The sequence below is a fragment of the Lepeophtheirus salmonis genome, chromosome 14 (genome assembly GCF_016086655.4).
Source record: "Lepeophtheirus salmonis chromosome 14, UVic_Lsal_1.4, whole genome shotgun sequence".
Taxonomy (NCBI): Eukaryota; Metazoa; Arthropoda; class Copepoda; order Siphonostomatoida; family Caligidae; genus Lepeophtheirus; species Lepeophtheirus salmonis.
Window position 1 is genome coordinate 35219330 of NC_052144.2, and position 251810 is coordinate 35471139.

Here is a 251810-nt window from a genome sequence, read left to right on the forward strand (position 1 = left end):
GTAGGTTAGCATGTTTCTCCATTGTTCTTCCAATACATATTCAATAAGGGGTAATTTCAGAGCAAAAGGTGGTAAACATTTCCCCTCCAATCAGATCGGTTGTCCTGTTATCTTTGTAATATTTCTTGATGTTATTAGAAGTAATATTAGTAGAAAATATGAATTGAAAGACACCTTGCCTTCTTAGCAAAATTAGACCTCCTACCGTAGATTGAAAATCTGCCTGGAAACACCTTAAAATATCTTCGAGCTTAGTAAAAGTTTTCCCCCTGTGAATAATTTTAGTATTCTTTGAAGTTCTAAATTTCTCAATTTGCTTCAGCTTTTTAATTCTCAGACTGGTATTATTTTCAATTGCCATTTTTTAGCATTTCATTCAAATTGGTGGTGAAAAAATACTGGAGGTAATGAGATCAAGATATAATACGAGTACAAATACATGACAAACAATTTTTTGGGGAGCCCTTGTATACTCCTCTCTATAGAACAAACGTTTTGAACACTTTAAAAAAATAATACTGTAGTATATCCCTGAATTAGAAGCTATGGATATCAGTTGTAATTGACTTCGCATGCTGGACAGTTTTATCGATTTATTACCTAAGACTAAATACGATAACCTTCGATGTTCCTTTTGGCACAAAGCGTCTGATGACATTCACTGTCACCGGTTTATTTAAAGAACGAAAGAAGAAGGGAGAACCCATCAAACATTTCATTTGGATGTTTGTCGTTGTTCCCCAAAGATCTTGTTTTCTTATCATCAACAATCTCCTTTATATTACTAATCCGCCAAAAGAAAAAGCAGATACCAATATCATTTACTGTTGTCCTTAATAATAGTATTAAAGAAGTCAAGGTCAGTCAAATTTCGTAGAAAACTGAAATGACCACCATTTGGTTTATAAAGTACCTGGAACATACTAATTGGAATGTGAATCAAGCTATGATTTTCGACTTATTACTTTCGATTAATATGCTCAAATAAAAATTATTTTTAAATGCACTCGGCAATCTTTTTTATCTTATAGGTATATCTTGACTCCAATTACATATATTGTACGGCAAAACATGGCAATCTACCAATTTCTTCATATTTGTTGTAATGTCGAATGTGCATCTACATATATGAGAAACGAGTTTGGTTAAGTCATAAAAACTTCCAATAGAGAGATAAGAAATGAATTTATTATCCAATCTCCTATTAATTAATTTTTAATGTTCAGTGTAATAATTAACCAATGATACAGTTAAAAGTAAAGGTTGATTTTTTTCAAAATTTACATATGAACTACTCTAAATTATATGTAAGCGTACTTGATGCAGAAAACTTAAAAAAAGAATTTTTAATCCTTTACTAAATAATTATATAAATGTGTTAGATCTTGATTTGGCTATTTAGAATCCGGATTCAAAGCATGCTCAAACTAAGAAATATATATTATGCCCTGGGTTGTGTTACTTTCTGTAGTCTTGGCTAATATAAGTATAGATTGCTTAAGTGTGCCGCTGTATCCTCTATGGGATAATGATAATTATCATACAGGAATTTTTATTATTTGTTCGCAATACGGCGCCACTCTCTACCGCCTTATTTACAAACTAATATTTGTAAACTCTGCTCATTCCCTATAGAGAATGAAATGTAATTTTAAATACAGTTTGATATAAAACATTTTCAAATATGTTTTTATATTCTCGAAAATAGACATAAAATAATATCTTTATTTTCATAGTGGAAAAAGCATCTACTTAAAGTTTCATTTTTCTATCTTACTACTATTTTCATATTTACATTATTTTATAATTTTTTTACACTGGTTAAAAATTAAAAGTTTAAAAACAAACTCCTCTCTAATACAGTTTATAAATACAATACATTAGAAAACTGTGGGTTGGAAATTGTTTCTGTTTTTAGAGAAGAAAATATTATATAGATTAATAAAAACATAAGTTCATTCTCAATGAGATTAATGATGTACATAAGATTTTGTAAATCTAAATTGTGATGATTGTATCGAAGTATCTTTTAAGAAATCTTGGATGATATTAAAAATGTTTTTAAGTGAAGGAATTATTAGCTGGAGTACATGTAAATTTGAACAAAATTACTCAAAAATGTAGACACATTAATGTAAAAAAATCTATTTAAATTAAACCAGACAAATTACGCTATGCAATAAAATGAAGGTCTTGGAACAATCTATGAATTTTTTGCCTTTAAAGCCTTTTTAAAAAAATCAAGTATTTAGGATATAACTAAGATTCAGTACCATGAAAAAACGATATATATGAAAATCAAAGCAAATAATAAATTCATGAAAACATTTCAGCATTTAAAAAAATAATTATTTATTACGTTATCTTGATTACAATTAATAAAAAATGTATATAACCACCAAAAAAGCGAGTAAAATGAAGGACCTTACTTGGATGCTCATATCTTTTTTTATTTTTTATTCAAATGTTTTATCTCAAAGCTGAACTTATAGAATATACCTTATATTTCAATTAAAAAAGATCGATTTTGATTTATTTTGGGTCAATTCAGTTTATAATGTTTATTTAGAAATTTAAATATGATAAAAAGGTTAGGTTTCGTGAATATATTCATGCGGATGTTCCTATTGTTGCAGTTCCTACCAAAGAAATATAAATAATGTATTCATCAATGTGTTGTCAACCTACATAAATAAAGTACAAAGGCGACGTTTTCTAAAAGTTTTTTATACATTCAGAGCAAAATCGTCGACCACGTTCTAAATTCCAAACTTTTTTCTTTTAAAGTAGTCGATGAGTTCCCCACTTCATTTAAATACAATACAGAATACATTTATTCAACTAATTTAGTCTTAATTATACTAGTGCAAGGTCAACCTTTCCATATGGGTAGCTATTTAGAATGTTAAATGTTCAACTGAAGAGCTCGAAGTATCCAATACCTTATTTAATGCTTCAAAATTCCACGGAAGAACATAACATTATACATTCCTTATGAAATATCTTCTCAAAGCAATTATTATACAAGAGTTAACTGTATTCCTTTCTAAACCATAAATCAATGAAAGAGTTGAAAATATAATATAGGACAATATAATACCCTAACGTACTTTTTCGTATCAAATCTGTTGTTTTTTTTTTTTTAGAACTTTTTGAATGGAATTGTTTTAGCATATTTACCCTTTTAATTTTAAGCGATGAATACTTAAACAATAAGGAAGAGAAGGTAGACTATGTTACATACGCTGAAAGATACAAATGAAAGACGAAAAAATAGAAGAGTTTGAACTGTGTGTCAATTATTCCCAGGCGGTTCGGTCGTTCTGATTTATTAATTTAAGTGTTGTTGTTGATTTAGAAGGATCTTTTTCTAAGAAACATTCGGATAAATGAATCTTCATCATATATTTTTATTTGGATATCTTAGCCCCACTCCTCCTACTTTTATCCTTATCTTGAGGGATCTGACCCCCAGGAGGAAGTTCTCATATGTAACCTAATGGATATCATCAATATCATCAACTTTAATAGAAGATCGCTCATTCTACAAGGTCTGTGGCAGCGACTTCTACTTCGTGGATCATCGTCCATAAGCTCAAAAATACATCATCGCTATATATCTTGCTCCTACATTGAAACCGTCGATTTAATTTCTACTCAAGTCAACTCCACTTCGTCTCCGACTCGAAGATTTTTTTTTGTTGATTTTAGTATATCCTTAATGTAGAAAACAAAGAAATCCCTTATCTCTATCCCACTAATATCCTCGACTTAATTACTAATTGGGTTTTCACTAATTGTAATATTTCCCTCGTGAGGAAATTGTATCTCCACACAAATAAATTATTCACCAACTATAATTCTATGTTTCCCATAACAGTATTTAGAACGTATTATATATTATTTTATTCAAAAAATAATTAAAAATGTATCAAAATAATAGAATTTATGAAGTATTTATTGGACAAAATATATTCAATTTAGAACATTAAAGATATTTTATACACTATTTATGCATTTCCTTTTAGTTTATTACATATATTTGATTATTTAGACTTTTTTTTTTTGGTTTTTTCACTGTTATGTTAAGCAATCAGTAAACCGCAGTAAAAATAAGTTCTTTGCAAAATGTGATATTATTTTATTTAGGTATATGCTTATATTTGATATGCTATTATTAAATTCTGAAAAGTGCAATTTAAGGATTGACAGCTTACATTTATAAAAACAATAAGTCTTTCAAAAATTACCAGATGTTTTTAGAGTTAATATTTTTCTTTTTTAAGAACCAAATACAGTCCCACAAATCAAATTTTACTCCTGTTTTCTTGATCTTGTTTTCTTATCAATGATATTTACAAATACAATCCATATAAGTATTTTTGTAGATGATAAAAAAAAATAGTTCCATGCTAAGAACAATAATACTTTCTATTAACAGGTGAACGATCCAATTTATGACCATAATAACTACCAATTGTTATGTCTACATACAACGATAATCAATATCCTCTTTACATTATTAATCCTTATTGTTGTGTGGATAAATTTACATAATGTCTTAGAGCCATTACCTTTATATATTTATATTATCTACCAACATATAAAAGTAACTAAATTGTTGCAATGGAAAAACGCCCCTCAATTGATAACCTTCACAGGAAAATTAATCTCATTACTCCATGTGCGTAGGTTTGCGCCCGGGTCGATCCTGGAAAAGGAAAAATACTTCATGTATATGGATTTTATTGACGATTTCTTGGTCAGAATGAGTCATTGTAATACTGCAATGTTTAATTTTACTTCAACAGTTTAAATCCATCTGACCAATTTAAGGAACATTAAAAAAAACTAAAAAATTTGTGTCAATTTTCTTAATGAACTATAACAAATCAAACATTTCACCTCTACTTATACAATTTAGTTTTTCGAAAAAAGTACGGCGTTTTATTTCAATACCATTACAAATTAATTCTATAATGTGTATTTAATGAATTGATGAAAATATCATCAAAAACTAGAAACAAGCACCCCAAAAAATATTTTATTATTTACCGAAATTTGTAACTTTTTTAATTATAAATCAAATATCTTGAACAACAACAGTAAAGCATGCAATTGAGTTAATACTTCATAGTATGGCTTTCGGCTTTTATAATTGTTTGCTTGTCTATATCGTTTTGACAATATTAATACCAATATTACATTTTTTTCCCCTTTTGAATATGAGCGTTTGATTGTATATATAAGAGCATCATAAAATTCATATTTCTCTTTAACCTTTGACGAAAACCATCTCACCTTTATTTTATTGTATAAAGAAGATTGTAATAAAATGTGTAGAATGAAAAATAGTAAAGCTGAATTTACCTGTGTCTCAATTATTCTTTTTTTCCAAAGCCTACTTTATTCAAAATTGTCTGGGTTGCAAAAAAATTGTGAAAGTAATTATTTAAAATTTTCCTCAAAACAAGTAGATTTTAACAAATAGATGTAAGCTTAAAAATAATAATAATTCCCTGTGGGATGATTTAGAGCTTATTCAGAAACTTTAAAGTACTTAAGTGTATTTAGGAAGCTTTTTGAAAAATCAAAGTAATGCTATTTAAAAAAAGAGGTTTTGGAAATAAAAAATATATAGTTTGATTTGAAATTACCAACATGTGGTTTTTCGAACGGAATCCCATATGAAAACCAAACTATTTAATAGTAAAAAAAGCAAATCTCTATGATGGATACAATTTCCCAGTACTAAACTATGTAGAAATTTTTTTGGACAACGCAGAAAATTCAATACCAAGAGGGCTTCGGAACATAAGAATTTTTTTTAACAAAGGTATATTTGTCTATAAAAAACGACAACATATCCTTAATTTTTTTTTTTTTTTTCTAAATCCATAATTGGATAAAATTTTATTCGTTCCGCCTAGGGCAATTTTCCCTCTTGGACAATTTTAATATTGCCATTGATCTGGTATTCAAGTTTGGATTTGGAGGGAAAGTATCAGAGGTATTATGTTACCACTTCATTCCATGTTTACCATAAATTTATTTAAATTAAAACTTCGTAAATTCCAAATTATATATGTTCTTTGAAATATATATATATTATTTCATTACAAATTTGAACAAACCCATTTAATAGACCAATATGGACTTCACTAGAATTATTATCCTTTAGCTCCAAGGATAAAATAAATACTTTCTCGTTAAAAAATATTGACTAAATGAGGACCCATTGGCTCTTGCCGCTGTATATCATCAATAAGATTGAAATAGATGATTTTAGAAAAGTGGAAATGAAAGATGTACCAGATGAGATTATTACACATAATAAAAAAATGAAGGACTAAACGCTACATAAATAGTGCATTAAGTTCTGATAAAAAATCGAAATATTCGTAGATAAATTGTTTTAATAGTAATTTTAAATATATTGATAATATACTTTACATTCTCTAAGTACAATAGAATGTTGTCAATAAAAAAAATCAACCTTATGAATGAAATTTATTCAAACCAAGGAGATGATAATGAATTAATTAATACATACTTAAAGGTAACCGGTATTTATTTCACATCTTTAAGGATAAAATACAAATATATGAATAATTGAAAATATAGCTACAATAGTCTTTCGACAACCATAGTACTCCAAACACAAATTTTTAGCACTGTAGAAACGGCCAATTTGGAGTTTAACTGAAAAAAAGTGTGACATATGGACGACACATGGTTCTTTTTTTTTTCTTGCAACCGTTCCTCAAAAAAAAATAAAAATAAAAAAATAAAAGAGGCTCAAAATAATTTTGGTAGATAGCCAATTACAATATTGTAATTATAATTAAATAATTGTTCACTAATAATTCCCCAACATATCTTCTGAATTACTCTTCCTTTTCAAGAACAGACGCTTTTTTGATTAATTAAACTTACATTTAGATTCTCTCTTCTCAATAATTAAATAATAAGGATACCAGCTTTAAAAAATATAAAAGACTTCTCATATTGCCAATTATAATTTTTTTACAACTAAGATCAATGTAGTGTCCCATGGGATTCAGATGCAATAAATCAACCATCTCATCCAGTAGTTTTGGAGTTTATTCCCAATATGTATATTCATCCACCTCAAATGCCTAATGTTTGCCTTACAGATGGTATTGTTAATAGAGAAGCTACGAAAGAGAGCCTACGATGCCCTTATAAAAATCAAATAACAAAGCCAAATGCTTTATTAGAATATTCACGGAAAATTATAAAAAATATGAAGATAAATTTTTGCACCAAAGAAGATAATCAAAAAGAAAAGACTATTTTAAAAGAGGTTAAGTTTTTTAAAAACCATTTATGTTAAACAAAAACATAATTAATTTATTATCGAATTAGACAAATCACTTAGAGTTTGCATGTATAGTGAATCAGAGGAGTCAAAAGTTGAATCTGTTATATAATTTAAGTTGACAATGAAAATTATTGACTCTATCATAATGCTATTTTAATTGTTATTTAATAAAATATCTACATTTTCAGCTTTATTATACTTATCTAAATAAGAAACCTAATTCATTTTATTAATCAGCACAAAAAATATATATTATATAACATACGAGTTTAAATATAGAAAAATAATACTAATGCACTATAAATGCAGCTCAACAACCTCTAACTAATACTCTTGTTGGAAGTGATCCCATTAAGATCCCACTCTAAATTTTGGATATGATTGACAAGGTTTATTGATACATCTTCTACCAAATTTAAAACAAAATTGGGTTGGATGCTTGGCAGATGCTTCATTTTGAAGGACGCAACAGAGCCCAAAGCTTTTATTTTTGATTCAAATAAGATTATGATTTGATATAAATTATAGTTGAAGTTCTTGAGCGTCTTTTGATGTAATTTTTGTTAAAATAGAGAAACTATGAGAGTAATTATGCACTTTTGAATAACACTGCTCCAACACATTATGCCCAAATTTGAGCGGCCTAGAACGGCCCAGGTGAGTTACAGAACCCTAATATTTCACACGCTCTCTTAATTAATATAGAAAAGCCAGCTCACCAAAAATCATCAAAGTAGGTGATGATCATGTCGTAAATTGCAATAAAGTGTGTAGACTTGACTTGGAATGACCCTGCGGTTTTATTAAAAGAAAAAAAGATCAATAATGCGTGTTGTGAATATTAGATAAATAAGAAATCCTTACTTTTAACTCCTTTTAAAATCAAAGCAACTAATTTAAGAAGATAATAATTTTTAATACCTTTTTAAGGTATTTTACTTATGTAAAGAAAGTTATAAAACACATTTTATCATATTTTCTTGTGTTTGAAAGATGAACTAAAAAAAAAAATGTCCATTTTTAAAAATTTAAAATTTTTTTAAAAATTTGTCAGTTATTGCATCTTTTAATCCTATGAGAACAATCTAGTGTATAAACCAATTTTATTTAACTAAAAGATGATACAGCTTACAAAAAAGATTGTTGTATAATAGAAAATGTTGCTATTATAATAAAGTATTGTTATAAATATATGTTTTAAAAGCTAATTATTCAGTTTAATATTCAGTGAAGTCTGAGATCACAAAATTTTTTGTGCCCTACAATAACACTATGTAGCAATTTTTTAGCTGTTTATTTGATTCTAAGTTTTAATGATTATTATATATGTAATAGTTTTTACATCATATGAACAATAAATATCTTAGTTTATATCAAAGACTTTGCATTATTTTTCAACAAGAAGCAAATTAAAAATATAGATTAAAATGATGGAAAAAGGTCCCTAGTTTTCAATATTTATGGTTTTTTTCTGAACTACATAAAAAATCGATTATAAGTAGGAAATATTGAAAAAACAATTTTTTATTTATTTACCGAAGATAATTTTCAAATCCTAGGCTTTACTGTTATTAGAATCTGATTTTTAATGTAAGAAAAAACATGCACTTATAATTTTTCAAAAAAAAAAAAAAGTACCTTCAAAAATGCATTACTTTTTAAGTTAATAAAACCTCAGTTTAGGAAAAAAAAATCCTATTAATAAAAATGTAAAGTTCTTGTTTACTCAAGATTTTAACCCCATCCAATTATAAAAATAGTTTGGATAACTTTCATTAATGAAATAACGATAAATTTCAAATACTTCACTAATATTTATTTCATTAAAATAATATCTACATTATATGCTATATTTAATAATATTATCTTAGATTAAATATACAATTTTTGTTAAAGGTATTTGGATTAAGTACAAGTTTAATAATTTTTTTTCCTATGGAAAAAAATTATTTCTCAAAAGTATGTTGAAATCATAAAATGGGAAATACTTAACTAAAGGTTTAATTTGTAAAAAAATGTTCAAATAGTTGGATACAAGTTAAAAACGTACCTAGTTTAGGAAAAAAAGACTTTCATATCTCTTTCTCATAAGACTAACAAATAGAGATATCTAAAGATAATCTTACTATTATGGGTGAAGTTATCACCAGTCTTTCTTATGCTAATCCAGAGTAAAGATTTGGCTTCAAACTTATTTGGAATATTGAATATTCTTTTAATAAACATCCTGATGTATTATTCATTGCCAATCAGGTAATTAAGAGGTCGTTTGTATCCAAGAGATCCTTTAAACATGTCATTATCAATTTGTTTATAATTAACATTTTATGGTTTATTTGTACAAAGATACTTAGATACAAAGACTTAATTTAGCTTTGCTCAAAACTGTACAAAACTTCTTGATACTAAGTTTAAACAACTGAAAAACCTAAATCAAGTTTTATGTCAATTTGATAGTAAAGCCAATGGATTCTAAAACAAATTACTGTAATTCTAACTCAACGGAAAAAATATAGGGTTAATCAATAAGTTTATATGGATTTCAAAATACAAAATTAAATTTTTATATATGTATGAAATAATCACATTATATGAAGAAAAAAATAATTGTCAAACTAATACAAATTACAAATCAAGAGTATCAAATTAAAAATACTTTGAAATTAACGATATGTTATTAAAATATCGATATTCCCTTGCATTGTAGCAGGGATCAGAAGGCTCCGATAAACCTAACATTTAGATTTCTATATCGTATAATGAAAAAATATTGATAGCTCTTCGTCTACAGTTGTTGCCTTTATTGAAGAGCTAGAAAGTAATCATTTCTAAAAAAAATATCTTAACATGAAAAAAAAAAAAAATTGTATATTTCCTCAAAGCTTTTAGAAAAGAATGTCGTGCAAATAACTCTATTTAAATTAATCATCCGTGACTACGTTCAAGGAGTAATTAAAAATTAATTTTCTCTTGAAAAATCCTGATCCAAAACTATGCGAGCTTTTCGTCATCTTCGTGATTAAGTCTTTGGTTAAAAAAGAAACAGATTCTGTGGGCGGAACTTCTTTGAAATTAACTTCTAAATGAGGATAAGAGCTAGTTGAAACTCATTTAAAAAATATTTCTTATGAAGCTAGAAGACTTAGGCAAGGAGACGAATAGGTGATTCCTCTTGGCAAATGAACATTTGAATACATGAGATAGATTCCCAAATAAAAAGTTTCGGATAAACGAGATATTTTTTTTTATTATCTTAGAATGTTCCAATAAAGTAGGAATTACGTTTTGTACCAAACGTCACCGTCCTTCTTCAGAAAAATTGATTCTTCTATGTGAGTCTAAAGCAAATAATTTAAGTATAAAAAATTAGAATATACATAAAACATCCTTTAGATAACCATTAATTTAATTTTTATATCCTTCGTATAGTAAAAAAAATAGTTGATTATATTACTTGAACAACTCTTCAGCCTTTGCTCCAATTTGCAATTTGATGCCATTGATCTACAACTTCCTTCTATTTATGACTTTTGGAAAGGTAAACATTTATATCTACGAGTTTCTTAGCAACTTTTTCAATGTAGCTGATCTATTTTTTTAGTAGACTGCACTACACATTTCACATTACTATTATAAAACATATATTGTAATTACTGGCAAATTAATAATCAAATTAAGCCCACAAAATAGTAAATAAAATCCCTCAAAGACCCAATTTTACTATAATAAGTTTAGTCAGCAAATTTTTTAAGTTTTCACTGAAAATTTACTAACATAAGCGATGACGTTATTGGGACCCAAATACATGAATATAACAATTTATTATAATTAAAAAACCTAAATATAGCGTTAATAAATAAGAAATCAATGGAACAAACAAATGTCAATTACTACGTTTTGAAAGTTTTTACATATCTTTCGAATTTTTTATCCTTTTAATAAACTATTTGATTGATAGTGGTTGAATATAAACTCAAAAAATATTCAATGGTTAAAATTAAATTATATAATTTAATTTTGTATCAAATATAACTAGGATACATTATATTAATTTGGAGAAAATGTAATTTCTGATTTCTTCACCCTTTTTTAACTATGTACATTTTGTTTATTATTGGGCACATCAGATCATACGATAAGGCCTTGTAAATATGTGGATTGTGGGTGTATATATAAACGCTTTTTAGAGAGTATTACGCTTGGCCCGTTCAGTCGTGAATTATCGTACGTTGAGTATAGAAGTCTCAAAGGAAGAAATTCTCCATATTTTATTTTATTTTAAAGGGAAACACGCGTTGATTGCGACCAAACAAATTAGGAACGTATGTGGTGGTCCATACTCTTTCGGTTTGTGTTTCACTGTAGTGCTTTCTAGCATTCCCCCCCTCATATCTACTATCTAGTGTGAATAAATCCACCGTTTGAAGCTGGCGATTAAACAGAAGCGGCCAGCATTGGTGAATTGGAGACAACAAGACATAATCAAGATAACTCCAGGCTGCAAACATCTTTGATGACGCGCCAAAAGCTCCAGGAGCTCGTATTGGAAGTTCTTATGCATCCAACTTACAGTCCAGACCTGGCAACAATGGACTACTACCTGTTCCTTTCTATGGCCAACGTGCTTGCTGGTACAAATTTTGTCTCAACCGAATGTCTGTGAAAATTGATTTGTCCAAGTTTTTTGCCAATAGGGACAAGGGCTTCTACGAGAAAGGAATTACAGTTGGATTCTCGTTGGCAAGAAGTTATCAAACAGAACAGAGCATACTTGGCCTAAATCGTATGATTGTAACACTTCTTATAAATTATTAAAATAAAGCAAAAAATAAGAACTTACTTGTTCTCCAGACCATTATTATTTTGAGATACAAAAAGGTGACGTTATATAGAAATGGAATCCATATATAATTCGAATGAATAAAGCATTGTTTAATCTTTTTCATATTCACATTTTACATAAATGATATAAATATATAGATGATTTAAGCTCAAGTTTTTAATACATATATTAAGTACTAGGATACTAAGTACTAGTCATTACTTTCCCCAATTTAGGCAATCATTTATGTAATAAAACCGAAAAATTACTAGTAATTCAAGAAAAAATGTAAAGAACTATCTAAAACAAAAACATCTTGCTGATAATTAAAAAAATCTTTTGGGAATCACTTCATTATTCCCAGAGTTATCAACGAACTTGATGTTCTAGTGTTAATTGGTACACTGTTTCCTGTTCCATAGATGAATAATTTTAAGACATCATAGGAAACTGAAAAAAAAAAAAAAATTGAAGACATAATCTTAGTCCAAATAATTATTCAGCGACTATAAAAATATGGACTTGTTAATTGTAAGGAATGAATAAAAAAACAAAGTATACTTCTTTTGTTTAGTAGTCATTATTGACTCAAGACACATCTTTTACGAAAAAAATAATATAAGTCATTTAAATATGTAAAGTTTTACTGTACAATAGGTATAATTAGTTTTAAAGAGACAATATAAGAAATATGAAAGTTATCAGCTCTAAGCCAAAAACTCGATTTCTTTCCATGTGGAATTCGATTATTCAAAAATGATACCATTAACATCGTAAAAAAAATGTTTGAAATAGAAATATATCAGATAATTAATTAGGCCACAAAGTTTGATATTAATGTCAAAACAATCTGGTGATTCATAAAAAGAAAAAGAAAATAAAAGGCCCAATTAAAGGATGCAAATTTAGGTATGTTAATGTATTTCTGAGTTCACAGATTCTTTTGAGTCATAAAAAGAAGATATTTAGCATTATAATTTTACTAATACGTTTACAACTTCAAAAAAAAAAATATATATAAACATTCTGGATTGGAGTAAAGAACATTCATATGATGTTCAACAAAATACCCAATTACATTGCTTAAGAAAAGTGTCATCTTTTGTGACAGTCAATTAATACAATATATATATATATACAATTATGTATGTGTAATGTAAAAGTAATAAATTATCACTTGTCAATAATATAGCAACAGATAATAACGTATTATAATAAAATGAGGATAAAATATTAGTATTCAATAAGGAGTCATTAACAAATTGATATATTTAATTTTAATATATTCACTATTATGAAGTTGTATACGTTTAAATGCGTTTAATGTCCATCAACCACTTCTTTCAATAACTTTTGAAATGTATTCTTTACTTTTTATCTATTACATTTACTCTAGCAAGGGTCGTAATGACGTCAGGAGAAATGGAAAGAAATATAATTATGAAATAAATCTGCTGCGTTGGCCTACAATTTTCTTGATACCTAACCTTGTTCTAATAACCTTTCAAATAAGTATTATGGCAGCTGACTATTTTAAGCTAATGATCAACGAGAATAAAAAAATAATTTTCTCGTACTGCGTGTCCGCTCTTTTCCTTGAGTCCTTTAGTGACGACTAATAATATAGTAATATGCATAGATGTAAATCCGGTGTGTTTTTAGATGAGCAGTTAAGTTGTAATTGGAAGTATAAAGAAGGAATTTTTTGTTCCTTAGTAGTTGTCATTATTATTTAATTCCTGAGTAGTGAACATCCTTTCCTAAATAGATTAAATTATATTCTAAACATGTTTGAATGTTCTTGTCTGCTTATAAATGACGGAGCAAAACCCTGAGGATTTATTGTGGAGTAGGTGCTTGTTGGACATTGAGTAGAATTGGGCATCGACATTGGAGTAATACTAGTAATGTCATTGTCCTTTTTTCCTTCCTCTCTTGCCACAGCTGATTGTAGCTGATCTAATGAAACGTCATGAGCATTATTTTTTCTCTCCCCAAAAACTTTCTTCAAATTGTTAAGGAACATGTTGATTTTCGGTTTCTTTTTTTTAACATGCCCATTCCACACTGAATTTTCACCTTTGCTAATATAATATCTCTCCAACTTGAATAAAACTTGAATTAAAAATTTACATTTTTTTAAAACACCGATCACTTTTTTGTAAAAATTATGTTGATGCATCAAATTTTAATTATAAACCTCTATTTTAGTTTTCAAAGTTAATTTTTGGAACTATCATCATAAAACTAATTATTTTATAATTATATTGCTTTTCATCTATAGATGTACAACTTGGTATATACCTATAACAGGTAGAGTTGGTCGAAAATCCCTAGATTATTCAAAATTTATTTATTTTCTTTTTACTTTTTTGATAAAGAAGTGTTAGATTAAAACGACTTTCACATCAGAAGACATAACCTTTTATCGCACTTTATGCTACATATAGCAAAATTATTTGAAAAATTAGCTTTTTTAATGATAATCTTGGATTTTTTATTCCTTTATAACAAATACATTATAGATATCTAAAAAGTATCTACGAGATGTGTTCTATCACTTTTGTGGAATAACCACTTCAGCTCTTTATCTCAAGAATTAAAAATAGGTGAAAAATAAAAATTTTGTATTAATTTTTGGCTATGTTTTGAGTATAAGAAACATAGCCCAAGAAAAGAAAAATAATATAATTTAAAAATTAAAAAAATATTAAAATGCATATAAAACACTATTGATAAATAAAATTTAAGTTCGAAATGCATTTATGACAAACTAAGAATGATACCAAACTTCATAAATGATACTAACTTCATAAGGCACAACTTTTATTATTATTCTAGCAATAAATAATTTACATACAATTTCTTAGACACAATTATACAAAGATTATTAAAACTGAAAAGATTAAAACAATCATGAACCAGGTAAAATCCAGTATTTCCGAATTTAAAATTCATGGATATTTATTCCTAAACACATATTAATTATTGCAGGTCATTCTTTTTTTGATATTTTTTGTATAATAGAGGCTATTTTCTGAAGAATTGCTCCTTGGTAACGTTATGAGAGAAAGAAGTAATTACTGAACAGACCCAATTCTGACCTAAGACACAATTTTTTTAGGAGGGGGGGCATTGTGGTACAAAATTATACAAACTTATTTTTTAAAATAAAAATCAATTAGAAAAAATTAATAATTTTTTTCTAAATTATGAAAGTCATCTGAACATTATGTCTTCTAGACCTGCCGTAACAAGGGAAAAAGGGAAGAATGGAGTCACTCACTTTTGTAAAGGAGGATATGAAATTTACGACTCAGTTCCAAATTTTGATGGGCTATACCTACTTACTTCAACTCTTCCTGTAAGGACTCTGGAAAGAAATAATTTTAACTCAGTCATCCATGGATTTGCAAGATGCATTATCTGGTCTTCGATATTTCTTCGACTGGAATATTGATATTTTTCGTTTGAGTAACTACCTTCCTCAGTACTCGTTTGACTTCTTTTTGGATGCCAAAGAGCAGGAAAAGGCGATCCCAAAAATTAGGGCTGTCTGATTTTCTAGTGCTAAAGCATACATAGCTAGCGGCCTCACTTCTGGGTGTCCAATAAGCTTTCACTCTCTGAGGAAATTTTTAATTACATCTCCTGCAAGATACTCTGCACATTATAAGAAAATGTAATTTAAATCAGACCTAAATGTAAAATAGAACATACATTTTCTAACAAAGTTTTTTTCAAGAATAATAAAAGCTGTTGGTAGGTAAAAATAAAGATTAATATTATTAAAAATCAATCATTTTTATCAGCTTTTATTTGAGATATTAGATGAAAACTAATTTTATAGTGTATTTTATTTTTTTGTTAATAATAGTGTAATCATTTTTTTCGCTGTAAATCATATCATTTTCTTTCATAACTATTGTTATTGTTGTTGCTTCCACATAAAGCAACACCCGACAATATGGCACAAAGTAATTAAACACAGATATATTTAATTATACGCGACAACAACGTGTTTTTATTACTTCTATTATATTAATACAATGACTCTACTTTTTATGTTTAAGACGACAACTTACAATGCTTTAATAAGAAATTACAAATATACAAATACAAGCATACAGGTAATACGTAAAGAGAATTGCATAATAATAATTGCCACTTGTCCCTATGAATTGCTGAATTAAAATATGCATATCAATTACCGATTCATCAAATCAATATTAATTTGGAAGGCATAACCAATGCGACAAATGTAAATGTTCGACCATTAGAGACTAGTATAAGAACGCTTCTAAAAAGCCCATCCTTACCCTCATTAACACTAATAACTATCCCTAGAGGTCACTCTGGTTACCCTAATACTTCATCTACCACTGCCATTACAACATCTACTCGAAGATTTCTTCGTGGACTTCTCCACTTCAACCTCCTCTGCTGATTTTGAATATACTCTCTCATCCATTGTTTCCAAATAGGTTCGAATATAGTTTTAATTTTTCTGCATCTATTGTTTGGAGCGTAGACTTCTTATCAAAAACTATCTTGAAGATCGACAATGATGAATCTCATTAGCATTAAAGGGTTGGTCTAATATTTATTACAGGCTCGGCTCAATCTTAATTACACATATGTCTAACTGCTCATACGCAAGCTTTACATTGCTAAATTGCCTGTATAATATGCTTTTTGTATTGTAATTCAAATGCCGTCACTGGCCCATCAACTTCTTGTCTTCTAAATTTCAACTCAATAAAAGGTAGGGTCCATGCAACACATATCCTAAGCTAACTATATGTAGAAAAGTATTTTATTAACAGCCCTATTGCATCACTGTCGTCACTTATTGTACATCGTAAAACATTTTTTCTAAAAATATTACTAGATGTATCATACAAGCCTGGAATAAACTTGGGCCATATATTTTGATGTTAACATAACCAATTTCGTCCATCAAACCAAATGCAACTTTTTACAAATTCCACAGCACTCATTCCACGACTTGCCAAATTGGCAGAATTTTCTTGACCAGAAACGTGTAACCACAAAACGCTTGGCATATTATCCTTTATCTGCTGAGTTCTATTAGTGACATATGTTTTCCAAATACATGGTTCCTTTTGTAGCTAATACCACACCACCATGGAATCCATCCGAGCGAGGATTTTTGATATCAAAACTGCAGTAGTAGAAATAAAATGGGCAACCATGCGCTTTGCTAATAACGTGGCCTCCAGCACAATTCGTGGAATTGACATATCCTCTAAAGGCTTGACTTTAGTACACGATATCAAAAGATGAATTTTGATCTAACCATCAAAATAAAAACATATCTTATGTACAACAATGTACCCCATCATTGTTTGGACGCGTCACAAATAATAATAAAAAAAAATTGTTGTTTTTGACCAGGAAGTTTACTTTTTCTCTCATTAGACATGTCTAGGCCACTCAATGTGCCTGCTTCTTGGCATTCGAAAATGAATTTATATAATACAGAAGAGGACCCGTCGTTGTCAAGGTTTGATGGAATTAAATCTATCTAGTAACTGAATACATATGATTATGTCTTCGACTTCCAGAATAGCTGATGGAAGAAAATTCACAGCTCAATTTCAAATTGCCACAGGAATTTTGATCTTAGCTCCATGTAAAGATTGTGTTAAGTTTTTATTTATTTATTTTATTTCGAATAGAAAGATATATTTCCTAAAAAGTTAATTACAGACAAAATATGTAAATCTAAATAAGTTTTTAAAGATCACATATATATGGGTATAAGTTTTTTTTTTTTAACTATAGAAACATTTTTTTTTTTTGAAACAAAACAATCTTAAAAAGAAAACGAAAAAAAGGGAGGCGAGAAAAAGCAACAACAACAACCCCACCTATAATATATAATAATAAAAAAAAAAATAGCATCTGACAGATTAGTAAAAAATATCTAATTAAATATATAATCACAACACGCATGATAAAAAGTTTAATGTTTTCATAATTGGACCTTGCAATGATGTTTTTCAATTTTGCAGTGGATTTAGATCCAATTCTGAACGTAAGAGCCATGTCGTTGAATCAATAAATTTTTTGCCCTTGAGTGGGCCCTCTCCCTAGGTAGTGAGTTCACTACCTACTGTGGGTGTTTCTGTTAAGGAGTGAGATATGGATCGAATAATGACCTCACATATTGTTCCTGGATCATTTTATCCTTTATTTTGCATTTTTAAGTGTTGCAGAGATCGTTTGGAGGCTGTCTTTTTCTCACTCCCTCCTTAATTTCTTTGTTACTAATATTTAGTGCTTCCGTTTCATGAAGTGTTTTTTTTGGTTGTCTTGAAGGACCTTAGTAGGGAATCGTGTAGCATACACACGATCGGATGGTTGATTATATCCTTGGCAATTACATCATTTATAGTGTTAAGGCACAGCTCATCTCTGATCTTATTAGGACAACCTATTTTTACCTCTGGGTTTCCCACTAGAGGGCCATTCTCCGCCACTGACCTCCAATACACCTTGAGGATGTCGTTGGATGGCTTTAATTCTTTCCATGGAGATGATGTCGGCGTATTCGTGATGGTCCCTCTCCATGCTTCCATGTAGAGTGTTTTCCAAGGATAATCTACAAAATGCACTCTCTTGTACCAAGAGAAAATCAAAATTTCCCAGTGCAACTCTAGATCCATAATTCCTAGTCCACATCTAGCCTTTGGTAACAAGAGTCTCCGATGACTGATTGATTTTGGAGTGCCAACAAACTGTATGCTCTTTCTTTTCCAATCTTGGGCCTTCAATTTGTCAATAGGGGTACATCGGTTATTAATTCCTAAGAATATTGTCATATTCCAACATTTTATTTCTTCAAGAACCCCAAATTTCTGCTTCTGGACTTCTTTTATTGAGTGAGATACTTTTTCATCTATCCGACGTTGTCAAGGTTTGATGGAATTAAATTTATCTCTTAACTGAATACATATGATTATGACTTCGACTTCCAGAATAGAAGAAAATGGAAGAAAATTCACAGCTCAATTTCAAATTACCCCAGGAATTTTGATCTTAGCTCCATGTAAAGATTGTGTTAAGTTCTTCAACAATTTTTAGACACGCTTTTTCGAAATGTCCACAATTATATATTCTCAGATCATTTATTGGTTTAAACCTGAGGGGTCTTGAGGGCAATGACTTTAATATAATTATGACGACAATTATATTCAGCGTCTCATTAAAAATTAAAGAAAGTACTCCTAAAGCTTGGTCGTTAGGGAATGCTTTATTAAATGTTAAGAGCTACCTAGCAAAGAATATAACTGTAGGAGAATCTGTGGCTGCGGAGAATATTCGTGCTATTTTAATTTCGGCGGTGGCAAGATTTGGAGCGTTCGAATTGAAGATCCTAAGGATGCTTGAGGGTGCTTGGGACTGGGTCCCAGATATCATTCATCAAATGCATCAAGACCTTTTCGGACTTCGCAGAAAATACTCAAACTTTTTAGTATGGGGAAAAAAACAAAGAAAGAAAACAGCTAGTTTTTAGTTTAGAAACAAATTTGTTCTCAATGTAATATGTTTGTATTTTATTGGTCTTAACTACTAATATTATAAGATTAGATAATCATTATTTTATGTTTGTAAGCCTTAATCTGGTGAAAAAGAATTTATAGCGTAACGTTTAATTATATTTTTGTAAATGCATTTTTACCAGAAAATATTACATAATTCTAATTTTATGGGAGAAATCTTACCCTGAGGATCAAAACATTTAGCTGAGTCAGACAAAACAATACGTTTTGTAGGATAAGTATTAACTTTCAATAAATTCACTCAAATACATATATTCAATAGTTTTTTTTAAAACTAACTGGCTCCCTTTTCTCATTATTCAATAACTTTTCATCTGAAGTCTCAACAGCAGAAGGAACGTTAATACAATTTTTTTAAATTTTAAGTTCCCCTTTCAATTAAACTTGTTCAATTCATGAACCAAACATTCAGCATTCTCCTCAAAGTTAGCTCCTACTCAAGATCATCAACATAAATATCATTATTTATAACGTCAAGATTATACTTGGAAACAACAAGCCTCTGGAAATTCTATTGACCGGCAGCAACGCAGGAATGTGTGGTGCTTGGTCTACCAAAGACTGGTCTCTTATTTGTACATTCCATTGTATTATTAAAACTATCTTTGCAAAAGAACCTCAAAAGATTTCTCTGATATTCTGGAACAGACCCAAGGTTAAACTTTTTTTCAATATTCACAGCAATTGCAATCAGATAAAAAGACCAACGTTATAAAATATCTAGAAGGTCATGTTGAAGTTTTGGCCCCACATTCAAATAATCGTTCAAAGATTTACAATGACCAGATTCGCTGATGTATAAAATACTATTCTTAGTTTGGTTGTATTTGAAGATTCTTTTAATACTCCATGATGAGGAAAATAACATAAATTCTCTCAAGTATTATTATTCATTGTAGGTACTTTCTCCATAAAACTATTGATAAAGTATTTTCCATTGCCTTTATATACATACTCCAATAATTAGGATCTTTTCAATACTTAACTTCCAAATTTTTAAATATCACGAGTTGAAAATAAATTCAACAGAGATTGAATTGTTGCGAGGGGAGGCTCAATGAAACTTTTCGTGTTTATAGTGGATTGACTATCAAAAATTCTCTGGGCCTCAGACTCTGTTTTAGAGATATGCGTTTTAATCAATGCACCAACACTCTCTATTATACAAAATTTGGAAATATCTTGTATTTCATCTACCACTGCAATATCAAGAACCTTTTTTTCCCTTAATATTTTATCAATGAGCCTTCCCCCAATTACCCAGCCTAACATGGTATGTTTTGCAAATGTCTCGTTAATATTTACTAGTCGGAATGTTATCTAAGAACCTAGAGATCATATCAATGCCAATAAAAACGTCAAAACTAGTAGGCAAGCCAACACTATCCCTCAATTTTAAACCCTTCAAATGGGAAACTTAAATAAATCTACTGGTATAGGGTCAGAATAATATAATATTCTCTCCACTTCGAAGTCCGAAATGGGTATCAACCATTGTCAATCGATCTAACAGATATCTCATAACGATGATGGCTTTTATGGATGTTTCCATTTGTCAACACCCATTGCAAATCTCTTTTCGACGCCTTAGGATTTTATTCTTATTACTAAGATAGAAAACATCAATCTTATCTACGAGTCTTTATTAAACATGACTCGTGCAGAAGCATAATATCCCATATTAATGGGGAATTCTAATACGTCACTGTCTAGTATGGGAATGACACATGAAAATCCTACTAGTTCTTGAATTTTAATTTGTAACTCTCATACTAGCCAAAGACCCATTAGAATTCCCCTTTCAAAACTTTGGATTATTGCCGACATGAAGAAAATAATTATGCCTCTTCCCAATGTGTTTACAAGACCCGAACTTACAACTAAGCGTTCGGGAAATATCTGTAACTCATATAAAGACAATTATAACAAATATTTCCCGTACGCTTAAGAGCCTCTTTTTAAAGAATTACTCTTAAATAAACTACCTTTCCCAACAGGATGATACCTGCCCGAACATAAAAAACAAGTTTATTATTTACACTTACTTGTAAGATGTTCCTTTTCGACGAATGTTCAAGTTTGATTCCAGTCTCAGCCACTCTGACTGCAATCTCTAAATGTTCCATAAGTTTATTTATGCTACAACAAGACCTCGGATCCATTGGAGCTAACAAAATGCTCCCACCATTCTCTCAATGTTCGTTCTTAGGAGTTTATTTTCAATAATTGGCATCACAAATGTTCTGGTGTTCTCTTCATCAATGAGTACATCCGTCATTTATTTCATTCATTGAGGAGAAATATCAGATATTTTTAACATTCAGTATCAATCAATCATTTGTAACAAGCAGAGGGAATCAGAAGGCAGAAGGAAGATATCTCTAAGTGGATCATTTATCTCAAGAGATGCTCTTATTCGGAACTCCTTCTTCCACAAGGGACGACGGGATGAAAATTCATCCAGCAAAAACTACCAGACTTCATAAAAGAGCAGAATTGACTCCTTCCTTGAGATAAAGATTCCGGGATTACAAAAAAGAAGAGATCCATTCACGATGAGTTGGAAATTTTAATATTTCACATACAAGTAGTAATATATTTATTTGAATTTGTACGAACCGTGGTACTCTATAGCGATAATAATAATTATATTCATTACGGGGTATGATGTCATTATTGTTACGTTAAAATAGAAAACAAAGATAAATTATATTTTATAATACTACAAGTTCAAGTTCTAGTCGAGTCCCAAGTCTGCATAAAGTCCAAGTTCTTGAATATTTTCATCGACCCTAGTTTATGTCCTCAGGTACATAAACTTATTTTATATTCATTTAAATATTGAATTGACTTTTGGGTCCAATTCGAATTTGGAGACTTACTTTCGAACACAAGTCAAGTCTCGAGTATCTGATTGTGTGACAAAATAAATTTTTACTGGCAAAATGCGCTCATTTCCCCGTTTCTTGTACAAATTTTGAATCTATCTGATAATTTTTTGATTTAAGTAGTAAAAAATAATATAAATGGAATATGATTTAAAAATAATTAATTTTTGAAACTGAAGATAATAAAAACAAAAATTTTTCAGAGCTTCCTCATCCTTCAAGTTAAGATGTTTTCTTACAAATTTAATTGACGAGTAAGACTATTTTTTTTTTTAAATAAAAGATCTCAAATTTAAGATAGACATTAATAAGATTTATTTTTTATTTTTTTTATTAACGAGTAAAATTTTTTTTTTCAATATTTATTGAAATAAATATACTGATAATATAAGTTTATTGACATTATAGGCTTTGTAAATATAAAGTTGATTCAAGATAATAATACTTTTTATTTTGTATCTAGGTAAGAGTAATATAAAAAAACTGTAGTATTTATTAACTTCTATTAATAAATGAAGTAAATCTGATAGACATAACACAATTATTTTCATTGTTTGTTTAAAATAGGATACCCTTTTAGGACATTCATAAGACATTCAGCGAATAAACCTTAATTTTTTAAGTATGTCCAGTCAAAGGCAAGATCACTTGGATTGTTCATTTCATTGGGTGGGATAGAGACCTGAGATTCGTTGCTACTTCCTCCTCCCAAGTCCATACAATCTTCATTCATTGGATCAAAACATCTACCACCTAAACAAAGTCCGATAGGTATTCTACCATCTTATGTCATGTTTGAATAACCCCGAGAAGGCCTTTGGTATATTTGGTAGCCTCTTTCTCCTGGTGGATTCATTATATTACATTACATTATATAGATGACTCTCATCTTGATTGTGATGTTGCTGCATTTGTTACTTCGGAACCCTTGATCAGCTATAAATGATTGTGGAAGCATATATAACTATTTTATCGTTCTTTGAGTTGAGTAAAAATTTAACAGGCTTCATGGCACCATGCTGATAGATAGTGTTGTGTAGGTCCTTATTTATTCAATCCAGTCTTAGGATCAGTCCTATAGGTCCTTAGGAAATGTGTATTATGATTATTGTGCATATCTTACAAAAAAGATTATTATTTTCAGTATAATTCAAACATATTATACTGTTAATTAGTTAAATAATTTATTCTATTATATAACAGAACAATTTAAAAATGGAAAAACAACCTTAATGACGTCAGGAGGGATCGACATTATCTTCTTTGAGGACTTAAAAAAGGGAAGGGACTACACTGGATGGGACCGTACTGGACCGGACCTCGGTCTTAAATAAGGATCGAAACAGCACTACAGTGATAGAAACAAGGATCACCTTTTATATCAGATACAATCTCACATCTAAGCCCTATTTTTTACCCTTTGTATATCCTCTGAAACTCTTCCTTGGCAACTTTAAAGCGTGAGAGAACAAATTTAGGAATATTTCTTATGCAAATTCGATTCTGAGAATCTTTGGAAAAAATGAGAAGAGTTCTAATAATGAATTCCAATATTTCAGGAATTCCAACCCCATAACTGGCCCTCCATGATCCTCCAGCGAAATACACAGAAGATGAGGTGGCTCATGAAAGTACCCGTGTTCCCAAAGATAATTTTGATTGGATGGCCTTTGAGATAAAAATCGAAAGACGTCTAACATTACTTTTATTAAAAGTTATATATTTAGTATTGTGAAGCATATTGCTTGTAATGGGTAAAGCTCCAATGTGATAGCAGAAAACATTATGTGAAGATTCAATCTCTTGATGATTATTTGTTAAATGATCAAGAGAGTACATTGTCAGCTCAACACAATCATTTTTAGAGCCATAATTTTTAATTAACTGGACTATTTCACCGCATGACATACTGCGATATCATTTTCTGATTATTGCAAGCCAAATTGAATATAATTCCGGCTTCAGATATTATAATGTTTATGTCATTATTATATAAGAACTAAACTGTAACACTGATTAATGGCTCTATATTTTTTATCATAGTGCATGCATTCGATGAACTCCTGAGTCTTCATATGCAGTTCTCCATTAAGCAACACTCAGGAACTGCCTTACATAGTAAAAATAATTGTTATTTTAAAGAAAAGGCTATCAAATTTAAGAAAGACAGTATCAAAACTTTTTCTTAATGATATATTTTCTCAACAGGGACTAACATTTTAACGTCAATGATAGGAAATTAGTTCCAAATAAAAAAATGATATACTTATGTAAATTAAAATGAATTATTGTTCGACTAATATCGGAACTGAATGACATTTTTTAAATTATTATGATTATACATATATACGATAGGTTAAATCGAGAAACTTTAATGATCAATTTCCTGATTTTGATATTGTTCGATATACTTTGATGGATATCTTCTGCATGTTATTAACTTTATATTACATTTTGGCATACGTTGATGATGTATCACCCTCCAGTAATCGTTTATAAATATGTAAAATTATAGATGCATAAATATTAATAAACGGTTACAAAAATACATCATCCTTTAAGGATTTATTTAATCACATTTCTTTTCGAGTGTTTCATATAATGACGTGAAGAAGAGAGAGTAGAGATGCCAATTAATCCCTCCCTTTAACAATTCTGATTTATCTTACACATCTTATCTTATGTGCTTGTTATCAGCTGTCAATTCACTCATTTCACTTGATACGTCATGGCTATTTTATAATTTGTTTATTTAAAAAAATAAGCAAATTAATAGGTTGTTTTATAATTATGCTCCATTTTCAAAAGGATAGGAATATAATTTCTTGTTGATCTATCCTCGTATTATATCAAACAAATAATCTAAACTATGTCTTCCCAACAAACTGTCTTTGAGTCTAGTGATTATTCTTTGCCTGTGTCCAAATCCATTTTTTTTTCATGGTCTTCATTCTCCACTATATATAACAAATAAAGAAATCCCAATACCAAGTTTACAGACGTGCAGAAACAACCCATAATACCTATGATATATTTGAGCATGGATATAACTTACCCGTACCAAGTCAGTCATTCATCACTAAAAGCGAATGATAAGAGAATGCCCGAATATAAAAACTAAGATTTTAGGTAATTCCAGAGTGGAGAATCTTATTGTATTCCTTTTGATGGTAGAATACTAAGATAAGAAGAATGCCATGTACGATAGTCTGCAACAAAAAAGCAGTAAATATTGAGAATTTTTTTTATGAAATTGTTAAGTGTATAGAAGACAATTTCATATGCAAAGGCCTTCAAAGGCCACAATATATTAGGGTGTCACCACCACATTATTGGTAACCTTCAAAATATACAATGAATTTCTTATTCATGAGCCAATCACTGACAAAAATTGAGTTACTGATTTATTAAAAATCTATGAGTCCCTTCGAAAAGATTAAAATCATGTTACAATGGATGATAATAACAGAAGTAAAAGCCCTGGATGGCGAGGGGATTTCAAGTAATCATATGAATTATGCTAGGCTTCATGTTATTATAAAATAACTTTGATTGACCTCAAATCAATTAGAAGATGCTTCCCAAATTCCATCAGGCACGATGGAATTCGCGTGCATTTTATTTACATATTGTTTTTGTTTTTTCCTTTTTCCAGATAGTTGCACTAACATAGTTACAGGATGTAATTTACTTTATAATTCTTGGGAGATAATTAGTTTCAGACTCAAAATTACAATAAATCAACTTTTATGGAATTGTTGACCCCACTTTGCCAGATTATATGTGGTATAGCAATAAAAAGCCTAAAAACCTATTGGAAATGTCATCAATCGATAAATGACATTCCTGGATCGAGCTAAAAAGCAGAAAAGCTGTAAAACTTATCGATGAAATATATTGAAATTCACAAACAGAAAAATGATTAAATTTGAGGTTAATAATAGGGGAAAAATAGCTAATATAATATAATATTTGGTTGTCAAAATAATTTATTCTAAAATCTTTAAATTATAAAAATAAAGTAGTATATTCGTATATGTGACAGTTATTTATTTATACAAACGTTTACTTCACAGGTAGGATAAAGTTTTTTATTTTTTTTTCAGAATAGATACCAATATTCTTCAACTTTACATAAAAGTTCCTCGTTTGCGAGTGATTTCCAATAAAGGGTAAAAATTGTAATTAGCTTAATGTACACTTTCTATCTTCCTCCTTCTCCTCGGATTTAATTACAAAGAGTGATGAGGTTGTCATTCTAAAGCGAAACCAGTTTTATTTGGATTTCGTCAAAGGATTCCTAAAAAGCTCGTACGATCCCTCTAAAACGCCATCTACTCGAGTCCATTTAAGACGCAGAAGTTGAAGTTTACTGGTACTTTAGATCCCAGCAGCTCAAGAACACTGTTAGAAATAGATATTATTGACTCGGTCATCTTCTTCGGATATTCATCACCTTTAGCAAACGATTTGAATAGATCTAGTGTTGCCATGAAAACTCTCTCTCAATTGTTTTTTGGAAATCAACTTGCACGGTTATAATAACCTCCCCCATCTGATACATTTATCAATTGCTTTTTGAATGGGGCATTGAGTATCTTCCACCCCTCTATTTTTCATACAAAACTTATGTGAGTAGGAGACTAAGACTGGAAATACCTTAATAAGTCTATTATTAACAATTCCTTTTAACAATTTTTAAATAAGTATTATGGATAGTAATTGACCTATAGTTTGATACCTCAAGTTCATTCTTTTTTAAAGGTACGGGAGTTTAAACTCCATCACTCATAAATTTTGGAACAAAACCCAATTTCCAGATCTCCCAATAGGCTGCTTCCAGAAATCAAAATCAAAAGGCAGGCTCGAAGTTCCTGGTGACTTAAACTTTTTTTGTAGTCCTCAATAAAACTTTGAATTGCAATTCTAGAAATGGGAGACTCGAAATCATCTATGATATCAATCGAGATTTCTGAGGTGCTGCCCTTATTGAGGTCTTCTGGTAGTATTTCCCCTTGGGATTTTCTTCACTTAAAACGGAAAGTACAAATAGCATCCTTCTTATAGTCGCTAAATTTTTATAGATTTGTATAAAAATACGTTATATCCTACGCCACTTCCGTTGCATCACTTGTGGTTTGACCATTAATCAACCTTAGCGTAGAAATTATTCTGGAGCTTTGATTATTTTTCCATACCTGGAGTTGGGGGAGATCATTTTATATTTTTATTGATATGTGCTGGCTTTGTTTTAATTTCTCTACCAAATCTTTGATATTATATAATGGCATCCAGTTTCAATTCAATTCAATATCAATTCTTTCTTTTGAAGTCTTCTAAGACGTTCCACAAGTTTTTTTAATGCTCTAACCTTAATCATTTTGATAAGTATAAGTCTTGACTCTGCTTTTACCTGCTCAAGTGATGAAAACAGACAAAATAATTTAGTATCGAGCAATAAAAGTATTCTCATCTATTTCCTTACAGGTAAGCTCATCGTCTAAGAGTTGGACACTGATTTTCCTATATCATCGAAAGCTCCTGTTCAGTTAGTTTCAAATTAGCAATAATGGATGTGTGGTCGGATATATATTTTGAAAAGAATATATAATCCACCAGGAATTTTGCCAGGTTAGAATAAAAAAAACACTCGTTTATGCAAAAGTATATAGATATTTTCTATATTAGGGTCATTCCAGGTCAAGTGTACAAACTTTTTTTTGCAATTTACGACATGATCCTCCCCGATTTTGATGATTTTTGATGAGCTGGCTTTTTTATATAAAATAAGAGAGTTTGTGAAATATTAGGGTTCTGTAACTCACCTGGGCCGTTCTAGGCTCGCTCAAAGCTGGGCCTAATGCGTTGTACCAGTGTTGTTTCGAAGGCTATAATTCCGCTTGCAGTTGCTCGATTTAAAAAAAAGATATGCCAAAGTATGCACAAGAACAGAAACTTTAACTAATATTCAATTATAATCTTGTTAAATAATAATAAAAAAAAAGTTTTGGGCTCTGGTTAGCCTTCAAAATGGCGCCCCTACCAAGCAGCAAACCCAATTTTGTTTTAATTTTCGTAGAACATGTATCAGTATATGTTTTTAAACATATCCAAAATTCAGAGTGAGTGTGATCTTAATGGGATCACTTCCAAGAAGAGCATTATTAGAGTATATAGAGCCGCTTTTATAGCATATTGGTATTATTGTTCTATATTTAAATTCGTATTATATATAATATACATATTTTCTGTTGATTAATAAAATAAAATAGGATTCTTATTTAAGTATAATAGAATTGAACATTTATATATTTGATAAAATAACACTATGATATTCTGCTGGTCGAAGGGAAGCGAATTTTGGAAATCCAATGCTCAAATTCGGTCTTATATCTTTAAATCTCTGACAAAGTTCTCTTAAATTGTTCAGAATTAATCGCTTTTGTATGCATTCGTATTTCAGTATAATCTTTTTACCAGGTAACATAATACTTGAATCATCAGAACGATAAAATTCGACCACTTTGTTCATTAAATCAGGTGCCAGTTGACTTGCCCTCCTTTGGATTAGGAGATGACAACATGCCTCTTTCATCGAGTAATTTCTTTACCTGAACTGCCATTCGTTGTGAGCAATTGAAATTCTGCATCATTAATCTGATACTCATAGTCTTGGCGAAAATTGTTAAAATATGAATTTTCTGTTTATTATTTGAAACTTCATAGTTTTCTTTTAGGCCTTTAATCACTTCAGGAATGCAGTATTCCTCACATAATAGAACATTCGATCTATTTTCTTCAGAAGAACCAATAACTAAGTCCAGTTTTCTTTTTACGGATTCCTGTACTTTTTTTTGCTTTGAGAATGCATAAGTTTTTGATTTATAAGCTTTTCGTTGGTCCAATGGACTTTCCCCTAAAAGAGTCAGTGACTGATTTAAAGTATCCATTTCAATATTTTTCTCCAAAATTTCATCCTCAGTAAATATGTTATTAATCATTGTTTTTATTGGAGAAACACTGATTTTTGTTTCTGTTGGAGATGTAGGAGAATCTATTTTATTGAGTGTTTTGCTGCATCTAGTGCAAAGTCTATCACCTGCTTTTAATAACGATGAAAACTTCACGAAAAGGGGCATTGAAACATCCCGAAGATCTGTTCCGTAATACTTCTTTTTGTGTGCTTTTACAGGATCTGCACAATACTTACGAAAATCTTTTTTATTTGCAGATGCAATTTTATCAGCTGGTTGTATCAATTTTAGAATGTGTCTGACCAAATAGTTTTCCTGGAAATACACGCATCAATTAAAGTACAATAATGCATTGCGATGTTTCAATTATTGAATGAGTAATAAACTATGTGGGGATTTAAAGTACTTAAAGTACATAATTTCTTTGTTATGAATACTAACTTATTGACTTTCTCAATATCATAGTGTTATTTTATTAAATATATAAATATTCAATTCTATTATACTTAAATAGGGAATCCTATTTTATTTTATTAATCAACAGAAAATATGTATATTATATATAATACGAGTTTAAATATAGAAGAATCATACCAATATGTCATAAAAGTGGCTCTATATACTCTAAATAATGCTCTTGTTGGAAGTGATCCCATTAAGATCCCACTCTGAATTTTGGATATGTTTGAAAACATATACTGATACATGTTCTACAAAAATTAAAACAAAATCAGGTTTGCTCCTTGGCAGGGGCGTCATTTTGAAGGCTGCACCAGAGCCCCAAACTTTTATTTTTGATTAAAATAAGATTTGAATAAATATAAGTTAAAGTTTCTGTTCTTGTCCATCTTTTGACGTGATTTGTGTTAAAATCGAGCGACAATGAGCGGAATTATGGGATTCTAAGCAATACAGGTTCAACACATAATTATATAATAGTATAAATAAAATCATAGAAAAAGAAAGGACACAGTTTTTATGGTAACTCAAAAAAAAACCGAAAAAACCCAGAAAAACGGTCAAGCTGAACACTTAGCATCAGTGGGAATGAAGCATTTCTTCTGAATAAGACTTTATTTATTCCTTCTTCTAAACAATGATAAAAGAGTGAAAGCGTATGTAAACTATTTTCATTTATTTTTCCCCTTCAAAGAAACCAAGTAACTTATGTAAATGAATTGTCATTTTTATGATAATTTGATTTGAAAAGGATTTATATCAAAAGATCTTCTGTTTCATAAGTCTACGGCTTTCCACTTCCTGTGGGCTTAGTAAGAAATATACAAACTTGGATATTTAAGTTAAAATAAGAGCTGTTTATGTATTCCGTTCGTATTTGAACACCTAAGCCCCTTACGGAAACTATTTTTAACAGTGTTCAATTAGCAATTGATTTTTTGGCTTCTTTTTACCAAAAATATTTTATAGCACAGGACCAAAACTAGAAGAAAGTAACGAAACTATGGCCACTTGATGAATTTTAGCCAAAATTAAATTGGCTATTGGGAATTAATTTTTTTTAACTATTGTCTCTAGACATTAAATCAAAAAGTGACTTCATCTGTAGTATCTAAAAATCGACATCTTGCAATGGAAAAAGTTTTCACATTCGATAAAATTTCTTCGAAATGGGATGACACAGTTGTCGTTTTCTTTAGAAAAATTGACAAAATATACAGAAAAAATGAACGGAAAGTAATTAACTAATGAAAATTGGAACATAAATTTTTCAGAAATTCACAGATGATGAGACAAGTTTGAACGGGTTCAAACCTTGAATTATATCTCAGAACATTGAGATCTTGAGAAGCTTTCCCCTTTCACATTACTGGGGCATGCATTATTTCCTATGTTTATTGGTTATATTATAAAAATATAAAATAATATTTGCTTTTTATATTACATAAACTCCATTAGGTGTCGATGGGCTTTTAATTTTGAATCCATTTGTCTAGAAACTTATATCTTTATGTTTTATTTAAGTATATGCATTAGTATTATCATTTAGTAATCTGTTTTTTTTATTCCACTCAGGTTATATTATAAAACATTAATCAATTTTTTTGTCTTTAATAGAAGATGTATACGTAAGAAGGAGTACACGGCATTCTTCTGAGTTATTAAGCGTCGACAGACAGACAAGAAAAGTGACAAATATTATTTAAATACCATGTAATTCTAATTTATTTATTGTGAAAAATGAATTAATTCAATAAAAATATTTTGATTTATTCATAATAAGCAGAACCGCCCCCCACCCCGTTATCTTAATGTCAAAAGCATATTTATCATGCATCATAGGGAATTTTTTTCAATCAACGTTCAGCCATTATTTCCATTCCGTGTTCCAGCCATAAAGTAGTGCCATACACACTGTATGACAGAGAATCGCATCTTCCACTTTGATAGTGCCAGAGAGTCCTCATTTGAGTACTAGATTTCAAGATTTTTTAAGAGAATAATTCAATGAATATTTGTGGTCACATGAGCTACAACTGACTAAAATTGGTTCATTCATCATCGAAATGGAGGCCAAAAGACAAAATATAGCTAATTTGATTCGTGTCCAGCACAGCTACAATACAAAAAACACTGGTCTGTGGACTATTCGAGAAAAACCAGGATCCACCGATATCTCACCTTACAATAAGTTTCAGCCGGTCAATCAGACTAAGTTCCTAGGCTCTGCGATGATGCTGGGAGTTGAGGCATAAGAGGGGAAGAGCATGCCGACAGGCTTGAAACTCTGGGCTAATGTTACCAGGACGTCTTCAAGAGGGAGTTTTTAGAAGGACTATGCCTCAGAGCACAAGGCAAGGACCATACAGCAATGGCTCGAAGAGAATTTGTCCAATTTCTGGCAGTCCAATTTATAGCCTTCCTCTTCAACCAACAAGAATCTTTTCGACGCTGGCTATGCCGAAAGTACGGCCTTTCCCGTACCCTATCCCAGCGTCTTTTCGCCAAAGACCTCCACCAAGAAGAAGTGGGTGGCCATATCTCAGGGTCACGTCGACAAGGTGTGCGCAGTCTTCAGGTCCATGCCCCGAGGGAATGGTGAGAGCAGAGGGCGGCCATTTCGAGAAATAAGTTTTTAATTATTTTTCTTTTGAATAATATATAGCCCACTCGTTCAACACTATACTATTCTTGATAAAGTCTATTTTTCTTAACCAACGCTAAAAGGTTGCATCTTGCTGTCGCACACTGCAAATAAAAGAGAACTAAAAACAAGAAATACTACGTAAATATCGAAAGATGACTAATTAATTATCTTAACACATGACTTTTGTTATATCATCAAGGGGTCCTTAGGGATTTTTAGTGGCCTATTCGCTTACATTCAAAAGCGAAATGATGAGCCTCGCTCCAAGGATTCAGAAAGGTTAGACAGGCCAATTTAATATGTTTGAGTTAAGGTAGAGTACCAAAACTTTCGTGTTCGATAAGAGCCTTCAAAAAGTGCCCATTCAACCTGCCTCCTGTGCCACTGCCACAAAATAGGCCTCCCAAGCGTTTGTCTTTGCTTAATGAGTCCTGTAAATAATATTTAAAAAATCAATGTATGACAGGGATCTAACTTCAACCCAAATGCTGAACAGAAATAAAATTGCAAGAGGATTCTTCTATGTCGGAAACCTAGAGACGCAGGAAGGAAATATTTTCAATTGTTTTGGATGTGGGGAAACAATACAAAAACAATTGGCCACTTTCAAGGAGAAATGAGTAAAAAAAAATATATACTTTGATTTCTTGATTTTTTTGCAAGTATTATTGGAATGGAATGCTAAAATCATATTTTTAGCATTCAACGGTTTAAAAAAAAAGAAAAATATGTTCTTTTCTTTAATTGCCGGTAAATTTTGCGTTCCGTTCACAAGCTTGAATCTATATGGCTCATTTATATTAAAGTCACGGAAAATTCGTATGACAACTCTTTGAATTTTAAGAATATTTGAGAGAAGAGGAGTTTAACTGTCATGACGGTTTATTAGATAAGTTGCAAGCAGCTATAAGCAAAAGAAATATACACAATTTTGTCACTCCGTATTTAGTAAGGCTATAAATGAGAGTGACTCCTTCTCAATCTTCAATCCGACACTGATTCCGTCAACGTCTTATGCCTATAACTCACCAACTCATCCTCAGTATTAAAGTCAATATTTTATAAGTACATGATCCAATGATTACTTTATACTTCGATGTTATCCCATCAAGAATTAAAAAAATAATTGTAAGAGCTATGGGAAATAAAATAAAACTGTTCAGTTTGCCAACTACAATTAACTTCGTCTTGTGTTAGGTTATAATTTATAATAATATCTCTATGAGAGTCTATAAATTCAGATTATACTCCACTTTTGATGATTCTTTTGAAGACTCTGTAAAATATGTTTCAAACAAAAATAATGCAATTACTTATTATGCTCTAAAACCTCATTTTTCGTGATAGATACCTCAAATGCATAAAATGAAAAAAACAAAATTTACAATAAGGCACTTGGCCGTAAAAAAGAAGACTATTCATTTCGTGTGTTCCAGGGGGCTCACACAACAAAAAGTTAATGCATAAATATTTTAATTTAGAGTATTTACATTGCAAACATATATAAGTTTATAGGTAGGGAATACATTGGGGATAGTTGACAAAAATGCAGATAGGTTGACACGCTTCAATTTTCCAGTAAGTACCTCAGCACTTTAGTGGAATAATGACATGTATATATATGTTTTTTTATAGTATTGAATATAACAAATCCTGAGTTTAGTAACTCGAAGTAAGTCTTTTTATGGGTTTCATTTAATTTGGAAATTTTCAACTTTTGCACCCCACCCCTCTTTTTGTACCTTATTTATATTACAAGTGAACAAAGAAATTGTCTATAAAAAAGTGTTACAACTCTCCCCGGGTCCCCTACAGCATTTAAATTGATAAAGAATGAGCATAATTTGTGTTTATTATTCCTCTCAGATCTATAATATATTCGTATTAGTCTTAATTATAGTTATTAACCCATAAACATACTTCAAGTTTATACATATACACAACACATTTATATAAACATGATGGCACCCTCTTTTATACAAGGTGGTTCATCTAAACGTTTGCAAGCCAAGAAAAATAAGTAAGCGACTTTATTTTTTAACCATTTTTTTTTAAATTTTCACAAAAATCTACATAATGAATTAAATGTTATATTAAAACCAGAAAATCACCGTTAGCTCGTACAATACATTCAAAACGTCCCCAAAAACATTCCACTGCATGTAAACCTCAGAATGTTATGCTTATATCAGCCATTAGCAAGGGGTCTTGACGTAAAGGATATTTATTAGAAACCTATTTAAGATTGGCCCAGATTAGTTGGGAGTTAGGAGACCAAGAACTCGACAGAATGTATATTATATTTTCAGGATATAAAAATGTGTGTTCTTTTGCCGGTGTGATAGGGTACCCCATCTTTCTGCCAGATCCAATGTTGGTCCTTCATGATGCTACTAAAAAAACAAAAAAACAACAACAACATAATTTACTGCTGGAACTTAGCCGTCATGATCCTACAGAAGTTATAATGAGTTTTTGACAACCATAAAATATTCTTCGATTTTGATTCTGGGGTTGACATTTTAGCTTGATCAAAGCCTTGACTTGGGTGACCTTTATCTCCCTGTTTGATGGGGTATGAAGCTGCCTCTTGCAACGTGCATAGTGTCTTAGGTCTTCATTAATGACAGAATGGTAATTTGACTGGGATGCTACATTGGTGCTGTCAACGAACGCATTCATTGATTGGACGAGACTCAACTCATTTTTTTTTTGTTTATTTTCCTCAACAAACAGGACTTCGGACGAATTTGGCTGCTTCTGGGACTCAAGGTGTCTGTGAAATCATTGTTTGAGAGTCCTCATAATCTAGATAAATAATCTGTTATCTTGTTGTTGTTTTTTAAAGAAATAGAAAATTAGGATTAACGGTGTGATTTATAAGAATAAAAACTTCATTTATATTGTAAAATAACAAATAAGTTTATTAGTGGAAATTCTACCCCGGAGCATTAAGTATACACTATAATGTTTATTTATGTACTTTTTACGCAATTACTCCGGTTTATTTATATATATATGTTCTATATAATATGTAAACCAAATAAAGACTGTTGAAAAAAAATAAAATAAGGTTGCATTGAACATTCGACTTTAAAATAAAAAATACTAAATGTACAAAAAAGAAAATACAGTTTCTAGCTCCATGAAAAATAAGGTCATTTATGTAAGCATACAATTTGATTTGAAAATCTGAAAATATCAAGAAATAAATATTATAAACTACATACAATACTTAATTGAATAAAAATCTATATAATATATTAAAATGGAAGTTTGTAAAGAATAGCCATATTTTAAAACCTTCTGGCCTAAGAACCCCAAAGTTAAATTTGATTTTTGCGTATGATTTACAGACCAAAAATTTCAATCAATACTATAATATTCTGTATAAGGATAATCTAATATAAAAAAAAGATTTGGATAATAAAAATGAAGATAAAAATCATAATATATACGCGAAATACCTGGTTAAAAAATTACATATTAATGTACTCGGGACATCTTTAAGAATAAACTACTCATAACATGAGGAAATTAGAGGAATGCTGCGCAAGCCTTATTGAAAGCTAAAAGAATATTTTTTGAGGGATAAAAAGGAATTATTGAATTTATATAATGCATTGAATATTTATTTTTATTCAGATTACAGTAGTCAAAAGTTATAGAAGCTTGTAATCCTAAAGAGAAAATAGACTACGTTCAAATAATAATCATACAAACAAAAAATATATATAAGTAAATGTAAGAATTTGAAATATTATATGTTTAATTAAAATAAGGGTAACGCCACTGAAGGAGATTCTCGAGAGAGTGTTGAAAAATAATCGTTAGTCAACACTCTATATTCATATTGTGTTTAACTTATCAGTTATCAGTGGAGAGGGAGCCGAGCCTTATAATTGCTTCAAAGACGTAATTATAGAGGCAAGAAGGGAGTTTTTTGTTCTTGTGCTTCACTTGGAGATTAGCAACTCAATTTTCCACCAATTCATATACCCTGAGGGCGTTACAATGAGCCAATACGAGGGAATCAGTCTTTCATTAAACTTTCTCCTTATTTCTTCCTCCACCATCCTAAGGATTAGGGTAATTTTTATATATTGGTAGAATAAATGAAAAGAAATGTCCTAAATTTTTTTGGCAAAAATAACAAATTCTCTTTAGGATCTTCCCTGGACTTATTTGTAAAAATAAAGGAAGTCCCTAGTCTGTGTCATTTTTCACGTGTATCAGATTCTTCTAATGACGTTTGGATATGTATTGAATAATAAACACCCAATGCGTTATATCAGATTAAGATATGATTGTATATATATTTTAAATGGCTAATCAGTCTTATACTCATATAAACTAAGAAGCCTCTTCAAATCTTGGAACTGGCTTTTTGTACAGAGAATTTGTATATCTCAAATAATGAAAAATTCAAAAACATTTTGACGAGCTTTGAAACACTTCTTGCAACTCTTTTTATTAACATAAAAATATCTAAAATTTATCCTCAATGAGTTAGTGTTGAATTTTTATAAAAATATACCAACTTATGGGAAAAGACTACTACATCATTCTAATCATATAAATATGAGCAAAAACAATAAAAAATTTACTGCAATATTACATAAATATTGATCTTCTAAAAGTTACTTTTATGGCTCAAAATCAGTTTTGATCCCATTTTACAAAGTGAAGTTGACAAAAACTATTTTTTTAAATTACATAACTACTTTATTCTCTGTACATTAATTATATATCTCTATACATTCAAAAAAAAAAAAAAACCATAGCAACTTCAATGACAAAATAATAAATATTAATTAACTAATATAACAATAGTAAGCATAATTTGTTATGCGTTGTTATAACAAAAACAAAAATAAGCATGGGTTAATGAAAAAAGAAAATAACATCTTATCAAAAATCTGCTAAACAATTAAAATAAAAAACAAAACTATACGACAATTCCATTTCTATTCCTATCGAACCTCTCCAGCACTTAGTGGGATGAGTTTGTCCAGACTAGTAGGTATGCAAGAGTTCTTACTTCTTGCGGAGTAGTAAATAAAACAACTTAAGTGATTAATTATTCCATTTTGAAGTGAAATATATGTTAAAGCGGTGAGATTACAAGCCCATCCCCAATCTTTATTTCTGAATTGTTGAATTTCCTCAAAAACTCAGTGGTCATGTGTAGAATATTAACCACTTTTGGGCAATCTCAAAACAGATGTCTTTAAGTCTCTAAACTGGGCTTACAAAATGTGCAGTCTCTCTTTGTATCTTCGACTCTCAATTTATTTGTAAAAAGGGTTGGAGTAGTCATCCTGTAGCGGAACCACTTTTCTATTGAGTCCATAAAAGGGTTACAACACATATTTTTTTTGAGTTTTTCAATACAACTTACGACGGTTTAAAACCTAATCGAAGGAAGTGTTGATCTTGATGTGTGTACGTTCGCACCCCGGTAATTCCTAGAGAAAGAAATATACTTTAATGTGTATGGATTTCACCAAAATATTCCTAGGTTAAATGGAGTAATTGTAATAGTATAATGTTTAGTTATACTTAATCAGTTTAACTCCATCTAACCAATTGAAGGAACATTTAAAAAAAAAAATTAAAGGAAGCTTTACGCACCAAATCAGTGGGGAACCCGCAATTTGGCTTTCGATGGCTTTCTTGCAGACACTTGAAATAGATATGGTTTCCAATTTTAGTAATTCATGGTTTTATTTGTCCTTAGTAGTTGTTATATATTCTTCTATAAGGTATATAGATTAGTAAAAAAATTAAAACTTTTAAGGAATATATTTTATAGTAGTGATCTCATAATTTGAAATAAAACTTGTATGACGAAATATTAAATGCAAATGTCTGTGTGTGGGTGTGTTTGCCCTTCAATCACGGGAAAATCAACAAATGTATTTTCCTGAAATTTTATGTAGGTTTTAAGGGTCTAAAAACGGTTCTGGTAAAAATAAAAAGGCCTTCAAGGCTATGGCGGCCTTACAATAGCAATTTCTAAAGACGAATATTTTGAATAACAACCCCCTTTTTTCTTTAAAACAAAAGAAAAAGACCGTAAAATTATAAAAATCCATTTGGGTTTGTATTTTGGCACACTTTTATTTAAAGGACGAGAGAATAAGACAAAGGATTTTTGACAGTAATATGAAAGATGAGGGAACGATAGTTGATCTTAAATATTTATTCTTCTCTAAACTTTATAAATCTCTGTTCAACATAAAGTGAGAATAATTATTAAAATTTTACAACGATAATTTCTTAATGTAACAGGCAATGCTGGGCAAATCTACTCTATAATCTTTTAAAAAAAGAGTGTAAAGATACACAAAAGTATGCAGCAAGACTCATTCCTAAAATTATACACTGTTTATTCTTTGTAAATAAAGCTGAAGAGTTCAGACTGGAACATTACTTTTTAATTTCCCGGGCAACCCCTGAACAATCCTCTCTATAATATTTCATAAAAAGTGTAAAAAGATACACAAAAACATGCAGTAAGAATAGTTTTTAAAATTTGACAGTCTTTATTTTTTTGTTTTATATGAGGCAGAAGAGTTCAGAATTTATTTTGATTTCTTCCTATCCCAAACAACGCCGGGCAAACTTATTCTAGTGTACATGGAAAATAAATTTTTTCTAAAGTCAAATTTTTTAATCAAACAAGACATTATCACTAAATTCACATAAATCTATCTCCTTCCATCTCACTTATTTATACTCATCGTTGGACTAGAAAAAAGTAATAAGTAATCGTACTCATAAAAACATTATTTGAGACATCAATGAAAATTCCAGAATTACTTATTAACTCAGAAACTAATAAAGTACCATCGCAAAACTAATTGGATACAGGATTAATACTAATAATTAAGAATATATATGTAAGATTGAGCAAAAATATGATACACACATGATGTTAAAAGGATATATCTGTCTTTGGAGGGGATACACACCCCAAGAATGCAAAGGAAGGTAAGTAGAGATAAGATTGAATAAATATTCGTGTGGGAAAAAATATTTTTGTCGATATTTTTTATATTTATTTATAAATATATTTATTATAATATTAATATTTCAAAAGTTAGTAATGCTTTCTTGCTCAAAAATACTTTTTTAATTATATATTATTATTATAAGAAACATATATTTACAAAAAAATATTTTATGCTTATGTCTTTTATTATTTTGGGTTAAAAATATCATTTTTGTGTTCTTCAAGGTAAAAACAATCAAAAATCAGTCTCTATCATGGGAAACAAATGTGTTGACTAGTTTCATGAAAGTAAGCAATTATTTTTAATACATATGTAATGCTTACAATATACACATTACTTAGAAGATACTAAACAATTTAAAATGACATATCAATTATAACTTTTGTTTGAAGGGTATTATCCTTGTTGTATTTAAGAAGATGACTTGTATTGGGATATATGTATAGAAAGTTAGAAGTTGACAATCTTGGATTAAGCATAATCAAACAAAGTTTATAAGAATAAATAAACAATACAACTTATTGTTAAGAACAACTGAGGGTACTTGGATTTGTATTTAGATGTCATGTTACGATCAACATCATAATAAATTAAACTTTTAATATCGGTCCTTGATATTTCAAAAAACGTCTATTAGTCGAGTTTTATTAAATTATTACTACTGTTCTTCGGCCTAAAGTTGAAAACAATGCTTTAATTTAGTTTTTCTCAATTTGATAGCCAATATGTAGATGAAGTTTCTCCAAGATTTTTTTATAACCATGTCTCCAACATGATGTTACTTTCGGTTTGTTATCCGTTCTATGACCTCAATAACGACATTTTTTATATGTATGCACATAAAAAGTATTTATATTCTGTAAACATTATAGGACTTTAACACTTATAGGTTTTTTTGCCTTGAAATAAAAATAAAGTTTTACATTCAATTGATTTGTTTGCACATTTAATACATGAGAATGGAAAACCAAAATACCACAATATATGTATTTAAATAATCATAGTATATTAAAATCATCAAAAAATCATTTATACATAGGTAATTATAATAACACAGTTATAAAAGTTTACCTCTTGAAACATGCAACCGTCACATCTGCACTTAATCATGACATCAAAGATACTAATTGCCTATTTCACGAGTGTGGTGATGCAACATTATACTAACAACTACTTAGGCTTACCAACAGTGTCGTTGCAGATGTAAAAAAGTTGCAGTTTCACACATTTTCCTTGAAAGTTATATTAAATCGTTGTTCTGTTCGTATGTTTCATATTGCCTGGAAAAAACATTTAAGGTATAAAAAATCAATTTTTTTTTTTTTTTTTTTTTTGCAGTCCATTGAGCCAAAAATCTATTCTCCTTTATTTATTGATTATGTATTTGAATATAACATTTACTATTTAAGTATAAACATTGTATAAAGTAATTAAAAAATACTAAAGTTCTATCACAAATTTTTAAAGGTGAATCAAAGTACCAGAATTGTCTGTAAACAAATAACTATTGTTCATTTCGAAATCAAAATCTATAATATTTTCCTTTTTTAAACAATACATTGTGAAGTTTATAAATATTTTTATCAATTGATTATTTTCTTAAAACGTCTTTATTATAAATATTACCGATACATACATCCAAAACGTTAAATAATCAATCTTATATCTTCAATTAGTAATAAGAATAGTAAAAATGGCCGTGCTTCCAAAACGACATAGGATCTCAAATTTAACCAAGAAATAATTATAAACAAATATAAAACAGCACACTGCTGAAATCTTTTTATCATCTTATCACGGCTTTTTAAAATATCAACTGTTGTTTCTGTCAGTCTAAAAATGGTTCCGTTAACTAAATTGGTATATTTCATTATTTGACCATGAGATACAATTTAAATATGCAATGACCTAATAAAATTTGATTAAATTGAGTGAAAAATATGTTCTTTTAAAAAATATATTGCTAATTGTCGTGAAGAAATCTTTAAAAAGTATCATTAATTTAACTCAAGAGCGATCCATCGAATAAAAAACAAGTCATGCATATGAAAAAACGTAACTGGGTACACTGTACGAGTATATAATACTTCCTGATTCATATCCAAATACAATTTAAAAAAAGGGAGCATAACATACAGGGAGGAATGAAGAAAATGAGTAAAACCTTGGAGGCGTTAAGTTCAACGCATATAAAAAAGAAGAAAAAGCAGGAAGTACTTTTTATAAGGTTTTAAAAAAATGAGTGTGACTTTTGATGATGTTTAGCAACGAATACCCAATGATCCTTTGGGGTCTTATCTTCTATATTATTAAAGCAAAGTTTCTATGTTCGTCAACGCCTAATAATTCCGGGCAATTCCGGTTACTACCGCTAGTGCAACAACCTTTTAACAACAAACTGATGTATCTACATGTAGATATAAATCTTTTTAGATATAACCAAGTGTAGTATCTTATGAATGTATCTCCTTCCAAAAATACATATCATATATTATGTAGGTGAGAAAGTGAATTTTATTAGAACTAAATTATAAGCCAGAACCATATAAAACATATCAAATATATATACAGGGTGAGTCAAATAAATTTGGAAAAGGTAAAACAATAACTTTTTTATTGTTTGAAAGCTACATATAATGAAATTCAATTATTCATAATGAAATCAACCTCTCTTGGTATCTGGATCATATGGCGTTGGAAGCTTTGACAGGCCATAGTGATCTTATGTGGATCCAGCTTTTCATTGTACTAATTTTGGTTTTGCATTTTTTATTTAAAATTCCCTGGTCGAATGGAGTAGCCCAAGGAAGAAATTACACTTTCCGACAAGACAAGGCGAAAATTGCAGGATGTCTTGGCTACAAAATTTCATCACTTATGGAGCTCGGATTGTCGACCTGGAAACAGCCCGAACCTGAACTTAAGCGATTTCTATCTCTAGGGAGGGTCAAGCATGAAGCCAGTGCTAAGTATTAATTTCTGAGGAGGCCTTGAATAAGGCAATTATCCGTACAAGTGTCAAATTTATATTGAAATGAATCTCTAGATACATTTTTACAAACTTTACTTCATCTTCAAATCCAATTTCTAATGGACTTTGTTTTGTTTTCACGTGAAAACACAAACCCTTTTTACTATTCAAAAGTTATTTTTTATATTTTATTTCCACTTTTGAGTTATTTATCTTTCAAAAACTTTTCCCTGCTTTTTTGCAACTAACGAATTTCTGGAGTTGTTTATTGTAGAGCTCTTCATTGTCATCAGTGTCAAACTAGGCGTAATATTTCATAAACTATTCCAGTTCCGGAAAAAACACGTTCATTCAACTCTTGAATTCTCTTTAAATTAGGGAATATTTCTTTTAGCTCATCATTAAGCTCTTGAAAAAACTATTCAAAGTATCTCATATGCTCTAGAAGAAGTATGAAATTGAGATTAAGGGGTACCACCTAACTAATTTAAACAACGTATATCGACATAGTTATTCCACGTGGGGCTACACAGACCCAGACGATTTAAAAAGATATTGCACTATTGCAATAACAAATCCATCCAAATTCCTTACAATCCGACTCAAAGACAATGTATTAAAACATTTATCATAATTTTTCTTTCCTTTTGGACGCAAGGACGGGGCAGGGCTTATTCACAAAACAAATGATAGGTGGACAGCAATTTATTTTATTAAAGGTGACCTTGTGCCACCGTCAACACACACAACATCTAATAAATAGAAGAATTAAGAGTAATTATAAGACAAATTCGTCAAAATTATATTCTAACACAGGGATTAAGCTTATTCTCAGAAAAAAAGTCTACCAAAGCTGCGTTCTCTTAGTGTAAATTTAGCCTAAATGTACCACAATACTTATTCATTTTTCTTTGTATAAAAATAAGCTATTTCGAGAATTGCTATGCTGTTGAATGGGATAGATTAAGAATACCATTTTTCCTTTAGAATCGAAAAGTACCAATAAAATAAAATTGCAATAAAACAACAATTGATTAAACCATGTAAATAGTCTTTTTATGTATATTAATAAATGTACATTTATTTTTGGACCTCTGACTAATAATAAGTATACCTTTTCTTAATTTCTATTTCCGGATGGTACTGGGACATGACAATAACTCGATAAAATCGAAATGGCCACGTCGCCACTCTGCAGACTTTATTCCATCCATGCAATTTGTTTCGATGCACCGACAAGTCCAGGTTGCCGTTCATTTTCTGTTGTATCTATAAATGAACACTTCAAAGGACAAATGCCTTGGTCCCCTCGGCTTTTAACTAACTCCATAGTATATATTTTTACTTGATGATGTGCCCTCAATTTGAATAGTTATAAAGTTTATAAATGTTATTATCAACAGCGAGTTAAAAATTTCAGGGAAATTTTAAATTTTGGTTAGTGGATAAAAAAATACTAATTTAATTTATATCTATGGTTTACGTCCATCTTCAATTTATTATGAATGACTAACCTCAAGTCAAATATATATAATAATTAAAAATATGTGACAAATATATAAAACAGATTCTTTACTTTGACTTTGAACAATTTTTTTAAAACATATATTAGATGTATAACATCGATTTAATTAAAAATAGGTTTTACTTCTCAAAACTTTTGCTTACAATGAAATATTAATCTCTCCTCATTTATATATATGTATTCCATATTAATCGAACACATCATTACATGGATTATTGCTTTTAATTCCCACTATAAACAGTTGCAGCATTGCCATAGGCTATCAACTACAACTACAAGCATTTCATTTTTTAATTCTGATATATTTCAACATAATTTTATGAGATTCTTTTTTTTGAGTTTGACTAAAAAACTTCATTGTTGGAACAACACTCTTTTTAAGTCTATGGACGAAGGGGAAGTATGCCAAGTATAAGATATACCCTTTTTCACTTAAGATGTCTTATTTTTGTAAGAGGATTCCCTGGGAAATGATAGCATTAATATTTCTTGACCATCTTCATCCAAAAGGGTTAAAACCTCATCTAGTCTGGGTAAATACTTTGGATACAATGAATTGTGAATAAAGTTATTATTCTGAAGGAACGTCTATTAATACGGTAAACTACTTTTAGTTAACATGTATCTAAACGACCGCAGACCGCATACACGTTATTTATGAATATTTTCCCTATATTTTCTGTAGTAAGGGGATCAATATTAGTTTCTCAATACTAGGTATATTACTGTAAGAAAAAAGCAATCAATATGGCGGAAAATAAGTAACATATAAGAATAATTGGGTATCATGTATTAAACATGAAAAAATCATGTGAAAAACAAATAATAAGATCTTAGTTTGTCACTTATCCAAAATATAATAAATATAGCTTGATGTAATTATCTTACCTGCATATCAGAATATGGTGTCTTGAATAAGCCTCTTCTGTCTTGTGATTTTGACAATTATTACTCTAAAGATATATATTTTTGCAATTATGTAAATGACACTCAGGAAACTGAATATTTAAAAGCATCCCTACTTTGATATTGCTAGAGCAGTTTTTAATATAGACCAATAATACTTCTACAACTGATAATAGTAGGAATTTTGAAAATTTTATTTGCATGAATACAATTACAATGTGTCGAAATAAAGTCGAAGGAATCAATAAGATACAAAAATAAAATAAAGGAAAAGAATAGGGAATTTAAATTTCGAGGAATATCTTTGATGCTTTAATTTATTTGTCCAACCAAATCGCAATTCAATTGTTTCATTTTAATTATTGTCTTCAATTAAACAGTTTCTAGTTAAAAAAGTATGGAAAACATTTAGTAATTATCTGTAATAAATTTATTTTTGTGGAGAACCTAGATCTTTGAAGGAGTTATTTTCCAATATGGTGACAAGCTCTGTAGTAAAGGATTTACAACTCAATAAGTTTGGGAATTGCTCATACATTCAGATATTCGAATTGAAGTCTACATAAGTTATGAGGTTATTTTTTCACAATATAAAATCACTTAAAAGTTCCATTAACTAAATTTATATGTAGTAGTAATAAATGCAGAATGAATATGATTAGCAGATAACAAGTTCAAGAAAAGGGCGGCATGGTCATGTTATATAATTATACATTTAGACCATACATCACAAACTCCACCTTATAAATGGAATTGATATCAATGTGATTGATAAGAGTGACTTCTGTATTTCAGGACACTGAAGGACTCTTAACAATGATAGTTTTCTTTGAGTAGGAGGAAAATCATATTTGACTTAAGGTGGAATGGAATAAATAAATTCAGTGAAGGAGTTGTGGATGGAAGATGTTAACTCTTTCTATGTTCTTCTATGGATCTTTCATGCGCATATTCTTTCCATAGTTATTATAGAAGTATACAATGATTCCTTATAATATCTGGAGGAATTGATGTATTCTTGAGGATAGGGCGATGATTCACGATATCAAAAGTCATTATTAAGACCTTGATGTGAATGGACATATGCTCAATGATCTATCCCTCCATTAAAAGAGATGAGATCCTCTGATTAAGGCACAAAAGGGGAGACCCCTTGAGCAGAACATGAAGTTGAAGCAAGGATAAGAAGGCATGTAACTAGGATGTCTAAATATAATCATATTAATTCTTAGGAATGGAAACGATGGGCGAATGGAGGTCCATTTTATTGAATGCATTGTTGCTAAGATCTCGCCAATTTCATTTTTCTATTTTTCTTGCGAAGTTGAGAATACAACGAAAGTTTTGACAAATTCATACGGATTATATTAACCTTTTTAGATAATATTGGAACAAAATATGCAATATCTTGACAAGATTTTGTAAATTAAATAACGTGAAATATATTTGTAACTATAGTTTAGATTACACTGTCCAACAGCTAAAATGGTACAAAAACAGTAAATGCTTAACTTAGTACAGTTTGATCCCCTGATTCCAAATATGGCCTTATTTTTTCTTTCATAGCCTCGTGGCCTTCAGAAAAAGGCCATACAGATAGGGATAAATTGTATAAATATATTTTAAAGCCGAATGTTAAAAAATTATAAACCCATTTTTAAAATTTCTGCATCATTTTTATAACTCAATTCATCTTTGTTTAAAGTGGAAAATAGTTGTTTTTTATTCAGAGGCTCATAGCTTCAGGACAAATGCATTCAAAAAGTTTAGAAGTATTGCGTTAGATAGCTAAAAGTAAGAACTTTAATTTAAAAAAAAGAGTCTCTCCAAGAACGCTCTATATCGTTGTCAATTTGAGATAAGGCCACGACAATATTTCAAGGAAAAAACTCACTTTTGAATTGATCTCATAATAAAAGTGTACAAGTATTATTCGTATGCCCCAGCTAGAAGAGATAGTAACTAAGACAGAGAAGAAGAAAAGAGATAGAAACAAAGAGAGAGAAAAATAAAAAGGATTTGCTTGGAGTGTATGTCCGTTTCTTTTTGGAATCCCTCACTCACTATGGGTATGCTACACGTCATCTTGTGCCCATGAAGCTTGAAATAATTTATTTATACAGTTTCAGACATGCGGCTTAATGTTATTACAAGTATAATATATATTTTCTTTTTCTCTCTCTTTTCTTCTTCGCTTTCTTTGTTTCTATCTCTTCTAGCTGGGGATAAGATAAGTTATCTATATATATATATAAAGAAAAAATGTCAATGAGTAAGCATTCCATGAAAAAAAAAAACATTCCTTGTTTATACTAATAAAACCTTCAATGGAATATATACAGTTTATAGACAAATCAAATTGATAAGAAAATGTCACAAATGAAATTCTGCTTGGTTCAAATGTAACATAATTCCTGTCGTTTGAGACTTACTAAATATGCTTATAGAAAATGTATAGGGTAGGCAGCAAAACGTGGACTCAAGAGACGGATCTATAAATTCATCATTCACCTTATATTTTCAATAATATGCAAAAAAATAATCTAAAAAAAAACACGTAGACAAGGTTTTTGCGAAAAACAGTTCACTCAATATGGCCACCTTCACTATAAATCATAGCCACATACTTTATACGTCCCCTGAAGATGATCACAAGCACCTTTGCCAAGTTGTCATATAAAGGACTTCAGTGAGTCCACATTTGAGTGTGAGATCCTGTTGGTTTTTTTCTCCAAAGTGCTCCATATAGCAAAGTCCAGTGGGTTCAAATTTGGTGAGGAAGGGACCATATCTCATTGGACTAGAATCAAGCCATGTTTTTTGCTCTTGGCGGACGTGTGAGAGGGGGTGCCTTCCTGAGTCCATACGTAATTACCCTCTGGGTAATTGATCTTCAGCCATGGCACAAGGATGTGCCTAATCACATTATATTAGGCCTCCTAGCTATATTCTGTCCACCCTTAAAAAACAAACAGAGGAATCTTCTTTCTATCATAGGCCAAAACGCCAAGGACTACTGTTTGGGCTAGATATTTAGTGCGGTAAACCCCCTTGGACCTCTTCTTCTGTTTCCACAAGCCAGCAGTTGTGGAATTAATTAACTTCAAAAATCTGCTTGCCCAAGAAAATGTTCAAAATTGACCCAATTGCCTTGATCAATGTGAGGATTTTTACATCTCTCGAGGATCCTGGCTTTCATGCTCTCGGTGGTGTGGCGTCCTTGTGAAAGAAATTTATCCAAAGTTGTGTTTTATAGCCGAGAGAAGTCGTTCGGGAGGTGATTCATCGACTTCGTGGGATCCTCCTTTATATTCTTCTCCAAACTTAACAAGAACTAAGTATACCTCCTTAAATTTTTCCTTCCAATTCCTGACATCCTGGAGAGGTCTTTTCTATTTTTTTTTCGTCTTGGCCAACTTAAAAACCAGGATCCTAGAATAGTTAACCATTTCCGTAATGTTCATCACATCAACTCCAGCATCTAGAAGATCTGAGATGCGCTGCCTTTTTTCTTGTTGCTCCCTGAGAATGATAAAGGACTAAATGATTACACTTTCCAACAAAATGAAGGGGCAGACTGAAACCAATTTTTAATGTTTAAAGGCCTTTAAAGCCTTTAAAAAAATCAGGTTTTTAGGGTATAACTAAGATTTAGTGCCATATTTCGACATGATAAAACGATATATATAAAAACCAAAGTAAATAATAAAATGATAAAAATATTTCAGCATTTCAAAAATGAATTATTTACTACTTTGTCTTGATTACATTTAATAAAAAATGCATATAACAACAAAAAATCGCATAAAATGAAGATCCTTACTTAAATGCTGATATCTTTTTTATTTTTTCTTTGAATGTTTTATATCGTAGCTGAACTTATAGAATATACCAAATTTTTTTCAATTTAAAAAAATCCCTTTAAAAAAGGTTGATTTTGATTGATTAATGGTCACTTAAGTTTAAAGTATTTATTAAAAAATTTAAATATAATAATTTGGTTAGATTGCATTAATATAGATTACAATAATATTCCGATGAAAGAAATTTATTCCATAATATATCTATATAACTACATAATTTAGATGTAAGGGGTATATAACAAGTTTATTGATGCTTATATTCAAATTAGTATTTACTCATTAGTAGTATTATATATACTCATATGTATATCCATAATTTTTTCGGTTTATCATTGGGTAGACTTTCGATATATTTTCATCTGAGAATATAACTACATGTCCGGATGATAACTTGAGGTTCTTTAGATGTCCTTGGCATAGTCGAAGATTGATATTGATAGATAAAAATGTACTTTTTTGGTCCAAAAACAATTCATATCTCTTCCTTTTAAATCATCCTTATGACTGTGGAGTGCTCTTCAATCAACCTTGTTACGTGTTTCCAAATAGATATTGTTGGGTTGTCCTAATATACCTTTTTCAGTTTTTGTCGTTGATTTTTTACTTCTTGTCATGCCAGATTTTTTATGGAGGTCTTTATTGTCTTATGTATGTTTTTTGTTACTCAGTCTTAAGGACTGAAACCCAAAGGACTATAGGGCTGGTACTAAAACTGGACTGAGCTGGACCAAATAAATAAGGAGCAACACAACAATAATCCTGTTACTGTTATTACTTTACTGTGGACAAACTTTATATATCTTGCATATTATATGACCCTTTTTTTCACCATTTCGTACAATAATCACCTATTATTGTTTTATTAGCATAAATTCTTTAAGGTTGGTGACTACACTCAATCTGGGGCCGGTACTCAGTTTTTGAGTTAATATTTTCATGTTTTTGGTTTTGTTCTAAAATTAATGTATTAGCTAAAATATTTATATTCTATTTGATGATAGTATAATAATTACTTGTAGTTAATTTAATTCTTGTATTCCTAGGTCTATTTTTTGTTCTTTGAGTAATCAAATTTGGCGTGTTATCTTATTTAGATAAATTAGAGTTGAAAATGAAAAAAAAAAAAATATGTTTTCATGATCCATTTTCGAATTATAGGCAGAAAAATGTACATATGAATGAAAAAATAATAAAGCTTTCTAAAATATATTAATTCATTATTAGATGAATGGACTAATTAGTCACATTATTAATATATTTATGAAAATGATAACAATAATTTATTTACATAGATAGACCCATAAAATAAATATTTACATAGTGGGAACCCAAAACTTAAATTAAGAAAATACTTCTCAAAATATGATATCTTATGTTTCTCATGATAAGTTTAAATATTATATTTACTTATATTTTTTATCCAATATGTTCTCCTTCACAAGCAATAATAGTCTCAACACGACGGCAATTGGATTAGCAGCTTTTGAAGATGAAGCCGCGTCCATGACGTAGCGCGTTGTCATGATGGCAGCTCAGAGCAAATCCAATTTTGGATTAGATATACTGTAGACATTTCCTCTAAGACACAGCAAGGTGAGAAGGTTTGAGGTCAGGGTTGGAGGAAGGCCGTGTGGAGGCAGGCCGGAAGTCAAATACATAACAAAAGAAAAATATAATGGAAAAAAATAATGAATAATTATTAACTATAATGAATAGTTATGGTATGATAATTTTAGTCTTATGTCTTTAGATCATTAAATTTTTGACTAAAATAATTTGTCTATTTTCAAACGAGTAGAAAACTGTAGGAAATGGTACTTCGATAATTTGGTGAGGTTTTTGGCAAAAAAAATGAGGTCCCTCTTGTTTTATCCGTCTATACTAGTGCCACAAAAATGATTCCAATAGGAATTCTCTCACCCAAGCCTTTATGATAGCATAGTATGAAATCACCGAGTAATTGATCTATACTATATGCAAAGCGGCACACTGCAGGATCAAGGTGGCAGTAGCTAAAAATGGTGGCAACTTGGAAAACTCTATCATTATTATTTCTAGAGCATATGTTTGGATATATTTTTATCTAAAATGAGTAGTGTAATAAAAATAATGACTCATGCGTAAATTAAGTTTCTAACTCTCACATTCGAAATGAGTCACCCAGTATATATATAAAAGGATAAAATACATAATATTTACTTTTTGTAATTTGTTGAAAAAGGAGAACCGTACTTCAATCATAAATGTTTTAATGATTGGAAATTTTAAAAGAATCATGAATCAAATAATATTTATTATTTGGAAATTAAAAACTTTTGCTTAAATTATACCAATGAACACTATTATTTTATATTATTAGATGTAGATAATAGAATCAGATTTTTCAACTAGCCTCATTGATGGGATAAGTGGACAAAATAAATTGGCAAACTTTTTTTATTATTGTAAAAAAAATCTATTAAGTACGGTATGAAATTTGTGCCAAAAGGTGCCTGTTATTTTGAACTTTTCTAAAATAAGAAAAAAGAGAGAAAGATAAAAAAAAGATATCAATATCAATTCAATTAGCTAAATAATTTGACAAAAATAAATATTCTAGTTATTTAGCCAGAAAATAAATATTAGATCATATTTTTTTTATCAGATTTTTTTTTTAACTTTGGTTTCTCATCATTTTTTTAAAATTCTAAATTAATTAACTTTTTGGCTATTATCATACTTTCGAATTTGTCATGAATTCACATTAAAACTCTGTATGTAGGCTTAGAGTTATTGTAAAAATATATAATAACACCATACATAAAGAAACAATATTGAAAATGGAAGTTTTTCTTTTATTAAATCAAATAGTAGAAAAAAGTTTTTAATATAATAATACCCTTTTTTTATGTAAATAAAAAATTTCACCTTACAAACAAATTGTTTAAAAAAGAGAGCATTTTGCATTAAAATAGTTTATTTTTCATCCTATATTAAATACTTTAGACATTTCTTATGTCAATCTTTCAACTTATGTAAATATATTTACGAGTATATATAAGTATGCAGAACAGGAAAACAGTTTTAATTCAAAGTGATCGATAAAAAGACATTTGTTAATTATATTTATCTCAATACAATCATTTGAAAATAAGTTACTTTAATTTTATATTTTGTAAACAAAATGAAAGATAAATTATTAATTTATTCTATATTCTGTTTTCTCTTTTTCTTGTATATGTCAATTTGTGTTTCAAGTGATTCTTGAAATGTATAATCAAGTAAAATTTTACGCTCGTTAAAGTAGAAAATTATGTTGTAAGATACTAAAAAGAAGGTAATGTTCATATTTTGAATCATGTTCAATGTTCATTAGGATGTCAATAATTTAGTTTTTGTGAAAAAGTAAATATCTTAGGGTTTCAATATCAGTATGACAAGAAAAAAAAATTAGGGATTGGCATCATAAAAAAGGTTACCCAGCCCATTTTATGCGACCACATCCTTTTTTTTTTACCTGTGATACAGCATTATCTTTATATCTATCAGCTTCTATATGGTTTAATAAAAAATTTAAAAAACTTTATCTTGTAGATTTTATACGTAAAATGCTTTTAGACTCAGTTTGGAATGCTTAAATTTGATTTTAGTGAATAAATTTGCCAAAAACTATCATTTTATGAGTGCCACGCCCATTATTTTTTCAAATTCTTAGAAAATTAGTTCATTTTATTCAAAATAAATAATTGGAAAACGATATTATTGTCTCATGATTTTGAAAAACTTTAAGGGAAAAACTCCTTGCACAAGTCGTTCAGTCTTTACATAGAAAAGTTTGTTGAAATTTCTAATTAGGCAGCACTTTCATCTATTTAAGGACTGATAGGAGGAGTAAAATGAAAACACGTATGGAAAACGATGTAGAATAAAAATATGTTGGTATGACGAACAAAACTCTATCTGCAGAGCTGGATTAGTTCCTTCTGAGAGAGATGGACAGTAACAGAGCAGAAGAGTTCATATATCAGTGCAGCTGGGAATATAAGGAGGACAGAGAAGATAAGGCAATAAGTAAATGAAAAGTGTGTAAGGGAAATAATGAAGAGATTTGATCCCATGGAGATTGAATGGACGATGGAATATCAAGAAGAAGAAAATATCCAACAATTTCCTTTGTATCTTGTTAAAAAAATGTAAATGTCATGGTTATCCAGAGATAGAGGTAAAGGATTTGATTATGAATAATTCTTTAACTGAATTGGTACAGTTGCTTAGACAATATCTCCAGAACCAAGAAATGGAACATCCTATAGATGTGATATCTAGACCTGGACTGTATAATGTCAAAAAAGTTACCAAAGACAAAATAGGAGATAACCTCATCACCATGTTGAATGTCATATGTGAATCAACATAGCCTATCAAATTTTCGATTGAGGATGAGATAATGGATATGCTGAAAAGTTTTGTTTCTGGAGCTGTAAAAGAAACAGAAGCCAATGAAGAACAACATAGTTAGACAGAAACTCACATCAGCATCTCTATCGTACCCTCACAAAAATCTCACTATGTGTCTGGTTCGAAGTCATTACATAGTGGTATTCAAATATATTGAGTGATGATCACTTTTCTGTTATTAATTATTATTAGACATGACTGAAGATACCATGTTAAAAAATTCTCATAGATTGACGAACATGCATAATATTAGGTAAGACTGTCATTACATTATTGTTACACCAGAAAACAAGCCTTTAATGCATTGTATAGTAATACATATTACATATTTTGATTAAAAATTCAATGGGATCATCAATTTCAACCAAAAATATACAATAACTACATATGCCTAAAAATCATTTATTTATATATTTAGGGGACATATCTTGAGGTAAAATAGCTTAAGGGAAACTTAACGGGCAACGTTGCTACCTAGGTGTTTACTTTGAAGTGATTAGCCTATATGGACCAGACACTTACGATCCAGATTTCTACAAGCGTAACTTTCTGCACATTGTCTCACACAGGTCAACAAATATCGACACAACAAGAAAGACAGCAAACTCCCATCTTTGCTACAAAAAAATTATGTCGTCGATTATTACATCCTTTGGTTTAATGAGGTAGGATGTGAAACGAACAAATCGAGTCATACCTTCTTTTCTATTGGCAAGAACTCTAATCCATTGTCATCAATAATCGATTTATTCTTGATCAATGGATTCGGAGGAGAAGCAAGGAGCTTAGAAGTAAGGAAGCAGCTTATACGTAATTCGAGCAAAATGGACCATGCCGAAGATATTGAAGGAATTATAAACATAATTCAGGATGTACCTTAAAGGTGTTACAGTATGACAAGAGAGGGGGGTGTTTCTGTTTGTGCAGTCAATGCTATATATTGTACAAAAAAATTGCCTAAGAAAAGAATTAATGTTGACAAATTTGATAATCTATCACATTCCAGATTTTAGTATGTATGGCAAGAAAATATTATAATACAAAAAAGAAACCATAGTCTGGTTGATAAATATAGCATGAAATCGTATGACCCAAAATACATCTGCAGTGAGATCAATAAATTATACTTTAAACAGTTCTCATTTGATGGTTGCCAGAAAGATAATAAATGCTGGACATGCCAGTTGAATAAAACTTCCTTTTAATTTAATTTCCTTATTGTTAATTTAAATTGACCGGGCTGAAGGTATTTAAAGGTATTTTTTTTTTCTAGGTCAGAAGTACTATCTTTCAATAGGATGCCGAGTTTGAGCATGATTTTTAGACCAATTTGCTTGCAACAGGTTGATAAGTCAGTCTACCTAACTATTGTTTCGTTATTTTTACCATGCATTTTTTCTCCCTCCATTCTGATGATTGTTGGCTTGTTTACATGTCATACTCGTAGACCCAGGTCTAATCTCCAGTTATGATGCGTTCCATGAACATTTGGTTTAAATTCGCTCGAACAAGTATGTACGTTCGGAGATACTTGCTCACGGTACTGTTTTTTTTCAGAAAATTCAGCACTTTTGGAACAAGCCGTACAGCAACGTGTCTCATGCCCAAATTTTCAGTCAGAATGGTATGAACTTACTTTTGAGAGATGTTAAGGCAATGTGATAACTCCTTCAAGCTGGTATGACGATGTTTTTGTTCAATAATTTCGTTCATTGAAAAAATCGTGGAGCACTAGTGAGGTATACTGACTTATCCAGGTGTTGCAAGAACACAGGTCAATAGATCGCGCTCAAACTTGGTATCATAATGAAAGATAGATCATAGATATAAAGGAGATATCTTACATAGTATGAAAATAATTATGTGTGTGGGATATACGTCCTTCTTAGAAACACAATGATTAAAACGAATTTATTTCAAAACAAAGACAGATCCAGACTTTAAACATGAAATAAAAGTTGTTCAAAATTATGATATACGTAAGTAAGGGAACGTTTAAGTTGTTTAGAATTATCATTACCCTAATACAGGGAATATTTAATTTTAATTAGACTACATTTTTGGGCTCTGGAGGGCAAGTGTGATTTTTTGCAAATTTTTTTCGTAAAACAACATCGATTATCAGTGTCTCAAAGTTCTTTTTTAAGGTATGGGTTGTCGATTCGAAAATGTACAAAAAAAAATCCAAAATGACGAATTATTTTACTAACAAAACGTATATTAAATACGAATTAAAAAAATGAATTATGAAAAGGATGAGCGTGTTAATCTTACTATATATTTTCAATTTTCATTATAGTTGAACAAGGCACATGACATGTTATTATTGTCAATTAATAAATCCCTAGGTCAAACATTTGAAAAAAAAATGCTTCATATTTATTAAAATCAATATGTTCACATGGTCAATTATATGTTGCATTTTCAAGTGTGTCAAAAGGAGGTGCAAGTTCAATTATATTTTCATCAAATGGGCAGAAAACAAGAAAAAATGTTGTTTACAGGGAGGTTTTACAATATAAATTTACTTTTTATATAATTATATTTTGTGGTAAACCATTTTAGTTTAGAATTTTAACATAAATATACTCAATTTAAATCCAAAAAAAATTAATTTTTCATTGGCTATCTTTTAGATAATGTGTTCGTGTTTGTATTACATAAATATTTTTTAATATAGCAGAATTTGTGTAAATATGATCATAGTTTATCAACAAAAATATTATAATGCAAAGAAATCTATTAAGAAATCGACAAAATCTACAAATAAGTTTTAGTTGAGCAGTGTATTTGTAAGCAAATTGGCTGCAAATAAATTGCCTTAATAACAAATGGCTTTTGGATTTTTTCTGTATCATCATCTTGAATTAATTAGAGAAAGAATAATAAAATGTTACTATTAAAGAAACCTCATGTTTTTAGAAATAAAATTATGAAACATCACAAATGGCAATAATGATTGTTAAATGAAAAATGGAGACTACTAAAAAAGAACAATGGAAAATAACACTATCCAACAAAATCAAATTTTTTAATGCAATAGAACAGCAAATGCTCAACTTAGTACATTTTAATTCCTTGATTCCAAATATGGCCTTATTTTTTCTCTGAGAACCTCGTGGCCTTTACCAAAAACTTTCTATATTGTTTTCAATTTGAGATTAGGGCACGACAATATTTCAAGTATAAAACTTATTTTTGAATTGACCTCACAATAAAAGTCCATATATATTGGTATGCCGAGTTGGAAGAGATAGACACAAAGGGAGAAGAAGAATAAAAGAGATAGAAACAAAGAGAGAGAAGAAGAAAAGAGATATAAGCAAAGAGAGAAAAGAAGAAAAAAGATAGAAACAAAGAGAGAGAAGAAGAAAAGAGATAGAAACAAAGAGAGAGAAGAAGAAAAATGAATTGTTCCGAGGACTTTCTTGAATGTCTATTTTTTGGAATCCCTCCCTCACTATAACTTTAAGCTTTTCGAATATATCCATCATGAAGTTATGAGCCTCTGAATAAAAAACATCTATTTTCCACATTAAGCAAAGATAACTCGAGGTTTAAGTATGATGCAGACATTTTAAAAATGGTTTTATAATTTTTTAACAATCGGCTTTCAAATGTATAAAAATAATTTATCCTTTAATTTAACACCGAGGGCTTAAAACAGCTTTTAACCTTCAGAAAAAGGCACACGAAGCTCTGAGAGAAAATATAAGGCTATGTTTGGAATTAAACGATGAAATTCTATTAAATTGAGAATATACTGTTTTTGTATCATTTTTGCTGTTGGATAGTGTAATCTCAAAGTCAACTAAAGAGTAAAAAATCTTTCCACCCTGGAAGATGTTATTCTTTTGTCTATCTTATAGGAAGAAAAATATTTATTGTTAGCTCAACAATAAAACGCAGAAATTGATCAATGTCTGGAATTGATCAAAGCTTTTGAACAAAGGAAAAACAGAAAAATAAAATAAAAAAGAAAACGGAGCAGTCAAATGAAAAAAACAAACAGATTCATTGAAGGAAAAAGCGAGATGATTGAAATTTTGTATTATATAGATAATTTTCTTCTTAATCTAAAGATGGCAAAAATTGTAAGGAGGTAGAAGAACAAATGTGTTTTCAATCGAATTTTAAGAGAGGATGAAAAAATTAAACTAATCCAGAATTTGCACCAGCTCGGTATCGTACAAAAGTGTAACCAAAAAGCTGTATATATACTAGTAGAGTCAGTCAGGAGTATGAAAGAAAACATTGATGAGTTTGCTCTTAATCAAAGTACTATGAGAAGGAAGGGGAATGAAAATAGATTTAAAAAAGTCCAAACATATTAAGGAAAAGTTCCGATTAAACGTTTTTTTTGTTGAAAATGAATTTCTTAACTTCTTTTGTGTTCTCAAACTTTCATCTGGGACAAGGGAAGCCCAAGCTATTGCCTTTTATGAAGCTGTTTAAGATAGGGGAGTGGCTATGTGTTTTGATACAACCAGCTCAAACACAGGTGAAAATGCTGGAACTTGGGCTTTATTAGAAAAAATGCTTAAAAGAAAATTACTAACATTTGCTTGCAAGCATCATATTATGGCATTAATAATTTGGTCAGTACTTCTGCTCCCACGATTCTAAGAATTTATTATAAATAATTTTTGAAATTTGCAATAATATTTCTTATTAGTACGCAAAAACGTCAAATATAATTAAGGTTATAAAGTGTTGTAAAGTTTAAAAATGTGAATATATAAGTTGCAGTTTAAATTGAATTCTAAAAATAAACACAAATTTCTGGATATTTGTGTATTTATCTTTCAAATATCTTTGAAACCCTATATCTCTGCTCCTACAGCCTCAAATACTCCACGTAATGAATCGAATTTGATAAAATCACTAGTTTACATTTCTGAAATCAATATTTGAAGTTTAGAAACATCTTCTCAAAAAATATGTCAACATTTATGGTATTCATTGGAAGAGCTTCATGAATTGACACTATTTGATGGTCGAGACCATTTGGGATCCAAAAAGAAAATTAAACAGTTGGCTTTCGAAGAGTTTAAACTAACGGGAATGTCGCCGAACTTTTAATTCATTTAATGCTGGGGGAATGTGGTGATTAGGATTGTTTAATGTTTTTTTTTATTTTAAATATTCTATATTTTTATGGTTTGATTCCTGTATGATGTGAATTGTGTTGCGTTAGTTGGAATTATTTTCGCTACAAGTAGATATTTGGCGCAGCGGGTGCTCTACCTTTTTTTTCTCTTCCATTTTCCTATTTCGAGGTATGGTGGGGAAAAAAACACCAACAAGGAAATTTGATCGTATGTATTTAAAAAGTCAGGAAAAAAGATAAAATAAGTGAATAATATAACTATATCTTAGATTAATATGGTTTTTAATTGTGCTATAACTTTAAATGTTAATTAGATTGCATTAAGTAAAAAGAAATATTTTTAATACATTTTCTGATTTGTAGTTTTTACTCTGACCAGGATTTTGACCTAAGCTTTTAAGTATGTGCAAAAAAAAATATATAAAATGAAAGAATGGGCTTAAAATTAAAAAAAAAAAATATCCATAACTACTTTTATGTCATTGCCACAAAAAAAAAATGTTATTCAGATGCTAAAACTCCCAATAGAGTTTTTAAAAGGTGATTCAAACCTTTAGCCAAATAACTATGATGATAATAAATATCCTGAAATAATTGATGATCTTAAAGTTCACAATGACAGAGCAAAACAAGAAGTGGAACTCATTAAAGAATACAGTGGTTCGTTAACAACTGTTGAAGTGCACCTTCAACTCTTATTACAAGTTGTTGGAAAGCTTTTAAAATTGTACCCAGACTCGAAAAAAAAATGCATATAGGCAATCTAAGTATTTCAAACATAGCACTAAAAAAATAGGTAAACTATTGTTTACTATGTATGTTGGATAATAATGCTTGATAAAGTAGAAACTATTATTTTTATTATATAAATTATCTTTTCTTATAAAGTTATAAACTAATAAAATATCTATCACACAAAACGAATCTAAACATTATTGATGAGAATTGATTATAAGATATTGTTTTTTAATATATTCTAAAAGCCGTTCAGCTACCTCTAAATATAGCTCAATTCCACATACACTTTACTTATTGTATTTTTTTAATTTAAAAGAACTAATTGTCAAAACGTTAACAATTCATCAAAATGAGAATGTTTAATGAACCAGTTTTAGGTTTTGTATAAGGAAAATGTAAAAAAAAATGTTTTCAGCACGTTCTAGATGAATTAGTTTTCTCTTCAACTATTTTGCATTGTAATTTACATTAAACATATTTTTGTCCCAGATGAAATAAATATTTCTTAGAGTAAATTAAGGCATTTTTAAAAAGTTATAGAACATCAAAAGAGATATGGTGTACTGTTTTCACTATAAATGATTAAGAAGTAACTATTTTTTTCACCAAATATTTGAAATTTTCAAAACGTTGAGGACATTCAACTTACTCTCAACATTAATCAATCCTTAAACTAGTTTTTAGTGACATTTTCTTTATAATTTACATGAAAAATTTATAAACTGTGGATCTGTACCACTAATTCTTAAAAAAAAAAAAAAAATAGACGTTGGGGGGATATTAAAAATTATCGTTCAATTTCTTTACTTAACACATAGTATAAGATTCCTACCGACATACTTAACCAGAAAGTAGATAGGTCCTCTTTACATTATATCACCAGCACAGAAAGTATGTAGGAAGTCTCGTTGTCTATAGGGGCTCTATTCACCGAAGAACATTTTGCCGAACAGACAATTCGCTGAAGGATTATTTGGGATATTAGGGTGAGACATAATATTTAATAAATACTATTCGCCCATTCGATTGAATTACTGTCGTGTTTATTTATTATTTAATTTATTTAAAGTACTAGAACGGTAAAAGATTTGAAATACAGGCTACTGTGTTGTGTTTATATATATAATGATCAATAATGAATATACCTAATTAATAAGAAATAAAAAAAATCTGGAAAAAAACACAGATTAAATTACTCTTATGACATATATAGCATATGAACAATAACAATCGAGCCATTTATCATACAATCTTTTCTAATTGAAATAAAAAATGCAATCTTATATATCAATATAGTATTTATTAAATATTATATTTCGGCCTAATGTCCCAAATAATCCTTCAGCGAAATGTCCATTCGGCAAATTTTCCGTTCAGCAAATTGATCGTTCGGCAAATTGTCCTTAGGAATTTTTTTCTTTCAATTGTTCACTCATGTTCTATAGGACATTCCTCGGTAGCTTCAATACGCAATGGATTATTGCATGCTCACTGATACAAAATACGCAGAACTTCTAGTCGATTTAGAAAAAGCCTTTCACACAATAGCACATAAGTTTATAAGACCCTAATATGTGCTAAGAATAAGTTATTTAAGAATTATACATTCTTATTTACATAGTGTCGTCAATAATCATAATTACTTTTCTCCAAATATCCTGACAAAATTAATTGTATAACTTTATTAATTTCATGGAACTTTCACTACTTATAAATTTTATTAAGTCCTATAATATCCTTTTTTTATTGTGGTATAAAATAGTGTTAAATGTAGGTGTGAAGTTTAAAAAAAAAATCTTATATCCATCCGATTAAGTTTCTTCAAGATGTTTTGCAAATTTCTTCATTTTATTTCATAAATATAGTATATAATTTGGTATTTTAAGGGTTGTATGCACAATACAATTTGGTTTGCACAAGAAAATTATATTTCTTTTTTGCAGAAATTACATGTTAATCAATGGGGAGTCAAATTTTTTTTATTTATTAGAAAGTATATATTTGTCTAGGATTAGAGGTTATATCGACATCTGTGAAAATCGGAAAACCGATATATCGGGAAAAATATCGAATATCTGCATCGTCTCCCTAGTGTAGAAAATTATTTCCTCTGATATTTTATATGATGCAATGAGAATAAAAGAAAGACAATGGAAGAAATCTTTTTTTCAATTTTTGTAGCCAGGGAAGGCTAAGTGCACAGAGTAATCAAAAATATGATGTATGAATGCATTTTTTTATGAATTATATACTTCTTAAAATGAATGCGACACAAAAGTTTGCCTCCCTGGACATTTCAGAAGGTAAGTAATACAATAAATTTTTTATTCATTACTAGAGTTGTATAAAATATTACTTAGAGAGCATTCTAGACTTCTTGTAGTTGCAACTTGAACAAAAACACCTATTTCCTTAAGCTAGTATGCCCATTATTTAATTCTTTACGAGGGAACATCTAAGTGTAAAGTAATAACTGGTGCTTGTGGCCATGAAAGAGTGATATTAACCATGAACGATTTCTTGGGAGCTATACGTGTAAATCGTTTGTTGGACTCATAGTAGTAATGATTGAAAGCAGAGGAATTTCTGTCTATATATTTTTGCTGGACAGAGAGTGGGACTTGAGTTTATTTATTTCCTATCAGGGTTGCTTTTAGCTAACTATATAAAACCTCCTGGCGGCTAAGTGGCTCTCCTACCAAACATTAATTTTATTGTCTGGATTACCACGTTAATATTTGGTATACTTTATTTTGCATACTGGTAGGTCATACTTAACACAACTCTATTAATTAACAGGGCTTGTCAAATTTGTATTTTTTAAATATTGGTGATTTTTATAGCATTACTATATTGATGAATCCTTACTTTATAATACAAATGATTTTTTCTTAAAATTACATTTGTATTAAGTGAAGCATTAACCAACAAGACCTAAAGCAAGATGAAAACAAAGTAAACCGACTGTAAAAAAACAAAAACGTAAATGCTGTTACAATCATATCGAACAATTTTTAAAATATAGGAATGCAGTATAATTTTTTAATGATATAAAATTAGAAAATATTTTGATATCAGACCATATTTAATGTCCACGCGCTCTGCGTGAGTATAATGATAATATTATTAAAAATATATATAATACCCTACATAGAAAATTGCCATAATGGAAAATTGTTTGTTCTTTTATATAAACTTTGTGTTAGATTATATTTCAATATATACACATCGATAACTTAGTTTAAAAAAGTTTGCAAACGCAAAAATAAAATAAAAAGTATTTGTCTCTTTGTCAAATAACTTCACAAACGAAATACTCTTCAATATGTTTCATAGAGATATAATTTAAACCTTACAATTGAATTAATTAAAATATTTCTTTCTAATTTTTTAACAAGAATGATTATATATTTTTTTTCAACAATATGCATTTTTTTAAATATAGGTAGCTAATAAAGTAAAACAGAACTTATTGTTGCATAACAAAAGGCTAATATAAGAAGCATAAAAAATGTATACATTAAAATGTTAAGTTTATCAGTCAATCAATTACAATAATCTCAAAATAATATTGGCAAAATATGTATTTTTGTTAGCAAAGGAAACCCCTATGAGTAAAATGTAAATCTTAGTAATAAAAATATGAAATATTTTTCAAACTGCAATCAAAGGAACATTAAAGTATATTTCAAACATCCTACTAAGGCAAATGCTATATTAAATGATGAATTAATTGAATCTTATATATTGAAGTATTATTTAACCTGAAATATTTAGCAAATGACGGCAATTTTACAGAAGTTTAATTTCCTTTGATCTATTTTTAACAAAAACTGGGAGTATCTTAATATGTTTATATATTTTTTCTTCTAACAGCTCAACTTTGCCAATAACTTATATGGATCGTGTCGGAGTAAATTTTTAAATTTAATTATAAATTTATTGACTACTTGATAAAGTTAAAAATAACATTTTTTTGTTTAACATGTAATTGTAGATGACTGTAGTTGCTACTGCATTAGTTGATTAGTTATTGTTATTATAATTAATTTAATACCTATTTATTGAAGTTTATGTCTAAACTACTAAACCTATTTACAAAAAAAGTTTTCGAAAAAAACTTTTTTTTCCTAGCCAAGAATTTAAAACATAAAAAAAAACAAAAAAAACAAGAATAAGGGGCTCAACTATCATGTGAATTTCTTGTGTCTGAGATCTACCATATTACAGCTGTTCACTTACATATGTTATGGTCGGAGCAAGTGTTTAAATTATATTAAGGTAAATCGATTGGTATAAAAGTCATTTCCTTCTTGTAAGCTTTCCTGATAATCTTGATGATTAATGTAATGAACAGGGGAGAAAAGTTAATCAAGATTTAATATTAATAAAAAAACTTAATCAACCAATGTAAAAATTTTTTTCTTCATGAATTACTAAATTTGCTACAACATTGGTGAATTAAAAATTGCTTTAGGTATTTAATCAATTCCTACACTACACTTATGAATATACCGAAATTACATAATTAATATAATAAAAAAATTCTTTATATCATGTTTTTAATCTTTAATTAATAATGATGTATACCTCTTAAGTTTATTTTAAATAAATCTAATTTCATGATATATCATAATTATACGCTAAAATACTTTCTTCAAGTATATATCAAATTAATTTTTATTTGATTTGAACTATATTATCAAAGCAAAATTTGTCTTTTAGCAACTGACATTTATCATTTTTGTCAGTTTCTACCTGAAAAGATGTTTTTTATTTTCTAAAGCTGTTATTATTCTTATCAGTTAGAAGAGAGAACATATTGTAAGTATGAAGTAAACACAGGTGCGTTAAAGGAGAAACACAACATGAGGATTTGTTACTTATAAGTGCAAGTTCTTGTTATACTCTGAATATAATTGAGGATCGACATTGGAGTAATTCCTGCCTATATCATTGCCCGTGCGCGGAAAACAGCCCTAGATAAAATAATCCGTGGAAGATTGCCCTGGACAAAATTGCCATGGAGGAAATTGCCAGTTAGGAAAATTGCCCATATTTCTTATATTTATGACAATTATCTTAATAAATTTGTTTGTTCCATCCCCCAAGGAAATATTTTGTCGAGAGACATACCAACAGACATCCCCATAGCACCAAGGCCAGCCCGATGGACTCCATGAAGGAGGTATTCGGCAACATGGACAATGAGATGGTCAGAAGAGCCTACGGCCGGCTCAGAGGCCGTATTGAGGCTGTTATTGATGCAAACGGTAATTATATCCAATGAATGGCTACTCTATACCTATATGCTCGTCATAGTTTTGATTTTCAATAAAAAAGTTAAAAAATGTATATTTTGTGTTATTTTTTGTAGAAAAATATTTTGGCGACAATTTGACCCCCGCTCCCTTTATGTACATTTACTGAGTTCTTAATTAGGGATTCATGATCCTATGGGGAGAATTGATGTCTTCTCTTTGTTAAGCTCCAGGCCAGATATCTTTATAAACTCTTTAAATAAATTCAACAGCACTCCTATCCTCTTGATTAACTAGGGTTCCGAGTTACTATAGTTATTGTCACATCGTCTTCATATAGCTCCAAGATTTTACGGGAATCTGGGAAATTTACTACAAATCCACTATACGGGAAGCCTTGTCTACAGCTCATTTTCAATATGATTGGATCACTCGTCAACTCGATAATCGAAATTGATGATGTATCGTTGAACAAAAATGCACATACCAGATTAAAAAAAAACTTTTTGGGAGTAACCTCCTCACATCATGAAGAACAGAATTATGAGAGATATAGAGTCAATATCTTTTTTGAAGCCGATCCGTATGATAGCGCCAAACTTGTTCTTTGATTTAACAGAATCAATCACAGCTAGAATATTTAGTGAAATACATGAAATTCTTCTGTGCTTTAAAAACTCTTTCTGTGCTATTCCAATTTTTTAATTCAATATAGGCTGCATTTGTTCTCCCAAAATCCCTGATAAAATTCTATAAGTTTCATTAAGAACCCTTTTTGGTCTCCAGTTCTTAGAACCTTTTTTTTTTTGGGTATGAGGACTATTCCTCCATTGGTTAAAGATTTTGGCATTTTACCAAGCTTATCCATAGGTAGCTTTAATGACGTGTAGGAGATAAGATGTACTTTCCTCGGGGAAAATAGTAAAAATTTCATCAACAATACCATCTGGACCAAGTGCTTCTTTTAATTTGAGTTTTTTGGTAGGCCACCATTCGTTCCTTGGAGAAAAGGAAGTTTAGAATGATCGTTTCTGAGTAAAATTCAACCTTTTAGTGGCTACAATTTCTTGAAATTTTCTATGGAAATGATTCAGGACATCATCTGTACTTATTATTATTTTCCTGTCAAAAATTATTTTCTTAATAGTAGAGCCCTGATAATTAACCTTCCTTGGAAGCAACTATATTGTTTCATTTTGATCCTTTTCCAAAATAACCTTCTTTGCCATATCAGCTTCAGCAACGTCTGAGATTTTGAAGGAGTAAATTAGTGTAAGTCCGCGTAAACAATGAACTTTTCCGAAGAATTTGATTAGTTTTTTTTGGTTTTTAGTGTTTTAGTGTTAGAATGCACTGAGGGAATCAAAAATATCTTTGTTTCTAGCAAGCTTGGAATTCAAGCTCCATTAAATAATGGTTTGAAGATGTTTCAGGTCTGTAAAAACGCCCCTTTCATTTGAGAGAACAGAGTAGAGGAGACTATAACCAAGTCTATTCTTGATGATTATTTGCCTCTTCTCCACTAAATATTTTGGTGAGGACTCAATTTCTTTATGCAGTCTATAAGATTTAATCTTACTATTAAATCATTTAATATGGCTCTATTAGGATAATTTTTGGAAGGATTGTCGAAATTGAAGTTAATATCTCCTACAAGTAATAAAGGAGAGAAATCATTTTTTGATTGTTTATGATGGGTTTAAAGAAGGGCGTAGAGCGCTCATAAGGACATTATGCATTTATAAGTGAAAATTCAACGGCATTCGCCCTTATTCCTATTTTATCTCAGTGACTTTTGAGGGAATATTCTTTCAGGCAAGATATGTCATTAAATTATTTGTGACAAGATTTAAAATTCCTCTCCATGAATTAGGGCCCGTAAAAAAAGCGTGAAATGTTATGGGCAGGCAGACTACGCAATTAACAGTACAAGAAGTAGACACCTCAGCCCAATGTCTTGAAGACAAATTATGTAAGAACTAAATGATAGTATATGACTCATCAATGCATGTCGGTGTTTTCTATCCCTTCCTCCTCTAGTATTTAGTGATCAAATCTTATTAATTCCAAGATTTTCTATGTGTTCTGGTAAATGATGTCAATCGTTGTATTTGATTCATATAGTGGTGTTTAAAACCAAAGGATACGATGCCCAGCCATATTTTTAAACCTCTAAACATTGCTCAATTGACAGACAATTTAATCGAGCGTTGAGCTACCCTCTAAACATTGTTTAATTTTGATCAAACTTTGCAAATTGAAATTTTTAAATATTAAAGAATGGATTTTGACCCAGGAAACCGAACATTTGAACAAAATAAAAAATAAGAAATACCCTATTGTATAATATGGGGGCGTACACCAAAAATGAGTTATTATAGGTTTAGGCTCTCATAAGTTGCCACTTGTAAATATAAAATATAAAAATGAAATTACCTAGCATCCCTAACTGGACACCCTTTTAGTCTGGAAAGGTTTCTAACTTTTTTTGTCATTAATAAAATGGTTTCACCCATCTCACAAAAATTAGTTTACCTATTATTTAATATATTTATATAGTGAAATTAGGTACTTCTATTACAGGATAAACGTTGCCAGTCCTTGTATGTATAAATAAAATCGACAGAAAACATAAAAATCTCTGATAAAAATGAGAAAATTCCGCAAATATTTTATTTTTATTCTATATTTGGTTGTGTATAATAATGAGATTTTTTAAAATAAATTTACTTCATACATTTGGAACAGATAAACAAAAATTCTGCCATTTATTATTATTATCTCTCTGTATTCTGGAAAATAAACTTCGTTGCATGTTTCTTTCATACAACACTGTCAAATTGAATGATTGCTTAGGACAGGGGTTGGCAACCATTTGGAGAATGGCCCACCAAACAGCGATGTATTGTCATGGAAGAGGGCCAAATAGCTATTGCTGTAGATTCATGGTGGATTACTATGTCTATGTTTAGATGATTGTCCATGATAAAATGGCGGCCCAGTAAAAATTCTCTCCCGGGCCGCGGTTTGGCGACCTCTGGTTTAGGAGTATATAAGTTTAAATGAGGTGTAATTGATTTTTCATAAAATATTTTTCCAAACAAAAACAACAATGGCTACTGGAAGTTCAATTCTACATTTCCTTTTTGCTCAGGCCAGTGATTTAAATCCAGCAATTCTCCACCTGTAAAAGATATCTATAAATGCCATTTTAGTGTAAAACAATATTCAAATACAATTTGCCCTGGTAAATAGATTAAAAGAGAGGACTATCAAATAACTGCTAATTTAGATAAAATAGTTAACAGGATTTCTCAAAATGGGTCAAAAACTGATAATTCTTTTCGTCAAAAAGTTCCTAGATAAATGTGAAAAAATGTTTGATATCGCTTCCTGTCATGGTTATAATTGGGAACTTCCAAGAGACAAATGCAAATGTAAAAAAAAAAAATGCCAATTCAAGAGTTGCAATGATATATATTTATAAGAAAAATAGCGTTAGTATTTTAGGAACCATTGATTGTGCTACGACGATAAATAATTAAAAGTTTCTCAAGAGGAACAAATTTCAAATTGAGCTTGAAGATAAAGTAGAAAAACGGCGAATTTTAGAAAATATACAAATAATTGCACCTTCAAATACACTTGATAGGTAAATGGTTAGAGGGAAAGACAGAAATAAAGGAAAATTAATGCAAAATCTTCTAAAGAAGAATAATTGAAAATGAAATGTGTTGGTATTTATGGCAATGACAGCTTCCGATAAAAAAATATATTAAAAAAGGACATATAGTCATTATTAAAAGGAGACTTTTGCTTAAATTTTTAATACATAAAATCTACAGAGTTGGGACGATGATTAGGTTGATGATGAAAGGTTTGATGATTTTGGCATTCATGATTTGAAACAAAAATTAAAATTAACGGTAATTAACCTTATCATTTTTTATTTAAATTTAAAATCAAAGTACAAACAAATTCACGTTAGTTCCATTTAAGAGCACTAAAATGAATAGATTGATAATGTTTCACCAAGAAGTAGAAACACAGATAATCAAGAGAGTCAAATACTGTTCTCGAATATCATGAGAGCTTTAAAACAATAGCTGCTATCCTATGTGATGTTTGTAACACCAAAGTAAGAATGTGATCAAAAATTGTAAGGAGTACTTTGAAAAAGACGGGCATGACTCAACCAACCTAATAAAAAAAAGATGTTTAAAGGACATTTAATCAATTTCGTCTCTATTGGAGACCTCTTCAGAAATTGGTTGGATGGGAAAAAGGTTGATGATTTGAAGGTTTGATCTAAATTGTGTATTAGAACCATGACAGTTTCGCTGCATCAGAGTCTTTGATGATGGTATGGGAGTTAGGGATTTTCTCTTTTACAATCATAAAAGTTTTTCAAGGTTGGGACCTTCATAATAATAAGGTCGTTTGAACTTTCCTTCGGCAGACCACTTCAATTGAAGGGGGTATTACAAAAAACATCGTGGGGAGCAAGGACCCAGTGTTTACAAGCGTTCAATAGGAAAATCCATAAAAGAAAAGTTGGTTAAAATCACCATCATTTCAAGGCTGATGCAAGAAAAGTTAAACAAATAAATGAAAATATATTTTGGCAGAGTTAAGTGAATACAAATTCTGTCTTTACGACATTGCCTAGACAATTCAGTAAGGAAACATTCCTTCTGGTCCCAGTGTTCTCTTAAGTCACCAAGACCCCACCACGAGGCCAAATGGCTTACCAAAGCAATTAAAATTTTGCACTATTTTATATATGATAAAAAACCTAGTAAAAATCTCTTGAAAATGTTAATATTTATCCTAAGGTATTACGCTCTAATAGGGTTTAGAATTAAATTTTAACAAAATTACTGTGATGGTTCGAAGCATTTTCAGCTGGAAATTTAACTACATAGAGATATTGTTCAGGATCTACGAAAAGTTATAAGGAGAAATTCATTCTTTAATGCCAATGAAAGAAAATTATTAGTAGCTTTGGTAAAATAAGAATTCTGAAGTTGATAAATTTCTATTGAACCCAATTGGTAATTAATAGTTCCTCATGAAATAACCTATGGATCGAATAATTTTATGAATAGGATTGATTTGTCAAGAAAAATAATCACAGATCCTCCAATCTTGCAATATCGGTCAGATGAAAAACTTATGAAGGGAAAGAATACGCTTAGAAATGAGAGGAATATCCATGCTATTACAAATCTGTGGAAAGGGCAGCAAAACTTGTTTCAGGAGATTTCTGTTTTGTATATAATCAAAGACACGGATACATGTTGTAGAAAAGTTAAGGAAATTTAAAACAATATCAATATCAAATTTGATATACATATATTATATATCATATATGAAAAATGATAATAATTTTATATTAAGGAAATATTATTAATATTTTACATTTCTACTATAAACATTATTATACAAAAAGTTATACAGAATAATAAATAACATATTTGCTAAATTTTCCCATTTTCATAAACGATTTTCTTCCATTTTCTTAATAAATACAGAAGCAAGCAACATATGTCATTGTCTAAAAGTCACAGATTTGACTTAAGAAATATTTTATTTTTACAACAACTATGTTTCACTGAATAATCAAGGTGTAAAGCTTATCACAAATTTAAAAAAAATAATTTAAAATTGCATGATTTTCTAAACAATTGCCTGTGTTTTTCATGACTACATACGAGTATGCATATATTCCCATATAGAAGAGCAATATCTATTGACTAAAGCCTTCTTGTTTTATCATAAAGTAAACAAATAGGTAAAAAATTATAAATCAAACAATTTTTCTTAGTAAAAAGGGAAAAGTATTGAAGGCTGAATCTTTTTCAAAAGGAAATTTTTTGTTGACGGAGGTCCGAATTTTGTTCCAGTTATCTTCATGAATACCACTGCTATTCCATTTAAAAAAAGAGTTGAATTTTATAACAATTTGGTAACACCTTTACTTTTATATAAGGCTACATCAAGTCTGCAACTAGCTGAAAAAGCTATTTAAGAAGAAGACAAATGGCTTAATTGTTTGTTTTATAAAAATTATATCGAAGCCATGAAAAGACCTAAATAGGTGGTGGAGTAGCCCATCTATCTTGTATTGTCCCGAAAATTTACTCCAAAGTTTTTGTGGATATTTCAAGAAATCCAGCAGTAGAATGGAGAAGAATTATAACCAACCTACAACTGTACATTTGGCTTATTATGGGGACCAATTTCAGGCCAACAAAATTACATCTTTGATCTCTCCAGTTTGGGGCTCAGCTCAGAGAATAAATTGGATGCTCACTCATGTATTTAGAAATGAATCAACCATTGATATAATTCGGCAAAATATAAATAAAAAGTTCTTTTTTAGAAATTAAAGGACCCCTAAATTTTAGAAGAATGCCCAATCACACGAGATATTTTAACTGTTCATTATTTCAATTCGGATTTCAATTGCTCAACGATGGTAGAATAAGATTTCCACTTGTTATTTCTTCAAAATATTATTCAATACCATGCCCGTAGGACGTTAAGATGGTCCCCCTAAATTTTGATGTAGCTGTGAATGGACTCTGGGAGCTGCATTGGGCCTGCCTATGGGTTGGAAAAGAAAAATTGTGTCTTCTCTGAGGGGAATAAATGATGATAAAAAGTGCAGTTACAAATCTCCACAGATTGTATTATATATACTAGGACCTGCAAGTACTGTGAAAAAATTTATAATAACACACTTCATGCGTTTGTGGATTACTCTACCATCTATATCCTAAAATATTTTGTATCTATAAATCCAAAAGGGCTGTTGATGGGGGGAAGAAGAAGGGTGGAACTTCTGAGGTAACAAGGGCTCTGGACTTTGCAATTCTTAATTGTAAAACCCTCATTGCCAGCCCACTAACTGACTATCAGCCTATTCGGAAGGATGAGTTGAGAGGTATCATCTTGGCAGCTTCAGCCGCTATGTTTCTCTCACAATGAAAATTCCTAAATCAGGATGGCAGTCATGGGATCTTGCAGGAGAAGAAATCCGGTACCTTCCATGAACTTCACAGAATCTTCAAAGAATTTTAAAAGGGTTTTAAATTTTTTTAACAAATATTGATCATAATTTTTAATTTGCATGTTTACTGTTGTTTTTTCAATGATTAATATTTAGAATATTGGTTGAAATTCTACCCCGGAGCATTAAGTATAAACTATAATATTTTTTATGTAGTTTTTTATGCAATTGCTCCGGTTTCTTTATATATATGTATATTCTATATGGTATATAAACCAAATAAAGAATAATGAAAAAAAAGAAAGGATTTTAGCTTCCAAGCAAAAACTCAATAATATTAGATTTTACAAAAAGTAATCATCATTTTGGTTTTTATAAATGTTCAAAGATTCTAATTTAAAATCAAAAATTCTAAAAATTTTGATATAAAAAACTAAAATACAACCATATGTCTTCTTAAAAAGGGATTCTAATTTCCAATCAAAAACTAAAAAAATCTTATACTTTCTAAAAAAAGAACAAAAATGTTCTCAAAAAGAGACAAAGATTTAATTTTCTTATGCAAAGCTTAAAAATCGTCTATTTTACAGAAAAATAAATAATCATTTTTGTTTTTAAAAGATTCTAATTTCCAATCAATGTTTGTGCTAATTTAAATAAATGTAATTTAGCTTTGTAAGATCAAAGATTTTGAGATTTGATTAGAAATTAGAATCCTTGTCTCTTGTTAATAAATAATTTGTTTTTTTTCTACTGTAAAATCGAAGATTTTGGAGTTTTTGATTAGAAATTAGAATTTTAGTTCCCTTTTCCCCCCAAAAAATGTTTTTTTGAGGGGGGCTGGAATTGCATATTTTTTGAGTTTTTGATTGTAAATTAGTACCTTAGTCCTTTTTAAATAGAGAAATGGTTATTTTTTATTGGAAAATCTAATGATTTCTCAAGGTATGGGAATAATGAATAATAAAACTTAACATAACAAAGCAATCAACTTGAATATAAAATGACCATTCTTTAGGAGTTCATATAGGTATGTCTAGAAATTTTGTCTTATGGGAGAAATATCTAATAATTAAAGTAATCTAAAGAACCTGCCATATTAATTACATTATATTATATGTAGAGTGTATGGAAACGACATATTATATTATTTAAAATCCTTTAAAAAAGTGCATTTGCATTTGTTTTTTATTCATAGCTTTTATTGGCTCTATAACTAAGGTAATATATTATATAATAAATTAATTACACTAACATTTTTGAACAATCAATGCCTATATAAATATTTATATGTACAGGGTGCACTAGATAATTTAATTTAACTTTGATCTGATCATTATTTGAGGCGTAAAAGAAAAACAAGATATTATCAGCTTTTCTTTTCACCTTTAAAAAGTATATTTTTTTGCATTCAAACGAAAAATATTTGCAATCAAGAACTCAGAAATATTCGATTTTCCATGAAAAGATACTACAATTTTTTTTTAAAGGTACAAGGGTTCTAATTTCCAGTTAAAAACTCGAAAATCTTTGTTTTTTTAAAAAATTTAACGATTTTTCTTCGTAAAAAATTCTAAGTTTTAAAATCTTCAAGTTTATAAAAAAAAAAAAAATTCTTCTGAAAAAGGGACAAGGATTATATTTCCAAACAAAACCTCAAACATGGAGTCTTAGGCTCATCAGTTTCCAGTAGAAGAATAACTAGGTTCAATATAAGTCCTCAGATGATCAAATTTTGTAAACTTATTCAGTATTAAAAAATTTATTAAGGATGAAAATTAACTTTCATCATAGTCTGGGTACTAAGTATTAAGTAACTTCTCAACATGTTTTTTTTTCGCAATCACAATTAACCATAAAATTGGAAAAAATAAATGTACATTCACAAAAGGCTTGAAATGCATGATATTTTCAAAGTAAATATATTATGCCAATACCAAAAATCGGTTTCTAAGGAATCTACTGTGCTTCACTAAACAAAATAAAAAATCTATACCTATTCTACATTTAAAATAGCATTCGTACAGGGAAAATATTTTAAAATTCATATATATTTATTTTATAATTAATTTTTAAAGCAATTTACAGCAAAGACGGTCAAGAATGTTTATTTCAAATGAGAAGTTTTAGCACCACGACACTCTATAAAATAATGAACAATAAAAGAAGGAGCCACAATTATTTTTCCTTTTTTAATTTTTATACAATTTTTTTTTATATAATATCTCAACATTATCTCTAGAATTTATTTTACAGTATTTAGGATCCACATTATGAAAAATAAATAAATAGGGAGTCTTCTATATTTTTGTTCAAGATTGATTTTGATTTTACGCACCATAAGTCTCCACTTTAATCCACAGACAAACTTTTTACCTCTCACAAGTTCAATTATTTATTCAATATTCAATAATAGGTATAATTAGTTTTCAAAAAGGTTTTTGTAAAGAGTCCGTAAGACGTGTAGGTATGTATATAATACTCACATTTTAATAAAAGAAGAATCCAATTAATCAAAAGGAAAAAGGAAAAAGGAAAGAAAAAAATACTTAGAAGTAAAAAAGGAAAGAAAAAAAAATACTTAGAAGTAAAAAAGGAAAGAAAAAAAAATACTTAGAAGTAAAAAAGATAATTAAAGTCCTTAAGCTTTAATGAAAAATGGCTAATTATATAAAAAAATCCTAAGCAAGACATTATTGAAATAAATAAGAAGTTGCACATAACGGGTGGGACAAAAGTCCCGCTACCATTTTTATATCTTAATAGTCCAGTGCCTCACAAAACCACAATTTATCGTTGTATTGCGAATTTTCGACAGTATAGTACGACAGCAGACGGAACTCGTTCTGGAAGACCTGGACGTCTTGTAACGCTGAAAATGTGGCTTGTGGGCGCGATAGTGTTGCAGAGTCTCCAGAAACATCAATTTGGAGACATGCTTCCCAGATACACATTTCTGCACGCAGTTTAAGGAGAATTTTGAAAACTGATTTGAAAATTTTCCTGTACAAAATTCATTTAGTACATAAATTACTACCGAGAGATCATGATCAACGAGTTAAGTACAGTTATGCAATCCTAAGGCTATCTGGTTAAATTAAAGATTTTTCGTCTATTTTCGAATCGCGGTCACCATTTAACCGATATAATTTTGCAATTATAACGAGAAAAAAAATGTAAAAACCAAATAAACTTTTTATGAAAACCAAACATATTTTTGTTTTCTTTGAACAAAGTTATAGGCAATCAAAATGGTATCAGGACTTTTCCTCCACCTGTTAATTAAATTTAATGTTTTGGAAGCATTCTGAAAAGTAGACTCAAAGGAAAAATAAATTTTTTATCCATCTCAGGGTGTATCCATATTTTACTTTAAATTATGTTGATGGTATAATTAAAAAGGAATATAAGTCTGTAGTGGTAATGTCATAAGTTTACTTACTGTATAATACATAATTGAAGATTAATGTAAAATATATATTATGTACATAGTACTACCATTTGCAAAATAAATATAACTCTTTCTTCATTGTGCTCATAAATATCAAACGTCACTGGCTCATTTCTTATAAATGATTTACTTCTGTACAATGTACATGTGTTGGAAAAGGTCATTAATTATGAATGACTATTCACGGTCTACATTCTAAATTTTATTTCTCTCCAAAATAACCAAAAAAAACAAAACAACAACTTTGAATGCTTTGATTTGAACACGTCGATACCGAAGTACATAAGTATAATAAATTATTATTTTTTATAATTGATTATCCATGTATATTGGCAACAAAAAGTTTAGAAAAAAATACTTTTTCGTCATTTCCATAAATGTTTTTGACTTTATCAATATTTTTTACTTTAACTCGATGAAAATTATTATGAAAAAAATAGATCCATAAAATATTTTTTAATCATTTGTCTTTAAAAATCCACCTATTTTCGCCTGGCTTAGTGCTTAATATAAAATGTAATGTTTCTTTTGGCGAGTATGATAGATTGGTAGTTAATCCCTTCAGAATGGTTACCATTATATCCTAAAGACACAAGTTATTCCTTCTGGAGGGAGTTAATTGGAAGGGAGTTTGTTTTTCAACAAGAAAAAGACACAAAACATACATCCAAGCTCTTCAAAAACTTTTTGGAAAAAAAAAGAAACCTCACATATCTTCTATATTATTCAATGGCCAGCTCAATCTACTGATTTGAACCCAATAGAGTTATTGTGGGATCACCTAGATAGAAAAGTTTGGAAAAAGTGCCCCACAAATAAGAATGAGTTGTGGAACATTTTCAATAATGCATGGAATTATATCACACCTGACTCTTTAGAAAAACTAACAGTAAGAATGTCAAAAGTCTATATAGCAATTATAGCGGCAAAGGGAGGATTTTTGATGAAAATAAAATTATATTTTTTATTTTATTTTTCATTTTTTATAAATAAATGGATGTTCCCATATTAAAACTTAATTTTTTTCATATTAATAACCTAATTACTTTGGTAGCAGATGATAAAGTCAGAAAAATAAGTGAAATTCCATTTTTTCCAAACTCTTTCATGCCAATATATATTCGATATTCTTAAATAAATATTAGACAGGTTCTTAAAATATTATGACAAAAAAAAACCTGCTATCCAATTTACTAAGAACATATATTATTTATGGGGAAAAATTGCAATTTTTAACTTTGAAGCCCATATAAAGAAGCCAATTTATATCTTCTGTTATACACACAGGATAAATAAATGGCGCGTTATACCAAGTACAGCGATATTTCATTTGGTTTTTTTTATCAGAAATAATCAGCTGAGGGGAAAACTATATTATATACAACTTTTTATTTTTTTATTTTAACCCAGGCTTAGTGATTTTAATTATCTGGTTTACTTCAAAGTATTTCCTTTTGTTTTCATTTTGATTTATTGGAGTCTTCTTCCTTTTTTAATGTGAGAACTGAGGATTACAACTGTAGCTACAAAACTGTAATATTGTAGTTAATATATTGGATAATACAGGCAACCTCATTAAAACGGGGAAGTACTAATTTAATTTCCAAATATGTAAAAACCCTGAAAAAAGTTTTTGCATTGTTAAAATCCCAAACTCATATGTTTAAGATTATTTAAAAAAAAAAGAATTATTTTTTTACGATGTCATAATATTAATACATATATTTTTAGCATTTTATTTAATACTTACTACTGCAAAATGGATGGAATATTAAAAAAAGAGTCACAGCTATGATTGTAGCTGTTCTAATAAAACGTCATGCAGTCTAAACTGCTCTCCTCTGAAACATTTTTCATATTGTCAGGGGTACCATGTTGATTTTCCGTTTTCTTTTTTTTTGATTTGCACTAAAGGCTCCTGATTAGCTTCGCTAATCATCATTATCAACAGCTTAAGAAAAAAAAAACACTTGCTGAGATTGTCAAAAAAAAAATATTTGACTAATTTTAAGACGTATTTCTACAACTATAAGATACATAATTAAAATTCAAAAGAATAACAACGTTTAAAGTAAAAAAAAACCATTCATTCGAATTAAATAGGGACCACATCATTTCTACCAATCAAATAATGCAAATAATGTAATTTATCTTTGACGTCAAAATCCAAAAATTAATTTGATTTTAATCTGGATCGTTGTCTTTCAGGAAAAAATGAAATTATATTAGTTTTGGACTATGATCGTTTAGAGTCATGTTTCATCATGAAAACAATCACCAAATATAAGTACGATGAATAAAACTGATATAAAAGAGTCTTAAAGATCATAAAAAGTTCCTTAATTGATTATATTTTGTTCTGAACTTAACCTATTTCCATTTTTAGACTGAAAAAAGAAGCTTAATTCAATGTTTAATTAAGTAAAAGACCTATTTAAAAAATATGCGTATTAAAGGATTTTGGTTCGATTTTGTATTTTTTGAGTGATCTTATTTTTTAAGGGGTGTACAAGCAAATAAAAAACATTATTTTCATATTATTTACTACTCTTTGTCATGATTTTGTTGAAGTAAAGAACTTCTCTAGTTTGTGGAATCTTTTTCAGATTGCTTCTCAACGTTTGACAGTATAAATTGTTTGATATTCATAAAATTTCTTAAATGTTTTGCTATAATTTTGATCTTATGACTGGATAACTCAAAATTTTTTTGAATGTCGATAATTTTATCATTACTGATTGATAGTCACTTTGAACAACCTTTCCAACTTTTATTAACATTACCTTGCAACAATAAAAGCTTGAATTTATACGATTCTTCATCCTTTTCATCCATTGATAATTAAATTAATTATTTTAATATAAGAAATACGAACTACATTTCAAATTATTTCATGTCATAAATTAATGACAAGGTACAATTTTTCCTCAACTCAAATATGGCAAAACCAAATAGAAATGTAAAATATTATCTTTCAAATTTTTACATTATATACAATGATAATCTCCTGGTGAACAAAAATGTTAAAGTATGCTAGAAACCACCTAGTTTTTAAGCTATTTCGCATATATTATAATCAAAAAAGGTTTGGAAAGCTTAATGTCGGTGCCATAATAAAAATATTGAGAGATATATTTTGTGGTTGAAGGTACCTTTAAATGTCAATTTCCATTAATATTTTAGTTATTCTATTTTACTACTAAAACTATGAACAACCATGGATGGATTAGTGTAATTTCCTCAAGCTTTCATGAACTAAAGGTACAAAACCCCTTTTGCGATGGTCGTTTTTAACTCCCTTTAAAATGAGCAACAATATATTTTATAGTTCCTAGACTGTGGCATCATAAAATGACATTTATTAAACCAAGAGACGAAGCTCAATCTATTTGTGATTACTATTTAAATCTCTTAGGACTTCAAGAAAATTAGAGAATTTTTTTTCATCTTCCCTTATATATATTTCGGATAGTAGGACATTTACCGCTCAACTTCAAATTTCTGCCAATTGTATTAAATTTTATATCCAAGCAATGTTTGTGGGAAATTTTTTAGCAATATATGCCCTTGTAGATTGCAAGGCTGTCAAAATTCTGCAAAGATTCGTCGCCATCAACATCATGGGTCTGAAAAACGGACCTGTGAATTGAATCAAAGTTTTTATACTCTTTGGATTATCTCAAAGTAAGAAGTAGTCTTCACAGAACTCTAAAGCCATTGATTGTCATTTATTAAACTCTAAGGCAATACTCGATTGAAAGCTTGCATCCTAAGCCCCAATATACCTTTACGAGCTTAGAGCAATTTTTATAGCATAATTAGAGAAAATTATTTAGGAGTTTGAGCACCTTCGGCCTTAATCAAACACTCCAGGAGACTCCAAAACGCTTTGCACACGTTGACAACGTATTGCTTTGATATTGATCACCACTCTTTCTCAACCAATTGCTTTAGGGACTCAATAATACTGTGGTGTTGTCTACAGATCTTGCTTTTAATTCGCCACCAGATGCTGTAATCAAGCGGATTCAGGTCGGGGCTTTGCAGTGACCAGAAACCCTTTGGATAGAACTTCATTTTTTTGCCCATACAATCCTGCACAATTGAGCCGTATGTGCAGGAGCCATGTCCTGTAGCAAGCAATAATCGGCTTTCTTTGATTGCATTGGGATCTTACAAAACTAGGAAACAATTTTGTTTGCAAAATCATGAAATAATCCTTGCTATTAGATCCATATCCAACGGGGAACCCCATTGGCTTCATTTTGTGACCTTCAGATGAAACAATGCTGAACATAATTACTCAGGCCAGATATTTGATTCATAACACTTCACGGAGGTTGCAGTAGACTCTTCCAAAAATCATTTTGCCGATTGTACTCGGGATCCACTTTAAATGTCCTCTCTTCCGAAAAGAACAAAATTCGATTTCTGTTATACCTTATGTCATTGTAAAGCTTTTTGAACCGATCAAATCGTAATTATTGTTGTTTTGAGTGAACAAGGGTCACTCAATATGTCGGAGAGTCTTGCCACCAGCTGTTTTACGGTATGGGACACCGCGGAACGGCTCACCTACCCCTTCTTTGCCAAGTCCGTCATCGTCATCTTCGGAATTTTCAAAAAAGCTTTTTTTACACTTCAGGCTTTAATTTGATCGGTCTTCTGCTTTTATGACGATGATTGATGTCTTCACCATTGTTGACCTTAACTCTCCCTCCAGACGGCGATTCTTCACACATTAAAGGTCGTCACAATATCAGAATTGCTAAATCTGGAGCGGACTGAACGATCCATTTTGTCCTTTTTTGCTCTATTTTCGTTGATATTTATCCTAGAGACTAGGATAAATAAAATATTCTATAGTTAAACCATCAGTTGTTCTTTTTTGTAATAACAACTTTTGCATAAAATTCAATATATACATTTAAAGTCATTTTCCAAAACTTTTTGCGGCCGTGTAATGTTCATTTATGTATGTATATTTATTTAAAAAATTCCTTTGTACATATAAAAGGAACGGTGAATAAAAAGAATCCACTCCCCCTTTGATTTGAATATCGAATTAAATAACAAAATAATTATTTACACAGATGAAGACATATATTTTACATTTTTTATTTTTTTATATTTAAATTATAGATTATTTAAATTAAAAAATTATAAATATAATTTTTGTTATGAATCACGAATATTAACATGAAAATACAATTAAATTTATCATTCGAATCCAAACATTATGACATTAAAAACATGAAGGTATATAACAACTTTCATAAGTATAATTATAATTGCATACATAAAATTTTTATTATAGTAATAAAAGTAGGTAAATAAATATATGTATATACATCTCTATTTTTAATATACGTAGAATAATTTTTAAAGACGTTTTTAAAGTAGTTTTTGAGTCTAAATAAATGCACACTTATATATTTACATAGGCTTATGCCTGAGCGTTTATACACATAGAGTGATCTTTTATATTTTTTTCAAAGCTTAGCAATCGTGGTGGTACTATTAGCTGTGTTCATATTCTTTTTACTCACAGCCAGATCAATTACCTCTGCATTAAGATCTTCATCATATCCTCTCAAATTAGAATCCCTCTTTCTCTTCTTAAACCAATTTGTGCACCGAGTTATACTACAACAACTATTTGTAAAAATTGTTCTTGCGACCTCACGAAACTTTGTATTATACAAGCAGTACACAAACATGTTAATGGAACTATTGATGACGAGCAGCAAATGGCTTAAAGAAGCTGTGATCCAAAACCAAGCTGGAAAACCGGCCTTTCCGGCTTCATAGCAGGCCATCGCATTATCCAGAATCATAATTTCATGAAAATTGAGATAAATTCTAGGAAAATTACAAATTAGAAATGCTAAAACGATGCTCATGAAAAGTAAAGCCATTTTGTCTTCCACACGTCTTCTTCCAACTCGATTAAGACAGCTTGTTCCATCCGTATTTCCATCCTCATTTGAATCCCTTCGGCCTTCAGGATGATGTTCACCAGAGTTTCTGTTTACAGGAAACTGGTTTGCTAAGGGACGCCGTCTTTTTTCTCGCTCTTTCACATCTTGGTATATTTTTCGATTGAAATATATTAGTAGTGCCACTGGAATGACACCCAGAACGAAAAATCGACTCCAATTTATTTTATGGACATAATCTGGATTCACTCTAAAATCAGTGTGAATTATTTTTGGAGTGATCGTTTCATTATTAGGTCCAGAGACTTGATAGTCAATTCTTGCCTCAAAAAACTTGTTAATACTAAACAACATCACTAACATTATTACAGGTATCATAAATTTAGCCACACGTCTCCTTGTGGCCCGTGGGTCATTCATAGCTAAATTGTAGTCGATGGGATTATGGACTGCTACATATCGTTCAAATGAAATCGCAACTGTCATAAAAATGGAACCCGTCATAGCTATCGATTTTGCGGGATGTAAAAAGTAAGGAAATAAGTGAACGTGTAGTGTTGTTGCAAGTTGAAAGGATACTCTAATACTCTCCAGTATAGATCCAATTAAGTAACAGGTATCAAAAGTGGATAAAACAATGAGTAATATGTTGAAAGAATTTCGTAAATCTTTATGTGAGAGGACAAAGGAAAAAAGAACGTTGAAGAATATCCCAAACACGGCAAAAAGCGTTTGCAGCACTCCTTGAACCCAAAAATCTACTCCCTCGACAAGAATTTGGATATTTTTTGGAAAGTCTGGACAATCCAATGTTGAAATATTCACCACTGATTCATTTACCATATTGAATCTGGAAAAGAAAAAAATATTAGTTGTTGTAAAATAAAATTTCAGTCATGAAAAACGCATAAAAAATATTCCTATCTTAGAAAAATAAATATAAAGACACGAAAAATGGATTTCAATTGCTGTTATGCAATAGTAAATCAGTAGTAGATTAAAAATTTCACCCTGATGGAATTAAAATCAGCATAGGTTATAATATTCTAAACGTCAGCTATGCAAAAAAGTTGGTTTGTTTACTTTTTTTACACCATCAGTTATTCATTTCCATAGTTGTGATTGTTGAATATTTCATTAATGAAGTTCTTAACCAGTTAACACTAGAACAGCGGATGGTTACGATCCCCCCTTAAACAACGGCGGATATCAAAAATGATGTTTATTTTTTTAATATTTGTAACAGTTAGCGGTTGCTAAAATTGAAAGTAATGTGTTACCAGTCACTTCTCTGTACAAGATAAAACAGGATTAATACAATCAAAGCCAAAATTATTATAAAAAATATTTGCAAGAATACATTATGGTTGTATAAAGTCTTGTAATTTAATTTAAAACATCAACTCTATACTTAGTTTCATTATAATACTGAATTGATTTTGATAACCTCTTTTGTCCAACTGAGACTTTCACACTTTTGTGAACAGAGATCTAAATTTAAACGTTCTGTTCATTTTTCCTTTATAATAAGTCAATTTTTTTTTCACTATTTACAAAATTTGCTTAAGTTTATTGCTTGTTTGCTAGCCTTTTGTTCAGGAAGTATTTCTTAGCGAGAACAATTTATATTTCCTAAAATACTCGTTCTATTTTTTGAAGTTCATTTGCAAGGAGATATTCCCATAAAATAATGATCTATTGTAACATTTCTTGCTTTACTCAAACACGGTTCCATTATCTTCATATATACATATTCTGATACAGATTTATTATTTAGTCTTTCAGAATCTTTTTTCAAGTAATAATATCAATTTTCCAAGTATTTGTATGATGCATCAACTGCTAACGAACATTTTATACCAAATTTATCATGCTTCATTCTCATATATTGAAGTAATAAATACCTAGCTCTTTTTAGGAATAATTGCTCATCAATGTCAATATTTTTACCTAGCCTGTGTACACTGACTTACAATTTTTGACAAGTCTATCTCATAGCATTGAAATCAAGGCAAATTAGTCGTTTTGGAGTCTTTGTAATCTTGTGGAACAAATATTAATACAGATAAATGTCAATAATTCCATATACCTTTCGCAAGGCATAGTGTTCCAAAAGAGATTGCTCCCATTTTTCTTGACCAAATTACTTCAGACGGCTGCTTTTTGGGTAAGATTCCTCTCGAATACATTATACCAATTAGTTGGAGTATTTCTTTTTCGCTGATTTTTCATACATCATACTAAAGTTTGGAAAGAGTCTCAAATATTGAACATTTTATAATGTGATCCATAATATAATTATCGATCAAGAGTTCCAAATGTTTTTTGTCTAAAAAGGGCTGAACTCTTTCGTTTTTCTATTTGTTTGTTCCAGATTGTGTTATCCTTGCCGGAATAATTTGACTTTCCTAATAAGTCGGTTGTTTCATGTTTCTTAGAAGGCGAGAATTGAGTGACTTGATTGCATTCAGTGCATTTCTTGAAAAATTATATATACAAATTAGTTGTAAATAAATACATATAGCTTCTACAAAAACTAACAATGGTATTCAGTAAAATTTCGTATCGAGAGGTCTGTCAAAACAATAGAATAAGTCACCAGAATCCGAAGTACTTGATTGAGATTGTTGGAGATATTCTTCAGCTTGTACCGATTCGAAATCAACACCTTCTGAACTGGAGGACGATGTGGAGACAAGATAATATCTTATTTCTTTAATGAATATTTTTTTCTTAGACATCCTTACACTATAACAGGTGGAATCAGAATCGATAGTTCAGAAAGTCTATGTTTATATTTATACATGGAATGTAAACGATTCCTTTCTAGAGTTTCTCATTAATTTCTGAACTAGCTTGAGCCTGTCCATACACAGTTGTAGAACAAAAATGTATTTGAAATAATGGGATTTCAAATATGATACCCTCGTCTTTCTAGGTAGTGCTCACTATGTCAACAAAACGATTACAAATTTTAATTTCCAAATTTGTTTTTTGTGGCTAATAAAATGAATTATGAAAATTCAAGAGTTTATAAACAAATTCAATTAATCAGTTTGTCGGATTATTTAATTGAATCCCAAATGGATATCAAAAATGATACCCTCGTCGTTTTAGTATTAAAGTATAGGAAAAAAGTGACATAATGTATCTTTTGTGTCAGTTTAAGTCTTTACTTAACGATTCTCACATTTTTTTCATCAATAAAATTAATTTTTTCTATGCAAATTGAAGTTTGTTCATCATTTTTTGACTAAATTTTTTTAATGCTATCCATATGTAATAATTGTTCCATTAAATGAGGGTATGTGGTCTAAAATATACAAATTACCCTGTTATCTTCATAATTCCAATTGAAATCTAATTTCAGTAATCTATTAATTTTTTTTTTCGATTTTTTTTGATAATCTTCACATAAGATATTATATATACTTTATGAGACAAAGGGAACATTTATATATACCTTAAATCTACTATATATATATATTGTATATATTCAATTAGTTTATAACTACTATTTTGTTAAGTTGATAGCATTAGCTTATGTTTTTTATATATACATCGTCTGCAAAAAAAAAAAAAAAAATCTGGTGAATGCATTCTAATTAATTAAGTTATAGTATTTAATTATCCTATACTTTTGTAATACTTTGATTATATAATAATGATATCATATCAGATTTTGGGCTATAGGAAAAATGGAAGACGAAAAATGACACTGACCAAAAAAACAAACAAAAAAAAACAGAAAATATAATTGGATAAAAGTAAAATAAAAAACACTACAATGATTTGAATGAAAGAAGTACGAATCACTTCTCTGTTATCAATTATTATTCTATATAATGGATGATTCATATTGAAACTACTAATGGATTGACAAACACACTTGAATGGTTTTATTTTCAATTATGTATAGCATTTTTAATTAAGTACGGGGGAACATTGCCAAATTGTGTATTTAGAAAGTGACGTCACACATTTTTAAATATGCATTTTTTGGAAATAATGATCAAAATCAAAGGGTTTTAAAAAGTTTTTAATAGTTTCCCCAAAATAGGTTAATACCGATCATAATCAAGAAACAAACAAAATTGTATTTTTCAATAGTTGAAATGTAAATTGAGAGTTCGATTCATAAAATAGTTTCACAATTGCTTCAATAAGGAAAGCCAACATCTAAAATAAAAAGGTGTTAATAACAATATAAGGGACTTTAAATGTTTGGGGCTTCTTTAACCTTCCCATAAATTTGGCTCTAAAATAACCTTGTAAGATAATTATATTTAAACTATAGCTAGACTGATAAGTGTTATAGTTTGAATGTTGTTGTTTTTTTTGGTTAAAAAAAAAAGATTTGATCATGGTTTTCGAGAGGAGAAATATCGGTAATAATAAGCTACTTAAAACTCGTCAAAACCAATAAAAATTATACCCATTTAATGTTTCTATTTTTGGTATTGAAATGATATAGATAAATTTTCATCATTTAAATAAATTTATTTTTTTAAATATATAGAATCCCCGAATAAGAAATAAAATATATTTGTTATTTCTTGTTCATACTCTTTCATGTGTTCCATATGGAAAAATACATTATCAGTAGATACTACAAAAATATACATTTTATTTTTATTTTGCAAAGAAAAATAAATACAGATAGGAACGTTTAAATTCCATGAATATATAATATACTACATCAACATGCTATGGAAATTGCTATATTTTTCTGATTATTCTTAAAGACTTTTAAACATAGAATTTCATGATATAAAAATGTTAAAATACTTCCACTATGTAGTTGTATAACAATTTTTGACATAATACAGGGTGATTCATAAGTCCCACTGGTATGGAATTTTATAAAGTTAAAATAAAAATATATAATCGTGATAATCCAAAGTTTGTATTATGTTTAATTATTAGATATAGTATATTAACAACAATATAGTCATTTATTTATCATAGGGCTCAACCAGTAAGCACGAAATGCATTCGTCGGAAAGATTGATTGTTGATCGACTTGAGCCAGTCTCTTGGAAAATTGGCTCATTCCTGCTATATATTTTTCAGATTTATCATACCATACAGGAGGTCAAATTCCAAACTCTAAGGTGCAGCCACTTTGGTTAGTACTAATGCAATAATATTATTTGTAATATATTGCGTACTATAAATGTTTCCTTCGCGCGTTTTTGATGTCTAGTTCTGTACTTTGGATTATCATTATATATATTTATTTCTTTACTTCAAAAAATTCTATGTTGTAGGGACTTATGAATCACCCTGTGTACATTATGCAAAGAATACATTTAAAATGCCTTACGCCATATAATAGATTTCTGTTTTTTAAGTTAAGATACTCACGGTATTACCTACGATGTATTTATATTAAAAAAATATTCGTGGTGTAAGTATACTGTTATATTTTGGTAAACACGTATTCCTTAAATATTAGTGTGTTCAATGGTTCCAACGTTAGATAGCTATTAAACAGGATTTTTTTATGGGTTTTAGTATATTTTAAGTATGAGCGAACGGATGCATTGGATTTGGTATTGGAAAAAATAAGCCTTTTTGAAGTATTGGTATGGGCTCATTAATGCTGATTGCACAGATATTAATATCTCCATATTGATATACATTATTATTTAAAAGAAATATTTTTCTAATTTTTAAAATAGTATTATTTCAAATTGTCAACGAATAACAAGAGGTGACGATCAAAGTATACCCACTTAAGTTTCAGCCTAGGAGCCTTGGATAAAGTTTTTTTTTTCGTTTTTTTTATTTTAACCTATAAGTAGTAGAATAATAATAGACATGTACAAAAAAATTTAGGTAATGGCATGATTTGATATGAAATTACATTTATTATTGTTATTGTAAGTCGTGAAATACAAAAATGAACTTTCAATACCTCTTTGAATGTATTTGACGTGGCTCTCTAAGACTGATTCCCTAAGGGGTAATAATTATATACTTTTTTTCCTCCAAAAATGGGCAAATATGTTGGAAAATATCATTGATAGTTTGGATTATAAATTAGTACTGCCGTCCCGCGCACCTAGTTTCTCCATACCTTCATTCAACTGGGAAATTTAATGTCTTTTTTGACATGTTTTATCTATATTTTATTTTTTACAAAAACTACTAAAAATCGTCATAAAGGGCATTTTGAAAATGTTCAAGGCGAAGAAATATGTTATAAAACATATTTACGAGGGTCGTTTGAAAAGTCCATGAAAAGTCCGAGAGATGGTGTATCGAGGTTATGTTTAGTTATTATATAGGTTACTTAACATCTAGAGAGACACAAGCCAAACAATCTCGTTTTTATAACCTTTAAAATAAATAATAGTCAATTTTTCCATTAAATAACAATTGGAGAAAAGAAGATTTAAAACTTGTTAAAAATTGATGATTCATGGACTTATCCGATCGTCCATTGAAAAGCCTTATTTGTGATATAAGTAATCAATCATAGAATGGTGGATCGTCTGGTGAAAAATTTTGTCGGAAAATTTCAACTTAAAAAAAAAAAAAAGTCATCGAAAACCAATAATTAAGTAAGATTTAATTCTGACGAAGACTGTGCTAATTTTTTATACAAGGTTTTCTTTTATTCCTTTCAGATCTAACTTTGAATTGCTGATTACTGTTATTATTGCCTATGGAAGAAGGAACTCTTATTAAACTACATCGAAGGAAGACGTATGTTGAGGGAATATACATAATATAGTTATGAAACTGTCAGTTCCTTCTCAGTTAATCATATTTCTCTAGTATTGGAGAAGAGTATCTCTTGATGAACCTGTTTTCATCCATAGATGACTTCACATTCAGGAATTCATGTTTCACTTCTTGTATTTGAATTTGAACTCCCTTTTCTAACTCATTAAAAGTGTTGAATATAGTGTTTTTGATTTGATTTCCAAAATAACTTTATGTTTTTGGTTCATTTTGAAGAATAAATTATGAAGGATGCCTTATCCTCCAATGTATTGTACATACATATATATATATATATAGAGAGAGAGAGATGATACTTCAGGAATTTTAAACTTATAATATGGATGAAGAACCTAAATGTGGATTACTCAACTTGTTAAGCATGAATTATTCCTTCTTTTACCTATTTTAATGCAACAAATCATTATTATCCCCAATACTTGAACTAAAGGCACAGCACATACTGAAGTTGGGTTGATATTTATTTCATCTCAAATGGATTTTGATAATTTATTCTGACAGAAAATTCAACTTTTACTTCCTATAATTTATGACAGGATATTTAGATATGAGTGCTATCAATCTTTCATTGGAATAACTACTGATTACATTGATCACTCGATGAAGAGTAATTGACCTATAAAGTAATATGTTAGGAATAAACTTATAATTTGTTGTTCAGTTCTATAATTATTATTTTTATTTTAAAAACCTATCATGTATTGATTGTAAATAAATGATACTTTTTAATCTGTAATTAATTGAGGTGGATCTGAAATGGTTTGCCTGAGGTTGCTTACTCTAATAATTGCATCTTGTTCGGTAACGTTCTTATACTTAGTCTTCAAAAACGCTAGTAAATTTAAAACTTCGCTACATGTATTCATTTCCCCTCTGCAACCACCAAATGAACTATTTCATTGATTAAAATCTTATTGGTAGTATTCTACAATTGAAATTTCAAGTATCGTTGAGTTATTACTCTAAATCCAATAACTGGGCAAACTAAAATGAACTAACACTAGTTATCAATCATTCATTAAATAAAAATATAGTTCTTCAATCAAAAGGTTATTGCATTATTTTCTCAAAAAAAGTTATCATTTCATCAATTTGCTTGGAGCACAAAATTTTTGAATCTTATTTTGGTATGTAAAGAAATTGAACTTCATCTTCCATCCAATTTATTCTTATTTTTGTAGGTTCACAATTGATATCCAATCCGACAAATTTGAAATATTATCTTCTCTCAAAAACTTTTGCTCCTTTAATTCTATTTCACCACTTAATAGTTTATGCCTCATAACACGGCATTGATATTAAAATAGTGCATTGTTTAATAGTTACTTTTGTTTTTTTCCTAAGGATGGTTTAACACTTTTTCTGAAGATACGTCTTTTTATTTCTCCATTGTCCATTTAGTTTATGTTTCAAAATCTTCATGTTTATAATGAAGAGAGAAAACAACTTTTTTAAACTGTCAATGGGTTTACAATATAAACAATAATAATTGTATATGTCTAAACAGTCACAAGATATCACTAAAATAAATATTTAGTATTTTTTAATGAGTATCTAATTTATTAGTATATTTTATTTCCAAATATTAAGAATTTATAGAAAGAAGTTCTTATTTTATTATCATTGAGCTTTCGACTAGATATTATACCAGTATGGCAACAAGGAATCACACAAATTAAAGGCATATCACGTCTAGGATGAATAACCACATTTTATGCAAAATAATATTCATTTATAGATAATTGATCATAAAAGAATAAATTAAATACATATATGTATATAACTGATTGAATTAAAACAGTAATAGTTATGATAGAGAAGTTGAACGATTTTAAATATGAATGGTTTATCGAGAGGCTAAGTAATCCATGGTTAGTAGACTCGCTTGGAAAAACAACATCAACTTTCAGCCAATATTTTATTTGACATTCGTTTGAATTGAGGAATCGGCCGGAAAGATTATGAAGGCTGTATTTTGGATTCGCAAGGAACAATCCTCATCGACTATCTGGAAGAGGATACAACTTTTACAGTTGCATATAATTCATCATTATTGAATCGTTTGTAAACCGAGCTGCAAGAAAAACGGGCATATTCGCATAACTAGTATTTATGTAATACCAACATAAAAGTGATCAGTTAGAAACACACTCATTTATTTATATAATCAATTTGTTTCAAGGGAAAATAACTTTGCAAAAATACACATTCTAGTATACATATATACAAATGTTTTGTACTAGTATACATAATATATTTGTTTGTTTTACATATAAAAATAAATCATTAATTTTGTATTTGGACGGTTATTTTTTTTAGGAATAAATGATATAGTGCTGAAGAAGAGGACAATTGCTTCATCTGCATATGTCAATATTCAAGTTTAACTTGAATCATATTTTCCATTCTTTTAGATTAGATCGTTTGTTTTTTGAATATGGATTATGAAGCGTTTTTATTTAGATCATGGGATTTGCCACAAGATTGGGACAGGGAAAGGCGTCACTTCCGTGGACTATTTGAGTCGAAAAAATTGTATGTCAATGTTTAAATTATTTATGCAATGACTCGAAAATAATTGAACTGTCTCTCCTAAAGAAAAGATCATTACATAATTTAAAAAAAAATAATGAGACTTTCTTTTCCACCGCATTGAGTACCATATATTTTAAAAATAAACTTATATATAACTTACAAAAAAAAGTCATTGAAACTGCATGTATTAAAGAAGACATAAGAATCCATTACTTTCTCCAAAAAAGATCATTTTCAATACAAAATAAACATTTTTTTACATAAAAAACAAACATCATTATATAAGTATTACTAAAAATATTAAAAAGGAAGGGTGTTACTTTTTTTTTTTTTTGGGGGGGGGTAGAATTTTACTTTCTTAAAAAAAGTCACTTCATATATAAATCGTAAAAAAATGATATATCAGTCAAATTTAAAAAAAAAAAATCCTTTGAACGGCCCTGCACTGGACATCATCATTCTGAAGGTAGGCAATCTTGGAGGAATAAACAACTAAATTTTAACTATACATCTCCTCTTCCTTTTTAGGCAATAAAGTAAAAGGATTTTTTATAACCACCGTGTATTTGGATGCCATCATATGACTCAAAAAGAAAAGAAAAAACTGATCATTTTAACAAAAATATTGTGTCTCAGATCAGACGTTATTTAGAATTCGTTTAAATTTTTGCTATGGTATGTAGTCCGAATTTAGTTTTTCCAATTTTGAACACTATATTTGCTTAAAAATAATACACTTAATACTGTAAGTGATTAAAGTTTCTAAAAGGGGAAAGATATTTGACTCAAGTGAGGAATAACAAAACAAATATGACGTCGATAGACTTCCATGAATGAACAAATTGAAAATGCTTTAAAATAGAATTTTTTTTTTTAAGCTGTTCATTAAAGGCCACAAAAATAAATAGTTCTCTTAATATATGGGAAAAAATTAATTTCGAATTTTTTGCTTAGTTCAATACTTTATTTGAAGTGTGTCAATCCTCAGATTTTGGTATAGTATATCCCGTTCTGTTTAATTACTTGTTGCCAACGATAATCTATCTTCATAATGTCCTCCTCGTAGAAGCCTTTTGGCAAACACTCAGACAACCATAGACAGGAACAAGTGATAGTCACTTCGTCCCAGGTCCGGACTGTAGAGTGGATGAATAATAATTTTCCATCAGAGCTCATAGAGCTTGTGTGTGGCCTTGCGCTCTCTCGATGAAACACAATTAATTTCCTATTCACCAATGCTGGCCGTTTCTGTTCAACCGCCCACTTCAAATGGTCAATTTGTACACCGTAGAGAGTATAATTAAAAGTTTGGCAATAGGGGAGCAGCTCAAAGTATATTATTATCTTCCAACCCCACTAAACACACAAGAACACCTTCCTGGCAGCCAATCCAGGTCTGGCTACGGTCTGGGATGTTTCATTGCATTTTGACTGCGATTTATGTCACTTCATATTGATGTAAGTGGTCCATATTTCATTGCCAGTCACAATCGTCGTCAGAAATGACGGGGTTTCAGCTCTCCGGTAGTATAAATGTAAAATATGGCGAATTATCTCCTTGAGATCTCCATACTCGATGCACAATATTTCACGGCTAAAATGGCAAAGCTTAATAGTGTACAAAAAGCGTTTGTAGTATACACTCATACTTTCTAACTTTTTCTTGTATGATCCGATGTGAATAATAATGAACAAGAGCTACTTAGTTCAGAAAAAAGGGCATAAAGAAAGAAATACGATGTTACTTTTCCCCATCTTATTGCAAAAATATGTTTAAATATATATTTCATGTGGAATCCTCCACTTCTGAGTACATTCAAAACTCTGAAGTCTACTAAAATATAAAAATGTTAAAAAAAATTAAATTGGAAATTACCGGATAAGAAAATAAAAAACAAATTACAGATTTGATATCATAAATCTTATGTTTTTCTTTACTTGTCTAAGAAGGTAGGTTACCACATCTATCGTATGTGGGAACGTATACATATATATATAATAGGCGAAGTAAACACTTTTTAGCGTTTTTTTGCTTTATTTTGAAAATAAAATTAGCATAGTTAGGATCATCCAATTTAAATGGTTCCAAACGGTTTTCTGGCTAATCATCAGTTTCTAGGTAATAGAATAAGTGCTCACTTGTGGTCCAACTTGACGATGTCTATTATTTTATCGATATTTTTGACGTCCATATTACCAAAACAAAATTGTTGGAACCACAGCTTTGCTATTGTATCCGATACTGTATTGGGTCCATACACAGCACAATTTTTTTGGGATGTCTGCTTCACCTTTTTACCTTGGTTTTAGTAATACGGAATAATGTAACGAATTTTCTATTTTTTTTCCATTTTGCAACGCTGTAGCACACAGCTGGCTTCATCAAACACAAAAATGTATATGAACTTTTTTATGTAGTTACCATACCATTGAAGCATAATTGAAGAGTTTTTTGATGCAATGTATTAATTTTTAGATATTACTCACTAAAGACATCTAGCGAAAAACACCTCAGAACTTTTTACTTAACCTAATGTATGATATTGGGGAAGAGTAAAGACAGTTTATTACATTTATTGTGTGTATACAAGTTTAAGTGTATAAATACATATATATTAGGGTGAATAAGATCCCAACCAAGTAAAAAAATATTCGCTTGAGGGTATAATAAAAATGTTACCCTCCCATTATAAAAACATAGTGTATGAAATATTTTTAAATTCGAATAAATTCTACCAGGCCCACATTAAGGATTTTGAAATGAGAATATTATATTATATTGTTATGTTGCTATGGCAAACAATGCCCATAATTCATTTTTGCTTTTTTTTAAGAATTATGTATTTAATATTATTATCGTTAACTTGCACTTCCTTGAAAATATGTTCTTTTAATTTAATATTTTAAGAAATACAAATATTTAAAATGAACTACAAACTGCTATATTTAAATTTTAACAAAAACAGGAAGTGTCTAAATATATATTGTTTTTTTTTGTTCTAAATATGTTCAAATATACGTACAAGGGATTTATAATGTACACCTCATTCTATATAACTATTCATAGGTGATATTAGATCAACTTGTAGCGTATAGTAAATTGATAAGCTAATTGACTTTTTATTAAAGCAGTCTAATTGATTCGTTATTTAGTTGAAATAAACTTTCTTGTATTACATTACCCTTTATAATATGTTTATTTATCTGTAAATATCAAATGAAATAAAAACCAATATTCTTAATCTGAAATAATTATTGCATAATTTAAACATTATGAGTAGATTATTTGATTTCTTACTTAAAAGTAGGCAAAATTTCATGAAATGGACATAATTTAAGTTGAAAATTATCAAAAAATAAATTTAATTGACAAAAATAATTACAGTGTACATAAAAATTGATATAACGGATAAAGTACCAAAAAATTTAATAAGAAATCGATGGCAAGAAAAATTGTTGACTCCTTACTTGTTGAGGTTCTTTAAATTTTATATTTTGATCTTTTCATTAGTTTTACTCGTTTTTAAGGTATGAGACGACAATTTGAGTTAAAAAAAATAAAGAAATATACGGAAAAGTTTTTGTATTTTCTTACGAAATTAAATTTAAAATATTATTTTTAATGCTGAATGATTTACTCCTGTAAAAGACTGTTTAAAAGGTAAAAAAATTCTGAGAATTTGGTTTGTTGACTAATAAAAGTTATGAACAAGGTCAAAATTCTGATGATTGTAAAAACTACGCCAGAGAAAATGTTATAAAAAACATAATTTTTAAAGACAACATATAACATATTCTTGTTCAAAACTACTGACGTTGTATAAGGATATCATTTAAATAATAATCTTAAAAATATATAAATATATATTTATTTTTGAAGCAGAACCTGAACCTGAAAATAATTTTCATACTGACAGAAATCATTATAATACTCCTTGCCCATTAATACCATTGAATTTTCAAAATAAAAAAGAATAATGAATTTTCGCGTAAAACTTTTTCAAACTTACCAAAAAAAAATCAACTGCTATGCAAAAAATTTATTAAGAATCAACTTCGAGAACCGATAAATTAAACTAATACCAATTTTCTTCAAAATTTAAACAACCTAGTTCCCAATCTTTTATGGGGGCCTCCAACCGGCTTTATGATAGATACAAACTCTTTATATTCCATAAGAAATCAAATTGAATCCTGTTCATTTTTTTTACATACGTGTTGAGTCAACTGGAAATGAAGCTTGAGTAAAAATCAAGTAATTCATTAATTCCCTTTTAATTTATTTACTTAATCAATATAAACGGCAAAATTGTTTATACATATTTTCATAAAAAAACCAAGCCAGATATGAAGAAGAAAATCAAATAAAATAAAAATTAGCCGAAATGCAATATAAATGGGTAGGGGATGGTAAACCATATTCGAAGGAGTATTGAACTTAGACAGAGTAGTCCCACTACTAATTACTCCTTCTAAAAGTAACTTAGTTACTTTACTGACTACTTGATTTTCAATGTAACTAAGTTAGACTACAAGTTACTTTATTAGTTACATTCACATTCTCTCCTTCCGTCATTGTTGTACTTGTGTACGGTATAGCACACGTGATTGACCTCAGGGGGGAAACTATTTACCGTACGTCATCCTGAGATGCGAGAAAAAGCAAATGTACTCTATATTGTTGACATTGTTCCCTTCAACCTGTGCGCTTGCAAAATGGTGTACTGGTCGAACATTCTCAGCGCACAAGAAAATTTGATTTTTTTTTTGTGCATGGCAGCAATGCACTTCATGCCAAAGGTACTCAGCCTTTATCAACAACATGAAAGATAACATCAAATGCCGTAGAGTGATGTATGCGCCGTATGTCAAAAAAAGGGGTATTATGTTGCCTTCTGATGGTTAATGATCTAAGTGTCATTAGACTATCTAAACGGGATAGGATATTTTCGAAGGAAAACTACATAAATAGTAAGGCACCATGAACTACTAAGTAACTTTAATTTGACTACTGCTTTGAAAGTAGCAGCACGTTAGATTTTTCGCTACTACAAATAAGTAGTTGGATTAGGGTAATGCGTTGGTGGCATCAATGCTCTTAGTTATGGCATACATATAATACTGATGAACTGTGAATTATGCTGAAAAAACATACTAATATATATCTTATTCTAAGATATACCAAAGAATAAGGAAAGAAAACAAATTTCATTATCAATAGAATACTACTTGTTTAAGCATCAAAAATTTGAGAATTCGCTTTCGAGAAGTATGGGAGTTTAAAATTGTGTTAGAAAATAATTAAAGAAGATGTTTACTACAAATTTAAATGTTTTACACTTTTGTTTTATCTGGATTTAAAAAAGTAAAACTGAATAACTTTAAACAAATCTAGTCGCTCAATTTAACAAGGAGTTCCGTTTAAAGAAACCTATTTATTATAAGGGTTGTTCAAAACTTTTTATTTTATTTCTACTATCAAGTTGTTTATTTTCTACTTATATTTATTTTATTAAACAAAATCTATTCGATCACAACATTTATTATAAGTTTAAATATTCAAAAACTTTTAAAAATAAATGTTATATATTTTACAATATTCCTTTATATTTTCAAGTAAATATAGTTGATATAGAGGTACAAATATGAATGAAAAATATAATACAGATACATTGAAGATCCCTTGCTCTTTTTAAAATTATAAACAAGTGAAAAAAATCCTTGTAATCTATTATATGTTAAAAAACCTTAATCTAACCAGAACTGTAGTTCTTGACAACAGACTTGAGTAATCATTTGTGGACTCCATAATTATTTTTTTACCTACGACGACACAATCACAAGGGCCATTAAAGAACCCTTGTCCGTTGACACATGAGGATTTTAAATTGATTGAAAAGAAGAAAACGATCCTTACGGACTCACTTAAATTTATAAGCACTGCGGTTATTTAACACATATTGCATGCTTCGTTTGAAAGTGAGCGCCTATCGGGCAACAAAGAACGACTCTACAGCGGGGTATTTGTGCTACTATAACAGATTCTAAAACCTAGTTTACATTATAATATTGTTCAATAATATTTTTTATTTTTGGAAATTTCATAAATTTTAAAGTACGAATGTCTTCGTTTTCCTCATTCATGGCTTGTTATCTCTCGTAAGATAAGTCAGGGCATCTATAGATGAGATTGTATGCATCTGTAATTCTTCCAAACATAGATCACATGTTGAGCTTATGTCCTTCCACTTGCTTAAGTGGGCTAGAAAAGGGAAATTTCTAGTGTAGGCATGTACAATGAGTCTCAATTTTTATTTTACGAGCTTGATCCACTTCAACTTCGGCTTATTAAGCAAGTATATGTATGCTTCATGCTTCGATCTTTTTTATATTGGTCACACCAATATTGATAGAATAAGTAATGAATTACCTTTTTTATGTTGCTTGGAGGCGTCCCAATAGCACACTGGTTTTGGGTTTCAGTACCCTTCTTTGCAAAATGGTCTGCAAGTTCATTCCCTGTAATGTCAGAATGTTCTTTGCGCCATACTAGTTGTATATTTTTCTCACTCTTCCCTTTGATGATGGTTTTCTTTTCATTTTAAAACTTTTAAAAAAGATAGCTGTAATTTCTGGTTCGGAGTCTAATCTGATAATAACATTTTTCAGTGTTTTTGGTACTTGAGAAGAGCTTCAATACCTTGTGTTATGGCGTAAATATCTTCTTGTAAAAGCAGGAACCTCTTTATTCTATGAAACTATTGAATAATAAATTGATGCATTACCTTTGATGATGGCCGATCCAGCCCCCGTGTTACCGTCTTCTTCTTTAGACACATCCGTACAGATGATTGCGTCAGGATTCTTAATCAGACTATTACCTATCCGAAAGCAATAAATTTTAATGTGGTCACTTGGTTGATCCATTCCAACTTGTATTTTTTCACTATGGAATCTATGCTTACGACATTTTGGATGATTACCATTTCCATCCCAAGTTTCAAGTCAGAAATGCTATGTTCCCCATATTGATTTCATCAGTTAATTAATGTATATGTCTAGAAGAGCAATACCCAAAGCTGTCTTCATTCCTGCGGTCGGTGTCGATCGAAATTTATGTGTAATTCCCAAGAGTTTCCATTGAATGGCGTTTAATATTTTCTTTTCCATTTTGTTTGCAGTGATTACATGTCCCCATACTAGATACCAATAGGAGATGATAGGTCTGATCATAACTTCATACAACCAGATAACCTTGTCTGAGGTCAGTCCCCATTTTGGTCCTATGATTGCCTTGGCCGTATTCCATATCCAAGAACACTTGGAGATTTTTTTTTTCTTCAAATGCTCTGTCCAGGTGAGTCCTTGATCAAAAGTCACATGTAGGTACTTCATATGTGTAGCATTTTCCATGACTTTTCAATCTATTTCTAATTGTGGAAAGTATTTTGATCTAATCTAATAAGGTTTCGAACAGACTATAACGCTTTATTTTGATGGGTACAAGGTAAGACCTTTTTCTTTTCCCCATTCAATAACAGTAATGTTTGCCCTTTGCACTCCATTGACATGGGTGTGGGTATGTTTTTTACCTATTAAAATGAATGTCATCTGCGTAGTTACCGACCCTGATTACTCCTTTTTTTTAAATTTATTAAGTAAGGTATCCATAATCATATTCCAAACGACTGGTGATAGAACGTCCCCTTGTGGGCTCCCACAGGTTGGATGGAAACAAACTTCTTTGCCTTTAAGCATGGGTGTGACAGTACGGGTACTTTGTAGATTTTTGTACCAGGATCTGCTACATTCTAGAATACCAAGTTGTTCCATTACTGTATCAGCTGAATGAAATTATATATAATAATATGCTTCTGTGCAATCAAAACTAACGATAAGTATGCAATGTTGTTAATAGATAGATTTTTCTATGTTATCGGACACTTGTGAAAGGACCGTTCATTTGATAAGCCCCTTGTATAGGCATGCTGTAAGTGGAGTGTTGAAATGACTTCTTTAACTTCCAAGTGTAAAATTAGTTAACTGTCATTTAAGCATAAAGTTGGAAAGTGTTATTGGCGAAGGATTTAATCTTATTTACCAGGTTTTGGCAGACAACTTAATTTCATTTCTTCCCAGCATTTTGGTGTATAACTAGTAATAAGGATGACTTTATAAAGTTCTGAGATATAGGCGACAATGCTGTCCTAGTAAAGGAGTTGAAGGATAGTCTATAATAAAATAATTTACTTGCATAGATGTTCCAGAAGACGTACTGAGTCTACATTGTCGGAAATGAGTTTCCATGAGTATTTTTGGTGATTCGGCAGGTGATTCCGCGAAGCCTTGATCAGTTTTAAGAAGACCGATAGAGTCGTTCGTCGTTTTTTTGGAATCTTATAAATTAAGCAATATCTATTGTACTTTCCACTTTATTACAGAAAATATACCATGATTCTCTCTGCTCTTTTGTAAGCGCTAAACGATAAATATTCTTTGCGAGAAATTATTCATCTCTGTGGGAACTACGGTAGCGCTTTTGTTCAAGTGTAGCAGGGATATGAAAATAAGGGAATGTGCGAGTTGATATGGCAAGAAGAAAAGAAGTAGATTTTAAACACTTGAGGAGTACCTTAGATTGCGAGTTAAAAAAAATGATTTAATCAAATATTATCCTGCCAAATGTCGTGTTAATGTATAGTTGATGAAAATATTAATATAATTAGTAATTCCCGTTTTTAGTCTTGTGATTATAATAGTTGATACCTTTTGAGTATCTGCATAGACATTTTACCAGTTTATTAATAGTAGTTAGGCGTGTATATTTTTATGTAATCGTATAATATGTAGCGTTTTACCTTTTTATATATCTAACGTTATAAGCCGTGTATTTTGTACTTAAATCGGTTATGTTCAAAAAGAATAAATAATTTACTTTCACTACTCTTAGTGATAGAACGCTCGATTAAGTTTACTTTTAATTTAAAATTACTTTAATCTACACAAGTATGAGGAGTTTATACCTTAGGCTAGCAAGATGTCTGGTCTAGATTTCGCTTTGATAGTTCTTCTTTTTCTTCACCCAATATCAAATGCCATGTTGATAGCCTTGTTAACCGATTCAGTGCACTCATCAATAACATTTGGGGTTGAATCTATAATCAGCGGCAATGATGCTTATTCTTTGTGGGATCTGAAAATGTCCCAGTTAGCTTTACTAAAATTTATTGATAGCTCTGCAATTTGCATGTATTTGCCGAATCCAAGAACGATATATCTATGGTCATACATTAGTGGTATGAGATCTACGTGCCACCCAGTTATCTCGGATTTGTTGAAGGCATTTTGATTTACGATTGTGATATCGATAGTTGAACTGACTCGTTGGGTGATGAAAGTAGGCTCGTTCCATTCGTTTATAACAGTCAGAGTGGTTTTTTCAAATGTGTTTTCCATAGACTCTCCCCTTGTGTCAGTTTATCTACTATCCCACAGTGAGCATTTAAGTCTATAGCTTAGAGAAGGGGTTTTTGTTCTTGTTCACAATGCTTCATGAGATGTAACAATTATTTATTCTCAATAGGGAATAATTGGTCAAGGTAAGCAATAGCGATATACGTTACTAGCCCGTCTATTTTGATACATATCGTGCAGATGTCTCTCTCTGAAAATTGTAGAACTGACTATGCTTGCAAATGGTTAGTGAATCGTATACAAGCCCTTGGATTTGACCCCGGTGAGTCGTAAATTGTACATCCTCTAAGAGCGAGACTTTTCGTTGTGCCATTACTGATATATGGCTTAGTTATTAGGGATATTTGTAATGTTCTCAATTTGAGCTCCAAGTTTGCAGCTTTAGAGTGTTGAGTGTTAATTTATAAGCACCTAATCATCACTTTTTTTGGGTGGGTTTTGAAGCTTGATCCATTCTTCTGCAGCACTATTAAAGAATTTGTGTATTTTGAATTGCTTTTTTGGATTATTCCCAGTTGGATTTTTAACTTCCATTGTTGGCTTCTTTGGTTCCTAATCGACTTTTTCCATACTTGGCTGGGCTGTTGCTTGTTCTCTTGGTCCGTAATCTTCATTGAGAGCTTCACTCCCTACACAATTGGCATCATTGGCACCATCAAAATCCATTGATTTATTGCCACCACTATCGATCTCAGTATATTCACTAACTTTGGTATTATCCTTCTTTGCTAGTGCCACAAGTTGTTTTTGATTTATTATCATTTCCTTGATTTGGTTTTGTGTTGTCCTCATCTATTTTTCTTAGTCTGGTTGGATAATTGATGCTTTCCGTATGTCTTGGAAACCTGGGCTATTCTGATAGTGAAGTCCATCAATTGCAGGGTTTGAAATGCCAGTGGAACTTCAAATATGTAGAGTACCATTCCAAATTTTGTAATTTCAGATATTACAAGTTCCACCTTACCTTCAATCTGAAGAGTATTGCATTGGTGTTCTATAATACAAGCAAGAGACTCGTCTCTAATGTTACCAGTAACCCCACGAAAAAACCCCATGATAATTTTTTTATCTTTTCTGAGTTTGCTTCATCTCATAAGGTCGTAAGGAGAGGTGAATTTGCAATTATGTATGTATTTTCAGACTTATTGTCCAGAAGCATTATCATTTACGTAAATGACCGCTCTTTTATATGCATAGCAACGTGTTTTGTAGTTAGGAATTAAGTCTTCGATTGATGCAGACAGAAGACGTGTTCGTAGTTTGTGTCAATAAAAAAATTTAATAACTTTGTTCCATTCAACGATGGAAATATGGTCACCGTTATTTCTTATAATGACGATTTCGTTTGACTCCTTATCAATGCTTCCTTAAAAAAACTTCTTTTTGGGCCTAGTATCTTTTTTATACTCCTTGTTGTCCTCAGCCGGCATTTGAAAAATATGAGTAGTCTTTGAAGGAAGGGTTTCATTAATTGGGTTATCTCTCCCTCGTTTCATAACACAAAGGAATTGCTTTGAATCCTTCTTTTTTGTATAAATATTTTTCTTGTTTTTTGTCTCTTTCGAGTCCCTATTTGTTTCTTCTTCAGAACATTGTTTTGGGATCTAACCCTCTTTCCCACTTGTTGTAGATGATGGTTTCCCATTTACCCATTGTTGGGTTGATGTTAACAACCTCTTCCATATTTACAGATAAAATAATAGGTATTTATAGTTTATATCTATGTAGAGAGAGGTTGAGCAGTATAAAATCCAAAAAGTTCCGTTAAATGTTTATTATATTTTATTACACATACTAAAAGACCAGAACAGCTGCTTTTCTTACCTCTTAAATCCCTCAATGACTTTCCAATAAAGAAAAGGAAATATCCAGGTAGTCGAAAGTCAGCCAAAGACGTTAAAAAGAATTAACTAATATCACTATTTAATTGACTGAATAGATAAAAAGGCACTTCTGTCTTCTTGATTTTTATTTGAAATCACAGATGTTATAAATGACGTGGACCTTGTTACACATAGGTTTCGTGAATCAAATAAGTACCTACATATGGAGAAACAATATTTTAAATATTAAGTTTGAGATAAGTAAGAGGTGTTTAAAATTGGTATACACATTGCATACTCTTAGAGCTCTAAATCTCATTATCAGTTTGCACTTATAGATCATATGAAAAATGTAAAAAGCCTTAAAAAAGTGAGTAATATGTGATTATTATATGTGCATAGATAAAATTAAGTTAGAAAATATTTTATAAAATTTGTCTTTGATCTTCCGTTCCGTTGATTTCATTACTTTTCAAAATTCAATTTATTCTTTGCAAGTTTGGAGTCAATCCTTAAGTTCCTTTATTTTTGGACACCTTCTTCATGAAGGTGTCCAAAATCGTATCCCTTCTTTCTTTATAACAACATTTATGGAATCAAATTGAGGAGGTTCTTGTTGCAATTACAATCTGAATTATGTAGCCAAAGGTATTGAAGTCTGTGGATGAGGGATATCATCTCTCAGATACAAGACCCTGCATTACTCTCCTTGCACCAACATTGCAACGTCGTCTTCGTTTGGTATGTATCGAACAATGATGTAACTAAGCCCAACTAGGACTTTACCATCCTCTTAATTACGTACCAATCGTAAGCCCTCTTGAGAATATGATTTGGTAAATTTAGCCGTCTGATGTGAACACACTAAGCACCATATCGGATTGAGAATGTTTAGTTCAGTTGATGGATGGAACTTCCATCACCTTGGAAGCCCAGAACCTGTCATTTCAAACGTTTCAAGCTAGATCCAATGATAAACATTTCTTTTGATATAAGACACAAAAAGTGAATTGATCACTTTGTATCAAGTGGAAAAGCTTTTTACCTCTATTGAATATATATATCTTTGTAGCTTTAGGAGACATCTCGCAATATCTATTGATGTAAGGAGGAACTCTTAAATTATTCCTAGCTATGATGATTGTTTTCATGTTCATTATTTCATGTTTTTTGCTCTGTGTCGAGTTATTCTTTATATCGCATTTGAAAGCCTTCATGAACTCATCAAATTCCTTCATGTCGTGCCATCTGTTCCAGGACACTTCTGGAGGGATTTCATATCCTTTTTGAAATAGACAAATAGTCTTTTCAAGCATTGGACACTCTTCGTGTTACCTATCTTGTTTACGTCCTACATGCTTTATGTTTCTGGCCTATAATTCGTATTGCTAGAGTGATATATCACAAATGTTTATAAATGAAAAAATTGCAAAGCCTATTCTAATCGTAAAAATTAGTCTTTATTATTTAAAGGACAATAATATTTATTTCCTTATGGTTTACACGTCAACATTCAATAAAATATTAGAATATAAAATGTAATATAATATTTTGGGACATATTCTATTGAAATTATACAAATATTTTTTTTTGTTAAATATGTCTCTAATATTATATTTATTTATATAGTAACAGCTAAAAAATGATAAAATTAATAAAAAATTTGTCTACCTACAATAAATACATTTATAGTACATTATATTATCCTATAGTATTAGTATAATTTATATTATTTTGTAAAAATGGGAGAATTAATCGGAGAATAAATTGTTTTCTCTCGAATAGGAATTAGGAATCGTATTGGGGAAATAAAGTTTCCGATTCTTATCGAATACTGTTATTTAAGTATTTATTATTTTTTTATAACTTATGAAAAAAAAATTAGCTCCCCCAAAATAAAGGAATTTTTGCTTTTACTAGAAAAATGAAAATTTTTCTATTTTCTTCAAAAATTTAAAATTTGATATTCCATAGAACTTTTCTCCAAAAATTTAATATTTTGATTTTTTGTTCAAAAATTAAAAATTTAATTTTTGAAATTTTCTTAGAATAGCTGAGTATTTTTGAAAAAAAAACAAAATTACTATTATTACTTTTAATTTTTTTTTTTCAAAACAATTTAATTTTTATGATGGTAGCCGTGGATTATTGAAATTTTTGACCAAAAAATATTTATTTTAGATTAACTATAGATTTTTGAAAAAAAAAATCCAATTTTTTTAAATATAGTTATTAATTAAAAAAACAAAACAAATTATAATTATATAATAATATATATATATTTAATCCACTTGACGCCTCTGATATCAAAATGGTATTTTTTAACTATTATTATGAATATTGAAGATAATGAATTCGAGAATTTTTACTATAATCGCGTCAGAAACATTAGGATTTTTTTTTAATCGTCCCATTACAAATTATTTGTAGATCAAGGGGGCACCCTAAAATTTAAAGCTCTTTTTATTTACACAGCAATGAGTTCATCATCACAAGGTAAAGTCCCAGAAATAACTATTACAGAAAAATAACTGAATATTTTATTATTTATTCAATATAACCATTACTTTTATACATTACTTATTTAGATGCCGATGTATATAAATGTTTTTTTTATTATTATCAAAATGTCCTTGTATACTTTAATATGTATAATTTATATGTATAATGAACTAAAGTTTTTAAATTATAAAAGAAATTGCTAAATTTCCTCCATTGCAAATTTATACATTGGTGTAAATTTACATATTTAAATATACTTTTTTTGACATGTTCTTATGTATGCTTACTACTCAGAAATTTAGGTTAAATATTTGAATCTATTATAAGTAATGTGTTCTACAATCTACATAATCGAATTTTTAATGTATGCAAGTGTAAACATATGCTATAATACTTATAAGAGGTACATAAAATTCCATTCACTATTTTGGAAGGAAGTCATTTAGCGCTGATGATGTCATTATGTTTGTTATAATTCATATTATAGAGTTTCCCAATCACTATCAAAAAAATTTCAAATAGGTTGATTTAAGGACGCATATTCTTTTTAGATCTGTAGCGTTTTTTCACGTCACAATAATGTCACGCTTTTACGTTGTTTATTCAGATAGAGCGTTTTCACATGACGTCAAAAGTCTTGATGTAGGATGTTGTGGGAGCGTAATTATTCAAAAATTACTATAATACGAATAAAAGACTGTTTTGGAATTTCGATTAAGCAAAATGTGAACTACTGCCGTTTGCATTTGGGTGTTAAAATCAGATTAACAAATAAAAAGACTTACTTTTTTAAAGTATATCAAACATCTATCTCTCTATCGTTTAGCTGTTCTATATATCAGATCCTATAATGTATTAAAAATATGTTGTAAAAGCATTACACATTCTAATTTATTTTGTGTAGACAAGAATTTAACTGTTATTCATAATTCTAAAAAATCAATATTTGTCCTCAATTGTCCTACTTTTCCCAGTCCCTTGTGGACTCAAAACAAAATTAGTTATAAAATTTTAGGGATTTCCTTGATTTTTGTAACCTATTAATTTAATTTAACTTAAATACAACTGTTTTTCTTTATCACGAAGTAGAATTCAATAAAGACCTTTTGTCTTTTTTATCTTTATAGGCATGTGAAATCCAAAAATAAATTTCCGAAGAATCTCATCTTCCCCTATAATTTTTAAAATATCAAAAGACAGAGACATATTGATACAAATGTGCCAATTTCCATTGAAGTCTCTTCCATTTAGTACATTACATTTATTTTTATTTATCCTAATGATGTAAAAATTGATCTCTAGTAATTGGAGAGTGGAAAACGCTTGCTTTGAATTAGTTTTCTCTGGAAAAATACAAATACACGTAGTGTACAACCTTCTATGTTCCTTTGAATAACCTAAAATATGACAGTATTAATCTGAAACATGCTCTAGTTATAATGTTGGTAATCCATGTTTTTAGTTGATAGTGTATCTCCCTGTATATATATGTATATATTTAAAATAAATTATAAATTAGTTATTTAGGAAGATAATAGAGGTTATTTTACTATTTTTTTCATACAGAGCAAGGTTTACCAAAAATTGTGATTTTGGATACATGGACGTTCGGATGGCAACAAATTATAGATGAATTCCTTTCTTGAAAAAGCCTAGTCCCTCATTTATTCTGATGTTCAAAACTCAGGATAGGAATATTTGTATCATTAGATTAATATTAAATGTTGTGTGTGGGGGGGGAGGTGTTGTCCTGTAATCACGGCCAAAACCAATGAAATGGATATCCTAAAAGAATTGAAAGACCGTAAAATTTTAAAGATGATTCAAATTGCAAGTTAGTATGTATCTGTATAGTTTTAATTTTTTTATTCTCTAAATCTAATAATCTTCTTTAAAAAAGTGTGCCCTGAAAACATGACAACATCCTGCGATAATAATTATTTTAATATATTAATCTCCAGACAACACAGGGCAAATTTATCTCTAAATCTAATAATCTCCCTTTAAAAAAACTGTACAATGATACGTAACCAAATGCAACGAGAATAATTCTTTCTTTTCTTATATGAAGCAGAAAAGTTCATCATTAATTTCAATTTTATAATGTCCGGGCAACACCGGGAAAATTAGAGGAGTTTTTAAATCTACTTTTTTTTTTTTGACACATTAAAAAATAATTTTCAAATAACAGAATTGTGTAATGAATATAATAAAATGAAATATTTCTTATTTAATAATAATGATCAATCGTTAAGAAAATGTTGTTAAATTGTTTTAATTTGATTTTCTGCTTAATTAATAACTATAATAGAAATAGTAAGATAGAAAAAATAGCCTTTAGTTGGCAAAAAAAAAGAAAATAATTACACATTCTATTTATGGCTTATTCCTTGACGTTAATATAATTAATTAAAAAAGGATCGTCGTATTGTTTGTCTGACCATTGGTTGCAACACTGGAGGTACTTATACATATCTTAAACAATGTGATGAAAATGCTTATCTGGAAATATTGGGAATCGGTTTGAACCCAACTCTAATTGAGCGAGCTTGTGAAAATTATATTCATAAAGACGATTTGACATTTAAGTGCACTGATATCTTGGACTCAAAAAACTCTGGATGTTACAATTTACCCTTTTCTTCCTCTAAAGGATTAAAATCATTTGATCTGGTCACCTTCTTCTCATATTCTCTGTGGATTCATTGAAATGTTGGGGCAGTGAACTCAAAAGACTTTTCCGAAAATGTTCCATGTTAGGATATTTTCTCATACCTCTGCACGACGGATAAGAATTCATAAAGAAAACTGAGTTTAAAAAAAAAAGAAGTTCGAAGGATTTTACCATGAATGATTAACGGGATTTATTCACGAAATTATTTATAAAAGTGGATTTAAAGCTATACCAGACTATGGCAAAACTGAGTGAAAAATAAGAGTTATTAAGTACCAGAAGGATTCATCTTGATTTTTATACTTAAATCCGTTTTAATAGGCTCTTTTTCGAGAAAGAATTACAGATGCAATTTGTCAGGTGCAAGACACAAATAAATTTGAAAAAAAAACGAAAAAAAAATAAATATATATAGTCTCAAAAATAATTACTTTTAACAAATGAGAAAAAATACGATACCATATAGTCAGCAAATCTTTTAATACCTCTTCTAATTAGAATATCGATAGGGTATATAATATCAACTCATTTATCATTCCAATTTTCTTTATTAATTATCTTCCATAGTAACGTATTTTTGACATGATGGATCTAACTTTCTGTCTGTATACATTCACATTTTTTTTTTGCAAGAAGTGCAAAATATATTAATCTAAATGATTGCCATGATAATAATATAGATAATTTTAACTAAATCAGTAGTGTTTCTCAAAAATGAATGACAATGATTAATAAAGCTTCAAAAATTATACCACTTTCTATATATATATATTTATTAAGTTGCATCTATCCATCATGCATTTATCAGTATAAGTATTTGGAAGGAAGATGAAAATAGATGAATATATATATATATATATTTTTTTTTGCCTCAATAACTCAAAGATGGGTTAACTTAGAGACATACAAATTTTAAATAGCTTATCAATACATTATATATATGTCTACTGTCGCTATACTTTATTTTATCATTATTTCCCTCCCAACACTTTGATAAATAAATTGTCTATGATGTTCGATCAAAAATTACAATTACATTTTTAGCAATATAAAACTTTACCTTTCTTTAATACCTTCCTTTCCCTCTTTTTATCAGTTCGTTAATTTTATTGTATCAGGGAACCGTTGTTCTAAAAATCAACAAAAAGGGCGAAATTATTTGGTAGAGAGACAAATAAATCAATCAAAACTTCTACAATTTATCTTTTAAGTCATCTCAGACTTATCATTGTCATATTATTTATCCAAATTTTTAAAAATGAAATATATATATATTTAATAATAATAAAATCCTTCATTTTATTTTATTCACTACTGTATTATAATGGTGCATAGTAATATTTTAATGATAGAGTAGCCTTACATTTTCATTTCAATGTAATATCCCAATTGTTTTCTTAAAAAAATAATATGGCCAATATTTACCGAGTACTCTGTAAAAATCTGATCACTTTTAATTTCAAACTTAAACAAGATATATTTTATTAATTAAGAACATAATTTCAACAATAATAGTATTATACGTAGATATCTGTCTGGGATTTCTTAGTCTTTAATATAGCTGCCTATAGAGGCAACGATAGGTCCTAGGCGGTAGAGGAAGGTCTAGCACTCCTACAATTGTAGTTCTCTGTGATAGCGTCTCAGTGCTGCCTGAAAGTATCTTTAATGCCCTCAGTCTTTGGATAAAGGACACTTCGACATGCACCCGAAAGGAGTAGTCGAGAGGCTTAGCATCAGTGCAGTAGGGGGGCCAAAAGTGTAAAAAAAGAGTTCCAAAGAACTCAAAAGAGTCTTGTAACGGAGGAGATTTTTTGTTTCCTTTCATTGTTTGTATCAAAAGTGGTCTCTCCATTCTGACAAGGTTCTTTACAGACACTTTTTGATAGCTCTCTGGACTGTTTGGTGAGAAATCCTGAGATCTCTTGCATGGTCCCTCTTGGACTTGAGAGAATTGGCCTCTGCTGTTTTTCTTTAATTCTTCCGTGGCCAGTTTGTTCTTTTTTGGAATTGCTGAAGGCATATGCAGTAGTCATGGAGACGCCCAAATACTTCGAGTATGCGAATATAATTTCGTTGATCATGTTCAAGTGTCATTTTTTTTACTTGTACGTAAGCTAGAGGGCTTAATTTTTTTTTTTTTGTAATTAATTGTTTATACTTTAATATATTGAGATATAAATTAATTTCAATCATTCAGCCTTAGAATTGAATTAGTAAGTGTTTAGACTTTCTTTAGTACACCCGGTATATTTTATACATTTATATACGACAAGGAATCAACAAGAAATTGTATTCTTGTCCGTTTGGAAACAGAGAATAAGTATATAATTATGAATTATTTCATTTATTAATAATAAAGAACCAATTATAAAATAGCCATGACGTATCTAGTGAGACAAAGGATTCTATAGCTAACAACAAAATACATAGGATATTTTTGTGTTAGCCAGGTAACGCCGTCCCATATTCAAAATGAGAATTAAAAAAAAAACACAATTTGAAACTACTCCAGTAAACAATACATAAAACATATTAGTTTAATTTAAGAAATTAAGCAAAAAAAAAAACACACTATATAATATTGCAACCGTCCCCTGTCTCCGCTACTTCATAAGAATACACTTATCATTATTCCCTAAAAACATTAATAATTGTCCTTAATATATCATTGCAGATCATTCAATCTTAACAAGAAATAGTTGTTTGTAAGGAAACGAATAACGCTCTAGTTGTTTTTCAAAGGAAAAGTCAAATATTCAGCAATGCTACTAATGAACAAAATGTGAGCCGTGTATTCAAATTTGTTACTCAGTTATACATACTTGAAACAAACAAAGAAATAAAACGCACAACGTAGTAAAATTTGACGAATGTACTAGTAGTTGTGTATATAAACTCAACTGACGTTTTTGCACTACTTTAGAAAGGACCATCTGATTCTGACGATGATTTATAATTTGGAGGGAACATAAACATTCTTAATGAAATTATTTTCTGTATTTGTTAGAAAATAGTAACAATATTTACATTTGGATTATATTAAAGTGATAAACAGTATAAAAAAGAAGAAGATCGGTTGTGTAGACGAGATCACTATTTTTTTTCTACACTAAAAAAAAATTTGTTTGTTTTTAAAATAATGCACAACCAAAATGTTTTGATTCATAAGTGTTTAGAATTTGCAATTATGCATGAAGTAACTTAGCCAAATTGCTAAAATTTTACATATGTATGTTTCTTATCTAAAAGGCAAATACCAAAATTAGGATCTACTAATTTTGAAAAGGATTTCTATTTTAAAGAGCAATCGCATAACCCAATGCATATATCAAAGTATATGAAATCCATGTGAGTATTTAGATATGTGTTAAAAAATAATAAGGAAAGTTTATTGATAAGTATATTATGTACTTTGAATAAATAATATAGGAATTTGAAACAATTTTGAAGTTTGTAGATGCATATGTTTTAAAAGAAAAAATAAGTACCATTATGAAACCAGCATATGTAAAAAAAAATGAATAATTATCTTTTTACTTGAATTAATGATAAATATTTGTATGTGTATGAAAAGAAAACAAGATTTTCTTTGCAAACTCTCTATTCAAATGCTTTTCTTTTGAATATGGGATATATTTTTTCATCAATTTTTGGTATTGGTTGCAAACTGTATTTCCAACCAATCTTCTAAATGTCCTTAGATTTAAACGCTTGTTACAAAATATTTGTTAGTAATTTTTTTAAGCTTGTATAAGTCGTAATGTGTTAAATTGTACTTTTATGTAAAGCTAAAACTTTTATTTTTTTGTTTATATTAATCCATTATTCATTATTTTATAATGGGAGTAATGGAAAAGCAGAAAGCAAAAAGTATAATAATGGCAGACCTGCTTCACTTGGGAATGACAAAAAAGGATATAAATGTAAATATTGTAGACGTGCGTCCAAATACTGTTTACCTCTATAATAATGCGATTAACACTTTAGAGTGTCTTGTGAGAGGAATTAGAGTTGCTGGCTAAAACAGAAAAAGAGATGACCGATGTCAGTGCAAGTTTGAAGAGTAAAATAAATTCTGACCAAACCATCTCAATGTGCTGCATAGCTAAAGAAAGACATTGTCCTCAAAAACTTCCTTAGAGCTCCCCAACACCTACAAGCAGTATATGAAAAAAAAAAAAATCAGAAGTTCATGTATTTTTATTAGAGTTGTGAGCAATTATGAAATAAAATCACGATCCGATCAAAAATTGCAAACATAAATTCACTGCAATTTAACGATCAGGTTCATTTGCAATCAGTTATCTGATCAATTTAATTGCAATCATTTTCAAATATACCCCTTTTTTAAACCTATAATGTATATATACGTTTTAAAATAAAAGATTTATATACCATTTTCATATGTAATTATTTACAATATTTTTATAAAATAAAAATAAAATATATGTAGAAAAAACTAAAATATAGTCTGCCAGCAAATAATAAAATATCTACATAAATCATTTCTCTTCTAGCTCTTTATTTGACATTAACAGGAGGCGCTTCTCAAAGTTGTCCTCTCTCAGCCTCTGTCTAGTCCTCCTCAGGATATGTTTTATCGGATCGCATTTTTTTAGCTTTTTCTGCTGCGATATAAAGTTCAGGACCGATAGCAATACTACAATAAACGATATAATATCACTATATTGCAATTGAGCGACAATCATTAAAAAATCCCATCAACGAGCCTGATTTTTTTACATATACATAAATTTTGTATTGAGTGTTTACTCATACTGTATACCATTTACGAAGGTGGTCAGAAATGTTTCTGACTTCAACATGAAGATGGTAGAACTCGTAGAAAAGCTAATTACATCTATTTATGATCTGTTGGCAGTTACTCACCAAAATTTCAGCCATTTTGGACGTGCATTTGTTATGTAAAAGTTATATAAAATGTGAGTGTTTTTGTGATAATGGACAAAATTGAGTATCGAGCTGTAATTAAATATTTGTTTTTGAAATTGTAACCTTTAAATAGATTAAAATAATAGAAGACATATAAAGGCTTGTTGTATTAAAATGTTTAAGTCAATCTAACTCGGAGTAACTGAGTCAAAAAGAAAAAGTGTTTCGTGAACAATTATTTTACAGAGAAAAATACCAAGTACTATTATCATGAATTACAGAGATTGAAGTTTATTTTTGGGAGAAATCTGTAGAGTTATAAGGAAACTATATTTAAAAAGATCAGAAAAATGTCATGCATTTTGTTAGGTCGATAACTTTTCAGACCACCTTCGTTAATTGAAGACATATTAGAAATAGTTAACAATAAAAATCCATTAAATATCTCAAAAAATGTATTCTTTGATTAAGATTATAAGTATTGTATCTATAGAAACTATAAAGTAGATATAAGCGTTTTAAATTATGGGATCACGTTAGTACTTAAAAATAAATGAATGAAATGTATACATTCTAAAAAGAAAGACAAATTGTAAGCTAATTGAAAAGTTAATTCGAAAAATAAAAGGTGTGCCGATTAATAAACTATCATTGTTTTTTTGGTTTTTTTTTAATAAATAGAAGAGCTTCAGTATTAATAACATATTAATAAATTGGAACTACTTTAAACTTCATCCAGATCCATAATGTGGATATTCGGGGTTAAATTATACTAATATAAAAGGTTGCGTGAACAATACACTATAACTTCCACCACAATTGTTTTGACAATAAACAATAGTCATCATGGAACAAGCAAGGAGAGACGCCATCCTCGAATTGGCTCGCGCAGGACACAAGTCCTCTGCTATCTACATGTTTCTTAACTACCCAAAGACCACTGTGTACAGGGTCTTCAATGCCTGGGAGGGTGAGGGGAAGGTCTGCCGCAAGGCCCACAACATGAGAAGTGACCGAATCCGCAATCCCCACTTCCTTGAAGGCCTCCGGAAGTCCATCAAGGCTTCGCCGGGGACTTCCTTGTCCAGGTTGGCCAAGAACCGTAGAGTGAGCAAGCAGCTGGTCTCCAAGGCTGTGAATGAGACTTCGGGTACAGGTCATACCGAATGGCCAAACAACACATCCTCACGGCATCCATGAAGGCCACCAGGCTCACCAACGGTAAGCGCCTCCTCAATGACCTAAAGAGCCATGGACGAAGAATCATCTTCTTCTCGGACGAGAAGAACTGGACTGTCGACAGAAGCTATAACGCCCAGAATGACAGGTGGCTTCCCAAGGAGAGAGAAGAGGTCCCTGCGGTCTTCACCACAAAGTTCCCGGCCTCCGTGATGACCCTGTGTGTCATCTACAGCACCGGCGAGGTGATGCCTCCTTTCTTCTTCAATCCCAAAGAAAGGGCTAATGCGAAAAGGTACTGCGAAGTCATGGAGGAGTTCGTCATTCCCTGGATGAAGGATACGGCAGCTGGGAGGAAGTTCATATTCCAACAAGACTTAGCGCCCTCACACATCGCTATGAGTACCACTAACCTCTTCAAATCCCACGACATCACTATCAGGGATCGCAACACCTGGCCCTCCAACTCACCCGATCTCAATCCGTGTGATTACTACTGGTAGGGGAAGTTGGAGAGGGAGGTGTGCAAGGTCAGCCACAAGAGCATCGCGGCCCTAAAGGGCTCCATTACGAGGGAGTGGAATGCTGTCGATTCCGCAGAAGTCATCAGGGCATGCAAATCCTTCAGGGGCAGGATGGAGAAGATGGTGGCTGCTGAGGGAGGACATGTTGAATAAATTTATTATTTAATATCATGTCTGACTTTTTCATATTAACAAATACACTCCAAATTCCATTTTTATCAAGCAGGTTGAATTTTAAGATAGTTCCAATTTATCGTGGACACCCTGTATATTCTTGTCAATGTAGGAATTGATTAGAATAAAATATATCTGCGTTGAGTCGAGTTGTGTTATAAGCAATATACTCATGAACAAAACTTCGTTTCGTTCAAGTTTTGGAGAATTTCCCCAATCCGTGTGATAAGGTTTCTCATTTTTATTAGATCAACTTTTCTATAGTACTGTTTTTAGTACGATTAAAAATTTAAAAAATCATACTCGAATGTTTTGTGTTTTGTATTATAAAAACTCAAGTAGAGTCAAATTTTCCGTAAAACTTTTTTTTAGACAAGTTCCAGAAATATACCTTTTTTTTGTTAAGGTTGTGTTTATATGGGGGTTTGAGTATCAATTTATTGAAATTTACAATATATACAAGCAGAGAGGGGGGGCATTGTCAGGCAAAATAGTGGGAATTAGGAAGCAATAATGAAGGTGGAATAAATGAGGCAGTCGGTAGGGATGTAGAAAGAGACAGAGATCGAAAAACAGAGGGAAGAAACAGAGAAAAGGAGAAAAATTAGATATAATAAAGGGGAATGAAGTTTTTTTCTGTATTTTCGGTCAAAAACAGCCTCTTAATGACCTCAAAGGCCCATAAAAAAATCCTTTTAGTGTTTTTGGTAATTTTCTGAGCTAACTTGTTAAATTTCAGATTGATCTGTCTACCCTTTTTGTTTTCCATGAAGAAAAAAAAACGAACCAGATTTATAAATAAATATACATATATAAGATTATAAAGAACTCTTTTTTTTGCAGATCTAATAAAATACAGCAACGATTGGTTTCATGTATGTATAATAAATTATTTCAAAATAATGAAATCAATTTGTGAATATAGGCAGTATGTCATAATCATAACGTAAATGATTGTTTATGTATATTTATTGCAACTGTTAGTTTATTTTACAATTATTAAAAGATAGGACGATTAAAGGTTAGCTAATTTCATAATACATTATTTTATATGAACCCATAAGTTGAATGTATTACGTAAGAATATTCAATTTCGTCAAACAAAATTCATTTGTTTACTAATAGTATTAAAAAAATAATAAATCATCCTTATTCTGACTTTAACACAAATTTGTTTGCTTCAGGAAACGTGACAAGACAAAACCTTTCGTCTTGTCACGTACAGAGAAAACTAGATGATCATGTAATAATCATTATATTTTTTTACTGAGGTTCTATATATATTAATATATAGTTTTCCCTAACACTCGAGAATATAGTACTCTCTTATGTAATGACAGTAATAGTAATTTTGTGACACAAAAGTAGACTAAATATATTCATTATGAAGGTATTTTCATCAATAGATGGAATAATAAATGTTCGGATGATTCTCAAACAAAATATTTATTCTCCTAAGGAAATGTTACGAAACAAGAATTAAAAGATTTGTTAAAAAATTGTAAATTGTCTAGGAACACGAAAGTTTTATGGATTTGCTCATTTCTAATTTACTAAAGAAATTGAAGGAAAGGAGAAAACTTATTTTTTATTTTTTAAGCTATTTTTAATTTATAAGAAATAAAAGGACATTCTTTTACCCATAAGTTTTACCACTTTTTCTCAAAAAATCTCAAAAACAGGCCATGCTTAAAATCTATTGTTTAACTTAAATGCACAATTATTAAAGTTTAATGCATCGGTGAAGCCGATATAGCCTCTCAAATATGACAAAGCTATAAATTGTATTATAAGAAAGAATAAATATTGGTGTAGGTATAATCAGGTTCTTATCCGGCTGATCTGAAATGAATTTCTTTCTTTAGAATATTTTTCAATTCTATGACGCTATGATTCTGTTAAAGAATTATATTACTATTATCATGATTTTCTTGATTTGTTCTTCATCTGTCAGTGATATATCTGAGATCCGACCTTTGAAACATGAAAACGTCACATTTCACGACATGGATGTTGATGAAGAAAAAGGAATTAAAAGGTTCCTCAAAAATGGTTTGGATCCTTTAGAAAATAAAACTCCTTGTTTTAATGGGTTTAGCCACAAAAAAATTGATTATTATCAAGATCAATGCTTAGAAAGGACATTTTGCTGCCCTGGATAAGGAATATTAAATTACAAATCAGTCAACAGAGAGTTTGTCTGAAAACTTTTTATTTTTCTCATTATTTAAAGCATGATTCGAAATCTATCTAATAACCCGTAAAATAAAATATCAATGAAAGGAGAGAATACATTAAACATTTTAGGAGAACCGAATGAAAAATCATTGTATTTTTGTACGAGGGAAAAAAACATTTTATTATGATCTCAAGGCCATACGTTTACCGAGTCATTGGAATAGGGGCGTTGCCCCTATAAAATATAAACAATCATGTTTGGATCCAGGATACGATAAATATTACAATAGACTAGGTTTCATTCTTCATTGGAAATCTGTGTGTCCTCAATTGGGTATAATGAGAAGGCACTGCGATGTTTGTCATATTTGTTATGATCATTCTCATGACGTGGCCTTGTTGGTTAGGGAATCTCTACGATCTAACCCTTTGGTTGATTGGACAGTATTGAGGAGTAATTGCACAATGCCCAAACTAAACATAAAGATTAAATTTGTGGGTTGAATAAGCCAAAAATCATCAAGAATCTGTTACACTATTAAGTTTTTTGAAGCTAAATCCATTCCTTACACGGGAATACAATAGAAGAAAACTCCTTTTATTTCTCTTTATATAGTTAATCTTTTTGATACTGAGAATAAAGGATTAGGAACGTCCGATATGTATATATATATTTGATGAAGCTGAAGAGGTAAATTTTTCTTTCTAACGTTCTCAGTCTATATATTTTTTTTCTAAATTATTTATTGGAAAGATGAAGAAAGTGTCAAATTGTGTAGTATCGCTCTGATAGCATGAACCACTTTCCACATTTGATTTATCCTTATAGAGCCCAGAATAAAAAGCACACATGGTTATTGTTGGGACATTTAATGAAATTTATATCCACTCTCTGTCCAAAAATCATTCAAAGTTGTCGCCAGAATATAGCTTCCGTGTCACTTCAAAATTTTAGTATAATCCATAAACAATTGAATTTGGGAAAAATTAAGTGGAAATAGTCCAAAATGTATCTAATAAATTTAGTTTGATATCTTACAAGAAGAAGGAATACTCACTAATTCTGTGGAGTTATTGGAAGACATTTTTTGACAATTTTTTCCGCCCTCTAAAATGAATAAAATATAATCACACATTTAATATTCTTGGAGTTTTACATGTTAAAAAATGGTCTGATAGTACACAAACTATTCTTAAAATTTTATTAGAGGCTGAAATTCCATAATTTGATTTGCTATTATTTATTCCTGAAGAATATAATATGACAAAAAATAAATTATGGAATGAAAGAATTGAATATCAAATGTAGAATGCCGTTCATTTCTTTTATAGCAATGAAGAAAAATACATTTTCTTAAAGTCTATAAAAAACTAATCGAACTTATCCAACACATACTTAGTGTTAATTTCTATTAAAATACGCATAATGTAACTCTGATAGCACACATACAGATTTATCTACATCTTTTGAACTCGAATCGAGAACTTCCCAGGAATCAGAAAGTTATGTTTTTAAATCACAAGGAATAAAAAAAAGTGATATTAATTTGTACAATAAATATTGGAAAAAGGACATAAAAAAATGAGGATATTGTACACATTGAAAAAAAAATATTACAAAAAATTGGTTAAAAAATATATTTGTACAAAATACAAGTAATAATCTATATAAGAAATTCATAGAATATTCTTGTTCGAGGGTTTTTTGTTCGATACTTCCTCCAGTTACAATAATTAGTAATGGATAAGAACCCATTATACAAGTAAATGTTTATCTGTATGTTTTTTTTTATTAACTATAGTTGTTAATAAATTAAATATCGATTTTTGTTAATTATTACATTTATGAATAATTTTGTTGTATTGTTAATATAGTATCCACATTGAGATGTAAATAAATAACTTAATTGTGTATTTTAGTCTAGATCAGTTTAGTTCTATTATTAAAAAGTTGGGTGAAAATTTTGTAAATCGAAACTGAACGTGTAAATAGACCAGAAATATTTTCTTAACGAATTGATAATAATAAATTAATCTATTTGTTCAAGCAAACAGATAAATCAATTTAGTAAGGAATATAATTGTGTACATATAATAAGACATATAGTATTATCTAAACTAAAAGTATATTTTAATTTATAAGATTGATAACTTTTTCATTTCAAATTATAAGACTATTTACTTCTATATTCAGAATCCTTCAGCAATGGGATCCTCCCATTTAACTAATATATACTGCAATTATATGATACAAGTTTAATTAACAGTCTAGATGTGGTAAGTCAGTAAATTTGTATTTCAAAAAAGTAAGAAATTAAACAAAAATTAAATATCCATTATGCATTTGTAAGACATGTATATACTTTATAGTAGGCTTCAGCCGAAATTATTTCATTGGGTTTGAAGAAAAAGGTATCCCTCTTCTTCCCATCAGATGCTACGACTCCATCGTACATCGTTTAGTACAGGCTTTTTGTCTTGAAGGTAACCTGGACTTCCTTCAGTGATACTGCTTTAAATATGTCGTTTCTGCGGTTCAAAACCTGGTAGACTGTAAAGATCTTCTAAGACAATGTATGGAATTATATTTGGATCAACATCTGCGTCGAGAAAATCCAAAATCCATTCCCTTTTTTATTCCTGTTCACTCATTTTTTGTCCGATTTTGATCAAATCAAAAAAAATGCAGAAAGAAAACAACTACAACACATGTATTGGAACATTGCTTGAGACTTCACTTGAAATCTTAATTAGCATTAAAAATTAATTTTAATGACGCGGAAAATTTCTTTGTTTTTTGGAATAATTTGGGCTTAAAAACTTTATTGTTCTCTATTCTATCTATTACTCAAATGATTCATATTTTATATAAATCTACTTATGAATGTGATTGGCAATAAACAATAAAAATATATAATTTATCTCTTTGTATTGAATATTTTACAAGTCAGAATATCAGCAAAACTAAAACATAAAAAAGTAAAATCGGGTGTTTGCAACAAAAAAAAATATTTTTTAGAGATATAATTTAGGTAATTGTTTTCCAGAGTACGTAGTAACTTTTTTTCACAGTGGTGTCTTCAAGTTGCATAATTTTCTTTCTTAATTCAGTTAAAAGTGTGAATTCATAAAGGTTGTGTAATTAGTTGTGCAATAATATTCAAATATATCAAAAGCCCCTATTGTACCAAAAAGTGTCACTATGACCACTACTTTGTCAAAATGATGATCATGTGGTCTTCGTTTTATCAATTGGATTATATTTTTGTTTCCTCCAATTTTGAAAATTTTAATGTAGTAACGAGTATTATAGAGGACTATAGTTTAATCAATTATCTTTTTCAGCAGATATGGCGTGGTTATTACGCTTCCTGGTGTTTCAATAATTTTCACATCCCTAAGTCTAAGGAATTATTTTGACATACTTCTTCAATCTCATACTTATTGAGGATTATATATCTTTTTATATCTAGACGTACTTACCTATATTGATAAAAAAATATGATGAATTATTCAACTAGGTCGAAGCCCTCATTCATTTTAATTATGCTAATTGTAAGTATAATCATGTTGAAAGGTATATGTATGTACTAATGATAATAATAGACTATCACGGAGTACCATTGAATTAGAGACCTAAACATTATACTAATTAAATGTAACTGAAATATATGCAAGGTACTTATTAAATGTAGACGAGACTGGGCACACTTGCAACAAAAGAATTTCTGCTTCCTTTTTCGGAGTAGGTCAGACCTAGTCACCAAAATTAAATACATCATGCCAGTACATGTTGTTTGAATATAATTGTAAATTGCATTTGAGAGCAACCCTTAAAGTCTTAGAACTGAGTACAACTAAAGCAATCGTGCTTGTATTTAAAAATTAAGAAAATTTTAATCAATAATGTTTTTGAGGAATAAATAATTAAAACTTTTTAATTTTTCATTCATTAACTTTCAATAAATATACCAAATTAATCTGATCAATGTTGGATAGATTGAAGCAATTCACCCTCACAACTTTCTTTAGGGGGTTGTCCTGCCTACAACATAGAAGCAATAAAGAAGAATAAACCATATTTTAATAGGGCTCGTAAAAAAAGTCAATTATTTTTTCCAATATGTGGCTTTATTAATATGTGTTTCATATAATATGTAGCCGGTTTATATTATATTTAGTTAGAAAGATACGATTTATTACTTTACAAACTCTTCAGGCCATTTTGTGATTCTTTGAGCTCACGTCAAAGATGGACATCAGCAAAGAAAAACGACAAAACATGGGATACAATTTGCAAGCAGGGAAATTTCTCTTTCTAATTGTGGGCGGAGGGAAGCCTGATTGATATATGAATTTTTGTAAGGCTAAAATCAATTAATAAAAGGTCAAGCCCCATTGGCTTATATCATTCTTTGAATTCTAATTATTTTGTTACCACATGGCGCCATACAGCAACATTCTCAGAAGAAGTGTTGTTTTTGTTATCTCATTAAATAAATATCAAACAAAATTAGCCTTTTACCACTTCTTGTGCGGTTGTAATAGAGTATTATACAAATTTGAAACAATTATATTAAGATTTAATAATTCTACAAAAAACTTTAATTAGAAATATCACAGATGGGTGGTTTATAGTTAAATAAATTTTTTCATTAAGTTTAAACGATAGATACATGCATACATATTTTATTTATTAACTAGTTAAGAGAGGGTCCTCAGCTGTTTTTTTTTGTTTGGGGGAGAAAAAATGAATAACTACTATAAGTAAAGAAGTTTCTATATTTAAATTATTATTTACGACTACAACGACCGATTAAATATTCCAAAAAAATGAAGAAAAAACACACCACGGAATTTTTTTTATTCCTTTTTCTATATTTTAAGGCAGTTCTTTTAATATAAACTACAACTTTAGGTATAATTTGTGAGACTGCCTGCCAGGAATGGTATGAACACACTTATTAAAGTTTTGTTATTTTATAAAAATGATCTAAATCCGGTTTTTTTTTATTGGCCTGTTAATTTGTAATTGGTTATATAAAGAAGGAACTTTCTTTTCCTTTGCAATTTTCATTGTTACTTAATACCTAAGTAGTGAACATACTTTTTCAATTATATTCATAACCTGATTGAACGTTCGTCTGTACTATTAAAAGACGGAGCTTAACATTGAGGATTTTTTGGAGAGTTGTAATTGTTAGTTCTTGTTGGAGTCACAGTAGAATTTGGGATTGACGTCGGAGTAATTCTAACTAATGTTCTTGATAATTTCCTTCTCTCTTTCCTCCCCTGTCGCAGTTGATTTTAGCTGATCTAATGAAACGTCATGTACATTATTATTTCTCTCCTAAAAAATATTCTTCAAATTGTCAGGGTTACCATGTTGATTTTCGTTTTCTTTTCTTAACATACCATTCTACTCTGGATTTTCATCGTTGATTATAAAATTCCTTGAACAAAAGTAGGTATTGCTACTTTTTGTGTTAACTCGCTTAAATTAGCTAACTATTCCACCAGGTTTGACTGTATATATATATATATATTTTGGGATGAACTTTTCACATAATTCTCAGTACAAACCTATGATAATTTCGTTTTCTTTTTTTTAACAAACTTTATGAAACATTTCCGTTTCTTGAATCAAATTTAGTTCTTACGGCATTATCATTCTAAAAAAAAAAAGACCGTGCATTTAATTGTAAAATGTGGAGGTTTCTGCATCTTTTCTTCTAATTGATCGTTGATTACGTTGAATTAAAATTAGCTATTGTTAAACTGCGAACAATTACTAAGAATGATTAAGTATTCATTCCACAGTTGGGAAAAATGGGCCCATTACTATAATTTTTTTGCCTATTTTTTCCGTTTCTATATTTTTTTGATGAATGGATTTTATTACTTTATGAGTATAATATTATCCAGAAAGAGGAAAAACATCATGAATAAGCTAAATATTAAATATATATATATACATCAGCACAAATTCACCACTGAGAATATGTATGTCCAATAAAATATGCATATAATTATATGGGTAAAGGTTTTTTGTTTTAGAAATGATTTACTAAAAGATAGCTTTTATTGCATAAATTTTGGAATTAACTTTGATGGTTAAATTTTGCAAATAACTTTTCATCAACATTGCATGTTTTGCATGTAAATGTCCTATAACATTTCTTCTATCCATGCTCCTTTAATTTATACAGAACCAACATGTATCCAAGATACATAAGAGACACTTTTTTTTAAAGAAAAATATAGAAAAACACACATAAAATATTTAAAAAAAAACCAGTCATCTACCTAACTGCTCTAAAAAATTAGCAAATTGATCTCGTTAAAGGGAAGAAATATATCGTCATAGGTTAAATAAATATAAAATTGGAAGATCCACTCTCTTTATTATTGCAGCATAAGGTGGTTATTTATTTTCAAAGCTTCTATCATCTCCTGTTACATTTGCAGAAAGAATCATACGTTTGAAGTAATCTCTAGTACGTGAAAAACAAAGGAAGTCTCTGAGGATTTGTTATCAGGCTACAAGTGTAAGTCCTTGTCGGTTTCAAGTAGAATTGAGGAACGAACTCATTGTAATTTCTGACTATATCCTTGCTAGATTTGACGTGGGATTGTGTGTTCATTTTTTTCTATTTCATAGCTTCTCACAAGTAAACTAATGAATTATCATGACAGCTTTCCTCCCAAAAAAATTTAAATTATCTGGTTGACATCATAAATTTTCGGTTTCTTTTTATTTAATGTTCCACAAATTCATATTATATAAATAACCGTCAACTTTTTTTTGTCCAAAGCAGGATGACACTTTTTAAGATGACACTATATCCTTAATTGTTATTTTTCCTAATACCAAATGCAATTTTTTTCTTCTTATAAAAGAATTTACTTTTTTAATTTTCTTAATGGGGTAAAATGAAGTATTATTCCAGTATATTCGACGCCTCTAGCTGACAAAAAAATAGTTGCTACGACCACTAATCAACACATATATGAATCATATGCCCTTAGTTTTGCCATTTTGTTTTTTAAGCTTTACTCTACTCTAGTCAAATTTACTTTCAGAAAGTTGAGTTTATGTCAAAGAAGAAAAATGATATCCCAAGTCAAATAAATAATATTTCCAAATATGTACATGAAATTTACTAACTTTTTATGATATTGATAAAATGGAATCCTTTTAAAATAATTGCATGTAAACTAAAAAGCTTTATTCATTGAAGTATCTATTTAATATATGTACCTATGTATAATATATACTGTATTTATATGTATATTTTTATTCTATTATTTTATCATTATGTAAAATGCATTGTGAAAAGATACATATTTTTTTTCAAAGTTTTGAATAATTTCCTCCTAAGTAAATTCATTTTTTATTCTTTCATTCATGCATAGAGAGATAATCCCTTATCTTCAACTTCTAGTAATAGAAAAAGGATATAAATTGACATAGTTGAGTGATTTATATACAATATTTTTACTAACTTAGAATTTAATGTGAGTTTGTGATCTATTTATTTTGAATGTGGTTTAAACTTTTAATTATAAACAAATTGGACTGATGATTAATTATGTATATATGTATATTCGAAAAATATATAGCATGGGGGTGCTTAGTAACCCCAGAGACTGAAATATCCTTGTCATACATATATTTGTGTTATATATTTACTTCATCTTATTTGTTCTTAATTTTTAATTTTTACCGGCCGGAGTACCTGACAGTGTTCAGAGTTATTTGGCATTGAACAACAGTCAAAAACTTTTTTTAGATAATAAAACCTCGATGTGCTGCCTCTATTTTTTATACTACGTATACGCTTTACCACATTTTGGAAGTCACAAAATATTAAGTGCAACGACTTAAAAATAAGACATCTACAGACCATTACTCACTTTTTGTGTTATTTATTACAGGTGGGAACAAAAGTACTGGTATTGCCAGAAGTGATCCGCGATTAACATAAAACTTTGCTTTATTAATATACATAGATTTTGCGCTCCCTTTTCTGTATTAATATGATTTGCGGAGATTTAACTACATACTCTCGTTTTTGCATTGTTATTTCACGCAGTAATAAGATATAAAACGCACACTCAAAAATGAGGCATCCACGGACAAACTTTACATTAAATATATATATCATTCACGTATCTATTTTTTTCGGAATAGTATATGATTAGTTTCATAGGTTGTTTTTTTTTGTAAAATAGTTTAACTATTTCTTACCATATCTACAATATATGTTCAATATATACAGAATATGTCATCAAAACATGGACTGTTAATAAATTTTTATTTTCTCATTTCTATGACAAGGTTTAGGGATACTTTTTTGATATTCTGTTTTAGCTGTCTTTTTTTATATAAACAAACAATACTAACCATTTAGCCATTTCCTCATCATGAGCGAGCTACAAACAAAAATGTAGCACATCCCATTTCTCCTAGATGCTGGAATTGATGTGATGAATATTACGGATATTATTAAGTCTTCTAGGAGCCTGGTTTTGAAGTTGGCTAAGATGAAAAAAATTGGAAAATACCTCTCCAGGATGTCAGGAAGTGGAAAGCATAATTTAAGAGGGATATGAAGTTTTTGTTAAGTTTGAAGAAGAATATAAAGGAGGATCCCACTAAGTCGATGAATGACCTCGCCAACGACTTTTTTGTAGCTCTTGGGACCATCAGGAGATATATAGAGCACAATTGGGGATTAGTTTCGTTCACAAGGACCCCACACCAACTTTTGGCAGAAGGCTTGAAAGCCAAGAGTCTTGAGAGGTGCAAGAAAATTCTCACATGGAGTAAGACAAATGGGCCTATTGTGAAAAAAAATTTACAGTCTCTTTTTACACAGTTCACTAACTTTGTTATAATGAATGTTCACTAACGGAGGGTTAAACTGATAAAAATAAGAATACATCAAATAATAGTACTTATTTTTATTCTATTTGAATGATAAATTTTTATTTTTTTATTTTTAAAATATATATAATTTTGTATACTTACAATAAGTAAAAACATTATCGAAGTTCTATATAATTGATTTTCTTTTACATCATAAAGATGAAATTTCATTTTTCTCAAATAAGTAAACCAGATATATTGAATTAGTTGAAAGTGCAGTTCTAAGTTAATATATCATTATTTATTTTTTCTTTCATGGATTCATATTTGTGATATTCGATAAATGTGTTACTAGTGTGTGGATACATTGGAAAAAATACTATACAAGATTAATATTGGAACCGGCATGTGCAGTTCGACTAAGTCATACAAAAATTGGCTGTCGTTAATAGATTAAATAAATAGTAGGACATAATTTACATTTTGATAAAAAAGTTCTCAATTTTCTGAGTTAAGTGCCCTTATCTACATATTTGTTTAATATTTTTGTTCGAAAAAGTACAGAAATATCAATATTTATTTTGGTACCAAAACCAGATGAAAATATTGATATTGTTACAAACGTAATTCATAGTACACTTAAATGTAAACTATAAAATCTAAACATAGATGGGTAAACTATTCGATAAATTTAATAATTCTTAATAAATTTGGAAGTTGTGATAACATGACATAAAAGTGAAGTTTACATGCCTAAAATGTATAAATGATAGTATTAGACATTCCATTCCAATATCAAGATTATTGAGAATATATATTTCCTATTAAAACTATTTAATTTCAAACATCAAATAGTTGAAATAAAAAGGTTAATTATTTTTATTTATATCTGCAAAGCTTTTTTCCTCCTATATCAGTTATCAATTTAAATGTGTTTTTTTTAAATGTAACATAACGTAGAAAAGAGTAACGATAATTATAAAATTGATAATATAAAATATCAGCATTAATGAATTATTTAACCCTGTGTTAACCCTTTTCAAATTTGAAAGCAATTATATTTATGGGTTGTTTACTTACTCAAATATTCAAATTGATATTTTTTGCAACATAATCTTTTTTTTCCTTTAGTAGGTGTTAAATAATGCACCAGTGAACAAATGGAAAACTTTATTAACATTTTATTTTATTAAAACTATTTTTTTGTCCTTTTTTTACTTTGGTGCTCTAAACGTTGATTGGTGGAATTTATTACGCTTTTGGTAAGCTTTTAACTATTTTTTACAATAAAATAAAGAATTTATAACAGAGTTAAGCATAATTGACTGTCTAACAATTGATTATAGAACATTTTTTTTCTTTTCCTTTTAGTAAAAACAGTTGCGATAAACAGTAAGGAATATTTAAAATGTTTTTTATATTTATTTATTTTTAATGTTGAATTTTTATCTCATTCTCATTTATAAAAAAAATTTTTGGAGGCCACAAAAAATATCATATTTATATAAACATATATTTTTTTAGTGCATACTCGGTGAAAATATTAGCATCTTTAACTATTTAAAATTAATTTTTAAAAAGTGTTGAGTAAATAGACCTTTAGGAAAACTCTATTAAGAGGTCAAAACGGTATTTTGTACTTTCTTAAATAAATCAACACAAACCACGTCCTTATTTAATCATTGGTGTATTTAACATTGGTACGCAAACACCTCTTCTGTAGTAAGGAGGCAGAGGGTGAGAGTGAATAAAACCTTCTTCTTGTGTTTTCTTTCCTTTTGGAGGCAAGGACGGGCTTAATTCCCAGACAATAACTAATTAGTGGTCTGTAGTTCTGATTTTTATTAAATGTGACCACTTGCTACTTTCAACACATACACAGGAGTAATATTTGACAGCATCCTCTACATGGCCGTTGGATTGGGGTGAGTATGGGGATGAAAGCTCATGTTTAATGCATAAATCTTTACAGAACCGAATTCTGTCCGGAATAGTGGTCCACCATCAGCTCAAATATTCATTGGAAGCCCCAATCTTCAAACCACGTCAAAATTATATAAACAACTGACTTAGCTGAAGTCTTCTGCATTTGACTTATGAGGGACTACTCTGAAAAGTGGTCCACCAAGACGAAATGTGTTTTCCCGTTGACCTCCATTAGCTCGAAAGACACGGATTCAAAGTATCTTCACACTGAAGATTGTTGAAGTGATTCTAGGTGTAATTAAGGGCCTAGCTCTTAGAGCATGAATGACAGCATGATATCAACTGTTTAATTTCATTCGACATTCCAGGACAAAAATATAAACCTTTAACATTTTCACTAGTCCTCCGAATGCATTGGTTTGATGTGTGGAGCTCTCTGACGATGTCTAGACGGCTTGAAGAGGGAACCACAATACGATGACCATTATATACTAATAAGTTAGTACTTTCATCTATACTGAGAAGATTCCATTGTTTGGAGAAGAATCTTTTTGGATGGGAATGAAGAGCTTTATAGGAATCGCATTCTTCATAAAGCTGATTCACTCCTTGATATGATATATCATCAATTAGATTTTCAATATTAAAACTCCTGGTCGTGAAGCACTTAATGTATGAAATAGATATGGCCTTGCATTAATTATTTTCAGGATTAAATATTGAAGTACGGGATAAGCTCATTTGTCACATATTATTTGTGGAATAGTAGAGCCCGTAACTTGTCCACTATTATTTAAATTTTGCCAGTTTCGAGTCTTTCATGAGTCTCTCTGGTTTCAAATCGTTATTTATTTTTGCAGTTTTGACTTCTTAAACAGGAAGGGGGTTTATTTCTTTTGGTCTTATGGAATTTTCGGATCGTTTTAGAATCAATAGTCTTAATTTCTCGATTATTTCAGAGACCTCTTGAAGAATAATCCCCTCAGTCTTCCTTTTCTTCCCATTAACTTAGAGTTGAATCTTGTCTCCATTTCTTGTATGACTTTGGACCTGATGAATTGAATTTTCTTCATTATATCCTCGGTTCTGTCCTCCTCTGTTAAGGACTCCACTCCTCCCATAAAGTTCTTAAGCACTCTCACTTGTCAAGTTACATTCGCCTTAATTCGTGGATAAGGCATTCTAGTTTTGGGGTTCACCATGTTGCGTTATCAAGATACGACGTTTCTACTAATAGACGATTATGTTGTTACAGATATAAATACATTCAGTACAAAGTTACATTCTAATATTATATTTAAACAAGTTTTAATCCTTCTATACGATAACTTCACAAAATTTAACTCTATTTATGATTTATTAACAAAATTCTGATCTAAGACAAATTCCCTTGAAACCCTAATACGCACAACCTTTAAATGGATTATTTATACATATAAAGGGATGTTGTTTCAAGTGTTCTTTTATAAATATTAACCATTATTGAAATTACTAACTAAAATAAATAATGAATTAATTGGTTAAATATAAGCTAGTTGTAAAAGTGGGGCAGTTTATTCAACTAAAAATAATATGTAATTAATCATAAAGCTCTTACATGCAATAAAAGAGAATAAATATATTTACATAATTAAATTCATGTAGTGATGGTTTCGGAGTATTTATCAAACTCAAAAAATATTTGACTTTGCTACAAATGGTAACCTAAATTAATTTGATTAGTAGATATAAATTTTTTGAATAATTTTATATTTTACGAATGAATATTTTCTAAAATCACCTATATTATTTGATAAAAAATAACTGTCTGTCTTATTGAAGAAGTCAAAATGACTTAATGTGGTATGAACTATAATGAGTAGAAGTCCTTTTTTAATTTATTAAAGAACAAAAAATAAAATTTCCATGAAGGAATATTCTTTGTATTTCGGTTATTCTTTTTTTCTTTTACATCTTTAAAATAAATTTATTTACAAAACAGCAGTAGTACATGCATTGCTCGGAGTTATTAGACATCGTCAAACTGACAAACTTTGTGTCGAGAATATAAAAGATCATTATCCAATAATTTGAGTATATTAGGTAAGAGATAAATTATTTTTTTACTAACTTCAAATGAAATGGATTCAAGTCTTAAGCACATAAACCTTCATTAAACCCTTAGCTTCTAATTCGTATCTTCTAATTTTTTAATAAAGTAATGTTATTTTAGTACGATTTTTTCATTACGATATATATTATATAAATAGATGGCTCAACATATTATTCTAAGAAATAATGAATTATAGAAGGCCTTGTCTATATTTGTAAACTGTTCTTTAGTAGTTCTATTTAATATGTATGTGGATTTAATTTTTTATTGTAATAGCTTATAATATTTTCTTTGATGATAAATTTGTTAATCTAATAGTTCTAGTAATTTTCTGATTTTATGTATATGAATTGTGTGATCATAAACTCAATGATTGAAATGTACGCTCGTGTAGTTTGATGTATCATTTTTCATAATACACTTGGTAAATAGTAGACCTAAGTATTTCAATAAAATATACCTCTCTTGTCTACTTCACAAAGAACACGGACTTGATTACAAACTTCGAAAACATTATTCTCCTTACATAAATGAAGCTTTTTATTTATTATTTCAGACTTTGGATATTCATATATTTAGTTTACAGATTGATATAACAAAAAAAATTATCTGTTGTCATATTTTTTTAAATATAGTTATTGTTTTAATGAGTATAAAAAAACTGCAGAAGTAGGTAGGTTAATCATTGTTGACATATAATTAATGTAAGGAATGTAAATATTATTAGAGTAAATTTTGTGAAGAAAAAAAAAAGTTGCTTACTTTACGAAGATAAATGATAATCATTTAAGCTATTCCAAAAGCGAAACCCTGCAAGGGGAAATGGTTTCACGTTGCCAAAGAAATATCTTCTAGTGAATAAGTGTATTTTGTCATTCTGTTTCATATTATTATCAGTATCCAATTTACAGATATAAATATACAAAATAACCAGATAGATAGGAACAAAAAAGTATACAAATACCCCATGTAATCAGTAGAAACGTAAAAATGAGTACATTCTAATGCTTGAAATGATACTTTCAGCTATTTCAGTCAATTTTCAGTAGTTGATTCTTGCATGATTTAAATCAGTTGACTCTTTGTATTATGCACTCAAAAAAGGTCAAACCTATAATATGGATTATCATATCAATTAATATAAGTCAAGGGCTTTTGCTAAGAATTCGTGCCATTTCAAACTCAGTCATTGGTAAGATTATCAATATAATTTATATAATAGTCAATAACTATTCTCTATCTAAGTATTAACAGTCGGCAACGAGAAAAATACTGAAGACTAGTTCACATATATTCTTCTTTTCCTTTTTGTCAGTCTAAACTGAAGGTTAATAAGATAGCTAGTCGTGTAAATGAACAATTTGCTGATATAAGATACTATATTCCAACTTGTAAAAAAAAATTGTACAACTGATCGTTCCATGCTTAGAACTATACACATTTTTATATCTCTAAAAATAGACATAATCCACTCACCAATATTTCTTGAACGTTTACATAAATGATTACAAACTTATTTTCAACTAAGACCTTACTGAAATATGTATAGAATACAAACATGTTCAAGTGCCTACTAAAAGAAAGTTGAACTATTTTGAGTATGTACATTATTGTATATTCTATATAAATAATAAGTACAATAAAGCATTGGATCATAAAATAATTACATAATATTTTCTTTTCTTTGTCTTCTGGTAATGAAGTTCCCATTTCATTAATGAAATACTGTGATGCAGATACATGAGTAATGAGGGATTAATACAACTCTCATTATATGATTTGTCTATGAATACAAATGAATATTGTTATTCATTTGTATACATATGTCTAAATACATATTAATATTATATAATAAGTATGTACATAAATTATGATTTATAAAAAATATTGAACTGATTTTTTTTTGGGTTTGAAAACATCACGGAAGAACGTATTAAAACATAATGAAATTAAAATAAGCCCATGCCATTTTTTTATTAGTCTCTTTTTCTTACTTTTTTTTTCTGTTAGTGCTAGTAGAGCAGTAATGATAATATGTTAAGCATTCTGTTTTTTTCGGCTTTGGAGTTAGATTATGTTGACGAAATATATTATTTCATCTCCACACTAAATGGAGTATCGGAAACCGCTTCACTCTCGAAAGAGGGAGATCTTTTGATACTTATTAGGCTTCTCATACAGTATTGATGGCCTTCATATTTTTCTAATTTCTTCTCAACCAACTGATCAATTTTCTTCACTCGATCCGATGTGTCAAATCTATTCTTCTTTTGAGATTCGGGAGCGAGTAATTTTATGCTACTATCATCGATAATGACACTTTTTTTTCATTCATGATCTTGTCAATGAGTTAACTTTCCTTGTCTTGATGTTCTCGATTTTGTCAATGGATTTTTATGCCTACTTGATTCGGCATTTGATATGTTACATTCTTTACAACTGATGGACCTTGTCCTTTCTCAGAGATAGAAGAAGTGATTTTTTATATTGCTTCACTAATTTTTTTTTTTCATTTTTAGATTTGGAGATTGTATGTTTATAGTTAAAGCAGTCGCCAAGCTTTTTCAAAGTGTAATTCAATTATTTTCCCTTTTATTGGATGTAATGTGGGGATATCTTCTAATTGAGCTTGGATTTCCAAGAGTAAGTTGTATAAAACTATTTTTTATTTCATTCTCTTAAAATTAAGCTGTTGATTGAGTCTGTCTTTGTCCTTTTTGAGTGGACGTATCCAACCGTGGTAGCTTTCTCTGTAAAAAGCTTGAATGCCTCTACCAATTTAGTCTCTGTCTCTTTCCTCTTTGAAGTGTTACTGTCCAGAGCATTTTTCAAATCAAGAATCCCAACCGAAAATTGCACTCCCATTTCCTGTTGCTTATAAGTAATTGGAAAAGTAAGGTTATAAAATCGTTCATATATATTAATAAGAATTTTCACTGCGGCTACGGCTTTACCAGGACCCATCTCTTAGCTTAGGTGGGTATGTTGTATAAGGGGATCCTAAGTTTGAAAATGGCAATCTCTGCCACATCGTAGTCTGATAATTCGTCTTTCGGAAAGGAGTCGCCATCAACTTTTTCGACGGCCAATTTAAAAAAGAACAGAAGGCCTTATCTTTGTCAGTTAATGAGGACGTTTCTTCGTTATCCTCATCTTCTTTTTCCTCACAAAATCACTCATGTTAACCATTACGAATAATAGGTTCCAAGAGAAGATCATAGGATTGATTGACTTATGCTGATCGGTCAGTAGTTTATTCACATCTTCCACCATGGTACGTTAGTCAAGGACAACACACAATTATTAAGATAATTCACTATTGCTAACTATTGACTTGTTGAGGACGTTCTAATCTTCGAATTATATTTCATTTAACATGTAAAAAAATATAATAAACACAGAATAGTATTTAAAATGTATAATTTCAAAGTTTGCTCGAACGTCATTATTTCTCCTTCTATATCAAAAATATAGACCGCAACAGTCGATAGTCTCAAAAAATCCTCTTTTTTTTTCTTGAAAGCCATCAATTGCTATGTTATGATTTCTAAGAAATATCTATCAAAAATCAAGGATACAATGCTTTAGGGTATTAACTTCCCTTTTTGCAGTAAAGGATGCTATTCTAGTTTTTTAACTTTACCCTTAAACCTTTTAATACTAAAGCAAGTAAAAGGATCAGATATGCTTCATTTTTTAAACAACAAGCTACATACTGTCACATCACCTCATTTTTTATTTTGCTGCCCTAACTCCAATCACAATATTATTTTTTAAGCTTCTTTGTGGTAAACATTCGTACATGTTACTTTTTATCAAATGGTCATTCATTAAAACAGTTATATTATTCTATCACAAGTCGGTGCTACAATCTGTTGCTTTGTTTACAAACGAATTTAAGTAAATAAATGCCCCAATAACTCTTTCGCCGATCATAAAAGTAGATGGACACTCTCATTATTTGTAAGAAGTTATGAGTTCCTCTCTTATTGATTACTGCGGAGTAATAGGGAGGATAGGTACTCAGAGTAGATAAGTAAACTGAGAGATGAGGCCGGAGGAAATCACATCGTTTGAAAAAGTCGCAGTGTCTTAAATAATGATATGTGATATCCTCTTGCCTCATCCCTCTGTACACAGATTGACTCCAAGTACCTCTTCTCATACTCTATATATTGTTCACATCGCTTCACGTAGCAAAGTTTTTTACAGAAATGTGAAAAAGAAATAAAAAAACAAAAAAACTTTAAAATAACTCTGCATAACTTATGCAGAGTTATTTATATAATTTGTAACAAAAATAAATTTACACCCATAAAAATGTTTTTTTGGTAAACTACCGTCATTTTTTTTTTTTTTAAATATTGATGAAATTAGTCAAAAATATTTTATAAATACAAATGATTTTTTAAACTGACAGATGTTCAAAAAATGCGATTAAAAAAATCCGTATTGAAGCATTTCAGGTGGACACTACTCGTTCAGGAATCTCGAGGCTGGTAGATAAGCAAGAGTTATTTAAATAAAATAAAATAAATATTATTCGCATTGAGACAAATATAAAATAAAACTCTTGAATTGTAACTCTATATTTTTTATACAATATACGAATTTTCAGAATACAAAATTAGACGACATTTTAAACGTTTATATTGTATTTTCCAACGAGTGGACTTTTTAGAGATTTTATTTGTCTATTTTAAATTATTATGTTATTGGTAATACTTAAAAAAACACGCAGAAAATAGTACTACTGAACATCAGTGATTTTTTCCAAGCTAGGCTAAAAAAAACAAATAAAGTATTTATTATCTCTCAGATATAAATTGTTTTCGGGATATTAAGTACAAAGGTTCCTCGTCCTGTGACCAAGCATTCTTCTTTTTTCCTGCCACAAAAATATTCTACTTCTTCTTCATAGGGAATGGATCAACAAGAAGTTAATGGTTTTGCTGCTTTGCTAAATTTTCATGAAAAGTCTGCTAGTTGATTTGCTAAACGAATACATCATCTAAGCTCTGTTCTATTTGTAGGTGACGAGAATTCATGGGTCACCTTTACTTTATTTGTATCCGATGTTATTCCATCTTTATAAATTTTATAGCCAAGAAAATTGAATTGAAACTTTTCCTTGCTCATCGTAATACCATATTCTCTACATATGAATAATATTTTTCGTACTCTTTCAAAATATGATACAAAATTTTCATCATCCACAAGGAAAACTGTATGAGGATTATGAATTCCTTCTAAAACCTGATTGAATCTGCAATTACATGCACCACCAATTGAAATGAAACCCATTGGTGCTCATTTGAAAAAAATCTGCCTTATAATATTATAAATGGTTTGAGTTTTTGAATTATCTCATCGAGAAACATTTACCAATATCTATTTACTGGAGCAAATTTGGTACATTATCTTGATTCTGGGTTAATTTCCAAAACGGCATCTTAAGATGTCTTCATATGGGGAAATAATATCTTCACATGAGAATTTAATTTAGGAAGATCTATTTTTACCGTTTTTGTACATTAGGTTTTGGTGCAACAACAATTGTACGACACCATTCAGTTACCTTATCCTCAGTCTTCTTTATTACGTCTTATTCCACCATGTCTTTTAACGGTTTTTTTAACATGGTCCTTGTAGCAAAATGGGACTTGTCTCGATCCATGAAGGGTAAATGGCTACATTATCCAAAATTTCTAAATTCATAGAAGGGAATTTCATCGTCTATATTTCTTCATCACAGGTAAATATATCTGAAAATTTGGCTTTCAAGTGTTGTAAAAGATCTTTTTCACTTTTTCTGATATTTTTACATCTAGATTTTTATTACATTTAATACTTGCATTTACTGACGATTGACTAATCCATTCTTACTTAATTGTCTAGGAAAATTTGGGTGTATAATTCCTTATCCCATACACGCATGCTGTGAAAATAACTTATTCTCCTACCCAATATTCTTCACAAAATAGTAATTTTGCCCGGATATTTAGATGTCATACGCTGTTTACTAAGAACGTCTTTCCAAATACATATCTACTCGAGATTTAATTTCGACGAGCTCTTCTCCCATTGTTGTTATATTATTTTACTCTTTCATACTTTCTTACAAGGATTCTTCCAAAAGACTAAAAACTTGTTCCGTTTTTATAATTATATTTAACAACTGCATTTTTATAACCATTAATATCTGATTAATTCTTTGAGGGAACTAATTTTCTTCTTCTAATATTTTTTAAAATTTTCAAATTACAACTCAAATGATCTTTTGCAATCCCTAAAGATCTTCTCACAATAAATAGTATGGCAGCCTTCTCTCCATTGGCCATCTTGTCGCTTTCTGATGAATGTTCTTCTAAAAATATCGACTGTACCATATATTATCCGATTCAATCATGGATATAATAATAAAATAATCATTGGAAACTTCTATATCAGTATACCTGTATCACACATATATACTATATTCAAAACTGGGTAAGACGTATCTTAAATAATTACAATAAATATATATACATATTACACTAGGTAATAGGAAGTGCTTTTAATACCATAATGTTTACTTTTACTTAGTAAGTGCAAATCGAATTGACCAATTAAACAACCATTTAAAAAAGAAGGAAAATTTCAGCAGAAAATGACCCCATATAAAGAATTAGGAAAATTTGATTATATGAAACACAACAAAAATTAAAAAGATAATTTATAATGGTAAACTTTTGAATCAAACTGACAATATATTATACTAATTTTTAAAAAGATTACCAGTCCACGATGGGCAGGCAGAGAGTTCATTTTGCTAAATATTGCACTGAAATATTATACTTAATATTATTGTGTTTCTTTTCTCTTCTGAACGAATATATTGATTACATAATAACTGTTATGCCAATACAGCTCCAGGTTCTGATAAAATACATCAGAGAAAATATTTATCATATGTTAAAAGATGAAAAATAAAAGATTGTTTTTTATTTACTACGTGTTAATGAATCTATAGAAAATTAAGGAAAACTTCCCAGATCAGTCAACTAATATTGGGCACTGGAACTTAAAGATGAGGATTTCGCCTTCATGTGCGGATGTATCTAATAAGATATGACAAAATCTTTGAAGAAAATTGGAACTGCCAGAGTCATTGGCAGCTAACACGATACGGAATTATTTGTGTGGAGATGTCGAAGCACATATATAATGTTAAAGAAAGTAAACTCTTTATACACATGTATACAAATAAATTAATTTTCAAATTATTTTATAGCTTAACGTAATTATGCATTATATAAGTACATACTCTTATTATACGAAAAGAATAAGTAAAATACATATTTTTCTTCATACAATTTTTGTTAATCAAGAAAATTGACCATCTAATATATATAGGTAAGAGCCTTATACTTCATTTTTATTTATGTTTGCTAAATACATATTATACAGGTTATGCTTTAATGGAATGCAACTTATTTTACTATAGCTAAAATTTAAGAAAATTAATTTCATTATTCTATCCTTACAAATTCTGACATATCATCCCTTCATAAATATATCGACGGAAAGTAAAAAGATTTACAATTTACTATGTTGCACAAAATTTTATATAGCAAAAAGAGATACAATAAATTGTAAACACTCCATCAAATACTGAAAAAGATATGAAAAATATGCTCCAATAAATCACAAAAACAATTGAAAGTGCATTTTTATATATAGAACTTTTTAAGACAATAAAGTAATATGTTAGACATTTCTTGTAATCGATTTAAAAAAAAAGTTTTTCAATTTAATTTATTTTTGAAAACCTACTAAACATTTCTTACCTATATATATACCTTGAATCTACGAACAAATTTACAACGTAGCAAATATTTTGCCCGACATTTTTTCCATTTCTGGAAATCATAAAAATGAATCCGAATTTTAGATTGTGAAAATAGTTGCTATTCCGGCTATGGGTAACAAAAGTGTATGTCTGTAATTAAAGGGGTATATTTTCCAACTTAAGTATAGCACACTCCCTTACTTTTTGTAGGTATTTATTTACCCCAGAGAATGAAATGTTCTTGTAATATATAATTATTTATTTTTTTCCTCCACCTTCTACAGTGTGCAGGGTGAAATCGTGGACTTTTAGATAACGAACAACTAAGGTAAACTTTTGCACGAATGAAAAGGGGTACAATATCGAAGTATTATCACATACTTCATTATTGATATATCTAAATATTTTTCAAAATTATTCCCTTTAGATGTTACCATGTTTTCCAACCATGGCTTAATGACCCGCAGAACTTATTTATGAAAACTTCAGATATGACAGCCCACTGCTGCTCAAAGAAGGCCTTGAATTCATCCAAATTTCGGTAAGGAGTAGCACAGACTCTCTTCTGGACAATGCTTTAAATTGTATAGTCAAGGGGGAACAGTCTGGGGAATAGGTGGCTAAACCAAACATTATTCTTTCACCAAAACAACTATTTCTGCCCACTCTTGACCCAATTTGTCTTGACTCATGTTGAAAGTACTTAATGATGTCGTTGTCCATAGCCTTCCCTTAATCTTTTACATACCTTCTCACAGTCCAATTACTGACATTAAGAGCCTGGGCATGTTGCCTCATCCGCTTGGGCAGACTTTTGATGATCAAGTTGCTCATATTTTTCATGATTCCGATTTTTTGGTGTTTACTGCTACCAGTGGACCTCTTAAGAATATAAACTGAAACTACTATCCTTTTAATTTTGTAAACCAGAATTTTGAAGCACCCTAAGACCTTAATGATCTCTTAAAAAATTGTTTGGGTGTGGAGCAAATTAGACCTTTTTGCCTTCATATTGTTAATTGTTGATCTGTGAAAGTTTATTTTTTATTGATTATTATCTGGACTAATCCCTCCTTTTAATAACAAAACATACTATATCATTTAACAACATTCACTCGTATTGATTCAAATTGGCCTATTGACAATAAACTCATACAAACAATTTTCACATGCCTCTATTGAGACCAAATTTGTACCCTCATGCGCGTTGACCACAGATAGGAACAGGTAGTACTCACTTGGTTCACTTTTAGAGCTACTGGCGTATCATCAAAGATGTGTGCCGCATGGCGTTGTCTGTATGATACACAATTTATCTCCTATTCACCAATATGTTTCTGTTCGATCACAATCTTCAAACGGTCGAGTGGTTCACAGTAAAAGGCAGAATTAAGCGTTTGGTCATAGGGGAGCAGCTCAAAGTAGATTTTTCTTTGCCAATCCCACCAAGCACACAGTGTTACCTTATTGGCAGTGAATCCTTGCTTGTCATCAGTCTGGAATGATTCTTTAGGTTTCAACCACGGTTTTTGTCACTTAACATTTATGTAAGTCATCCATTTTTCATCGCCTGTCTCAATCTACTTCAGAAATGGATCTATTTTGATTCTATTCCCAAGCGATTTGCATAAGAATATTCTGTCTAACATATTTTTTTGGATTAGCTGGTGTTGCATCCTAACATCGAGTTTCTTTCTTATATCCAGCCTTCTGCAAATGCTTCGAAACGGACTAATGATAAATATCCAGCTCCTAAGTTATGCTACAACTACAGGCATAATTTTCGACGACAGGAAATACGAAAATACGTTTTCCCAGCCTAATATTTCAAATATATACACATTTATTGAGGTAATACTTCATTAGTTTCAATTTTATGAACAAAATCTTGACTTAATTATCTAGGTTTCAAATAATGTGTTTATGCCTTCTTTTTATTTATCTAGCCCAACAATGGCTTATTTTCTCTTATTTGATAATAATATATTAATTTAGAAATAATCATTCCTCTATTTTCTCTAAAATTTAATATTCTTTTCCCCAAATACATTTCTAGATCTTGAATTTTCTTCTATAAAATATATTGATGGTAAAAAAGAATGTTGATAGTCCCATGTATACCAGTTATTAAAAGCAAATAAAGTTTTTTATTGCTAAAAAAACCATTTTAAAAGTGAGGTCATTTGGGAAAAAAAGTTTTTTCGTATCCAAAAAAAAATCCTCAAGTTAACATTCTTTCCCCTTTGTTTAATAGCTTTGATCCAGAAACCTGAGCTATTAACAATTATTTAGGGAGAAAAAAAAAGTCCCATTACAAGTTTTGTGTTATTTTAAAGAGATTGAATAGGGAGAAAAATATAAAATAAGAATTATAATGGAAATTAATTTATACCTTGTAACCTATTTCCAATTCATAATGTTTTTTATATCTTCAAAATACAATTATTAGACTCCAAAGTTTCAAACCTACTTGTTAAATTAATTTTAAATAATATAAAAACAGTGATATCATTTACAGTTTATATTTTTAATAACGTGACGTCACAATGAATAGACAGCCACATCAAGATGAAGGTGTTATTGTTATAAAACTTACTAGATATCCCACTCCTCGGTGAGGCTGTTTGTTGATTTGTAACGTCAGTTAAAACACTCTGGAATATTTATTTGTAAAGATAAAACATTTGATTCCCATTAGGTATCAGATTTAGTTCAACCAATCCTTAAAGTTACGTTTATGTTGCCTATTTATATATATTCTGAGTTAGAACGAAAGTTATCTTACTCTATACAAGATTAGTAAGGTAAAGGAGAGCAAGACTTTTTGGGTTACTTTTAATTGATAGTATTTTGCGCAGCTTGTAGATATGATATTAAAATTTGAAACTGTTGTTTTTCATAGCCATGTACGATTTTCGTCAACGATTTCATAATAATAGTTAATGCTTCTTTATTTGTATTATCAGTTTTAGTGTAGGCAATTTTATTTACCAACTTGGACCATTAGGGGGGAAAGTGGGTCAAGTATTAAATATTAATAAATAATGATGGAAAATAATAGTGAATAACAGAATAATACATAGTAAGTTTCATATAAATATATATTTCAAATAATCCTATCAACTAATAAAATATATGTAGACTGGTTCAACTATTATTATTTACTCATCTTTATTATGAAAATTTTGATAGGTTAAGAGTCATTTCCTTACAATTTTTCAAGAGCAATATTGTAGACTGCTGATTCCTAATAAAAACATTGCCCTAATCGCCATGCATGGAAAATATTTTCAATCGTCTTCTTCGAGGTCCCAGTGTGGTCTCCAATGCTCTTCTGGGACAATCTCAATGAAGAGCCCTGCTATCTCAATCCTCTCCTCGTACTAAGTGCTCATGGTAACAACTAGGATAATTTTTTTCTTAGTAATTAACAGCTAATTATGTGTTCTACAACATTGCTTATAGGAAAATTGTTAAAAAATATTCAGAGGTTATAAATTCAGAAATTGATTTACGGCTCAAGAGTTGTATCTAATGGTGCATTAATAGGCGATTATTAAAATAAAGTGCTGTATTGCAATTTGTAGAAACTTATTATAATTAAAGTGAGTAATATATCTACATACCCACTAGCTGTTGTTTACTGATAATGGGTTGTCAACAAAGAGATAGAGAGTGCTGATAAATAATGTACCTAACTCATTGAATGATAATATTATTTTTTATAAAATTTAGAAATATGCTATTCACATAGAGGGCGCTGAGGCAATTCATCTCATTTAACTAGTTTAAAAAAAAAATACAGACTGTCCCCCCTCATGAAGATAATATAGTTTGCTTATGCCGTATTGGTTTTTATAGAAACCACTCTTTTCTAGACAAGATATATTTAGAAGGATGTGTTGGTTTTTTACTTTCTGTGTTTTTGTCAATTCTTTATATAAAAGTCTTAAAATTGAAATCAATTTTTATTAATTTATTGTATTTCTTTTTTTTTAAAGTCCGTTTAAAACTAAGTGGAAATTACAAAAATATAGATTTGTCCTGAAAAATAGTTTTCCCTTCATATACAGTCATCCCTACATAACATGTCATTACTTTTCAAATATTTAATATATGTATACAAATAATAGTCATTTACAGTAATTGAAACTGAACTATTCCATATTTATCTATACATTTATGGTATAAATATTAAAAAAACGAGTTTGAAAAAAGAATATTTGACCAATGGGAGGTAAATATATTTATGTAACGCCCTTCATTCAGTTAAGACATCACAATTCAGTTGTCCCTGTGGTAACTCAAAAAGATGAAAAATAAAGTAAATTTGTCTATGCTACTGATGATTTCCAACTACTTCCTAATTTATATCATTTCAAATAATAAATGCTTAAACAGAACGATAACTTGTTTTTTGAAGAGAGAATAATATATGAAGTTAGAGTTCTGCGAAATGCTTTTACTTATCTGTAAAAATTTGTTGTTCTAAAAGGTTGTTTTTGTTTCCTTTTCCAGAACTCTTTTAATATTCATTTAAATGTTGAAAAATAACATCTATGTAAAAAGTGTCAGTATTAACACGGAAAGTCACACAGATAGAAAATTGTTTGATGGTTGTATGTGTAAATCCTTATTGGAGTTGAGAATATACATCGGAGTCATCTTGTCTATATCCTTACTAAATACATACTTACATAGCTACTTGTAGCTAATCTAATAGAACTTCATGTCAGCTAAACTACTCTCCTCCTAAATATTACTCAAATATTTTTTGATTTTTATTTTACATAGCGACATACCTTACTTATTTTAAATTATAAATATTACAGGACTTATGAAAGCTCTTTAGAATAATAACACATTTTTTTCTTTTTGAAAAATGATGCCTAACATTTTTTTTTTTTCAGTTCTCAAAATTTGGAGGTACCTCCTCTTTCTCTTTGGTAAAATCGATTATAATATTGTTTCAGGAGTATACATAATAAATCAAAAATTTTACAAAATTGTAAAATGATTACCCGAGAAGAAAATGGATTACTGGACTTTAAAAAATTATGTATAGAAACGTTTGTTTACTTTCATAATGTGATTTTATTATTTTATTGGGAAATCCACATTTTCTACAATGTTGACCTTCAATGATAAATGTTGCTCCATCTATCCCAAGCAAAATCAAAATTAAATCTTCTGACTGTATCCACAAAAAAAAAAAATATATATATATAATTTCCATTTAGAAAAAAAGGACTTTAAAAAAAAAAACTATTACGAAATAAATAAAAATTATCAACAAAATAGACTATTTGTACTTTTTAGTTTAAAATTGCAATATTTAGGTATGCAACAATGTTAATTTGTTATCAATTACTAAATTTTTTGTATGATATTCTGAAATAAATAAAAACAGGATTATATTTGACGAAATGTTAGTAAGACTTCCGAATATAATAGTTTACGCCTAAATTTAAACTGAGGACCTAAAAATATTGTGTTTCTTTTATAAAATTAGTCTTATTTATAAAAGATACACTAAAAATCATAACAATAGACGAAACAGAAACGAGACCAATTCAATTTTTTTTAATAAAATTACCACAGATATACAAAATAACAAGTTAAAAGTTTAAAAGAATATTACATTTTTTGTTTTATTTTTTTAAATTTGGTATTTTATGATTAAGCAGTGGTTCTATTTACTTTACATGTTTCAACCCCTACCCTGATAGTTGTTTATATTTTGTAACTATGTAGATTACCCCTAAAAAATACTAAAAGCTAAAGTGCCAATAATCTTTCGATTGATGTGAATCAAAATCTATTTTATGGGTTAAAGATTAATATATTTTAGTATTCTGTTGGAAAAAAATGATATTACAATGTATACTGAAAAATAACTCAGCTTTAAGAAATATTTTACTCATCACTCTATCGGTATATGCCTTAAGGTAATCTATTTTGACAATTTTTGTATTTGCTTATTTCCTGAGAAAATATAGGAACATCTAGCAGTCGTTGCTAATATGACAAACATGATTGTGATTTCGTGTACGGAAATTTGACCGACCTCTTTCATCCTAAATAGAGGAAAGTTCATCCAAGATAAATTCATTCAGAGAAAAATTTATCCCCGACAATACTTATATTTGGAATATGTCTTGATGAAAAAAATCATTTATGATGTAGTACATTATTCTATTTTTCATACATGATTTTATAATTTAGTAATACAGTCATTTTTCTTAGTAAAGGAGTTTCTCATTGAAATAGGAACTTAAATTTCTTAAGCTTAACGGAAAACTTTATTTAACACTTAACCACGGATCGCAACAAATTTGCAAAATAGATTTATATTATTTTTATTTTCATGAATTGAATATAGATATATTACTATTATAGAGTACAACAGACTCATTTTACCTTATCCAATAATTATAATTTAGATAATATAAAAATATGTATGTTCCTCAAGATGAACTTTCCATGAGAGAACTTGCTTTGCAATGAACTTGTTTTAGGATGTACTTTCCTCTCAATGAACTTGCATTGAGATGACCTTCCTGTGGTTAAAAAAGCGAGATGAATTTTCCTGTAACCTTCTGATTTTACTAAATTATTTATTTTTTTCAAAAGGATTTTTTTAATTTTATTTTTGTATATTTTTGTTATTTTAAAGAGTATTTTTATTAGTTGATTTTTTTGTTGTTATTAGTTTATGATACTAAAAGATTTAATTCAACATAAAAAGTATTTCCTTTGCCAATGGTATTGTTTTTACATAATAAAATGAAACATAAATTCTGTCATAATAACTTTAATATACCTAGGAGAGAACAAGGAAAACTGCACCTTTTTGTCTTAATTATCTAAAGTTGGTCATTAGCATCTCTACAAATTACATTAAATGTAACCAGTCACATTTTGCAACTATTTTTGTAGACAGGGAGAGTTGCTACAATTACGAAAAATGGAAAATATAAATATGGAAAATTAAACTAAGATATATTCTTCTGTGATATATTTATCATTTGTAATATATGCTAGCATATGAATATTTAAATTTTAAATCACTGATGAGGACTAGTGATCAGCTATTTTCAATTCATTTTAAGATGTGTGCACTCATTCTCTCAAAAGTATCTTCGGGAATATATCCTACCTTATGCATATATATTATATATGCGAAAATTACGAATGGGTACCCTATAAAATATTTTGAAAATTCAAACTAAATGAGCAGGCAAGGAGTATTACAGTGATCAACATATTTTTATGAAAATAACTCAGGTTTTGTTTTCATTCTCAAGAATAGTATATTCTCATTTTTTTACAAATTAATATACTATTTGAATATAGAAAATACTAGTAGTATACAGAATCATGTACAATATATATGTCAACAGACATGAGAAATATATAATTCTTTCGATATAGCTATATTCTTTATATTGCACGGATGATTTTTTTTTTGAGTCCTTTTTTACTAACAATATCTCATAAAAGCTTAAGTTTTGAATTTAGATTAATGAAGTATTTCCATCAAATGATTGCAAAATAATAAGTAGTTCAATTAATATAAATTACAATAAAAAATTAACTTCATTGTCATATTCACAGTCACATATATATATCTCCTTAAAAAATATAAACCAAAAAGATTAATTATAATGCAAATTTTGTGACTAAAGCTTCTTTGATTGGAAAAAAAAAAGAGTTTGCTGCAACTGCTCCGGGTCTGTTCTAACTTTAAATTATACAATACTCAAAATGAAAATTAAAGAAATTAAAAAATATGTTTTATTTACGTATATATTAATTACATAATTTTAGAATAATAATTAGTAAATATAGTTCTTTAATTCCTTAAGATATTTATTAAACGATTGTTTTAATTCAGAACTATTTTACTCTAAAAAGTAGCTCTTATTTGCTCAAAATAATGAACAGAAAAAAGTAATTTCAATTTTATGAATATCTTTAGCTTTAATTGAGGTCCTATTACGTCTTCATGGTAATACAAATCGAAGCTTAACTTTGAAAAAATATAACAGATATTGATACAAACTATGTGGATTCAATGTTTTACATGAAACAAAAAAAATATAGGGTACACTTAGTGACTCCTTCTAAGGAAATTTCTTTTGTACAAAATGAGTGTTCTCCTGTGTAATTCATCAAGCTCATTTGTCAATACGTTGAAATTCAAATTAAAGGAGAACATGTCCTCAATATTAAAATATTTTTCTAATCGCCTCCCCCTATAAAGTGATACATAATCTTGATTGCCCAAAGAACCCCCATTTTCTTGGTATAAATATTAGGTATCTATATAATAAGTAAAAAGATAATACGTGGCCTGTAACAAAAAAGCAAGCTAGAATGATTCTTCTTAAAACGAGTGTAAATTGCATTTTTATACGTCTTTGTTGTGGGGGTGGGGGGTGGGAGGGGGTAGCAAAAAGTTTCATTAATATTTGTGTTTATCATATTTAAAAAAATGAATTTATGGATAATGTTATCAAAAAGTTTGACGAACCTTTAAAATAAATTATAATTGATGAATATGTCTATTCAATATTAGACTATATGTATCTATAAAAATATCATCTTATCGATCTTGTTAAATCAAAATAGAAGACTTATACGATAATTTTGTATAAATTATCCCATTTTGCACAACCAGCACCTTCCTTATGCTTGATGGTTGTATTTATGTAACCCTCTTCAAGTAATGCCTTTCGAAATGAGCAGACAAGAGTCTTATTGATATCGAAATTATGACAAAATCGATGAGAAAACGCTTTATATACGTCATCTATGGATGACGTAATAGAAATTCACATTAAGAAGTGCAATTAGCCGTAAAAAAGGATTACAATATGATAAGGATACCTAAGTTGCAACATCTATATACGATTTTTTTTTAGATTTTTGTCCAAGATAGCTTTTGTATGAACTCACCGCAAACGTGTAAAATAATAATTATATAAATTTGTTTCTACTTATCTTGTATTCTTGTTACATTTTATGTTTTGGAATAAAAATAGATTTTAGATAATACTTTTTTTTATCATTTGACTTTTTCATAGTCCTTCATAATTGATATATAAAAATGAAATAAAATTATATGTTGTTAACGGGTGGTCCAAGAAAATCTAAACACTTACTAATTCAATAATTAATGAAGGATGAGTGATTGAAATTAATTAAAATTTTGATATATTAAAGCATAAACAATTAGTTACAAAACAAAACTGAGTGCTCTATCTTATGTACAAGTCCAGAAATTAACACTTGAAATGATCCACAAATTTACATTCGCGCACTCAAAGCAGTAGTCCAAAAAGTAGGAGAGGAAGAATGGGTCTTTTAAAAGGGGTAAACTGGATTCCGATGAGTTACAGAAACCAACTTAGGCCACTCCTCTCAAGTCCATGAAGGACCATGCAAAATAATTTAGGATTTCACATCAAACTGCCCAGAGAACTGTAAACAAAAGTGGGTAGAAAGAGCATTGTGAGGATGGAGAGGCCATTTTTGAGACCAGAAATGAAATAAATCCATCTCCTCTGTTGCAAGAATATTTTAAATGAGTCTTTTGAGTTCTATTCAACTATTTTTCTTTTTAGCTTTTGGCCCCAAAGGCCTTATCCTAATTCCCTCGACTTTGCCTTGTGAGTGCATATCGATTGGAAGGGAGGCAGTGTCCGTCATCAAAGCAACAAGTCCCTAGAAGCCACTTTCAGCCAGCACTGTGACTGACTACTATATCCAGATCGTGTACCAGGTCTTCTACTGCCGCCTAGAAACCATCATTATCGCTAAGGGCGGCTAGATTAATGATTAAAGATCATATTATTAATTTTGTTGAAATGCTATTTTATTAACAAATTATATCTTGTTGAATTTTAAAATTCGAGGCGTTCAGATTTTCATACCGAGGGGTTTACATATAATACAATATATACAACTGAATTAATAATCATCTTGATTAATAATAACTTGTATATGAACAAAAAAAAATCCTTCAATTGCTTTAATAAATTAGAACCAAGTTGTACGAATGAAAGTTTTCCATAAAATAAAAGAAATTTTTAAAATGCATTTTTTAAAATTTGATATAGCCACCACACATTCATAATTTTTTTTTCTTTCTAAACAAGGATAAAAAGTGCCGTCTTGAGCATAAAATATATATTTCTAAATATCATATTTCCTATACCTACTTCTCAATATTGGTTTGAAAATTGAATTTTTAAAAGTGGATATTTGAAACATGTTAAAAACTATGTAAATATGATATTTACAAAGAATTACAAAATGTGACTTCTAATACTTTTGCTCCATCCCCACGGAGTGTTATTTAATTAATTTGCCCTTTAATAAATATAAAAATTTGTTCTAAAAAAAGATTGTTTCATAAATAGTGTCCTTGTCATCCTATGGACTTGAACATTTACTATTTTTATTTTGAAAGTAAAATTAACATGCATACTCAAATATAATTAAATTTTGAGATATTAATGGCAAATCCATAACACACTTGACATCGAATGCCCCAAAACTAATTTGGTAAATATAAGACTTTTTGACAATATAATTTCCTTTTTTTGACAAACTCATTAAAAGTTTGACAAGAACCCTTTTATATTATACAAAGTATTTTGATATTTGACAGAAAGATTGTTGTTAGAGAGAATATTTAGAGGGGTATAAAAAAGGTTTCAGAATACAAAAAATACTTTTTGGGCCTGCAAATTGAACTTGATTTTTTAAATTCTAAAGCGGTTATCTTATTGTTAGTTCTTGAAAAAGGGTTATCTAGTTCGTGTGAGCATAAAAGACGGAGAAGTAAGAATGAGGGGTTCTTAGGAATTATAGGTATAAGTCATTCTTTGACTCAGGGTATAATTAAGGATCCACATCGGAGTAATTCCATTCTATATATTTTTGCTATGTACAGAGTGAGTTTTTGTTTATTTTCTTCCTCAAAGGTTTTATGACAGCTGATCTGTAATTTATTTTATGACAGCTAAGCCACTAAACTTTTTTTTTTTTTGCAAATTTTAAGGACATGGGCTATATTATTCTTAAGTTATTTATAACATTAAATTCTAAAGTATAGATTCATTTTTTCTAAATAAGTCATATAATTTTTTTTGGTAACTTTTGGTATTCAAAATGCTTAATGTAGCACATGTAAAATTTAGTAGAACTTCAAAATATTTTTACATTGAGTTTTTATTATAGGTAGAACATTTTTATTATACCCCCAAGTCAATATTTTTACCTGGGAGGGGGGTGATTCTGATGCATCCTAATGTAAATCTTGTTCATTATTAGTTACACCGAATCTTACGATAAAGTGTAATATTGCGCTTGGCAGGTTCAGTCGTGAATAACTATGCGTTGAGTATTATGTCTTAAAACAAGAAATTAGCAATATTTTTACTCCCTGAAAGAGAAAACTACGTCAAAAGCGACAAAAAAAAAATTGTTTTATATACAGAGCTGATATTCTTTTGGTTTATGTTGAACGACAGTGTTTGGAGCATTTTTTTTTCTCTCACACTATTTTGCCCTCTACTTGGAATAACTCAAAGAAAAGGGAAGAAAAAATATTCAAGTTAAACTGGCGTTTGCTCAACTTACATGTTATTATCTAGAATCTTTTGTCCTACTTTATCTCTTCTTTTTTTTCATCTCTAAGCCTAATAATCTTCTTTAAATAATTGTGCAAATATACATACTAACATACTGCGAGAATAATTCTTAAAATTTTATGGTCTTTATTTTTTTTATATCAAATCTTTGTTTGTTAGTCAAAAAATTCTTACTTGAACCATCTCTTGAGTTTTGAAAATATATTGGAAAAATTTCAGCAAAATCGATGCTTTGGTTTGGCAGTGATTGCCTTACACAATCACACATACATAGACATTCGTATTTAATATATAGATAATCCTCCAAAAATTATAAATTACAATTTAATTGTTTTGCTTTTTGCAGATTTGAATTGCAAAACGGAAAAGATGGACTCGGAGTCTCTAACAAAAACGTGTGTTCTATTACTGATAATGAGAATTGTGCCGAAACAAAGAACTGTGACCATATTTGTACAAAGTGCAGTCCTTAGCAATACTTTCTTTGTCAACCAGTAGTGTTGAATAATGCTTGATAACTAAAAAATTGAATATGGCATAGGGAAAAAAAGGCTAAAAATAATAGAGTGACGTCATACAAGAAAATGGAATCATGCGCTAGGGAAAGTTTATTAATCTACTCAAGTTGACAGGCGTATTTTGCCATTGTTTTAAAGCTTTAGGTAGGAATTGTATAACATTTTAAAAAGATATACTTACTCTACACAATATTTATAATTGACAAACTCAAAAACCCAAACAACAATTTTTCGGGAACTAAGAAACCCAACTATAAACGTATACATGTCCATGTTTCAAATTGTTATATAAGCTATATGCCATTTTATTCATAGAAGAAACTTTTAATTGAATCAAAAATAAATATGTAAGTTTAATTTTTATTATAATATGTAGTTTGACATTTTTCTTTGTTTAATATTTGTAAGTTAGACATTAAATATTTTTATTATGTATCTTTTCTGACTTTTATTTGAAAGAATAACGAGAATTCATGATTTTTCAAAGTTTATTTTTATTTAAAAACTGTAACAAGTTTTTTCTACTTTTGTGTATTTCTTTATAATAGAAAATTGGTTTACATAAAATATTAATACATTGAGCAACAAATTCAGAACTTTGAACACCCAAATTTATTATTATTGGTATTTTGTTTATATGATACAAAAATGATATATCAAACTTTTAATTGCAGTAAGTTGGGCCTTTAAAGGCATTCTTTTAAAAATATTACATTTTTGAAGTATAATTTCGATATGTTGAGCAATGTACTAAAGTGAAATAACTGTATAATCTAAAATTAAAATTAACAAAAAAAAAAAAAAAAATAGAATTCGGAAGATAAAATATGAATTAAGTTATTTTTAAATACATTTCTTGCAAAATAAGTCTAGCATACAAAAAATTAAGTAAAATGAGGGGTTTTCTACAAAATTTATTATTTTTATTTTAATTGCATTATACGATAGGTAAAAAAGAAAGAAAAAACCTTAGATCAAAACTTCAAAAGATTTCTTGTCATAACCAGTTCCATTTTGATTGATTTTTCAGTTTAACTTTTAATTTTCATATAGAATATTAAATGAATATGCAATGTAAGGCTGCTTGAAAATGTTTCGAAGTATAACATAATTAAAAATATTATTTGAATAATTTAAAAGAAAGTAATGAATATTTTAGAGGAAGGAAAAGTGTAGAAATTAAATATAAATTAGTTAATTAGATAACTTATATTTAATTAATAAATACAAATTAAAGATGTGGTAACCATGTTTAGACATGGTAGGGTGCGCCCCTGATCGGAAGAGGGACCAGAGAGAGTGAGGTAGTTAATAAAGGTAGATCTATAATAACTTAGTGTATTTACTTTAATTTAATATACTAAGTCTCGTAAAGGCCCGAGTACCACAATGGTGACCCCTACGTATAATATAAAAAGAGAGGTGGTAACTTTATTCTATAAGCAAAATCATCAAAGACTACAATAGCAAATAAAAATTAAAGTTTTAAGAACAATCAGTTATGATATGATATTTTATACTGTTACTCCTATCCATGAGTAATGCCCCTCCTATGACGTAGCGCACCCGCAGCTATTTAGATGAAATTTAACAAAAATATTAATTGTCACAATGTCAAGTAAAGAATATAGATGTTAAAAGACAACTTTTCTAGTGAAAATAAATAAATAAAATTTCAAATTATGGTAAATATCACTGTTCCTGTTAAGTTGATTCCTTTTTTGACAAAACGCCCCAAAAAATGGTTAATTAAAAATAGAAGCACAATTTCATCTCAAAGGTGTGAAATATCCAAAGAATAAATAATTCCACGTTATATCGGGATTATCTGAGGAAGTAATTGTTCACTTTGACGAATCAGAGCTCGACGTAAGTGGAGATGCACCTTATGATAATATTATAAGTATATCATTTAAAATGTATGCTCCTTGTGAGGAATCTCGAATGGATAAATATATTGAATTATTACAAGCAAAAGCAAGACCTGAATAATCTTATATACAAATAAATTGATATTTCCATCCAATACGTATCCATGTGAAAATTCAATCAAATTCGCAACATTAAGTGGAGTTACACAAGAATGCAAACCAATATTTCAATCTCGATTTGGAAAATAATCTATTGATCATTTCTATGTACTCTACAAATCTTTAGATTCCGAGACAAATGAATTACTAATTGATCAGGTCAACGCTATTCAAAAGACACCTGCTATAATAAATTCATCATTTCCACATGAATCAAGAAAGAAGAAAGTATGCTTTTATCATCCAAAATCTGGATCAAAAGCTTGAAAATGTGTAACTCCAAATATATGTCCCCCGTTACAGTTAAAAAAATCAATTATTAATGCCGTTGATAGTAATGACAGTGATTATGTTTATAAAGTAAATGAGTATGATAATTACTCTGTGTCTCTCTTTTATTTTACAAACATAAAAATAAAAATAAATATTTAGTAGACACAGGTTCTTCTTGTAGTATTCTTCCATCAAGACCAATATCAAAAGACGTCTATCGTCCAAAATCAAGTTTTTTGATATTATTTGCAACCATTTGGTCTGGAATTAGACATAAAAGACATATTGTTCATCCGGTTTAAATATTAAAAGAGAAAATCTTCTGGACGTTCCAATTTGCGTATGCCAAACACACTATACTGTTGTTCGATTTCCTCAAAAGAAACAATATAACCCTCGATATTTCACGAAGTCATTTTATCATTCAAGGCAGAAGAATACCTCTGGAAACATATTGAGAAAAATCTAATCGAATGTCCTAAACTTCTTTCAATAAAAGTTTAATTAAGGAAGAGTTTCCCAAGCTGTGTAGATACTTTATCACTTTTAACAAGTTTAATATTGATAAGAATATATTTCACAGGGCTATAACTACTAGAATACCTGTAAGATATAAACCTCATAGATTAAATAAAGAAAAATTAAAAGCAGTGAAGGCAGAGATCGATAAGTTAGTCAATACAAAAATAATTGAAAGATCGGATAGCCCATGGAGTTCGCCGATTCACATTGTTAAAAAAATCTTTGTGGATCATGGAGAATATGTAAAATATTAGACTTTTAAATAATCAAACAATCCACGACAGCTATTAACCTCCTCACATTCATGATCTCGCAAACTCTTTAGCTGAGTGTGCACTTTTTTCTTCATTGGACCTTGCTCAAGCATACTACCAAGATAAGGATAAGACTACATTTTAGACCCCTTTGGTTCATTTCGATATATTAGAATGCTATTTTGACTAAAAAAATCAGGACCAATGTTTCAAAGATACATTAACTCCATAATTCAAGGGTTGGGCGGAGCTTATGTTTATATGGAGGATTTATTAGTATTTTAGTAAAGCAATGAATCCTCAATCAGACAGGTATACAAGAGCCTAGAACAAAACAATCCAGTACTGAACATTAGCAAGTGTGAAATTGGAAAAGAGACAATAAAATATTTGGAATACAATATCAACCGATTTGGAATAGCTCCATTAGATGAATCTAGGAAGGTTCTCAAAATGTGTAAAAATTACCAACAATAAATAAAGACATCTGTAAGCTAATAGGACTAATTAATTATTATAATCAATTCGTACCAAATTGTGCAGAAATAGTTGAACCTCTATATAAATAGATGAAATTTTTTGTTGACCTCGGATGACAAACTATATTTCAATGAAATAAAACAACTCCTTTCCAAATGGGTCAGACTAACTTTCCCGTAACAGGAGCAAAGGTTATAAATACAACTGATGCATCTGATTGCCCCTATTGCAGGAGTTATTGAAGAAGAAATTGATAATGATATTCTTCCTCTCGCATTTTATAGCAGGAAATTAAAAGGAGCTGAAAACAGTATTACTATCGATTTATTGAATAATAAAAATGTACAGTCACATGATTGAAAGTAGCGAGGTTGATGTACTAACAGATCACAACATGATTTTGAATGCATTGAGAGCAAAAATCCAAATTGGACAAACAGACAAACTCGAAATTTCTCTCCAATTTCGGAATACATCTCCAACTTTAGTTACAAAATAGGCTCTGAAAATTTTGTATCCAGCCTTTTGTTACGTCTTATAAATTTATTAAAGTTGACAAACCAGTTTTATCGGTAATGGATTGAGAAAAATCCATGTCAATACATGAAGTCGCTAGGCACGTTGGAGAATATGCTACAATCGAACGTATCAAACGAAACATAGTAAGAGAACATGGAACAATAAAATGATTGAAAGGGTCATCAAATAGTGTAATCAAAATCAAAAGACAAAAATTACAAGGCTTCAACATATTCCCTTTAACTTTTCAAGTTATACCATAAGCTAGATTTAACTACACATTTGTTGATATTGTTGGGCCTTTAGAAGAATCAAGTAAAAAAAAAAACTACTTGTTCACTGGCATTGATTCATTCACCAAATGGATATGTACTGAACCAATGCCTAACCAAACTTCACAAAAAATGTGCAATATGGTTTAATTTCATCAAAGATTTTGGGATCAAACACACAACTACTTCGTCCTCCAGACCACTAGCTAATTGATTACTGGAAAGAAGGCATAGAAAACTAAAGGAATTAATTAGAGCAAATGAGGGTGAATAGGATGAAAATCTTCCATTATACTTGTCATAGATGAGAAACAATGAAATGAACGATAGTGGTTTTACCCCAGCAGAAATGGTATATGGGGAAAGTATACAAATTCCCGGATAAACCATTGGATAATTTTGTATAGATTCAACACCAGATTTAGTTCGATAAATTGTTTGAGCTATACCGTATCCTGGAACTAATCATCATAACCACAGAAAGTTTGGACTTGGAAGAAAATCTGTAAATGTAAGAGAGTTTTGGTTAGGGATGATATAATTGGAAAAACAGAATGCTATTTAGGTCCGTATAACGTTCTACCTAGAGACAACTCAACTTTCAAAGTGGAAATAAAAGGATCTTAATAAATAATCCATATCAACCCTAAAACCTGCGTTGAGTTCATTGGAATACAAATAATTTTTATTTTTAAAGTGTCACATAGTTATGCTTAATTTACAATTTTGTGCGTTCTTTTGTTTTCATCGTTTATTGTTGCTTGTTTTTGTTTTTCAGAAAGGGTGAAGTGTAGTGACCATGTTTAGACATGGTAGGTGGTACCCCTGATCGGAAGAAGGACCAGAGGGAGCGAGGTAGTTAATAAAAGAAGATTTATAATAAGTTAGTGTGTTTACTTTAATTTCATATACTAAGTCTCGTAAAGGCCTGAGTACCACAAATACATTAGATATAAAAAAAATCAATTGGGGTAAATCTTCCAGCTACTAAAATATTAGTTAACTACTAGCTCAAACACGCTATCTTAAAGATTTTATTTATACTTAGCTAGTTTGTGCTATAAACTAAAAATATTTACTATACACTGTAATCATAACCACTATAATTATATAAGTGATAAAATTATATTGTAAAAAATATTTATTCTTCCATTTGATGTAAATATAATCAAAACCACACCCCCTTTTGACACTCTTGAAATTGCAATATATAATTGACCATGTGAATATACTGATTTTGGTAAATATAAAACAACTTTTTTAAATGGTCACCTTCTGATTTATTTATTGTTATTGCCGTTACTAACTTTCCATGCTCTATTTTCAACCATAATCAAGATTGAAGATACATACTAAGATTAAGTTACTCATCTTTTTACTAATTCCCTTTTTTAATTCGTATTTAATATACATTCTCACTTTTGTGTTAGTACAATAATTCATTTTTTTAATTTGAACTTTTTTTGGTACATTTTATAATCGACAATCCATGGCTAAAAAAAATTTGAGACACTGGGAATCGATCTTTTTTATGAGATAATCAACTTTTTTACGAAACATCAAACATGCCTAATAGAGGCCAGGAATTTGGTCTGATCGAAATTTAACATAGCCTTACATATGTAAGTTAAAATTCTAAACAACTATTATTGAATATTTAAAGTCTGTATCTGTCTCCGTTTTTTAAATTACTGCATTGTTATCATTCCTTTTCTAAGTGGGTCGTACATACCACACACAAAAGTTATTTTAATATTATGTAGAATTACAACCAGTTATACAGTGTACTTAATTATATTTGATTTGGAAACATTTTCAGACAATGTACAGTATATTTTTACTAAAAACCGTTAAACAATCTTATAATTTTTTTGGGTTATCAATAAAATTTTCTTTAGGCCCTGAAAGATCTTCGATCTTTAAAATCTCTTTTTTTGTATTCTTATCGCTATTCCAATCTTTTGCTACAGTTTTTTCAATTAAAAAACCTTATAGAAGTTATTTAAGTTTTGTTTGACAAAAAGATAATATAAAAAGTGATCAAGAAATGTGAACAAAAGCTCCTCATCCAAACTCACTTTGATATGGGGAGGGGGGGGGGGCTTTATTGGTGGTCAAATGGTAAAAAAAATAATTGGCACATAAAAAATGAACATAAAATAAAGATGCTTATAATGAACCTGAATCCAATGCATCCATATAATGTATCCCCATCAAAATAACCAGTGACAACATCTTTGATTGCAAAACGTGCACAGCCATTCAACCACTTTTTAGAGTGTTCAAATTTTCAAATTATGCAGACTAGATGAAAAAAGTCAAACAATTTATTAAAAAAAGAGTGTAAACAGTACTATAGGCAAAAAAAAAAAAAAAAAAATTGAAAGTGTCAAACATAACGCAAAAGTTAAATAGTCAGTACCAGACAATTCTACATATATTTTTTAATGAATATCTTCCAGAAAAATAACGATTTAACGTTTAAAAAATACCCCAAAAGGAGACAATCTAATGTGCATGATAAAAATTTACATTTAAGAGTATTAATAAAATGGCATTAAAAGTCTTATACCATTTTATGTATTACTTCTTTCTATCAGACGATTTACATCATATTTTATGTATAAACGTACAAATGTAACAATAGTTATTATTTGATATAAAAATAAATAAATTACATCTTTCCTTTGACAGGTAAAAAAAAATCTTTTCATGTTGCTTGTTAATATTATGTTAAGTCCTAATAAAATGTATCAAAAGCATATATATCTTGTAACTCAAGTCATATTTTATATTTAAAAAGTTTAATGCATATAAATTAATTTTTAATTCTTCCATATAACATGAAATTAAGCTTTATTTATCTGCATACTTCGTAAATTTGTGTTATCAAGCCAACTTATAAATTGCATTCATATAACTTCAGCAAAAAAACTAAAAACATACCATGAGTGTTTATGTAATTATTCACTGATTTGCTGTAGAACATGACATTGTCTAGAGTAATTAAGCATCAATAAACAGACATATTTTGCTGTATTAATGTATGTAGAAGATAACTTTGCAACAAATCCTCAGCGTTATTCTCAATTTTTCATAAGCACACTCCCCGTAATTACTCAACATTTACATGTTCTCTGCTAAATAATCAGAGAATAATGAGAAAATAAAAATAATAATCTTCAGGTTTGCAACAACAAAAACTTGAGGCTAAAAACTGCTTTGTATTTCTAAACTTATGCCATATTCATAATTTATTATTTTTTCAATTTTTCTTTTCTTTTTTAATATGATGTGATAGGGCAAGTGAGTACAAAAGTCTCTAGAGAGTTTCCTAGCTCAACTTTAGCTAAACACACTTTTTTCTAAGCCTACTATGAAGTCAATCTCATTCTTTTGTATAAGGTTTAAGTTACTTCCTTTTTCTTTTCTTTTTGAACATGAGCTTAAGTTACATAAATTTTATTTAAAAATGATTATACAATTCATATCTTATGGAACTATATGCATTAAAGAGTTCTTTAATAGTATGAGTTGACCGTAGATTCTGCAATATTTCAATCATTTTTATATAACGTTCTATACAACTCTATAGATATATTTTTACTTTCTTTTTATAGTAACGTGCACGCTTTTTTTTTGATCAATTAAGTAAGGTACACTCAAAAATGACATTTCAGGAAAAAAATTCATTTATATATATATAATTCAAAAAGACAAACTTTGCTTTATGAATATAGATTTGTTGTAGGATTTGCTATTCTTGATTTCCTCCTGACATACAAATGTAATTGCAAACATAATTTTTTTCAATACACCTTTTTAAGGCGGGTTAACTCATTTATTGTGTGTGTACTTGTCTACAAGGTATATATAAGGTTCGGAAGCCAAACTTGAACTGAATGGCTGATTTTAGAAAAATGTCAATCATTTTGACAGTTTTTTTAACAAAACTATGAGACACAACCTTTGTGAACATGTTCACTCAATACGGCCGCCCTCAGCAGTAATTACAGGCTCCATACGATAGTGGAAAGCCTTGCAAGAGTTGATGATGAACTTCTCCGACAAGTTGTTCCACTCTTTCAGAATGGTGGGCTTCAGGGAGTCCACGTTCGGATGAGATTTAGTCTCCTTCTCCAAAGTTCCCAACAGAGCAAAGTCCAACGTGTTCAAATCCGCCAAAGATGATGGCCACATATCCTTGGCCAAAAATCAGCCAAGTTGTTGGGACAAAGCACCTGGCATTTGGCCGATGTGTGTGAGGGTGGACCATCCTGGGCCCATACATAGTTGTCCTCTGGGTAGGTGGCATTGAGGCATGGTAGTATGGTGAACCTCAGCACCTTGTAGTAGGCCTCCTTGGCGATTTACTCACCAGTCTTAAGAAAAAACGGAGGTATCTTCTTGCCGTCGGACATTACTACCACAAGGACCATTGTTTGGGCAGATGTTTTGTGTGGAACACTCCGTTGACCTCCTCTGGTGATCCCCCAAGCCAACGGTCGCTCCGACAGTTGTAGATCTAGTTCATAGTGAAAATCTTCTCTTGAGAGAAATTTTTTATGGTGGATATATTTCCTTTGATCCACACATGAACTTTCTTGAACCTCTACAGTCTACTTTTCTTCAGAGTGTCTGTCATCAGGTGGCGTGGGTTCCTTGTGTATAAGGAACCCCCCCAAGTCCTCCTCCACAGCCCTCCTGATTGTCTCCTCGTCCACGTCAAACTCGTTAGAGAGGCGATTAATGGGTTTTGTGGGGGTCCTTCTTCAAGTCCCCCAGAAACTCAGAATCCCTTTTAAGTTGTGTCCCCCACTTCGTTCTTTCCTTAAGAGGTCTTTTCCATCCTTTTTCATCTTAGCCACCTTGAAAATGAGGCTCCTGGAGCACTTCACAATGTCCATCACCTCTGTCACCTCAATTTTGGCATTCAGAAGGTCTAAGATCCTTTGACTTTTTGCTTCTTGCTCACTCATACTTAAAGATTTGAAATATGTTTATTATTGTTTACTTATTTAGAAAGGACAAAAGATTCGGAATATGCAGGAAAAAATAACAAAACTTCTGTATTTTAATTATATAATTAGCAGTTTTGCTTCTGAATCTTGTACATATAATTTTTTTTATAGCAACTCTTCTCTCGACATCATTTATAAATATATATATTTATTTAATAATGTTCCTTGATTTGGTTAGATGGAGATGCACAGTGTATAAGTATCAGTCAACATTGAAGTATTACATTTACTCCATCTAACCAAGGATTATTCTAGTGAAATCCATATATCTAAAATATTTTTTTTTTTCTAGGAAACTCCTGGGGGCGAATCTTCACACATTGAGTTCAAGAATTTTATTTTCTTCTGAGCGTGTTGTCCATGAGATACTGCGATTCCATTATATATTTTTTAACCTATACATACACTTATTCTTGTACATGAAGGATAGATGTGGTAACACGCCTTAAGTCATCATCTACATGTAAACATCGTCTGAGGAAAATTCAAAATGTTTATCCGTTTACATAAAACAATATTTTATAAAGAAATAATCTGACAATGCCGTTTATGCCTATATAACTTCCACAATCTGATTTTCCAAGTTGTAACTTTAATAATTCATTTTTTTACATTAATAGGATAACTAAATTTTTACACGTCAAATTCAATTTTCCATTATATATTAATAAAATACCCATTACTCATACCTAGAATTTAAAAAGAGTGATGTAAATTCTTTGAATTTATTAGACAGTTCTATTTTTTTTTCTGGAATTAGTAATGTAAGAATAAATTTTCTTTTCCTTAGTAGTTGTCATCATTATATAATTATTGAGTAGTGAGCATGCTTTCCTAAATAGATTCAATCATATTCAAAACCTAATTAACTATTCTTGTGTGCTCATAAAAGACGTAACGTAACCTTAAAGGGTTGCTACGGAGTTATATTTGTATTTGTAAGTACTTGTTGGACTCAAAGTAAAATTGGGGATCAACATCGGAGTATTTTTTGCTAATGTTCTTGTTTATTTTCGTCTCTACCTCCTCCCTTCTCACGGCTAATTGTACTGATCTCCATCAAAACATTCCTCAAATTGTGAGGGTTACCATGTTGATTTTTTTTTTACATGCCCATTATACAGAGGATTTTTATCACTGGATGGAGGAAAAATAGCTATAATGAGATAAGAAAAGGGGTAAAATGATTGATGCCTACTTTTTTTTTGTTCCTTCTTTGTTAAATTATCTACATGTAACTAATAATCTATAGATTATGTCTACCTTTCTGTATTGTAAAATTAGTATTATTAGTGAAATGTATTTTTAAAAAATCCCTACTTCTGGACTGCAATTAACAAAGGGCATTTGGAGTTACCTTCCTGATGACAAAAAAATGTGTTGTTATTATCCCCCATCCTGTGTCAAACACAATTTAATAACTTTGTCCTACATTAAAAATATGAATGTATGTAAACCACATCTGATTCATGATGATGCTGGCAAATCAAACTTAGTAAGTTATTAATGTATTATAATATTCATAAAAATAAATAACCAACTGCTTTTCAAGTTTCAGATTAGTATATTGCTAAATGGTAATACGTTCGAGATAATTACTGGACACCTTCATAAAAATAAGTGGGAACAACCGTTATAATGACGTCAGTTGAGTTCTTAACTTTAAGTGGTGTACAATTACTTTGTCTACTATTAGTTTTTTTTCTTTTTAAGACTGTGGTAAGTTAAGAATTTATTACTACCATAGAAAATTCATATTTTATAAAATAGTACAGATATGCATACGTTTCAAAAAAATACATACATACGACAAAGAACACGCCCACACAAAAGGTTATATGTGCAACTACAGCAGAATTTGATCTTAAGTCCTACTTAATTTTATAGTTATTATCAATAATTTATTTCATTTGTGTGTATATCATAAATATAAGAATACGAAAATCTTCATCCTCTTCTTTTATGGCTTGGTATCATTCATATGAGTGTGTTGAACATTTGTTAATAAGGTGGTCTGCACTTTTTGATTCTTCCATGCAAATATTGAACATTGCACTTGTAGTTTTCCATTTGCTCAGATGGGCCAAAAATGATCCATGATCTGTGTAGGCTAGAACAAGTAAGTTCATGTTTTAAACGAAAGTATGAAACTCTTTTGGTTTGGTTTCTTCAACATGTGACTTATATGTTTCATTCTTTGATCTTCCTTGTATCTGTTGCACCAAACTTCGAAGAATAAATTACTTTGAAAGATATTCTGAAAATTCGTTTCCTGAAATATGTGAATGACCCTTGAACCAATCAAGATATATGTTTATTTCCCATCTTCTGATGTTTAATATTTCTTTGCACTTCATAACTGTATCACATTTTGTAAACGGATTTTGAATAGCAGCGATTGCCAATTGAGAATCCAATCGAATGATTACATTTTTTGATGGCTTGTCTTGGTTAAGAAGAGCTACCACGGATTATGCGATGGCAATGATTTCTGCTTATTATTTGATTCGTTATTTAATGATGCTAATCATTGATGAATTGACATTTCACCTCGAGTAAAAGCCCATCCTGCACCTGTGTGTCACCAACACCATCCCAGGTTCCCCGGAGAAAGCGCCTTGTTCTCCTGCTAGACTTAGTTGCTTGAGCTTGTATGTAGAGGTCGAGGGAAGTAATGGCCAACTATTCCTGTTGTTGGTGTTGAGTCAATGCCCAAGAGTGTTTTTCTCTGAATGGTGGCTAATTTCCTCATTCCACCTTCCTTTCTTTTGAATAACAGTGTGCCCTATACAAAAAACCTTACTTGATGATGGGATTGATCATAGCTTAATAGAGCCAGAGAAGTTTATTTGAGGTTAACCCCCACTTTTGCCCTATGACAAACTTTGCCATGTACCATATATGGGAAAACTTCACAGCTTTTTCTTTCGGTTATTCGGTCCAAGTGAGCTCTTGATCCAACACCACACCTTGGTACTTCATTTGGGTTGCTTATTTCATAACTTTGCCATCCATATATAATTGTGGAAAGTATTTAGATCTAAATTTGAGATGCTTTTGAGAAGACTGTAGCACTTGATTTTGATGGATTAAAGGTGAGACCATTAGTTTTCCCCCCTTCCAGAACCAAACTTATAGCATCCTGTATCCCATTGACAGGGTTACTAGTATTTTTACAACTTATTAATAGAAGGATATCATCTGTAGAGCCTATAAATTGGACTGCACCTTCTTTAAACTCGGTCAAGAGTAGTGTTGTGGCTTTCCTTATTTAGGACCCAGGACTGCAGTCCAGTCTAGTTCGGTCCCATCCAGTCCAGTCCATTCCTACTTATCAGTCCTTAAATAGGGTAAAATCGATCCATTGTGACGTCAATGAGGGTGCTTTCCCCCTTCTAATTATTCTGTATAAAATAAATTATATAACCAAATAACAATAGGAAATGGTCGTATTATATTGTATTATAATGGAAATATAATATTTTTTTCAAGATATGTATTTTTAATATTAATGCATATTTAATATATCTCATTTGGCTTAATAAATCATCGATATTTTTATACAAAATTCCAAGGACCGATAGTTAAGGACCGGTCCTAAGACTGGAATGGACTGAATAAATAAGTACTGGCACAACACTAGTCAAGAGGGTATTCATAATTATATTCCACACTATTGAAGATAAAAATCCCCCTTGAGGTTTTACAAGACGTTGGATTGACTTTGATTTTTCACCTTTTAATTCAGCCGTGATTGTAACTGTAACTAAAGGCCCCAGTACAAAATTTGATGCTTTCTGACATTCCCAACTTTATCATTGTTTCGGATAAATAGATTTTTCAATTTAATTTGTTGCTTGTGACAAGGCCGTTTCAGTTGATAGACCCTTTGTGTAATCATGATACGACTGAAGTCTAGGGATGACTTATTCTACATTCCACTTTACAATTCTTTCGAGTCCCTTAAGGATGTAGTTTGAGAGGGTGATAGGTCTAAATGATTAAACTGAGCGGTAGTCGTGTTTACCAAGTTTCGCCAAAACTACAACTCTCATATCTCGCTGGATCCTTGGTGCATAGCCAGTACTGAAAATCACTCCATAAACCTAAGAGGTGTAGTATATTAATATGTCCCCATGTTGTTTAGTACAACTGGTTTAAGTCAATTTGGTCCTGAACTTTTAGATGGTCTGAAGGATTTGAATTATTCCTTGACCCCATGAAAACTGGGGCATGCTACATTAATTTAAAATTTTGAAATACAATTTATTTATAGTCACTCCTAGTCGTTTTAAATATGGAGCAAATTAACTTACTTTTCTACTTTAGTTAAAAAAATGACTAACAAGGGGAAAATTGAGGATTTTACAGGGGATTTTAAATAATATTGGAAGAAGATTGATTTTATTACTATTCACAGTTTTTATATTTATTTATGTATAAAAACGTGTCATTGAATTTTGTAACACAGCCCTCCTGACATTTAACATATATTTTACGAATTAGCCTAAAATTATTTTCATTCATTTTAAAATTACATTTTAATTTTTTTAGTACGATGTGCACTTTTAAAAATAACCTCCTCAACTCCCACAATTTATGTATTAGCTATTATCTGGAATTGCTGAATCTGCCACTCTTAACTATGCATGTAATGTTAGTTCCCATAAAAAAGTTCTCAGATCCAAATCAGGGTTACTTTTCTTTCTTTGAAAAGTGTATAGAAAATTCAGTGTGTGTTGTAGAAAAATTAGGATTTGCTTTCGTTTTTAGCCCATTGTATATTACTTGAAAAAGAGTCACCTGTTTAGAAATAAATAAGGAATTTATTAAGCAAACAAAATTATCTACAAAGGGATGAAGGAACTGATTTGTGTTCAGTGGTGGGAAATATACATCCCAATCCGTGGGACCCGTGGGCTAAACGTCTATCCATTTATCACTAGTACCTATGTAGAGGGTGAGACGGTCTATTTGATACGAAAGTTCCTTTTTGTTATATTACTCAGCTTGTAAAGGTGTTATTGAGGCATGTTTCTGTACTTGTAAATTTAAAAACAATATTAAAGAAAAGAGAGAATTTAATTAAACAATCACGTAATATATATTTTTAAGAAATTTGAAAAATATACTTTAATGTCTTTTTATTTATTTAGTAATATCAGAAAAATTATTAATGTAGACATTTATTACATAATTTTTAATAATAAAAAAAATAACACTTTGATTTCCCAAAACAAAAAGCAAAAGGAAAAAGAATGTTCATTCAATGTGTTCTTTGTTGGTTTAAAAAAAAAACCATATTTTTTCTTTAAGGATAGCTTAAGGAGGTAATGGTTAATGACTCCCCCAAGAGATGAGAAAAGGTGTGTGTAAATACTTGAAATGGATCTGGGTGTTAACCGTAGCCGGAGTATCACTTTAAAAAATTATTTTTATATTATTGTACATTGGGGTAGTATTTAATTTTTCTAAATAAGACATAAAAAAATGTATTTTCAAAAAAAAAAAAATTTTTTTTTTTCATTATTACTCGAATTACTTAAAGAAACAATAAGAGGTTACACTTTATGTAGGATTATTCTGATATATCTAAAATGATGTATATGCTTTTTTTTCATTTCTTGCACAGTTCATTGTTATATCGCGTTTTTTTTTTACTAAGAATCATCTAATGAAATTTAATACAAGTCAACGTTTTGGACAGGGCTATGTTTTTTTCTTTAGAATGAAAAATTAATATAAAATAATTAATTAAAGCCATAATTCATAGAATTTTAATTTTAAATATGCTATAAAAAATTATAAAATTTATTTTTAAACAAAAATACATAACCCTAATATGTATACGAAGGATACAGGTGTTCGTGTCTAAAACTGAACACTCCTTTAAATTTTACACCATGCACATATTCATGATTTTATTGAATTGAAACCGGTTTATACTTCGAGGCAAGGGTCTTGACTAGTTATAAACAAAACTCCAGCAAAATCTAAATAGCAACAGTGAAACAACAGCCGATAATATGGAGAGACGTCGAGGAACAATTTTGGAACTTTCCGCGCAGGGGCAAGTCCCACTGAAATTACCAAGGTTCTGAACTGCAGCCACCCCACTGTTTACAGCGTGGTAGCTAAAGGGACTCCTGAGGCGACCACAAGATCTAAGTCAATGCCTCGAAGTTCGGACGAAATGGTTGCTGCCGTGAAAAAGTCTGTCGAGGACAAGAGAGGCAAGGTCACAGGTCAGCGGCCTCTCCAGGGAGTTCAACGTCAGTAAAAAGACCATGAACCAGCTAGTTCAGAAAGATCTTGGCCTTAAGGACTACAAGAGAACCCCTCGTCAAGCCCTCAAGCCTGTAGCAAGGAAAAACGGCTAAAATTTAAAGGAGTGTTCAGTTTTAGACACTCACACCTGTATTTATAATCCATATTTTTTGATCGAGGTTACTTGAGTCCTGAACATAATTAAGATATATTGATATTATTTACTTTTTATTTCAAACATTTTGTCTCCTCTTTAGTGTTTTTATTATTACCTATTTGCACTTTTTATAGCTTGAATAATGAATAACAAAAACAGCTGTAGAAAATAAACAACAAAATTATTTTTTGCTAACTACTAAAAAATTCACTCACAAATAACAACTTAAGATTTAAAACTCTATTTATATGTCAATATCTATGTATGTGTATACATCATATAATTATGCTTACCAATCATGTTTTTATAAAACGTATCTTCCTTTCTCACAGATTTATGAATAATAAATAAAATATTAATCTTTGGGAAATATCTTTTATACTTAAAAAATAAAAAAAATTGAATAGATAGAATAGTTGAAAACATTACACTCAAAATATATCAAATCCACTTTTGAGGTGAATTGAATCAGTACCATAATCCAAAATTATTGATAATATTTTAATGAGCAATAAATGATTTGATAAATAAACTGATCTTGTATATCTCCTTGGCTTGTTAGGAGGATTTGTTTTGAACGTATCCACCTTGTACGTATATGCATTCGATAAAATAAAGTGATTACTAATTATAATTTTTCGAAGCCTGGAAACCCCTTCTATAATATTTTGATCTATAAAAATGGGCCATCATTATTAATAAGAGAGGATTTCGGCAATAATTTAATTATTTTACGATCTTTTGAGTTGATTTTATAGATGAAAAAACTCACAAGGTAATAAAAACATAAGAAATATCTACTTTCATCATGTAATTCACAAATAAGAAAAGAAACTTTTTAAATAAACAGGTGTAGCATTAATTTCCAATTTTATATTTTCTACTTCATTGTGATAAAAGCTAGTTTATGATCTATATAAAGAATATGTTTTTGAAGGAAATTATATATTATTATATGCTTAGAATTTTTTAAATATTTTTTATGAATCTCTAGGGTTATATGTTATATGTCATTCGCCCGAATGTACTTTCAAAGCATAGATATTAATATTCACTTTTTCTACAAATGATAATTTTTTTAAAAATGCATTAGATAAAATTCAGGCAGTAAAGGGCTAAATTCTATAATAAACTATAATAATTAATGAATAGATAATTATGAATTTGTATTTAGTTGTCTTGTTTCACAATATTGTTTTCGAAAATTTTCGATTTGAAGTTTTTAGGTATTTTTACCTTTCTTACGGGCTTGAGCCAAAATTTGAGTATGAAAAAAAACAACCACAATTATCAATATAACAGTTAATTTATGTTATGTTTAATTTAATTTTTGATTTTAAATATGTTATTATATTTTAGATACAATCATTCATTCCTTAGAGAATATAATTTAAAATGTAAGAATCACCATATTTTAAGGGTTTTGTTTTACTAGGAATAATATCGCAGTTTTTCTATTGTTTTTACACCAAACAAACTTTTTGAAGCTTAAATAATTAAAGTTAATTTACAAAAGAGTATTTGGTTTTGAAAAAGGTCTAAACGTTCTAAGAAAATCGTACTAGAACAAGTTTCTTGTATAATTTACAGTTTATATTCAAAAAACATATTTTTTTTTAAATATATAAGTTTATTTATTTGGGCATCTTATACATTAGGCCAAGCATAAAAAAATACACACAATTAATAAACTAATATATTTTACGTAGAATATAAAATTTAAATATGTTAAAAGGTTCAAAAATTTAGCAGTCATATTTGTAACATATCCAAATATTAATGCAAATCGTAAAAAAAAACAATATAAAATGTGTATGTTATATAAAATAGAACTACCATTAAGTTATGTACGAATAGATTATTTGAGTTATAATTTGAAAGAATTTTTATTAGGTTATTTTAAAGAAATAAAGAATTAGTTTATGGATCCTAAACATTTGAAAAATATTTTCTAAGAAAGTAGCTTAGTTGTCGTAACGTTTCATTAGATTGGCAAGGAATCAGCTATGACAGGAATCAAATAAACTCAAGTCCCACTCTATATCAGTATTTACTCCATTATTAATCCTTAGTTTCTCAAGAAATCCTCAATTCTACTCTTAGTCGTTCATAAGCACATGCACTTTATATTTAGTTCGGTTCCCAACTACAAAAAACTAACTGCTTAAATTGCAAAAAAAAAGTCATCTGCTCTCAATTTTTAGGCTTAAAATATGTTGAGTAAGTTTCAAAAAAATAGGGGTCATGATTATGAAATGCGCAAATTGATTCAATTACAGCTCGTTACTCACCAAGACAAATTGTAGAGAGAATAATGTATAATTTACAGAATATTAATATAAAAGGGACTGATTTGAGTACTATAATAATCAACAGCTAACATGTTAATGTGCGCGTTTGCTCATAAAAAAAGAAAAAAAGTAACATTGCTGATTTGTTGGGGAGTCGTTTTTATATTAACGTTCCAAATTTATACTATTCTAGAAACGCGTATTTGCTCTTCAACGCCTAATAACTACGAGTAATGCTGGTTACTAGCGCCAGTATATTCATAAAGACAAAATCAACTTTTTCCACAAAAGAAAAAAACAAACTATTATGTTATCCTTATGTACTTATTGTAAATATTGAAATGAATCTTTGAGTAGTCAAAAAATAAATAAAAATGGTAATCCGAACGATTTGACTTCATATCAAATATGGATATAGCAGGAAATACTCCGTTTATTTTTGTTTTTTTATTCATCCAAATGTTTCAAACCATTTTTATAATAAATGTCCAAATATGACTAAAAAAAACAAAAACTAATGATGAATAATTAATAGTACATAAAATAGCTTTAAACAATAAAAGAGGCGTTCACACTTTCTCGTTGGATCTTTCTGTGCTTGTTCTGGAATTCTTTGATCCAAATTATTGGTTTTTAGAAAAAAAGCTTTATAAGTTAGAGTTATCAAGTAGAAAACATATTTCTTTATTAAAATATCTAATTGATATGCTGTCAAAATCAAAGTCACATTTCAGCAGCTCCAAAGGCCTTGTTTATACATCTATTTTATTAATTATTATTGATTTGTCAATTAAAAAAACCAAGTTTTTGCTATGGCCGCCTCCCTGCCTCCTTCCATTGGTCCAAAAATGAAAATCCATGCCCCTTCCCTTAATTTTAATTTCGCAAGGAACTTATACGCAAGATGTCTTAAGTCTTTAGGCATTTCACACTCCGTATAAATATGAAGTTGCACGTCAATTTCACCACATTAAAATTATTGCATAAAAGTGTTTTGCAGCTTATATGAGCTTGTAGGTTTCTACCTAATATGTCTTTAAGACTTTATTTAAAAAAATAAATTAAGTTTTTTCCTTTCTGTCCTTCTCATCCAGTCATGTGCAGTGTAATCTCAATAACGGACGTGAGAGTCTTATTAAGGTAAAATCTTTTAAACCTTAAAATTTTTCAGCCCTTGCTACAGCTCTTCGAAGAAATATACTAAAAGATGTTGCCGATTTTTTATTTATTTGGATGTTCAACTTGTTCAGCATTTTTGTAAATTGATAGGGTAGGAGTTTATTAGGGCGGTCTTCCTTTAATTTCGCCACAAGATCAGCATATTTGATGTTCCTTCTTGTATAATCTTCCTTTCAATAGCCGACTTCTCCTCTACACCCAAGCTCTTTCTTTCTCTCCTCTTCACCAAAATCTCTTCCAATCTCACAAACTGTTGCGTCTTGACAAGGGAGGGACACAAGCTTATTTATAATAGGAGAGATCCAGGATGACCGAGAGAAATGAGGTGAAGGAATGACGTGGAGGAATAATGTAACACTGTTTATAGGATCATGTGTATTCTAACTATACTCTAATATATTTACAAAAGACGAGACTATTTATAATACGTAAAACACAGTACTTATAATACATAGACGAATATACAAGAAGATAAAAACATGTAAGGAAATATTAAATACATAACATCACCCCCCAAGCACCAAATCCATGGCGGTGCTTACACAGGTTCCTCTCCATGAACAGCAGCCTATAGATCCGCTCCATCCATGTACAGGTGCGGACAAAACATGCTTCCTTGTACTGCAAAACTTTATCTCCATAGACGTACCGTGCTCTCAGCACGCGCACCGGAGAAAGGAAGACAATACTCCTCATAAAGGTTTTAAGGACCCGAGCACCTTGCTCGTCCCTGGGAGAAATAACATTCACCCTTGTTGAGGTTTTAAGGACCCAAGCACCCTGCTCGTCCCTGGGAGAAATAACATTCACCCTTGTTGAGGTTTTAAGGACCCGAGCACCCTGCTCGTCCCTGGGAGACATCTTGCTCGATGTACCCTCATCCAACTCGGGATGATCCAGAAGAGAGACCGTTCCACATCCATTAACCAATGATGTGAACGGGAGAGTAGGAACAGTAGAGAACCAAAATTGCGTAGGAATAAATCCATTTTTAATTATGTGGTCCCTGACCCGGACACATACTTCACTTCTTGAAAGTGACCAAGGTTCTCTTCCTTCCTCCACGAGGCCCAAGCTGAGGCACAGTCCATATTGCTCCGCCTTCTGCAGACGAACGAGCGTTCTCCCCATCGACGAAAAAGGGCTACCCAACTCCAACAGGGCTAGCTTCGCCGACGATCCCACAGCAGGGAGGTCACGTGATCCTGATCCCATCCTCGTCGCCAATGTTGCGTCTTGACGGACGAGAGAGTCAAACTTCTTTATAATAGGAGAGATCCAGGATGACCGAGAGAAATGAGGAGAAGAATTCACGTGGAGGAATAAAGCTACACTGTTTATAATATTATGTGTATTCTAACTATACTCTAATATATTTACAAAAGACGAGACTATTTATAATACGTAAAACACAGTACTTATAATACATAGACGAATATACAAGAAGATAAGAACATGTAAGGAAATATTAAATACAAAACACAAACCAAGGGGGATCGTCTTCCTCACTTTTTGGCCAATATAAAAGTTTCTTCCAAAGTACAGAATTTCGACATCTTCCAATCTCGATGATAAAAAACTGTTTAAAGAATCAAATAAAATTAGTCTAAAATCATATTTGTTTTTAAAATTTGTCATCCAAGGCCCATCCTCTCGTAAAATTCGTAGAAACATATTAGAAAAGACCTTTGTAATTATTGTCTCTGGAGAATTGAGTACAAAATTTCTTATACTTTTAGGAGTTTTTAATTTTTTACATTTTCTGCAGAAAATTAATTATTGTTTTTTTGAAGCAGCAGATTTTGTCCACGCATCCTGTATATTCGCTGTTTGGTTGCAGAAATGTTAAAAAAAAACTAAATTAATTATGCGAAAGTACGCTTTTAACAGTTTATTTCGTAGCTTGTGTCGTTTTCCAGATAAAATATCCTTGAAAATCTCATTTGCTTCTAGTACATTGATTTTCCCAAGAAAATTCTGAACTTTTTTTTTTTTTTCAAAAACACATATATATTTATCAACTCTTTAAGGCGTTTCAAGTATTCATTGATAGAAAGTCTTTTATAATCAAGCATTAATATTTGTGTCTGTTTAATTTGTTAAATATAGGATTCAGTCAATTGAAATTGAATCTCTAGATGTCTTATCTTGTCATATGTTTTTTTTTAAATCTCGAATTTCCTCTATCGCAATTCTCTTAATTCCATTAAACAGTCCGCCAACAATTTTATTTGTATTTTTTCAATATTTAGAGGCCCTAACAATAAACTTTCGAGTTTTACAAAACCTTTTTGGCCATTATCCATCTCTCCTTCTGATGCCACATTAAAATATTTATTACAAGAGTTGTATGTTCTGATCTGCCGTTATTAACGTTCTCGTTATGCTAAAGCATCCCTATGTCCACTACAAATTTAAAAGTAAGAAATCAATGTTACTTTTCTTTGATTTAGTCGACTATGTATCAATAAATCTGTCTCTATACGAAAATTTAACTGCATCAACCATTCCCAGATCTTCCAAAACGTTCTTGGAATTTAAATTATATTCCCCTATGTAATTACATGAATCTGTTCTTTTGTCAAAGGACATATTTAGATCACCAGCCAAAACTAGATTGTTCTAGTCTAGTTGTGCTAATTCTGTATAAATTTATTAATAAAATTCAGTTCTATCATTAATTGGTCCATAAGTGTAAATCACAATAACATTCCAATCTTTTAGCTTAATTTGAATCATGTCATACAAATTATAAAAGTTCTAGAAATTATAAAAATTCTCAAGAATTGAAAAAAAAAAAAAAAAAACTCTCTTGAGATTACCAACGATAAAAAAATAAAATCGAACGCGTAATCATTTACCACTTTATATATCCTTTAAAAAGTTATGTGTTTGTCATGAATAATTGATAAATTCTATGGATAAATTATTCTTATTTCTATTCTATTGAAATGAGCGCACCAGAAACGAGGAGAGTGAGTCTTTGGTTCCCTATTGAATCTTAAAACTACCAAAAGTGCAATTAAAATTTTAGCAGTTCTTTAGTAGACGAATAACTTAACATATTAATAATATTTTTATCTTAATTGTTAAGAAAACGTGGTTTAAAATTGTGCTGCAGAGCATAAAATTGTTACTAGAAAGGATAAATTATTTAACTGTATAATAAAATCAATTAACTGAATTCTGCTTGCAAAAGAAGTGAACTTATCCTATATGAACTTAAGATTATGGTACGCATTGTATACGTATCTTATGTTAGTACTATGGCTGCCCAATCAAAGGCCCCATAAGTGTGAGCAAATATCTTTGTAAAAATTTCATTAAAGTTTCAAGTGGTACAATAATAACAAAATATAACGAGTCGCATTAACAGAACACTTTTTTTTTTTGCACTAAAAAATACTCTCATTAGCCCAGCCGAGCTTTCCAATCATTTTTTATGCCAATAAATATTGTTTGTTTAAAAAATATCTTAGATGGAATAGTTAAACAACTTTTGTGGCATTGTTCTCTCAGATGGAGAAAGTATTTTCAACAAAAAAAAAACGAAAAAAACAAAAACAAAGAAGATAAGATTGAAATCTGTTATAAAAATATTTAAAAAAATACTTATATGTATGTAACAGTATTTATAAGTTACTAACAGGATCCCTTAATTTCAAATTTATTCAAGGGAATCCCACTCAAGGACAATTTCCTGGGAAACAAGAAAGCCTCGTTTGTATTCATGTACGTCTACAAACTTCATTATAATAAAATATATTGGAAGAAAACATTAATGCTTATATTAACTAAATAGCTTAACGTAATAAATTTATGCAATCAAGGGCTTTAATCCTCCCATTTTTTTAAAAATATTTTTTTAACACAAAAATATAGAATTGTAAATATAACTTTTAACAAGTATTTTTCCAAATGTACTTAGACAAACTGAGATCAGATTTACACTTTATATTTACATATAACTACTATCATCACATTTACTTGAGTTGATTATCATACTTTGAATTCTTCACTTATTATCATTCACTCCCAACAATATTCAATAAATATTAACTAAATCAGATTGAAGAGCCAAAAGTCCAAAAGATAGGGATGGATCTCCAACATTACCGATTCTATGTTACCTGGAAGAAAAAAAAAGTTCATTTTGTGGCTGATGCTTTTTCTAGTGCATTCGTCAAAGAAAAAAATCAATGATGAAGCGAAATATTTGATCAGTTTAGCCATAGCCTATAATAAAAAGAACTCAAACAATAATTTCCAATGAATTTCGTCACAGTTTGTTAGAATACCATAATACATATTGTCAGTGTGGATATTCATCAAATCAAGTCGTTTATGCCTAAAAATTGAGATTGCATATTCCTTGCCCTCATTTATATTACGAAAAAATGATTAGACTCACAATGTAATATAAGAATTGCAAACAGAGAGAGAGAAAAAAATAATATTATAATAAACATTCTAAGTGATACTAGTACTAGAGGTTGGACGAACTCTTTTGTTTTTAAAAAGTGGACAAATAGTCATAAACCACATAATATAACTTATCAAACTCGTCTTAATAATAAGAGACAATATTGAAGAAATAGAAAGTTTAATTTTAAGTTTGTCTGTTGTAGAAGAGGAGAAGAAAGGTAGTATGGAAAAATATAAAAAATCTAACGGTAAATGAAATTGAGATACAACCCGAAGAAACGGATCATGTTTTGTATATACTGTTCGAAAAAAAAAAGAGATTGTTATATATATAAATGTATTTCACACCTGTAGATATACATTGTCAATATGTTTACTTATATAATATTTACATGATTTAGGATGATGGTGTGAAGTAATAATATAGTATACATTTTAACATAGACCACAGTAGAGCAATATACTTGAGTCTTGCTCTTAAAGATCATTACACTTTATCACCCAGTTCGGCTAAGAACTGAGCGTGCCTCATTAGATGAAAAATGTTTAGAAGGACAATAATGTTCCATTACAACAGTTCTTTGTATCGAAAGATCGGAGTTGTCCTAGAAATAAAATCTTTGAATTTTGCTAAATCATAACATCTTCAAGCAAAAAAAACAGTAATTTAAGTTTAACAATTACAGTGAATACATGAAACACTGATGATTATACTACAAAAATATTGTTGCTCTCTAGGCTTACAAAATCACAAACCAAACATCTTGGGGCTATTTACTTTTCTACTCGGGCTTCTAAAATTTTACCCTTACTACAAAATAGGCTATCTAAAAAAATACACTATAGGTATGAGCATTAGAGGAAGATGCTCTGCTTTTCTTTTTGTTACGTGCGTAGCCAGGTACTGGCTGACTCTGGACAGCTCATCTCCTTTTTGATTACAAAAACTTAAAAGTGCCTACCCAAAGGAATACAATTGTTTTACACATTTTACGAGCCCTGGTTCATCCAAGAAATTAAAATTCAAAAAAGTCCAAAATTTATAAATAACATTATTATATATCTCGGAATTCGTTGATTTTTAAGGGTTATAGATATTACTTAGACATGACTAAAATAAAAAATTGAGAGGTACTCATAAACTAGTTCCACAAATATGGTTTTTATTTTAATATCTGTTGGATTCCGAAGCTAATCTATTAATCATAGTGTAGCTGAGTATGTGAATTTTACGAAAATATTATAGCTTCATTTCGCATTTTCCTCTAATGCATACTTAAAATGGTCTAAAATATTTGTACTATAAATTACTGCAAGTATTTTTTGAGGGATTTTTTTACTTGCTTTAACTTGCATAAAATTATACACATTTTATATACGGAGCTTCAAAAAATCTGTACACAAAGTCTCAAATTAATTGTATACAATATAATATACTAAGTAAATAATACGTGTCTCTGACTAATAATCAAGTTGCAGTATGATTCAAAGTGGCAAAAGTATATCCATCATCGGATCCGGCAATTGGGGATCGATCATAGCTAGAATCATAAGTTCAACTGTACTTCAGCATAATACTATTTTCAAACCTACATTTTTTGAGAGTTGTGGAGTTGCGGATGGAGTCAAAAATTGCTATGGGGGTCGTAATAGACGTGTTGTAGAAGCTTTTGTACAATCAAAAAAGAGTATAGCAGAGTTAGAGTTGGATATGTTGGGAGGTCAAAAGCTTCAGGGCCCTGAAACGGCGGTGAGGTTCATGCTATGTTAAAAAAAGAAAGATGGAAGATCAGTTCCCCTTGTTTACATCTGCTTACCGATTATGTGATGGGAAGATTAAAGTACATAAATTAATTGATAGTTACGATCAAATACTTACCATATTGTCAAAGCAGACACTTATCTTTAAGGGTATAGTTATAGTATTTCATATATTGTTTTATATGCTTATTTTTTTTAAATTTTATGTTCATTTTATGGAATTTTAAGAATACGAAGTGAATTACACTTTTTTTTTAGTTAAAAAAGTCAAATAAAATAATTGTATACAAATGAGCAAGTTGTTGAAGTTGAAGTGATATTTTAATCAAATTTCCCAGCCTTTGTTTGTATCAAAAGCTATCTTTAAACACTTATATCTATGCAACTAATTTAAATCAAATTTATAGTATTTTCAATCCTAAGTACTATATAAATCATTTCAAAAATCAACAAATTTTGAAAAATGTGATTAACTTGTATGTTTGTTTTTACCTCAAAAATCCATTTTTATTCAATATATGACAGAAATGAGGATTTTTTAACTTGATCTTTCTTTATGTTCTGAAAAGTTTGCCTATTGCAAAAGTTCCCGGTCTCCCCTACAACTATTTGTAGCTATTATTTATGTTAGAATAGCTTTTTTATTTAATACAGGTTGAGTTGAATGTTTTAGAAATACCTTTTCATATAAATATGATGTGATGTAATACTAGCAATAAATCAAAAAGATTTATAAAAAATAACAAAGGAAATGTTATTTGGATTCTAAAAATGAGCACATCAACATTTTAAAGTTTATGTTAGTACCATTTTGTTAGAATGAATTCAGTATTATAAACTTTATTAAAAAGGAGGTAAATTGTACAGTAAATAATGCTTAAATGTATTTTTGTGTTTAACCAAAGAAAACCTTACTCCATTAATTTATGAAATGAAGAAAAAGTTTTGATAATCTTTCTGATGAAATTTAATATTTTATTTGCAAATAGAAGGATTACCATTTATTGAATAATATGGCAGACCTGATACAACGCGTTGACACTACATTTATCCTTAAAAAATATATATATCAAACAGTAGAATTGACTAAATATATATATATTTATATAATTAATAACATGCTATTACGTGTTATAAATCTAATAGACTGTAGGATAACTTCTTTCTTCAAAGAAAAATTATACATAAGTGGAAATTCAAAAAAGAAACATTTTAATAAATAATAGAAGGGTCAAAATGAACGGAAAATTAATTATCCCTTATCTTCTTAGGTTTACCATGGCCCTCTATTCATTGGAGCATTAATTTATTATAAGCTAAATTAGATTTTCGAGGTTATTCAAAAATACTGCTCGATATATCCAATCAAATGCTGAGTCAGTGATTTATATTGAAGGGGATACTGCCATTAAATTGAAAAGAGATATACTTTAGTGGGTGTCAGATTAAATGGAGGGCTGTAGAATGACAGTAGTTACAAGAGTTAATCATATCATCTTAGATACTCTCCAATAAATTTGTAAGAGGTATAGATTTGTAAAAAAAAATATGTTTTTGAATTGGTAAGAACTCAAAATCAATCCGACTCTTTACTTCCAAATATATAAAGGGGGATTTTCCAGCAATTTTCTTATTACACAGAATTCCAAATAAAGTATTTAAGCCAAATAAGAAGCGTATCCCGCTAATGGAGGGGCACAATATTCATAAAAATATACGGAGATTCGAAGTTTTACAAGAGGCACTGTTTGCAAGAGCTTTTGTTGGGGGATATTTAACGTCTATATGGTACCTTTTTATTACGCTCTATCAATTTATAATGCTTTAATTGGGAAAATACATTTTTATTACTTTAGTTCTCAACTTAAGCGTCTTTAATGGCTCTATCAATGATGGCTTTCTCAATAGAACTCGTCTTTAATTCAATATAGTATATAAAACCAAGTCAATTGAGACCAAGACTTTGTGAAAGTTTTATTGTTTTCTTTAAATAATCCTGCTTTTTTTTAATTATCATTCTATTATCTTAAACTATTTTAGTAGAGTTCGTAGGTTCTGCGTTCTATTGATAAAAGTAAAATAAAAAAATAACTTGAGTTATTGATTAATTGAGAAATCTATGGACGACTATGATTTTCAAATATTTAATAACTGATTCCATTATGTTGTGTTGAAAATTGTATTGATATATATTAATTTTGAACTAATAAAACAATTTCAAATATTAGAAGTAATAATTACAAGTCAATTACCATAACAATATTACGCAAGTGAAATCATAGTCTGGAAGCCTGCCACAGGATATTACACCTCAATAGGTACTGAAGGTTTGACCCCCCTGGCATTAGTTAGGTCACTTAGAATATTATATTTTTTGTAGCCTCACCGCCCCTACTGGGTCTGGTCTCCCGACCCCCCTGAAAAAACCTCTGGACGGTTTTTGTTAGCCATAAGGTTCATGGACAAAACTTGCACCAATATATATGTCAGGATATTATAAAAAAACTAAGACTGAGATAAAAATTTGAGGTCTTGACCCCCGCACAAGGTACAACAAAAATCCGTAAAATGTGCATTTTTTCACCCTAAAAGGTACAAAGACAAAACTTTCATCAATGTATAGTACTATGTCAGGGCATCATTAAAAAACAAGACTGACAAAACATTTCCTTCCGAAAAGTGAGGTCACACCTTCCCAATGTCGCCCCGAAAGACTTTTAACAGACATTTGCATCAGTTAGAGGGAAATGCAAACTTAAGGGATCAGATGGCAAAGTGGTGACGGCCTGCTTGGTACGGGATCTGTTAGGGAGTGTCCTGTATCACTCACTTCAGCAAAATATTGACATGACAGAAGTTTTAAAGTATCCACTTACACCATTTCCACTGCCCATTAGTCATGGAGCAAGAACAATGTAGAAAACTCCCAAAGCAGCACTTACGAAGTATCTCGAGACTTCAGTTTCAACAACACCTCCAACATCAATTGATGTAACTATCATGGATTCTTCTTTCTTACCACATCTTCAGATGAACTTTGCTATTCCATACAGATTTAGTGAAGTTTCTCACTTTATTCTCAAGAGGATGCTTCATCAGATGGGGATATTATTCATTTTGTTTCTGACAAATGGATGTCTCCATCAATCAAGGACTGCGAGAGAGATTTAGGAGCTTTATCTTCTGTTGCTACTATATTATTGGACCATCACAGAAACAAACAAGTAACTGAATTCCATCCCTCAGAAATACCAGTTTTAAACAGTCATTGATCAAGTTCCTAGTCGACAGTTGGGAGGATGATAGTTTGGCTCGTGTGGTGCACCAGAAAACATTCTTTGCTTATTCAGGAGGTATATATTATACCTACAAAGTTGTCAATGGAAGATTCGTTAGAAGTGTAGAAATTGAACAGTGGAGCGATCATGAAGAAGCTGATGTTTGTATGTTCTATCATCGTAACAACATACTGTTTCCAAACAACGTTGACCTACACAAATGTACCATAGTACCTTGTATGTATTACAAACGAGTAACGAGATTACAGACTCATTCTTATATATACTATCAAAGTAACAAGTCGTGTTTTATTTTATAATGTTCATGGATTATTTAGTGCTACGTATTTGTAATTATAATTATCAGCCATTGTGCAGTCGGCAATTAACCAATTAAATAATTATGTAAAAGTTAATCAAATTCATTTATCTTGAAAACGACAAATAAGGAAGATCGATAAAATTGGGAGAATACATATTAAACGTGGATCGTGAGAGGCTGCATATGTTTGGAAAAGTTCCGTGAACAAGTCGATTGTGATTCAAATTGATCATTGATGTTAGCGCATCTGACTTTGTAATTAATTAAAGATTGCAACCAAAACCAAGAACAGCTATTCAGGAATGAAATGAGTTCTCAGTATCACAAGTCTTAAAACTCATATAGATCTGAACAAAGATAATTCACCTAATTCGTTCAGTATCCAAGAATTACAGGATGCTATTAAACACTTTTATTATTCTATTATTAATATGAAAATTATTCCAATTCAAGATCAGCATGCCTACTTTCGTAGATGTTTGTCTATCGATTTGGAAATAAATTATTGACTCGAAAAATTTTTCTCATACGCCTATATTTGGCAAAGATAATAATAGTTGTGAGCAGTTAATATTGGAAGAATTTATTGAAACATATCCATTGTTCTTTTTTTTCACATGAAGACTTTATTCGTTTAGAGAAGTTACATTCATAAAAACATATATAAATAAGTATTTTAGTTAACAATTAAAACCCTAAACTAAAGGCATCACAACAGGTATTTAGCACGGTGAGTCAAATGATAATTAAAATACTCGGTAGTAGTTTATCACATTTCATAAAAATCTTGAATAAAATTAGTAAAATGATCAGGTAAAAAACAAATGAATAGAAATTATCAAAATCATACAACTAAAAAGAAAAAAATGTAGGATGGAGACAAAAAGACAACAATTAAGCATTGGATGCACTAAACTTTTTTAACCGTCTGTGGATGGGTATTAGACGGCGAAGAAACGTCATATTGTCTTTCAAACCATATGGGTAGTAGCGTATCAATTCCCCCGTGTACTTCCACATTCGATTAGAAGAATCCGGAATTTTAATGGCAAAATCAGAGTAATCCGAATAGCTCTAAATTCTTCATTTTAGATAAGGACGCCTTCTGTCAGCTTCTCTGCTATCCTACTTCTACAGCTCGAGAGAGCCAACTCTATGGCACGAGTTTTTGTAGGAGCACTCGACATATTTGAAGTGATCCCTAATAAAAGTATAGTAGTCACTAATTTATCACTTGTTCCTGCTATGTTAAAAAATATAAATTTTTTCAGTGTATGCAGTGAAGGACAGTCAGCAAAAGCATGAATAACTGTATTAAACAATTTTCCACAGTCCTTGCAAGGAACATTGAAGATTATACTTCCTGACCATATTTGAAGTTTTGAAGTGAATCACTTTCCATCTTTTACTTTTAAAATTGAACCCATGATTCTCTTCTTCCACGACATGCGCAGGCTCATTATTTTTAAAAACTTGTCGCAAATTTCGTCAGCTTCCTCCTCATAATTTAATGCAAAATACATTCTCAAATGCCATGGAATGGGTATCATGTGATGGTCTGCAGCTCTCTTTAGTGGATAAAAAAATTCCTACAGTTGAACATTGAGTAGTTGCTCAAATCGTGAGAGTAGATAATGCCCCTCGATAAGACTAACCTTTCTTACTGTTCCGGTTAAACAAGGCTTTTAAATTTTTTTTTTTTAGAATTCTGTCGCACCACATCAATGATGGAAGTGGATGAAAATGACGGTGTACCTTTCCAAATAATCCTATGTGCTGCTGAATTAATTTGGAGAGAATACCACCAAGTGATCAGTTATAAAATCTGTTCCCAGCATAACCATTGTGTACATCAGGTGTGAGGAAATAGTAGCTCGCCACTCAGTCTCTGGATGTCTTGAAAAGTCAATTAGAACTTTTTGATAGACTTTAGGTAGTATTCTTGAGAGCAGAAATAATCCTCCACCCCTAAGAGATCTAGGTTGTTTGATTGAGGGTAAATAGAAACTATGAAAAAACAAATTGAGCCCGGAGTCTTCTTTTTCAATTTTTCTCTCAGCGAGCCAGGGAATAGCTGTTGCCTTATATAGGATATTAGGAATAATTAAAAAATTATATAGGTCAACCCCTCTTTTAAAGATTGAATCTTCTCCATTGGTAAATGGAAGAACGCACATATTTTTTCCAGTTTGAATAAGAAGCACCTTTTGAATGCCATACAATTCTCAATATCTCCACTGTGTCCTTAATTGAACAGTTGGCAAATTGAATAGCCTTACTTGGGCTCCATTTACCAATAGGAAGAACAACTGTCTTTTTATAGTTGATTTTCAAACCGGACCTCATTTCATACTTCTTGTAAAAGATCAGAATTACTTCAATTCGTCTAGTTAATTAAGCCTCAGAGTTAGCTTCTAACATCAATGTGACGTTGTCGGTACACATATCAATTATATTTATTGAGGTCCCAAAATCTTCCCCAAACCCCTTAAATTTCTTTATAATGGAATCTCCAAGATCTTTTAGTGCAGTGACGAATAATAGGGGGGGGGGCTGAAGGACAACCTTGACGGCAGCTCTTTCTTAGGGTAATTGGGTCGCTTTCTCCCTCCCCTATCGAAATAGTTCATGTTCAATTGAATAAAAGTGCTCTAATAGGATTAAAGTATTTGGAAGAAGTCTTTTAACTGCTTTCCAAATATGACTATGTAGGACAGAATCAAATGCTTTGCTAAAGTCTACAGCTATAATTCTACAAAAAGTTCATTTTTTACGTATAATTTCTACAGCAGACTGAATATTTCTTCAAATGTCTGAAATTTTCCTACCCTTTAGGAAGCTTTTTTGTTCTTTGCCAAGTTTGGAGTTAAAAATGAGTTCTATTCTACTGGCAAGACCACCTGAAAGAATGCAACATCTCTCATTAAGCACCGTGGTTGGTCTCTAATCGTTGATATCGGTAGCCACACCCTTTATAACCGATTTTGGTTTGCTTTTTAAAATATATTATTATTTTTTATGAAAATAAGGGAAAATTAATTTTTTAGAAGCTTATTAGGAGTTTCTTCTTTCTGTGGGGAGAGAGCGGAAGTTGAAGAAGATCTTTTTGAAACCAAACTAGACCTTGTCCTAGATAGTAAAATGAGGTCAGGATTTATATCTGTTTTTTTTTGGCTTGCATGGAATTGTTGATGAGTCCATATATTTTTCCTTTTGAACCCCCGAAGGTGCAATAATTTCTTTAATTGTAATTTATTCGCTCAGGAGGAGTCAATTGAAGCAATATTCTCTACCATTACCTCAGAGGGAACAATGTTATTTTAATTAAGTAAAGTACGTTTTTCTTCATAAGTTGATCCTTTTTAAGGGTCCTCCTTGGTTTCCCCACTATTATCCTCCTTGCATATTATTTTTGGTACCTAAGAGGGAAGCATTTTATTTTCCTCAATTAAATCCTTTTTTAAGTCTTCTTCGGTTCCTCCACTTATATCTTCCTCGCATGTCATTTCTGGGACCTTATCAGAGTTTTCAATATACATTTGTACTACTTTTTTGAGACATGATGAGTTTTCTCTTGATTCTAATACAACTGTTGCCTCAGAAATAATCTCCTATTGAAGAATTTCTTCATCTGGAATACGTAATGAACTTAACAGGGAGTCATTTGCCTTCCTTCTTGCAATAGCTTGTTTTAGCACATTAGCATACTCTTGAACTGAATGTTGTTACAACCTGTCGCTGTTACAGCCATGTTTTGTATGTAACAGACCGAAACAGTTTTGACACTGCAATTTAGCTCCTTTAAATTTCAACTTAATGAGGCATCCTTGCAATGGAACTATCTGTGGTATGGTGGCAGGGTCAGTAATAATTTCTACAACGTAATCACTGTCTCTCCATACGTCTTTATAATCTTTGAAATTGCGCTCAGCTTCTTCAAGGGCTGGATTCTTCTTTGGGTAATGCTCTACTACTTTTCCAAGTTTTTCAACCATTCCACTGCTTTAGCTTCATCAACCTTTTTAAGGTGTTATCCATTGTGATGATGACCCTTCTTTTTGTACTAACATTAATTTTGTCAATTCCTTTTAATTTGATATTTACATTTACAAAGGTCTCCTACATGATTTTAACTCTAAAAGAGTGCACTTTATTAAGGTCTTCAAGCCTTCCTCTGATATCAATTGAAAATTTTGTATAAATTTTGTCTAGATTTAACCCAAATTTCGGATTCGCTTCGGCAATTTCATGCTCTTTGAATCCAAAGAGCATCGCCATATCATAAAAATCAATGTGTTTTAATACACCTTCTAGACGAAAGGGTTTATATGCATCATCTTCAAGTAGAACAACAAATACCTCCAATTGATATCTTCTTTCTCAGTCAATAGCTTTCTCTTCATTCACCTTCAAATTATTTCATTTTCTTACAGCTCTTGAATAAAGTATGCGAGGCGTCCCCATTCAGGGGGTCTATCAGGCGGGCCCCCTGACATTCTTAACGTGATTCTTTTTAAGATATATCAATTAAAATAGCTTATTCTCTCACCTTTTTGAAGACGTATGATGTGATGCAATAGATCCTAGGGATCCAAATAACCTTTTTATCAAATAATAAGATAATGTGATGGAACCCACAAGATCCGAAACAGATCAAAAGAGTCCTTATGAATACACTGTCACAAAAAACAATCAAAATAAAAGCACTTAAACCAATTTAAAAAATTTATTTCAATGAACACTGAAGATTGATGACCGCACGCGGCAAATACATAAACATTTTTTTTTGTTTTCAAGAAGATTAAAATACTTAAGGCCAACATAAAGAGAAAATGAATATATGTTTGATTTCGAAAGAAGGTTAGATATTTTAGAAGATGAAGGTGACGTAAAGAATATGTCTATTGAAACAGTTTTTTGATGCATTGTTGCCACGAATAACAACAAATTGAGACAAGAATATATCCAGGCAGGTGGAGATTTAACAAGAGAGTCATTGAAGAAAATTACTAAATCTTACGAAGCAAGAGACATTAATACAAGGGAAGTGGAATCACAAGGTGTTCAAGACTCTATTAATGCTGTTGGAGGAGAAAGAAAATATGTCAGTGACCCAAAAAGGTAACATTAATAGATCTGGTGATTTAAAAGGAGATCGACGATATAACAACACCCGAAAACAAGTAGCACGTTTATGTCGAAAGGTTGTACTCGTTGTGGAGTTTTTGGACCACAGGATTGAAGATTACTATTCTAGTTTTTATGTTATTTGTACGAATTGTAACAAAAGGGGATATTATGAAAGTTTGTCGGATACCTAGAAGAGACAAGAAGATTAGTTCAACTTTTATTGGGAATGTGTTGAATGCATACGACGAATATACTCCAAAAGCCAATTTTATTGTGAATTATAGTCCCAACAAAGATGGTACCAACAATTAATGGTAACATCAGTAAAGTTACAACCCTTATAAGTCCAGAGAGAAGAGATGAATTTCTCCTTAGTTGGAAAACTTCTAAAAGACTTGCAATAATTTCGGAAAACTTCCCAATGTTATCTTATAACTCCATCGAAATTAAATCATAATATATGTTCAACAATTTAATCAGAAAATATAATGGAGTATTTAATTGTGATAAATGAAAGCCTATGACTGGCCCTCCGATTAAAATTGTAGTCGATCAGAACCGTTGAAGATCATTACTTGCGAAACCGTTCTCTCTTCATGGAAAAGATCATTCATAAGAAGTATTACATAAAATACAAGACTTAGGTATTATTGAGCCAAAACTTGGTGTTACAGTATGGTGTTCACTTTCAAAGATGGTTCAACAACCGAATAGTAGAGGAATGAGACCCGAAAATGATGTTAGACGTTAAGACAGATATGTCAGGCATCCAGCTAACCCTTTTCCATCTATTAAAGATATTGCTCTATCAGTTTCGAATGAAAGTATAATGTTCTGTACATAAGATTGAATAATGGGTTATTTTTAGATATCTTTGGACGAAAAAATTAGAGCTTTAACAACATTTAACAGAACCCGAGGAAAATTCCATCTTTGTCGAAATGGATGGAATTGGGAAGTTCCCAGAGCCAAATAATCTCACTGAATTAAGATCATTTATTTGACTAGCCAATCAATTAGCTTAATTTCATCCATATTATACAAAAGTTACAGTACCGTTGAGAGAACTTTTCAAGAAGAATTTTGAATATCAATGGCAAAAAGACCAAAAAAAATCTTTCGATGAATAAAAAAAAATTATGGGCTCAGCATCCATTTTTGCTCATTTCGATGTTAAAAAAATTACAAAGTTGGTTACTGACGCAAGTAAGCTTAATGGTATTGGTTTTGCTCTCATTCAACAAGATAACAGTGGTGAATGTGATAGAAAATATTTCATTCAATGTGATTCTCGAGCATTAACTCCAGCCGAAACACGATATTCAGCAAAGGAATTTGAATGCTTAACAATTGCCTGGAGCAAGGAAAAATGTTTGCACTATTTAAAAGGTGCTAATTTCTATGTCGAAGTAGATCATAAAACATTGGAAATTGGAAGGAATATTTAACCGAGTTGAATATTCAAAAATCCACGATTAATAAGATTTTTAGAGTACCTTATAACTTCAAAGTTATATGGATTTCAGGAAAAAAGAATAATATAGCAGATGTGATATCACGATCTCTCGTTTCCAAGCCAGATCGACTTGAAAAGAAAATTTACAACGTTTATTTGACCAAGTCTGATCCTAAACTAAAAGAACTTGGAAAATTTGCTAGTGGAGATATAAATTACCAAGTAATGATAATAGCGTTTTTGGAAGGCAAACAAATTAATGATGTACTTAAGACTCACCTAATAAGTTTTTATAAGTAATTTGGAAGAATATTTCACCCGAAAACAATGTACAAATCACGAATGGAAAAATTATTATACCAAGTAGTGTCATTAGTTATATTTCGAAGAAGTTACATATGTCTCATCCCGGTATTGTTCGAGCCCGAAAGTTTGCCCAAGATAAGTACTTTTGGCCTGGTATGAACAATTTGATTAAAACAAGTATTGAATCATGCTATAAATGTATTGAAATTCAAACAAAACCAACAGAACATAACAAAACGATAGCAATTCAACCAATTGAACAAGTATATCTCGACTTATTCCACCAAGATAAGACAGATTTTTATTGACTGTATTTCCTTGGGCGGAACCATTGAAAAAGACTACAGCAACAGAGGTAACTAATATTCTGCTATATTAGTTTTATGATTTTGGGTTCATAAGACATGTAAGAAGTGATATTGGCCCTGAATTTAAAAGAGAAGAATTGTTAAAATTATCTATTTTTAATGGTATTATCTACAAAATTTAATCACCTTACTACGCTGGGGTACTTGAAGTTTACAACCCCATTTTTTTTTCAGTCTTGGTTTTTTTATGATGTCCTGATATAGTATTATATATTGGTGCAAGTTTTGTCCATGTCCCTTATGGTTAAAAAAAACCGTCCATAGGATATTTTCAGTGGGGATCTGGAGGCCAGACCCAGCAGGGGTGGTCAGCTTGATAAAAAAAAGTAAGTAAGTAATGTCAGTGGGTCAAACTTTCTGTAGCTTCTGGGGTGAAATATTCTGATGCAGGCTATTGGACTATCAGTCTGTTTATCACCTTAAAAAAAAAATCAAATGATGGTCCTATGTGCAGTTTTGAATGAGTGGATTTTTTAACAAATTATGTAGTTTTAGTTCATTGATACTTGTTATATTTGTAGTTTTGAATACTGTAAAGGGATTTAAAGTAAAAATTTCAACTTATGGGTCTCTTATTATTTGCAGTGTTCATCAAGATGAATGAAATAAATATTAAAGCAATTATAATGTTGTTTTCTTTATTATCTAGTACCGAAGACTCCTGTTTACATTTAAATATACTGAAATAAACTGTTCAAAGTTTTGAATCTATTAAAAGTTGGCGCAAATTAACAAAGACCAATAAAAAAATACAATCAATTTCCTATTAAAGTAAGTTGAAATTCTTTTTATGTTTTGTTATACAAGTATGTACTCATTGTTAGTCTTCAAATTCAACAATAAACACTCTAGTTGAATTTGAAAATGTAAAGAACTTAACTTTTATTTGTATGTATAAATACATAGCTGTTTAAATGCAATATACAATTACATAGTTTGCTTTTTAATTGCATATATAAATGGTCATAAAAATATATTAAAGAAATCTATTAATTTGAAGGGTCTTATAAAGAACTAGAAAAGGGTTACCTGGCTTTAATTGGGCTGAGAAAAAAGCAAGACATCTCATTGACAATGGGCAATGTAATTATTTCTGAATGTTTTGACCCTACTGTGCAGGCGAGCATTATAATATGTCGCCTTTATCATAAATATAGGAATGGATTATTATGAAATTAAAAAAAAAAAAAGTGTTATAAACTTCAAATATCACACCAACATATCAGCGTGAAAAAAATTGTTTAGATGAGAAGTCCTTCTTTTATTTTTGTCAAAAAAATGTCAAATCGAAATGCGTGATGAAAATTGCACAAAAAATGTGTTATACACTAATTTTCCAAACAAAAAAAGTTAACAATATTTATTTGGATTGTAAAGAGGAACAAAAAAACACCACTATTTTTATTGTGGTTGCGGACCAAAAAAAAGTTATGGAGAATAATGTCGCCGAAAAAATAACTCTCAATATCTATCTCATTTTTGCAAAAATTATTTTATAAAATGTTCCGAAAATTGAAAATATTGTTATAAATATTATAATGTAAAATTTAAATCTGAATTATATCATTCTATGGTATTTCTTCTTGAAAATTGAAAATTTACGTTTGATAAAAAAAACTGAAAATTTATTCTGAAAATGAAAAATATTTTAGCTAAACATCAAATTTTATGTATATTTATATGCAAACGAATATCCAGACGAATTTTTACAGGCTTAAAGTTATCTGCAAATCCAAAAATCCTTTAAAAGTATCTATTTTTCTGCAACTTAAAAAACTGAAGGGCAATTTTCAACGATTTCTTCTTTTGTTTATATTTTTGATTTTGAATAAATTTAGAAAATGTAAAAAATCTAAATGTTGCATATGAAGACTTCAATTTTAATTAGTAAATCAACCCCCTGTTTGAGCTCCAAATAGCAGTGCTTATGTTTTGGGTCTAGAATAAGTCCTATTATTTGATCGCCCCCCACCCAAAAAAAAATGGCAACCATTTCTTTTATATTTATTAAGATTACAATTTAATGAAAATTATTTACAATTCAATTATTGAAAAACTTTTATTTTTTGTCCATAGCGATAATATTTGCATTTTTAACCTTTCCTTTAAGAAAAGAAATTATAAAAAAAAACTCATGGGATAGTTATCCCATTTTTCCAAACTGTTTAGTCATACAGTTATGTTCAATCCATAAGTTAATGTAATCTACATAAACAACACCAATAAGAAGAAAAATAGATAAATTAATACCTGACAAAAAAAAATATGTTGATATCTTATGGATACCATTTTACTACAAATAGATAAATGTATACAGTATAAAAATTCAAAATAAATTTTAAGTCAAATTTTAATTTACTCTTTTTAATCAAACTCTAAATCGTTGGATAATATTGATAGTTTGAGTAAAATAGTGAATAAACATTTAGTGTGTGGTTGTACAGAATATTGAGGGATTATGAATAAATTATTTTATCATTGCTATTACGCACAAATTAGGTCATACATTTTTATGGAATTGCATTATCATCTAAATAAAGGATTATCCAATAGAAAGTAAAACATAAATTAATAGCTAAAAAATAATTATTTGACAACTTTAATTAATAAATATAATCAATTTATGTATTTTACACCGTGCTGCTAAAATCAAAATTTATAAATTCAAACAAAAACAAAAAAGATGAATGAAAAGTATTCTTATTGATCAAAAAACAATATTTTTGGTCAAAAGTAGGTAAGTTTCGTCAAAATATAATAAATTATTTATTAAATATATCTATATTTATTTGTAAGAAAACTACTTTTAATAATAATAATTTACTTCAGTAACTATCTAATAAAAAACTTCGAAAAAGATTTATCCTATTGACATCAAATATTTATTAGACTTAACCATGAATAAACCACTATTTTCCATCCTTGAACAATTTCTTCCTTATCAGGATTATCATAAAATACCAATCACGAACAATTTTAAAAAGAAAGAATAAATTTCTTTCAGTAATTTGTTGAATTGTCATGACAATTTATCTATCATAACGTATTATTAAATTAATAACAAACAGTCATGAGAAGGTAATCAAGTAAATTAACGTGAAAAAAACTGTATATTTGATCTAGGAAGGACTTAAACACTATTAAACGTATATAATTTGAAACTCTATGCATGATGACTAAGAAGCCCTGAACTGCATAAAATAAATAAAATAGAAATAAATAATTTTTTAGAAAGTAATATTTTTACATTCATATAAAAATATCCTTGCAAGTAAATAAATCTTATTTGTTTCCACTCTATAATTTCAATTTTTGCTAAATAACTACACATTAGTTGTTAAACAATTTAATAAATATGCATGATAGTAATAAATATTTATTAATGCTTCATAAATCATGATAAAAATAGTTTTAGTTCATCAATTAGTTTTAAAACCATAATCGTAAGTTTTGAATCAATAAGTTTTGTTATTAGGGTTTCAAAGATGATTAAGTTATATCAAAACCAAATTTGTATATGTATATTTACCATCCCCCAATTTCAAAGAAGCTGCAATAGACCAATATAAGTTTATTATTACTTAAAAAATGATTGGAAACTCTGCATTATACTACAATATAAACTCATGTAGTGTTAAAATGATTGAAATTTCGAAAAAAGGACATAGAGCATAAAAAAATATTTTATAGGATTTTATTCTAAAAATGATATACTCATAATTAAATTTAATTATAACCTTTGAGTAACTTAGATACGTTAGTTAATCTTATAACGTCGACATATTGAATAAGATTCAACTAATGTATATACAACAATTTCTTGGATTTACTGCATAAGTATTATCATCTATGTGAGTACACATTTCTAATAATAAAAAGTTACATCAACAGAAACATTTATAAAATTTTTAGACCTTTCTTTCCAAACAAATAATTATACTATTTTTAATCTGCATCTGTAACGTTAAGGACTCGGACTGGATTTTGAAAACTTGAGACTATATAATAAAAAATGATATCATGCATCGTATTCATGATATCATTTTTACTAAAAAATTATAACAATCATTTCAATTTTTTGCTGGATACAAAAGTTCTTCATAGCTCCTTTTATAATTCAAACCCTCAATTATGTCTGAATAATTAAGCAATATTGGAATTATTAGAGTATAAAAAGGGAAGAGCAAAAGTATGATACAAACTAAATAGTAATAGGATATTTCAATCAATAAGGCGAACAAATAAGCCAACAGAAGTAAATGAGGCTTAAGTAACATCAAACTTTTTTAACATTTCTTCATAATATAAGTTATTAACATTTTAAAAAAGACGGACTAGATGTTCATATGATAAGTAACATCTAATGTATTTCATCTACATTTGAGACTTCTTCAGATATAATAATACTAAAATATTCTTCAATTCTTTAGTTTTCACAAAAAAATAAACACATTAAGATATAAAAAATTTGAATATATTAAATGAAATATACCAGTACATATATATATATTAATAAAGTATCGAAATAAATGTATTTATGTAATATCTTACATAAATGCATAATTATATTTTTAAAAATGTGATTTAAAAAAAAATGAAACTGTTTTACAGTAAGTTTAATAAACGTCTTATTCAATATGTATCCAATTTTAATGGGTATTATTGACTGAAATGGATTGATCCAATATTTTTCTCGAACCAGACTCTTGTTACTCGATTTGGACTTGAATCCATTTTATAAAGACTCAAAATTTAATTTGGAATCAATAGCTAAAAGTATTTGCTCCATTATGACTCATGCCTCGAAAAAAAATATGCAAAGAGTGGAACTTGACATGCGAGCAAAAGCTTAAAAAATTCGACTTGAACTTGCAGTATAAGAACTTTTCCATACCTCTGATTAATGTTGTGTCGCATATTTTCTTTTATTTATTTTTGACTCTTTAGAAATCAATTTAATAGCGTTCAATATAATCATTACACATTATTCGGTAAATTGTCAAACTTTATTGCATCGCTGACATATTATTTATTGCACCTTCTTTAATAACATAGATAATAAAACGGTGATTTATTTTGATGAGCACATAAATTATTTTAAAACATTAGTTTAGTCTTTAAAAAAATATATAACACTTGTTTTTAAATTTTCATGTTAAGAAAGACAATGGAGCGGTGTAGTTCTGTCGAAACTCCTTCGAGAGTAAGTATTCACCAAATTGTTGTGCATAGAAAGGGAAATTTGTATTAATAATTCAAGGTTTGCCTGTATGTGAATGCCTCTTTTTTAGTATATGTTTACTATCCTAGAGCTGCATGACTCGTTCATATAAGAAAATAAAAATTAGCAAGGTATGTGTACAGCTAAAGCTCAGCTTGTCATACTAAAAATGAAAAAAAATATGTAGTAGATATTTATATTCTTATAGCAAAAAAATTATGTCCTTTTATCCGTTTGTTGACGTCTAATTACTCATTGCAGTGTAATTTATGGTTTAAAAAATAAGAAAGAAATGTTTGCGTTCTTTTTCTTCTTTGTTATTCATTTTGTAATAGGTTTTCGTGGTTTTGGCTTCCCCCTCTCAAATTAGTATTCTCGTTTATGTTTGTTGTAAATTGTTTTAAACCTTCGATAAGGAACATTCTCTCCTAAAAGCAGTCATTTAACTGTGGTAAAAGTCACCCATAAAATACAAATAATTGGATTATATGATTAACATTCGACATTCACTTAAAATATATCATTTAAATTTGAAATACTTTCTTAACTTTTTAATCCATTTTGTACTAATAAATATTTATTATTAGACTACGGAGGAAAATATAAATCATTTTTTTTAAATAATCTTGAGAAAAATTAGTTTGGAGGTCTTCTAAAAGACATATATATCGTAATTAACATATATAGTTACAATGTTAGAATTTCATTGTGGATACAAATTTATAAAAAATAATAAATACTTTTAACATATTTATTTTCAAATATGTACTTACAAATTTTGATGAGGTCGGATATAAAATACATATGTATACAATAACGACTTAAAAACGAATAAATTAACAAAAAATTTTAAAATATACAAATAAATATTAAACAGGCTTATTATTAGAATAAAAAAGTTGCGTATATTTACACTAAACATACACATAAGTTATGACGATAAAAAGTAGACTAAATGGAATTATTATTTTGGATGCGGAAAATCCAAGTTCAATAACGAAGGGTTTAAATGCATAATAAAAATTACTGTATGTTGTATATTAAGTTAAATATGATTGTAATATTTTCCCTGCACTAATGCTAATTTATAATAAGGAAGGATATCTTTTTTATATAGAATATTCATTATCTCCCTGCATATACAGGGTAGGACACTAACACGTGGACTGTTAACTAATCTTGATTTTCTCATTAATATAAAAAGGCTGAGTGATTATTTTTTTAATATTCGGTTTCCTCCGTCCTTTTTACATAAGCAAACTATACTACTTATTTAGTCATTTCCTCATCATGACCGAGCGAAAAGGAAGCGCCTCTCAGATCTTCTAGATGCTGGAGTTGATGTTAAGGAAGTTACAGTTTTATGAGTCTAGTTTTTAAGTTGGCCTAGATGAAAAAAATGGAGAATATCTCTGCAGGATGTCAGGAAGAGGAGGGCATCATTTAAAGGGAGAGAAGGATCCCACTAAGTCGATGAATCACCTGTTAACTAATCTCGGTGGCTCCTAGGACCATCAGAAGGGCTATAAAGCACAACTGGGGTTTAGATTCTTTCACAAAGACCCCACACGAACTTATGAAAGAGGGTATGAAAGCCAGGAGGCTCAAAAAGAGCAAAACATTCTCGCAAAGATCAAGGCAAATGGGTGAATTGTAAAAATTTTATCGACAAGAAGATTTTCAAAGTTGATTCATTCCACTGCCACTGAAACAACTGTTGGCTTGCGGAAAGAAAAGAAGAGGTCCAAGAGGTTTATCATACCTAATAGCCGTACCAAACAATGGTCTTCGGTGTTGTGGCCTCTGATAGAAAGAAGATGACTCCGTTATTTTTCGAGGCTGGACAGAAAATAAGCCAGGAGGCATACTATAAGGTGCTTAGGTACACCGTCTTGTATGGCTATAGACCAAATACTCGGAGGGTAATTACATGTGCACTCAGGACGTTATCCCCTCTCACACGTACATCATGTGTCAAAAGTTCTGCACAGATAACATGTTTCAATTCTGGTCAAAAAAGATATGTCCCCTTTCTCACCAAATTTGAGCCCAATTGACGTTTCTATATGGGGCACCTTCGAGAGGGAACCCAACAGGCCCACAGACCCAAATGTGGGCTTACTGAGTTCTTCCTTAGTGGCTACATGGGACAACTTGAAAGAAGAGTTTTTCATCAATTCCAGCATGGGCTTACAACGGCGGGTAAGTGCTTTGATTGATAATGAAGGTGGCCATATTGAGTAAAAATGTTTTGCAAAAACTTTGTCTGCATTTTTTGCCTATTATTGAAAAGATGAAGTAATTGATGTATTTGTAAATTCATTTCTCGAGTCCACGTTTTGCTGTCCTACTCTTTATATGTATATATATATATATATAAAACAGCTGATATTAACTTGGGTCTTCATTCAGTGTTTTCATAAGTCTTGCACCGGCCTTCTCTTCGTGCTCATTTTTCTTTACATGAATGGCATGCTTCTCTCTAAAATATATATGTATATTGATTTCAATTTATTAGGTAAAAAGAATGGATAGTAAAAGTAAAATGTCTACTCAACTTAATGGGTGTAATTTTATCTAACCAATAGAAAAAAAAGGTTCATTTCAAACCTTTAGTTGTTATAAGTATTTTATTACTTCCACTTGATGTTATTACGTTTGATGCTGATAAGTACTCTCAAAATTACCTTTTATATAATTAGACAACAAAAATTAATTCGATGAAACAACATAAAAACTGATTCATATTTTTTAGTTCCTCGATGTTATATTATGTAGGTTATCTTGATTTTATCTTGCATCCTTTATCCAAAACAAGAGGGAAAAAAACAGAAAATCAATTTGCAGGGAGCCAATTCTTTCTAGCTATGGATTAATTCTTCTTCAATAAACATAGGGAATTGTTACAAACGAAAAGGCTCCCAAAACAGAGCTAGTTATTTTTTTTGTAGACTGAAAAAATACTGTTTTTCTCCTAATTTCTACTAAGAGATTGTTGGTTGTCTCACTCCTAAATCAATCTACAAAATTGTTATGAGCTTAACAAAATATAATTAAAATTTTACAAGCTACAAACCACAGTAATTTAAAGAATAATTATTTTTTGTAAGTGAGAAAACGCCGTGCCGTCATTTATAACAAAATAATCACGATTATTATAATATTTCAAATATATCTAATTAGAGTTCTAAATTCGAAGCATTGCTTTTATGTAAAAAAAAAAGTAATGTCGGCAATTTGAAGAATGTGTTGGGGTAGAGTAGCTTAGCTATATGCAGTGGAAGGAAATAAACAAAAATCTCACTCCATATATATCAAAGACATATACTATAATTAATTTGATGTAAATCCTTAATTCTACTCTGAGTTCAAAAAGTACCTACACTTATAAGTTTCTAACAAATACTTAATATTAGCCGTAATCTTTCCTGAAGACATGGACTTAAAGTTTCTTAATAATTAAATATTCTCCTTTCAAGAATTAAATAATTAACAACATTAACAACGAAGGAAAATGAAAATGCTTTTCAAATTGTCAACTATATAGAACAAATTTTACATGCCATTAAAGGCTTTTAATTTACCATTATAAATAAAATATATTTACTATTGAAGTTATTTTCAATCTGTATTTATACACTTATCAAAAAAAGTTACAACTGATATGAAGACATTTGAAACTACTTTTTACTAATTACTATTTTTATATCATCTTTAACTTACTTTCCTAATGTTGATGGATGCCTATTTCTCCTGAGTTTAACATAATCGATTATTCGGAATAACTTACTAAGAGAGCCTCTCATATTAACAAATTTTAACATTAATCCTCAAAATTAATGACAAATGTCCCCGTATCCAAATAAAACTTTGCTGTCCTTTGAGGGCCCTGGATGACAAAGAAATGTATGTTTTATCATAGTTGCTTGTAGCTAATGAAATAACAGCTAAGCTACTCCACTAAAAATATTTTTGAAATTGTCAGATTAACATGTTGATTGACTGGTTCTTTTTTTGACATAACCAAATTCTCCCTATAAGCATTACTGCCGATTGATGTAAAAATCGAATCTAAGATGGATGTATCTATATGTAAATTTTGTGTACCCTTTCTTAATAGTTTGGAGTAATGTGATCATTGCATAGAGGAACAATGATTTAAAAACTCTGTATTTAGCAAAACGATTACAAAAATATGCATATTTCTTTCAACGAAACAATCAAAGAAATTGTTGAGATATAACACAAATAATTCGTATTTGACAATGTTAAAAATGAATACAACTATTATTGACATCATAACGGTCAATGAAGATATGATATCAATTGAGTATCATTATAAAACTTGATGATGTTGCAGCTAAATATCCTGATATACATATAGAAGAAATTACAAATAAAAAAATTAATTTTATTTAAATAGGAAATACCTGATCACATTATTATCAACAACTTTAATAACCTACTAAAAAAGATAACAAATGAATATTAGAATTTACCAAAGTAAAAATTGATAAACATAGACAAATTAGTTTATTTAAAATATTAGCAAATAAATATAATTTTTGGTCCACGACTTCGTTTTTAAATTGATTACACTCTTGTTATTGAAGTATTATGTCTTCATCCATCTTTAAATATATAAACTATGTAAATATACTGGGTAAGGCAACAAAACGTGGACTATTATTTAATGTTTATTTTGTCATTACTATGAAAAGTTTAAGTGATTTTTTAATATTCTTTTTCTGCCATTCTTTATATATAATCCAACTATACACATTATTTAGTCAATTCATCATCATGAGCGAGCAACAAGCAAAGAAGATCTCCAAGATGATCGAATTGATGTAGTAAAGATAACAGACATTGTTAAATGGTCAAGGAACCTGGTTTTTATGTTGGCCAAGATTTAAAAACAAATCGAGAATACATCTCCAGGATGTTAGAAAGTGCAGAGCATAATTTAAGGAGGGATACAAAGTTTTTGTTAAGTTTTGAGAAGAATATAAAAGAGGATCCCACTAAGTCAATGAATTGCCTCGCCAACTATTTCTCATTTCAAATGGGTCAATTGTGAAAAATTTATTTGACAAGAAAATTTCACAGTTGATCAATTCCACAGGCGCTGGGTTGTGGAAACAGAAGAAGAAGTACAATGGATTCACCATACCAAATATCCGGCCCAAACAATGGTTATCGGTGTTGTGTCCTCTGATGGAAAGAAGATACCTCTGTTCTGTTTTATGGCGGGGCCGAAAATCAGACAGGAGGCGCTTCGGTACAACATCTTGCCATTTCTGAAGACCAACTATCCGTAGGGTAACTAAGTGTGGACTTAGGACGGCGCCCCCTCTCACACGTCCGTCAATTTCAAAAAGTTATGAACAAATAATATGGATCTATTCTGGTCCAAAGATATATTCCCCCACCCCTTCCTTTCCGTACCAGATTTGAACCCACTGGACTTTTCATTATTAGACACTTTGGAGAGGGAAACCAATAGGACCTCACACCCAAATGTGGACTCACTGAAGTCTTCCGTACTGGCTGCATGGACCAACTTGTCAACATAGGCTTACAGCCCCATGCAAAGGCTATGATTGATAATGAAGGTGACCATATTCAGTGATTTTTTTTTTTTTGCAAAAACCTTGTCAACATGTTTTGTTAACATTATTTTTTTACCTTTTATTGAAAAGATGAAATTATTAATGTATTACTAAATCAATTTCTCGAGTCCACGTTTTGCTGCCACAGGCTATATATTTCATCTTTTAGTCTCCTTTGATAAGTTTTATACATATTATTAATTTTAAAAAATATTTAAAAAAATAGATCTAGTTGACACAATAGAGTCGGTCAAAATTAAAATTTGTGAAATCAATGATTTGGGGAATTCAGAAATTTGTAATACAATAAGAAATTATTACATGCCAAATTTCTGTACGATTGAATATATTTTGAAGTTTACCCAATTCCGTTGAAACTTTATTTATACATTTATTTGGTGGATTTTTAATATACTTTTATACCCAGAAATTTGACTCTTCTGGGAACTTAACTTTTGTTCTTATCTATAATATTCAAATGCTTTAAGTTGTGTTCTTTTTGAAAAATCATGAGCGAAACAATAATATTTTGATTTTTTACAACAATAAACAATACATATTAAAGAGTTTGAAAAGAGTAAGTCCTCCTCAAAAAGTAATAAATCTTTAAGATGACGTCATAGAATATGACTAGTTACGTGTTTTGTCAATGTCTGTCTGTCTTGTCCCGCAGTCAGTACGATAAATTAAATTGAAAATTCTAGCATGCCCGATTACATGATGGTCTAACCTTGTATTTCTAAATAATTGTAAAATAATGATGTATTGAGTCTGAAGATTAAGTATGGAAAAATTCATAAATAGATATTGTTTTTAACTATAGAAACATTTTTTTTTTTTAAACAAAACAATCTTAAAAAGAAAACGAAAAAAGGGAGGCGAGAAAAGAAACAAACAATAACCTCACCTATTATACATAATAATAAAAATTAAAAATAGCATCTGACAAATTAGTAAATAAATATCTAATTAAAAATACAATCACAACACGCCCGATAAAAAGCAAAATTCCTTCAGAGCAGCGTAGGCTATATTTTTGTGAAGTTTGATGTTTTCATAATTGTACCTTGCAATCATATTTTGCAATTTTGCAATGGATTTGGATCAAATTCTGAACTATGTTGTTAAAGAAATTAATTATTTTCTCTTGGGTGGACCCTTTCCCTAAGTGTCGTTCAGCCATTATCAACCATATTCCTTCTAGATATTGACAGTCAGGAAATACATGGGCGAGCTTTTTTATTTTTGTTGCAGTCTTTGCAAGGCATGTCTCTCTCTATATAATATATTCCAAAGACGACCCGATATCTCATGTAGGACTGCTTAAGAGTGAGATATGGATCAAATAATGACCTCACATATTGTTTCTGGATCATTTTATCCTTTATTTTGCATTTTTAAGTGTTGCAGAGATCGTTTGGAGGCTGTCTTTCTCTCACTCCATCCTTAATTGTTTTAATATTAATATTTATTGCTTCTCTTAGTTGAAGTGTTTTTTTGGTTGTCTTGAAGGACCTTAAGAGGGAATCGTGTAGCATACACACGATCGGATGGTTGATTATATCCATGGTAATTACATCATTTATGGTGTTAAGGCCCAGCTCCTCTCTCATCTTATTATGACGACCTATTTTTACATCTGGGGTTCCAAGTAGAGGGCCATTCGCCCCTACTGACCTCCAATACTCTTTGAGGATGTCGTTGGATAGTTTTAATTCCTTCCATGGAGATAATGTTGGTGTATTCGTGATGGTCCCTCTGCATACTTCCATGTAGAGTGTTTTCCAAGGATAATCAACAAGATGCGCTCTCTTGTACCAAGAGAAAATCAAAATTTCCAGTGCAACTCTAGATCCATAATTCCGAGTCCACCTCTAGCCTTCGGTAAGAAGAGCCTGCGATGACTGATTGGTTTTCGAGTGCCAACAAACTCTATGCTCTTTCTTTTCCAATCTTGGGCCTTCAATTTGTCAAAAGGGGTACATCGGTTATTAATTCCCAAGAATATTGTCATATTCCGACATTTTATTTTATCAAGAACCCCAAATTTCTGCTTCTGGACTTTTTTTATTGAGTGAGATACTTTTTCATCGATCGGACCTAAGTTTTGGGTTCTCCAATCCTACATCGAAACCACATTGCTAAGGACCCATGCTATTTGAACGACAAAAGTAGCGCTAATTTTGCTTAATTTTTCCGTAGAGTTTGTCAATATCTTTGTTTTCTTATCATTAATTACTAAACCAGAGTCTTTTCTATATTCTTTCAGGAGCTCTTTCTTCCTCAAATTTGTCGCTTCTTAGTATGATCGTGCATTCGTCTGCAAAAAATAGATTGGTTAATTTCCCGTTTCCCAAGACCATTCCCTCTAATGCCAATTTCATTTTTCTTTGTAGGGCTCTCACTGCCAATGAAAAGAGACTAGGACTTATAGGATCTCCTTGACGCATTCCTCTTTGCAATTCTATCACTGGGTCTCCTTCGATACCAATGATTGATTTTGCGTTGGAAATTTTGTTTTTAATTGCGTTGTAATATAATTGTGGAAATCCTATATTTTTCATCTCACTCAATAGAAAGGAATGTTCTATAGAATCGAAAACTTTTTTAAAATCCAAGAAGATAAAAGCAAAACTTTGGGTTCTCTGCTTCGAGAATTCAACACTCGATTGGAGAGATATTACTACATCTTCTGTTTGCCTGCCATTTCTAAAGCCATACTGAGTATCTGGGAGCACTCTTTATATTATTTGTCTCGTACGTTCCGTCAGACATCCACTGTAAATTTTATATTTTATTTCCGATAAAATTACTGGCCTCCAGTTCTCTATTTTTGTACTTCTTTCCCTTTTTTGCTCCTTGTTCAGGTCCATTTCCAAAACCTATTCATTCTATAATTCACCTAGGAATTTGGCTATTTCTAGTACCCTTTTGTAGAACTCAGGATTAAGTCCTGAAGTTCCTGGTGCTCTATCATTTTTCAGCTTATTCTTAATATATGTAAGGACTTCGTAATCAGCAAATATTTTATTTTATTCTTTTTCTTCCTTAGGTGTGATAATATTTTTTTGTACTTTTTCATTTATGAGTGGTTTCTTGGATCGATAGAGTTCTTGGTAGTAATCTTGAACATATTCTGCAATCTTCAGCGGGGATGTTATCTGTTGTTCATTCACTAGGATCTTGTTCATTTTCTTTCTTCCATTGTTTTTCCCAAGGAGTTTTAAAAGATTTAAATTATTGGAATTGATTTTTTTATTTAAAACTCTTGCACGAACTCTTGATCCATGCATTTTATGTTCCATTATCTCATCCAATTCCTGCAGCAGACTTGTATCGTTTCCTTCTTCCAATAATGACCTAATCTGAGAAATTGACTCAATAATTTCAGTGATGGAGCTGAGTATGAGAAATATCTCTCGGTTCCTTACAGGGTCTTTTAGTTGATTACTCTGTTTTTTTATGAATCTCCTTAGTTCTTTTAGAAATATACAATGATTTCTAACAAGATCTGAAGGAATTGATGTATTCTTAACAATATATGCAATGATTCGCGAGGTCTGAAGTTATTATCAAAGACCTTGATGTGAAGGGGCATCTGCACTATAAACCATTCTTCCATTTAAATAGATATATTTTTAGGGAATCACGAAAGTTGTAATGGTGGAATGGGTCATCCCATTGAGTTAGAGAGGTGTTTAGCATATGTCTGATGAAATAAAGACATAATTAATAAATGTTTAGACGAGGGTTTATCTTAGGTCTGAAGAAAAGTTAATTTTTGTTTTGAATCATCACTCTATGATTTGCTCAAATAACTTTGACTCTCTGGATGCCTCACCACTTATCATTGTTTCAGATGTTGATGAATATATATTTACCTATGACAAATTTGATAATTATTGAATGTTCATATCCTGGAATTTGAAATGGCTTTAATATATGAAATATATATTCACATTATTTATCGCTATCTACGTCACCAAGCGCTTAAAAAGCATATAAAAACCTTAAAAATAGACATAAATAACAAAAAAAAAAAAGCTTTCGATCTCTTTCTCCCAACTAGGGCAGTCTAAATATATGGACTAACCTTATTAAATCATTTCAAAAATGAGTTTTGTCCTTAAGATATTTTCGTGGTATTATCTCAAATTGACAACGGTATAAAGCGTTTTTGGAGAGACTTTTTTTAATTAAAGTTCAGACTTGCAGCTATCAAATGAGATACTTTTTAATTTTTTGAATATATTTGTCTTGAAGCTATGAGCCTCTGAATAAATAGGACCTGTTTTCAACTTTAAATAATCATAAATCTAGTCGTAATCATGATACAGACCATTTAAAAATAGTATCAGAAGAGTTTAACATTAGGATATAAAATATATTTAGACAATTTAGACCTATCTTTAACACCTAAGGTTTAAAGAAATCTTTGAACCTTGAAAATATCAAAAAAAATGCAAATTATGAGATTTTTCCTAAGAACGTGAGGTAAACAGAAAAATAGTAAGCCCATATTTGAAATCAAAGGAAAAAAATTATACTAAGTTGAGCATATGCTGTTCTATTGCTTTAAAAATGTGTAATTTTGTTGCACAATTCTATCAGTAGACACAATATTAGTATACATAATTTAGTAAAACAAGAACCATCAAACTCTTCATTCGATGTGATATATATTTTGCCATGTGTAAAGATATTTTCTTTCGTTATATCAAATACAGTTTTTAATTTTGTTTATTGAAGGACAAATAATCATAGAAGAATGAAAGGGGATAAGCTTCATCACTCAAATATCACGAGTACTGACTAAATTCCTTAAGTTTGTTTTTTATATTGTCTTGTCAATTTTTTTATCAGCTTTTAATGACTTCATATGATTAAAACCACTGTATTGTGTTTTAATCATAGAAACACATTCAACATAAGTATTGACAGAGCTAGCTACCATAGACAAAACTAGATCTACTACTGCATTTTCTCATCTTTGATTATTATAAGAAAATATATTTGGGGACTACATGGCTCTATCCATCTAACACACCTTCTTAATAACTCTAAGAGGTCTTACTTTATTTTCTTTATTAGAGTCTTCACCTAAAAATATCATAAAGAGTATTTGTAATAATTTCGTAAAATAGTTCCTTATACTCTAATAAATCCTTAATTTCAGAATGCAATTGACGAATCAAAGTTTTTTGAATAACTTTTTAATTTTATTTAAAGTGAAATCCCATCCTGGAGAATACTATTTATATTTGTGTATCTGAGATAAGATATCATGTATTCAGACATTTTTTCTCATCAAAAAAGTGTAAAAACCCATGTTGTTTTGAAAAATTACAAATCTAATTTTAGAAGTATTATATAGAAAAAATCAATCATTTTTTATTTAAACGTCAGAAAAACAATCAGTCAGTTACTAATAAATTTATAAAGTGTTTCAATTTCTTTCCAAAAAAAAACTCAAAATGTTTCGATTGAAAAAAATATGAAAATTAATACATGTTGAGTGGTTCAAAATGAATGAAAATATTTTTGTTTTTAGAAATGGATATTAAAAAACAAAACAAAAACGATAAAATTAATAGTTCAAACATATTGTGTTTGTTGATTTTAATATTCCAAGTGTTGATTGGGAAACATAGACTTGTTTAAAGGGCTATTCGCTTAAATTTAACCTTTAATAATAATAAGAAATATAGTTTTTACCATATCTAAGATATTTATGTGGTGCTCATCATACAACGAGGTAGTACTAGATATCAATTGAAGGACTCTTTTTGCGTTAGTATTGATACGAATCGCTCCATCCTCTTTTGTTACTGAGACTCTAAGAAGAGTTAATTTAATGGATAACTTCAATAACGGAAAAAATATCTTCAAAGGTTCTTCTAGTGGAGATATTACTTCAATCTTGCTGTTGACCACTAGACCCGAGGGATCTGAAAATGAGTCTAGCGTCCTAAACACTGCTCTCATTTACGAGCCCGTCCAGTATACAATTATGTCATCTGCGTAAAAGAGAGCCATGGTTGGCATTTCATTTTTAGAGATGTAACGTAGGTTTTCATGTAAATAGTCTAATGTTATATTGGAAAAGAGTTGGAGACAAAGGATCTCCTTACTTGCATCCCCGTGTTATCTCAAAATAATCTTACTCACACAAAGAGCTAAACTTAGAAGAAAAGTATTTAATATAGCTGCTACCATATTAATCATTTTCAGGTAAATTGGACTTTTTTTTATCTACGACAGTATCTACTTATGGGATTTAGAGTCGAAGGCTTTCTCAAAGTCCACTAGAATCACTGAGAAGTCCTTCCCATTCGCCTTATCCATCTTGAATCGATTTTAGTATGTCGTCTGCTCGTCTTCCTTTCAAAAAAACATTTTGTGTTTCCGGTATAATGAATGGAAGTGCCTTGACTATTCCATTGATGAAAATTCCTATTAGAATTTTGTACGAGGTATTAAGAAGCTATATCGGTATATAATATGCTATATTCACTATTCAGTTTGTCTTTGTCCTTCTTTAATATCAGAGTTAAAAACCCCTCACTCATAAACTTTGTAATGGAACCTAAGTTCCTAATCTCTTGGTAAGAAGCTTCTAAGATGGTACATAACTTTTCCACTATATCTTCTAAATTTCAAAAGACAAACCTGATAACTCTGGGAATTTAAATTTTTTCCCATAATTCTTTATATATTTTTGGATTTATTAGGATGATATGGAGAATCCATCCTGCTAGATTCAATTTTCTTCTTCTTATCCATTCGAACGCCATTTAAATCCTCCAACAAGAACTGTTCCCCGCAATTTTTAAATTTAAAAAAAAGGAGCAGGCACCCTGCTTTTCACAGTCATTACATCCATAGAGATTCCAATAAAACGATCAGATTTCTTATGTAATTTGTGTGATGACTTGAGTTACCTCTCCATTCTCCTGTCTTTACGTAACAATTTTCCCCGAATTTTGAATATATTTTTCTTCGGTAGAGTAGGGCCCTAGACCCTTACTTTTTATCCAATTCTCCCTGATTTAAATTTTATAACTCTGACATTCATTTTTATGGCAATTAATGTTCTCCATATCTTTTTTAATGTAGAGCCAAGTTTCAATCTACCACAAGACGTCATTTGTGCAAAATGACGTCTTGAAATCGAGTTCCCAAGTTTTTAATTAAGTTATGATAAAGATTATACATTTATAATCGTCTCCTATGTTTAGGTAGTCTGCTGGTGGATGATTTTCTCGGGAGCTTGAGAAGAATATTTGACAACTCTTTTACAAGTTCGAAAAGAAAATGGTTTCTGTCAGGTAGGCTAAATTTACCATATTTTTTAATAAATTTAGTAAATCAAGAGAAAAGGAGAAGTTCTTTTTGTAAAGCAGAAAGAGGCAACTTCCTCTCATCTATTATACGAACGAGCGAAATAGGTGATGTTGCTAATATTAAATCTATTTTGGAGGTTTTTTTGGATAACACGGTCCACAGATGAGTGTCTGGTTTTGACGTCATCAGTTCATAGAAAACACTATAAAGTTGAAAAAACTGTGACTAACATCCTCTTCAGCCTTTATGTAGCACGTTCCAATGTTTTTAATTGTACATCAGACTCCGGAGATATAGTAAAAAATTAATAATAAGTGCAAGCAATTAATTTGAAAATATTGAAAATAAAGAGACGACAGAAAAAGCTGGTTTTGTCAACTTTTTCTTAAGTGCTCCTTATAAGATTCCTATCCAATTTAATGGGGGCAAGGAATACAAAAGCAATAAGAAGGAAAATGGCCCGGTAATTAATATTGGCTGTCTTCTATGAGGGCACTCTCATTACCGTTTGTATGTGTCACGAATGAAACAAAATGCTACATTGGGGAATCTGTGACTTAACATTCAAATATTTTTTTATTACTTATACTATTGGAGGTATGGGATCAAAACTTCCCGAATGTGCAAATTCCCATAAATTAAATTTTTTATAGAGTTTGCCAAAGTTGAATATCGTTTTAAAAAATGTTTTACATCAAATTGTCCGAGAATTATCGATTAAATATGTGTTGGATATAAATAATAAAAAAGACTGAAGATTAAATAGCACCTCTGACTTGGTTTTAATGACAGAAAGGGTGTCTTTCATTTAAAAGTTTGTGAATATTTTGAAATCTTTTTTGATATTGAGTGATAATTCAAGATAATTTTGTTAGAATTAAGTATCTTACTGCATATTCCAAATTTGCATTCTTCCAGTAAAATATTATTACTCTTGTACCATTGTTTTTAATTAAGAAGTTACGTCATTTATATAGACCTCATATTCCTTGGTAACTTACATTTTTCTTAGCTTATCTATAAAGTGTACAATTATATGTTTCACCAAGAAAAAATAATAAAATGTATTATATATACATCTTTTCATGGCGCAGTCGTTTGCAAATCTGGTCCGTAGAAAATAAACTTTGAGTGAGCTATCGAGAATTGTCTGTACGGTATCCCCAAAAATTGAATTTGTTATTTAAAAAAATAATATGAAAGCATTGGAGAATATGCCATATTTTACTGATCTGGACATTAGACAGTCATAAAAAATTTCTGATGCTGTAATTTCTGGCAATTGCATCAATAAGCCAATAAAAAGACTGATGAATTAACTATTATCATAAGTTGAAATTGAATATCAAACATAGTGAATGAACATTCCTAAGAAAGAAGGGATAAGGATCTTATTATAATAAACAGTAGATCAAACGAGAAATACTTTGCAGATAGTTTAAAGATAACTCTCAAAACAATTAAAAATTAGTGAAAAAGTGAAGCTAAGCAAAGTCTTCTTGATCGAGATTGTCGAGGGAGGATAAAATATAACAAAATTTCCAAACTGGTGTTTGCAAATATTTTGACCATACATAGGTGGAATCTTGTTTCATTGTTACTACAAAGGTTCATCCAATATTCAAGTCATATATGTATATTTACTTGAGACAAAATTTGAATGCTTTTCCCTACAAACCTGCTCTGCATTCCAAACTTTCGGAATACCACAGGAAACCTTCACTTCAATTTTGCAGTGATTGTAAACACTGTACTGTCGATGGCTGGAATTGTGAAATCTTTAGTGATGAGAGTGCATTTGAGCTATTACAAGCACCAAATCCTCAAAAGATTGGGTAGATTAAAAAAAAAATGTATCTAAAACCAACTACAACTATGATATTTCCCCTTAAAATTCAGGTTTGGGCAGTTATTATCAATAATGCAGTATCAAACCTCCACTTGGTTCCACGAAAACAAAATATGAAAGGCGAATTTATATTAAAAAGATTTTCAATAAGTATATTATGTCAACATTGACTATACCAAATAGCTCGGCCCCCACGCCAGAAAGGAACTTTGTTTGATAAATCAAAGGAAATTTTCCTACAATATGGTGTCCAGCTCATCATATAAAATGAACTCAGAATGTTGTTCAAGAAATATGGACTCTTTCTGGAGTGAATGTGCATAGCCTACCAGAAGTCCTAAATTGTCCCCAATCAAAGGTTTTTGAGCTTTAGTCCAGAGGGAAGTCAATGAAAATGTGCCAGCAACGTAACAAGATAACTTAATTGATAAAAGAAAGGGAAAAAATTTCACCTGAGACATTGAGCAATCTGTATGAGGGAATGGGAAAAAAATGTATTTCGATTAAAAGTGGCAATATTGTAAAGTAAATAAATTCTTTTGAAAAAAAAAACGAAAAACCACTGGTTTGACCATTTTTTGAAACTTTTAAAAGACCACAATCACCTACGGGACATTCTGTCAGTCTTGGAAGTACAATGTTTTTTTGCTAATAAACTCAAGATATTTATAAAAATTAACACTTCCCTCCATATAAATTGGTTTTTGCCTCCCATAATGATTTTGACTAGATGAAATTCAGGGGTTAAGTGCATTTGCTTATCCTCACCAAATCTTTGAAAACACTAATTTGAAAGTAAAAATCGAATTTCATTAGTTTTTTCTTTAGATATAAATATAGAAAGTAATTCAACAATAATACTGTTTTAACAACTTTTTTTTTGCAGAATGAATACTCAAGAGCATCTACTTTAAATTTTAATCATTCCGTGGAAATTGATGACAATATATGTAAAAAAGGAATAGGAGAATATTTTCTAAATATTACATGTTAAGCATTCTTTGTAAAGGAATAATTATATACAAGTATATCAACTTGGATTTTTCCCCCAGAAACGATTATTTTATGTTAATATTCATTTTTTTCCTAAATTTATTATGCAAAATTAACCCAAATTTTAAATTGGATATACATGCAGTAGAAGAGACCGGGACAGTTTCTGTTTTTGACTCCATTATTTGGAGCGTGTCTCATTTAGACTCATAGTTGCTAGACTTAAAAAACTAATTGACAAAAGTAATGGTTTTTAAAATAATAATTAACACCATAATTTCCAATTATACTGAAATTTTTGTAGTGGTAGCTTTTTGAATGTTCAATAAAAAGAAACAGTTGAAACTGTTTCTATTTTCTTTATTTATTCATAAGTATATTTCTTTAAAAATACCTCTTAAAACACACAAAATCTTGATTTTTATTGCTTTTACAATGCAATTTTGATTATTTATGAATCCACAAAAATATATAAAAAAACACTAACTTACCTTCCAAAGTAGTTGATGATTGATTGAATCAAATTAAATTACCTGTAAACATGAAAATATATACATTTATTGTTTTTATTTCAAGATATATTATTAATTAAAAAGATTGTAAGGAACGAGGCAACAAGACAGATATATTAATGTATAAAAAACATTCATCGTAATTATGTTTCCAATTTATGCATTCTCGATTAGAAATAAATAGTAATGCTATGGATGGATACTTATGTAGAACGCAAGGAGAATAAAACTGTCCTTTTTCTCTACAAAATACCAATTTAAACACTTAAGCGATACCAAATCTAAAAACCAAGTAGCAAAACGAAGACCACGTGAATGAATATTTTTACAAATATATATAGATAACTTTTTTGTAGGTTAGAGGCGTTGAAAATACGCGTATATTACATTATGATAAATTATGCAAATTTAATTAGTTTACTCATTTCATTGATTAAACAAGGTAAATTCAGCCAAGGAAATAAAAAAAATTTATCACGGTTCATGATAGAAAATGAAAAAAAAGACGTAAAAAGTGAAGAAAATTAATTTCACGTAGACGGTTAAGCTAGCAGACTCGTGCCACCCCTTGTCTTATACCTTTCCCCACAACAAAAGATTGGGCTAGCTTAGTAATTTATTTAGATCTATCGGAGTTTAAAGCAATACATTACTTTACAAACTTTGATATGTTTGTCGCCCTATTCGTTCGAGTATATATTGTATCAATGTATGATACATATGAGACAAGACCATGGCACAAAACAAATAAACTCATTTTGCACTCCCTCCTAGTATGAAAGCTCTTCTATTTATAAACAAAGTTTTTATAAGATATATAATAAGTTTGATGATGTTAGATCCTATTCTGAAGTGTTTGAATACCAAATGAAGTCAAAAAGAAATGTATATCCTCCTCCTTGTCTCACCTCCCTTCACTATCATTAAGAAAGAAAGTAGCTAACAAAAAGCCATTTCTCATTTTTTGAATAAATGGGCGGTTACATACATACTCGTATGTGAAAGTAAATAGGTGTAAAAATTATAAAATAAATCTATTTTTCAAATATTATTAGTAACTGTGTTATGTCGTTGAGGTTTAAAATATTGCAATTTTCTATTTACATATTAAAACAACATGATTTATTAGAAAGGATATTAATAAAAAAGGATGTAGAGAAAGACTATGAGAAGGGACTCATATTATGAAAGGATAAATAAGTATAAATATTTTCTACGTAGTAGCATGCATTCAAATTGAAGAAATCTTCAATTTTTTTCCCCTCTACTTTATTTCATTGATCTTTAGTTAAAATAAGTAATTTATTATTACAATAGAAACAATAAGAAGTAATTGGGGTTTAAAATGAGTAAATAAAATATCAACTATTTCCTTATGAACGATTCAATTAGGAGATGGCTTCTTTTTTGATCTCTTAGGGAGTTTTATACTCGAAAGGATTTTTATGAGGGGTGTTTTTATCCCATGGGGAATTTTATTTTTATATGGTATAGGAGTTGCGGTGTACTTGTCATGTCGTACGCAGAGTTTTAATGGATCATGTAATCAATTTTTGAATGTATCTTGATTACTCAACGTCTTGGTCTTTGGCCGTAAAAGTCTTGAAACTTCACTAATTCATCCCTCTAGTTTGAAAACTCCTGATTCATATAAAACAATTCAGTCAGGTCACATTATATTGATATAATTATGCATGAATGTAGGATCTGAGAAGTAGGACACTTGTCTATTTGGAGTTCAAATTCAATTTGAATATATTTCGTTCTCCGGTATAATATTGCAACTATATACAAACATATTAATTGAAGTTATTATATTGTAGATTCTATGCCCCCAATAAATATGAAATAAGATACTCTTGTTATTTAGATCCGAGTATTATCTTGGGAATATTCCATATGAAATGTGATGTTGTTTTTGGACGATTTTCAATGCATACGTCTCACTAAAGTTTTTACAATTAAACACTGAATTTAATCGTATGTTACTTATTTCAAATGGCATATAATAATTACGGACTTTTGATCAACAATCTTGATCTCTTTTTGGCATCGGAAGAAGTTCCATTGATATGTCTCGCTTCTGAAAAAGGAATCGGAGAAAAGGAAAAGAAATTATAATGTACGGATGTTTATACACAATACACTGTTCATTTTAAATTAAATTGTTAATAATATTGCGAATGTCACTATTCTGGCTATAGTGTATATAAGAGTGCAAAAAGACGTTCAGCAAGGATTTGAGTTTGTCTTATAAATGTAGTGTTGAACGTTTGCGTTTGCATTGCAGTTTAGATTCTATACATAATGTCTTTTGAATTTGGGAAGAGCTATTTTGATCTCCATGTGTTCATAATCCATACCGGTTATCATCTTTTTATTAGAGGTAAACACGTCCAAATGCATGTTTTCTATATCTGTGAACTGAGACACGTGATTGGTGATGATGTATATGACGATTTATATGATTTTGTACCGATGGCAGTCGAATTTTGATTCCCGCTGAAATCGCTGTCAGTTTCTGCATCTTTTTTTGTGTTTTCAGTATTTTCAGTATCCAGTCAGTTACTAGTATGGAAGGAACACCAAAACGACTTATCTTTTTGACAGGAGCGCTTCAGCTGTTTCTTCAGTCGTTTTCTTCTTTAGCAGGAGTACGAAAGCAAATTTTGAATATGTGTAAATAGTGTTTATGATAAAGTGAAAGCCGTTCAAAGGTTTGAACATCAATATTAAGTCTGAATGAATCCTTTTGTCTAATTTTGTCATATTTTTTAAAGGGTTAAACTTTTTATTTCCACAGCTGTTTTCACCATTTGACTTATGTAACAAGTCTTAACAAAATTTTGCACCACCTACCTGTCATTCCAGATATGGAAGAACTGTCTTACTTCATTAAAATTATTCTTTTGTGTCTGCCAAATATCACGTTATCGTGATATGTTATCAATATTTATTATACTTGAGCTAAATGTACGACGATCATGGTATCCTTGTTGTCCAATAGCATAGGAATTATTTGATCATTATTTGTCACTCTATTTCCTATAACTTTTATACAGTGTCCTCGTGGCCGCACTCCAGGATTCTGGTCCTTACATTATTTTGATTAGCTGTCTCAACTAGCCATTGTTTTTCTGAAACTCTGTCAAATTTTCTTCTGTTATATTTTTGAGTAAAGTAATTCAGTGGTTGAGGTTTTTCGATTTATTTCTTCGAGTATACGCCAATCCTGCTCCCGTTTCTCTCCCTGGATCTTTTCTATGTAAAAAGACGTATCGTTAATCCATTCATCGTTGACGTTCTGGAAGTATATTCAGAGTAAGGTCTTCGATTCAAATTTCTAAAAACAAATGCTTTAATTCTTATTAAATATCCTAAATGAAACTTAGTACTTCACTATTAGTTCCATATAAGATCTGGATGCTGTTTTAAAAAATTTTTTTGCCTTATTTTTCTGTTTTGGGGATTGTTGAGCTAGAGAGGCAGGAGACTGATGCAACTAAAACTCATAAGAGATGAATATTTCTATATATGGAAGGGGCGGTCGTTCGGCTGTCCTTACTTCGTTGCAGATAGTCATGATTAGAGTGGTGATCGTAGCTTCGCCTCCACTCATTTTTAAAGATCATATTCCTCAATTATTGTTTTCTTTGGCTAGTCTACACGTATCCGCCGTATGGTTTCTCCGTAGTTTACATTGGCGATAAAGGACTTTTGTTATGCCTTTCTACGCTAGATTACGCCTTGTACCCTTTTTCTCTGACCCTCCCCTTAAAAGGCTCATCTACCTCTAAAGCTATTATTAAATTAGGGTCTCCTAAAATTTCAGGACCCTCTTGAGTTATTTGAATTACCTCTTCTATTGTGTTGCCCTGGTACCCCTTGCAAGACACCACCACAATGTCCTCAATTATTTTTGTACTACTCTCATCCCCTAAATGTGTTTTTATCTCCCTAAACTTCCGTAGAAAGGTGCTAATGCCCTTGTGGGGATCTGCTATTTGTGCAGACTGTAGCATATATATTTTTGGCATTTTACAGTTGTATAATTTCTCACTATATCTCTGACTAAGTTTAGTAGTATTTTGAAATTTTTCTGGTGTTTACGTCCCGTTTAGTACGGCTATTGCCCCTGGATGCGTCACTATTAATTTTAATATCCTCCATGAAAATTTTAGGTAACACTCGTCTGAACGTTTGTTATAATCGCATGGATTAAACTACGATAGATTATTTATAGATATTTATTGGAAGTATAACAATAACTTATCTTTCGGCCCCTTCTACTCGTTTGTGCTTTCATTTGTTTTATCCTTTAGTATTTATATATGGCATTAGGATTCTCCCTCCCAAAAGTCCACAGGATAGACTCTTTCCCAGAGAAACCCCTCGACCTTACAATCGATTTTATTATCCTTATGAATTTATTGATGTCGTCCGTTTTTCCCATTAATTTCTTTATAATCCCCTTTAATTCCCTATATTATTCCTCGAGAGGTAACAAAGTGCTATTGTGTGCAGAGGTAGATGCATTGTTTTCTTCTGTTTGTGTCATTTTTTAATTTTACTTTTGTTATTTTTATATGAAAATAGATTTTTTTTTATCGCACAAAATTTTATGTGCATGTAAATAATGGGTCTTTTAAACGTAAAAATATATTTTTAAAACTTTACAGATATTTGTTTGGAAATTTTATGGAAATTGGGGGAAGAGTGTGAGAGATTGAGTATTTGTATTTTTTTTTTCTGACAAAGAGTGAGAGATATATGTTTCATGCTTCTTGTTCCCTTTGTAGTAACTTGTATAACTATAAATATTAACACATATATAGAAAAATACTTATACGTTGAAATAATTCTTGAAATATTTCATTTTTAAACAATTCTAAATTTTAACTTAAGCAAGATATCCTACACGTTTGGATTCAATTTTATATTTATTTATGCATATATGAGTAAGTGTTATGAGGCTTGTACTTTTAAATGTTTTGTACGGTCTTTCTGTGAATTAATTTTTACTTTTTATGCAGGTTGTTTTAATATTTTATTTGATATCGTAGTTGAAAAAAAGTGAAAAAGAGAACGAATTCTATTTTTTAACGTTTAAATTACGTGTTAAAAATATATAATGTTTTAAGAGATACTTGACATGAACAATGTTTAGAATGCTATAAAGTATACTATGTTAACAATACGTGGATTGTATTGGTCAATCTTTCCTTCAAAAACAAACAGAAACAAGGGCCGAAATTTTTTGCAAGTAAGCCAAATAGGTAAATCATACCAACTGTTTTTATCTCTTAAATATTCCTATATTATCATTGTCAAATTATATATCTGCAATTTATAAATAAATTACTCGAATATATTAAGTAATATTAAATTCTTATGCAGTATTTTATTCTATACTGTATTCTAATATTACTTTGTAATATTAACTTAAAAGTGTAATTATATATTTTTATGAGATAATTAAATGATCACTTGTTTATGTATTTATACGACAAGAGATCTACTAGAAATAATATTTCTGTCTTTTTGGTAACATACCTTAAATATAGAACAACTTATTACTTCATTTATTTATCAAAAAGAATAAATTATGGAATAACTATGACGTATCAAAATATATTGAGTATTTTTTTGTTTTAGCCAGGTAACACCATGATCCTGGTTGTTTTATTTTATTCATTTGTATTTCTTTCTTGAAACTCACACATTTCAACTCCTGAAATAGAAAACTTTTATTTATTTATTTCCTTTTTGAGAATAACCAGTGCAATGTACAAGAGATGTAATGTTGTTTTTAGACCATTTTTAATGCATACATTTTATGCATACTTTTAACTAAATTACTTACAATTAAATATATGTAGCATTTAATTGTTTGTTAATTATTTCAAATTACATATAATATTGTCTTACTTTCGTCCGATAATGAAGTTAATTGAAAACTAGGAAATTTTTATCTGGATGGATATTTCAATTAACACCGGAACAACATTGGAACAAAATTAAAAGCATGGACCAATGGTTCCCCTACCTCACAACTTTTTTTTTTACTTTTTGACATTATGAAGATAAATATTTTCAATTTTGAACAAAAATGAATATTTTTACTTAAAATAGCCTGTATTACCTGCACATACAAACTCCAATCTCTTCCAGAAGTCCTTACAGATAGCCTTGACATAGAAATCATGCAGCTTTGCACGCTGCTTATTAACTGTGTTCTTCATGTATCAATACAAGGTGGAGAAGTCTAAAGAATTCTTAACAATTTGCAGGAGAATGTATACTCCAAACAATTGAGATATGGAAGGGTCACATCAATTTGGCTTTCTTCTATTTATTGTGCTCAAAAAGGGCACATTGTCATTCAATAACTTTTGGGAGACCTTTGAGGTATAAGTTTGGGCATCATTTTCCTGCAAAACCTTCTACCTGTTTATTTATAGTTCTCTACAATGCCATGAGACATCATATTATTAGAGCTATCTTCGTGGACCCGCCTACTATTCAGTAGGGGTCCTTCACAAATTCCTTCAAAATATCCTTCCTGCCATAGCCAAGATGCCTATCTATGTCTTTTTTGGCTTCTGTTCTTCAAATTACATTGTAAAAGGTATTCTTGGTCGTTCCTACCCCACCTTTCAAACTATACAGGAATAGTTCCCACGTTGGAAACATTTCAATATTTTTGTGGCGTTCATCAAACAGCTTTGATCTTATAATTATTATATTTAACAAAATATCTGCTTATATGTCGTATCCTTAAATAGTTTTTTGTTTTTTTTGCAAAAGTTATTTTGACCGGAGATTTTTTTTTTTGCGTTAGGCTAGATACATCCTTACAATTAATAAGTCAATATTATGATGATTGACCGAGAGCTCTTGTATCGTTAAAGGCATATACATATTTGACATCGGGTATAATATATCATTCAGTTATTAATACTTGAGGGTATTGAAAAAAAAATATACATACTCGTACACAAGTATATCTAATATAAAGTGACTTTATCCAATTCCCTACAAAATATATTTTTAAATTTTATTTTAAAAATAAAATAAAACTGGGAACAACATATATCAAATAACTAAGTAGTTAAATTCATTTAATAACACTCTCTGACGGAATTTTTTCCCGTAATATGAAATTTTATAAAATTTAATTTTTTATATTATTATGAGATCGGGGGTAAATACACACCCCAGGAAAGTAAGAGAAGGGCTAAAATTTTTGGTAGAAAAACATATAATATACCGATTCTAAAAATTATCACTGTCACCCTCACAATTTGAAGAATTGTAGGGGCAGGAGTAGTGGCTTTACGATTGATTAAGCAAAAATCTCATTCCGTAAGTAGCGAATGGCCAAAAATACAATACGTTTCATCTACCATCCAGACGACCTACTATATTTTTTCTTTTATGAATTGTAATACGTTGTAAAAACTTTGGCTTCTTTATCAATAGAAAATCTCTCACTTTAATTTTAACTGTTTTAAGCATGTCAACAGTTTTGTTTGGGCCAGACAATATAAATTGCATTATCTATATATCATGTATAATTATTTTTTATGCCATCAAGTTAGTTTATTGTAAAACTTTTTTTTCTGTCTTTCACATTTACACTAACACTAAAAATTTACTGTTCTTATTCTCTTTCATTCCGTGTATCTAGAATTGAATTTTTATCTGATAGGGCCAAATTTTCAATCATATATTTATGAACTAATATTAGTTACTCATTGAATTACACCAATCAAAACTCGTTGGCGAAGTCATATAATCGTTCATAGTGCTACGAGTGGATGTATGACAAATCTAAAATATGCTATAATTATATACCTTTTCGGTTACGAAAAAGTTAGAATGACTAAGTCAAGATATAGAGATTTTTAAAGTTTTGGCTGAATTATTATGCAAATGCGTGTAAGACAGTTCTACTTAGAGTTGATGATTCAGCAAGAAATTCGAAAATATTCTTCCAGATCTATCCAAAGATTAGTACGGCTCCAAGAAAGATGCTTAAACCCACCTTTAGTATTTTTCTGATAAAATAGTGAGCCTTGCCTTTTTTGTAGATAATGAATACAAAAAATCACACAAGATTATAAAAACATATCAAAAAACAAATAGGAGATCTTATCACAGCATGCCCCTCAGAGTTACAGTATCTCTTAGAGCATGTTGATTCTTTTTTTTTAAATTCCATAAATTTGTGAACAATAGGTCAATTTATTCTGGAACATCCGGCAAAGGGGCAAAGTAGATCTGTGATATCATAATTCCACATTGCTGCTCAATTCACTTTTTGCCCTTTTCAATTACGTTTTAAAAAAAGTATAATGAAATAAAAACGAATTAATACACAAATTTCGATTCTTTATTATTATATTATTATGTGTTGCCTCTATTGGATACAACATATTGGTATTTCCCACTAAAAATATTTTTACTCTTTTCTCCAATAAATTATTGAAATATTGCAGGTATTATTTTTAGAAGCAATTTCTATATTTCAGACAACACAAAGGTACATAACATACCACACAAATAACAAACGTTATATTTTGTTCACTTTTTATCTCATCTTGTGCAATACAGACATTTTTGTATTGTAAAGCTTGGCGTACTTTGTTGTGCCTAAACATTAGTTTTGTTTACCACATCAATTAAACTATTCCTGTACGTAAATCGAAGACTAAAGTACAAGTTGTTTTTTAATTAATATTCTCTAGGATAGTTGTATCAAGGGATCCGTACTGTTGTTGCCTAATTTGAGCAGTTTAGTTTTCCTAATTTTTTTTTTTTGCAAATTCTATTTTATTTATAAATAACGTGAATAGCGTCTCAGAGGTTAAAAGTGAATTGCGATCATTAGTTTTTTGTTTTTGTTTGAATCCCTTCATCAATAATGAGTTACTTTTTGGAATCATATATCGAACTATCAATTTTTTTTTCGACACTGCATAAAAACGAGTACAGATTTGATCACTAAGTTAAGACTACTCTTAATTTGAAAATATATTTTATTACCTTTGTATTATCAGCACAACGAAAGATTATAGTCATAGGAAGACACTTAATAATTATGTTTTCCTTAGAGAGTTGTATTATTACGCCACAATTTGGCACCACTCTCTGCTTAGGAAGTACATAGGTTAAATTCAGTTTTATTTGTTAGATGGTTTAGATTTTGTAAAATATTTAAATTTGGTCATTAGCCTTTTCAGATCCATAAGGTACCTAAAGGTATTTTTTGTTAGCTTACTTTTTTGCACCATTTAGCAAAATACTATCATTTTTTAAATCAATAAATAAATTCTACCTTATCCTGTTTGACGTGAAAATTATGGATCACTGGTGTCCCTCTAGGCGTGAGAGGAATTTTTTTTCCTTCAAGGCCTAACTTGATTTTTCATATTTAATATGAATTGAAGAACTTTTATTTTTTATTCTGTTCGACAATACAATTATAGATGATGATGCTGCATAAAACTCGTATTAATTTGGCATAAAGCATCAAGTGTTTATACTATGTCCTCTAAAACTTTATTGAAAACTTCTATCATATAGTAAACATATAATTACATCATAAGGCCAACTTATTAAAAATAAAAGTTTTTATTAATTTATCTGTTCTTGAAGAATACATACATCTTGTCCTGTTTTATTTTTAAGTTAGTGTAAGGCTACTATTAATTTGAAAAAAATATATCCTTGGGTTTGTTTTCCATTACCTTTTTGTATTCAACTTAATATATTTTTATAAAATCAGCACAACAAAGGGTAACACGCAAAAGAATACTATAATATACCACTGTATACGTAGACAAAAAAAAATCACACCAAGAGGAATAACATTGACCTAAGGAATTATAACATTAATTATTTTTGATTTATATATTAGAATAAAATAATATTTAAATATATATATCAATTTGAATGGCATCATTTGCTTTAAAAATACTTAAGTTATAAATGTACAAAGTTTTTTTTTTGATTTTTTCAATACTGGAAAATAATTATATTTAATGGCTTAAAAATATTAAATCTCACTTTCGATGAATAATTATGCATATCAAATATAGTTCGACTAATGCCTATGAAAAAAAAGAAGATTAAAGTACAGTTGTTATTATTTAGTTTATGGGACACTGGTCTCTCCTGGGTTGAAAAGGTTAGTTATGGAATATTTACATTGAATAATAAATAAATTGGACTAACATTTTAACAAAATATGAAATTTTTATGAAAGGCATACTGATATATTCTACATAACATATATTGATGTTTGGAAAAAAACATATCCCAACTTAGTTAATAGATGAGAGTTCAATTTTACACTGTATATGTACTCTTTTTACCTATTTTATACTCTCCCAAAATTATGAAGTTGCAACGGTTTTGAGGACTATATACTATTTGGAGTTTTCTTTGAACAATAATATGTTTGCTTTTTTTTGGTTAAAATAATTTATTTATATGCTACAATACAAACAATGAAAATAATGAATACACATAAACATAAAAAGTAACAATACCATTACGTTTAAAAAATCATAAGTGAACATTATAATTCATATTTAATGTTCTAAAGTAAAATAACCTGATATAACATTCAAAAAATGTCTAACTATCACCTAAAGTTAATAAAAAACGACAATATCTTCTTATTATTGACTTGATGAGATTAAAATATCGCACGAACCTCGAAGGCACAAATTTTACGATATTTCCGGCCCATGCCAACGACAAAAATATAATGACAGGGGGATTTTGATAAAAAGTGCTGAAGATTGAGCAGCTGCGCTTATCATAATAGCTCTTAATTCTTCCAAATGTAATGGAAAGTTAATAATACATTTTTCAATATTTAATAAAGCAAACTCCACGGCTTTGTAACTAGGAAAAGTATTTTTATTTCTCTTATAAGCTCCAAATAATTTATTTGCCTTTATTAAGTTAGAAAAAATATTTTCTGTCACACAAACGCTGTTTTTTATAAAATATTTGACTACTCTCAAAACTTTGCAAAAGCGTGCAGGGTGGAGTTGAATATAAAACCGCAGTCTTTTGCGCAAATAATAGGATTTGATATTGTCAGTGGAAATTTGAAATTGTGCCGTAAATTTGGTCCCGTCTAAACTTCCAGAAATTGATCGGTGAATTATTCGTTCCCGTGAAGGAAGATCGAGTAATACCATAAATTTATCTGACACAGACTTCCCTTCCAGCGACAAATTTTGGTAAAAGCTCATAGTTAAAAACCATATTTCGAAGGGGTAAAATATTTCAGATACCTCTCAAGAGGAAGACTGAATCTCTTTCCCAAAAGAAAGATTATGGATTAAGTCATGATTACTTAAAATTTATGAACGGATTCCCAAACTTATTTAACACAAGGTATTACAGTCCTATTTTCGTGATATATATAAATAGTTGAGTCTCAATGATAAGTAGACCTTTCTTGCCATACAATTATCTAAATAGGTAGACGCTAGAAATGGTAAAAAAACTTCCAAATCCCGTTTAATTAACGGTATTCCCATTCATAATATTTAGAGGGGTGAAATTCACCCTCCAGTCTATCCACGGGTATAGACCTATTTCCTCCAAAACCTTATTATAACACTTTGGGATTATACAAGATAAAAGGCAGAGCCCACCTCCTAACTTTTTCTATGGCCGCTTTAAAGCAGGAATTTTTTTTTTTGAAAGAGACCCAAAAACCATGAATCTTCTTGCATCATTGCAGATTCTTCTAGAGAAGAAATGGAGGTAGCTTTTTACAATACAAGAGGAAAAATTCGCATATTATGTAAATCAATGCGTTTTTGTTGAGATAAATAGCGCCATTTTTGGATCTAGTTGTAGACCATCATATTTAATTGGACCTAATTACCTCTTGAGACACCATTGGTTGTCTATTTGATACCTACTATCTTTACATTCTGTGTAACTCTACAAGCTTTGATTATGATAAAACTATCCGGTTTCCAAGATCCGAGGGGAAGGATGGCGGTTTTTGATTTATTCATTTCCAATCCTGACTTGACTTTGAATTTGTATAACCAAGTCAAAAGAACTTTGATCCTATGCCAAGGTTGAATTTGGCTTCAATCATTAACGTTACATCATCAGCATGTAGGTCAATTAGATGTGGAGTCCCACAAAAAGAGACTCAAATCCCTAATACTTTTTCGAAATGGTCCTTGTTAGTTAATGGATTGCAGATATAAATAGCAAGAGGGCGACTGGACATCCTTGTCTACAGCTTTTTCTTAATTGAATGGGTTCGCTCATTCTACCATCGAACGAAATTATAAAAGAGCCTTTAGTGAGTAAAGCTCTGATAGAAAAAAAAAACCCGTTTTGTTTGGGGAGTAACCTTTTAACAGATATCATCATGTGGCAGTGAGGTACAGAGTCAAATGCTTTGCAAAAATCAATTGAAATCAATGCACCAAACATGTCACTCCTATTAAGATATTCAGTTGCTGTAGCTATATTGCGTGAAATATCCGTCATTTTTCTATTTCTACGGAAACCTTTTTGTTCATCTTTAATATTTTGGTTTAAAATGGGTTCATTTTGCTAATCTAAAACACTAGACAATATTCTGTAAGCATCATTTAAAACTGTGATGGGCATCCAGTGATTCAAATCAGTACCATAACCCTTTTTAGGTATAAGAGCTATCCTTCCAATCATGTTGGAAGGGAGTATTATACTTTTGACGAAACTTTGATGATTTTTGAATATATTTTTTTTTAGATAAGCAAAATTTAATAATCAACTTCCTTTTTGAAAGACATATTTAACAAAAGAAAAAAATGATAAAATAAATATTGTTAGTTTCATAATTTGTCAAGATAAATTCATTTTTGACATAAAATGTTGTCTTTTGACAAATTTGACAACAACATCTTATTTAAAAAGTGGGGATTTAGCATTCCTTCCCCCCCCCATGGCCTCCCCCCGGTAATCAAAGGCCTGAAAAAATTAACACGATTTTCATTGCAATTACCCCCTTAGTCCAACAAACTTCTTAGAATATTAAAGAATAATAAGAAAAGCTTCGGAAAACAAAACAAACAAACACTACTGAAACTGCTAACTAAAAATAACATGCACGCTATATAATACATAGGATTAAAAGCACTACCTATTTAGTGAGTATGAGGGCATGTATATTTAAAGTACATCTTTATCTTGTATCCGTTAAAAAATATATTTTTTCTAATAAAAGTTTTTAAAAGAATGAATACAAATATTATATTATATAATTTATTGTAAATGAATTATATAATATATAACATATATCTTAATACTTCTTTATACAAATCAAATAACTACTAAATATATATATAATTTAAAATATTACAAAAGTTTTGAAATGAATGATGGTATCAATGTATACATTGAAAGCAAATGTAACCAGTCATTCCTTGAGTGCAAATTAAGCTTATTTAACAAGAATATATCCCTATATATATATATATTTCATTAAATAAATATTATTTGAAAATGAATGAATTCATTTTTATAATGAATATATATATATACAAAATACACATGTTGCTAAACTGCAAAATACAACTACAAATTTCGTTTGAAATATTGGTTATATTATTTATCTGCAGGTATAATGTATTGTTTTATTTAACTCCCTAAGATTGCTTTTTGATTTGCACTATAATGGTACCTACAAGGGTTTCTTGCTCCCTGGTCATTTCTTTGATTGGTATCCCGGGAAACTCCGGCTACCATTAGAAATAATAAATACTCAGGAATTTAAAAATTTCATTTTATATTTCAAAAAGAAAATACAATACATTTTAAGCTCGTTTTAACATATATATTCTCATAAGTAGTATGTCGGTTTATGGCTTGATTTTTTTATTATATTTCCTTTTTCCAAGTATCAAATGTGTATTATATGATGTAACTGCTTTTAAATATCAAAATTTGTACATATGTACGGTTATTAAAGAAAAAAGAAACAAAAACGTAGAGGATTGTTGTTATGGTAAATGGTATAATTCATAAAATTTTAATACTACGTTGAACATTTTCAATCATCGATTAATTTGTTATTAAACGAATCTTATATAATAGAATAATTAAATTTGGAATATATCTGTAAACTATGTTTTCCTCAGGAATTTTTTTTAGATGTAATAAGCCAATATATCTCTGGAACATAGAATTTTACGAGAAAAACATTGCACGTGCATAGATCATGACAATAATTCCTTCAAAAAGGCAAAATTATTTGACTTTAGAGACAATTTTTACTTAAGTTTTTTAGTCAAGTACCTTACATTTTTCATGTTGGGAGATTGTTCGAGATAACTTCTTTTAACATGCTAATTTTATTCTAAATTAATTATTCAATCATAAAATACTAGAATTGCCTTTACGAAACTTTCTAATGCAATCAAATTGGGAAGTAAATTAACTTTCTTTTTTTAATGTCTAAGTAAGAAATTACATTTGTGAAAAAGTATTGTGAATTTAAAGTAATTGCTCATTAAGGCCTGGGCATCCCATTTTTCAAGCTATACAGCTCTAAGTTTAGACAGCAATCTGTCATTACTGTATGACCAAGGTTCTTATTTATGTCATACTCTTTAGTTTTATTTATAAATTGGAACCGGGCAAAAAAGTTGGCCTTTTATACATCAAGGTGTTTGGCTCAGAAAAAAATTGTAGTCTTTACTGTGAATATCTTGTTATGTTTTGCTATAAACTCCCACCTAATAAGTGAAGCTACATCTCTCAAATTTTAAGGAGCGGTGTAATTCATTCGACAACATACTCGTGAGAAATTGTTGTCCTAAAATCAATGTACGTAGGTCTGATAACAAATCTTTCCTAAAGAAGTAAATACACTAAATATAACATGTATATTGACTTGAACTTCCTAGATCAGATAAATTAACTGTAGCATAACAAGGTCTACTTTTACCTAATAAGTGCAACTTCATATGACCAATAGGAGGGAGGGAGAATTCAGAAAAAGGTCTACTTCTATGAAATGAATATTTTTCCGTATAACTGTTTGTACAAAAGTAGCCACGTTAAAAAGGAATGTATTTAGCAAACCGAAAGTTGTCTATGTTTAGTGCTGTGCTATGTAGATACTCATATCCCAAAAATCAGCTCAATTTATTGAGCCCTTTCGAAGCTTATCAGCAACAACCGACAGACATATAAATATTAATCTATTTATAAGAAGTATAAAAAGATAAAAAAATAACACTTAATTATTCTCAATTACACTTACATACAGTTATGAATTGGAATAATTATTATACTCAAACAAGTTTTCGATTTCTTAATTTTGTTTTAAATTACAATACAGGTGTGAGGGTCTAAAACTGAACACTCCTTTAAATTTGAAGCTTTGCACATATTCGTGATTTTATTAAGTTGACAGCGGTTTATACTTCGAGGCAAGGGTCTTGATTAGTTATAAACAAAACTCCAGCAACATCGAAATAGCAACAGTGAAACAACAGCCAATAATATGGAGGGACGTCTACTCGCAATTCGCAAAAAGGTTCTGAACTGCAGCCGCACCACTTTTACAGCGTGGTGGCCAAAGGGACTCCTGAGGCGACCACAAGATCTAAGTCAAGGCCTCAAAGGTCGGACGAAATGGTTGCTGCTGTGAAAAAGTATGTCTCTCATTTTTTATGTTTAATAAATTAATTCGTCGACCACTTTAAAAACTACAGAATTATTTAACTATTTTTAAAAATTTTAGAGTGTTCAATTTTAGATGCGCACACACTGTGACCTTGCCTCTCTTGTCCTCGACATACTTTTTCACAGCAGCAACCATTTTGTCCGACCTTCGAGGTCTTGACTTAGACCTTGTGGTCGCTTCAGGAGTCCCTTTGGCCACCACGCTGTAAAAGTGGTGCGGCTGCAGTTCAGAACCTTTTTGCGAATTGCGAGTAGACGTCTCTCCATATTATCGGCTGTTGTTTCACTGTTGCTATTTCGATTTTGCTGGAGTTTTGTTTATAATTAATCAAGACCCTTGCCTCGAAGTATAAACCAGTTTCAATACAATAAATCACGAATATATGCATGGCGTCAAATTTAAAGGAGTGGTCAGTTTTAGACGCGCACACCTGTACAAATTTAAAGACAATACAATTATAAAAATACGATATTTTTATGGTTTCTGTAACTAATGTTACACCAGTATCATTATCTTAACCTCCTTCATTGATCACAACAAAGTAGTGGCTCTCCAATAGGGACTTTTTTTAAGGTGAAATTACAGACTTTATGTTTTACGAGGCAATTTACTTTTTTTTCTTCTTACAGAAAGATCATGAGATTCTTGGATTGGCAGTTTGCATGTGCATAAAGAGATGTGGTAATAATTTTCCATTTTTTCTTTTAATTTTGGTTCTTGAAAAGTTGACAGACTTCTTCTATTGATTAATTTAGCTCGTTTACTATATACTTTATGGATCACTTTTACCACATAGTATTTTATTCATTGCATAATATCTAATCTAGATTAACTTTTCTTTAGGTTTCAATAATATCCTTTGAAATTAGTTTGCCAATTTCATAATTTCTCGCATTACTGTTTTGAAAAAAATATCTATTTTGAATAACTTGACAGTGAGGAACTGTGTTATTAAAAAGACAAGGATGCCCCTCAAACTTTTTTTAAACTTTCACATCTAGGTTTCACTTCCTTTTTCTTGCCATTTTCCTAGCTCTTGTATAACCCAGAAAGAAACATCCGTGAGTTTTTCCTCCCATATTATGTGATATATGACAAGCAGCAATATCTAGATCCCTTAAAATTTGCATAGTTCCTTTTTCATTTTTTAATAATCTTATGACTTTGGAAATGAAGGCATCAAAAATTTATTTTTCTTTAGTTCCAAAATCTTAAATTTTTCTAAGGATCGAGGATTAATCCTGTCGTAATACTTGATAATCTTCGACTTGCGAGTCCATACAGAAACGGAAAAAGTAGATTGCTTGTTTAAGACATCAAAATCTTCCTGTCTAGGCCTGTCTATTCATAAGGGGAAAAGAATCACAATTAAATAGATAAATCTGACACCAAAAAATAGTATTTAATATAAGTAATCAAGAGTATTTTAAGTAATGTTCCAATAATTATTGCCATTAAAATGTTTGTTTTCAAATTTTAAGCCATTAGTTAAAATCTTTTTAAGTTTCAAAATACTAAAAAAATAAAGTAGATTAAATATATGAAAAAAAAGGAAAAAATTGTAGATTAATATTTTTATATAGTTTATCCACCATGGTTACAATTGAGATTTAGGTTGATTTGAGATTATTAAAAAAAATTAATAACTAGTATCATATTCTAAATATAATGAATTTTACAAATTGATATGAACTACTTTTTTTTATTCTAATACCTTTGTGCACTGTACAGTTTTTGAGAAAATAAGGATGATATATTACAATACGTTGGGATATTTGGAACTTTGGTTAAAGTTTATGTTTATGTAAATTAATGTATTATAATACACTTGATAAAAAAATATTAAAAATAAATCGGAGTAGATACTATTTTGAGATTTTGTTCAAAAGAAAACTGTTAATCTTACTTTGAGAAGTAAAGTTCAAAAATGATTGGAAATCTTTTTAAAACTACATTTTTGTTGGAAAATATAGACAAAAAGTAATTTTCTGTATTAACAAATTGATATATTTTAAGTAATATTCAAAATCTCCTTTAAGGAGAAGGTGTTTTTTTTGTCTGTTGAATGCTATTTTCAAGCATGAGGAAAACAATTTTACACTTTTAGACTCTTTTAAAAAAAAATTATAATAATTGTATATATTTGGTTGGATAAATTTAAAAAAATTATTAGGTTATACATGTTTGATATCAAATTAATATGTTATTTATTTAGTAATTTTTAAAAGTAAAATTTGGCAGGTTCAGTGTTTCTTTTAATAACAAAATAAAATTGAAAAAGTTGGAAAGTGTTTTTATTTAAAGTTAGTATTAGCTCAAAAGCCTTAAAATGCTGAAAATTTACATTTTTTTAAGAGAAAAACGTAATTTGCTTTTTTATATCATACGTATATTAAACATTACAGATTTTTTAGTAAAATTAAGGAATTTAGTTAAATTAAATTGCTTACAAAAGTCATACATATAACTAAAGATAAATATATTTATCAGTCTAGAAGAACGATAATAGTATTTAAGTTTTACTTTTGTTATATTCAGCCTATTTTGTTTGTTCATGATTGTATCCCGAAAAAAAAATTTACTAAAATTTGAATGTATATTTATTTGTACTTGATAAACAATTTACGAAAAGACGGAACAATCAGAGAATCATTTTGTAAATTATATGAAAGGTTTTAAAGAAATGCTCGTTGTACATATCTATTAGAATTAGACATCTCATTTTTGAGTAAAAAAAACTTTATTTTGATGATTGATATATATAAGTAAATGCAATCAATCCCAGAAAAATGAAATCTCAAAATCTGAGAAGAAAAACCCATGTGCATATGTTCTTAGCAAACTTAAAAAGCAACAGATATTTAATAGAAACAATGAGTGAGTTCTATGAAAGGACTGATATTTATAATCCTTTTTTTCATATTTTTAGAATTAGATATCCCTTTTTGGGTTAACCATCCTAATATATTGAAATAATATATTGCATTTAAACCACAATAACAAATTCAAAGCATTTCTTATCTATAAATTAATACAATAATACAAACACCAGGCTAAAAAATAAGAGCATTTTTTTATTTATTATAAAAATATTTTTGGGAATGAAGTAAGGGATTGGCATAGTATTTCAGAAAATTATCTTATGTCTCTTCCGTTGAATGATATATATAAACCGTTCGTTTAATACTTTCATATGATTAAGCAATTTTGTGTAATTATTTGCTTTGTATTAATAATAACATTTTATTTGTTAATGTAAGTTTACATATAAATGTTCATATATGTGCAATATACTGAAAAACAAAAACTAATATTTAGTTTTGTGTCGTTTCTTATTTATTCGGTTTTGTTCAGTCCAGTCTTCGAACAGGTATTATGGTCCATGGTAGTACATGGTACAGATTTTTAGGACTAATGGTCATTAACTATCGGTCTTTAGAATTTTTATAATAATATTATCGTTAGTATAATAAGCCAAATAAGATATATATATAAAGATTACTAAAAATATCTTGCAAAAAATATTTTATTTAAATTAGAATATATTATAATATGAGCATATTATATTCCTACTAAGTTATATAAATTACTACCAAAGGGGTGATCCAGTGTTGCTTGGGCAAGCGTTGGGGTATTATAACTAAGTATTATAATTTAGTCAAAAAATTACCTAACTGAAAAAAACCTTGATATCTGGTTCATTATTGTAAATATTGCAAAAATAAAAAAATAAAATGTTCCGGAAATTTCATTACTATGTTGTTATAATGTTAAAGCTTATAAGCTTATGTCTGGAATGCAATGTTTTCTGGCATTGCTTCTTAGAATTTAATGTTTGACTGACCTAAAATAAATGACAAATATTTTAGTTAAATATCATTTTTTTTGTGTGAAGTTTATATGCAAACGGAACTCCTAACAAATTTCTAATAACTGTAATTACTCTACTTATCCAATATTGTATTGTAAGACCATTTTTACAGCTGAAAAAATAGAAAAATAAAGTGTAATTTTCACAGATTTATTTTTTATTTTTGTATAAATTTAGAAAGGTTCATGCTTTCATATATGTAGTTGTTTTTTGAGACAACGATCACTTTTTTGATTTAAAACTCCAACCTTTATCTTGTCTCCTTCAGCTCCAAAAAACATTTCTTTTTGTAATGGTATAGAATAAGCCCCCTTATAAAAACCCTCCAAAATTGGTTCCCCCTTTTAAAGATGCACCCTAGCAAAGTTTCAGCCTTTAAGGCCCAATGGTGTGGGCGTTCATAAAAGACATACACTCAAAATTTATTATGTATATATTATATACCTAAAAAAAGGAAAACCACCCTGAATGACGTCATGAGGGATCCATTTTACCTTCTTTACCCAACTATGGTTCTCATTCCTATATAAGGACCAACACAACACTACAAATATTGTCGTAAAATGAATTTATTAATCCTAACGTAAGAAAGTAAAAATATATTTGTCTGTATGCAATACGTCAAAAGTATAGTGATAAACAATGACTTATTTAGATAAATATGAACATATAAAACTTTAATATCAATTACAATGTATTACTCATTATAAAATCAATTACAATGTATTACGCATTATAAAATCAATTGTAATGATTATATACTTTAATGATTTAATAAGTCTTGGATTCAGTATTGCTCAACTCGTACAAAACTTTACTAAAGCCGAAGATTTTTTTCAAGACATGGTTGATATATTTTTGTAAAATTTAGCTACATTTGTACAATGGAAATCTGAAACATTTGAATAATGACTAAGTCACATTTCTAGTAAAACTTAAAATGCCAGTGAAAAACTTTACTATAGACGCTAGTTCCATATTAAAAGAAACATTAATTTATAGGAATGGAGAAACCACAAGATATATGCGCATTGTGAAAATTCTCCAAAACTCAAACTCAGAAAATTTGTATCTTTTTAACACGAGCTCAATTCGAACCAAAGCTCAAATATTTGGACCGAAATTAAATTTTTTGACTTGAACTCAACGTTATATTTAATTATAAATAGAATAAAGGCTTCACAGTAATTGGAAAGTAGACAAAACTTGCATATGGAAAGTATCCCTCAAAATCACAATATAATGGATTGCTTACAGATTTATTACTATTATTAATGGGTTCAATATACTTTTAGACTTTTTTTTTTGTTAAAAAGATAAAAGAATTAATAATAAATAAAAATGACTTACAATATCAGTGAGTTGATGACCCTAAGAGCTTTAAATCGAAGAATACTTCATCACAACTTAGTAATCTACTTATATAAGGAGTCAAACTGAGGAACTGAAGGGAACTAAAAAAACAGAGTGTAATGTTCTTTCTTTATCCGTTCTGAGAAAAATAAGAGAAGCAAAAAAATAACTCGGAGCGGCCTTTTGGTTAAGAAAGTACTTTTTTAGAGTATACAACTATATGTACCGTTCTTTGCTCTTCCATACGTTTACAAAATATTTACCTTCTGACAATAATTTGAAATATGTTGAGCGCAAGTAGCGATTTTTTATATTTTGTAACTTGTATAAACAGATTGTGCAAGTTAAAACATATACGACTCATAACACTTTATGAAATTACATCACTAGTTCATTTAATAATCAACTATTAATGTATGCTATCATTGTCTATTGATTATTGATCTATTAAAATTAAATTATTAATTTTCATCAAAATGTATTTGTTTTAAATATATCAACCATTCATAAAATATTCAATAATGGCATTATCTTATGTATATTTATATGTCATCTAATTTCTTCATTAAATTACTCCCCCCTTATTTTTTTTGAGTTTCAACTCGCACAATTTGTTCATACAAGGTATAACGTTGATATAGTTTCTTCTTGGACATATCTACATGACAAAAACATATCTTATTTGATTATCAAATTCAGTAAAGAGTAGGATATTTTTAGCTTCTGTGTCAAATGATTTTCATGTTAGGGCAGTCTTTCAATTTTTGTATTCGATTGAGTTCAAGTTTGTCAAAGTTTTAACAATATAAGTAATATAATTTCACCTTTTAATATCTAGATTAACCCTTCCTTTGATGATAAATAAATATTTTGTAGTGTTTTACTATCCTTTTGAGTATTTAAAAAAAATAGATTAATTAATACTCGAATTTTTCGAGTTTTGATATGTGTGCTTTTAAAAATGCTCTCATTTTGTGAGGAAATATTAATAGTTATAAAAGTATTTATTATTTTGTCAAAACAAAGTTATTTAACTCATATTCATTTCTATATTTCTTGTCCTAGTTATTATATGATATTGAACGCAGTCCATACATTCACTTATCAAAATATACTTATATATTCTATTTTGTTGGTTAAGAAATATTTTGATCATTACTGAAAGTTTCATAAACAGCGTTTATATTTTTTCTTTAATTTTTAATCAATCCATCCAAATTAACATATTCTCTGAAATAATGGCAAAGTACGAGTACTTTTAATATTCCTTGGATAATATTCGACTCCAAGGAAAGTTTGAGCTAAATGGTTCATAGTTGAATTGTAGATCTGAAACTTTTTCTAGCATTTGAGTTATTTTGTTGCTGGCAACATGTTCTGTTTTGTTTTTCTTGTAAAGCTTTTATGAGTATTCTTTAATTGTTAGGGAGATAATAAACACAAGTTTGTGGGTTCATGAATGACAGTATGTAACATTAAAGATTTGTTGTAAGTCCTTTATGGACTCAAAGTAAAATTAAGGATCGATGATTGAGTTATTACTGCATATGTCCTGGTTGACACTGAGTTTGACAATTGTTTATTTCATTCTTATTTTGGTTACTTTCAGCTAATCAATATTACGTCATAACATCAATCTACTTTCTTCCAATCATTGTTGAAATTATTAAGATAAATTATTGGTCTCCTTTTAATACTAAAATCCCTACAATTTAAAACCTAGTTCCGATTTATGGTCCAAATTTGAGTAGGACTACAACTCTGAATAGATACAAATTCAACACATATATATCTCTATTTGAGGCCAAAATTTGTTAATTTTGAATACAATTGAGTTAATTTTTAAGAAAATTGGAAATCGTTTTTAAGTGAATACATTTTTTTACAATTACATTTATTCGAATTCTTATTCACTCATTTCGAAAATTTCGAGGCAGATTGATTTTTGTATTTTAAGATATAAATTTATTATTGTCCATTTATTTTATAGGATTTATTTCTTCAGTTATAATATGAGGTAAAGTTTCAAGAATTTTTATTCAAACACTTGCAAGAGTAAAACGCCCAAAAAGTGAATTATAATGATAATTTCTAAACATTTTCATATTAATCAAATTTATATTATTCTTTAAAATTAAAATGGAAAAAAATAATAATTGAGCAGTATAATATATACTTCAATTAAGGTTCTTAATTTGCTAACTAAAATGTGGAAAATCTTTTTAAATATTTCCTTAGGGTTACATCAATCCTTAATATGGAACATAAACTCCCTCACCTTCCACGTTTAGTCCTTGAAAACGTCGCAAACTTTAATTATATTCAAACGTACTTTTTATGCACAATACCTTTCATTTTGCAATTCTTTTTATTTTAAGCTCAAACCAATAATTGAATATAAATATGGTAATATGGTAAATATGTTCGAAATTGATTCAAGATAACGTCATTTTTGGAAAGATTGTTATATGAAATGACGTTTATCTCCGATTTGAACGCATATTTCAGATCTAAGATAGGACCAGATGTCGTAAATTTATGAATTTTGAACTGTTACGCCCATAGTTTTATATAATTTTAATGTGTGTTAAAAAAAAATATACATATAAGTTGTAACATTCACGATTCGAGGATGTTTGAGTACAAGAACAGCTTAGCTGTAATGATGCTTTTTTAGATTAGCTACAAGCTACATTGAAAGGAAATAAATACACCCAAATGGCATTTCGTCTCTGACAAGAATACAGACAGGTATGACACTGATGTATATCCTCGATTCTACTTTTTATCCAAAAAGCACAAACACTTCTAACTTCCCAAACTATTTCCTATATTATTACATACTATTTATTATATATTTTGTACAACTCTAGTTATATTGACGTAAATTCTTTTGTTTTGTAAAATTATTTATAAAATAACCTTATTTGTCATTTTAATAATGGGCCAAAACAACTTTATCAACACTCTCCATTAACTAAAAGTGCATATATGGAGAAAGCATCAGTATGCATGGTAAACCCTTTGTGCTATGAGTTTTATTATATCTTAACATAATAAAGCATTAATGACCCTATTATAAACATTATAACATACTTACGATGGTCAAAATACTTAACAATATAATGGATCTACTCCTTATGAAAATTTCTTTTTTATATTGGATTTAAATATGTTATTACTGAGGGCCTTACACAGTAGGGCGATGTCTCATAATTAAAGAAATAAATAATTTTTATCGCATAAATGAGTACCTACTTATTATTAAAAATAGTTATTGATGTTATTTTTCCAAAATTTGCCACTTCTTAGCATCTGTAAGATTACTCTGGGACACAAGTTATATTACATTTTGTGGGATGGGATTTTGTAGAAAAACATAAAGTTATGTGGTTATAAAAGTAAGAACTGTTGGTATTATTTTTTGTTACAAAGGCAAGAACTAATTTGAAGTAAATCTTCAATTCTACTATGAGTTCAATAACAAATTGCAATTGTAACTCCCCATCAAATCCTCTATTACTAAGCATCATTCATTAGCACTTTTATACTGAAATGTTCCCTCCTCAAGAATAAAAAAATTATAATGAGAACTTTAGAAGATAAGAAACATAGTGCAGATAATCTAATTTTGTGGGTGTAGCTTTTCTTAATGCGTGCTAGAAAATGGATGTTGCAAACTCCCTAATCTCTCATATATTCAAATAAAAATAGAAAGGATATCTATTAAAATTGAGAGTTTCTGCTTGTTTACCAAATATTTTAATATAACATTGACTTTATTCAAGGGTATTTTTTTTACATGATATAAAATATGCTAAAGTGTGAATAATTCAACAATTGTAGAAAAGTAATTTGATCAAATATGTACTTAACTTTCATATGATTAATAGTAATTAAATCAATATATATACCGGGTTCGAAGGCAAAACGTGGACAGTTAATAGATGCTAATTATATAATGAAAATATAGAGATTTTGTGATTATTTTCTGCATATTATGAATCTCCTGTTCTTTTTCCATAAGTAATCAATAATACACATTTTGCAAATCTTTCATCATGAGGGAGCAAGAAGCAAAAAGGCAGATGATCTCAGACCTTCTGGATGCCAGAGTTGAGGTGGCAAAGATTATGGACATTGTGAAGTGCTTGAGGAGCCTCATTTTCAAGGTGGTCAATATCAAAAAAAGGATGGAAAATACCTTTTAAGGAAAGAAGGAGGTGGGGACACAACTTGAAAAGGGATTCTGAGTTTCTTGGGGACCTAACAAAGAAGATCACGGAGGACCCCACAAAATCCATGAATCGCCTCTCTAACGATCATGAAGTGGACAAGGGGACAATCAAGGTGGCTGTGAAGGAGTACTTAGGGTACTCCTCTTACACAAGCTGACACTTTGAATGAAAGAAGACTGTAGATATGCACGAAAGTTCGTGTGTGGATCAGGCAAATTAATCCACAGTAAAAACTTTTTCTCACGAGAAGATTTTCACTGTGGACCAGGTCTACAACCATTGGAACGGACGTTGGCTTGGAGGATCACTAGAAGAGATCAAGAGGGTGTTCCGTAAAAAACATCCGGCCCAACCAATTGTCCTGGTTGAGGGTAAATTGACCTCCAGGTTCACTACAAGGTGCTGAGGTTCATCCTACTGCCATGGCGCAAGGCTACCTACTCAGAGGACAACTATATGTGGACCAAAGATGGTGCTCCTTACACACATCAGCGCCAAATGCCAGAAGATCTGCGCCGACAACATGCTGATTTTTGGTCCAAGGACTTGTGCTTATCATCTTCGCCGGATTTGAACCCGTTGGAATTTGTTGTGTGGGGCACTTTGGAGAGGTAGACTAACCAGACATCTCATCCGAACGTAGACTCCCTGAAGACTGCCATTTAGAAGGAGCAGAACAACTTGTCCGATAAGTTCATCATGCAACTCATGCAAGGCTTTCCGCCGCTTGCTGATGACGGCGGCTATACTGAGTGAATATTTTCACAAAGGCCGTGTCTCAAACTTTTGTTAAAAAATTTCAAAATTATTTATCAAAAAATAAAATTATTGACATTTTTTTCAAATCGGTCATTCAGTCCATGTTTTGCTTCCGACCCTATATATAGATTTTTTGTTTCTTTTTGTAATTAATTAATATATAATGTTAATTTCCTTTCCTTCTGAAGTGATCCTGGTTAGTGAGGTGCTTGATTTTAGAACCATCATGTAGAAGTCTTCAATTTGTTCAGGTGAATAATGTTAGTATAAAAGCTTTTGATGATCAAATATGATAATGAGGCACTATTAAAACAAACCAATTAGATTCCATGGATGATTTCCATTCAACTTTTCTCTAATTTTATTTTTTTTCAGTGAGTGTGGACAGTTGAGATCCCCTTATATAAGTCCACAAACCATTTAAAATTGCTTAGATTTACTTTTTCAAGATCGATCCTGTCGATGTTTTAATCTTGAGAGAAAAAAGAAAAACAAGTGATTAGATTTGCTTTTCAAATCACTTGTTGGGTGAACATAATTGAGAGGAGACGATATTGAACCAGTTCCGAAAATTTAATTACTTATAAGCATTCTAAATTTTGTATTTGCACTCGATGGGGAGGAAGTCGAGGATTTTAATTGGTTGAGAAACGTAATCATGGATACACGAAGGGAGTTCTTGGTTCTTGTGCTTCACAGCCACTACTAGTACAAGAAGCACTCATTTAAAATTCAGTATTTTTGGAAAATAGTGAACTTGGTAAAACATTATTCTAAAAATAGGAAGAAGATGCAAAGTTGTCATAAACTCATTCTTATAAGCTATTTAAAGATGTATCTTATTTTCAATTATTTGATAAATTTTCCACTCGTAAATATGATTTAAAATTCTAAAAATACTGTTCTGATTTTCATTAATAGAGAAAAAGGATTTTATTTTTGTATAGCATTGTAACGACTTATCATTTGTTATTATTTAGAAAAATTATTGACAAAACGTGTTGAAATATTCATTAAAACGAATTTTGGTTATTAAATTAATATTAACTACTTTTGATGAGGCTACGTGTGATATATAAAATAAAAGCTATTTTAAAATTGGTACCTACGCGTACGTCTTACATAGAAAAAAAGGAAAACAAAGACCGACATAACGAACAATGAATTTTTAAAATTCACTTAATCTTGATCCACAATTGAAAAATGTAAAAGCATTATTTATACAACCATTGATATGATTTATTTTGACTCGACATTTCTAAAAAATAATACATAGGTTTTTTTAAAATTTTCCTTTAATTGGTCAGATGGAGTTGCACTGATTAAGTAATAGTAAACATTATAGGTTTACAATTACTCCAAATGACCTAGATTTTTTTTTTTTCAATGTGCCTTTAATTGGTTAGATGAAGTTCCACTGATTAAGTATAAGTAAACATTATAGTATTACAATTACTCCATCTGACATAGGAATCTTGTGTGAAATTGATATAGTTAAAATATTTTCTTTCTCTAGGAATGACCAAGACGCAAACCTACGTACAATGAGTTTAGGAGAGTAACTTTTCCTGTGGAAGTTCCTCATTGAGCTACGTCGTTCCCTGCATAATTGCAATAAATACTTATGAATACAAAATTGAGTTTGAAAGGAATTAGAAGCAGTTTAATAAATTTGCACTTGGAACATCTCAGTTCATTAACTAAGAATTACAAATGCAATGCCTTACAACATATCATACTATTCAAATGTTTTCTTCTTGACTCAAGAAAACAAAAATAATTGCAAGATTGATCAAAGTATCCAAACAAATTCTACGATCTCCGCTAATAAAACATGTTGTACATTTATGTAGACAGACACTATTTATTAAAAAGTGTACAATTTTTAAATTTGTTTATAATTTTAGACTACACCATAATATTTTCTACTGGAATCCATAAAAACCATATGGAAAAATGAAATAAAATTTATAAATGCATATAATGATGTAGGAACTGGGGCAATACAGTCTCTGGGTAATATGAGGCACCCTTATATACACTTTACAATTCATTTTAGAGTTACTTTGTTTTGACATGTGACAGTAAACGACATGATTTTTCAGCCATATTGTGTTCAAGATAATTGTGCTACACACACTGGTTCGTAAGAAATGGATATACCACTAATCAACGTGATATATTACTTAAAGGCATTTATTAAGCAAGCAATGACAGATATTATTTATACATCGCCCTCAATGCTCTCAATGACGGCCTTCAAGTAGACACGGAAGGTGGAGTACACTCTGGTAATGAAGTCCCTTCTCATGAGCTTCTATTCCTTCTCCACGGAGGACCTCAGGTTGGTGACATTGCTGTGGCATGATGTGCAAGCCTGCAACTCAATTTGCCACCACATAGAGTAATCTAAAATATTCGGATCAGGGCTCGGGGGAGGCCAGAAGTTCGTGGCCAAAACTCCATGTTCTCTTCCATCCAGGCTTTTACAACTTTGACCGTGTGGGCGAGTGCCCCATCTAGCTGGAAGACGTAGGATTCCTTGCCCAACTTCTTGGTGATCTTGAGAACCTACGTGGGTATCTTGGTCTTCAAGATCTCCAAGTAGTCGGCTGTGGTCAGCCTGTACCCAGTCTTGAACCAAATCGGCAGCATTTTTGTCTCTGGTCGAATCCACAACCACAAGCGTCATCACAGAGGCCAGATGTTTTGTCTTGGACACGTGGCGGAGGTATTCAGAAGTGTCTACAATACAAACAACCTGATTTTTCAGCTTGTTGAAGACAGGTTCCACAGTGAATGTTTTTTCATCGTGGAACAAGATAATACAGTGCCATGATACTACCGGTCGTTTAGGAGGCGTTTGGCCCACTCCACACAGACATCTTGGTGCTGTCGAGTAATAAGTGGTATTTCAACGTACCTCTTGGACTTTCTCCCGGTGGCCTTGATTGCCTTGGCCACGGTGGAGGGAACTACTGACTTATTTTTGGCAAATTTTGCCGTGGAGATGTTGGGCTTGGCCTCAAATGCCTTCTTGACCACTTCTGGGTTCAATTTGGCTGGCTTTTCATTACTGGGATCGATTTTAAGACTTATCTCCTCTCTGATAAACTTTCTGACCGTGTAGATGGTGTGCCTCTCGATCCCAACAATCTTGACAATTCAGGTGTGCTGTGGCTAGGGCAAATCAAAGCTGCAATCTGATATCTTCTTGCTTCTATTTTTGTTTACAGAAATTATAGAGGAGATTGCAATAGCTCATTCCAAAGTTTAAAATGTTAGCTATCGTGTGAAACATCGGAAATTTACGCATTACAATCACTATACCTTGATAAATCAATCTATAGTAGTGGTACAACCATTTTGCAGGACCCAGTATCAAAAGTATATATTCATTATATTTATCTCTTTTTCACATATGTTTTCATTTTTTGAATGGCACACTATGTATTAGTGGATTAAACTTATTTTTCTCACAAAGATAAAATAGTAAACACAGAGTACATTGTGTAGAATTATGTGGTAATAAGAATTAGTTTCCAAGAGGATACATTTTTTAGTCCCATAATATGAAATGGCTCTGAGGAGTAATATGAGACACACTAGTTGAGCTAATTTGACCATAGCTTTATTGATGCTTTGGATATCGCCATGAGGCTTCCAAATCTAAAATTTGTAGAATGTGTATCATAAGCTAGCACAATTTGGGCACAGATTTATCAAATTTTTCAAAATAAAATGTTGGTCTATATCAAACCTATCAAAAACTTGTTACCTATGTTGGATACCCTGTCTCAGTCATCATATTAATATAATACTATTAATGAACTATTACCTAATCAATACTAAATACATGCTATAAAAACTTATTAGACAAATGCAACTTTGGCGACTCATATTATACAAAGCATGGGTAATATATGCCAATTGGAGGGTTTCAAAAAGAGCATCTAATACTATTTTGTGTTGTATATTAATGCACCTAATTCTTAAATGTACAACGCCAAGGTGCATCGATTGTCAAAGTTCAAGCTACATGACAAAAATAGGTTAAAAAGTATAGGTAATTTTGAAAAAACGTCTCATTTTACTACAGTTACCCCTTCTATAAAATTATGGTCACAATTATATGAAAAAATATATATCTCTAGATGAAATTTTCTTTCATTTGCAATGTATTTTTAACAAAATGTATAATTAAGAAAATGAAATTGGAGTTTACCAAACTTAAAGAAATATTAATTGTTATCCAAACATTATATTACTAGTTTTAAGGCATGCATACCAAATGGTACAATGCTTAAACTAATGATATATAAATACATGGTAAATTATGAAAAATAGAAAGTAATGATTTGACATTTGACCATTGAAGGAAAATGTACTCCTACAATATATAAATACAATAATAAAAGTAGATAAATCAAATAAAAAACAATAAAAGCCATTTACATTTAATATTTATAAATGTGAGGTAAAATTGAGCCATGTTGCTGCTATGTACAGGGCTGGCCAGAATAACATGGACTTGAATGGTGGTTTAGAAATATGAACAAGAAAATTAACATTCATTAATAGTCCATATTTTGCTTCCACACCCTGTATATCAATCAAATCAAGGTAAACCTGCTTTCCACAAAATTCTTTAGAGGCTGCCCAGGAAGGATATATTTCAAACAGAAGATAATTAGATGAACCTGTTTCCATCATAATGTATTCATAGATTTTACTATTAGAAATAACAGAACTCCATTCTTTTTCCGTATTAAAGAATAAATCAACTATAATCATCCTGTAAATTTTAGGTAGAACATGACCTAACTGATTAAGCCCTCCTCCAAGTTGTCTCCTAGGTCTTTTTAGAACCTGAATATAACTTAGGTAAAATAACTTCTGTAGCCAACCTTCTTCAGCTTCGATCACTCAATTGGCCAATCTTGGCAACGCGGTAGGTAAATAAAACACTGAAGGAATCAACTTTACGTTGTACATGTCGACACGCGTCTGCATGTTCAATGTTCATTCTCCTCTATTCAGCTATCTTAAGGGTTATAAACCTTTCCAAATAGTTTTTATTTGAAACGGACTCTCCATGTTTTCCTATTCAATTCCAAGTACCTTAATTTTATCCTTAACCGAGCATCCCTGAATTTCAGAGTCCTTCTCTGGAGTCCATTCATCCAATGGGAGAATTGATGTTTTCTTTTTATTTAATTCCAAATCTGAGAATTTATTCTATTTTGCAAAGAACAAAAGTAAAATTTCAATCCTCTTCTCCAACTGCGATTCCAAATTCCTTTCCATATGAATATCTATTTTATTGTTATTTTAATCTTTATAATGTTGTATTACATTTTAGTGAAAGGCCAATTAAAAAAAAAAAAAAATACAATGAATTATGGTTTTTTTGCCTATTTTTAGAGCCACCAAAAATAAATTTTCAAGGCCCATGCGACAGGCATAGTTTCAGTCCCAAATCCAAATGACTGGTATATTTAGTTTCTATAGAGCTTGAAAAACGGGGACAAAGTCACATATTAAAAGGTTTGAAAGAAAAGTTAAAATTTAAAACAGGTCTTCTCTGCTACTGTGTTCATTTTGTATATATCCACCTATATACTCAAGGATCTTCATGTTCGATACTCCTAAGCCATCTTCACTCCGTCTATACGACATCCCTTGTCGTTTATGATAATTTCTTGTAAATTGAAAACACCCCTTTTGTTGTGATTCCACTTATAACAAAAACACCGAAAAGATCTTGATAAAGACCGAAATTAATGAACTTGAAAGCAAGATTAAGATCATATCTAACTAATAGTTCGACTATGCAATTACCAATGTTCTTTTATTCTAATCACGTAAGAAAAATGTATGTACGTGCAATGTTATCAATAATAATTATCAACTTTTGGTGTTCTTTCAGATGAAGAAGCTGATATTGAAATACAACTTAACAAAATTAATAGTTAAATTATGATGATATTGGTCTGAATTAAATAACTATTTAGAAAGAAACAGCTTCCCTTATATACTATATATTAGATTCTTATATATTATCAACCAATCCTTGTTTGTTTTTATCTATTTCAATGTCAATTTTATGATGAAGCTTTAAAATTATAAATATAAACAATATTTTGTTTTCATTGGACTTCCAGATTTTCATGTAACTTTATATATTTTTTTATTCTTTGCCCAGTATAATTATTTAGAATTTGTTTTGATGAATAGTCAAAAAAAAAAATCAAAATATTAAAAATATGTTGTGATTGCTTTATATTTATGTTGAATACCCCTGACACAGGTCATATCAAGTTGTAACAATTATGATGAATGATAAATTTTATAGTTCAAATATTAAATAGGTCCAGTAAGAGGAAATTTTAGAACAAAAGTTTGCGACAGGATATTTGTGTGATATATACTGATTACATTATGGATTGAATAAGAACAAAGCGTCTAACTACAAATTTTATACATTTTACAATATTGTGAATTAAGTGAAAATACATAATGTTTATAGGAAATACAATTGAAGGACTTTTACTTAAATATTACAATATACGTTGGTGTATGATAAACATAACCTTTTTTTAATGTTGAAAGAACCGAATATTGTTAAATTTATTTATTGTAATGTACATATTAAATTTATATCATATAATTGTATAATTTCAAACATACTCATTTTTGTTGATAGAGTTAGTAAAGTTTATATATATAAAACAATGAATCAGAAAAATTATATGAAGGAGTCAATGGGCTTAATTTAATGTTAAATTTGTACTACGTATCAAGAAATAGTCGTCGAAACAGTCCACCGGTTTTATTTGCAATATTAAATACATAAATTCTTGCATCATCTACACCCATAATCAAAAAACAAAATGATCCCTCTTAAAAGAGGTGTCTCTTATTCGTTTTGAAATTCAAACTTGACAGAAGATTATCAAACTTAAAGATACATTGTAATATTTTTAAAAGATTTATAAAAGAGGTTACGCATGTCAAAGACAAAATTTACGCGTAACGTATTTTTAAAATATATTTGTAAGGGACATATGTTTATTATTTTTAAGTATATAGACCGTAGCAAAGATTCTATCGAAGAAATAATTTATTATAATCAATAAGTCGTTTATATTTATATATATATTGAATACATAAGCTTATTTCAATAACTGGATCACATTGGTTGAAATGAAGGGTATCAGTTTAAAAATATGAAGGAAAAATATTTAATCTGCAATAATGTAATAATAGAAATATATGTTTCAGTAATTATGAATATAAATGCTCTTTATCAAGAGTATAAGACACTCAATTGAATGATTGAGTCTCATCTGCAACCAACTAATAAATTTAAAAAAAAACCCAGATATTTATTAATATAAACAATTACTATAAAAAATAAAATTTACTCATTTTCAATATCAAAAACAATTAATACTTAGTAATGTTATCATAAATGATTAAATAAATTGGAACATAAGTATAAATTATAATGTATGTATGACCAGATTAAAGTAAATTCTTGATAACCAAGTCTCTATCGATGATTTCTAAACACAACGATTACACTATGGAAAAATTAAACCATTATTAAAGAATATAAATCGAGATTTTTAGGGCCAAAAAATTCATGAGATGAAGTTATGGATATAAATTTTCAAAACAGATAGTAGGCCCAGACTTCCACAGAATACTTGTAGCGAAGGTCCTTGTTCATTAATTTGTTCTCGAGATTGACTGTTAAAGACATCTTTCTCCGTGACTGACAGGGTCTTCATTTGTAAGGTCCTAAATGGTGTCGATCAAGCTTGCATTGTTAGTGGCTTTTTGAATGTCAAAGCCAGCATCAACGCCCCCAGGCTCTATATACTTAGGATATAATCAAACAAAGTCTTTAACAATGTTCACAGAGATTTCATTAGCAGCAGGATGCAAATATTTGTCCTACCGGCACGATTCCACTTATTTCAATTCACAAACAACTTGAAGATACAACTTGAAAAACGACTACAAATATTCAACCAACACAATGTATGTAGTTATCCTTCCTATGGCTAATAATTCCAGGATTCTTCTTTTTTTCATTGTGAACACTATGACCGTCCACAATTGCTACTAAAGTATAAATTGTAGCTATTATTTTAAATGGGACATGCAACCTCGTCAAAATTGATGATTACCAAAATTTGAATTAAACAATCACTATTTCTTTAAAAAATTTCAAAAAAAATAACACATTATGTTTCGATTAAACTTAAAACTCATGTTGTTAAGGGTATTTTAAAATAAAGAAATATTTTTCGCGATGAATTGTAATTATACTAGTATTTGAATTAATATTTACTTTTGCAAAATGGTTGAAATAGTTAAAATAATAATGCAAAATTTATATGATGTAATTACTGTTATCGTTCAGCTGTTTATCATGTAGTTAAATGCTTTTTTTGAGTTTAGAATTACCCAGTTCACTAAACGTGTTAGAAAAATTATGTTCACTAATAAAAGTTTAAGTTGAAGTCAAAAGTAAGAGCGGTTAATAAAATTACAATGAGTTTATTTTAAGAAGCTACTCTTTATATTAATATACCTTTCAAATTAAAATAATTAACTTAACTTTCATTTTGAATTTAATTTTTTTGTTGTATTTTTTGCTTGACAAAATGAATAATGTAAAAAATGAAGTAGATAATTTACTTACGAGAAACTCATAAATAATGAATCATTTTATAACAAGTAAATATATGTAAGAAAATAATAGAATTGGGTTTCGATATGGAAATTGAAAACTGGTCTGAGACTATTAGAGTTTTTGTAAGAAATTTTACTTTGGTCCTTGAATGTAGTTCGATCTTAATTAGTCACCTATAAAATTTGGTATAGAAACAAGTTTTATAGATGAATTGTTAATGACTTAATGCCTGTTTCCAAATTATGAGTATCAGCAAAGTGCAGTCATTTGAATTTTTAAGAGTCTTATACTGGGATCTTGACCAAAATATTGGTTCAAGTTATTATTTGTTAAACAATTTAAAAAAATGTTTACTTTTAGATTTTCTTAAAAATCCAACCCCAACTATAAAAAAAAATGGGATATCGTGTTTGTCCTCAAAATTGTTTCAAAAATACATAATTGAAATAAAGTCATGAGACATTAAACTACTACAATTAAACTATAACATAGGGAAAATTTCTATTTCCCCCAAGGGTGCTACACCAAAATAAATAGATCTATATTTTTAGGATAATAAACCAGAAGATGTTTTCCAGTCATTTTTATATTTTAATAACATATACTTTGGAAATAATTTAACCCACTTCCTAATGTAAATAAATTATATGATTTTATTCACTATGGCTAAAAAATAAAACACATTTTTAATTAGCTATGATCATCATTCATAACACATTTTATTTAAAATATTTAGCAGAAAATTAAGTGGAAAATGGATAATTATTAATTACTATTGTTAAAAAGAATTATTTGTTAATTATTAGTCATTACATGATATGGAATGTCAGTTAATCCATAAAGTATAGCTATAATAAAATTTCCATTATAAAAAATAACTCTTCCCCAAGATATCGTCGAATTTGAAAAAATATATTTACAAGATTTAAATGAATAAAGAAAATTCAAAATACAATTCAATCCAAAAAATATGAACGGAAAATATAAGAACATAAAATATTTTTTTTTCAATGTTGCATTATAATTTCCTTTAATAAGTTTTGTAGAAATTTTGTTACTGTAATAAAAACTGACAATAATTTTTCAATCTCCATTTAAAAATACATTCATATGACTAAAATTATTTTGAAATTATCCATTTATTAAAGATATATAAATATTGACTTGATAAATTATTTGGATTTTCAAATTTTCGATTTCAAAAATATACCAGACTCTATATAAAATAATCCATCATTAATTTTCTTGTAATCTACATTGTGTGCAAAAAAGTCCGTAGATGTCATTATTTTCTTTTGAAAATTAATATGTGTATATAAAAGTCAATTATATAAAAATTCGGGTTTATTATTTTCTACGTAGCCAAAAATTATCTATATTTGAATTTAATAGTAAGAAGAAAATAAAATTATTGAAATCTATACATATTTATTTATATACATACGTTCACTCAAACCAAAAAACCCTTAAATTTAATCAAAGGGATAGAATAAACAGAAATTCATATATTTAATAAAATCTTGTCGAATATACTAAATTGTAGAGCTTGTTTATAAAAGGACTATCTGTTTTTGAAAAAATTTAGGGGAAGTTTCACAAGGGATAAATAACGGGAGGTATCTTAGTTTGAGAAAGCATGTTTCACATACAAATATGACGAGTCTTTGTAATTGCTACATTAATAATCTTCTCCTTTTTTGCATAGTATGAGACAAAGAAATCATTTTTTTTCAAGTTATAAAAAACAAAATACTTCTTTAAAACCTCGCCGATGGCGATATATATTGGTAATGTGTTATACATTCAAAGTGAAAATGATTACTCGTCTCGAACATAGTCCCACAAAACCCATTATTGCTTTTATCTTTTAAAAAAATTTGCTAACATCTTGAGTACCAGAAAGTATTAAAACTTTAGCCATTTTTTCGTTAAAGATAGTACGGAATTTTTTAGATCTCTCAATCTCTTTCTTACATAGTTATTTATATCTCTAGACATTTTAGGAAAGGGGTCCCATATTGGAGTTTGAAGGGATTTTCTATGATCTGACGTACTCAGAAAAAATAATTGAAAATTATTGGCAATACAGGTATTTTTCTTGTCGAGAAAATTTGAATTTGCTGTTTCGCCAGAAAAATCGACTTACTCGTCCGGAAAAATCACTGAGCAAACCACTGATAAGAAATTCCTACTTGAGGGACTTCTCCAAAGAACAGAAAATGTCAACGACCCCCTCCCCCGCCCCTGGACAGTCTTGGCATCCTTTCGAACTAAGTTGTCAACTTTTTCAGAACCTTTCTAAGAGCTCTGTTGGGTTCATTTGTGTATTTTTCTCTAAAAAATTAAAGATGAGCACAAAGAAATGTGCTACCGTTGAAAGTTGCCGTATCCAGTTGGAGTTACGATATTTTCATAAAATATTAAAGAGATGACGGAAAGGCCGTTATATTTCAGACGATTTTGAATTCTCTTCGCCAATATATATTTTCTTACTTAATTTCAAAAATGTCATCTCCATCATAGGGAGTCACTCGTATCAAATGAATTACTTTGAAATTTAAATACATGTTCCCTATCAAATTTTGTCCCATATGTAAGAATTGAAATTTAAAAAATGTCTCAGCCCCCCCCCCTGCAATCTTTCTTGTAAATTCTTTTCAGCAAAATCAGACCCTAATACCTTGATATTTTATAAATTTTAAAGGTTCGCCATGTTTTTCAATGAATCTTTCAGTTTTCTCAGGGTTTATTTTTAGACCTAAAAAATTAGGGGAAAAAATCAACAAACATACAGTTATCTTAAGGACTTTATTTCTTGTAGTGGAATCCATGAAAAATCATAGATAAGTCATCCGCATGACAAAGACACTTTGGGTGAAAAAAGGGCTGAAAAATCAATTATGTCTCCATCCATATGAATTTTCTGGATTAAAGGAACAATACAAATCAGGGCAGAGAAAAGGTTCCCTTGTTCTACCCTTCTTCTGTTATCAAATATAGCTAATTTGCATCCATACTAAACTATGGTTTGTGATTTGACTAAAAAAGTTCCAGCCATCCTGACGATAACATCACCAAATACTTTTTCAAGTAACGTTTCAATTATGAATTTATGAGAGAGTAAATTGAAAGCTTTAGAGAAATCAACAGTCATTAAATAAACATGGCCAGATTATTCTAAAAGGCCTACAATATACTAGCCATTTGTTTTTTATAAAACCATATTGGAGTAGATTCAAGAATTTGTTCCTAAAATGTAGAAACACATTTTGTAATTGCGTAATTTTACAGAAAAATTAGATCTTTCTTTTACATAGGTATGAGAATAATGCGTTCAACTGAGGTAAAATTCGGAAAGTTACCAAAGGATAGAACATCCTCATCAAATTGGAGTAAATGGAAGTTAAAAATAAGTATACTTGTAACAAAATTTAAAGGTAAAACCAGATGGCCTGGGTGATAAATTAACTGAAGAATTCGTATTTATTGCATTCTGAATTTCTCTTCCGTAAAAAGCTTCTCTAAAGAATCAATACCATTCCTAAACACAGAAAACGATTTTTCAGATGCACTGCTGTAGTCCTCAAAATAACACTGTACATTGTTTTCCACCTTCCGCATACGTATAAAGCACTGTTAGTACTATCAAAGCATTTGTATATTTGAGTAAAATATTATTTAATTTATTGGCAAATGTATTCTGGATTATCAGATATTTCACCACTCTGTGTAAACAGTGATGGATTTTTCTTTTTGTTATTTCATATATCCCTTTCAAAACATCGTAGCCGTGAATGAGATATATTAACAATAGATCATTTTGAATTTGATTTCATTCTTTTTTGCAAGTCTTAATAGAGAACTTAAACGATTTGTGCAAAAATAAAATGACTTTTTCAAATAAACTGTCATTGTAAATATAATGGCTCTTCTTTCCATAAAAATAATTATAAAATCGTTTTTACTCTTTAAAATTGCATAACTTATCATTATAAATATATATAGATTGAACATACTCTATCCATTCAAGTCTAACATCTTCCCAAGTTACAAATTGACGCCATTTTAAGGACAAGAACAAATTTACAATAACATTTTTAATATCTTAATCGTTTATTGAGAGAATAGATTTACTGAATATTTTGTTAAGAAATGTCTATATGTTTGAAATATCCTTGAAATCCTAACTAAAGTACTTCCTTGTTGTGTTTAGCCACCCTTATACTGACATTGATTTGACATACGTAGCTGTTACATATCATAACTAAAGGCATTAGAATACCAATTTAATACTTTTTTTACCTTTATATTTTGTAACTGTGACTTCAATGTATATAATATTAGTTTGAGATAAAATACTAAATTTTGTAGAGTGTAGCAAAGTTAAATTAATTAAACATAACATTTTCTTTACAAAAAATGACCCCCCACCCTTTTCCTCCATCTCCAATTTTAATTTTCATCGTTGGATTAAATAAATGATAAGAACACTTATCTTTGTAACCAGGTTATTAATTCAAGAATTTGTTTAATTAAGAATCTAATTAAATACCATACACAAAAAATGCATTGCATAATATATATGAGTTTTTAATAATGTAGCGAAAATATCATACATATAATATATTATAGTGATATTTCTGTCTTTGGAGTGAATCAACACTCCAGGATGGTGATGGAGTAATATCTTAAAAAGTTGAATACATTTCTTAAAAAATAGACAAAGATGTAACTATTACTCTAAAAAAAATTAAATAAATTTACCAAAAAAAAAAGTAGATAATCACAAATTAAAGGCCCAAATGGGGACAAAATGAATAGTGATATATATTTAACATATAAACAATCATTTTTTATTTTTTTTATAAATAATAAAAATTAAAATTCTGAATCAATTATTATACAATGCCTTAAATTATTTTTAACAAATCAAAATATTTATTAATACATATAACAATAACGTTTGAAACATAAAAAATAAATCAGAATTTGTAATTAGTGTAAAGAAAGGAATTTCGAGACTTTCTTTTTCATCCCCAGCTAATAACATAAGTATATAATTTAATATGTTTTATAAGCATCGAGCTCCACGGTTGGCAAATGCCACACTAGGAGGTCCAGACCTGGACTGTCAGTGAACTTTTCAACCAAATCGCAGATGTAGCTAAATATAACCCAAAACTACAGGAATATTAATACATTTTCTTAATTTTATTTGAGAATGATAGCAATTACTCAATTTCAATCTCCTTAGTCTCCATTGTAAACATCATTGATTTTGTATTCTCTTTATGTTCCTCTATTCCTTTTATTAGAATTTATATATTTAATACTAGTCTCCTTCTAAATCTTTAATTAACTTATTGCCCCTGGCGTCCATGTTAGGCAGTGATGATTATTTCTTGTGATTAGTTGTTTCACTATAACTCTGGTTTTCACGGTTTCTTCTTTCAGAGAGCTTGTTTGGTTGGTATTTCAACGGTTCACTGATAAAAAGTTTCATTCAACAGAATATGATGAATGCCGCAAGACCATATATAATGTGTTTTTAATTTGTACCATGACTGTGAAATAATTTGTGTAGATATTTGCAAATGTTTGGTTGTAGATAAACGAAAATTCATGAACAGTTAATAAAACGATAGATAGTGCTAAAATTATAGGGGTTTGGGATGCTTTCAGATCCAGTATCTTGGTTTTGCACTTATTTCATTTTTATGAATATTAAATATCACTCTCATTTGATTAAATAGTTCTACTAAGAAACTTAAAACAATAATTTAATCAAATAAGTTATGCTTTTAATGCAATGATACCTTTCATCTAAAATAAACTTTGCTTATATTTTTGAGTACTTTGATTAATCAAATCGATTATTTTACTCTGATAAAGACTCCAAATAATCAACTTATATTAAGTACAGTGTATATGAAAGTCCTTTTTGGGTCCCATGTAGAGGAGGATAATGAAATTAGAGGTGATTTGCTCAATTTTGTAAGGGTTTAAATATGATAAAGAGGTGAACACTAACTATTGTTCTCAAATAGTCAAGATTTTAAAGGTTGTATTAATTTTTTTGTGGTCTAAATGTTATTGACAAGCTGAATGGAGCTAAAAATAATTCCCTTTTGTTATCGTTTATCGATTTGCAAAATATTTTTTTTCCCTTATGGTAGAATATGCAAATTTGCATTTTTTTTAAAAGATATAGTTTTATGTTTGCATGAGCATAAAATGTTTTTTGGAACCCATAAGGTCACAAATATATATTTTTTTGTAATCAATAATAGTCAAAATTACAGGATTTCTCAAAATAAAACACTGAGAAAATTAGAAAAATCCACAAAATAATCAAATTAAACTGATAAAAGTGGTTCGGATGTTTTTTTAAATGTTCAGTTCGATTGAAAAATGGGAAGGGGCACTCAAGAAGAGTGATGGAGAAGGACACTGAAGAGAGTTTATTTATTGAAGCTGACGATGAAGAGAAAATGACTGTATAAACCCTTGCATTCCCTCTAATGTATGTATTTCAATAGACTAATTAAAAATATTGTTAATAGGAAAGTAAACAAAAAAACTAAAAGTAATCAAATTTTTTTAACCTTTACGGAAAAAAAAATAGTTACAGACAGAAAAAAAAATATTAGACTGAATAAATCCTTTATAATTCTTCCAAAAATAAATCTAACATCTTACTTCTTTCTTTGACATAGAAAGATTTAGTATTTAATGATAAATTTAGTCAGTATATATAAACATTCATATCCATTTTTATCAAATGATAATTTTTCGCCACATCCAATGTTTTTTGAAAGATGTTTAACATAAAAGGAAAAAGCGACCAGAAGAAGATACAACATGTTTATTTTCCAGATCATTAAAAATTTTCAGTAACAAAATTTCTCTTATGATATATTATGTGACTATTGTGAAACAAACTAAAAACTCAGTACAAAGGGGGCAATTGCTCTTAATGTTTTTTATATTTAGAGATTAGAGACGTTGCAGGACTATATCGTAAAATTTTCTCGAAGTTGGTGAATGTGTTTTTCATGACTTATTTAAATCCTTATTTATAAATGTCTAAGTTAAACTTACTCAACTTTTAGATGTTATGAATCTAGATTTTTTGATTTTTCTCCTGATCAATTGCAATTGTTCAAGTACCTTTACAAGTTAAGTTCTTTATATTTTGTTACATTTTTCAATTAATTTCACAGGGGAACAATTAGAGAGTCACAATTTCCACAAATTAAATGAAGCCAAGAATGCAGCTTTTCTTTGAGTGCTAAATCCAAAAATGATATTAGTGTTTGTCTAGGTTGTAAGTTTTCAGAAATATTTTAGATTATAGTAATTCGGGACTGTTATCGTTCAAAGACATTTTTCATCATTAAAGCAATCACCAAATTGAATAAAAATGAATAAAACTTATGTAAAAAAGTTATTTTATAATTATAAAATTGTTTTCATTGATTCGGTATCTTCTTCTGAATTCTACATATTTCCATTTTAAGTCTAAAGAATGATGAAGAACGACACTCTTTTTGAGATCATACAATTAACAAGACATTTCAAATTAGGCACATATACGTTTATGGCATAAAAACCACCACTCTTTGTTGGAATACAAATTTTATGTCAATCTCCAACACTTGATAACTCTTTAACAAATTTAGGTTCTTTGATTGATTTTGAAATTAGAGAAAGTCATCCCCTATCTATACCAAAGCCAAGGAAAAGTAAAGATAATTATGCGAAATACAAATAAGTTATATTTAAGTACAAGATGCTGAAGTATGAACCTTAAAATCTTGAAAGAATTTAATTTCTGTTTTATCACGATATACACTTTTGACTAGGATGTGACAAGAAATACGGTTTTTATTTCCTTTGTGTTAATGAAATAATTTTATAAATTCCCAGACACCTAGAAATTGGTTGAATAAAAAAATCTTCAAGTTGGTATTCTTTTTAAGCAAAATCAACATGATAAAAATTAAAATTGGAAATTAACTCCTCTGAATTTTATCTCTTTATAGAGATAAGCCTGACATGGATAAGCTCTTTTCGAGATCAACCCTTACCATGCCCGTTAAGACCAGGATTGACTGGAGATTTTAAAGCTTAACTTAGTTGTATTGTACCTCGTATCACCTTCTCCTTTTACCGATAATATTAAAAGAATTTAACCAAATACTGAAGTCTTCATAGTAATATCTTCACCTGAGCTCTTTCCAGTGGAGTTTAATTTTATTATTCGTACTTGGTCTAATCTGAACCCCTTCAATCTCGAGCGTTTCTTCTGTTCTTCTATCTATAAATTCGGGATAGACGTCATATTCAGTATTAGTTTCATCTGTATTGTCTTCGCATGTTGCAATTTAAGAGCTACTTAAATCATTTTCACCATTTATTTAACTAGGATTGGCCAATGCCGGATCTACTTCTTCCACCGTTAAAAACCATCGTTGCACTCTTCAATTTTATCTTCTTCCTTCCTTTCATCTGTCGCTTCTGAGCTCCTCTGTACTTCCACTCCTCCATGCGTAATCACTGTTACTTTTTAACCTACCAAATACCCACCCATAGATATATTTTCGAGATGCCCCAAGGACCTTAGTAGGCCTATTTCTTTCAATTGTTTGGTAAAAAATTATAAATTCATTAAACTTAGTTCTACTATTACTACAGTCATTTTTTGTATGACCTATAAAATAATTAAGACATTGTAGTCTCCTAGCTTAAAATACCTAAATTTGTAGTCTGGAACCCTAAATTTGGTATCCCTGAATAACATTTAGCTGTGGAATTTTGCTGGATCTGCAACTATTTCTAAAATGTATTTTTTGTATTTTTTTCAGCCAATTCATTGATTGTGGATTTTTTTTTTGGGGGTAATGATAGACCACTTGCCAAGTTTTGCAAGCAAGTAACAGCGCTTAACGTGTTAACCATTGTCTCAGTAATTTTATTCTCTTTATTAATATTAATAATGTCTATGTATCTTAATTTTAAGTTTACATAGATACAAGTTCAACTATACTTTAAAATCCTAAATGGGTGTACCCTTTTGAGGTTCTCTCATGTAATTGGACATTTGAAGTAAAAATCTGGATTTGATCCTACTAATTCATGCTCTTTAAGACCATATAATGATGCAATATCATGAACGTCAATATGCCTCGGTCCTTCATTACGAAAGGTTTTCAATTACTATCTTCAAATAAAACAACAAATGTTTCCCATTTAAATCTCTCTTCCCAGTCAATAAACTTTCCTTCATTGGCACTTCTACCCTTTCCTTGTTTTCACGCCCTCGAATATAGTATACGAGGAGATGAGTAAAAAAAATGTTGCTTGCTTGTCTGGTGGTCTAATGGGTGGGAGCCCAGCCATCCTTAAAATTCACTCACTTTGAGTAAACAATGATATGCATTTTAACTTTTTTGATGAAATCTTTAAAATAGGTTGTTAGAGAACCAATTTCAACGGAAAAACACTTTTGTTCACTCCTCGGAAGTCCTGGATAGTTCAGATAAATTTTTCACTTAACCACGAACACATTGAAATTTAAAAAATCCAAAGTAACATTACTTAATTCACTGACAAATAAATTATTTTATCACCCTGAAAAATAAGATGCCCTCTATTCAAAAACTCCTATCATTCGTCAGAAAATTGATTCCATTAGCAATTTTCAGTGAGTCAGTCAGTGATGCGGCAAAAATGAGGATTACAAGCAAATTTCTTGAAATGACAAACCCATTGAAATGCTTAAACAGACATGGAACTGTGTTTGGAAAACCAAAATATACACTCATATCAATAGAAAATACAACTGATTTGTCAGAATTCATTGAACCAGATAGTTGGGCATTATTTCGAGTATTAAACATCAATTCTGATTTTTTAAAGATACCTATATCTCAATGGAAATCAAACAGTAGTTTTGTTACTATAAAATCAATCGTGAAAAAACCCATTTATTGTAAATGATGTCGCTTAATGCCTTGCAATGATTATATAGGGAAATCAAAAAATGAGCAAAACTTTCAAAACGTACAAGTAGTCGATAATTGTCGTGGTCACATACCAAACCAGTGAAAAGATCAATCGGATAATAAAAGATGGTATTTAAGGGAATGTGATTAAATCGAATAATTATTTGATGTTAATGGAAATGATATTAAAAAGCAAGGAGAGTTTAAATCATTATGCAGTTGATATATGCTTAATAAAGTAGAGCATGTAATGTGTATTTAAATAGAAGACAACGGTAAGGTGGGGAAATATATTATGGAACAAATAGAAGTTTATTAACAAAATTAGACAAATAGTGCTTTGTAACGAGTCAAATTAGTGGAAAGAAAACAAGGGGAGAATGAAAGTTTTGATTCATCTTATACGTCGCTTTGTTGTCAAGACAAATATGCAGGACTGAGAGAAATTACATTTGATGATTGGATGTCTACACTAATTATACTTGGAGTCAAGTGCAAAGAAACTAGAAAACTACTTTAATCAAAATCACCTATAATGTCTTTGTCAAAAGTGATATCAATTTGTCTTAGTGAAGAGAAAGGCAAAATTCAAGAAGAAGCTCTGTCGAGATAATCATAGTGTCCAATATCAAGTATGGAGAAGAAAAACTCAAAGACAGGGAGTTCAAGTGAAGAGGTACTCATCTCGATGTTAGTTGTGAAGAAAAACTTATTAGAAAAATCAAAGCCA

General features: G+C 29.7%; 1 protein-coding gene across 1 annotated transcript; it reads right to left on the reverse strand.

Moving 5' to 3' along the window:
- Nucleotides 1-80273: 80273 nt before the first annotated feature.
- LOC121129934 (FMRFamide receptor) lies at nucleotides 80274-227472 on the reverse strand. The gene is made up of 3 exons (XM_040725642.2): nucleotides 227367-227472; nucleotides 206395-206436; nucleotides 80274-81809 (listed from the first exon to the last, which is right to left on the reverse strand). Exon 3 carries the CDS (start codon nucleotides 81800-81802, stop codon nucleotides 80513-80515), a length of 1290 nt encoding a protein of 429 aa, XP_040581576.1. The 5' UTR covers nucleotides 81803-81809; nucleotides 206395-206436; nucleotides 227367-227472; the 3' UTR covers nucleotides 80274-80512.
- Nucleotides 227473-251810: the final 24338 nt, after the last annotated feature.

Coding starts and splice junctions, on each gene's coding strand:
- LOC121129934 (XM_040725642.2), bottom strand. CDS start 81,802: ATGGTAAATGAATCAGTGGTGAATATTTCAACATTGGATTGTCCAGAC.